This window comes from Manis javanica, chromosome 1, assembly GCF_040802235.1.
Source record: "Manis javanica isolate MJ-LG chromosome 1, MJ_LKY, whole genome shotgun sequence".
NCBI classification, from domain to species: domain Eukaryota; kingdom Metazoa; phylum Chordata; class Mammalia; order Pholidota; family Manidae; genus Manis; species Manis javanica.
Window position 1 is genome coordinate 208145528 of NC_133156.1, and position 211114 is coordinate 208356641.

Sequence of the window (211114 nt, forward strand, 5' to 3'; positions counted from 1 at the left end):
TGGGTTGGCAGCAGACTGGCTGCCTGGGGGCTCCCCACCTGGAGTGGGGTGGTAGCTGCTGCCCCTCCCATATCCCTTTACCAGCTGCTGTAAGATCTGGCTAAGAAAGTTCAGTGCTGCCAGGTTCTCTGAATTGTCCCGGCCCAAAGGTTCAACAGCTTATCCCTCCTAGCCTGCAGTCAGTACCTGACCCATGATATCAGGCCAGGCCAATGCTGTGGTGCAAGTCACAATGCAAAGCTCCCATAGGATCAGGCGGAGCTGGAGGCCGCATCCGGCTTTCCTGCCCTGCTCCTGAGAATACTCCCCCAGGTAACCATGTCCACAGGAGTTGCCATTTCAGGTTCTGCTTCTAGGAACCTAACCTGAGACACAGGCCTCGCCTACAACCCCAAGGGCCCCTGGCTCCAGGGGAATGTGGCCATAGGGAAGGGATGAGGCTGTTCTAGGCCTGAGTTGCCCTTGGCTGCAGAAGCATAGGGCAGACAGCAGGAAGGGTCGGAAGCTAGGAGCCTCGCTGGGGGCTGTTGGCTGGGCAGGGAGGCAGACCATAGTTGGGGCTGCTCAGCCTGACTCTTCCCTTCCCTTGGCCCCACCTTGAGCCTGGCCTCTGGGAGCCACATATTGTTAGTGCTGGGTTATAGATGTAATAGCTGAAACTAGATAGTCACCAGTTCTCTAGGTTTTAGTCTCTCAGGGACCCGACAGCCTCAGCCAGACCACAGAGCTAGCTCACTGTCCCCTGCAGGTGGCCAGGCCCTGCCCTGAGGGGTTGGCAGAAGCTGCACCTTTAGCAGAAAAGAACTTGGAAATTGAGTACTGGTCTCCCCCTGGCATGGAGAGGGGGCCTTACGGTGTTAGGCCAGCTGGAACACGCAGCCTGACCCATGCAGCTGGCAGCTGAAGTGTGAAGCTGGGGAAACAGGCTTCCTGTAACCTTGCTTCCCCTTCCTTCTCTCACAGCTTCCCTCCCTCCTGCTGGCTCTGTCACTCCCCATGGGTGGTGGGTGGGGCAGCGCTGAATACAAAGGCAGGGGTACAATGGGGGCGCTCCAGGCACTGTCATTGGACAAACTGGGAACTTCTTGGGACTCTTCACATCACCTCAGGTAAATCCTGCCCTGATCTCAAAGATGAGGGAAGGCCTTTGACACCTGGGCCATCTCGACCTCCTCTGCCACGTGCCTGCACACACCACTGCCTGGCTGAACACCGGGACCACTCCCTGGGCTTTTGGGGAAGGGAAATCTAGAAGTGGCGCTGAGAGAGGCAGGCGCCCAGCTGGAGGGCTGAGGAGGAGGAAGTGCTGGGTGTTTTGCTCACTTGCTGGCGGTCCCTGTGTCAGCACTGCTGGGTTGGTGTGGCTGGTCACTTACCCGCTGCCCCAGCGCCTCCTGTGCACCAGAACCAGTGGACACATTGGCCCCAGTGGCTGCCCGGCTCGGCCAGCAGGTGGAGGGTGGTGGCCCTGCAGCTCCAGCAGCCTGGCCCTGAGAGCCGTGACCATTGTGCTACCAGAGTGTTTACGCCAAACCTTCCTTCCTCGTGGCTGGGAGCCAGAATGGCTGTGGCTCTCTGGGCTCCAGGGATGGGGCAGGGCACTTCAACGGGGAGAACATTTCAGTTCGCCAAAGCCTCCCAGCCACAGGCACATGTGATTGGTGGGTGGGAAAACGGTGCTGCCCTTCTGGAGGCAGCTTAATGATGTGGGTCTCAAACCGAGAAGATGTGCATACCTTCTGACCCAGCAATCTCCTGCTGGAAATTGATCCTAAGGAAATAACAAAAAGTTCCCACAAGGCATGTGTATAAGGATGCTTATCTTAGCCTTGCTTAGAACCCATACCAGTCAATGGGAGACTGGTATGTTCACACAATGGAGAACATGGCAGCTACGTACCCAGTGATGGAACCATCCATAAAGCTGCCGTGAACATCCTGGTGCATGTCCTTTGGTAGGCGTAAGCCTATCTTTCTCCTGTGTATACACCCAAGATGGAATTGCTGGATCAAAGGATACGTGTATGTGAGCCTTGAGTTCCTGCCACTAAGCAGTAATTGCGCACCACCACCCTTTGACGGGGCACTTCACCAACACTTGGTGCTGTCAGCCTGTTTCCTTTTGGCGTTTCTGGTGACCACGTAACGGTGTTGCATTGTGGTTTTAATCTGCATTTCTAAATATATGTCAATGGAAAAATGGATAAACAAAGAGTGATCTAATTATAAGATGGAAATTTACACAGCAGTTAAAAAGAACTAACTATTGCCTGGATGAACCTCAAAAAACAGTATGTTGAGTGAAAGAAGCCAAACACAGCAGAGTACCTACTATATGATTCCTTCTTTCCTCCTTTCCTTCCTCTTCCTTTGCTTTTTCTCCTTCCTCACCCTCCAGGCAGTTCTATCAGGGAACTTGGTTCCTTGCTCTCTTCTGTGGCTAGGGCTCCTGGCAGAGGGAAAATCAACGTGATTTAACTCAGGGTGGGGTCCGAGTCCTGATGCTGCCACTTCCTGGAAGGGTGACCTGGGGATAACTTGTCCTGAGTCATAGTTTCATCAACTGCAAAATGGGGATAATGATGCCTGCCACGCTAGATTCCTGGCAGAATCAAGGGAGCAAATGAATGGAACATGTTCATAAATTGCCAAAGGACCTCAACACCTCTGGAGGAGCACTGTTGTTGCCATGGGAGGTGCAGGATAGACCTCCTGCCAGGTGTCCCTGGGTTTGAGTCCCACATCCTACAAGCACCGTGAGGCCCGGGCATGGGGTTTAGCTTTTCTGAGCCTTGGGGAGTTTGTACTTAAAAGAATGACGAAGGCAGTGTCTAACCCAGCTGCGATGAGACAAAAGGTGCTCGTGTATATAGAGCAAGTAGTCGGCTCAGGCGACAAAGCCGCGGCAGATGGGAACACACAAGCTGGTGCTGGCTCGCCTCTCTCCTCTGCAGTGGGGGTACTGGCACCCACCTTTGCCCCTCTGCTTGCCCCAAGAATGGTCCTGGCTCTGCACCAAGTCCACCAGCATCACCAGGGTCACCCCCATGTGTCCTGGGACAGAGGACGGCATCCATCAAATACTTCAGTACGGTAAAGGCTCCTCCAGGGCCAAGGAGGCCTGGAGGGCCTCTGGAACCCGTGCACAGAGAGTCTGAACCAGAGTTGAGGGTTCTGGGGGTGCTGGTCCAGGAGAGGGCTCTGGAGTGGTCCTACCCTCCCTGACTTGCCCAAGAGGAGGGCAACGGGGAGTGTGAGTAAGATGGGGAGATGCTAGGCTGGAAGCCACACAGAGAAGGGGCTTGGGAAGGAAAAGGCCCAGAGCTCTGGAGAACTCCCCCAGGACCCTTCTCCCAAGGTGCATCTCCTGGCCAGCCCCCAGTGGAAGTTCAGTTCTGTCATTACTGTGCACCCAGCACTGTGGTTATCAGGGGAGAGGAGTGGATGAAACTGATGCAGTCCTCACCTTAGGGAGCACTCAGCCCTGGATGGGGACAGACAAGTCCCTGGAACAACAAGACAGATGTGCAACGACAGGTGTAAGGACAACAGTGATGGCCGCCAGAGTCACTGTGCCAGGTGTGCACCCCAGACCTTCCCACACGTTACCCCACCGAATCACCGTCACAAGCCTTGGAGTCTGGTTCTCAGACGACCATGCCCACTGGAAGCACGGGTGGGGTGGCTGGCTTGTGAGGGTGGGGATGGTGAAGGCTTGCCACGGGAAGTGGTTCTTAGCCCTGTGGAGCAAGGGCCTGGCCTCTAGGCCTCCCTTTGAAGCTTGTTCCCAGAGGCCGTGCTGCCCACAGCTCCCTGCAGGTGCCTTCTCCCTGCCTGTCCTCTCCTCTCTCTAGGAAGTCTCCAAGGGGCTGTCTATCCCACGCTCCATAATTCCTGACTCAACAGTCAGGAAGGTCTCCCTTCCTCAGCTCCCATCCCCCATGGCCCCTTCTTCTCACCCTACCCACCTCTTTTACATAGTTTGAAAGCTGAAAGGTCATTAGAGCTGCCCTTTGCACAGAGACCAGGGAGCTGAAAAGTCAAGGGACTAGTCCAAGGTCACCCCAATGGTTGTGGCTGAGCCTGGAGACCTAACTTTTTGGGTCTCAATCCAGTGTTTTTACCACCACATGCCTCCTGGGCCTTCTGGCAAGGCTGGCTGGGCTGGGCTCCAAACTTTGGACTCTGAGGTCTCAAGAAGACAAAGACAGTCCTCAGAATCCTGAGGCTGAGCTGGGATGGGAACAGCAGGATCTGAGGCTCTTCCCACTGGTCGAGGCCCAGTGTTTCCCATTCTGCTTTGGCTGCTGTGTGATCTTCCTTCATTGTCTGAAACCATTTCAGCCTCCCCGGTGCTGGATATGCCACACTCCTGGTGGAGTAGCTGTGTAGGGGGTGCCATTGCACAGTTTGTTGGGGGAGCCACGGGAGTGGGATGAGCACACGTAATGGCACATCTGCCTGTCTGTCTGTCTGTGACTCTGAGGCTCACGTTCCCTCAGCGCCCCCACCCCTTAACCCTGCATCTCTCAGAGCAGTTGTGTTCCTGCCCCGGGGAAAGGATGTCCCTGGCAGCCGCAGCACAGGTGGGGGCGTGCTGTCCAACTGGCCCTGCAGCAGGGCCACTGGGAGAGGCCTCCCCTCCAGAGTCCCTGATTATACTGCCTACAGCAGCTGCTGCCACCTGGAGGGACAGGAATGGTCCAAGAAGAAGTGCCTGGAGGCCAGGGAACCAGTCCATAGCAGCCCTGTGGCCCGCCTCAGCCCATCTGGGCAAGTGGGGCTGGCCAGGAACCCCTAGAGGGCAGGGCTCCACCACCTATGCACCCCTTATGCCCCATCAGCAGGTATGTCCTCAGCACCTAGAACATGCCAGGAGCCAGGGCCTGGCCGAGAGCTTTTAGTGTGGGTGAGCAGAAGTTCCCACACTAGACCTGAGTCTGGGGATTGCAGGGTGGGATGGGGTGGGAAGGGCTTCTCTTGAAGAGGAATACTATGGTCATGAGAAGTCCAAAACCCATTGCACTAAGGAGACAAAATCCAGAAACTATTCACTGTCATGACACCAGCCAGCAGGGCCTGATAGGGGTTGTGAGAAAAGCCCAGAAACACAGTGTTAGTGATTCAGAGAGAAGCATGTGTGTACTCTGGGGAAGGCAGGAGGACATCTGTGTTGGGTATAAAAGGGTGTGTGTGAAGCAGTGGGGAAGGTGGAGAGGGCAGTCTGGCACAGGTACAGCCATGGGTGGGTGGGGCTTAGACCAGCACAACAGGGACTTGGTGTGTCTAGGGAGCCTCAGGCTGAGCCTAGCCTCCCTCTTGCCCTTCTTTTCCAGCCCCAGGGAGGCCCTTGCCCAGATACCAGCCACATCTATGGGGTGGAGCTGAGCAGAGGACTCTGGGAGGGTCACCTCATTTTTCTGCACAGCTTGAATTATGCTGTGTGACCTCCCATAAGCCCCTCCCCTGTTTTGGGCCTTAGTTTCCTCACCCATAAGCCTGGTGGTTTGGGCTTCCCAGATCTTCTCAGCAGTTGGCACCTCACTTCCGGTCCTGATCATTGGTGAAGCTATGTGGAGAATTGGACAGAATGTCCAGCTTGGGAGGGACAGATGCTGTGGCCCATTAGTGATGTCTGCTGCGGCCTCCTGAGGCAGGGGATGGCATGGGTGCCTCCTACCTCATCTTCATAATGCCCTCGTGACATCCCATGTTCTAACAGTGCATGGATGAGTGACAGGGAGGCTCAGCCTTCTGTGAGAAGTGGTTCTCCCAGTACTTGTGACCAATCTTATGTGTGTTCCTCCCAGGCGAAACATCTAGACAGCTCCCTCAAGTCATCTACCAATTGGCCCTGTATGGACAAAGGTGCAGCCACAGTCTCCTAAGGAAGAAACAGGAGTGAATACCCCCAAATCTGAGCTCATGGTCCCTTTATTTTTCTGTATTCTGATACATTCAGGCCCAGCTGCATGTACTTACAGCTAATAAGAAGGAAAGTTTTGCTGTTGCTTTGTTTTTTGCCAAAACAGAAAAAAATCTATAGCTATATTTCCAAGAAAGAAAAGAATAGACCAAGGTAAGATGAGTTATATTAGGTTTAGTTAGAAACTAAAATCCTGAGAACACAGAATATGTTTGTGAACTACGTGTGTGTGTGTGTGTGTGTGAGTGTGGTGTATCTGGGTAGTACCTGTTGATGCACAAAGCACATGTTGGTGTGGTATAAATGTGCATGGACATGTGGGTGTATTTAGTATGTCTGTGAAGCATCAAAGTGCATGTTTGTGTGCTGTGTCAGTGGTGTGTCTGGATATATGTGGTACACATATTGTATATAATACAGATCAGAATAGGTAGGTACTGTGTATGTGTGTGTGCAACAGATATGTGCATGTGACCCATGAGGTGTGCATTCTGGTAAACATGTGGCATCCTTGCTCTGTGACGTACTGGCCTTGAGCAGGGCCTGGCAGTGACGTGAAGTGACATCAGAGTTTGAAACAGCTCCCTGTGGAGCCACAGCAAACACTAAGAGAAAAGGACCTTGAGTCTTCTGGGGAGCTTGCTCTTCTAAGAAGAACTCAGGAATCTTTGAGGTCTGCTTTACACATGCTGTGAAGTCCAGGCAAGCAGAGAACTGACCAAAGATGAGCAGAAACACAGCTGCCTGCTAATGAAGGCTGATCAAAAAGCTTACAATTTGCAGTTTCCCAGAAAAACGGCTCACCAAACTTTTCAGATGTTGCCTCCTCTTCAGCAAAGATGGGAAAAGGTTCCCAATGGCCTTCAACTGGGAAATCCAGCACTTTCCATGGATTTGGGGCACTTTTCTCCGCCTTTAAGAAAAATGAATCTCTGATATCAAAGAGTAAAGTTGACAGACTGGAGCTTCCAGCACAACTGTTGACAGTAGGGATTGTTTCCCCCAGCACAAAATAGGAGGCCATAAAATAGGGCAAGTCAGTCTTTTTCAACTGCCTTCAGGCAAGGCGTCCAGAGGACTTCATTCCCCCAAGCCAGGGAGCAGAAGCAGGAGTGAAAACCGCTTTGCTGTGTGCCCTTTTAAAACTCACGGGTTGTGAGTCAAGAAGGGTTGTGGATGGAGCTCTTCCTGCTCCACAGGACTGTGGTGTGAGTCCAGAAGCAACAGTCATGAATGTTTTTGCACAGTTGAAGGGACAGTCCCGAGGGGCAAGGTTGTTCCTGGCCCAGAGCCTGCTACCTAGTAGGTATCCAGTAAATAGCTGCTGAATGCATGAATGGCCCAGAAGGGACCATCCAAGAGAAACAGCCTGGTTTCCCCCCCAGCCGTGGAGCAGGGCTTCCAGGGCAGGGCTGGGGGCGGATGTGTCCGCCCAGCGGCTGTCAAGTTTCTTCCTCCCTTTCCTGGTCCCTCTCCCCTAACCATGGCTGGTTCCCACGCCCTGGCTTGGGGGCTTCTGCTGTCATTGTTCTCAGAGGACAAGCTTGAGGGACCAGAGGAAAAGAATCAAATTTCAGATGCGCTGATTAGGGAGCCTCAGGTGAGGAAACCAAGGTTTAGGGAGAGAGGACACTGCCAAGGTTACCCAAAAAGATGGCTGATTAATAATGGTCATGTTAATTATTGTAATAGTCATATCTACTATATATGGGGCGATACGGGATAACATTTTAAAAACTATTAACCGGTCTTCACCCAGCATTTCCATGCAGGCCTTCTCTCCACGTATTTTCTTCACACCCACTTCCTGTAGCTAGTTTGCTTTGAGGCCCACAAAGAGAATGTGAGTATTTGCATGGCCCCTCGGGTTGCTAGAGGGCCTGCAAGCATGGCTTCAGAGCTCCAGGTGGGAAGCCTGAGCTTGACCACTCAGCACTTGTTGCCTCAGGAAACAGGCAGCAATTCTTGGATTTTGAGTTTCAAAAGTCAGACCACAGAACTTCTAAAAAAAAAATCACTGAAATTTAAAACTCAGTGAAATAGAGCTGGAAAAGGAGCTCTGAGCCGTCACTCAAAATGCAGCACAAAGAGGTAAATCAGTGGAAAACAGGGGAGAGAGATAAGGACGGAGAACAGAATGAGATGGGCCAACCTATGCTAAGCAGATTTCCAGGAAGAGAGGTTAGAAAGAACGAAAGGCAAAATTCAGAGAGATAGTGGCTAAGAATCTCTAGAACTGAAGACAGAAATGATTTTTCATACAGCAGAATCATGCTGGGCTCTGGACCATATCATGGTGCAGTTCCAGATCTCAAAGAGAAGCCTTCCTGACCCCTCTGCTCCCAAAGCCCTCTCTTCTGCCCTCTTACAGACCTCACCACAGTACCTTTGCTTCTGAGTTGGATGTGAGACTGCTTCTTTTAGCCATTTGGTGAGCAAGTTTTGCCTCCTGTGTGAAACTGGGAGCTGCCTAGAAATAGGAGCCCTCATTCTAACACTCAGTTCTGGAGAAAGATGGGAAGATAACCAGTCAGAGATCTCATTAGGGTCCTGGGCAGGTAGCTCAACCCTCCCACTCCTGTTTTGTCATCTGTAAAACAGGTTTAGAGATACCTGGACAGAGCATTCGGAGATTTACACACTGGGCGATTTCCACAAACACCATGCTCCTGTTCTCTTCACTGCACTGACTATTTTTATTTCTAGATTCCCCCCACCCAATTCTGCCTGTTCTTTTCTTTTGCTTCATATGCTCACAAAGAGCCATAAAGCAATGGCTCTCAAGCTTAGTTTTAGTGGCAAGCCCTTTCATCAGATAAAAATATATTGTTGGAGACCCGATTCAAGCAGAATAAAGGAACTGCTGGTTAAACTTGGGTGGGTGGGGGTGGGATGGAGACCCGGAGTCCAGCTGACTCATTTCCCCCTTTTCCCGTACGCCACCTCTGGGCACCACGGCTAGAACAAAGTTAGAAAACTGCCCATCGAAAGCTTTAATGCAGCTTTCCCCAAAATGTGTTTCTGGGAACTCTACCACATGGTATCCCATGAAAAAAGGGTTCAGTGACTACTAAGTTTGAGAAACACTGGGTTAATCAAAATGAATTGGGTCTCATCAGGATTTGAGACTTTAATATTTACATTGTGTACTAGGAGTCTTTATAAGGGTAGTCCATGTGCTAAGCTCTGCAGACCTGTTTTATCAAGGATTACCCCTATAGGTTTGTGTTGCACAGAGCACACTATGGACATGCTATACTGGAGAATAATAATAATAATAATAATAATAATAATTTTCCCTATGATCTTTCTCAAGATCTAGTATAGAGTTAAACAATGAAATGGGAGGGGAGGCAATTGAATATAAGTTTTATTCTTCCCCAACCACTGATTTTAAGAAGGCCTGTGGGAAACCCAGTGATTTTTCAGGCCTTCTTGCCTCCTGTCACTGTTCTTAAGCCCCAACCAAGGCCTGGCCAGGCACGGACGTGTGAGCTCTGGTTCCATTGGTCAGTTCTTCTGACACCTGTCCCAGTGCTGATCCAGGCCTCTGGCCCCAGAGCTCCAGTCTGGCCCATGAGAGCTCTGGGAAACCTGCTTCCCACTTGCCCACCCTCTTCCCAGCAGCCCGAGAGGCTGCCCAGTTTTCTCTTTCCTCTTCTTACTGGCAGAAAGAATTTCTGGAAATGCAGCTGGGCCAGTGACAACAAGGGAAGATGGCCTCCCCGCCCTAGTGGACCAGCTCTGCCTGGGGACCCATGGCCTCTCAGGGACTAGGACTCACAGAGAGAACCCTCTCCTACCTGTCAGGCTTCTGCAGAGGCAGGACTGGGCCAGCCCCAACAGGCCAGCCCCGCCCTGCCTGCACTTCCCCATCTCAGCCTCCAGGGACAGGACCCTGCAGCAGGGCCGGAAAGGAGGGGCGGGTGCTGGCACCTCTCCCGGGAGGCCAAATCCTGTGGTGGGTCTGTCTGGCCTTCTCTAGCCCAAAGTCCTACCTCCCTGTTTCATACCTTGAACAGACAATAAGGGGAGGGCTCCCCACTGGGTGCTATGAGGCAACAGTGACCAAGACATATTTGTCTTGAGGGGTCTAGAGTGGGGTCAGGTAGTCAGTCCAACATGCGACTCAAGAATGTCAATAAAATGCTGTAGGGCTTTGACAGACATGAGAAGTGCCAAAGCACTCAGCCTACGATGGCGATGGCGGTAACGAACGCCTTCCCCGGGGAACACGGGTTAATGAAGCCTTCCCCTGCTTCAAGGCTAAGGATACATGAGGAACTGAGTCCCAGTCTTTGCTTTAAGGAATTTCCTCTCTGTGTCACTCTGCCGGTCCGGTCTTCCCCTCTTCCTTTTTGTTTGGCTGGCTGGCTCTGGCTCCACCTTTCTCTCTTGTCTCCCACCCCACCTCTGCCTGACTATGAATTGCTGTTCCCAGGGCCTACAGAACTGCTTTTCCTAGGAAAGGTGAATACATGCTAGAAACCAACAGAAGCCTCCCCACAGCTCCCTGGCTTGGCGCCCCCATCCCAGGGCTGAGGGGGGCCGGGCTCCAACAGCCCCTCAGTGACCAGCCCTGGGGGCAGCAGGCTGACTTTGCTTCTGCCCTCCGCAACTCTGTTACTATGGCTACAGCCACATGGCCCAGCCAACCTTCCTGCGGGGAAGTTAGACAGGAATTTTTGTACTTTAAAAGTTGTTATTGTCTGAGGGGAAGCAGCCAAAAAAAGAGACATGTTATCTGCAGACTGGGCTTGGCTTTCCCTATGAAATTAATAAGCTTTCCAAGGAAGAGATTCAAGGGGCTACTAGGGGCCAGAGGAGGGACGGAGGGCCTGGGACACCTGTCTCTCCCTTAGCCTGGAGGCTCCTGATGCCATGGCCATGTCCCTAGGCCTGGGCACGTGGAGGGCAGGAGCCCTGCCTCTGCCAGCTGACTGCAGTGTGAGGACCCCAACCCCAGGTCTGAGCAGGCCCTAGGAGCCCAAGGGAGTCCCAGGATGTTGCAGGGACCAGTGTCCCTCGGGGCTTGCTGGTCAAGGTTCCTCTCATCCCAGATTATCTCCTCAATCATCACCAGTGCACCCCCTCCCCTTCCCTATGCTCCCAAGCTCCAGAGCCTCTTGGGCCCCTGCTTTGGAGTTTCACGGTGACGTCCACAGCCTGGCCCTGGCTCTGGCTCCCTGGCCTCACCAGCCCAGGCTTCCCTGCCTGGCAACGCCTCCAGCCCAAACCCACCTCCTCCCCCGGTACCCACTGGACTCCTCCTCACCCCCTCACCTGAGCCCAGGCTGTCCTCTGGACCTGCAGCACCATTCCCTTCCCTGCCCTTCCCAGTTTCACCATCCTTCCTGGCCTGGGACGAGTCCTACCTCCTAGCAGCCTGCCCCGACTGCCCCATCCCACACTGGCCTCTCCTTCCTCCTCCCTCCCCTATGGTCCCTCCATGGCCATGTGCCTGTCACTTTATGGGGACCGACACCTCCACTCTCAGCCCCACACAAACTCACAAGCTGGGGGAGGAGGGCCAGGGCAGCGGCCTGATGGATGAGGCTGCAGCGGCTCCCTTCCCTGCTGTGGCTGTGGTTAGGAGATCTCCACTCGAAGAAGCCAGATATTTTCCAGGAATTTCCTGAGGGGAGGGGACCAAACATTCTGGAATGAGAGCCAGCTGTGGGGTTGAGGCCTGGGGGTGAGGAGGGGGGCTCTGGGCTTCCTGGCTGAGTCAGCGACCATCCCCAGGTAATTTATGGGCTGAGTCAGAGCCGGGAGCAGGGTAGCTGGGGGAGTAGGGAAGTATGGGGGTGGGTGAGGGTGTCTTCTAGGCACTCTGTCCAGGGAAAAGGAGTCTGGCAGGCTGAAAGCGAGTCTGGCTGAGTCTGGCACAGACCTGCACCCCCCACCAGCCTTTGCTCCTTTGCTGGAGTCTGCAAGAGCAGCAGCCGAGGGAGGAAGAGAACTGCAGGAGGTCGGACACCAAACAGCAGAGGAGAGAAGCCGCTGGCAGGCCCTGGGGGTTCATGAAGGCAGAGGAGGCTGGCTGGGGAGGATGGGCTTGGGCCGGCCTCCGGGCTAAGTGAGGTCTAGAGACCTGCTGGTTCCTGCAAGCTGGCCTGGGGACCTGGGATGCCCCAGCTCCTTTCTCCTTCCTGGCCTTTCTCAGCAGCCTGGGCCTGCCCCACAAAGTGCATCTGGTGCAGATCCTCTCCTGCCTTGGACCTGCGGTGACCCAGGCCTGGTGCCTCCTCCTTTCCGGGTCTCCAGTCCTCCCCTGGACAAGATGACCTGGCTCCTCTGAGCCCTGATGTGGGGCTGCTCAGCTGTAGCCAGGGGGGCCAGTCTGATGGCGGTGGCCTGGAAAACAGGACTGAGCCCAAGCAAGGCTGGGAGAGCTGCCCAAGAGCTGCCCTCTAAGCCCCACAGCCCGGACAGGAGGAGGTGTTAGAACATGAGGGGCCACGTGTGGACCTCTGTCTGCACACACAGACACACACAGCCACAACCCCACTCCAGAGCCCCTGGGAAAACCAGCCTCTGCCCCTCTCACCCCACACTGAGCTTGGGGTCCCACAGAAAGATGGGGACCCATCTTTCTGATGCAAGCTGTGAGGGAGATCCCTCTCATGCTGACAGAACACAGAGGATGTGCTCCCCTGGGGAGAGGACTGCCTTCCCACATCATTTGCACCCATCGTTGCATCATCACATCTGCTATAGGATCATCCCATAGTGGATTCCGAGCACTGAGTTGCAGTGGTGGGGCCCTGTGGGCCCTGGTCTCTGCATCTTGGAGGGGCCCCCAGATGGCTGAGTGTTGGTCTCTCTGGCTTATGGCTCCAGGTCTCAATGCCAGAGAGGAGCCCCTGTGAGAATGGTAGATTTCATAACCCCTAAATTAGGACATGAGATCTGTAAGAAAATTGAGGGATGTGTGATATCTTGTTAAAGATGTATAAGAGAAACCTCATTTTGTATATGACTAAAACTGCTTTTCTTGGTAAGAATACCCAAGATGAAATCAAATCTAGACGGGGGGTCCTAGACACACATGGGAGCCAGTGGCATAGCTTGATGCTGGACCAGCTGCACCCCTGTCACCACCCAGCTCTGCCAGCGCCCCCTGACTGTTCTGAGGAGCAGGGACGGCAGGTAGAAGGCTATCACAATTGTCCAGGCAAAAGATGACAGAGCATAAGTGGTGAGAGGGTGTTGCACTTTGGAATAAGTTAGAGTCCAGCAGACAGGATTCTCTAATTGGAGGTGGGGTGTAAGAGAAAAGATCAAGGACAACCCCAAGGTTTTGGCCTGAACAACTGAAGGAATAAAGTTACCATTAAGGGACATGGAGAATGAGTTTTGTTGTATGTTCAATAAATGGCTTTTATTGTCAAAAGTCCAGAAATAAGGACTGGCTGGAACCCAGCAGGGCCCGTGTGTGTTTACTGCCCACAGGGATTTCTGCCTCATCACACGACCCACCACAGTCTATGGGGCCCCAAAAGGTCCCAGTGGAGAAGGAGGGAGGCTCACCTTTCTTCCTCTAGTGTGGAGGAGGGGCAGCACAAGGGGTTTGGCTCCCCTGAGTTCTTGAGGCTGGCCCAGGAGACCCAGGGTCTGGGCAGGGGGCAGTGTTAGAACATGAGGGGCCGTGTGTGGGCCTCTGTCTGCACAGACCCACCTTTGACCCACAGAGGCCCTCAGATCCAGTGCGCTGTTACCAGAGCCTTCTAGAAGCAGTGTCCATGGTAGCTGAGCACTAGGCTTTGATTCTCCTTGCCACATCCCCCTACAGGCCCTGGCTGGCCAGAGGCACCTATGCATCCTTGTCAAGCAATTGCCTGGGCACTCACGGCCAGAAAGGCTGTGAGGATGGCTTTGTGTGGCTGCTCAGGTTGCCCTGGCCAAGTCCCTCTGCCAGGGGTTGCCAGTTTGACTGCCACACCTCCTAAACTTAGGTTTCCTGAGAAAGCAGGCTTGTAGCCATCCATTTCTCATTGCTTCATATGCCTTGGGCCTGCCTGACCCAGGGTCCAAATGCCCTGTCTCCCACATCCGTGGAGATGAGGGGTGAGAAGACAGCTTTGTGGGAAGAGTCAAAGGACCAGCCTTTGTGATAACACAGGTTCCTGGGCATCTCTCTGGACCTGCAGAATCTGTGTCTCTCAGGGAGGGGCCCTGGAACCTGAATTTTACGAAGCTCCCCTGGTGATCTGATGGGGTTGGGAGCCCCTGGCCTAGAGGACACGTGCTTCCCATGCTCTCTGGAGAGACACCAGACTTGAAGAGAGTCAGAGATGTGACACACAGGGCATTGGGAAGGTGGGGTTAGGCGGTATGCTCTGTTGTCTGAGCGCATAGCAAAACCTTGGCTCTTTGAGGGCTCTCAAAGGGGTATTTGCAGAGTTTGAGCCTAAAACAAGGATAAAACCCCAGATCTGTATGTGCGCAGATAAGCCAGAGGCCTGGGCAGGACTCCAGGGACCCGTGCCAGAGAGAGCTTGCAGAGGTATCCAAAGCCTTGAAATGGAGGGCAGGGAGATTCTACTTCTCATGGAAGGAGAAATATGGGTACACCACTCAGCACCTAGTTCGTTCACTGAAAAGCGGAATCCTCTTAGTAGGAGTCAACACCTAGTTTCCTATGCCAGAGGTGGGGACGCAGGATTTGGGAGGCTGGAGCTATGGCCAGGGCACACCTGAGGTGGGGAAAGTAAGACCTCTGGCCCACATGGGTGAGGCCTGGAGCCAATCTGCACCCCATGACCTGCTCCTCTGTTCTGTAAACTCTTAACCCTGATCTGGACAAGGTGATTCCCAGGGGCTAGGGCTTGCCTGCCCAGAAGTAGATTAAATAAATAAACCTGCTCTGCCCAGATTTTATCTCATCAGGATTTCAGAGCATAAGACAAATGGCCTCATGTCCAGCAAGGAGATGTAATTCATTCTCCTGGGTAAACCCACAGCCTGGGGTGTGTTGGGGAGAGGAGAAGCAGATGGCTTGGAGTATGTGAAACATGCAGACTTGGGGGCCCCCAGGCTCAATGCCAAGAACCACAGAATAACCTAACATACCCAGGTCCTGGTCAGGAATAGAAACAGCATCCTTTAATTCAGGGAGTCCATTTCTGAGATTTATTCTAGGGGAATACACAAGGATATGTAAAGATTTGGCTGCAGGATTGTTCTTCACTGTGTTATTTATAAGCCTGAAAAACTGGAAGCAACCTAAATATCCAACAGGAGGGGATTGACTAAAAAATTATGAACCATACAGAAATAAGATGCAATTCAGCCTTTAAAAGATGATGCTACAGAAGAACATTTGATAACACAGAAATAAATTTATAGCACAGTAAACAGAAAAATTAAAAGCTGATAAATACCTGTATATAAAATAATCTGAATATATTTTGAAAATATGTTGATTAATTTAAATTGTTGGAAGAGGTATACCAAAACATTGACTAGTTGTAAGTTAAGGGGTAATTTTTAGATTCCTTCTTTTTCCTTGGCTTTTATTTTGTTTTTGCTTATCTGAATTTTTAACTTTTTCTAAGGATAGGGACTTATTTATACATAACAGTAAAAAAATATAAAAGTTATTATTGTTGTTATCATTTTACAAGCCAAATCCTCCAAGAGGTAGTTCTGAGAGGAGAATTTCCAGATAGAAGGGACAGTGGGACCTTAACTTCTTCCCCTGCTCACTCTCCCCTTTGGGTCACTTTTCTTCATTCCCACTATTTTCCCCTGGGATACCACTGTCCTTTTAATTCTCTGGGTCAACCATACCTAGAAACCCAGCCTGTGGCTTCTTTTATCTGAGCAAGCTAGGAAACCTGGGATGAAATACCCAGGTTATACCAGATATGGCTTTAATAAACCCTAAGGGAAAACAATAGGAACAGAAATAGAGCACCTATAAAGAACCCACCAGGCTTCCTTAGGCCAGGCTCCCTCCAAAGGCTGGCAGGTCCCACCCATCCTTTGCAGAGATCCCTGAGGTGACAGAGGCCCCACACCCAAAACCCTCTGTCACATCTTAATCTGTAGTGTCTTCTTCCCAGGTCCACTTTCCACTTTGAAAGACCCATTCTTCCCCAGGCACCTGATCTTGAGAATGACCTCCCCTCTCAGGTGGGACCCACTGTGGTATATGGGGAGAGGCCACTAGTCCTCACCCAGGCTCCTACTACAAATATCCCAGTGCACCACCGAGGCACCACCTACCCTCATTTCAGACGACTTACACCTCACACATGGGAAAGGGCCTCAGGGCCCAAGAAGCCTCCAGACTGGAAGAGGAAATGCATTTGCTATCCCCAAGATTTTCTTAATATCACTTTGTCCACATTCTGCCCCAATGAAGGCATGATAGATAATCGGTGAATTATTTTCTCCTGTTAAAAAAACAATAGCATTTAAAAATTATAATATGAATTATAATTAATTGTAATGCAAATATAGCTTTATCATAAAAACTATTTAAAAACCTAGAAAAGACTAAAATAAAAATACCCATAATCATCCCATGAAATAGAATTAAACATTATTGGTATACATATACACATTTCAATAAAAATGAGATACAATATATGTATATACAGATACACATACATATCAAGCCCTTATTTTATATATATATATATATGTATATATATATATATATAAAATTATTTTTTCCTACATAAATTGCATCATCAGAATTTTCCTGTGTCATTAAAATAGTGTTTGAAAGTATAATTTTATATGGCTGCATAGTATCTTATAGCATGGCACACTATTAATCCAATCTCCTGTTAGACATTTGAGCTATTTCCACATTGTTTGCTGTTATAACATCCTTACACATACATCTTTGCATTCATCTCTTATTATTTCTTTAGGGTAAATTCCTGGTATTAGAATTATCAAGTCAGGGGAGGCAAATGTCTGCAAAGTTCTTGGTGTCTCCAACTAATGCCTACTTGATAAATGGTATTAATTTGAACAGAAGTAGCAGGAAACCCCAGAGCAGTGCTTTACCACATTCACTGTATACTCTGAGACCCATAGATGGTTTTGGGGGTTCAAGTGCACCCTCTCCACCCAGCCTGTGTGCCTGGAGCCCCGCCAGAGGCTAAGGCCTGAAGTCCTTGGTGCTCCCAGGCTGGGTTCAGCCCCTGCTGCTCCCCACAGCCTCTCAGAAATACCCTGGAGCCCTGGGGAGCTGTGTGAGACAAGCAGAGGGAGCTCAGGTTGGGGCAGGTGCTCCCTGGGCTTGGTAGTCAGGTCCTGGGCTCAGGTGCACAACCTGAGCAGGTCCTACTCGGAGCCCCCAGGGCCTGGCATGGGAGCACCCTCTGTGGAGGATTCCCTTCCAACCCATCCTTGGGGCCTCCAGGAGGGTAACCAGGGCAGAGATCATCCGACCCCTCTTCAGATGGGGAGTCCGAGGCCACAAGGCCCCGGCATGTGAGCGATAGGTTAGGACCAGGAGACACGGCTCTGGGTCTCTTTCCATCGCCCAGTGTTGCCAAACCACAGAGGGTGGGCCCTGTGGGAAAGTGGCCCGGTGCCACCTGAGGCAGAGACCCTGTGAGAAAGCCAGGTTCACACCAGACTCACTTTCAGTGGATCTTCATTGTGCACCTGCTGTGTACTAGGCACTGAGAAAACAGCAGGGGGGGATAGGGGAAATGGAGAGATGTTGGTCAAAGGGGACAAACTTTCAATTATAAGAGGAATAATTTCTGGAGATAGAATACATTAGCATGGTGACTATAGTTACTAATATTAAATTATGCATTAGATCATAACTATTTTCACCCCCCAAAAAGGTTGTTGTGTTAATTATGCTTGATTAACACATGTTAATTAGCTTGATTGTGATAATCATCTCACAATGTATACCTATATCAAACCATCACGTTGTTCACCTCACATTATACAATTTTTATTTATTCAATTATGCCTCAATAAAGCTGGATCAAAAAAAGAGAAAGGATAAAATTCATCCTACCTCACAGAGCTGTTGAGCAGATTAAAGAAGGTAATGTCTATGGAAGCTGGCAAATCTTATGAAAACAGTGCTGCATGAAACTCTGTGTACTGTAAGCTCTATTTTGCTGTGAACTTATAATTGTGCTAAAAAATAAAGATCACTAATTAAAAACCAAACAAACCAAAATTTAAAAAATCAGGAATATGGCATGATGGACATGGAAGACTTCCTGGAGGAGGTGACTGGAGGAACAGACAAGTGAACCAGATTTCAACAGGCAGGGAAGGTGGGAATGTACTTCAGGGAGAAATACTGGTTTGCTGAGGAGGGAACAGGGGAACCCTTTGGCAATTGGATATATCAAACACTGCCAAAAGGTCAAGAGACAGAAGTACTGATAAGGGCCCCTGGGTTGGCAAAACTTTGGTCCCTGATGACCTTGGCTAGGACCAGTTCAGTGGGGTACACAGAGCAGGGATCACAGGCATATGACTTTCCTATTGCTGTGTAACAGAGCACCACAAACTGAATGGCTTAAATAATACAAATTTATTCTCTGCAGGTACAAAGTCAAAATCAGTCTCACTGGGCTAAAGTCAAGGGTTTGGCTTCTCCTGGGGGCTGCAGGGGAGGATGGGTCTCCTGGCCTTTTGCCTTTTCCGGCACCTAGTGCCTGAGTTCCCTGGCTTGCAGCCCCTTCCTCCATCTGCAGGGAGCATCATTCCAACCTCTGCTCTGTCACTGCACAGCCCCCTCCAATCCTAGCCCTCCCGCACTCTCTTGTAAGGGTACTTGGATTACACTGGGCCCACTGGATAATCCCCAATCTCAAGACTTAATTTAATCACATACACAAAATTCTTTTGCCATATAAGAATATTCATAGATTCTGTGGATTACCTGAACATATCTGGGGCCATTATTTAGCCTTTGGCAGAAAGTGTCCCTCTCTGGGCCTCACCTGTAGCTTCAGGTGATCAGTCTCCGCAGACTTCTCCCAGCCCTGATACTAATGCTGAGTGTCAGCCTTACTGGACCTCTGGTGAAATGGGCCTGGCCTCTCCCCTCTCTATTCACTGCTGAGTCTCTGCGACCCATTATTACCGCCTCTTCTTTGTCAGAAGGGAGGCCCTGACTACCCTGCCGCCAGAAGTCTGGTGCCCCAATCTGGGGCCCTCATCCCTCAGCCTATGCCTGAGGAGCATCCACAGCCTGTGAAGAATTCACTCCAGCCCCAACTCACAAAGGATTATGCCTTCCTCCAAGGCAGGGCCCTCAGCTGCCCATCTGATGTGGCCTAAGAATCCTGGGCCCTACTCCAGGATGTTGAGTTGTATCCAGGATGTCTGAATGGAGAGGCAGGGGTGTGAGAACTCATTCCCAGCAGTGGTCCTCCTCGGCTCAGCCTTGGCCATCCAGTCACAGCCCCGCCTTAAAAGTCCCTCACCCAGGAGAGTCTGAGAGGGACAAAGCTGACCCGGCTGGGGCGGTGTCGTGGGACCCGACTGATCAGGCTGGTGTTTTCAGAGGCCTCCCGAGTAAAGGGCCTCTTTGAGCCTGACCTTCCTTCCTTCCTTCTTCCCTTCCTTCCCTCCTTTCCTTCCCTTTCCATCCTTCCTTCTCTTTCTTCCTGTACAACGCAGTCCCCAGTCCTGATATAGAGCACAGGATACAGAGCTGCAAAGGGTCAGTCCCCTGGCCTGTGAGAAGCTGGCGGGGAGACAGCCATGCAGACATCCTCTCCCAAGCAGTGTGCTGGACACTGTTCACTGCCGTTCCCCACGGTGTTGGGAGAGGCTCATTGTAATTAAATGAGGAACTGATTTTGTATCTTGCAGACAAGAGAAGGCTCTTGCCATGGAGGGGCTTAGAGTGGGAAAGGGACAGTGTCTAGTGAGGTTGTCCTGGGCTCTACTGAGCCTGCTTTTGAAGAGCTGATGGGCCCCCACAGGTTGCCCACCAGTCCATCCGCCTCTTTACATAGAAAGTATACCCAGACCCCCTTTACAATTCAGGGTGTTGGTACTGGAACCAGAAGCCCCTCTCTGATTTCAGCCCCATGCCCTTTCACTGAGCTGTCCTGTCTTGATGGTGGCCATCCTGACCATCTCTGCATCCACACATGCTTGATGAACTGATGTGAGGGGAGCGAGCACAGGGGAACTGAGCCCTCCAGAGACAAGTGTCCAGAAAGTGCATGGTGTTGAAACCACAGCTGGGTCACGTACTGGCCTAACTCCCAAGGTGCTGCCAGGTTTCACATTATCCCTTCCAGGGCAGAAATGTTAAGAGAAAGAGCTGGACCTGAGTTCTGGCTCTGCCTCTTACTACCTGTGTGACTTCTCTGAGCTCCCATTTCCTCACCAGCAAAATGAGAATAAGAACTGGACATACCTCATGGGTTTGTCTGACAGCGTATGAGAAGACTTCAGTTCTGTGGCATGCACACAGAGATCCCTATGGGTGGTGACTTGAAGCCTTATTCTGTCACTGGAGCCCCCCACCATTCTCGCTTCTATGGGCTCTCATTCTGTGGGCTCACTCCTGGAGTTGGGAAAGAGTCTGATTGAATTGATTTTCACATTTATTCTAGCTCAAGCCTTACCCAAAATGTTGCCGATTCTTAGGTCTGGGGTGGGTTCCCAAACTTATCATTTTCATTAATTTTTATTTTTAAATCAATATTCTGGGTGATCCTGATGTTCTGCCAGGTTTGGGAGCCCCTGGTATAAGTGACAATAGGATTTTATTTTAATAAAAGCCAACCTGTACCCCCGCCAATGAGGGTTAGCTCAGAGGGACTTTCACACGGCCCCTGTAAAGAAGCAAGTAGGACCTCTCACTTTCCATAGGGAGGGCAGCATTTCTCCAGAGCAGCTCCACTAGATGGGGTGACGGCAGTGCCAGCTGTGTCCCCTCCTGCAGCTGTTTCAGTGCTCTGGCCCCATGGAAATCACTGTGAAATTCGTTCTCCACATCTTCCAGAGCTGGGCCAGGTGGCTGCTTGCTGGAGGGGCTGATGCCACCAGTCAAGAGGAAACATACTCCACTCCGCCCACAGCTTTCCCAAATCCTGCCTTCCTGGGCCAGCAAGTGCCTTTTGACCCAAATCAAGTCATGGCCTCTCACGGGAGACTTTCTTTTCTCGGTGGCAGGTGGCACCCGCTTTTCATTTCTACAGTTCACTCGGGGCTGTTTGGCTTTGGAAGGTGGTTGTGGCTGGGTTCCACTCAGCCCAGGGACACACCGAGGCTGGGACAGAGCTAGCTGCCCTGGGAGCACGTGGTGAGAGGAGCTGAGGATTGGGACCAGAGGCCCCTGCAGGTCTCACTCACGCGAATGCCAGCGGGTGGGGGCCTTTCCTGCACCAGGGAGCTCAGCCTTTTTATTAGCTGCAGGGAGGTACAGGAGGGAGGTCTGGCTGAGGAAGAAGGGAAAAGCCCAGAATGAGAGCACTGTCCTCCGCCAAGGACACAGGACTGTTGACGTGGGAGATGGGTGCAGCCTCTGCATGGAGTCCATGACGAGGAGGAAATGGTTTTCACTGAAAAACAAAGTTGAAAAACAGTTTACTGAAGGGAAGAGAAAGAGGAAAAGGGAAAAAAAAAACACCTCAAATTGTCTGATCATCAAAATCACCCGGGTAGTTGGTTAAAAATACAGATTCCAAAACTGGTGCCAAGTCAATAAAATATTCCTAGTAGCTCTGGGTTTCTTTTCCTCGTGGTTTAAAAATGTAGCTCCCTTGTCAATTATATCTAAATAAAGCTGGGGGGAATATTAAGCTACATGTAAAAACAGGAGAAGGATTAAAATCTGTGTACAACAAGAAAAATGTTCGAAAGGGGTTGAACGAAAGTGGAGGTTGAGGAATGAATTAACTCTTTACGTTTCTAAGTTGGACATCAATATTGGACTTGAAAATTTAATAATAGAATGAAAAAAATTACAACCACTCTTTTAAAAATGTAGATTTCAACTCAGCATAGCTTGGAAGACCCCTGGGTGGGTGGGTGTTAGGGTTGAGGGGAAGCAATACCTTATGGAGTCAACAACATGAATTACATTCCCAATTTTCCAGTTGGGTTTGGGGAACAAGGGAGGGTAGGAGATGTACAACAGGATTGGGAAAAAAAAAATCTTAAAAGCCACTTCTGCCCAGCCAGGCTGGGTCTTCCTGCAGATGCACCTCTCCTATCCCTCCTTCCTTACTCAAAGCTCCTGAGTGAACTGTCTCCACTCACCCTCCCCATTTCCTCCTCTCCTCCCTTTCACCATCAGCCCCTTGCCACCTGATTTGTAGAAGGCTGAATAACTCCTTCCACCCCACGAAGTCCACGTCCTAATCCCTGGACTCTGTCAATGTCATCTCATATAGGACTTTGCACGTGTAATTAAATTAAGGATCTTGAGTTGGGGAGGTTTTCTGGGGTTATTTGGGTGGGCTTAATGTAATCACAGGGCTCCTTTCAGAGTGAGGTCAGAGATTAAAGAGAAGGCCATGTGGTGATGGAGCTGGGATCGGAGTGATGCCCTCTGAAGACTGAAGAAGGGGCCACAAGCCAGGAACACAGGCACTGCTAGGAGCTGGCAGAGGCAAGGAGACGGGTTCTTGCCCAGAGCCTGCAGGAGGAGCCAGCCCTGCCAACCCCTTGACTTTAGTCCAGTGAGACTGATTTTGGACTTCTGACCTCCAGAATTGTCTGAATGCAGCTGGCCTTGAGGTGCCGGTGAGGCTCCACGGGGACTCAAATGCCAAGGTTGGTGAGATTCTGGGTCTCTGAGAGATGTGTGTGCATGTATGTTAGAGAGAAGGAAAAACATGCCTTCTTCATGCATCAGGGGATTTCCTCCAAAGGCATGCCAACATTTTTCTCTCCAGGAAAAAAATAATTCAATCCCTATCAAAAAGTCAGTTGCACATGCACAAACTCTTGGTACTAGTCAGAAGCAAACTATCCCACCTACTCCAGGTGTCTAATGTTCATGGGGCAGGGATCAAAGCTGAGGGGGGCCAGGGATGGCGCAGAGGTCTACACATCTCCATTCCTGAGAATGCTGAGTCCCCAGCACACCCCCGTCACTTATTTTTCTCCTCTTTCCAAGCCCAAGCACAGATACCTGTGCACAAATCATATGGGCACCCGCATGCACACAAAGATGCACAGGGCCACAAGAAGTGCCAGTGTGTGCAAAGAAGAAACGGGCAAACACACATACTCTGATACCACCCAAGACACTTGCAAATAGGCAGTCATGCATATGCACCAGCAGGCATTCACAAGGCCACACACCCAGGTATGCCCATTTTACATGCTTGCATACACTCACACGGGTGCACACAAATACAGATCACCCATGCATATGGACACCTGGACACGTGTGGGCAGAGCAAAATGCCCAGTGCTTCCTGCACCTTCCTTCAGGAAAGGGGGTTGAGTTGCCCTCCACAGCCCAACCCTTCTGAGCTCTGCTTTGGAGCCCTCTAGTGGAGAGGCTAGGAACAGGCTGCCAGGCCCTCCTTGGTCCTGGAGCTGAGCTGACAGGCCTGGGGGTTTGGAAGAAAGGGAGAGGAAGAGAGAAGGGGAACCAACCACAGCCAGCTCCCAGGTGCTCAGCTTCCTGACCCCACCTGGACCAAATGACTTTCTGCAGCCTCCAATCTAGGGCTGATGGAAAGATTTCTCAGGCAAAGATCTTCCTTAGGCACCAGCTTCTTTTTGCCAGAACCCAGGAGGAAGGGGGCTCTGGCCTGGCTGCATCACATGCCTCCTTCTCTCCAGGACAATCGTCTTCACTCTCCCACACTCTGGGAGCTCACTCTGGCTCCACCTCACCTCCCTCACGGCACCCTGGCTATCCTGCTGAGCTGCTGGGCACCCAGCTTCCTTGCTACCCACCAGTTGTCTACTAGGTTGTTACTAGCCCCTGATCAAATAGGGCTTCATGGGGCCCTTCCTCCTATATCCCCTCATAGGGTCCATTTCTTTCCATTAGCTCCTGGAGTAGGGAGAGGAAGTGACAGTGACTGGGCTTCAGAATAAGATGGCTGAACCTGAATTCAGATCTAGGTCAAAGGTGGGATTTATTCACAGCCATGGGCCTCTTGGGCAGCTAACCTAACTGCCCTCAGCCTCAGTTTCACCAAGTAGAATGGAGATCATGCTACTGCTATGACAGGGTAATGGCATTCTCAGTGTCCGGCACCAGAGCTGGTTTACGGGGTGAGCCAGCCAGGCAGCTGGCTGGAGTGCCATCCTTACAAAGCACTCAGACATCACTAGAAATATAATGAGACGACGAAAACCATGTCTGAACTCCTCTAAGGGACAGTTGGATATTCTGCTTTAATGAACTATTTGCAATGGGGTGGTGTGGGGGCCCCAAAAAAGCAGGCTAGAATAACAATAGTGAATCTCTAAACTATTTCCTAATGAGGGAAGAGCAGGGTCTCTATACACGTTTTGTCTGTCTAATTGCATGTGGCCTGAAAGTTTGGGGTCAGAGCTGAACCACTCACAGGAGATGGAGTATTACCAAGAGGGATCCTCTTCTCTGTCTCCTCCATTCCTCCCAGCAGAGATCAGTTCTGTTACACTGAAGTTAAACTAATAATAACACAATGTCAGTTTGATGGGACATAAAATTGTTAGCCTGCTTGAGGAGCCCATATGCTTCCCCACTGGGCCCTTCCCGACTTACGGAAGGTGCTTAACGCTAGTTGGGTCCGCGTCTCCAGTCCTTGGCCCTCAGACTTCCCTCCTGCCCCCTCCACTCTGCTTGGCCCTTCTCACCTCCTCTCTACCTGGGCTCTGTGTCCACGGCTTCACTTAATTCTTCTCTCCACACAACTCCCACTCCCAACCTCAGCCCACTGGCCCAGCCCATTCTAGAAGTCTCAAGGCTTTTAACAGGGGTCAAGACTTCCATTTCTTGGGAAATCAGATAGTTTTCATATACTAGCCTGCTTAAAGCAACAGCAAGCAGCCACCATCTTGTCCTGGGAAGTACCTCATCTTAAATGGCTACAATCAGGTGGTCCCTGTTCACCAATGAATTATATTTCAAAATTTTGTTTCTGTGAAGTGGATTGAAATTCCAGACAATGAGCCAATAGAAAATTGAAGACTGCAGTATGAATGGGGCTCAGTTTTCTGGGTTGAGCTATAAATGTCCATTTAACCCATTACAAAGCTGGGGGGCCACACACCTACATGGGGAAAAAGGAGAACCTTATTGTTGCAGGACCTGTGGGTAGAAATGAAAAAATTATAATGCTGATCTAGAAAAGGTTCTTTACTCTCTCTTGAAAGCTGGAGCTTGAGGGAAAGCAGGTTTCTTAACAGGAATATTGAGGAGATAGGTGGGCCATTCTGAGGAAACTTCAGGGTGCTTTTCAAGGGCTTTAGAGGCTGAAAGCCTTTGTTCTCCATCATTCTAATTAATCTCTCTGGCATTCAGTTTGTCTCTTTTCTGAGACAGGGGCAGGCCTGGCTCCATCCTGGCACTCAGTCAGCCAAGATTGTTTGGGAAAACAGAATAAACTGTGGGGAAAGGGACTCCTGAAGTGACCGGGGTAGAGTTGTTAGAAAGGAGATGGAGGAAGCCTAGTCAGGGATGCATAACCGGATTTTAAAGATGGCCTGAGGAAGAATGAGTGAAACTGAATCGATTGTAGTAAAAAACAAAGAATAAAAACAGAACGAAAAGGGAGATTATAATGCACATGTGACCCCATCCCACTAAAACCCCAGAAGAAATAAAGAGATGGAGGAGAAAAGATGTTAGGAGCCAGACAGTTCCAAGGCTGGCCACCAGGTGATACCACAGGCCCAGGACAGCTTGGTTGCTGTCTGTGGCAGGTAGCGGGGGACTCCGGGGACCCCAGGAAAGTGAAGCCCTAAATTCAGAAGTATAGGACATTCTCAGATTCAGTCTCGTTGGGACGGAGTTGGAGAGACTGTGCTCATGCGATTCCTTTCCGTCCCCCCAACCCACCACCCTGTCTCCCCTGAGGGGTTTATGCTGGTGTACAGACAGGTGGGGATGAGATGGTGCCCAGAGGGAGGGGTCCAGGGGGAGCAGGTGAGTGAAGAGAATAGGAAGAGGGGACCCAGGAGGGCCTTGGACAGAACAGTGATAGCAGGAGGGACAGAAAACAATGAACCTTTATTGAGAGAACACCCCCACTCACAGGTCCTGACACAGGGAGGCCCAGAGGGGACTAAAGCAGCCCCACCTACGGGGCTTCCCACAGATGCAGGTGATTCAGAGTTTAGGTTGGGCTGATAACAGCCCTGGACCAGCTGAGAATGGGCCCTTTGTGAGAGTTACCCCTCCTCAGGCCCCCTCCTCACAGCTGGGCCTGCTAGAGCAGGCCACAAGGAGGGCTGCCTTGCCTACAAGGACTGACTGGAAAAATGCAAAGAGACCTAGCAGCCTCCACAGTGAGATGCTGTGTGGAAATATTAAGATGCCTCAGGGAAAATGTGCAGGAGAGAGAGAGATACAGCTTGGCTGGAGCCCACATGTTTTTCTTCTAGGTTTTCGATCTCAGCTGTGTCTCCCTCCACCTCCCTCCCCTGCTTCCCCCAAGGAAAGAAAACATCACTTTGAGTACTGTGTAGGTCAGGACTCTGGATTGCAAGTGTGCAAAACTCAACCTGAATCAGCTGAGCAAAACGCGGGAATTGAATGACTGGCTCAGTCAGGGCCATGATGAAACAGGTCCCAGGGAGGCCTGGAATGAAGCCTACTCACCCTGCTGGGGCTCTCTTCTCTCTGCATTTCTCAGAGGTTGGTGGCACCCTTACTTCTGCAGACAGGCTTTGCCCCACTTTGGCATAGTCAGTCCAGGGTTCCAGTCTCAGAGTTTCATGACTAGAAAGGAAACTGCACCATGTGCTACCAGATTTGGTTAGGAAAAGCTCCTAAGTAACAACTCTGATTGGCACTAGTTAAATCATGTGCCCAGTTCTGGGCCAATTACTGTGGCCAGGGGGATGGGTTACTGTGATTTTCCCAGACAGAGTCATGTGCCCAGCACTGTGGCCAGGGGAAATGAGGTATGGGACACACAAATATAAGAGCCTCCTCGCTGTGCGCTTGGGGTTTCATGTGACAGAACTGCTAGCTGGCCCCCAGTAACAATTTTCCTTTTTTCCAATAGAACAAAAAGGGTTTATTGGTTACATGGCTGCCTGGAACAAAAACTACCTTTTCCAGGCTCCCTTGCAGCTAAGGCTAGACACGTGTTTAAAAGGAGGGAAGCAGTCCTCTTGACCATTTTTCCCCCAGCTGGAGCAATCTGGAAGCCTATGTGATGCTGAACCACCCTGGATCCTGTGAGTGGGAACAGGACCATAGGGATGGCACAGGACCAGGTTAGTTAGGAGAAACTTGATTCTCTGATGCCATTTTGCTCCCAAATTGTTCATGCCTAGACTGTTACACGAGAGGAAATAAATATCTATCATGTTTGAGCCACTCTTATTCTGGGTTTCTGTTGCACCAGCCAAGTTTATATTCTAATACATCTTGTGACCTTTCCTTGGTACCCACTGCTGTGGGATGAAAACTGTCTCTCTTATGTCCAGGTCCAAATTTGTTTCATGATTGTGCATACCTCCATTCCAAACCCAGAAAAGTCCTGTCTGAGATCAGCCTATCCTTTGCTGAGAATGTGACAAGATGCATGGCGGAGCCAGATCTGCTCTCCCCAGACTGAAAAGTTATTTTCATTTCACCCTTCACCTTGACACTATGTCACTGAGCATGTTCCATGGTGATTTGCTTGTGGGTTAGACTCCGCATTGGCTCAGGGGCTCCTGAGTACAGGAGCCACAGAGAAATAGAAAGTCATTGCCTCTGCCTGCCCTGAGGATGTGAGCTGTGCCCCTCCCGTTAGGGCAAGGCGAGCCCAGCAGACAGCCCATCCCCGCACCAGGCAGGGAAGGGGGTGTGGGCACAGAGCTACTGAGAGCTGAGCAATGGAGGACTCAGGAGAAGCTGGTAACTTCTTTTTCTCCTGCTACATGGGAGTGTTCTGTCCCTGGACTCCTACTCAGATCTTCTATGGCCCATGGTCCCGAGGGGAAGAAAGCAGCAGCCCGGTAGGTCCCTCACCTGAGATGCGGAAGAGACAGCGGCAGGGTCATGTTTGAGGTGAATGTAGGAGATGAGGTATAGAAAATAATCAAACCATTTTGTGCCTAACAATCCCCCACTCTCAGTCCCAGATTTTATAATTGAAAGATAGTTATGTTCAGCCTGGTTGGGAAATCCAAGGAACACTGCCTTGGAGCACAAAACACAGGCGCGGGCTGGGCTGGGCTCTCCCTTTCTTTCTGTACTGATTATGTTTAAGAACAATGGAGGCAGGCCCGCCTCTTCGTAGAGCCCTGGAAGGACTTCCCTAAAGCTCTCTCTTCATCCTTTCATCCAAAACGCCCTAAGAGCCAAGATGATGTCTCCACCCACAGAGCAGTGTCGAAAACCTCCCACAGAGCAAGCTGGACTAGCCCAGGGCCATGGGAGCCGGCAGGCCCCACCTGAACCAGCTGGAAGATGATGTTAGGTCAGTAGGCTGCATCCCTGGATCTCCTCTGAGGCAAGACCTCTGGCCCCACCTCTAACTAACCAAGGCAATTCTCCGCACTGGTTTCCCCTGACACCAGCATCAGGCCCAAGGGAAGAGTATTGACCTTCTGGTTCCCCCTCCCATGAGGTGCATCAACAAACAGGGCTGGTGGCACAGGGGCATGGCGGCAACATGTTGAGCGATGCTCCTTCCACACACATGCCACTGCAAGAAGCGTGCAGCCACTCCCAGTGTGTGAGAGGTAACCACGGCTGGGTATCCATGGGATCCAGGGCCACCTCCCCTTCCACCAGAGCCCAGCCCACCTTCTGCCTCAGCTAGCCGAGTCTTGACGTGCCTGCTTGCCTCGCCCACATGCTCTGCCCCTCATCTCTTGTACAATGTGCCCTGGAGTTCTGCACCACAGTGGGCACACTCTCCTATATCTTCAGCCTCCTCTGGAATGCTTCCTCCTCCTGGCCCTGAGCCACCACCTCCCTGCAGCCCTCTCAAGAGGAGGCTGCTTAGTCTTACATTCTCTGCACCTCAAGGCTAAAAGGTGGAGTTTGGCCTTATTATTCCTCATGGTCATTTCCAGCCCACCACTCCCATCCTCCTGCAAAGCCCAGCACCGCTGACTGTACCATCCTCCTTCCTTGTCCCTGTCAACTCACAGCCTCCCAGGTATGTCCCTTCCGTAGTGAAGACCCAGCTCCAGCCTCATCATCTTTGCTCTACCCCACCTTCTGCCACTATCCTGGACAAACAGAAAGACCGAAATCCATTCCCTCACCTCTCACTCCTTTCACCTTCATCAGTCCCGGCCTTCGCTGTCCTTGGTAATATTTACCCCTGAGAACTTCATGGTACCTAAAAGCCTCCCCACTTCTGAAACCAGAAATTCTCACCTCCCACTATCCGTCCACCCCCTCCAAGCCTTTCTGCTTCTGGCCCGGTGCCCCTGCAGGCCTGAAAGAGCTCTCCAGTTCACTGATCCCTTCGCTTTCTCTCCACCCATCAGCCCCCTCCTGTCTTCCCTTTGCTCCTTTCCCAGCTAGATGCCCTGGCTTGTGGATGAATAAACTGGTATAGTCACACAGCAGAATGTCAGACGCAGGTTAAATAAAGGAGCCACAGCAATATAAAATAATATGGATAAATTGCAGCAATACACAATAAAGGGGAAGATGTAAGTCCCCAAAGATTATATAGAGAATGATACCTTTCAATGCGGTTTAAAACAATTAATATAAAATATATGTATATAATTTTTGGAAATATACATAGATGTGCACACAGGATTCGGGATGATAGTTATTGTGAGGGGGGGAAGGAAGGGGATGAGCTGGGGAGCAGGAACCATATGAAAGGATGTGGGTCATTGCCAAGGCTTTTGTCTGGGTGGTGATTTTCCAGATGCCTATTACATCATGACAAATAACTAATTCACTAAAACTAAACCACACGTGGATCAATGATGAGTGGGCCAGGGAACTGGTGCTGTGTGGAGGAGTCCGAAGATTCCATGGGCTATCATGACATTACTCCCTTGCAAGTGTATTGAACCCCTGAATCCACAAGTCTTTCTGCATCTGCACCTATCACAAAGGAAGAAGCATCCCAGCTTCTTCAGTCAAAGGAAAAGTCCATCCCTTGTTCCCTGGGTCCCATCCTTCGCCATCTCCTCAAGGAGGTTGCTTTTTTGTTAGTTCCATGCTCTCTGTGCTAATCGATCTCTCCCTCTCTAGCAGGTCATTTCTGCAAGCATAAACATGCTCTAGTCTCTCCCATCTTAAAAACAGACAAACATCCTATATTAGTCAGGATAAAAATTAGGCTGTTATAACTAAATCCCCAAAGACTGTATTGAACAAGTAGAAACTTAGCTCTTGTATGGAAAGTCTAGACAGGCAGTATAGGGGCGATAGGGTGGCTTCTTCTCTCTATGGCTCTGCCATCCTTTACTCAGTTTCCCTCCAAAATAGATGCTCTAGGCCTTGCCAGCACTTCAGCCACCTTAGAAGGAAGGGGAAAAAGGGTGAAGATATGCCTGTTTCCTCTGAAGGACATGGCCTGAAAGTTGCATACATAGTGTCCACTTACAAACACACACCCAGTTGCAAGGGAAGATAGGAAATATGCTCTTTCGCTGGGCAGCAGTGTGTCCACTTAAACATTCGAGCACTACTGAAGAGGAGAATGGCTACTGAGGAAGAGCTGCAGTCTCTGCCACCATTGGCACCTTTGGCCATCCACATGTGAACCAGCCAAGCCCCTCCCCAAGCTCCAAACCCACAAGGTGCCATCCATTACTACAACCAGCTCAAAGTCCAGGCCCTCTTGGTGATTGTAAGATCCTTCTAAGAAGTTTAGATATTGGTCCAGTGACGTATAAACTAAAAAACAAGTTATCTATTTGCCCCTCTCCAACACATGCACATATTCAGTAAGAGGCAGGAACAGGAGAACCACAGCCAAAGCTGCCATTTGGAAAGGGAAAAATAGAAAACACAGAGCAGGAACAAAGGGATTGGCGGACCCCACTGGGCAAGGATTCCAAAGGTTTCTTGCCTCCCAGAGGAGCACGTTCATTGATACTGATTACCTGAAAACATCTTTATCTATTCTCTGTGGCCCCTGGCTCTACCTTCTGGGAGGTCCTTCCTTGTCTGTGGTCTTCCAGGGCCACATCTGAAGAGACCTTTGGAGAACATGCCCTTATGGGGTGGTGACAGCACAGCTTTCAAAGCCTGTTCTCTGCTGGTGCAGGTTTTGGAGCTCACAGTTTGCTTTAGGAGTTGAGCAGTCCTAGGGTTGCACAGGCCAGGCTTGTAAGCTTCTGTCGACTAATTTCCCTCAAAATCTCATTGTAGCAGTACAAAAATTAAATTAAAAAAATAATCCCATTTACAAACATATATAAAAGTACAAAATAAGAATATTAAAAGAAATGTCAAGCTTATACATTGAAAACTGAGAAACATTGTTAAAAGAAATTAAGGAAGACCTAAATAAATGAAAAGTCATCCTATGTTCTTGGATTGGAAGAATTAATATTGTTTAGATGGCAATACTCCCTCAAATGATCTACGGCTTCAGTGTAATCCCTATTAAAGCCTTAGTTGTCTTTTTTGTAGCAATTGAAACCTTGATCTTAAAAGTCTCATAGAATTGCAAAGAGCCTATAGTAGCCAAGACAATCTTGAAAAAGAAGAACAAAGTTGGAAGACTCACAGTACCCTATTTCAAAATTTACTGCAAAACTATAATTATCAAGACAGTCTGGTATATATCTATCTATCTATCTATCTATCTATCTATCTATCTATCTATCTATATATCTATAAAGATAGACATATAGGTCAATGGAATAGAACTGAGAGTCTAGATACAAACACACATGGGAAAAGAATGGTATTTTCAATAAATGGAACAGGAACAACCAGATATTCATATTCATATTCATATTCAAAAGAATGTAGTTGCATCTCTACCTCATACCATATATAAAAATTAACTCAAAGTGGATCATAGACCTAAATGTAAGAGACAAAACTGTAATAGTTCATGATCTGGATAGCAAAAAAAAAAAAAAAAAGAAAGAAAAAAAAGCAAAGAGATGAAACAGAGTTCATTAAAATGAAAAACCTTTGTGTTTCAAAGAAAGTGAAAAGACAACCCACTGAATGGGAAAAGTTGTTGGCAAATTCTGTATGTGATAAAATATTTGAATTCAGAGTATATAAAGAACACATAATTCAACAGCAAAAAGATAAACAATCTAATTTAAAAATGGACAAAGGATTTGAATAGATATTTAAAGAAGATACACAAATGGCCAATAAACACATGAAAAGCTAACATAAACACATCATTAGCTAACAGGAAAATTCAAATAAAAACTGCAGTGAGATACTGCTCCACAACCACTAAGATGACTATAGTAAAAAAGGCAGATAATAGCAAATGTTGGAGAGAATGTGGAAAAACTGGAACCCTCATACATTACTGGTGGGAATGTAAAATGGTGCAGCCACTTTGGAAAACCATCTGGCAGTTCTGCAAAAGGTTAAAACACTGGATTACCCCTAGGTAACTGAAAATACATGCCCACCTAAAAATTTGTACATGAAAATGTTCATAGAAAGATTATTTATAATAGCTGAAAAGTGGAAACAACCTAAAAGTCTCTCAGCTGAAGAATGAATAAATGAATGTGATATAGTCATATAATGGAATGTTATTTAGCCATAAAAATGAATGAAATGCTGATTCATGCTACTACGTGGATGAACCTGGAAAACATTATGCCAAGTAAAAGAAGCCAGACACAAAAGAACACAGCTTGTATCATTTCCATTTATATGAAATATACAGAACAGGTAAATCTATGAAGACAGAAAGTAGATTAGTTATTGCCAAAGACTGGTGGGGAAGGAAGAATGGAGATTTAATGCCAATGGATATTGGGTTTCTTTTGGGGGTAATGGAAGTGTTCTAGAACTGCATATTGGTGATGGCTGCACAACCCTGTGAATATATGGAAAACCACTGCATCGTGTACTTTAAAAGGGTGAACTTTATCATATGTGAACTATATCTCAGTAACACTGTTATTTTAAGAAAATTAATATACTTCCAGTCTATTTGCTTCCAATCTGTTCCATGACCAAGTAACCCAGCAAGCAATGCTAGACATAGTTCTTAAGCCTGAAGACACACATGCATATTTGCTTAGTGGCCTCTATGCTTTCTCCATCCTCTATTAACTTAATGATCATTTGTAAGGGTTCTTAACAGTAGGCCTGAGTGGAAAAGCAACATCCTTCGTCTGATCGGGCCACTGGGCTGACTTCAATGGTCTGGCTGGGCATTTTTAACTGGAGCTGATTGGGAAAGGCTTCAGGCCACAGTCTTATCTCCTGGGAAAGCTTCCTTTTCCTTTTCCCCTTCACATCACTGCTTCAGTTTGTTGGAGTACAAAAGCAGTTGACTTTCTCAGCATGTAGAGGCTCCAAATACTGGATTCTCAGTTAACTTAGATGACTGGACACTGGCAGGAAGAATCTCCATTAAGAGTTCCATTTACTTTTGTGTCTGCTTGCAAGCTCTGTCTCTTTTCGGAGTTTCTGTATCATACAGGACCTTGTTAAATGTGGCAAGAAGACTATACCAACCAACATTTGTACCTTTTCTAACCACTTCCTCCAGATCTAGAGGCTCAGTAGGCAAGTCAACTGTTTTCCAAAGTATCATGGGAGATAATGCTACCAAACATTTTGAGTAACACCAGCTTCCCAACCTGAAATAGCTGCCCCCTGTCCGACAATAGCATGATGTCTCATGTTTAAAATTTTGCCACATCAACATTTCACTTCTTGATACAAAGTCTATGTTGATTAGAAATTGGTTTAGACGGCTATAACAAAGAGACTTCAAACTACATTGGCTTAAACAAAATAGAGGTTTGTTTTTCTATCACATAAGTTGATGGTTCAGGGCTGATAGAGTGGCTCATTGGTTTTGGAGGACTCAGGTTTCTTGTATCTTTTTTTGTCACTATTTTCAACACGCTATTTCCATCACACAGTCTAAGACAGCTTTTGTCATTGGTTGGGTTACTCAGGAAACAGACTCTGAAACAGAGATTTGCAAACAGGTGTTTTACTGGGGAGTGTTCCTGGGATAAAGCCTCATGGAAGGGGGATGGAAGCAGGACTGGGCAAAGCGCAGAGCTGGGCCATGATGCAGTCACAATAGAGGACTCAGATGACAGGAACTCAGGAGCTGGGGTGATCTTCAAAGCTGTCTTCATGAAGGTAAAGAGCTGGGCTGGTTATTGCACCAAGTCATTGCATACAGACCCCTGGGGAGGAGGTATAGCTTTGGGCAAAGCAGTGTCTGAGTAAAGACTCAGCTGAACCATGTGCAGACAGCTGGGAGAAGGAATGCCCCAGTTTTGGGTATCAGGCAATATTCACTTGTGTCCACTGCCACAGTGTCTGCTGGAACTTCTGAGGTTCTCACCACCTGGTGTATACATCCAGTGGGAAATGGGAAGCTTCCCCAATACTTGCACTCACATCCCCTTGTCCGGACCTAGCTACGGAGTAGCACCTACCGGGAGGGGCCATGTGCTCAGCTAAAACCTTGGGAAAGAAAGTGAAAGTGAATACTGGAGTCATTTGGGAATCTCTGCCACTTATCTCTTGACTCCATGTCCATCTCCAGCCATGTCCCACTTGTCTGTTCCTCCTCAGAACCTGGCTTCCAGTACTTCTGCATTTTTGCTCCAGAAGGCCTACCTGACATCTCCTCTTGGATGCTGGGGTAGTCTTATTGGACAATCTTTCTTAGTTGCATGTGAGAGTATTCAAACTAGCTCCCAGGAAAATGAAGAGATTTTATTAGTTCAAGTAATGGATCAAAAAGCGGATCTAGCTTTAGACATGAATGGATCTAGAGGTTCACACGATGTTACCAGAAATCAGTCTTTCTCCATCTCCTGACTCTGCTTTCCTCTGTTGGTTTCATTCTCTGGCTGCCTCATCCCATGTGGGGACAGACAAACCACTGACAGCTTCATTTTTATATTTCCTTATAACTCAGGTTTGTACTTCTTTATAACTCATAAACTCAAGAGAAAAATGCAAAATTCTCTTCTTCAATGTACCCTGGTGGATGGTGCACCCTCCCCAAGACGGTCCTGCCCTACTGTGTGCTGGGGAAGGGAGGCCATGTAATAGCTCAACCAAAATCACTCGCTGTGGTGGAGAGGCAGTGCCCTAAAGGAAAAGTGGGGCTCCATTACTAACACGGAGGGAAGGGATGCAGATGTTGAATTTTACATGTCCACAACTGAGCTCTTGGTTCCCCTCCCAGCCCCAAATATGTGCTGTCTCCACTCTTACCACATGGCAAATGGCACCTCCATCTCCCTAGCTGCTCAGGCTAGAAAGCTGGGAGTCATCCTTATACCTCTTTCTCTCTTCACTCAGCATCCCAACCCTCACCTACAGACTCTACTCCTCAGACGCTCTTGAATCAGTCCTTTCCCTCCATTTTCTCCATTGCCAACATGTCGCCCAGCCTCCATCACCTCCTTCCGTGCTATTCCCGTGGTCTCTCCTGTCTCTACAGGTGGCCTCTCACTCTTGTTGTTTTCTACATGGCAACCAGAGGCATCCTCTTGAAACATGCAAATGAAATACATATAACATGGTGACCAACAGTGTACCTGGAACCAGCCCAAAGTGTCCAATCCTTGTTTTCTACTGGGTGAATTGAATCCCAAGTTAGAATTCACCTGTCACTTACAACAGCACTTTCCACCTGAAGCCTGTTTCCCCCCCTAAACTGGAAGCTCTGGGAGTGCAGGGGACTTGCCAGTCACACATCCCACCGCATCCAAGCTCTTTGGAGCGCACAGCTCTGGGGGCTTGCTGAAGCCAGGATAATGCTCTTGGGACAGGTGGGAGGGGCTCTTGGCCCAGCTGCTTCCCCAGAGCACCTCAGATTCCCCAGAGGGGTCAAGTCCTTGGGTGGGGAGCAGATGGCAGAGCCTCCACCTTAATGTCCTAGTTGGGAAAAGACCCAGGGAGAAAGCAGAGGATGGCAAGAGAGGCTAGGCCTACAGAGGGAGAGAGCCTGAGAAAGAGGTAGGGGAAGCAGAAGACAGGAAAGGTGAGCAGATTGAGAGGGATGCAGAATCCAGACAAAGAGGGAAATAGTAGGGACCTCAGCAGGTAGGCTCCAGGTGAGGGCAGAACCATTCTCTTTGGATGGGCCAGGGGCTCCCCCAACACACTGACTCAGAGGTGTAGGAAGCCAAGAACACCTGTCTTGGGCTGTGGCTTTCTCATTCAGCCTAAAACCACTGGAAGGAGAGTAGGGGACACCTACCCAGAGGCTTTCCCAATCAGGAGCCCCCACAGTGTGCGGTGACTGCCCCCAGCACCCTAAGTCAATGTTTCACGATGCCTTAGCCCAGGAATGCTCTATCAGGACATGCAATTACAGGCATTGGGTTACAGCCCCAGCACTAGCAAGGTGGGAGGAGATAAGAAGGTGGCACCAAAAAGGATTGTGTGTGTGCTAAATTGTGGGCTCCCAGCATACTCCTGGGGCCAGCTCACAAGGCCTCCATTGTCAGGGTCTGGCTCCCAGCCCACTGCCCGTAAGATAGGAGCTGCTGTTCTGACAAGGCAAGAAAAGCACACCCCAAGTTCGTACAGATGCTGTTACCCCACCTTATCAAACAGAGGGAAGAGAGCTAGCAAAGCTAATGTTGATTCAGAGAAAAAAAGGAAAGGAATATTAGCAATTATGGCAAAAGTCAGTTCCGGCAGCAGGGGTGGGGGTCCAGAGTGCTAGTCTGACACAGCTGGGGTTTTTGTAACAAGCAGCTGGAGACAGGGACAGGATACTCAGGGGTGTCCGCTGTGTGGGAAAGAGGTCCTGTGATGTGCCCAGCCCTGAGCTGTGTGCTGTGGTGTGGGGAGAGAAGCCCAGACGCATGCATTCTGCTGCCTAGGACTTGCAGTCCAGTTAGGAAAAAATGGTTCATTTCTTCACCCAATATAATTGTGAGCCCACCATTTCAAGCTCTGTTTGTAGATGCTGGGTATTCCCAGGGCTAATATTCACATGGAATGTACCTGAAAAAAAAAAAACCTGAATACTAGTACCTAAGGGAGCACGTGGTGGGTCAGACAAGGGAGGGGGCAGTGGCTCTGGGGTGGCTGGACAGGAAAGGCACTGAGGGCTGGGCTCGGGCGGGGGGCTGAGGGAGTCTAGCATGCAGATTATTACGAAGAGGCCCAGTGTGAATCCTGGCTCCTTCCTCTGCCAGCTGATTCTAAGCAAGAACCTTTGTCTCAGTGCAGGTTCCTCACCTGTAAAATGGGGATGATGAGAGAAACTACCCAAGGGAGTTGCAGATGAAAAGAAAGAAGGAAGGTAAGCGCTGAGCACAGTGCCCAGCATATCGGTACCCAGTAGGTAAACCCATACCACACGGGTGAGTGACAGGCAGCCGTCCCCCACCTGCAGGCTGCTGCTGTTCTAATGTGGGAGGTAAGACATGGAAAAGGTGGGAAGGACCCAAGGTGGGGTGAGAGGCTAGGACTAGTACTGGGGAGTGGGGAACGTAGCTCTGAGGAGAGGGTGAGCACCAGCACAGCCCAAAGGAGCCGCAGCTGTGGTGGGTACTGGGTGGGGGTGAGGTAACCCCCCAAGAACCCAGAGTGAGCACTCTGCACACAGTAACCGGGATCCCCATTTAAACTGCTCTGACATTTGGGTGTGCTTTAGAATATAGATTTGGAAGAAAAGATCACTTAAAGAACAAAAAGTCCCTAGGAAATGTTAGTTTGTAGAATCTGCAGCCCCCAAAGCAGTGAGTAACAAAGCCCATTTAATGAAACTGAACAGTGATTAAGAGGAAAGGGGACAGACCTCAGTGCAAGGTTGGTTGCTGGGGAAACCTGCAGGTTAGAAAGGGGCTGCACGTGAACTCATGTCCTGTGCCCCAGTGTTATGCGCTAGTGAGGGTCTGAAACAAAGTTGCCCTCAGCAGATAAGGCCTGGGAGAAACAGAGAGGCTCATTAGTCCACTCTGGGGGCCATCGCAAAAGATCTCACTGGGTGGCTTAAAAACAGATATTGATTTCTCATAGTTCTGGAGGCTGGAAGTCCAGGATCAAGGTGCCAGCAGATCTGGTTCCTGGCATGGGCTCTCTTTATGACCCGTGGGCTGCTGCCTTCTCACTTGTTCTGACATGGCCCTTCCCAGTGCAGGAGTGGAAAGATATCTCTCCTGTCTCTTCCTCTTCTTATAAGGACATTAGTCCTATCAGATTAAGGCTCCACCCTTATGACCTCATTTAACCTTAATTACTTCCTTAGAGGCCTACTTTTCGAATATGTCACCCAGTAATATTAGGGCTTCAATATAAGAGTTTTGAGGTACACAAATATTCAGTCCATACAGAGACCTTCTTTAGCATGCAGAGCAGAAGAAAGAGAAGGTAGTGTGTAAGGAAGTAAGGTTTTTCCTCGGATTAGTAGCACAGACTCACAGAGTAGTTTCTCCTTTTAGGGCGATTAATACTGACCACACAAGATGGGCTACAGATGGACTATTGCTCACTTGGAGTTCTGAGAGCAGTTCCCAGGGAAATTATTAAATCAGAATAAAGAAAACAGCTTTAGCAGTCATTTATTATCAGTAGGAACATAATGATGGAAATACCTGATTGTGCCAAAATGTTTATATTTCTTTAAATCTTAACCTTCAGTGAGTAACAAGTCTTTACACCTCTTAGTTTAGGAAAGATTGCAATTACAGGAAAAGCTCACTAGGACAGAAAAAGAGTATTATGTTCCATCTCTTAATTATTAATACCTTAGAAAATCTCAACTGGTTGGTTCACATTATATAAATGTTGTTATTCATGTGGTGACAGTTGTGTGACTAGCAGGTGTGGTGCTAGGATGGGAAGAAAAACAAACCTTTCTAGAGCTTATTCTATGCCTGTTGTTTTATGTACATCATCTCATCTAATCTTCCTAACAACCCTGCAAAATTAGCATTAGTCCCATTAATTTGTTGGTTCGTTTGTTTTAAAGTGAGATTAGGTAGAATTTTTCCCATGTCACAAAGAAGGAAACTGAGGCTCAGAGAGGTTAAGTAACTCAGTGGAGATTATCCAGCTGGTAAGTGATAGAATCAGAATTTGAACTTGGGTGTTTTTTGTTTGTTTGTTTTTTTAATTTTTTAATTTTGATATCATTAATGTATAATTACTTGAACATTATGGTTACTAGACTCCCCCTATTATCAAGTCTCCCGCACACACCCCATTACAGTCACCGTCCATCAGTGTAGTAAGATGCTATAGAATCATTACTTGTCTTCTCTGTGCTATACTGCCTTCCCCATAACTGCCCCCCTAAATTATGTGTGCTAATCATAATGCCCCATTTTCCCCCTTATCCCTCCCTTCCCACCCACCCTCCCCAGCTCCTTTCCCTTTGGTAACTGTTAGTCCATTCTTGGGTTCTGTGAGTCTGCTGCTGTTCTGTTCCTTCAGTTTTTTCTTTGTTCTTATACTCCACAGACAAGTGAAATCATCTGATACTTGTCTTTGTCTGCCTGGCTTATTTCACTGAGCATAAAACCCTCTAGCTCCATCCATGTTGTTGCAAATGGTAGGAGTTGGGTGTTTTTAAAGTGTATGTCCATGTGCAGTACCTTCTTTGCTTCCCTAGTCTTGCAAACCCAAACCAATGAGGCAGTAAAAAGGCATCCAGGCACTTCACCCCCCATGTGGGCTCACATGCATGCACACTTGGGTCTGGCCATAGCCCCCTCCCTCACATTCAGCCATTGATTGGCTACCTAGGTCCCAGCTAGGAGGCCATCTAGTGGAAAGGATGATGGCAAGGTGATCCCCGGCAGAAGGTCAACATGACACCTGCCTTTTCCCCTTCTGAGCAGCAAGGACTCTATCTGTAATCATGGATCTTTCTTTGCCTTAGCCTTTTATAAGAAGCACTTTGAGTTTCCTTCGTCTCTGTCTGCCCAGTCTTGCATGCTGGCCTTGACCCCTAACACCTTCAGTCTGGTCCCAGTTGACCCACCCAGTGGACAGCCATTTAAAAGTGCACAAACTGTGCCATGTCTCTCCCATTCAGGGCTCAACATGGCTCTCTCCCAACTTAATTTTTAAGACTTGTTATGGACTAAAGATTTGTGTCCCCCCAGATTCATATGTTGAAATCTTAACCCCAATGTGATGGTATTAAGAGGTGGGGCCTTTCAAGGTGATTAGGTTATGAGGGTGGAGCCTTCACAAACGGGATTAGTGCCTTTATGAGAGAGACCTCAGAAGCTCCCTTACCCCTTCAACCATGTGAGGATGCAGCAAGAAGACTGCCGTCCATGAATCAGGAAGTGGGCTCTCACCAGACGCTGAATCTGCAGGTGCCTTGTCCTTGGACTTTCCACCTCCAGAACTATTAGAAATAAATTCCTGTTGTTTATAAGCCTCCCCACCACCAGTCTATATATTGCTATAGAAGCCTGAACTAAGGTAAGACTTAACTCAAGTACCCTTCCTCCAGTAAGCCTTCTCTAACCTCCCCAGGGCAGGTTGGGCTCCCTTCCCTGAACATCCACAGTACCCTGAAATTCCTTATAAGAACCCCACCCTTCCTGTGTCTACTTGTCAACCTCCCCTACTAGACTGGGAGCTCCCTGAGGGCAGACACTGGGGCTGTCATCACTGTATGTCCTGAGCATAGTAGGTGCTCAATTAGGGTCCCCAAATTTAGCAAATAAAAAATTCAGAATGCCCAGTTAAACTTGAATTTTAGATAAACAATGACTACCAATAATAATGATAAAAATATTGTATTATTTTGTCTGGTAACCCTATGCTCAGCAAGTGTTTATTATGTGAATGAGCAAAAAGCACAGACAAAGTAAAGGCACTGTATTTGGAAGAAGCAAGAAAAATCAGTCTGCCGAGAACATAAGACTTGTGCAAATATGTCACAAAGAGTAAAATGAAAGAAGCCCAGTCCTCCCATGTTTAGAGCAGTGCCCTGTACCTAATAAGTACTCAATCTGGTGTTGAATACCACAAAAAGTACTGAAGATGTTAAAACAGAGATGGAGGGTATGGTGATGACAGTGGCTTTGGCCATGGGGAACTTGAGGGGGTCAAGTGGCCAGCAGGCTGTGCCTTCACACACTGAAGCCTCACACTCACAGAGTGGCTATGTCCCGATTTGACGAGGAATGCAACCTCTCTCCCAGACCTTGCATGGGTCGGTCTGTGCCCACCTTGAGCAGGACAGTGCAAACCCTGAATCTCCCTAGTGGATGGGGCCCCCAGTTCCCTTGGGGTCCCTAGAACAGGAGTTACATCTCCCGCTTTAGACTGGGTTTCCCCAAGAGCTCCTCCTGCAGAATGTGACCTCTGAGGAGTTTCCCCAAGACTCTGAAACCGGTGACTGGGCTCCCGGGCTCCAGGCTGCCAGGGGGTGTTGTGGGGAGAGGGAGGAAATAGTTCTCCATTGTCCCCCTGAGCCTGGCAGCACAATGGGAGCCTGTGTTATGCCAGCAGCTGTATGTGGCTCTGACTGTGCTGGACACCAGCCTAGGAGAAGCACACAGCATGGGGGACCCCATCTGTTCATGTCCCTCCAAGTGGGACCTGTGGACTGGCTCTCAGTGCCCAGGGGGTGACATGGGTCTGTGGGATGCTGGCTGTCTCTGGGGGTGCACGTACATGTGTTCATGCCAGTTAGTTTGACCTAGTGTAGGCAAGTGTGTGTGCCTGTGTGTCAGCACATGATGAAACATGTGCCAGGGGCTGGCTGGGTGAGTCTGCAAGTACATAACATGGGAGTCTCCATGTGTGCATTGAGGATGGATAATGAGCTTCTGAGCACATGGTGGTGCACAGGCCCAGGTCTCCCTTGCCAAAATACCCCACCTTCCCTAAGCTGCAGGCCAAGGAGGGCAGAACAGGCTGTGACATTTCCTTGGAAGAAAAGGACTGGCAGATCGGGACCCAGACTGTCCAAATGCAACTCAGACTCTGCACACGCTCACACAGACTCCCTGGGGCTCTAGCGTCGCTGCCCCCTTCACTTGGCCCCTCCCTGTGGCTCCTGGCCTTTCTCTCCAGCCGCTTCTCTGCATCCTGGATGATCAAGGACCTTCACTTGGATTGGGGACCCTCAGACCAGTAGCAGCAGGTGGACAAATTGGAATGGCTGAAACTCTTCCAGGCTCAGGACGTTCCCTGCCACCCCCTCCCCAACAGCTGAGCTGACCGATTTGGCCTTGCATCCCCCCACCCCAATCCCCCACACCCCACTGGATCTCAGCCCACCCAGTCTGCACTTCCAACCATGCTGGAATCAGGAAATGAGGTTTCAACTCCATTCAACTAAATCCAACAAATATTTACAGAGGATCTTCCCGGTGCAAGGCTCTGTAAAGCTGGGAGCAGTGAGAAGAGGCCCTCTGCCAGGTCAGTCATCTGTCAGAACCCGGATGACTGCATGTTCAGGGTGATGAGGCCCCATATCAAGGCTTTGCTCCCTACCAGCACCCACAACTACTGCCTGCAGCCCAGCCCCCAGCCCCTCAACTGGCCATTAACGCAGGCCCTGCCTGGTGATGGGAGCCTCCCAGAGAAAATAAGCTCAGAACTGGTGGCCCCTTCCCACCTCTGGGGCTCTCTCCCCACCTCCAAGGCCCAAAGGACCCCTCTGAGGGGCGTTCAGAAGGGGAGAGAGCAGAGGAAGAGGTGGTCTCCTGCCCCCTTGAGGAGGTGGTACCAGGACCTGAGAAGCTTGGGAGCCTGGGCTTGTCTGCTGATGAGAAGGAAAAGCTGTTACTCCTGGGAAGGGGGCCCTCCTGCGTCACAGGCCAACCCACAGGCAGGCAGCTCCAGCTTTTCCCACAGAAGCCTCCTCCCTACATCTTAGTCTCTAAAACAAAATGTGCAATATGATCCTTTGGGTGAGGCATAAAATGTGCAATATGATCCTTTGGGTTGAGTCGGGTTTTTTTTTTAATCTAGTAGTTCAAGCCTTACCAAATATTTAATAAATGGGTTGACACTATGCCCTTCTTCCATCCATTTTGGACACCCCTGAGTTCCAGAAGTTTCTCTAGGAGTCCTGGGCAAAGGACAAGCTCCTCTCTGTGGGGTGTTTTGCGGGCACCTTCTCACTTTGGTTCACTTTTAGCAAATAGCTTCATTTATCACTGTGTAAATGCTCCGGTGCACTACCACAGTGGTTGGTTTGATAAAAACGATGCCTTAAACAGAAGAATATTTTTATACTTTGTAAATCAGAGGGACATAACAAGAAACTCCTCTGGGAATCAAATTTAAGGACGATTTGTGCATTTTCCTTTTACAGAAAAATGAATGGGTTGTAGGTTCTCTGACCTTTTCTATGACAAATAGCTATTAGTGCAACCTCTGAAAAAGCAGATATTTCAGACAAAAGTAGTCTGCCCTATCAAGCTATAGAGAACATTTTAACAATAAGTGAAAAAGGAACAGCTTTTCAAATAAAATGAATGCTAAGGAGAAGGCATGAAGTGGTTATTTGAAAATGTTTCCATCATAAGGAGATATTATTACTGAAAACCATATAAATATGTCACCTATTAAAAATTCTATCACATGGCTAAAGAAATAATCTTAGAAATTTTTCCAAATAGAGAGCTTAAGAGAATCTTGAATTGGTTTGTTAAAAATACAAAAATACAAAACCTTCCAATTATTTTTCAAAAATAACTGTTTGATATCAGAAAAAATGGAAATATACTAGCAAGATGTCAATTAAATTGCACAATGGATGGATGGGAGGGAACGATAAATGTGATTTAATCGTTACAACGAATAATACATGCCTATCATTTGGTGAGGTATCTCTTATAACTATGGCCATTATGAATACCAAGACTCAAGATAAATTGAAGCAGACACTCAGATTGCTGTATCACAAAATATTAAACAAGATCTAAAATGTAATAAGTTCAGTCAGACAGATTAGTGAGCATTTTAATAGAAACAACCTTGATAGCTTCCCTGAGCCCAGGGAGAAACCCAGCTAGAGTCTGTCCTACTCCCAACTCCCTGTGAAGTGACATAATAAATATCCTTATTCTATAATCCAGCTCGAGTCAGAATCTCTCCTGCAGTTGAAAGCTTCCTGAACTACCACTTCAATCTGGCCTGTCAGTCTTAGGGTTGTTTCCAGCCCAGGGACTTCACTGGAACTGGGTCCTGAGCTGGAGTCACAGAGGGGAACCCAGGGGCAGTTTGTGGGTCTGGGGAGCACTAATGTTAGCAGCAGCCAAGCAGTTGGGAGTCATCCCCCTTACCAGCTCTGTGAGAAATGTGAAAATCTTCTAGGACTGCTCTAGCCCATGACATAACAATAATAATTATTATATATATAAATATAATAATAATGATAAATAAATAAATAACAAAAGGGCAAATATTTATTGAGCCTATCTACTAGGCTCTGTTCAAAATGCTTTGCATGTGTCATTTCACTTCAGCTTACTAACAATCTTGATGAGGTAATGCTGTTGTGAATCCTGTGTCCATGTGAGTATACTGGGGTATAGACAAGTAGTCTGAAGTCACAGAGCTTGTGAGGATCAGAGCTGACATTTGGACCCAGGCAGTTTTATTCCAAGCTCCTCTCTCTTAACCAGTACACACATGACCCCTGATCCCTGTATCCTTGCTTGAGAATAGAGAGACCGTCCCTAACTTGAAGTGATCCCTTGCTCAGAGAAATTTTTGTTTATTGAGCTTTACTTACGACAACTATAAAATTCTTTCCAACTGACTGTGACAACTATGACATCACCCACCCATATTTGAGGACATGAGTACCAATGTTGGACCTTGGTATACCCTAGAGAATAAATACCCCTGTTCTACTTCTCAAGGGACCATCAAATGGGAACTCAAAGACTACCCTAAAATCTCTTCAAAAGTTCCCATAAAAATCTCCCCCAAAGAGGACTTCCAAATGTTACCACCCCAGTGGGAGTGCTTCTGCACCTTAAGAATCAATGTAAGATTAAGGCAAGAAAAAATATGCACATGAAAAGCAGCATAACATGACAGCTAATTGCTCTCTGGCAATCTGGAGTTAGGCTATCTGGGGTCAGTCTTGGCTGGCCAATTTCTAGCTGAGCAAACTTGAGCTAGTTATTTAACCTCCTTCTGTTGCAGTTTCCTCATCTGTAAAAGAAAGAAAATAATAGTACCCACATCATATGGTGTTAAGAAGATTATATTAGTCAACATTTGCAAAGCACTTAAAACAGTACCTGGCAGCGTATATAGAGAATTCTTACATCTCAATAGTAAGATGATAAACAACCCTATCTAAAAATAGGATAAAATTTGAACAGAAAGAAGATATATTTCACCCAAGAAGATATATGGGTAAAAAACAAACACAAAAATGCTCAACCTCATTAGTTACTAGAGAAATGCAAATGCAAATCCCGAAGAAATACCACAACACACCAATTAGAACGGCTACAATTTTAAAAACTGACAATACCAAGAGCTAAGGAAGATGCCAAGCAATTGGAACTTTCATATATTGCTGATGGGAATACAAAATGGTACAGCCACATAGGAAAACAATTTGGTGGTTTCTTATTAAGTGAAATATTCACATAACAAATGATTCACCAATCCTACTTCTAGGTATTTATCCAAGAGAAATGAAAATACATGTGCACACATATACCTGTATGTAAATATTTATAGCAGCTTTATTCACAACTGCCCCAAACTGGAAATGATCCAAATGTCTGTCAGCTGGTGAATTTATCCACATAACTGGTGGTGTGGCCACACAATGGAATACTAACTACTTGGCAATAAAAAGGAACAAACTACCCATATACACAACATGGATGGATCTCAAAAGCAATAATCTAGGTGAAAGAAGCCAAATGCAAAAGATGACATACCATGATTCCACTTATGTAACTTCCTGGAAAAAAGGCAAACTTTAGGGACAGAAATCAGACCAGTGATTCCCAGGGTTTAGAAGAGGGGAATCACTGCAAAGGGCAAGAGGGAACATTTTGGGGGGATAAAAATACTCTCTATTTTCTTTGTGATGGTTGTTACATGTCTTCGTACATTTGTCAAAACTCATGAAACTGTACACTTGAGAAATGAATTTTACTGTATATAAAGTATCTTTCAATAAACATGATGTAAAAAAAAACCAAACTACTTAGTACATAATGCTACATAAACACTTAATAAAGGAAATATTTTAAAGCACAGGAAACACCTAGAAGTATACACCCAAAACATTACCAGACATAATTTCTAAGTGGCAAGATTGTTGTGATTTTTACTTTCTTCTTTGTGTTTTCTGTATAGAAAAGTAAACAGGGGCTTTAAAAAAATAGAAATTGAAAAACTGATTCTAAAATTCATAGGAAAGTGCCAAGGACCTATTGTAGCCAAAACAACTTTTGAAGAACAAAGTTGGAAAAGAAACCAAGACGGTGTGATAATGGCATAAAGATAGACAAATAGATCAATGGAACAGAGTCAAAAGACCTGTAGTGATTTCCAAAAAATCCTTATCGCAGTGCAAAAAGAATGGTGTCAAAAGACAGATGGTGCTGGAACAATTACATACCCATAAGCAGAAAAGTGAACTTCTATCTACACTTTGTATCATATACAAAATATAACTCCAATGGACTATAGATCTCAATGTAAAGCCTAAAACTATAAAACATCTGGAAGAAAGCCTTTGTGACCACACAGTAGGAAAAATTTTCTTAGACACAGCTCCAAAAGCATGATCCATAAAAGAACAAACTGATAAATTGGACTTCATCAAAATTAAAAACTGCTCTTTTACAGACACTGTTAAGAGAATGAAAAGAGGAAGCTACAGGCTTGGAGAAAATATTTTCAAATCGTATAGCTGGCAAAGGACTTGTATCCAGAATATATAAAAAACTCTCAAAACTTAATAATAAGAAGACAGTCTAATAAATATTGGATAAAATATTTGAAATACCACTAAATACCTGTTAGAATAGCTAAAATGAAAACACTGATGGCACCAAGTGTGGATGAGGATGTGGAGGCACTGGAACTCACATATATAGCGGATGAGAATGTAAAATGGTACTAAGACTGACCACTTTGGAAAACTTTTTGGCAGTTTCTTATAAAGTTAAACATATACCTATCAAATGATCCAAGCCATTCCACTCCCAGATACTTACTCGAGAAATGAAAGACTTCATGAATACACACAGCAGCTGTATTTATAACAGCCAAATACTGGAACCAACCTAAATGTCCATCAATATGTGGATGGATAAATTGTGGTATATCTATACAATGGAATATTACTCAACACTTAAAAAGAATTAACAATTGATACATGATGCGATGCAGATGAGTCTCAAAAATAATTATCATGAGAGAAAGAAGCCAGACTAAAAAATGTATATGTTTTATGATGCCATTTATGTAAAATTCTGGAAAATCCAAACTAATCTAAATGACAGAAAGCAGATTGGTGACTGACTGGGGATAGAGGAGCTGGCGAAGGGAAGGCAGGGAGGAATTACACAGGAGGACAGTTTTAGGGTGATGGAAATATTCATTTTCTTGATTGTGGTAATAGTTTCAAGACTGCATAAATATGTCGAAACTTATCACATTGCCCACTGTAAATATGTACAGTTTATTAGAGGTTAATTATACCACAATAAAGCTATTAAAAATAGATTATTTTTGTGACACAATAATTTTCTTAAAAGGCAGAAATATGAGATCAAGAACATTGCATTATATTATACATACATATTTCTGTGCTTAGTTACTGTGTGGTCTTATTTAATTATTCATATACTATTTAGAAACTCTGTAATGTACAAATTATGGTACAACTATTACAGCTACTTGAGCTTGGTTTTGTGGTCAGTTCTATAAAAATTTGTGTATCAGGCCTTTGGCCAGGAACATGATCCTCTATTATAGTATTGCTTCTGTGGGAAAATCAGACGTGACTTACATTACAGTTACATAGTTACTTCCCTCTGTTCTCATGCTCTCTCTTCTCAAATCCATCTTAAACACTATTGCCAGATTTATCTTTTTCAAAAGGTTGGATCATATTACTTACCTGTTAAATCCCTCAGTGGTTCCAAATGGTAAGTCTAAACTCACACCAAAGTCCTTCACAACTGTCCCCATCTACCCACCAGTCCCATCTCCCAGGACTGCCCCTCCCTTTATGCATCTGAACCATGTGTCTGTTGTTTGCAACACTTAGAGCTTTTGCTCAAACTGTCCAGCTGTCCTTCCCTTTCCCCTCACTTGGAAAAGTTCTCTCATCCTTTAAGACTCATTTCAAATATCACCCCTTTTTGGAAGTCTTCCCAGATTTCCCTTAAAGAGAATTAATCACTCTTTTCACTGCACTCCCATAGCAACTTACATGTACTGCTAGAGCACTTATTCCACTGCCCTGCAGTAATTAAGGTACATCTGTATTAGTTAGGTTAGAGGCTCAGCTGCTATAACAAAAACAAACAAAAGCAAAATAAAACAAGAAATCCCCAAATATGTGGTTTGACCAAGTTTATTACTCTCTCATATAAAAGTCCTAACTGGAGTGCAGGCTCAGCTCTGCAGTGTTGGGATCCAAGCTACTTCTCTTGCTTAGAGTTTTGCCCTCATACGCATGGATGTCTACCTTCCAGCCATCAGAATGGGAAAAAGGGGAAAGCGGGAATGTGTCCTGCCTTTAAGGTCTGATGCAAGACCTATGCCATCACTTTATTTACATTCCATTGGCCAGAACTTAGTTATGGCCACATATAACTTCAAACAAGACTGGCAAATGCAGTTTTATGCCAAGTGGCCACATGCTTCACTGAAATCAGGTATTATAGTATCATTACAGGGAAGGGAAAATGGATCTTGGGGCAAATTAGCACTGTCTGCCACAGTCCAGCCTTTAGCCATCCCACTCTCTGTGACTGCCCTTCTTTTCACACATAAAATACAAACACTGCCTTCCAAGGCTAACAGCCTTAACTATCAAGCTGTCTTGCACCCAACACCTCAATAAGGTGGTTACCTGTGGCCTGGAGACCAACACTCTAAGGGCAGTGGACTGTGCCAAGGGCCTGATACACTCTAAAAGACAAGTTATCTACCCACCACCCCCTCCAACACACAATGGTGGAACAAGAACCACTGACCACAATTAAAAACAACTCTTAATTCAGAAAATAAAACAATGACAACTCACAGATGGCCCCAGTCCATAGTAATTACCAAATGATGCTAGTTAGAAGTTGTAAAGAATCCTGGCCCTTCTGTTTTCTAGAAGTAACTCCCTTGTCCACTGTCCTTTAGCCCCTGGCTTTGCCCTCTGGAAGGCTCTTACTATTAGGTCATTATCCCCCGTAAACACATGTGAAGTGGGCACTAAAGACTATACCTTTCAGGCTTCTGGACCACTTGCTTCTAGTCAGTTCCATGTGCAGGTAACTCCAGCCAAAGGTCTTGTCCTGACAGAGCTTGCCAGGCTGAAAACTGGCTATATTTTTACTGGCTTCTGTGCTCTGCCTAGACGCCTCTCTCTGCTTAATGGCTGTTATCTTCAGGCCATCTGAGACAATAGGCTTGGGTGGGATGGGAACACTCTCATCTGCTTTTAGCTGCTGGGTTGGCTCCCATTGTCCAGCAGAGAATTCTTAACTGGGAAAGCTTGAGAAAGACTCCGTGCCATAGCCTAACTCCTACTGAAGCTGTCTTTTCAGAGCCAATTTAGGTCACCACTTCATTTGGGGTACCAAAGCAGTTGGCTTTTACAACTCTTTAAGGCTCCAAATTACCAGACTCTCAGTTGACCTAGATTGTAGGCAGCAGGCAGAAGTCCCCTCAGAGGAACTGTTGTCCCTTCCAGCTCTGCTCCCAAACTGGCTTTGTCTAACCTGAGTTCTTCTCTTTCCTAGAAACTGCTGAAAGCAGCAAGGAGTCAGTACTCAGCAATTCATAAGTTCCCCTAGAGTTACAGGCTTAGAGAGCATGTAGTCTTCCTGTCAAGGTAGCAACCTCAGGTGAGTTTTGCTAAGTCTTCTGCCAGAGCATAAACGGGGTCTGCATATGTGTGTCCACTCCACCTGACTGAGAAGCTAATAGGTGAGCATTTTTAATGACAGTACTCTACTTCCAGGAGGTCTAAATTAATTACGGAATAGATGTAGGCAGCTATAACTGGGAGACAAAACATAACATTGGCTTAAACAAGATGGGAGTTTATTTCTGTCTCTTGAGAGAGCCCAAGCTGGTGTGAAGGTTTTGCTCCATGAATTATGAAGGCTCTCGGCTCCTTTGTCTTGTTTAACCATCCCAGGAGATAGCTCAGTCCCTATCCACATGGTCTGACGTGGCTCATCCCCAAGTTCTCATTCCAGTGAGCAGGAAGAGAGAAAGGGCAGTGGACTGTGCAGTCTAGAAGTTGCACACATCATTCTGTTTACCTCTCTTTGCTCATGTGGCTGTACTTAATTGCAAAGGAGGCTCTGATGCAGTCTTTATTCTGTGCTGCCATGTGCCCAACTAAACGCTCTGGAGTTGCCACAATGAGAAGGGAAGGAAGTGATGTAGGGAGACAATTAGTCATGTCTGCCTGTCCTGTCTGCCCTTGAGGGAAGTCTTTGAGGGACAAGGACCTTATCTTACTATCTTTATCATACATAGGTCCTGGCAGGTGCCCACGACAGGGGAGGTGACTACATACGTTCAACTTCAGTTTTCCCAGACCATAATCCAATCCCATCATAAGGGACATCTGCAGCATGATTCACATTTAAAAGGTACCTTTGCTGATGTAACCCAGGTGCCCCTAGCCCACGTACCTTCAAGTTTTCCAGCCTTGCGGAATCACCTTCCATGCCCGATATTCCTGAGGGCTTTCTGAGGTTGGCAATTTGCTTCTCCCGACTCACTGTGCCTCTCCCAGTCTCTTCACTCCGCATTATCGCCCTCAGCCCTGTGCCTGCCATACCCTCTCAGAACAGCCTCTTGTTAAATAGATGCTAGCCTCCTCCTTCACCCCCCAAAGTACCAAGAACCTAAGCCTCCGTGTATGGCTCCATTTACTCAACTTCAAGAGCAAAGGAGAGAGATAATAGCCCAGGGTGAAAAATGACTTCAAATTCAAGGTCATACAATACTTCCTCAGAATGTGTCGGCCATTCTCCCCCACAGGGAACCTCTCCTGAGCAGTGTCCTGCTATTGGTCCCTCTCTGCCCCACATAGTATTTTTCAAGACCTCTCCCGGATGCCTCACCTATCCTGCTGGGACCAGCCCTCAGGGTATGCCCCTTGCCCTCACTTTGCCGTGCAGTTGCAGGCCAGCCTTACCCCTGCAGGTTATGCTTGGGAGCACTCAGTTTTCTAACCCTACAGGGCCATCCTTAAGCTTCCCCAAGCAAGAGGACCATCAGCCTAGCAGCGAATCACTCCCTGCCACAGAAGGCAGAGGAGGGTATAGTCTATTTGAATTTTAAATAATCACTTAATTTTCTCCCCACTCTAAATACAGGACCTCATTTGATCTTCAGAACCCCCCTCCCCGCCCCCACCGGAGGAGAGGTGAAGCCCTGGAGGCCCAGAGGTGTTCGTTAGGCCACTTTGCAAGGTCACACAGCCCTCTAGAGACAGGGCTGACCCACATGTTGGGCTTCAGTGCCCTTGCCTAGGGAGCAACATGCATCATCTTGTGACATGAGTCTTACTTCCTTTGTGTATGACTCCCAAGGGACAGTACTCGCTCCTTTGCCTAGGCTCCCCAATGCCTAACCAGCTTGGGCCGGTGGCAGCCATGTGTGGTGCCCACCTGTCCTGCCAACCAATTGAAACAGCCGTTGTTCCTCAGTGAAAACCACCGTGCGGAGGGTAAACTGCTTTGAGGATGCGCAGTTCAGATGCAACCTACTTAACAGTCCCCCAAATGCATTCACTGTGACTCCAGCCTCAGATTTCCAAAAGCCCAGTCCCCACCCACAGGCCAGGCCAGGTCATTCCCCAGGGATGGGGGTGGGGGAAGTGGTGGGGGAAGGGAGGTGGGAAGGGGAGGGCTGGGCTGAAAGGATTGAGTTGAATAGCTGCTTTCTTTCAGAGGCTTCCCCCACCCCCAAGCGGTCACTGATTAACCCTCCAGACCAGATAATCCCTCCATGGGAGAAAAAAATGTATGTTTATCCTGGGTCATAAAACGTCAATATTGACTTCTCACAGGTGAAGCCAAAGGGGAACGGAAGGTGGGGGTGAGGCCCGCTGGCCCTGTCTCTCATGGCCCGAGACACACTTGCCTGACCCCCAGGGGCCAGGGACACACTTTTCTTTCCCCAGGGAGAGTTCTGGGCGGTCAGGCTTTGTAGCTGAAGGGGCTGGATTCCTACCTGCCTCCAACCTAGAGGCATCCCCCTGGAGGGGCGGGTCGGCTCTGGGACTTGGTCAGGGGATGGGCCTAAGCCTCAGTTTCCTCACTAGTCAAGTGGGGACAGCATTAGGGCCCGGCTCACGGGCCTGTTTAGGGTGGTCAACCGAGATCACTTCCGCTTATGAGAAGCACTAGAGGCTAGTGCACCCCAAAACAGCACAGCTCCCCCTCTTCCTTTCCTCCTTCTTCTCCTGTCTCTTGATACGCACATCACTTTATGTAACTTCCTCCTTGCTCCTGGCTGAGGCCTCCTGATACGGATTTGGGGTGGCCTGTGCCGGACTCACCCAGAGCCAGAAACCGGAAGTGGTTGGCAGGGCCTGGGGTCCTTACCCTTCTTCCCTCTGGCCCAGAATGAATGAAGCCCCCAAACACTCTCTCAGGCTGGTGTTTCCATCGACAGACTGAGGAGGGGTCTCTGGCCGTGTGCTGCTCCAGGTGGGGCCACTGCATCTATGAGAAGCTATGTCCTCCTCCAAGAACCTAACACCTTTGTCCCAGGGTCTCCTCTCCATGCTCTCTCTCCTTCCTTTTGTGGGTAAAGGTATTTCTCCTGCCCCTCCCTGTCCTTGGGGAGCACTGGGGGAGGGATTCGAGCTCCCCTGATCCTCAGCCAAGGCCAGGGTCCTCTCCTCCCCCAGCCCCGGGTGGGCCCCAGTTTACGCTGTGGGAGGCCAAGGCCCCAGCCCCAAGTGCCCTCCATCCAGCTGGCCAGAGGGGCACTGTCCCTGGGCACCTGGTCAATAATTAACACTGAGCAAACTCAGGCTGGCTGGGCCTCCCAGCAGGGTCAGGACCAGACAAAGGCCCTGCTGTTTCGCTAAGCTGCCATCTTGGTGGGAGGTTATTGGCTGGTCAGTCACCTCAGGGTGACAAACACCCCGCCTCCAGCAGGGCCCTGAAGTGGCTGCTGTTCCTCAGGGAGGGGTGGAGATAGGCCCTGGAGGAGGAGGCCCATGGGTGGGGTTTGGCACATGCCTGTTTTTAAGCCTCAGTTTCAACGGGTGAACAAAAGAGGTGGGAGTTGGTGAGGCAAGGGTCTGTTGGGGGGCTCCCCAAGTGGGGCGCTTCTGTAACTGTCTGCCACAGGGCTAATGGGGGTGAGCAACCTGCCTCTGAGAAGAGCTCTCAGCACCCTCCTTTCCCCCTCCTTCCCCTCTGCCTGCTTTTCTTTCTGTCCTTAGAAAATCTGTTGAGGGTCTTCTGTGTGCCAGGCCCTTTTTCAATGTCCCTCATCTCTCCCCAACCCCCCAAATTCCCACTCCTCCTTGATGCCTTTATTTGCAATGTTCCAATTTGGAAAGACCCCCCCTCTTTCCATTTGAATCTCCTTCCTCCTACAAGAAGTCCTCCTTGAGCCCACCCTGACCCCGTCCTCCTGGTCCCTCCTACACTGGGGCTCCTCTGTGCTTCTTATCTACCAGCACCCACCCTACCTCCCCAGCTGCACAGTAAGCTCCCTGGGGGCTGGGAGCCATACACACCCTCTCCTCCCAGTGCAACGGGCAATGTTAGTAGGTTTATCAGCACTGCCACCCTCAGCCACAAGTCGAGCAAGAAGTTATTTCCTTGCAGAACAGCTCAGAGACAACTTCTATATCAGTCAGAGAAGTCCAGTGAACGACCAAGTTTGCCAAGTTGGCCTTGCCAGCCCAGACCTCCCTCTAGCCAGCTGCCCAAGGTGTCTGAGAACTTCTTATCATATCCCCTTCCTCCTCCCCTTCTGGCCCAGCCAGTGAACTCCTTGGTTTGGATCAGATGGAGGCATTTCTGGCTGACCCTTGTGGCTGTGCACCTGATCTGGCCTTAAATGCAGCCCCCCTTCCTCCCTGTGGTAGCCTCCTCCAGAACAGCCTTTCCTGAGCAGTGACAGAGCAGCTGCCAGTGACCCCCTCTTCCTGCCTGGCAGTTCTTGTCCTCCCTTCTCCCATATCCTCTCATTTCTCCCCTCTGTTAACACTTTCTCCCTCTCAGCCTCTTAGCACCAACCCACTTGTCCCTACCAGGTGCCCTTAGAAACAAGAATTCACATGTAACACACACTCACCACTGCCTGCACTATGCTGACCACTGAAAGTTCAAGGTGACCCAGAAGTGATTAGAGGGACAGCACCCCATCCTTAAGGAGACGGAGGGTGACAGATTGACTTTTTACTTAAGGCCGAAATAGTACTGGATGTGGGGACCCACAGCACCCCCACCCACCCAGCTGAGGTAAGGAAATGAGTGATGGCTGGGAGGCTGGGGCTGTGCAAGCTGAGGCCCAGGGAACAGCACCTCTGCTACCAGGCAGCTCTTCTTTAAAGCATTCTACACTGCTGCCCCCCACGTGTCCTCATCCTTATCAAACCAACAACACACATTTAAAGTCTAAAAAACTATCTTTAAGGAATCTAGGATCGGCGAAATGGCAGGCTGGAGACTGTGCAGGGCACACGGGCCCTCGGGTCCTCGTCCCCCTGCTCCTCTCCCCCGAGGCCTCGTGTGCCGCCTCAGACCTCACCCTAGGGATTCTGAGGTCCCTTTTGAAGTTTCCTGGAGGACGCCTCATGCCCTAACCTGCTCCTTCAAGAGGGTCCATCCCCACAGGCATCCTTGCTTCCATGGCACCCCCCCCCCCCCGACTCCACGCAGGGCCTGGGCCAGCTGATACCCACCTTTGCCGTGAGTGGGCTACCCCCTCCTGAGGACAGGGAAGGAAGAAGTGGGGAGAGAACTGCTCCTCAGGTGTTTCTCCCTGACTAACTGCTTAAGATCAGGACACAGGGCACACTATCAGCAGAAGTTTGCTCACCATACTGGGAGCTGTTATCAATTATTTTGTTATTTATTCATACAGAGCCAATGCTCTCTCTACCCCGCCCCTCTTGCCATGAGCAAACGTTTCCAGGAACCTCCTGGTGACCCTCTCTCTCCCCTAGGGGAAGTGAGCACCTCCTGAGGGCACAAGCCGTTGGGAGCTGCTCAGGGAAGACATCTCTGGTGACAGTGCCATTGCCAAATGGATCTGCCTGGGGCTGAGCCTGGAGTTCCCTTATCCTGTGAGGTTGCCTCCAACTGAACCAGTTCACAAGACCCTCTCCCTGGACCCCAGCTGCCAGCAAGAGTGGAGGAATGGGTGCACAGTGCAGGAAGCAGGGACAGAGTGGAGCTGGGGTGCCCCCGGAGTAGCTCCACGGGCACGCTCCTGGCCTCTTCTGCTCCCCGGCAGCGCCTCCTGGCCCGGCTCTTCAGGCCCACAGTCACCAATTCTAGCACGATGGCGCCACCTGCTGTGGGAGGAGTGGGCACAGCTGACTCCACTGAGGGGTTTGAGAATTTGGGGTGAGCCTGCCTCTCACCTCACAGATCTCAGCCTCTGTTTTAGGCTACAGGACGTAAACTTCAATATGAGGTCATCTCCCACCACTCCCAGGCACTCTCAGGTGCTCTGGACAGCCAATTCTTTCTTCCTTCTCACTTTTCAGGTCCCCCCCAGCTGCTCAGGCCCAGCCACTGGGGCCCTGGAACCTTGGCCATATTTCTCATCTTTGGCTGGACCTCCTCTGGCTGGCTTGCTGCCTCCAGCCTGGGGCCTACTTTCCTGGGGCTGCCCTGTGGCCACAGTCCTCTAACGGTCTCCCTACTGCTTTTCAGTTCTGTCCCAGCAATCCCCAAAGCACAGGCCAACATCAGGTCTGCACACCTCCCAGGTGAAGGCCAGCTTCTTACCAGACTCAGCGTCCCCTGGGGTGAGGGCAGCAGATGGGGGTAGGGGCTGTCTGGGTCAGCACAGGGCTCGGCTCTTTGCCAAGAGAGCTTCCAAAGCAGAGCATTGTGCTCAGTGCATGACCAGAATCGGACTGTTTGTCTGTGGGCCAGGTTGTTGCTTTGTCTCTAGGCATCACTGGGGGTTGCTTATCTTTCTGTAGACCCCTTGGAGACTTGCCATTTCCTTTCTATCCCTGGTTCTGTGTGCACAGGCATAGCCCAGGTTCACACCCTCGCCTCCTGGACTCACCCTCCTTTCATCATCCTGCTTACTGCCTGGACAGTCTTTCCAAAGTGCCAAGCTGATCCTTTCATGCCTCTGCCTAAATTCTCACCTAATCTCCCATGTTGTCTTCTGGAAGAAAACCAAACCTCCCCACCCGGCTTGCAAAGCCATCCTTCTTTTGGCCCCTCCACTCTCCCAGCTGCCCCTGCTAGGGTCATGCCAGGATTGCCTTGTGCTCTGCCACGCCTGGGCCTGTGTGTTCACTGGTTTCCCAGCCTAGAGCAACTAACTTTGCTTGACTTATTTCTCTTCCCCTTCAATCAGCAGCTCAGAGCTCACCTGCTGTGAGCTGCTTTTCCTAACTACCCTCCAACCCTCTCTTAGGAAGGTGTGTTCCTCATACACCCTGAGGACAGGGACCTGGCTTTTGTAACAGGCAGGCATGTAGGTGTAAATGAATGAATGAACCAAGCAAGCAGCCTGGGGCCAGGGATGCTAGCCAGGAAGATGGCATGCTGACCAACTGACGACCATGCAATCCAGCCCTGTGTCTGCTGCCCTCCCCACCCCCCTGAGCCCTGTTCCTCACTTGAGCACCCCCTTCCTTGCCTCAGTTCTGAGTCCTTCAGGAGCCCTACCCTGTCTGCCCACTGGGAGTTCCCTGGCAGCCTCTCTCCAGTCGCAGAGTGCCCTCCCCCCACCACTCCTGGTTGTCCAGTGAGCCAGAACCAGCCGCCTCGCTTGGCTGGGCCCCCAGAGGCTTCCCATCTGATCGGTCCACAGGTGCCAGGCCTCCTTCCAAAAGAAGGAGCTCAGGGCAGGAAAAATGTTCTTCTGCCCACTCCCAGGAAGCCTCTTGCTCCCTGACTAGGTGGCTGGTCCGATCCTCAGAAAGCCCATATCATTCTGCTCAGACACCATATTTTGTGGTAGGGACATTTCACCTACCCTGAAGTACTACAACCTTTTTGAGAGCAGGAAGATCACATAGGATATTGTGACTTCTGAGGCTAGGTTGTCATAATAATCCCTGCTCTTCCAGATGACTCACTCTGGAGGAAGACACCACCATGGTGTGAGGATACACCAGCAGCCTTACAGAGAGTTCCGTGCGGCCTCCTGCCAATAGCCAGCACCAACTCAGCATGCGTGTCTTAGAATCAGAGCTGCCAGTCTCGGTCGAGCCCTCAGATGACTGCAACCCCAGCTAACATCTTGACTGCAACCTCATGAGAGATCCTGAGCCAGAAGCTCCCGCTATGCTGTTTCCAAATTCCTGACCAACTGAAAGAGTGTGAGATAATACGTGTTTATTGTTGTGTTCAGCTGCTAAGTTTTGGGGTAATTCATTATGCTGCAAAAGAAAATTAATACAGATTTGATGATTTCATGATTCTCAGCTGACAAGGTGAACCATACTGTGAGTCTCAGAGAAAGGTCTGAAGACTGGAATTGAAAGTACACAGCTGCCCAGGCAAACTTGTGTAGGCATGTGTGTGCTGGGGCTGAAAATCTCACACTACAACTCAGGTGGAAAAAACCAGCATCTTAATTTCTCTTGTACTGTTCTCACCTAGATCTGATAAGACCATTGTTGACAGGCAAAAAAAAAAAAAAAGAAGAAGAAAGAAAAAGGAAGGGAGGGAGGGAGGAAGGAAGGAAAGAAGGGAGCGAGGGAGGAAACAGAAAGAAACTTTTAACTTGCCCATTAGAATCATCTCCATTTCTGTATGTTTAATTCAGTCTCCTTTGAGTAAAATGCTGTTTTCCAGTTTTCTCACCCCTGCCCCTTCTGCTAACATAATTTCCTCCTGCAAAGAGACAGTTAGGTGATCTTGTGGTGGTGGGAGAAGGATCCACAGTCTGTGTGGAGTCCCCTGTGTTCTTCCACAGGCACAGATGGGACAGGGCTGGTCCAGCCTGGTCCCTGGAGCTTGCTGGGGGTCCGGGTGCAGGGGTGTTGCTCAAGTGTGTGGGCCCACACACAGCTGGTGGTGCAGATCCTGCCTCTGTGGTCCCTGAGACCTAGGACCCCCAGGCCACCTTCTCCCCAACCACACCAGTGGAGGCAGAGCCCCGTGAAGACGCCTCCCACACCCCCTCCCTCAGCCATATCGAACTACCCCTTGGGAAGCATCTTATTACACTGGCACCATCCTGAATCATTGCTTTGCTCAGGAGGTTCCTTAACATTTCCCACAGTTACAATCAGAGCGTCAAGACCCACTTAGCTCCTTGCAGATTTACCCTCAGACATGACTGGGGTCCCCCTCAGCCCACCAAGGCACCCCTGGGGTGAAGGATGGCTCTGCCTCCCTGGTTCTCATGTGCTCCCTTCCTTGCGTCCTCCATTCTGCTCCGAAAGTGGTTGGCAGCGACTTCTGTACATCACACCCTGCTGTATCCCTACCTGATGCCTTACTTTGAATCTGCCGGGCACTTCCTTGGGCAATAAGCCACACCTGAGCCTTCTATGGGACCGGCTGCAGGAGAACAAGAACCGCAGGGGGATGGAAACACATCACTTCACATGTGCTCGCATGGAACTCACATCTGCAGGCAGAAACACACGGTCGGGCTGATACCAAGCCCCCTGCACATCTGGTCACTCGCACTGGGGGTGGGCTGGACCTGTTCAGAGAGTACAGGGCTTTCTCCGCGCATTATCCCAGCCGGATCCTTGCTCTTCCCGCTCAAGATTATTTTTCTAACCCTGCCTCTCAAAGGCTTTGGGAAGGAAGCAAAGAGGAGGGAGCTGTGACTCTATTCAGATCTTCCAAAAGATACACATCTGGAGTTGTCCCCTAGCTGGTGGACTTCCCCAGCTTAAACTGTCCCCAGCCTCTTGAGGGCTCTCAGGCAGGCATCTCAGGCCCAGTCCCCTCCAAACTCCTCTGTCAGCTGCCCTGGGATTCCTGATTTCCCACAGGCACCTCCAATTCAGCCTGTCCTGAAGTGACGCCCACTCCTCACCTACCCCCTCCTCCTCCCCATCCTCTTCCTCCTCCTCCAAACCCTCCTCCTCTTTCTCCCTTTCTGTAAGCACAAGATCCTCTCTTCTCCCTAAACAGCTCTTATCCCACCCTTCTCGCTCCCACTGCATTGGGTCAGGCCCGGTTTCTGTTTCCCATCTGGACCTCCTCCCTCTGCCTCCCCTCAATCCCTTCAGGGTGACCACAGGACTCTTTGTAACTGGTAGGCCTTATGAATTCCCATCCCCAGGGTTGGAATCCTTCAGGAACTCCTGGTGCCCCCAGGATAACGGCCTCTGGCAGAATGGCTGGCTTCTTCCTGGGGCCTGGCCCTCCCGCTGCAGCAGTGACCGCTCCCCCCATGGGCCTGGCTCTCCCTGGCACCCGCCTCTGTCACACACCAAGCTGGAACGCTCCAACTCTCCTGAGTGCCTGCTGAACTGCTCATTTTTCAAGATCCTGCTTGAGTCACCCTCCTGGGAAAGCGTCCTTAGTCAGAGTTAATCATTCTCTTCCAGCGTTACCTTGTTCTGGTTTCTCCCAGGGCCTCTCTCCAGCCCTCCACCACAGCTTGGCTGGGCACCTGGGCCTCCGCCTTGCATGGCTGCAGATGTTGCCTGACCTGCACCCCTGCCTTGCTTTTGCTCTTTCAGGCTACTGTGGACACAACTACCCAAGCAGTCAATACACCCAGGTCTGCTCAAAACCCTCTGGCACTTCCCGTCCCACTCACAGGAGAAGTGAAAACCCTGCAGTGGCTCTGAGAGCCCCTTGGCCCAGCTCCCCTTACCTTTGGACCTTACTCCTCCTCCCTTTCCCTCCCCACCCCAGCCACACCAGTTTGCTCACTGCTCCTGAACACCCCAGGCCTCCCTCCTGCCTCTGGGCCTTTGCACATGCCCCAGATCCCCACTCTCATGTCCCTTGCCAGCTTCAGGTCTTTGCTCCAGTCTCACCATCTCAGGGAAGTCCACCCTCCCTGCTCTGTGACCACAACAATGAGCCCCCACCTCCTGATCCCCCTCACTCATTCCATAGCATTTATCACCTTTGAAACATTATTGATCTTATTTTTTAGTTTTATTTTTTATTGTCTGTCTCCCCTTCAAAAAATTTCTATTCTGTTCACTGATAGATCCTTTGAGCCTAGAATAGTGCTGGCACATGGTATACAATAAAAGATGAATGCATCAGTCAATCAAAGCTCTTTAATGGTTTTTACGTGGGCTCAGTGGTCAGTGAGATCCTAGAGATTGAGTCCCTGCTCACTCATTTTCTGGATCCCCAGGGTTTAGCCCACTGTCCTGGCCATGGTGGGTGTGTGAGAACCATCAAATGAATGAATGAATAAGGGAGAAAATCAGGACCTGAACAGATAGGAGATGCCCAGATGTAAATGCCACCATCACCAAATTGTTCCCGGGCTCTCCTTCATCCGTGCCAGGACCCTGCTTCCTCTAGCGTCCCGCCTCCCCCTTCCTCTTGGACCCAGGCCCCACTGGCTGTTTGGAAGGAGCTGATAAGTTAATCTCCACTCAGGTGAGGCTGCCTGAATCTAGAAAGGTGATGCTTTGTAAGAAAAGGTGTGTGTTGCTACCAGGGGCCAATCCCCTAACCCAAAGGGTGGAAGCAAAGTGGCAAAACATCAGATATGGTGTGAGGCTGTAAAAGGTGTCTGGGGGCCTGTATCAAGGCACCAAGCCAGCCCTGGGTGGGAAGCTGCTGTGGCCTTTGTGGAGGGAGCCTGGCCCTTCCTGCACATCCTCCTAAGGGCACGGCTCTGAGACGAGGAGCAGAATTTAAACTCCATGCACAGGACGGGAGTGAGAAGGCACAGGAGCCAGAGGCCTGCTTCTCCCTAGCCCTTCCTGGCTCACCCAGCTCCTTCCAGGATCTAAGAGGCTCCCAAGGAGGTTGGAAAGAGGATGGTGAAGAGTGGAGATGGAGCTTGGCCCTAGGTCCAGGCTGGACCCCCAAAGTGGGCCTTGGGGGGTTCAGGCTGTTTTTGCAACCATAGTCATGTATTTCTTCATGTAACCTGAGCCCTCTGACGAGGCATGAGTCTGCACCCTGCTCCTGAACCACATCTGCTTCTCATTTCCGCCTCAGGAAAATGGCCCAATTTCCATGAGCTGCTGGCCCAAGCCAAGCCTGGAGCGTCTCAGTGGCCAACCCCACCCAGCTGGATTCCATTACTAGGGTGGAGGGGTGAGGGCTGAGAGAGTATTAGATGCAACAGGGTGTGTTATGGAGCTGGATGGAGGCTGGGAGGCTGAGTGCTTGGGCTGGCTCAGCCAAGACCTTGCTGTGTGTCCTTGGGGGAGTCCCTAACCTCTCTGAGCCTCAGCTTTCTCATGAGTAACACGTAAAATACTCTACTGAGGAAGGTATTATTAAGACTTGGGGACCAAGGTGGCTCTTTGGTGATAAAGACAACAGAATTTTACCAAAAGCAGAACTAAGGAGGAATTGGCCTAGAAACAGAACCACTGGACTTGGCCTCTGCCAGGAAGCTGGTGGGGGCCCAGAGCTCTTTTCCTACCCAGGCAATGGGCTCCTCCCCTCAGTAGTTTGGGCCCACATCATTGTGCTGGTGGTCTAAAGCCAGGTTTCAGCTCCTCATCTGCCTGCATTTATGAAGCACCTAGCATGTGTCTGGCCCTGGGCAGGGGCCAGGAGCCCAAAGTGATAAACACAACTTAAGCTCCTTGCAGGGAGGAGGACCACAGGTAAACAAATAAATGCAGTCCAGCCTAGCAGAATGGAAGGGAGTGTGGACAAAGTGAGGCCAGAGGCTAGAAGTAACATGTTCTATTTCTAGTTGCTTAGTGAAGACCCTTAACTCTCAAGACCTTCTTAACTTGGTATTTCTTTCTAACAAAATCTACAGCAAATTCCATCCTCTTGTCAACAAAGACAAGGGCCTAGCACACACCCTCCGGATACCTTCCCTCGTCCTCCACATTTCTAGATCCCAAAGCAGTTCTCTCTGTGGAAGCTCCTCCATGACTCCACAGAGGGAGGTCCACACCTGCCTTGCTGCCCCCAAGACCCCTGGTTTGCCCTGCCACCCCTGCCTTGCATGGGCCCTGCCCCACCATGCCCCCTGTTTCCTGGGATTAGACTGGGTCTGAAAGCCACAGGGGGCGGTGGAATTGAAAGGAGGGTGCCCAGCATGACAGTCTGCACTTCAGCTTTGTCCCCAGCCAAAAGTCACAAACAGCAGAATAAGAGCACCTTCTGGGGACATTGTGGGGTCCTCACCCCATCAACATGTCCCTGACTATATGAAACCGCAACCCTGAGAGGCCTATGTTACAGATGAGGAGCCTGAGGCTCAGAGAGGCTCTGCAACTTGATCAAGAACAAGAAGTCAGTAGTTCTGAAACGTCATCTTTCTGACCCCATGATTGGTGATCTTTGTACCAGCATGGCTCTGTTTTTGAGTACCTAAGCTAAAAATCCTAGTTCTGTCACTTATTAGGAATGTGACCTTGGACAAGTACTCAAGGTCACTGTGCCTAAGTTTTAAAAACATGCTTTTTATTTAATAAATCATATCTTTTGAAGAATAATTTGCATGCAATAAATGCACAGATTAAGGACACAGCTTGATGAATTTTGATGTATGTACACATGCATTTAACAACCACACAATCACAATATAGAACATTTCCCTACTGCAAAGAGCCCCTCATTTCTGCTTGGTTTTCCCATCTGCAAAATAAGTGGCGAACAAGAGTATGCCTCCTGATGTGTTAGGGTTCATGAATGAGATTATACTGGCAGGATATACTTAGCAAGGCACCTGGGAAGGAACAAGCAAGCGATAAACATGCACTGTCTTTATGGTGCTGAGCTGAGTCTCACCTCCTGTCCTCTCCCCCAGGTTGGCGCAGGGATGGGGGCAGGTGCTGGGACAGTCTCTCTGGAGCCTTCCCCTCCCCAGCCTGAGGACATCAGCCTGCCTAAGAGAAGAGATTTGGGGAGATGTGGTCCTGGTCCTAGAGGAGGCACAGAACCTCTGTCTGCTTCCAGAAGGCGTGACAGGGTTGGGGACGAAGGAGTGGACCCACCTTTGCCCTAAGTCTGACCCAGAATATAAGTCTTCTGTTCTTTCGAGACATTCACAGGTCTGTCCAGGCACTGGTGGCAGGGCCACCTTTATGAGTTTGCCACCTGTGCAGTCACTCAAGGCCCCAAGCTCAGAAGGGCCCCACACTTAGTTTAACGCTCTGATGTTACCTTGTTGCAATTCTTGACAATTTTTTAACAAGGGGCACTGCCTTTCCATTTTGCACCGGGCCCACAAATTAGGTAGCTAGTGGTATGGCAGGGAAAGGTGGAGCAAGCTGTCTGGTCTCCTCCGTAGGGAAGCTGGCGCCATCACCCCTGACCCAACACACACACACACACACACACATACACACTCACCGCACACAGCACACACATTCATTCACTCACCACCTCCATGTCCCCTCTCTGTCCCTTCCCACAGTGGGGGAGTCCAGGAGGGCCTGGGCCATGCAGAGCCCTCAGCTGCCAGGATGCTCCAACAGAACCTGGAAGCCTGCGTGGCCTGGAAAGCCCCTTGGGAACAGCTCTGCTCACAGGGCCTGCTGGCTGGGCCACCCAAATTCCCATCCTCTGACAGTCCTCTCCAGCCGCCTCCACCCAACTTGGCTGCTCAAGTGTGAAACCACAGCTGGTGCCGGCCAAGGGGGCTTGGGCTTCATCACATTCAACTTCCCACAGCTCGGCCAGAGGCCAGGCTCCAATGGGGCCACTGGCCAAAGGCCTGGGCTGGAAGGCAGAGTAGGGTAGGGGGTGGTTTCCAGTCCCCCCAAGCTTCTTAGGCATCCCAGAGTACCTCTCTCAGGCCTGTGTACTGTGTACTGTGCAAGGGGACTGGATCTTGTAGGACTGGGAAAAATACCAAGGGTGCAGAGAAGGTAGGCCTCAGAGACCAAGGTTTTGAAGGTGATTCTAGAGCTTCACTGTCTAGTACATAGAGTAACTACCTGCTACATGTGACTATTTAAGTCTATGTTAATTTAAATGAAAGAAAATTAAGATTTCAGTTCCTTGGCCACTCTAGCCATCTTTCAAGTGCTCAACAGTGGCACATGGGTTGTGGCTGCCATATTGGACCACACAGTAGAGAACATTCTTTTCAGCACAGAACGTTCTATGGAGACATGCCTGCCAGCTAAGACAAACTGCAGGAAACACTAGTAGCTCTACTGCCCCCTGGCGGGAAGATGGGGAAAAGGACTGTGGGTTGAAACACCTGAGAAACGCTCAGTCCTCTCTGGACCTCAACAGGGAGGAGGGGGACCAGGCATTGAGGGGAGTCAGGAGCCCAACTCCACCGGGCAGCTCCAGCTCCCTGCTCCCAGATTGGAGAGCAGGCTCCTGGGCCCCTGTTGAGTGACTAGAGGCCCCAGAGAGGGAGGAGGTGGCCTAAGCAGGTGCCCTTCCTAGCAAAGGGCTCCCAGAGCCATTTGCAGACAGGAAATGTCATAGCCTCCTCCCGCATCATGGCTAGTCCTGGGGAGTATTTGCATGCTCTAGAAGAGAGGTCCTCACACTTCAGCCTTCCTCCGAATCACCCACAGCTAACTAAGTGAAAACTCTGAACATGTGTACTTTCACTGCATTTATGAGTCAGGTTGAAATACAGATATTTGAGTTCTGTTCACATTTGGGTCTGTCTGGGTCAAATCACTGAAAGATATTGGGTTGGTTTAATTGGGCACATCATGAAGGGATGCAACAGAGGGTGATGGGGAGGCAGACCTCAGGAGCCAATGATGGGGGGAGGAGAGAAAGGAGTGGGTGAGGGAGGGGAAGGGAAAGGGGGGAAGGGTGCAGGGAGCAGCCCTTTGTCCTTCCACAAAGTGGTTCCTACTATGCGCTGCCTCAGCTCCTCACAGCCCCTTCTAAGCTGGTAAGTGTGCAGCTCTGAGAGGTTCCACAGCCCCCAGCACACACAGAATCACAAAGGAGTCAGGCTGGACCCCATTTCTGTTGCCTCCCCTCTCTCTAATTCTGAATACTTTCAAATGGAATAAGCCTGGAAAGTAGGGAAGGCTCAGAGCTGTGAATACATTTTTTTTGTTTTGTTTTTCAGGCTCCTTGGGCTCTGACAGGAAGCTGAGCTGAGTGCAGGCATCTGAGCGCTACTTTCAATGGTGCTTTTCGGCATGTCTTTACACGGAATGTACAGACACAGTTATAAATATCAGCAGGCATGGTGGCCTGCTCAGTCTGAGCCCCCGCCCAATGGGGACACCGTGGGACTTCCCGCCTGCTGTCCCCTCAGACTTCCAGCCAGCACCACCCTCGTTGCATCTGGGAAGGGTGGGGATCTATAGATTTTGGGTCGGGAAATCCAGGATGAGTGAAACCCCAAAACTGGCCTCTCCTATTTTCAGGAGAGGGACTGTTTTCAGCATCAGGGAAACTATAATCGTATAGCCAGCTGTGAAGATTCTAGAATGACCCTCTCACAGGTGAGGGAACAGAGGCACTCCTGGAAAACTTCTAAATGTCCTTCCCAGAGCCTTCCCCTAACTGGGGATGAAAGTCCCACCTCCTACTTTGCCCCCTCCCACTCCACCCCCCACCATTTGCCTCCTCAACAAAGTCAGCCTTTTGATTGACTGCTTATATCTGAGTAGCACCTAAGGTTCTTTCTTCCACTCTCCCTCCACATCTGCCTTGTGACGAAGGCAGGGCAAGACATGCTCCCATTCTACAGATGGCCAAAGAGGTGAAGGTGTGACCACACAACTCGTCACTGGAGAACATCCTGTACCCATGGCCTGATCCCCAGCCTCCCCCACCACGCCTCCCACAGCCAGGCTTTGGCGGCCTGCCACCCCCACTCCCTCCCACACACACCGCCTGTCTCCTCACGGCCGGAGAGCACAGTTGATTTAGAATTTCCTGCCCTTCTGACAATCTGTGTGCACAAAACAGGCTTTCTTTAAACCACTTTGGAGGGCATCTCCTCTACGCCTTCCTCTGGCTTCATTAATCTGAAGCGGGATAAATCTTTGGCATTTAACCACCTGATTACAAACCTGTTCCTGGTTCCTGTCCCTGATGGGAAGCTCACTTCTCAAAGGGTCAATTAACAGCCTGCACACGGGTGCATTTAGCAACGAGTACAAAGCCACACACATAAATAACGTCTCAAGCGGAAGAAGAGGGTGCAGATGGTTTGTGACTTTGCAGTCCAGAGCTTTTTAAACCGGTGTGAACCACGTCCTGTCGGGACCCAGGACCATGAGTCAGGGTCAGGCTTTGAGGTGAGCCAGGCCAGAGGCACTGGTAGCCAACTCTTTGCTCTGTTGAAAGAAAAGCCTCGAATGAAAGCAGAGCCCTGAGCCAAGATGTGGGGGAGAGGAGGCCTGGGGGATGAACCTGCTGACCAGCCAGGACTGAGAAGAATCAAGGACAGGCAGAGCAACAAACTGGGAGAAATGCCTAGAGACCTGAGTCCCAGCTCCCTGGGGAGGGGTGCTGAATTTACCAAGGGAGTCTCCAGCCTGGAAGTCAGACCTGGGGCACAGGGTTCCACTTGCCCTGCAGCGTGTGATACCAAAAGGGATGGCATGGGGTTGGGCAAAGAGTGGAAGACAGTCCTGAGGAAGCCTTGAAAGTTCTGGAAGTGGTCCAACGGCACTCACAGTTTTCTGCCTTCTTCATAGGCAAACTATCTTTCTTGACCAAGTTGTCAACTCCCAACTGGGACTGGCAGGCCCACCCACCCCCGCCCTGGGACACATCTGCAATTTTATAATGGATGGCCATGGCCATGTAGGATTCACTTTACAGAAGTCAGCTGTTTGCTGGACTTTCACAAGGTACCTGAATCCAAAAAAGAGGAAAACGAAAGCCAAGAAACAGAGGGAGCAATGTAAACACACACTGGACATCAGTGAAAATGAGACACAGGAGGAGGGAGGGGGAAGACAAGATTGGAAGGCGAGATTTTGGTGTTCAGTCTTTTGCCATTTTCTTTGTTTCTCTGTTCCCTTCGTGTTTGCCTGACTCAGCCCTTAAGCAGGTCCCCCTCTGCATGGAGAGCCCCCCACCATCCTCACTCAGACCCTGTCCCCCATGGAAGCAGGTTTTAGGGTCTTGGGAGGAGGACAGGGCACCAAGAGGATTTCCACCCTAGAGATGAGAATGCCTCCTGGTGGCAGAGATGGGCCTTGTCTCGAGGACCACCTGGGCTAACCCTCCTGACCCAGGGCTGACCTGGCTGGGTGCTCAGGCCAGAGGCCCCTCCCCGTGCCAGGCTCAGCACCCTGGGGGCGAACAAGCAAAGAAAGAGATGGGGCCAGAGGACCCAGGCCTGACAGCAGGGCTCTGTGTCCAGGAGCAGCGGTTTCTCCCTGAGTAGTTTTCCACTGTTTGCCTCTCCCTCTGCACACAGGCATGCTCAGAGTTCATATGATGGCTGCCACCCTCCAGAAGGTTATTCTGGGCCAGTCACCTGCTCACTTACCATACCTGTTTTGATTTTTGCCATCTTTGCTTCTTAGGCCCTGCACCCAAGTCTGGGATATGGCCCCTCTGGAGCCTGAGCCCCCATCCCACCCCCTCAGGGCCAAAATCTTGGGTCCTCCTGGGAAATCCCAAAGGCACCATTGTTGCTGGGCTGAGGCCAACATTTCTGTTTTCTCGGAAGGATCAAAGCCCCATCCCAACTCTGCCAGAAGGAAGCAGTTTTGACTCGTGCAAATATCTGCAGCCCATTTGGGATTTTACTTTGGTGAGAAATAAATACACAGCCATCTGCAGATGATGGAAATATAACTTAAGTAACTTTTTGGTCGCGGTTCTTGGGCCAGAGCCCAGGTGGAAATAAGACCTTGTATCTCAGTCTCCCCTGCACACTTTTGAAAAAATGAAAAAGCAGAGGGGAAAAAAAGTGGGTGGAAACTGAAGTTCAAAATAGAGTGTGCTTTCTTTCTTGGCCTGGGACAGGAAAAATAAACACCAAACAGCTTCTCCATTCAAGTGTGCGTTATCTTGCTCATCCTCGCCAAGAACTCTCTCTCCTCCCTTTTCTGACCGGGAAGTACTGCGTCCACAAACAGCCCCCACACCCACCCCTAACCCAGGGCAGGCAGACAATGGGCCAGAAATCCCAACTCAGCCAAGGCCTCTCCCTGCAGCCCCCAGAGGCTGTATGATTGGGAAACACAGGCTATTTTTAATGTCTTATTTGTCTACCAACTACAGCTCCACAGGCCTGAGAAACAGTATCATTTGTGGGAGGTAGCCCTGATTATTTTTTTTAACTTGCACAGACAAAGCCACATTTTCAAAATGTTCAGAAAAGCCAGACTTTCAGAAAAGCAATATTCTTCAACAGTGACCTCTTCCTTCCGCCCTGCAGGGGGTGCTCTCTCAGGTGTGCTTGGAAAATGGCCCCCACCCCCCACACCCCCCAAGTGCTGGTCAGCAGCAAGCACAGTCCCCAGGTCCAGAGACCAGGGAAATGGAATGAAGGGCCTGAGATGCCAAAGGAGAGCCAGCAAAGGAGGAAGGAGCAAGGGAGTGAGAGCGAGCAAGCGAGCAGTGTGTGGTCAGAGAGGGGTGGGGTCCCCCGCTGGTGAGGGGCCCATGGCCTGCCCTGGGGGGCCCATTGTGATGGGGCCCCTGCCCTGGGGAGTCCTGGGGAGGAAATGGCTTCCCAGCAGCGATCCAGCCCCTCAGATGCATGGGGTGTGAAGCTTTGTGCAGTGGACTTGTCCAGGACCTAAGAGGGTGCCCCCGAGTGGGTCTACCCAGGCTGGGCAGAGCTCGGGCTCTGAGCTGAAAGGATCTAACTCTAATAACAGCAGCCTCTCTGTTCTTGGAACTTGCAAGGGCATGTGCTGTGAGGGCACCAGCTCACCCAGGCTCCAGCCCCTGCCGGCACAAAGAGGTGGGGAAGGATGGCTGCAGAGGGCGGGCAGAGGGATGCATGCAGGGATGGATGGAGAGAGTGGTCCGAGTGAGACAGAGAAATAGAGATGAAAGAAACAGAAGCATAAAGATGCAGAGAGATGGGGAAAAACTCTTTTGCCTCATAAAACGAGGAAGAAGAATGAGAATGTTTTTCTTTGTTGATGCCTACCCCCAGCCCACAGCTATTAGGACAGACAGAAGGGTGACCACTCAAGAGCACCAGAATAAAAGGACACCCACACGGGGTCATTTCCTTTCTCCATCAGCTTCTGGCCCACAGCCTAGAGAGGCGGGTAAGTGTGGAGGTCAGCCAGCTGCTACATGGATAACAGCCCCAGTGAACCCTCTCTCAACTGCGATGCCCCCACCAGCCCACGCTTACAGAGCCCAGCCTTGAGTCACACAGAACTTGCCTAAAACTCACCGACTGGATGACCTTGGGTGGGTCTCTTCCTCAATTCTCATTTGTGCAATGGAGGTAATAATAGTACCTTCCTCAGTGGGGTATTGTGAGGATTAACTGACATTGTGTGTGTGTGTGTGTGTGTGTGCACCTGTGTGGTGTGTAGAAGGCTGCTCATGTCTGGCACACAGAGAGGACTTGATAAATCGCATCTTTAATGTGGCATGTGGCCAATAATCGGAGGCATTTGTTGCTGGTATTTCCAGCATAAGGTCGGGTTGGAAATGTGGGGAGGAGAGCAAAGAGGTGGCAGGAGCAGAGGGCAGCAGAGTCTGGCAAGAAGGGGGGTCAGAGGGAAGCAACGCAGGAACCATGTGCCTCAAAGCTGGCCCATATGTGGCACCCCTGGAACTGACCCTCCCAAGGACATGACAAAGGGCCTGAGTTCTGGGGGGAGGCAGGTCCCTCCTGCTGTGGAATGAAGGGCCTGAAATGCCAAAGGAGAGCCAGCAAAGGAGGAAGGAGCAAGGGAGTGAGAGCGAGCAAGCGAGCAGTATGTGGTCAGAGAGGGGTGGGGTCCCCCGCTGGTGAGGGGCCCCAAATCCCCAGTGGGCCAGAAATCCCTACCCTGGGGACATTTTTCCTTTTATGAGATGTTTAGAAAGCCCAGGGCCCAGAGGAACAGAACAGCAGCTAGATAAGTCAGCAGAACAGGACTCAGGACCTACCCTGCCCCCCAAATACATTTACGGGACAAGGGAGAAACTAAGGAGAATCGCTTATTCTGACTGCCCCAGAGAAGCCAATTCCTTGTGGAGAGTTGCTCTCAGCAGCCAGTTTAGCTGACCCCAGTATCACTATAAGGGACTGGTCCTTCTGTCCCAGGAGGCCCAGGTTGTGGGGAGGGGACAAGCATTCATCCTTTTTGGCTGGCCTGCAGGAAGCCCCCCACCCCCACCCCAACCCACTCACCCACACTGCCACAGAGCTTGCTCTGCCCCTGCAGCTGCCATTTGGGGACCCAGGCTCAGCTCCCACCTTCCTCCCAGAGAGGGACCCTGGCGGCTAACACCTCCCGTGTCTCACGAGGCAAGGTAGAAGGGAAATCAGACTGCAAGGGCCTCTGGGAGGCAGTCCAAAGAACTGAGCCATAATCCTGGCTTGATCCCTTTATAAAAGTCAACCTGAACCTCTAGGTGCTTCAAAAGCCACCACACCTCTTAGAGCTTCATTTTTCTCATCCAGAAAATGAGAACTAGTAATTCATCCCTGTTGGGAGTCAGTGAGCCAATGGCACATATATAACCACTTAGATAACATTCGAACCCATTCCATTCATGGGTGGTGACACAGAGCAGTTGGGTGTGTGCTAGTTGGCAATCTAAAGACTGGCTTTCAGTAGAACTGGGTGTTTGCATTCAAACCTCACTAGGGTGGATAAAATCAAGGTTGGCTCTTCCAGAACCTCAAGGCAGCATGGTGAATGGGAGCACTGTCTCTGGCTCCAGATGGTGTGTCCCTTGGGCTAGGTTAGTGCTCCACATCTCAGCTTTCTCATCTGCAAAGGAGGTGATCATAGCACACCAGACATTTAAGCTGGTGTGATGATTAAATAAAGTACATCCGTGTCGATCCTTTGGCACAATGGCTGGTCATACTAATGCTCAGTGCAAGTGGCCTGCCTGCGATGGTAAAGGGTAAGATGCCCTCTAGGAACTGAAGGGGAGACACTGCCAGATAATGTTGAGTGGGAAAACATGGTGTGAGAGCAGGCAGGTATGCTACCATCTGGGCAGGGTGTGAGGAAACCAAACTACAGGCCCCATGTGCTTGAAGTTACACAAAGATATTCTGGAAAGACACCTGAGAAACTAGTAAACGGGGTTACCTTGTAGGGGAAGGTGAGAGGGGATGTGAGGGAGCGGGGCTTTGACGGTACACATTTTGTACAGTTCTGATCCATCAGCCATGCAAGAAATTACCTCTTCTGAAATATTTTTAATGAATATTAAAAAGTATTAGCTAGTACCATTATTACTCTGTTTGAGCTTCATTTTCTCCCCTAAATCAAGAAGGTGGTCCATGTTCCACCTGCCTAACTAGGGTTTTGTAGGGATTCAGAGAGAAAGTGAATTCAAGTGTCCCGAGAAACAGGAAGAGGCTGGGGCTGTGAGGAGAAGGCTGGGAAGGAGGCGGAGGAGGACAACGAAGGAGCAGCAGCAGAAGTGGGAGGCAGGGTGATAGGGGTGGCTCTCTCCACCACTCTCCCTTGCAGGGCCCAGTGGGAGAATCACTGAGCCATTGTCCTAGGCGCTGAGCTCCAGTAAAGTCAGACCTGGACAGAGTTTGCTCTGGCCTCAGCCCCCGGCCTCTTTCCTCAAACACCCATCATGCAAGGAAGGCCCCTCAGCCTGCCAAGGATTCCAGAGAAGGTGGATGCAAGTGGGTAGGGCCAGGAGTGGGGTCCAAGGGGACTTGTGTGTGACCTTTGACACCTGGCCAGAGCTGTTGGGAGTAGGAAGAGGCCCCAGGAAGAGAGTTGTGAGATGGATGAGACATTGCAAAGGGAAAGGAGAGACTCCGGCCCACAAAGACAGAGGGTGGCTGGACCATGCTGAGGGTGTGGCAGGTGTGGCCTGGTCCCAGATGGGGAGAGTCATCACATTTATCCCCCTGACAACAATTCTGACATAGATTTGATTACCATCCAGATGAAGAAACTGACTCAGAGAGTTTCAGATAATTTTATAACCAGCTACTAAGTAGCTAAGATCCAGACCTAGGCAGTGTGGCTCCACCTACACAGGACCCCGTTGTACCTTATCACCCCAGGTCAGGGCTGGTCACCCCTCGTGGACCCTGTTTATAGCTTCAGAACAGAAATGACTATAGCTTAGCTCAGAAACATGAGGCAGCAGCATCGTATGTGACCAAAGAGTCCCTCCTCCCAGAGGTTTCCACACTAGATGTCCAGAACCCTTGGGCAAAGCCTGGGAAGGGCCAGGTTTGGGACTCCTACACAATCCCATGCCCCTGAAACTTCAGGGGCACAAGGCTGGAAGAATGAAAGTGCTTTTCATGGAATTCCAACAGGAAACCCACGAGAACATTCCTGCTCCAAGGATTCCAACAGGAAAACCACCAGAACATTCCTGCTCCAAGGATTCCAACAGGAAAACCAAAAGAACATTTCTGCTCATGGGGTTCCAGCTGGGAGCCAGAGTCCATAGTCCCTGCAAAGGAGGCTAGCCAGAGGGTTGAGGGTGGAGAAGAGGGCTTGTCTCACCCTCATGAGAAGTTCCCAGCACCCCAAATGGATACAAAGATTCCTCTGGCCTCTCTAGGATAGCGACGGGCCATTTAGAAGCTGGCCTGCCTGGCTCCTGGCCCTCTGCTTTTGCTCACAGTGGCTATCCTGCCACCTCGCTTCCACGGAGAGCACAGGGCCTCCTGCCCCTCCAAAGGTCTTTGTAATCAGATAGGATTTGTGAGCACGTAAAAAACCTGTATCTTAAACTTATTTGCCTCTTGAGACACGTCAGTCAACAGCTGGGTGTGCCTAAAGGAAGTTGAGGCACACACCTGATTCTGCCCACCCCCCTCCTCTGAGTGTCCGTTGTGCCCCAGCCGCAGGACCTGCCTGAAGCCATGTGTTGCGAGGGACCCTGAGGAACAGGCACAGGAACAGGAGAGGTTCCTGGGCTCAAGACACATCTTCTCTAGTAGAGGAGCTGGGAGGCACTGCAACAGAAAGTGCTTTCAGAGTGCTACGAGAGCAATGGGCACAGGAGCCATCAAAGATCCCATGGGTATGGGTACATGCCAGGCATTGTGTCAGGCCCCATGACAGGGTGACATAGTTCCTTCTCCCAAAAAACCATAGCCTAATAAGAGACCAGCAAGTAAATGGCTACATCACAGCAGGAGGAGAATTGCAATCAAGATTTGTGTGGACTGCAGTAAGATAGGACAGGCAGCCCTTAGAGAAGAAGGGAGGAGATCAGGGAAGGCTTCTGGGAGGAAGTGATACTCTGATATGCCAAGGAGCTTAGCGGGAAGTGCAGTGGGATTTCAGGGGTGGGACTGGGAGGTAGGGGACTTGACCTAAGCCTCAGTGGTAGTAGTTAGGATTGGGTTGTGGAATGGAGGTAAGACATTAATAAAGGCAGGGAGAGGGCACGGAGGAGTCAGTTTTAGTCATGGGACAGCAGATGCAAACACCAGATGGATGGATCTGAAGGGGAGGTTTGGGAGAACAGAGGGTCCCTGTGGATCAACTTGGGACATGTTTTTTTGCTCAGTGAAGGAGAGAGAGTAAGCCAATGCAGGCAGGGGTGAGGGCTGTTTTAGGAAGACGGAGGAAATCCAGGCTTTGAGGGGGTCTCTGAGCTCTGTGAGGGAAGAGTTTGACCTTTGAAAGATGGAAGAAATTCAGAGTGAGCATCCAGGGTCTTTACATCTGCAACCATCCAGACTCCCAAGCCATGGGTGTGACTGTTATTCCCTATACAAGACCCGGCCAATCAGAGAAGGCTGGCAGAGACAAGGGGCGGCTACGGCAAGGTAGGAAGGAATGGGTCCCACAACAAGTCATCCAACAGGTTCCCAGGAGGGCCCAGGGCCAGGGAGTTGGGGTCAGGATTAGGGGAAAGCAGAGGTAGCAAACCAGAGCTGAAGTCAGGGACACACATGGGCAGCATCAAGTTGTGGGGTCACAAGCTGGAACTCCACCACTAGGGTCAGGAGGGAGAGGGACAGGCCTGTCACCAGCAGGTAGGAGGATCCTGTGGACCCAAACTAAGAACCGATGGTGGGTAGGGGGCAGGGGGCTATGGCCAGCAGTCTCCAAGAGCTGATGGTTAAAATGCCAGCAATTTTGCAAAAAAGTTGTTTAAACATTGGTAAAAGCAGCCACAGTGGGAGAACTTACCATGGAAATCAGCTAATGCTACATATTTTTCCCCTCCCAGAGAGACAGCTGAGACTAGGGCCCATGAGACTAGGGTTCTAGGCTTTACTCCATCATGTAGCTTTGTACTGTTACTTCCCTCCCTGAAAATGAATGTTCTCACTCCTGCCTACCACAAAGGACTGCTGGGATGTCATATGAGAAACGGTAGCTGAATGTGCCTCCATACGGCAAAGTATAGCAGAGTGAGAAATAATCTTGAGGGGATTTCCTAGCATCTCCCTGGATGTGTGATCTAAATTTAGGCCCTTTTAGACTATACTGAATCCTGGCCATGGCCTTTCCTTCCTTCCTGCAGGCTCTGGAGACAGCCACAAGGAGGCCCCTGCTGGAAGGCTCGGCCCTTTGTTGTCTCACCTGTGAGTCTGCATGCGTGCTTTCTGGACAAAGTCCCCTAGACCTTCCCTGTGCCTCTTCCCATTTCCTTCATGCTCAGGAACTTACTGTGGCTGCCTATCCCTCCCCTGTTGTACCAGATACCCCACCCCACCCCAGGTCATCCTGTCTTATCCACAGCCATGCTCTCTGTTTGCCCAGCCACCCCCCTGAGATGGTATGTCCTTCCACATGAGGACATCCCGTGCAAGTCCCTAACCTTGCTAGGTCTCATCTGTACCCTCAGGATGATGCCTGCTACCCACTCTCACGAGGTCTGTAACAGAGCCTGTGCATTTTTCTGCAAGTAATAGAGACTCTGACAAAATAGAAACTTAAACCACAAGAAGAGTTGCTTACTAAGAAGCCTAGAAGTGGGCAGTTATCAAGCTGGCTTTGCAACTCCAAGATGCCAGGGCTTTGCGACAGTGTTCAAATTCTGTCTTCCCCCTCTGGTTGCAAGATGGTTGCCACAGCTGCAGAAATCACATCTTCTTAAGACTTCCTCCAAAGTCAGAATGTAAGGTAATGGTCAAAGTGGAAAGAGCTCTATTCACATGCTTTTCTTATTTGACCAGGGGTGAAAAACTTTTTCAGTAGCTTTCCCATCCCTACTCCTCCAAGCCCCCGCAAGCTCCACAATCCCTGAAGACTTTTCTTATATCTTGTTAGCCAGCCAGGACTGGGTTATGTGACCATTTTGAACCACAGTTGGAAGAGGGCAGAGGGCAAGGGAGAAGGAAATCAAGAATGGCCATTAGGCGGTCAATTAACACGATGTTTTAGAGAGTAGCTGAAGACAAGGTGGCCCTGAATGTTCTCCCTGCTGTTATGAAGGCTCACTACCTCCCAGAACCCTGCTCTGCCCTTTGACTGGTCACACTGGGCTGTGGGGACATCCCTCTTCCCTAGGGGCTACTCATTGCCTCTGAGCCAGTTTTCCCATGCTGGATGGTGAGTGAACAGGCTCAATTCCCTCAACTAAGCAAGTGCAGGGTGAATGCATCAGAGATTCCAGTAGAAGGAGGAGAACTGAGCCTTGTCATAGGTAATTGGTATGTTCTTATTGGCCTCTCAGTGTGCCCAGCACTGGGGGCGGCAGGAGCCTAACCATCACCTGGGTGACCCTGGCTGCAAACTGGAATTACATAGAACAACTTTAAAAAATATTCCTGCTCAAAAAACTCACTTCCCTAGTCTAATCATGAGAGAAACTGATATCTGATGAATTCTGGTAGAGGGTCTCCAACAATATCTGGTCAGGTCTCCAAACCTGACCAGAGCTCCTCAAAACTCTCACGGTCTTCAAAAGTGAGGAAAGTTAGAGAAACTGTTGTGTCCCTAAGGGGACACAATGACTGAGTGCAACATGGTACATCCCAGATGGGATCCCGGGACAGAAAAGAACATTAGATAAAAAAGAAGGGACTCTGAATACAAAGCATGGACTTCAGTTAGTCATATCTAGCAAAATTGGTTCATTAATTATAAGTACTGTGCCACACTAACATACAATGCTAATAACAGAGGAGCTGTGTGCAGGGGCCAAAGGAGTACAAAGGAAGTCTTTGTACTATATGCTCAATTTTAATGTAAATGAATATATCAGGCCTGTACTCCAGACCAATGATATAAAATCACTGAGGAGGGAGCCTCTGGGTATTTTCCAGTCCAGGTTTTCAGCTCCCCCAACTCCTCAGCATCTCAAGGACTCAGCATCTCTGTCACTCTGATGACTATCTTACCTTCCACTTCTCTCCAGCAGGAGGCATAGGAATGACCTGCATGTTTCCAGGCTTTTCCCTCCATGGCACAACACAGTAATAATCCTGGGATCCCAAATAGCTCCCCAAAGTTTCCAGCAGGAATCTGGCTCCAGAAGGGGATTGTGCTGAGGGCCAGAGACTGGTTGAAGCAGACCAGGAGAAAGGGGCAGCTCACACCTGTGTTGGGCTTGCTGGCTGCTCCTAAGGCAGGTCCCGTCTTTTCTGCCAAACTCCACGTGATGACAATGAGAAGAAACATGGCTACCCAGGAGTGTATGAAAGCTGAAGGAGAATGCTGTATGCCTTGAAGATAAAAACTCACAGAGCTTACAGGGAACACTAGAGATAGGAGAAGCTACAAGTTTTGCTAACAGTATCTCTCAAAGAGTGGTGACAATGTAGATTAGTGGTTATGAGCACAGGCTCTGGGGTCAGATACGTTTTGGCTAATATTCTAGCTCTGCTACTTATTAGCTGAGTGATATTTACATCAATCAGGAGAGGCTAAATTATGCTACAGGAACAGAGGACCCCAAAATCTCAGTGGCTTGAAACAACAAAGATGTACTCACTTACACAAAGCTTATTACATGTCTAGGTGACTCCCTATGCCTACCCTCCATGTGAAGACCCTGAGGTACACCCCCACATTAACATAATCTTCCCTGATCACTGTGGAAAAGGGAGAAAACTGGGGGTCAAGTGCTAGCATTTAACTGCTCTCACTGGGAGGTGACCAATATCATATCCATTCACATTTCATTGGCTAAAGAAAGTTACATGACCTCATCTAACTTCAAGAGGGCTGGGAATTACCATCCTTCCATGTTCCTGGGTACATCCATCGCATGTACCAACCAGATGGTGGTGAACAATAATGTCCTTCACAATTTTGGACAAGTGGATAACCTGTTTCTTCATCAGTTTCTTCATCTGTAAAATGGGAATGATGATATTTACCTTAGGAGGTTGTTGTGGGGATTGAATAGGATCATCTAGGCTGACCGTCCTAAGTGTACGATCCTCTTGGTCAACTGATTGGTTCAGGGACGGACATATAACCTGATGATACTCATCAAGGTTTTGCTTAAGATTTGGTTTACGAATTCTGGAGAGAGTCTAACTTCAGCTGGGATACTGAGTGATAAGGATCAAGAAAGCCTGAAGCTCTTGCACATAATAAGTGCTTGCTATCATTTGTCTTGTTAAAAAATAAATTCCAGGAATTGTAAGAGTTCCCAAATCCATTTGACCTATGACTAAACCTCATCCAAGCAGGTTTTCTAGAGCAAGGTGCCCACTGAGCAAAAAACATCATTTATTTCCACTGCATCAATCAGATTCCCAACAGTTTGTAAAAATGTATAATTAAATATATACAGATATTAATCACAAAATTTAGGGGTTAAGAAATATTACATTAAAAAATTTCCCAAATTAAATTATATTAGCTAAAATACATTTGTTAAGATTATAGAAAGTTGGTGAAGAAGATTATAGAAGGATTCTAGGATTTGCCCCATCTATGAATATAGATAGCAGGGGCTTAATTGTCTATCAATGGCTGTCCCTGTCGCTGTCCACACAGTCCATCCAGAGGAGGGACCTGAACACTGAGGCAGACTTGACCTGGAGATCTTCCCCAGGGTTCCTCAGCCTCAGCACATGGGGCTCCATCTCTATGAGACCCAGAACAGTTCAGGGCCATACCACCTCAGCAGCTCCATGGGGCAGATCTCTATGTCCATGTTCCCAGTCCCATAGAACCTCTAACACTTCTCCTCTTTGGTCTAAGAGGTCCCCACAAACCCTAAAGGCCATGCCTCTCTACTGGCCCTTCTGACAGATACCCCCTTTAATCACCAGATGGGCACAGGCCCTCCAAATCTCAAGGGAACCCACCCCAGCCTGACAGCTTCTCTATTTGGCCGGAAACACAGACCAAAGACTGTTACTTTATTTGTGGTGATAAGGAAAGCTCAAACCTCAAGAACTCAAAAGCCAGGTTTGCCAGAAGGGTAAAGGAAAAGGTACATATTTCCTCTTCTATGCTGATAAGCCAGTAACATAAAAAGTGGAAAAAGGAGACCCAACTTCCCAACAGGCTGCTCTGCCCTACACATGGGCATCAAGCCCACTGGCCACATACATTTGTATTGGGGTGGGGGGGGTGGGAAGTCCAAGGGGCTGGAGTCTAATTTGCTCATCATTAGATAACAATCTCTGGCCTGCAACATGAGCAGTGGATCTCAAAACATCTAAGTTCAGTAAATTAATTTTCATCAGAACTCTTTCTGTATTAAGTGACAGAAATCCAAATTGGATTAACTTTTTTGAAAGGTCATTGGCTCCTGTAACTGGGAGTACCGAAGGTAGGCCTGGCTTCCAGCAAGACTGGAATGATGTGGTACAAAGGATTTTCCCTGTGGCTCTTTAGCATGCTTGCTTCTCCGTGTTGGTTTCCTGCTGCTGTCAGTCTTTCCTTTGTCCTCGAGCAACGGCTCCAGCAGCTTCAGGCTTTCTTGGTCCTCATCGTTCCGTATCTTCAAGGAGGAGAGACTCTTTCCATTGGTGAAAGCCCAGCTTATGACAAGACTCATCCCCTGAACCCCTTGCTCGGCCAAGAGGATTGTGTACTCAGAATATCCACCCAGATTACGTGCCCCACTCTGGGTAGCGGCGGGGAGGTCCCATGAGAAAACAACTTCAACAAGGAGAAGGATGACTCCTCTGATAAAAACGGGAGCCACGACCAAGCCAAGAGAAAAGGGCTCTGCATGGGCGGGCAGCAATAGCCCGTGTCCGCTGTGCACAGTGTTAGGATCTAAGCCTGGTGGACATGCATTCAGTTAGGTTCAGTCATGGTGGATGTAATAGTTAGGGTAAGCTAGCTGCTATAAGAAACCACCCCCAAATCTCAGTGGCTTAACACACAAGCCTCACTCATGTCACAGACCAGAGCAGGGTGATGGGAGGCTGATCATGTAGTCATTTCAGGATCCTGTCTCCCTCCTTTTAATGACTTCCTCACCCTCTAGGGCTCTAGAGTCCCAGGCTGATGGGGGAGTGCATGGAAGATCATACGGAGCTTTTTAGGGGCCAGGCCTGGGATGGGTGTACACTATTCCTGCCCAGTGTCCATTGGCTGGACCTGCACACGGTAACTACAAGTAAGCTGGAAAATGTGCACTGGAAGGAAAGCAAGCAGCATGTGGTGAGTTCACAGTCTCAAACTGAGGGAGAACCCCTCACAAGACCAAGGTGAGGTTTGGGAGGGCGTGGGCCTGGAGGTCAAGGCGGCCAGCCTCCGCCCTCCAGATATTTCACCTTGGGCAGGTCACTCTCCCTCTCTAAGACATCTACCCATCTGTCAAATATAACGCCCTTGTAAAGGCCCTTCCTATAGATCATTTTCTGCTTCTGTGATGACTCACTCACAGCCTAAAGCCTCCGTAGTTTTTCCCAACTCTCAGTTTCTATGATTTTATGAGCTCTGAACTCCTCTCTTTAACTTCACATCCCCCCAATCCAAGCCCTCCTTTTCCCCTTTCTCTACTTAATTTTCCTCTGTAACACCTATTATCATCTGACATACCAAATGTTTTTCTCATTTATCCACCATATTCTTGTACAGGAATATAAACTCCAAGAAGCATAGTTCCTTGGGTTTAGTTCACTGCTGTATCCCAATTACTTAGAAAGTGCTTGGCATATTGTAACCACTCCGTAAATACTTGTTAAATGAAGGAATAACAAATGAATGAATGAATGAATGAATGAATGAATGAATGAATGAGTGAATGAAATTTAAAACCTTTCTCAAAATAGGAAGTTGTCTAAAATTCATAACAGAGCAACACTTCCATCTGGTGCCAAACACTTGAATTGCAAGCACAAAGTCTGGGGTCGAAAAAAAGAGTCTCCAAGGACAAGCCTTGTCAAATCAACCCTCTTTCATTGCCTCAGACACCATGGCCAGACTTGGGGTGTTTGGAATGGCTCAATAGGCCCATATGGTCTGACTTGCTGTCCCATGTTGCTCTCCTGCAGATCACTAAATGACACTCACTAACCAGTGCTCAAAGCTTGCTCTGATGCTGCTAAAATCAAAAAACATCTGGGCATGCTCTCTCTTCAGAAGATGAAATATCCAACAAAAGACCACAGTCCTGAGAGAGGATGAAAGAGAAACTATGTGAGGTGAAACAGGAAGAAGGGAGGAGGCGCCAGGAGATTAGAGCCTACCTCAACATAAGCCCAAATGCCCTTTGGTTTCCTCATCTGTAGGGGATGGCATCAGATCACATGGGCTCTGGCCCATCAGGTTAGCTAGCTCTAAAGTCCATAAGGAGGAAGACAAGGGTCATAGGCACTGTACTTCCAACTCCTGGAGTTAATGCCTAGAAAAAGACCTGCGTGGCTTATCCACTGGTCAGAAGCTGGTCCCCTCAGTTGGGGGTCTCCCCGTTACTAAGCAGCTGTCCTCATGTGGTGGTGGGGCCTCTTCTGGAGGACTTGGCTGTTCACCTGAGGCTCCCTTGGTGGGTGTGGCTCAGTGCTGTTAGTGCCATGGCAACCAGTGCCCCCAACACACACACACACACAGACACAGACGTAAATGGTGTGGACACGCACACACACCCAAACACGTTTTGTTTCCATTACTCCTTTCAATAACCTGAGGATTAATTCCAGTTGATCTCTGATTTCCTTCAGCAAGGTTTGCTCCTCCAGTTCCCTCATTTGGGTTGGCTGCCCTAGAGGATAAAGAGCCATGGTCCTAGATGGACTTTTGTCCATTCTCACAGAGCTTTGTCCATTGAAGACAGGAGCAGCTTCTGTAATTCTGTTGATGCCTGCATATCTTTCCTTCTGGCCTCTGCCCTGGCTCAGTCTAGCCCAGATTGTATGGGATTTATAAGACAGATTGGGCCTCTGACCCCAAAGGGCTACATGGCAGAGGTTGGGGATAGAGGGGCGGGGCACAACATATGCAGAATAGCAAACAAGCTGTGATATTTAATAGCAAACAAGCCATTTGATACTTGAGCAAGTATCAAAACAAGGGGTTAAGGCTGAAGGGAGAGTTGAATGGGATGGCTTCCTAGAGGAGGTAGGATTCCTATGGCCTCTGAGTTCATCAAATTTGCTATCTCAGCAAATCTTAGCACCAGGAGGCAGGAATAGGACAACTGTGAGCACCCTGCCCCTAATGTGGGTGTCCTTGAGATGTGGGCCTGATTACCTTGTGACACTAAAGCATCTGGATGCCCAGAACAGAGACCCACTGTTCTCCTCCGTCCATCTTCCTCCTTCTCTGCTACCCCTGCCACCAGCAGAGACTCCTCTCCTCTTGGCTTACTCAGGGTCCCTGCTCTGCTTACAGCCTTCCCTCTCTGCATGCACTCTGCTTCTGTGCTTCCTCTCACCTGGCATCTGCTCCTCCCACTTACTCCTAGGAGCACTCATCCAATGGGATGCCATTATTCCAATCATCTGTTATCAGTTCAGTGTCCCGGCCCCACACCTTTCCAAGTTCTCTGTGGCACAGAGAGAAGCTGGGAACTGCAATACCCAGAGTTCCCTTGGTTGTATGGTTCCATCTTGGAAATGCCAATGAGAGGTTCTGGCTCAATATTTGGAAGATGAAAGAAAAGATGTTATTAAATCTAAATAAAGATTAGAATTTTCTATGAAGATTTAGCAGCCATATTGATACATACTATAAGTATAAAATACATACCAGATTTTGAAGATTTTGTGCCCCCCAAAATGTAAAATATCTCATTAACAAATTTTTACATTGGTTCCAAGTATTTTTGACATATTGGGTTGAATAAAATACATTATTTAATGTTGCCTGTTTCTTTGTACTTTTTAAATGTGGCTATTGGAAATTTTTAAATTACATATGTAGCTCACATATTTCTATTGGACAGAACTGGTTTCAAATGTGCGGAAAGTGGATAGAAAATGAATGCAAGACACTTCATAGCCACATGAGACAACAAACAATGCCACAATGTTGAATGTGGATGAATGCCACTCAAGAGTGGTGTAGGCATCAAGAGTTAAAGCTCAAAGGAGAAAAAGAGGTCCCTGAGGACTCCAGGTTAGGGAAGGGAGATGGTGAAGGCAGAACTGAGCTACACCCTGAAGGATGGAGCATGAGGATGAGGTGAGGGTGTTGAGGCTATTCCAGACCATGGATGCAATATGTCAAGAGAGGAGTAACTCAGGCTTAGCAAGATTCAAAGGTCTTCGAATCTCAAGTAAATGGGGAGGAAGGGGCCACTGCTCCCATTGAGTCTTAGTCACAACTCCTTTCATTCTATCCTGTGGCCCAGAGTGCTGGGGGAGGAAGAGAGGCAGGGAGGCTCTGAGTTGAATGCTGGGAACATGGGTGCCATCTCCTAGTGTGCCAAAGGGCCTCTGAACACCAAGTCACTATGCAAACTGGCCTTGTCTGGAATGGGCTTCTTGAGCGGCCATGTTTTCCAGGGTTGTGGGGGTCTGGGGTCCAGTTTCCAATGGGGCAGAATGCTCTGCCCTGACCTCAACTCCTGGGGCTCTGCCTTCCTCCAACAGCCCCATCCTAAGTAGAGTCCTGGTAGTTGTAGACCTGAGTCCTCAGGGAAACACATATTCCTGTCTGAGAGGAACTCACTCCATCTGGGCACCATGAAGTTTGGTGCAACTAGGCCATGGGGACAGGACATGAAGCCACAGCTTGAAAGGGCTTGTGCATGCACTTTGCTGTATTTTTGGCATGGCTGTCCCTGGTCAGCAGAGGGATCTTTTGGAGAAAAGCTGGGGCCTCTGTGGTCCTGGCCGAGTCCTGTGGGACTGGCTGCCGGAGCCAGCAGAGAAGGGGCTGGGGCTGAGTCCCAGTTGGATGTTGTGTCATTTCAGGAAGGGCCTGCTGTGGTTTCCAGCCAGAAATTGGACCAGGGTGGCATCAAGGCCCACAAGGCCAGAGAGGGCACCAGAACGTCCACTGTAACACAGACAAGAGCAGGTAATGAGGTGGCCTTGATAAAGCGCTGATACCCAAACCCTGAAAGTGCTTCACCTCCTTGTTGGGTGACCTTTGAAAACAGGAGACCTTTTCCAACACTGCCTCATGGCCTTTCATGCTTGCTTCCAGAAATAGGAAGATTGAGCCCAATAAATTCTTCCTAAGCACTTTCCTGTTATGGAACACTGAATCAGGCACCTCGAGGTAATGAAAGGAAGAGTAGACAATCTTTAAATCTTAGGGCAAGCAGAGCCTAAAGAGGTCACTAAGGCCAAAATGACCAACCAAAGCAGAAATTCCTGCATTATCCCTGGCAAACTGGAGTGGCCTTGGTCCTCTAAAAGCAAACAGTTGGACAAAACAGAAGACATGAGCAGCATTTACACAAGTAGCATTTGGCGCCCTGGCCCAGCACACTAAGAGGCACCAAAGTATGCAGGCTAGACTGTAAGAGCCATGGGAGACCCGGGCCAGGGATGGCCAGGGTAACAGGATGGCCGGGATGAAAGGGATGGTCAGAGGGGTAAGGGGGGGAGGTAGAGAAGGCCTCTTGGACAAGGGGACTGAAGTGGGCTATGAAGGACACTCAGCCCTGGGGCCAGGAAGAAGAGAGGATGCACATGGGGAAGGGGAGGGGCAGGGGAAGGGAAAGGAAGGGAGCCATCCTTAGTGATCTGAGAGGCAGCAGGGAGTTCTCCAACCCCCAGTCTCTGTTGCCTACGATCCCACCAGGACATTTTCACATGGGAGGGCTAAGCTTTTCAGTCTTTATTTTCATCTTTCAGAATGAAGCTTTCCTTGCTGAGATAATGTGAGGGTCCTGCTAGGACATAAGATGCTGAAAACCAAATAACAGGCAGATGGTAACTGACTAAAGACTCAACTCTCTCAAACTAAAACTCTACCACTGTGACCATTTTCCCCAAAGATTAACCAATTTCGACCAGCTGCTAGTCATGCCCACAAAACTGCAATGGCAGTACAGAGGAGGGAGAGAATGGTTTGGTCCAGGGGTCAGGGTCTGTGTGGATCCTCACCCCCTTGACCTCAGGAAAACCCTGCCATTTTCCTGTCAGTCTCCCTAAAGCTCAGCCCTCCAAACAAACCTGCAAAGTGCAGAGAAACAAAGGTCTCTCTGAAGCAATGTGCTCTCATTGGCCTGAACAGGTTCTCTGTGATCTCAGCCTCCTTTAAAAAGGATTCACAGGAGAACAGCCCTGGAGAAAGTTTCATAACAAAATTGCTTAGATCCTGGGCTCAGGAGTCAGATGGTCTGAACTGGAGTCCTGGCTTTCCTGGTTGGATTTCAGATCTCCACCTCTCTGAAGCCCAGGTGCCTCATGCAAATACCAGAAGAATGATAGCTTAACCAAGGTGGAAGTTTATTTTTCTCTCCTACTAAGTAAGTCAGGAGGCAAGCAGTCCAGGCTGGTGTTTTGGCTCAACTAATGTTATGGGTCCAGGCAACATATGGCTCTCCCTCATGACCCACGTGGCACTCAAGCACCAGCCTGGCCATCCTCTTCCTCCTCCTTATCACCATCTTCTTCAGCCAAGCCACACGTATGGACCACACACTATGTGCCAGGACCCATTCTCATTACTCTTTCAATATTAATTCATGTCACACAACTAGGTGGCAGGGCCAGGGTTTCAACTCAGTCTGGATCCAGAGTCCAGCTACTAGGAAGAACAAAGAAGGGCATTCCCAATCTTTGAATGACACTTTGGCCAGAACTTAGTCACACGGCCATTATAGCTGCAAGGGAGTCTGGGAAATGTAGTCTTTATTCATGGCAGCAAAACCTGAGAGTTCTATTACTAAGAAAGATGTGGAAACATATTGAGGACCAACTTGCAGTCTGTGGCATGGGCAACCCCCCACCCCAAATTCATCCTATCTCCCATAGTGGGGCACCCCCAGCAATAATTGTGTGTAACATGATCCACCCCCTGCCCTTACCTAAGAAAGGCTAGTCAGAGCTCTTGAACTAGGAACAAGAGAGAGATTCTGTCCTTCCATATTGAACAGTGGCATGTACCCCAGAGCACTGTGGACAGCAGATTTCAGCCAAGTTTTCAAGGTTGCCGTCTACAAAGAATATACTTAAGTGGATGTTCTGAGAGAGAATGCTGTCCAAGCAGCATTTCCAGCCGCCAATGCGGGGGCTCCCTGAGGTACTGCTGCATTCTTACCTTTGGGTGCTATAAAACCCACCCATATGCTTGTGATAAAAGTCCCCTTGTTTGCCCCAGTGGGTTTTTGACAATTACTCAACTGCCATCAAAGAATTCCAACCCCACCACCAGATAAATGTGCCACGAGCTCCTAGCAGGGTCAATGCAATGTTATGGAATATAGAGATTTGCTCTTGGGGATCAGAGGAGGCTTCATAACTGGGGTACTCTAGCTGACACATGTGCTGAGTACATGCCAGACACTGTTCCACTCTAAGTGTAGTCTCACTTAATCTTCAAATACCCAATGAGGCAGGTGCCACTACTATTATCTTCACTTTACAGATGAACAAATCAAGGCACAGAAGGGTTCAGTGATCAAACAATCAAGCAATAGAAGTAGTAGAACGGGTCCTTGTACCTGGTTCTAGCTTCCCCTAGATCATTATTGGGGCTTGAGTGTTTGGTGTGTGGTCTGGGTCTCAGACAAAGGGTACGATTGTGACAGACAGAGAAAGGCAGGACTGTCCACACGAAGCCGAAAAGACATGGGGGCCATGTCATTGGGTCAGTGAGAGCAGGGCTGATTCAGCGAGTCCAGAATGATTGCAACACATTGTTTGAAGAAGCAAAAGTGAGCAACCAGGCTGGAAATTAGGGTTGGGAGCTTATTCAAAGTGGAGACTGCGAATCTATGCTAAAGAGTTTGGGGCTACTTTGGAGGCATTAGGGAGCCAAGAGTGTTGGGGTTGGGAAACATGGTCTGGGCTTCAGAATGATTGATCAGGAACACGGGTATGTGACTAGAAGGGGGAGGACACTGGGAAGTCCCTGCAATAAATGACCCAGCACATGGGGTTTCAAGAGGGTTGGAGAAGAGAAGATGGGGATGTGACCTCTTGGGGTCAAGAATCAGGACTTGGGGCAGCCAAAGCCAATTCCAGAGAGGTTCTGGGCCCGCTGGTGGGGGTGGGGGACAAGGGGAAGGTGAGTTGAGGTCAGACAACATGAGTTTGAGGTGCCTGTGGAACATGCTGGCAGAGAATCTTTCAGGCAGAAACACAGGAGAGAAGTTGGGATGGGAGACGCTGCTCTGAGGTCATATGTACAGCATGGGCACAGACGGCAACCCCAGGGTAGAGACCCTTGACTAGAACCCATAGGAGGCAGCAGAATGAAGAGCCAGAGGAAACAGGGATCAGCCAGCCTCAAGGTCTGAGGGTAACCAGAAAAGTGCCTGCCCTAGAAGACCAGAACAGGCTCTCAAGGAGGAAGGCAAGACCTTTGGCGTCAAACATGATGGGGATAGGAGGGCAAAAGGCGAGCAAGGACTTGTGGCCTCCACTGGGGGTTCAGCTCCTTGCAGACGCAGTCCTGGTAGAGTTCCCACAAGTCTTTCGGTTACCTTGGAAATGCTTCCAGCACAGGGGATCTGCAGAGTCAAATCGCTCAGATTTATGATGGAAAATGGCCCCAGGGACTGGGGCAATTTACTGCTCAAAAACGGATTCCAACTTGTCCATAAAAGTGCCTCATTCCGGTTCCAACACCTGGCACGTTCACACCTCTGGTGAGGTGTCATTCCTGCCCCCATGATTAGCGGGTGGGTTCAGCTCTGTAGGGTGCAGCGCTGCCTCCTAAAGGAAAGCAGAGCAGCCTCAGAGCCAGGGCCACCATGCTGTGCACCACCTCGAGGGGGAGAGGCAAGGCCCCAGGAAAGTGTCCCCCGCTCACCCTGGGACAGTCTGCATTCCCCCAGAGGGCCATGGCTAAGGGGGTTCACAGAGAACTAGAGAGCAAGGCCTTGCCATCAGGCCCCAGCTGTCAGGTAAGAACTATGTGACCTTGAGCAAGCTCCTTGGCCTGAGATTGTTTCCTCTTCTGTAGAAATGGAACAATTCCCACTTTGCAAAGGCATTGTGGTGACTAAATGAAATAGTTTGTGTGAAGTGTGAACCCCAGGGCCTGGGGTGAGGGACTCATGCAGTAAACAGGAGTGACTATTGCTCCCAGCTGCTGTGCAGTCTGGCCTCATCTCCCAGAGGAGAGCAGGGTGAGGACACAGGACAAGAGCCGCTGAGGCATCTCCCTTCTTCCAACTTCTCTTCCCATCCCCAGTCCCCTTTGACTCCTTCCTCAGACCTCTGCCTTCCTCCCCATGCCTCCAGACTGCACCTCCACTCTCAGGCAGGCCTCCCTTATTTCCCCAAGGCCCTAGCTAGTAACGTAGAAAACCTCCCCAACGTCAGGAAATGGGCAGGCTGAGGCCTTGTTGGCAGGGGCCTGCTCACAGTCAGAACCTCCAGCCACCTGGTGCAAGGGTGCAGGCTGGGGAGGCGGACTGGACGAGCAGACAGGGGAGGGGCCTGGCAGGAGGGGAGGGATGTGCTCGCACCTCCTGGAGCTGCTGAGCAGGGAATGAGCAGCCCATGGCATCCTCCCCAGGTTTACATTGTGTTGTGCTATTTCTTCTCTTCTCTGCTCTTTTATCATAATCCCATTTCTTCAACATTCCCTTTATCAGACTGTATGATATGGGAGCAGTTGACCAACTTTGAAACAAGGCAGAATTCTTCATACTCTTGCCTAATTTTCACCTCCCAGGACTGCCAACTTCCCAACCCTCAACTCAGCCCCAGGCAGGTTTATTTTCTTTGCTGCACTTCTTTCTCTTAAAACCAGGATTGGACCCAGGGGGAGAAACAGATTGGGGATATTACTGTTTCCATTGAGATTCTGTCTCTCCATCCTCTTTGCTGGAATCCACACTGGACAGTGTGAGGAAACCCTTCCCAGATGGAGACATCACCCTCTTAACCTCCCAGGCGCTTGGTCCTTGCACCCTGTCCCAGGGTGCATGTGGGGCTGACTTAGGGGGATGCATCCCAAGGTAGCTGCTGAGGTAGATAAAGAGTGGCCAGATGTGTTCCAGTGTCCCCCCAGGATCCCCAGTCATGACAACGTTTATTAGCCAAGGTGGTGAATGCCAAAATCACTCATCAGCCCCAACCCAGACCCCAGGTGGATCAAGGGGGCAGGGCAGGAGTGAGGAATGAGGCTTGTGATTGGCAGGAGATTCTGTTCCTGTCACAAGGAGTTTCTACAGTGTGCAGTAGGGAGACAAGGTAGATGAATGTGAATCATTTAGAAACAGAATAAGATGTAGAATTTTAAAACCTGAAGTTCTAGAAATAAGTCCTATCAGAGTTTCAAGGACTCAGTGGCACCTGGTGGGGCTAAGAGCAGGGCAGGCCTGCTTAGCTGTCAGGGGGGAGTGGGTGAGAGAGAGCAGCTCAGGGAGCTAGGCTGTCTTGGCCACCTAAACCAGAGCCCCCAAGCACCCGGTCACGAGACTGTGTCTCAGTAGTGGCCAGCAGTACCCAGCTGTGACCTAGTGAACTGACTCCTCTTGGACCTACTTGGGGAAGCCGAGGCGTGGGTTTTGTTTTGGGAGAAGCTAGAACTTCAAGGAAGGCTATAAGAAGACACCTGACTTATCTACTCCTTAGCCCCTCACTGTGGTGGAGGCCCAGGGACACCCAGAGGGGTGGGGACTGAAAGGGGGACAAGGTGGCACCAGAGCCAAGGGCCCTCCCGGTGTGCTGGAGTGGAGATGGGTGACATGAGCTCACCCATTTCTTGCCTGGAAGAGGACAAGGAGATCACTTGAGACATGATCACTGGGGTAGAGGAAGATGGTCCAGCAGATATTGTACCCTGGCCAACTGCAGAAGAAGCCCCACCCTACCTCCAGGATGCCAGGGAGCCTAATGTCTCTGATTACAGAGCTTGGGGCCCTTCCTCGCACCCCCATTCCCATCCCCATCATCAGTACAAAAGGCAACTGAGGAGGCTTGCTCCTGACACACTTGCCCGATCCCTCCAGAGTGCAGGTCAGAGAGGCTGGAATCATGCCCAGATGCACCCTAGCCAACTGAGCCACACTCCACAAGCCTGCAAGGGCATGGGAGGAAGCTGAGAGTGCGCCACCCATGATTCAGGTTTCCATCTGATTTTGTGGTTCAGCTGAAGCAATGTTAATTGTCCAAATAAACAGTTTTCAGTCCAGAGGCCAGGATACACCAAAACATGCCACTTTCATTTCTAGCACCAACTGGGTGCTATGGGCACAAGCCCATTTTCTAAGTTACAGCACTCAATAGTGCCCAGTGGGCCGTGGCAGCCAGCAGGGAGAGCTGGCTGCCAGCTGTGTGACCCTGGGCTTAAGGCCATGAGGCAGGACTAAGCAGGGAACCTCTAGCCTAAGGGGAGACCCACCCAAGCTCTACCATCCCCTCAGTTGACCTCACTCAAGTTGCTCCTTCAAAAAATCCAGGCCTTGATTTCTGCATCTGTAAAATGGGAGAGAAGGGCTAGTACCATTGTTCTCAAAATGTGTCCCTTTAACATCTGCACCACTTGAGAAGTTGTGAGAAATACAAATTCTCAGGCTCAGCTCTATTGGACCAGAACCTCTCAGGCAGGGCCCAGAAATCTGTGTTTTAACAAGCCCTCCAGGTGATTCTGGTGGCAGCTCAAGTTGGGAGATCTACATGTTTCTGTCTGGCACTAACATTTTAATGAGCCTTATTTCTTTTACCCCTGAGAACTATTTACTTCACAGGTTATATTATACCCTGGAAAGAAGGGTCAGTCCTTTCCTTGAGAAGGACTGAGAGCTCAGCCTTGTGCCCACTTCCAGTCTGGCCTGGGCTTCACTTGAACTTTGCCTTTTGTCCTATTGTGCTCTGAAATTCGCCCTAGGCTCAGATCTTGGCATTCTAGCCTGAGACACAGCAGCCCAGAGAAGCCAAGTTTAGGCACCCCCAGTGGGTGTCACAGAGCAGCAAAGCCTCATTTCCAAACCACCAGGTCAATTCCACCAGGAGATTTTTGAGGATCTAAAGGGCTAAAAGGAGGACCACAATGGCTGCAGGGATTGTAGGCATCACTGGAAGAACCAAAATTTTATTTCCTTGCCACCAGCCTTAACAAAGAGAAAAAAGGTCCAAGGAGAGTGTCCCCTGTTTGAGTCTATGGCTTTTTTGCAAGAAACTGCTCGATGCAGAGACAACCAGGGCCATGCAGGAAGTTATGAGGCATCCCTCCCTGGCCTCACCCTGGATGTCCGCAGGGACATCTTCAGACATCCAACTCTCCCAGCAGAGTGGCCTCGGCTGATTGATCTTTAAGAACTCATTTCCTGGGAAATACCAGCTGTGGAACTGGTACAGGCCAGCTCACAACAGAGCTGCCTGATGGAGACTACATGGCAGGCCCAGGTCAAGGATGGAATAGAGGGGGATCCTGGGAGCTGGGTCAGAGGGCTGGCAGGGATCCAAGGCAGGAGCTGGACAGCCTACAGAGCATCACGGCCTAATAGGCCCTCCTCAGCCCCTCCGGCACAGGGTGGCTTCAGGGAGCTGCTCTCTCATGGGGATGCGGAGGGTCAGCAAGGCCAGACTCTTGGTCCAGTTCAATAACTCCTCTTCCTGGGGCCCAGGGCCAGCGATCCATAGGGTTTGTTTTCAGTGAAACATTTTTCCCAAATTTCTGGGGCCTGTGATTAAGGTAACACAGTGAGTTACCAGCACTCAGGGAAGAAGCAAGGCTGGGAGGTGGGGGTGCCTGACTGACACATCTGTCACTGATCACAGGGAAACGCTCAGACCAAACCCACTGTGGGCCCAGAGCCTCTGGGCCTGTTTTGGGAAAGTTGACTAATCCCATAATCCTGCCCACCAGGCAATTTTTCTGCCTGGCTTCCAAGTAGGGGTGGGAGAGAGCCCTGGGAGCAACAGTCTTGCTGAGGAATGTACTTTCTTAAAGGGGAAAGGCCCCCTTAGTTAGGTTCCGTTTGTCCCACAGAGGTCCCTGGTTCAGGAGTGTCACTGCCTTGAGGGCACTGCCCTCACCCTGCAGAGGCCAGTCCTTGAAGCAGGGAACAAGGAAAGGACGCCAGGGGCTTCTGCCTTCACGGCAGGCAGCAGGACCGTGGCCACCTCAGACTGGGGTTGGCCAGCAGCTCAGCCCTGCCAGGGGGCAGCTACAAACCAGACTCCTGCTGCCTTGGAGCCTGGCCTGGACACCTTCCTCGCAGGGCTGTGCCACTTGGGGAATGGAAATGAGCACAGCTGCACCCTCTAGGAACTGCCAGTTTTCTCAATCCAGATAGCTGGAGCGGGAAGGGAAGAGTGTCCTTAACTTGTCCACATACCCAGGGCTGCGGAGATCCCTGTCGGGGCAGAGACCCTCAAGGCAGTGGTCTGGCCTTCGTGCAGACTCATGCACATACATATGCACACACAGCGCATGCACACGCTTAACCCCGCCCCACAGCGACTTCAGCGCACCCACCCAGCAATGCACAAACCACAGAAATTAAGACCAGACCCTCTCCGAGTCACAAAGTAGCCAAGTTCCAACAGAGTTGTATGCAGACTAGATTTGTTCCTCTCATCATATTTTCCTTTTGTTTAATATTATCACTTCTGAGATGCATTTGCTTGCTAGGAGGGGTTTTGAGATATTTTTAAAATCACACTTGAGAAAGAAGGAATCCTTTTCAGAGCATACAGACAAAAGAAAATAATGGCTTTATAGTCAAACCTCACCAGTACTGCTCAGGAAATCCTCTGCTATAGTTACACCCCAGAACATTCCTTCTTGTATTGTGTCTCCTAGTGAGGTGTGGGAAAGGAGAGGCATCTCCTATAGCGATTTCTGGTAGAGCGCTTTAAGCCAGCTTCTGCCTGTGAGTGTCCATAGTGGTCTTTGTGCCACAGGTCTCTTGAAGGAGTGGGCCTCCCATTGGTCATAAGCATGTGCTGTCTCTTTAAGAGAGTTGCCAGAGACTTTGTTTACTGGGAGTTTTGTTTGGGTCTCAGTGGGAGGAGAGGGACAAGATAAAAGTAGGTTGGGATACTAGAAAGCCAAAAAAACAAAAAAGCCAGAACACAGAGAAAGCAAGATTAGAAAAGCTCGATCCAGAGGGAGACATTTATTTTTACAACCAGGATTCCAGTCCCCCAGGGACTCTTCCCACTGAGCAAGTTAATCCCTCGATTAGGTTGGTCACATACAAGGCACAGGCTCACTGAGGGCCACCTGCTGCCTCAGGCTCTGGGGCAGAGGGGCTGGCACTGAGCTTCCTGGGCAGGAGGGTTAGGCTGGGGCTGGAAGGAGGGCAGGGCAGGGGTGCCCTGGAGACAAACCCAGCAGCTGGATCCGTGAAATAAAGCTTCTGATCTGGGCTCTGGACGTGCACTTTGGAGAACCCGGGATCCCTCCAACTGTCCACGCCTTTGTGTTATGGTAGGCAAGGTGCATACTGAGGTTGACAGCACTCTTGGGAGAGAAGCCAGAGCTTTCCCAGTTTGTCACAGGTCTCCTCTAGTGTTCGGGGCCAGCAGGGGGAGTCCAACTGATGTCAGGCCCAAATCAAGCCCTTGGGATGGGAGGTGGCCCTTGGGGACCCTTTGGCGGTGTCAGTAAATTTGTTTCCCTGGGAGTGGGGAGCTGCTGGAGGTGACTAGGCAGAGAAGTGGCACAATGAGAGCTGTCACTCCAGAGGCACTGCCTGGAGAGGCAAGGCCAGGAGAGAGGGAGGTCTTGGGGGGGTGGATTTGCCAGAGTCCAGAGTCCAAAGATGGTTGACACTAGATGAGCCTGAGGGACAGGGCAAACCCCGGAGGCTGAGCCCCAGTCTCCAGTAAGGCTGCTCTGGGTATAAAGTAAGGCCATCCACAAACAGGCCAAACATACAGCACACATGTGTGCACACACAAGCATAAATGCACATGCCCTCCCTTTTCCTTGCCCAGCCCCCCTGGACAACAGGCTTCCTGCAGAAATGGATCTGCCCACACTGGCTCTTTGAGGCCATGCCTGTGCAGGGAGGACAGCTGAGGACTATAGGTCATGCTGAGTTCACCCTCTAGCCTGGCTTGGGCAAGCAGAGGCAACCAGGCCCTTCTCAGGGGACAACTGGGCCCAGATGACCGAGGAGCTGGTTCCCAGAATTTTCCTTTGTGTCATATTCTGAGGATTTGGGAACAAACTCTAAGAGGGATTATCCCATCGAGGCTGCTTCCAGCTCTAGCTGCACAAGCAGCAAAGCATGCCGTCTCCTGGCAGTGGCAATGGGGAGAAGGGCAGCACGGGGCAGACTGGGTCACCTGCAGGCCACAGGACTGAGCAACTGAACCTCACCCCTTCACACCTCCCACCGCCTGGAAGACCTGAGCCCCTAGAGTCCCAGCCTTGGAAAAATAAAACCCCTCTATCCCCACGGTCATGGCTCACAGGAAGAGTACCCTTGTTAGGGGAAAGTTGCAATTTGTGAGATCAATCCCATTCACCAGGAAACTGGGTGGTTATGCTTGCCTCAAAAACTCCAGGTGAATATGACAGCCTGCATTCTATTGGATTTTTCCTGGAGGAGCCAAGGGCAGTTTGCTCAAAATTTGTTAGACTGTGTTTCTTGAGGACAGGGGCCATGATACACACCCCCACAGCACCCCTTCAGCATTGATAAAGTACTTGTGTGTCAAGCAGACAGGCTTGTGCAAAATAGCAACTTAATAAATATGTGTTGAGTAAAGAGGATGGGAAGATGGGGAGACAGATATATCCGAGCCTCCAACAGGTTCTTCCATTTTGAGTTCTCCATGCCAGCCAGTTCAGAGGAAAGCTCTACAGAAGAGTGGAACTGTCTGAGGGAGGCAGGAGCCTTGGGTGAGTGCCCTGGGGGAAGAAACAGGAGAAGGAACTAGAGTAAAACATCAACATGTCAAATCAAAATCTCAGTCGCCCAGAAACCCTCTCTACAGGGCCTGGCAGGGATTGAGCTAAAGTGTCCACTTGCTCTAACCTCCGCGGACTCTCACCAAGCTTTCAGGGTGACCCTGTCAAGCTGACTCTTGCTAAATAAACCAGCCTTTGTATGTGTGTGTGTGTGTGTGTGTGTGTCCTGGAGCAGAGAGAATGGAGTAGGGGAGGGAGGAGGATCTGTTTGTCAAGATAGACCTCCTGAATGCTTTTAAGGGCCTGCAGTTTGGATGAGTAAATATTTTCCCTTTCAGATGAAAGGTGCAATCATCACCGTTTTTTAATTACTTTAATTAGAAAAGATTGCCTTAATCTTTTACTTATCTGTACTATTGTGGGAACTGCCAGAAAATGAAGTGCAGGGAAAACAGGTGGAGTTTGACCTTTGCTCTAAGCATCTTGAATTTCTTCTAGGCTGGTAATTAAGAAGAATCAGGGGAAGTTCCTTGCAGAATCTAGGAAATGCAAACACACACACGCACACACAGTCATAGACAGGAGGGCCTGCTGATGCGCTCTCTTTCATACACAACACACACAGAGGCACACATTCTCAAGCACAGGCGTGCACATGAGTGGAAGGAAAAATGGACCCCAACGTAACACACAAGAAAGTTCCAAGTTTGAGAGCAGCATTCCTGCTTCCAGCCCTGAGAGGTGGCTTAATGAGTTTCCCAGGGTGGCCTAAAGTGATTAATTAAGCAGACAGCCCCTCCCCCCCTCCCCAAACAACGGAAACCCAGTAACGGTCTGTTTGGGGAGGGAGCGGCAGGGGCCCCTGACCCCAGGGGCGGTTGGGGACGTGGTGTAAGAACCAGGAGCCCCAGATAAGGGACGATAGCAACTGCCTATAACGGCCACCATGGCTCCCCCTACCCAAGCCCCAGCTAAAGAGCCTCTCTCTGCTCTTGGCCTCTGGCCTTCTGCCCTATGTCTGGGCACTGCCCAGGCTTAAGGGGACCCTTGGCCAAAGGGAAGAGCAGGGTTTCCTCCTGGGAGCCCTCCTCCTGCCTGTTTCTACTGTGCACCATTCGTGGGATGGTTGTTGGACACTGGGAAGGAATTCTGAAGGCTGCTGGGTGTCCAGAAGGGAAAGAGAAGTAGAGGGGTGTGTATGTGGTGTGGGGGGTGCTCCCCTGGGACATCCCTCCCAGGTGACCCACGTCGAGGGAAACTGCTCTTGCAGAGCTCTCAGGAGACCCCAGAGCCCAACATTAACCATTCACCATTCAACAAACACGTTATCGAGCACTTCCAGTGTTCAAGGCACGATGGTGAGAAGAGAGATAAAACACAGACTCCCAGACCCAAGCCATGGGGATCCAGATTGCTGCCCTGAGTCCTGGAATCCTGGTGATTCTTGTGCACAAGGAGGGCTCAGTACTCAGGTGTCCAGAGACACGTCAAGTTTCTGCATCTGTAACCTGGCCGGCTGTTCCTCAGAACCGTGTGGATATTCTCTTGAAAGGTTCCCCACGGATTCAGCTAAGGTGCTGGGCATTAGGACCTCTTTTCCACAGACAAGGGCCTGGCCCTCCTTCCCAGACAGTCACATCCCCCAGGGACTGGGACAAGAGCAGGACAAAGGGTTCTCTGGCATAAGGAACACTCAGCTGGGGGTTTGAAACCTGTCCTGGGCCTTGTAAACAGGCCTTGCGAAAGGGACAGGGGCTCCAAAGCAGGCCCTGGCCGGCAAGCCTGGAAGGGTGGAGGAGGTGGAGGTGGGGAGCAGGCCGAGCCAGGAACAATGTTTTCCTTCCTAAAGTGCTCCGGGTGCTTGGGGTGGATTTCCAGCACAGTGTTTACAGCATCCGCAGCCATGTCCATAACCATGTCTGTCCGTACACGTGTCTTTCTCTACAGGTGTCTGTGTGTGTATTCATGCTCTATCTGAGCATCTGATCACACCTGTGAGCGTTGGTCTCTTCATGTTTGTAGGAGATCCTCTCAAAAAAATGGCTCTGGCCTCAATTTGTGTGAGCACTTCTACCTCAAAACATGGCTAAAATAAATCCTGCTGAAAAAGCTTTAACAACAATTTTTTTTTCCTGTCCCTGGCAATAACACCAGCGGGTCTCCACGGTCAATTTAGGAAGCTTGGGAAAACACTGCTTGTAATTAAAAGTCTAGAAGGGCCTCAATTAGGGCAGTGTTTGCCCTGCCAGGCCTGTTCCCAAATCCCACTCGGCAGCATTCCTCTCCTGGCTGGAAAAAGCCTTTGATTCACACCAAATGTTCAGTGGCCACACTGGACCGGGCCCTGGCACAGCCTCCCCTGCCAGCAGCTGCTCAGGGCACAGGCAGGCCTCTGCTCCAAGGCTTGTGACTATGGCCCTGGCTCCCCCGCCTTCTGACTTCCTAGCCCCTTTGTGATCCTGAGCTCCCACTTTTGGAGGTACAGACCACCCTGAAGGGCAGGGAGACCCTGTACACCCCGGCACCCATTCCCTATCCAGGGTGGCAGTGCTCACTCTTAGAATTAAAGGCTGCATGTCAGGCCTATCTGAGGACGAGGCAGCTGTAGTCAGTGTGGGGAGTGGGGAGCGTTGAACGGCAGCAGGGGACCCCCCAGTGCTCCTTCTTACTCAGCTGAGGCTAATCTGAGCAGAAGCCTGGCTCTGAGCTACGGCCACCTCGGGAAATGTAGCCAGAGAGCTCCAGACTAATCCTCAAGACCAGAAAGTACAGGGCCTGGCTAGGAGGGAGGGGCCAGGAAATAGCACAGACCTCTGGCCTCTTGAATCCTGTGGATTAAGAACAAGGAGCCAAATAGGATGGGGTGCCATGTGTGCCCCCTCCTTTGGGGGCAAGGTGGGAAGCCAATGACAGAAACATGGGGGCAGAGGGTGCTGCCTCCTTGCTAGGGCAAAGGCTCAGGTGCTCAGCTGGGTGGGTAGGAAAGAGGGCTGAGTCACTGCGGGAGCAAGCTACTTTCCCCTCCTTGGACACACACACACACACACACACACACACCCTCTGAGGCCATAAATGGGCTCCCAGTGTCCCAGATCACAGCTACCAATTCAAACTCACATCCCTACACTGGTTTGTGCTGACACCCATTCACAGTCACAGACACACAGCCACCCTAACAAAGGCCCACAGGACCTGGGCAAGACAGGCTGCCTTCCAGGGTCCTTGAGGCCTTGGCAGCTCCCGGGCCTCTTGCGAGAGCGGAGGCAGACAGCAGAGCAGGGAAAGAATCCCAGGGCCTGGGGTGGTCTGTGATGCAAGGCCAAGGTCAGGCCCAGAGCCCTGCTTGGCCACTCCCTGTGAGAGTGGGGCGGCAGTGACTGGGGCAACCTTGCAGAGGACAGTCTAGGTGTCCACCCCAGCTCTGCAGATGCCCCGAAGGGAAGGCCTCACCCCAGAGTCAGGGGAATGGCAGAGGAAGGGTTACAGCCTAACCAGAAAAAACAATTACTAATGGGAAAGGCAGCACATTCCAGCTCTGCTTAGCAGGCCGGGCCGCCAGGGCCGTGGGTGGTTCTTGGATTATGCATTTCCTTGAAAACAAAAAGGAAAGTTCAGGGCAGTTCAGCTGTGCCCTGAATCTCACTCTGGGACCTTTGTCTCCAGCCCCCTCATAGCCCGTGTGCCCCCACACCCGGTTCCTCTGGCCTGGCCACACGTCCACTGGGAAAGTGAGAACATTAATACCACTGAAAGCCTGCAAGACAAGTGGGGAAGCCTGGAAGGAAGAATTGAAGAATGAACGTGGGAAGGGGGAGGGAGAGGCGACCCTGAGAACTCTCATAGCTCTGAAGCCCTCGTTCTGCTGATGAAGTTGTAGAAATTGTGTTGATGCATTCAGTAAACCTGTATGGAGCCCCTGCTCTGCTCCAAGCACCATGTCAGGCACAGGAGTTATCCTGGAGGGGGTCACTGTCATGAAGGTCTGCCCATTTACCCCTCCGTGGTGTCTTTTACCCATTTCAGCCTCAGGTCCCAGCACTACCCTCTGTCTACAAAAATCTGGTGTCCTGATAGATTCTGGTTACTGGATTCACACTGAGCAGTGGGTGACTGACAAGGCCAATAGGAGCACCCCCCCGGGATGGTGTACTTCTCAGGGAGTCTGAAGACGAGGTGTGTCTCTGGGAAGGACAGGCAGGACAGCCCTATTGCCGTAAACACATGCAGGAACAGAATCCAAGGGCCTCTGAGTCTGACTGGAGACATCCTCTCCTTCGATCCCACCAAAGCTCTGTGAGTAGGTAGGCTCCCCACCACAAATGGGGAAACTGAGGCTTAGAAAGGGATTAAGGGCCTCACTCAAGCCATTGCACAGGCAGCCTCTTCCCTGGGTCCCTCTCGCCTCAGCTCTCTGAATGGCTGGCTCATTCTCACCTTTGAGGTCCCTCTGAGAGGGCCTGTCTGACCCGTCTGAGGGGTCTGCTCCTCGTTGCCTGTCTGCTCCTTTCCCTCCAGGCACACACTGATTTCAAAGGTGTTTACCTGAGGTCTGTCGTCCTCGTCCTCACCAGACTCAACTCCTGGAGGGAAAGACTTGAGTCCATTTTGTGTACTGTTTGCTCCAGCATCTGGGACAGGGCTGAGACCCAGTAAAGACTCAATAAATGTTTGTGAAATGAGTAAACTGAGTGGCTACATAACTTGTGCAAATGGAACCAGTTCAGCTTCTAGGCCTTTCACTCTGAGACAGAGGTGAGCTGGATGCTTGGAGCCTCTCCAATCCAGCCCTGGGCTGTGTCCAAAACCACCTAAACTTAAAAGAAAATCAGATTCCACAGCTGGGCTGTGTGTTGCTTCTGCAAGGACCAGAGATGCCTGGCACAAAGGGTGTCTCAGAGGCCTGAGCCTATGGGACCTCTCCCGGAGGGAGAGCCAGACTGGGACTGGTTGATGTGTTCCAATTGGACACATTCATTCATCTGCTCCACCAACTTTTACCAGGCACTGAGCTGGGTTCTTAAACATGGTGTCTGCCCTTGGACTACACCTACACTTTTCAGAAATACAACCAAAAAACAATACTGGTGACTCACACTCAGACTCAGCATAGACCAAGACACCCTAGGAGCCACAGCTCTGCTGCGGATGTCAGGGACAACATCATAAGGAGGTCAGGTGTGGATTGAGAGAGAGAGGGGCTGACCAGGATAGGCACTCCAGACACAGGGAATAGCATGTGCAAAGGCACAGAGGTAACAGAGCACCTAGTGGGCCTGGGACATGGAGGGAGTTTCCTGGGTCTGCCTCAGGAAGTTCAGGCAGGGGAGTGTCCAGGTCAATGAGAGCAAGGTCTGCTTGCCCAAGAAGCCAGGGCTTCATGCAGTAGGCAATGGTCTTTAAGAGGGAAAGACATTAAGGTGTCTATTTTGGAAAATTCACTCTCCTGGAAATGTGCAGAAGGACAGGTGGGGAGGCTCAGTGGCCCCTGGGAGTCGTGGGAGCAAAGGTTGGATGCTTAGAATGATGCTTAGAATGTTCTGGAGGGGACAGACCCCAGCCCACTCTAACACAGTGGCCAGAAGCTCTTCGGGGGCAGCCCCTCCCCAGGACCAGGGCTTTCCTGGCCAACCCAGTCTCCTTTCTCTCTGTGTGGAGTTTCCAGGAACAGGGCACTGAGGTGACAGGGAGAAGCACACATCCAGAAACAAGAACCTTGAGCTGAACATCGTTTTCTACTCCCTTTCCTCTTTATGGTGTTGACGAGGGAATTTTAATTCCTTTCTCCTTCTCCTCTTTACATTTTGCAGACTGCACACTGCCTTGTCCCAGCCAAAGCAGCTGTGGCCCTCACGAGCCTGCCACCAGCCCTCAGACCCTCTCCTCAAGTCACCCCATAGAGGTTGGGTGACGCCTGGCACTCCAGCTTGCCCCCGCACCTCCCCACCAAGACCCCTTCCCACCTTTAACCTGTCTCCGCTCCAGCACTGACACCCCTGAAGAAGGCCCAGAGGACATGCCTTGAAGAATCTATGAGTCCAACAGACATGCCAGTCTATCAACCCGGGCTCTCCTAGTCACTGACGTTGCTAGTGGCTGGCCACTATTGGTCCACTGTGTCCCGCAGGCCTATACCCAGATGCCAGCAGATGACCCCATCCCCTTTGGGACCCTTGCCCACTCGCATCCATCTATCTCTCTTTTCCGTTGCTGATATTCCTTTCCCCTTCACCCTCCTCAGCCCCTGTGTGTATGGGGTGGTGGAGTGTCCCAAACCTCAGTTCTGGCCAATGAGACTTGCCCATCGAGGTGGAAATCATTGTGATAATTAACAAGTTACCTTGGTGGCCACTGGAGATGGCGAAGAGGTGGCGGAGGCAGACAACAGAGCCTGCTTAACAGAGCCCTCCTGGGAGGGCCCTGGAGAAAGGCCAGTGATCTCCTAGCCATTCTTTGGACTGGAACAGAGAACTAGCCCCTTGTCCCTTAAAGGTGCCACGTGGCCTGAGACCTGGCACATTCCTTGGAACAAGAATTGGAGGCTCAGGGGGACCAACTCCCAGTCCAGAAATGGGTCTGGCCTTGGAAGTGGGGGGCCCAGGGGACACCTGTAGGGGCCTGCTGAGTCACAGCCTTCCCCTCCAAGGCACGGATCTCTCATTGTGCCCTACACACAGCTCACCCCAGGCCTCTCCCCCAGACAGAGGGTGGAAGGACCATGAAGGGGCCTAAGCCACAGAGGCTGGAGGGGCTGGAGGTGGGAAATCAGCTGGCCCCCATCCTGTTCCCTCAGGAGCCCCTCTGTCCTCAGCCCAGGTCTCCAGGTGTGGCCTGTCTCCTTCAAGTTCCAGGGGCAGAATTCAAAATGAGAGTCCCCCGCTGCCAACTCAAATGCCTTCTCCCAGAGGTGGAGCTGAACACAGGACAGGCCCTGCATAGCCAGAGGTATCTTCAAAACCTCTTCCTTAGTGCCAGACAGGCACCGAGGTCCCTTAGGCTCTGCTGCCCCACCCCAAGCAGGACTTCCTGCTAGGGCAGAAGGAGTGGGCACTGTCAATAATTATTGGCTTGGATGGAGATAAGCTAAACTGTTGTGTGTGACATCTTTTCCTCTGGCCCTGCTGGTACGCCACAGGTCTGCTTCCTTTGGGCCTCAGTTTCTTTCTCTGTAAAATTAGGGTTTGAAATAAGAGCTGTGGTTTTCAAACCCTGCTCTAAGACCCCAACCATTCTATGGGAGAGAATCAGAGCCCTAGTAACCCTAGTCTCATCAGTTACACTGTGTTTCATCTCAAAAGATTTCATTGGCAGAACAAGCCCACAGCTATGAAAAGTTTGATGCCTTCTGGGCTAGATTCTGGCTTGAACCTTCCAGCATTGTGTCCACTGGGGGAGTGCAGGACGCCAGGGAGGAGAGGATGGGCCTAGGAAGGGTGAACCAAATGCACCTAAGCCCTCAAACCTTGAGTGCAGTACTAGATACACAAATACATATGCCCAGGACACCAAAGGGATCAGGCTGGCCGTGAGAAATGGGCTCATAAGGGTCCAGGCTGATGCAGAGGAGACTATGCACCTGTATGCACTGGTATATGCCTATGAGCACACACGCCCACACACCGTACACACAGTCACCCCCGCGGCCCTGCCTGCATGAGAAGGCCCCAGCTAGAGGAATTTCCTCACATCTCCCTCCATGCTCGGCCCACTCCCACTGATCTCCTTTTGGGACTCTTTGACCTAGCAGAGCTCTGTCTAAAGATGAGGAAAACATCCCTATCTGTTTTTCAAATATTTGGGGCTTGCTAAAGACCAGCACATTTTTTTTTACGTGTATATAATTAGAGGGCAATTTGATCCATATGTTTCTGATTCTCTTGCACTTAAATCATCAAAATATTGATTTTTAAGAGCCATTTGATGTCTAAGAACCTTTTTAATAAGCTTTTAAAGCTCTTTAAACCCAGAGCCTGGAGCCAGTGCCAGGGCCCTAGTTGGCCACTGGCTGGCCACACCCCTCCCCTGGGTCACCATTACTTGGAACCAAGTCTCACTTCTTCCCCTCTGCCCGTTCTCCCTGCCCTCCCCAGAACTACCCCGGGGTCCCAGCTACAGCTTCTTGCTATCCTGACAGAGGGGCCCAGCCCTATTCCTTTTTCAGACCTCTCTCATACTTTCTCAAAACACCCTTAAAACAAACTAATAAGAGAGGTAAGCATCATTTCTAATTTTTAATGGCTGTATAAATATGCTATAATGTATTTAACCAATCCTTATTGAAGAAACATCTAGGGCATTTTCCACTGTACAACTTAACGTACGTTCCTGATTATTTCCTTTGGAGAGTTCCTAGAAATGGAAATACTGGGTCAGTGAGTATTCACATCCTTATTGCTCATTACACACATGTTGCCACATCATTTTTCCAAAAGATTGTACCAATTTACACTTTCCACGGGTCTCCCCTCCTGCACTCTTAAGAGGAGCTCTCACTATTTTTGTTCATTTGAGCACAGAGGAATTCTCCCAAGTAGCAGTTCAGAGTAGGCTCTACACCCAGAATGCCTGGGTTTGAATCCCAGTTCTGTTATTTACTAATTGGGAAAGCTATTTATTCTGGCTGTGCCTATTTTTCTGTTTTCTATCATTTGGGAATAATAATGGCACATACTACATACATTTATTGTGGGGATTAAATGAGATCATCTATATTAACTTAAACTACTTAGAATAGTATCTGATGCATAGTGACTATTCAATAAATAATGGCTAATATTATTGCTATCCTTTCAACCCAGAATGCTTTTTTCTTTCCCACCTTTATGATGCATTCACTCCCTATATCATTGCTTGTCTTTACACTTGGTGTCTACTTTTCCTGATAAGCTGTCAGCTCCAAGAGGGCAGTGTTGGGGTGTACCTGATTCCCAGAGCTGAGTACAGAGCCTCACAGGCTGCAGACACTCAATCAGTATTTGTTGAATTGAACTGAACTGAAACCAATGGCCTACACTAGCAATGGATGAACCTTGACAACTTCCCCAAAGTCCATTCATCCACAAAGGGTAGAGATTTGCCCCTTAAGGATGATCAAAAGAATGTGCTGAGGATCAAAAGAATGTGCTGAGAATCAAAAGGCAAGGCCCCAAGATGAGTCCCAAACTGTCAGAAGACACGGCAGTACCCTGGTGGCTCCTCCCGGCCAGTCTGGAGAAGCCCGGCTGTGACCAGCCTTTGGCACTGCCAGTCCCGTGAGCCAAAGCTCATTTCATTATTTATCTCTAATCTGTTCTTTCTCTTTCAGTTACCGTCCCTTGTCCGTTCAATGGAGAAAGAGCTGTGACCCCTGCACTGTTAGCTCTGCGGTAGACCAGTGCTCAGTGAATATTACGCAAGTGAAGGATGGAGGACGTCACTCTTTCTCTTGGCACAGGAACCTTAGAGAACAGCTGGGAAACGTCCTTAGGGATGACTAGGCAGTGCCTTCTTCCTGCCTCCAATGCCCCACTCCAGAAAAGCCCATCACTGGATACCCCACCATCACAGGGGCAATATAGAAATTGCAGCTGTTTTATCTGTGTCCTTTGGGTCCTCCAGAAGCTCACCAGGGTCTGGAGGCCCTGGAGGAAGGCCCCAGGCCTACTAGGCAGGATCTGAATCCCAGGACACCAGGCAGAGAAGGCCTCTGGGTTCCCTCCTTCCAGCCTCCACAGTTTTCACTCAATACTTACAAGGGAACCTAGTTCTGCCTAAAACAAGTCTCATTTCAATTTAAATTAGTTCAATTCCATCCCATCAATTCTGGCATTGTGCAAACCAGGACCTGGAGATACAGTCAGACATATAAAATAAACTATCACTGAGATACAGGGAAGACATGCTCTTCAAGTATTAGAATGGCCCAGCACACACCAAAACCTCATGCTTTGATCTGTAACACTTTCTGTACATATTTTTTGTTCATGGAAGAGACTATGTACTGCTACCACAGTACATAGTTGTTCATGTGTATTTGTGCATGCATGTGTGCATGTATATGTTTGCATGTGTGTGCACATGCATGTTTGCCTGTGTGTGCATGTCCTGAGTTCCTGGAATGCAAAGATAATACAGTGAGTTTCCTCTGACTCTTCCACAGATCTTACACAGGGTGAGGCACAAAGCTGCTATTCAATAAACACACCAATGAATGAATGAACAAAGAACAAACCCCGAACTGCCACTCGAATTGAGGATGTGGGATGAGGGTTAGACTGGGAGTCATAAGTTCTGCATTTGAAATGTGACAGGTCCTGTGTGACGTGGGCAGGTCCTGCTCCTTGCCAGTTCCTCAAGTTTTATGCCCCACAGTGAAGAGGTTAAAGTAGATGATCTCTAAAGTTCTCCAGCTCTGAAGATACTCTGAAGTCTCCCTCCCCCACAGGCCCTGTTCCCTCGATTGCCAGCAGCCCCAGTCAGTCCAGATGCAAAACTCATGAGAACCGTGCAGGCCCCAGTCCAGCCTGGGGAGAGCCCTTACTCCCCTGCCTCCTGGGCCAAAGGGCTATTTGTCTAAATTCTTCAGGAACCTCCTGAAAGTACAGAGGCTTTAGCTAAAGCCTCGTGGGTCTCTGTGAGGGCAGGAATTAAGTTTGTCTCTGTTGAACCCCACTCCAGTCAGCTCTTCCACTTAAGAACCAGCTTTGGATGCTCAGGGGTTTATCCTCTCATGTTCCCAGTCCCTCTGCACCACCCTCGTGCCATGTTCAGCCAGCCCTTTGGAGTCCCTTTGCAAAAGAGAACAGACCCCCAAAGAACAAAGTAGACTTGAGTTCAGGCTGGTTCTACATAATGTCCCCTCTTCCTTCAACATTTGCAGGTTGGGGCACCTCTGTCAGACCCTCATACTAGACCTAAAAGACCATTTCAACCAACAAGGAGTGGGGACAATCTCAATGGGCCCCAGCTTCCCTTCCTCCCAGCCCAGGACACTTTCAGGCTCTGACAGAGCTGCTGGTGATGGGTTTGTGGGCTGACCCTTACAGGATTATCTGGATTTAGAAAGGTCACTCAGAGGTCTCCAAGTCTGGGAGGACTGAGCCTAACTCCACACAGAAGAGGTGGGCAAAGTGTTCTCTGGCTCTGAGTGACTGACCCCTTCTGTCTCCCACCCTAGAAATTGGTTTTGGGCTTTAAAGTGCCATTTCTATTGTGACAATGACAGTAATGTGAGCTTTATGTAAAGAGTGGATGATGATGTGTTAGCAATTTTTGTGATATTTTTAAATCCAAGTTTTAAAAATCCTAATGTTCCAATACAGGGAATACCGAAGCTTCAATATTCAAACAGAACAATCTTTTATTTCTAAAAACAAGCCTTTGGACTTTATAACCAATAGAGGTCCTCTCAGAAAGCCCCTTTTTAAATTACCTTGATTTTAACAATCTTATTTAAAATATATGATTTTTATGCCTCTCTTTCACACACAATCTCATGTGCACACATATACACGCACATACGCAAACACTTGCTCTGTGATCCTTGACAAATTTCTCATTATTGCTGGGCCTCAGCTTACTAACTTATATAATAAACATAATTTATATAATTTACATAATAAAAGGTTGGACAACTATGTGTAAGGTCCCTTCCAGCTCGTTAATTCTATGAAATCAAAGGAATTTCGGGCACACACTGCAGCAGCTGTTGAGCAAAGAAACTATTTTGCCATAGATAATCCTTAGGGCCCTGCCCAGTCATGGGCCATGGATGAGGCTGAGCTGGCTGAAGTGATGAGGGAAGCCAAATGTTTTTCACACTATTAAGAAATACCTCTGTGAGCTACACCAAGGTGACACCACATCTGTCTTGCTCACCACTGTATTCCTAGCACAGGATTCTGGGCCTAATAAGTACCCAAAATGGTTTGAATAAACAAGTGAATTAATTAACTAATGAATTAAGGCATACAGGCTAGGTGTCTTTCAGGATTCAAAGAGCTCTTTTCTAAAGGAAATTCAAATACATTTCGGTTCTAGAAACACCTAATGTGAATTTTTTTGAGGATTCTAGCCAGATATTGGTAAATGTGTAAGATATTAACAGACAGAGCCAACATAACTCCTATGAAAAGTTTCCTCACTCAAAAGTAACCTACGATGACATGAGCAGACTGAGTTTTATTGGCCTACTGCACTTTGGTAGAAAACCACACGAGAATCCTGAAATGACATCTTCTTAGGAGCCATGTGGCCACAGCTTTACCGTTCGTATAGAAGACGAATATCAGAAGTGGAACCCAGTCTTGGGACTGATTATTTTCTTAAGGCAAAGGTCGATCTGAGTGAGGTGCTGATGAGTGAAGAACAAAGTGTTATAGAAGTCCAGCAGTTCTGTGATGGGAATTGCATGATTGATGTGGGAATAGACGTGCTGGTTCTCGTCCTCCGGAGCCTCCCCTGAACTGTCATTCTGTGGGCAAACCAAGGGGCAGCCACCACAGCAGCCCCTGCATCACTGTCAGGATTCCAGGTGACACAATCACCTTGGAAATATCAGTCTGGACTTAGACCTAACGTGGCCTCCCTGTTCCATCTGTCAAGCGATAAATTCTTGTGATTTGTCATATATGACAGCACCTGCATGCCACATGCAAGCCTCTGGGGAGTCTATACCTAGCAGCCACAGAAGACGACAGGCAGGGTGATGTTTAGATTTTGTGGAGTCCTACATCACTGAACTCAGATTAGAAATCATGTCCTAGAGTCCCTTTGGGTTTATCTTAGACAGAAAGGCGGCCATCTCCTCCAGTTTCAAAGTAGATTGTTATGCTTTGTCAGTAATATTTATCCAAGTGTAACACAAAATGTTGGCAAATGGCATGGATAACTCCCTGACTAGCTAAGAAAAAAATCTAAAACTGCCCATTTCCAAGTGGGCCAAACAGTTTAGATTTGTCCAATGAACCTCAAAAACTAGGGAAGATTTTATAATCTTATTTATTTTGACATTATTTATGAATTATGTGTAATTTCAGCTAAGGTTAATAATATATTTCTGCCATCCCTTTCTAATGGTATAGCCCTTATTATAGAAATCACCATTTGGATGGTGCACATAAAAAATGAATCAGTATTTCCTCCTTGGAGTTAGTTTTGCTAGACAAAGGAGAGTATGTTCATTTGTGATGCCCGGCATCTGGATGCACTTATTCTGAAGATTTGGAAGACTAGACCGTCTACTTCATGCTGTCATTTGCTTAATGAAAGTTGCAGGCTAGAGTCAACTTCTGAAGATCTTCTGCCTTCAGAAGGATTCTTAAGAGTCCTCCTGGGAAATTCCTACTTGGGATGGCTTTCTAGTTGCCAGGGATGATTTGTGATTCTTTCATTGGGAAGCATAGATCCAAAAACCACGACCCTGGAGTTTTTCTGCCATACTTTTTCCATCAAAGTCCAAAGGCTGCCTTTCAATGATGTCTCTCCCAGAAAATCAGGTTTTAGGTTGTGCAGGGATGGATTAGGGGGCTGTTAATAATCAAACTGGCATATCATATGGTTCCCTTTTGGTATTTGCCTATCGCTGTTCCTAACAGGGCCAAGTCTAGGATTAGAGGTGCTGTTCCTAGATGCTCAGGTACACTTGTTACCAACTTAGAAGGAGAAAATTGATGTTCTATCAAAGAAGCTGCTCTTACTGTCAGTGAGGCAAAAGGCAGGACTTTGAACCAGAGAAATTCAAATGTTTCTGAAAGCTGGGCTGTAGCTAATTTGAAAATTCTACTCTTCCTTCCTAATCTGCCTGAAGATTGAGAGTGGTGCGGACAGAGGAAATTTTGAGTAAGCAGCAGTGTCTTGCCGAGCTCTTAAACAATCTTCTTAGTAAATGAGGATACTCATCACTAGAATACTCATCACTAGAGCAGTAGACCGGGACTCCTCTAGTAGGAGACACAGAACTGAGTGGCTTGTTTTGATGTTCCTCAACAAGGAATGGCTTCATCAGCTCTGAAAACAAACATGCCAAAAAAGCCAACAATAAACAAAAACAAAAATGTCAGAATATATTCATATTCCACAGGGGTTAACTGTACAATATTCATCTAGAGGTTTCCAAACAGGCCTTGAGGTCCTGATTCCCATCCGTGCCCCACCTTTCCTGGCTTGCCAAGATTACATGGCTGGCAGATGAGGTATGCACCAGACAAGGTTCAGTAAACTATAGCCCACAGGCCCATTGTGGCCTGTGAACTTTTTTCGTAAATAAGGTTTTGCTGGAACACAGGTACACCCATTTGTTTATGTGCTGTCTGTCGCTGCTTTTGCACCCCAACAGCAGAGTTGAGTTGCAACAAAGACTGTGTGGCCCACAGAACCTAAAACTTTGACTCTCTGGCCCTTTACCGATGAAGTTTTTTGATCCCCAGTCTAAAGCACCATTAAGACGGGTCATTTTGGTCCTACTGACAGTTCCCCATCCTGGCCACTATTCTTGGCAGAGTTGTGTTGTTTTGTAGAATATGTACAAGAATTAGTGTTTTATCAAGAATCCTACAAGGAGTGGGCCTCCAGCCTCTGAAGAGGTAAACCGGAACTGAGGTGACCTCTTGCAATTTGGTAACAATGGGCCATATGTGTCACTTCTGCACCTCCTGTTCTTGGGCTCCCAAACAGCGTGTGGGTATCTGCAACCTCAGCAAAAGGGGTTTTTGGAGATTTTTGTCTCCCGAGTCAACTCTCTGGGACACAAAGACAGGATGGAGGGAAAACAGGGTTTATAACATTTTCAGATGATGACTCAACATAAAGTTCATCCCCTGAAAGCCACCAGCTGAACAAGACCTTCAACATGTTGGTCCTTAGGGCTAGTTTTGGCCATGGATTTATCTGTACATGATCACCTATTGATGATTCTGTGACCATTTCTCCCCTTTTATAGACAAATACAGCTCATGACAAAACAGGACAAGACGAAGGTGAGACTAGATGAATTCACATCTAAATTGTGGAAAGCCCCTGCTCAATTAGAGAAAGCTACCGTGATATAAGTAAAACCGACTGCAACTGACTTATTGACCTTTACTGCAGCAAGGGAGAGCACTAAACTGACAATTCTTAGATGACGTCTTAGTAGGAGAAATGAGTGCATTTTATTTTATTCCTTCATTGGGGCTCAGAAGTTCTGAGGGCAGGATATCAGAATAGGACAACCACTTAGACTGCTAATTTCTTAAGGCAAGGGTCGGTGTAGATTCTAAGGAAAGGTTCTAAGCAAAAAGGAAGTCTCGTTCAAGTTACAAGGTATTCTGACTCAAGTCACGGCACAGCTGCTGGTGCTTTGGTTCTGGTTCTCACTCCCCAGTCATGCTATAGTACTAATGGCTGCCACTTACTTATCTCTGTGTACCCCTGTGCCAGACTCTGTCCACATTTCACCTCATTTAAATCTCACAATGACACTGTCAAGTTGGCATTATTTCTCTTTCCTTTTGAGAGAGGTGAAAATTGAGGCACTTGCCCAAAATATGGCAACTAGTAACTGCCCAAGCCAAAACTAGCTCCTCCCTGTGCTGGCATCTCATGGCCTCTCCTGTCTATGTGACTCCACAAGTACTGAAGCCCTCGTTCTCAGGGATCCCCTGCTACTTGGTCTTTACTTTCAAATATTCCCACAGCCGCACAGCTTCACTCTCAGAAGGCCTTTTCTTATTTCTGTCCCTCCTTGCTCAAAGTTAAAAGATGAAGCCACGTAAGTGACCAATAAAGGTGCTCGATTTCATTAGTCGAGGAGGAAATGCAAATGAAAACCAAACCATAATGAGATACCATTACACACCCACCAGAGAAGCTCAAATTAAAAGCACTGATAGTACCAAGTGTTGGCAAGAATATGGAGCAACTGGAACTCATATAATGGTGGGATGTAAACTAGTATACCACTCTGAAAACTATTTAGCAATGTCTACAAAACTAAATATATACCTTCCCAGATGTATATCCAAAAGAATTGGATACATGTTCCAAATGCTCATAGTAGCACTATTTGTGATGGCTCTAAAGCACCATTAAGACGGGTCATTTTGGTCCTACTGACAGTTCCCCATCCTGGCCACTATTCTTGGCAGAGTTGTGTTGTTTTGTAGAATATGTACAAGAATTAGTGTTTTATCAAGAAAACACTAGTATACCACTCCCAAAACACCCATAAGTAGTAAAATTGATAAATAAGTTGCAGTGTATTCACAAAATTGAACACTATACAGCAATGAGAGTGAATGAACCACAACTCACATAACAACATGGATAAATCTCAAACATCATTTTGAACAAAGAAGTCATATACCAGAGTATATACTATATATGGAATATAAAGTATAGCTTCATTTATAGAAAGTACAAAAAAAAAAAAGAGCCAAAATTGTTTTGATCAGAATAATTACCCTCAGCAGGGGGGGATATACAGCCTGAAAGGGGACAAAAAGAGGGCTTCTGGGGTACTGGTAATTCTCTGTTTCTTGATCTGGGTGTTAAACACAGGTATGTTCCCTTTATGACAATCAATTGAGCTATGCTCTTATAATTTGTGCATGATTCTGAATGCATATTACACTCAAAAATGAAAGTTTAAAAAAGATTTAGACATATAGCCCCTCCTTGTCATCCTACCCCCAACCATCACTACCCAATAAAGTCCATTTTCAAGGGGAAGGAGTTACAAATCCAGAGGGACTCTGTTTGAAATGCCATACTTATTGGTCCTCAGGATAAAGGTTCCTAGTGTCTTACTACTCTACCCAGCCACACATATACTTTGCAGTGCACACCTGTGTCTTACACCATGATGGTGATTGGCTGGAAGTAGTGGAGCTTTAAAATCAGACAGACTCAGCTCTGCTACTTACCTCCTGTGGGGCACTGGGCAAGTCATTCATCTCTCCAAGCCCCTATTCCCTTTTCTTCATGTACTGTTCACTGTCTACCTAAGGATCATTCCTTCCCACCTCTACGCTTTCCACTACAGCTGAACACACCAGTTGTATGGTTTGCCAGCCTCTCCAGTTGCTAGAGCATGGGCATGTGACTCTTAATTAAACCTTGAAGATAGGAGAGCAGAAGCATGGAAAGGCACTTGTGTTCTTGGTGACATTTTGTGCCGACTCTGGAACCCTGACTCTGGACAACTGCAGGGACAGAGAGGCCTGGGGTGCCTCTCTTGAGGGTCTTGGAGGGGTTTGGCTCCTCAGCTCCCTGCAGTGGAACTGAGAGATGAGAGAGCTTGTTGCAAGCTGTCTTGGGGGAATATAAGGAATCAGGCATATTGGATCCAACTGTGAGTTGTTCAGAGCACCTTCTTATGTCATTTTCAACAAGTACTTGTCCAGTGCTTATGAGTGCCAGGTACCATGCTGCATGCTGGGGACACAGGGCTGGACAAGACATGGAATCCCTGCCTACTGGCTCCAGCAGTTCAAGTAAATGCAGAGGGTATCAACTTTCTAAATCACTGTGAGCATATTCCCAACTCTGTAGTTTGAAATCCATCAATAATCCAAAGGCACCAATAATCCAAAGACACCAATAATCTCCAGCATCAATAATCTCTGGCTTGAAGATCACTCTACCTGAATTAATTGTTTTGGAAGAAAGCAAATATTTATGGAGCACCTTCTACATGTAGATGGGTTATATAAACATGGAGCCCATTTTACCCCCCAGAAAGCTTAAATTCTGGTGGTTGGTACAAGGACAAATGTTTGATCTGCATAGCACAAGTTATCATGCCCAAGGGAGCCACAGGTAAGGTCCAGGGCAGCTGCGTCAGCCTTGGAGATGAGATGACCCTAAAGGTGGTGGGGTTCCATCAGGCAGAAAAGGATGGGAGGTGACCCACAAGAACAAGTCAAGAGCACTGCCCAGATGGGTAAGGCCACCAGCTGAGGATGGGGATTAGCAATGAACTGGGCCAGAAAGGTGGTTTACAGCCTGATCAGAGGACCTTAAATGCCAGGCCAAAGAATTTGGACTTCATCTTATGGGCAAAGGGAGATTTCAGCCAGGAGGTAATGTGACAGAGCAGGTGCTGTGGGAAGATTACTTTGGCATCTGTGACAGATGATTAAGAAGGAGGAGACCCTGGAGGCAGCAAATTGAGGCCTGAGCAGCTTCAGAGCTTATGGAGAAGGGCTCATACCCTCTGGGTTTTATTTCTGGCTTGGTTGTCCTGCTGAGTGAGACTGTGCAAATCCTGCAATGGAAGACTACTGGTTGCCTCCCGGTTACACATTTTCCCCCTCTCTTCTTTTTAACAAAATCCTGACTTTGTCTAGGGCAGCAAAATCCCCTGTTAAAAATACTCACCTTCCCCCAGATAGTTAAAGATGTCCATGTAACCCATTTCTGGCCAATGAGGTATATAAAGAATTTTAACAGGTGGAGGGATGGGGGGATACTTCTGGAAAGGTATTGTTTTCTTATTGAAAAGTCATAGATTCCACCAGCACAAACTTATTTTCCTACCCACTTCATCCATTCTGGAACTCAGATGTGATGTCTAGCAGTGGTGCAGCCATTTGTGACCATAAGGACAGAAGCTACAAGTCATGGATGGCAGAGCAGGAAGATTAAAGAGTCTTAATCCTTAATGACTCCCTTGATCAGCTGTACCAACCTGGACTGCCTATCTTCAGACTTCCTAGTATGTGAGAAAAATAACTCCTTACTTGTTTAATGTTAATCTTCAGTAGCCAAAGGTAATTTCTAACGGACACACATGGCAACTCTGAATGCCTCAGTTTCTACATCTTTCTATGATCTTACAACCCAGTGCAGGAATGGATCATGCATCCGCTATGTGCTTTTCAAAAGCTGCCCACAAGAACAGCTGAAGAGACCCTCAGTCTACGCTGTACAATTTGTCCCAGTTCTCTCAGTCTTTCAGGGTTTCTCTGGCTTGCCTGGGTCTTCCAGGGACCAGGAGGCAATGCCAGCTAGGATAACCCCTGGATACCGGATCTCCAGCTGTGAATCCAAGGAAAGAGTCTTAGACCAGCAGTCAGGAGTCCTAGGATCCTGTACAATCTCTGCTGCTAATCAGGGCATGACCTTGACCTAGTCACTCCCCACTCCCCTGGGCCTCGGTCACCCCATCTTGGGAATGTGGGGATTGAGCTAAGTCAGAGTATATCAATTAGTTCACATTTAGCTCTAACTAATACAAACAAGCAAATGGAAAGAAAAACAAAAATAAAATAGAGCCAAAAATAGCATATTCAAACAAGCTTAAATAATAAGGAAATTGATCTCTGATGAAGACGGGAGAGGCAGGACCACTCCAGAGATGGTATGGTCAGCTGCCCATCAGTGTCATCAGGCATGCTACCGTTTTCCATGGGTTAGCTTTGTCCTACTCCTGGCTTCCTTCAGGGACACAGGAGGGCTACCACAGTACCTGGCATCACAACCAGATCCACTTCATCCAAGAAAGAAGAGAATCTATCCTTCTTGTGTTTCATTTTCAGGAGCAAGAAACTTTTCCTACATGCCCCATCAGACTTCCTTTTACCTCTTCATAGCCAGAAATGCCTATTTCCAACCAATTACTGAGAAGGAAAGTGGGCTCACCATCTGGTGTGAACACATGTTGGAAAGCCAACCATGATCAGTAAAGAAAGGGAGCCCACTTTTCTAAAGAAATACCACATGACCCTATGATATTGAGCAGATAAAAGCAGAATCCTTTGGACTAAAGGTAGGGATGGGGAGAAGGCCAGAGCCCACCCATACTGTCCTTACTGCCCTAGTCATAGAAGCCTGCAGATCTTTCCACTCTTTCCACTGAAAGCCACTGGGCTTGATCTCTAAGGCAGCTCCCACTCCAACACCCCAGGGGTCTCTGCTTCTAAGATGAATGGCTATGACAGAATGGAGTCAATATGAATGGAAACTAGCCCTGTGGGTTGAGATTACCCTGAAGATGGGGCCAGACAAAGGGCTTAGGGGCTTCCTCTAGGCAACTTTATGGATGGTTCTGTACTTTGCACTTATATTAACAACACTCATTTATGCATTTTCCTGTTTTGCAGGCCCTTGGGTACATGTGATCTCATCTAGCTGAAGCAGCAGCCTTCTAAGTACTGGAAAGCCAGAGGGTTCTACACGAGCCATAGAGATAGGGACACCAAGGGACAATAAGGAGGCATTTGCTCCACAAAGCCAGGGCCTGGAAGAGCGCCATAGGTTGTCAGTTTGGCCTAACAGTGACACTCCTGGGAAACAGGTCCAAGAAAAAAAGACATGGGCCTGATGGCAAGGCCTCAGAGCATTGTTGTTGAGGCACAGGCTTGCTGGTTGCATGATCTGGGTCTCTCCATCTCTCTGAGCGCCACTCCTATCACCTGTAGAGTGCACCCCATCACTGGGAGGGGTGTGAGTGCACTGTGAAGGGCCCTGGGTTGTTTAAAAGGGCTCTGGGGTCTCCCTGGCTGAGGCTGCAGACAGCTTGGGGAGGTCAAGCTCTGTTTCCTCATCTCCAGACCATAGAGCTGAAGAAAGACTGGCCCAAAATGCTGACTGCCACCCAGTGCCTGGCCACTGCCTCCTCCTGGGGCAGCCAAGGTTGTGTCCAGGGCCCAGCCAGCACCTCCCCCATTCCCTGGAGGCAGGCGGCTGCTAATGGCTCTCCCCACAAGCTGGTTCATTAAAGATTTGTTCTGTGGAGTTGCAATCAAAATAAACAGACCAGCCTGAAAGCTAGGGAACTAAAAACCAATTAAGAGGGAATGGAGATGGAGGTGGGGCGGGGAGGGTAGGAGGGGAAAAGAGGCTGGGGCTTTCCAAAGACTCGGTTCCCATGGCAGCCAACTTCCAAAATAGTCTGAGAATTAAAAATAATGAAAACCACTGTGGAAAGCAAAGCGATCCTGGCAGGAGAGTCCCAACCTCAGGATTGGCTAAATCCCGTGCTCTGGGCTCCCGACGGTGCCTGGGTGGGTCAGAGCACTGGTGACCTGTCCTTCCCCCCCACCCTGCCCATTCCTCTTTCCCTCCCAAGGTTGTGAATGGTTCAGACCCTCTGCAGAGCCCACTGCCAGGGCTTCGAGGGGAAGGAGCCCTGTCCCATGGGGAAACCAGAGGGATATAATGGTGGCTGGAAGGGCAATGAACAAGACTGGAAGAGCACCTGAGGCCCCTTGCCCAGAGTCAGAAGGTTCCTGGAGGAAGTGATATCTGAAGTAGGAATTAGCCAAGAAATGAACAGCAGGAAAGCTGCTTCAGGAAAAAGAAGAGAAATTGCACAGGCCCAGGGCTTAGGGAGTTGAGAGAGAAAAACCAGAAGTTCAGTAGGGCTGACAATTACTGAGCTAGGCATTCTCTGCCAGCTTAGTGCTTTTTGATGCACTGAATCCTGAGAGGCAGGGCCCCCCGCAGGCTAAGACCAGATGTAAATGTGGGGAACCAGGATGGTCTGTGCTCCCTGCACTCGCCTTCTTTCCACTCTGCCCAGAGCTAGGCCTTCTGGGAGCCCTCGGTCCCCTGCCCCTTCCCTCACCCCAGTGACAGGGGAGCCCAGTGCGGCATTTCTAACAGTCATTTCCTAGTGATAGCTCTGAGGAGGCCCTGCAGCCCACCAGGAGGCATCGCCGGGTAACCATCTCCAGACCCCGCTGCGGTCTGGTTTCTGTTTCATTGGTGAGGCAACAGGAAAGCTGAGATCCTATTAAGCTGACTTGCAGATGCCAAAAAGGAGTAACAGCCAAAACTAAGTTAACCCTTTCATACCCCCTCACCACCCCACTTCCCAGGCCACAGAAACAAGAGTGCTGAACCACATTACCATCAGGGGAAGCAACACCTCAGCCCCCGGAGGATGGGCTCCCAGGTCCTGAGGGACACCTGGCCTCCCTGGGCATGTCTGATGGGTGAGGAGTATAAGCAGCAGTAGGATTATGGGGCAGCACTGGCCCCATGGCCCTGGCTCCTGTACGGAAGCTAGACGGCGCTAACTGGACTTAGTTCTTCAAGCAGTGCAGGGCAAGGTGAAGGCCATGCAGGTCAGCTACCCTGGTCGGTGGTGGCTTTCAGGGCACTGACTTTCCACTAGGCCCTCTTTGCATGAAGCCAAGCTGGTGCCGAGTAGAAACCCACTGGAAATGGGATACTCCTGAGAAGGCAAAAGCACAGCCATTGGCCCTAACTTAGCATCCTCTGAAGGCTCTGAGTGGGAAAATGGGCATATGGGCTAAGGAAACTGGGAGTCCAGAAGGCCGGCCTTGAGCAGGACACTTGTCCTGTCCTTATGGTGAATGAAGCATAAGCGCTGTGATCAGATCCTGGTAGGTTTTGATCCTAGCTCCTCCATCTGCAAGCTGTGTGACCACAGGCAAGTTACTTGTCTCTGAGCCTCAGCTGTCTGAGCAGTCAATGGCACACTAACATTGGCCCCATGGGGTCTAGATGAAGATGAAACCAGGTGCCAGAGTGCCTAGGGCAGCTGGGCATGGACTGGGAACTCACCAGCATGCCTTCCTCCTCTAGGCCTCAGCTTCAGCTGTAAAGTGGGGAGCCAACTATCCTAGGCTGAGTGTGTCAAGTGCTCAGAAAGCCACAGAGTCCTCCAGCTGCAGGCAAGACGTCTGGCTAGGGAAGATGCTGAGAAGTTACTCCTCTTGCAGGCCCGCTGCCCTGAGAATTTCTCTTACCTTCCTGCAACCAAAAGGCCTCCTTCATCTGCACAGCCTCTTCCTGGATGGCCTTGTGGAGTCTTTGTGGCCACAGAAATAAAAGAACATTCGGGGGTGGGGGGGAGTGTAAGAAACTCACAGCAAGTATCAGAAATTGGAATGATTATGTGCACACACATGCACACACACAGTCCTCCCCTTACAGTTGAAGAAAATGAGATGCAGGCACAGAAAGCCACCTGCCTGAAGTCACAGCCTGTGAATGCCTAGGTTTGGAATCCCAGGGCATCCCACTCCAAGGCCTGGGCTCCTGCCCACCACCCTGGGCCACCAGTAGAATCACTGCTGGACCTAGGGGACCTGTCCAGGGCCAGCATAAGGACACTTCTGAGTGGGTCTCTCCTCCTGTATGTGCTCAGTGAGTGGTCACTCCCACCAGCAGAAGAAAGTGGCATGCTGAGCTACCACCAGTATCCTCGCAGGCTGAGGGCTGACGGGAAGAAGCTGAGAAGGTGGTGAAAAGGGGAGTCTGTCAGGAGGTGGTGACACAGCCCTGGGTTTGAATCTGAACTCAGCTGTATAAACCTGGGCTAGATTCTTAGCCTCTCTGGCCCTCAGTCACTCCACCCACTAAATCTGTAAATCCAGGAAGAACTCTTGTCCCATCTCATAGGCTGCTGGGAGATTCAAATGAAATGACTGATGTGTGTTGAAAACTGTCAGGCCTTGTTGTCATTAGTAATTAGCACACTCATTATTTGTTTGTGTTCCTAAGCAGCAGATTCGCTAAGTGGTTTAAAACATCTCCTCACTCCCGACTGCTTGGGCCTCCCCATCCTGTTGGCACTGGCCCTGCTTTGTTCCAGACACCAGGAAGGTGAGTCCATGCCTGCCCGGCAGAACATCCCCCATTGGTGGTGAGCGCCCACATATCCAGAGCATCAGCTGCTGATCTTGAGTGCTGATTGTTTGGCTCTAGACAAAACTAAGCAAGGGAAGCAAGTGTGGCAGGTATTTTCTTCCTTTCAACTCTCATAAATGCATAAACCAACACCTTACATCAATAGCCACCTGACACATTTTTGTGGAGCACGCGCCATGAGTCAAGCACTCAGCTTGCTCCCTGCAGATAGGCTCCCGGGAGCCTCACTTCATAGTCCTGCCATGCAGCAATGATCTCCTTCGTCCCTTTCTTCCTGCGGGTCCTTAGATTTCCACCTTTGCTCCCCAAAGCCGCATTTCCAGGCAGTGCCAGGGCAGGGAGGCCTGCTGGCCGCAGGGTCACCACCATGGGCAGAAGGAAAGGGCCAGCCATCTGAGAGGACCTGACCCAGTCGGAGCAGCAAAAGGCAACAGGGCAGATACAGAGATCCTGGACCCAGGGAAGGGCATTTTCCTGGAGATCTGGGGCACTGGCCTGATCTGGAAGCCATTCAGCCTAGTGTCCAGGAAGGAATGTTTCCTAACCAGCTGCCTGGATCAACACCTCTAAATGAATGCCAGAGGCTCCAGGGCAAGGCCTAGGGCACCACAGGCACACAAAGAGCATCAAATCAAATAACCAGGAAATCAGATGAAATGGAAGCTTCCTCCCCACTCTGAGGAAAGCAGGAGATGCCTCCAAATAACTGGGCCAGGACTTGAGGAAGGAGAAAGGAGTCAGAGAGAGCACAGAGTAGCTGAGAGGAGGGCTCCGGTTTGGCCCCAGAGGAGCTGGACTCAGGGGCCGAGGAGAAGCCCTAATCCTGGGTGGCTCTGAGGAAGTCGTGTGTCCTGAATTATAAGAGTTGCACTCCCGTGTTCCCCGAGATCCACAGAGAGACGCAGTTAGCCACTGGGCTCAAAGGACACCGTTTCTCACAGGTCATCTACTCAACCTTCATAGCCTCCCCCAAGAGGTAGCCATCATCATGCCCAGTTAAATCTAAGGAACCTGCAGCTCAGAGGTGCAATGACCCACTAGGGGTCACACAGTGTCCTTGTCAGGTCACTGGTTTCAGAGAACCTACATATTTATTGTTTGACAGGATAAAATCATACCCAGTGACTGCTGCAAGCCCTTCCCGTCCTCCCTTTCCTGCAAAGGGAAACTAACCAGCCACTTCATCGCTTCTCCATCCCACCCTGAGGATGTCCCTGCCTGCACAGTGGTTCTCTGGGACTGGCAGGCAGAACAGGGAGTGAAGAGAAAGTAGAAGAAGATCTGAGTGGCACCGGGCTGGTGCTGGGGTAGCTCTGAGGTGGAGTTATGGGGAGAAGAAAGAACGGTGCCCAGGGGAGGCACGGAGGCTGAGAGAGAAACAGGGGTCAGGCTAGGAAGTATCTCCTTTCATGACTGAGAAATAAATGCAAGGAAAGAGCTGAAGTTATAATGACATAACATTTGGCTTCTGAGTTCTGTTCTTTTGAGACTGGACTTCATGAGTCACACTCTGTGGGCACTCCGTTTGTAAGGCTGATGAGGGCAGGAAGGGAATGGACTGGTACGTGGTGGAGAGCAGCCTCCTCCTTCCAGCGCCTGACCTTCCTCCGTGCCACGTTCTCTTCTCTGTACCCACCCGCTTGCTTTGCATGCACTTAGTACTTTCTGCTCCTTTACGAGTTTGGCTAGCGCACAGCCTAAAGTAGCCACCTGTGGCATCTCTCTGGCCCTTTTCTAAAAGGATGGCAATTCCACTTGAGTTCCCATTGTGAACTATCTCCTTGTGTTCATGTTTCCTGGTTCAAAAATCATTCCCCCACAAGTTAGCCTCTTTTTGGAAGTTTTGTTTATTATTAAGCTTAGCCATAACTGTTCTTGACTCTTCACTATGGTTTCCCCCCTGTGGGTCCATTATCAGGTCTAGGGCTTATGAATCTATAGAACTATATGCTGGTCCTTAAAGAATTCACAAATATAACTGGTTTATTGGAGCATCTCAACTTAGAGGAAAATTAACACAAAAATGGTTCTATTTCTTCTATCTTCCCCTATGATACTATGACAAATTCCTTTCCTCATTGGTTAAAGGCTCCCTTAACTATAACTTGGTCTAACCCATACTTCTCAATTCCTTGAGGACAACCTGGTTCTGTTAATTAAGACTCACTTCTGTTTGTTGGTTTGTTTCTCCTCCTTTCCCAGAAGAGACCAGAACTACAGCCCCGGTGACTTGAGGTGGCGGAGGAGGCTGATACGAGCTTCCCGCGCTTCCCCCACATCCTCCCAGGTCCGGCTCATCTAGTGTTCAGCCCGCGCCTCCTAAATCCAGCTCATCCTGAAGAAGGGAAAGCGAGCAGGGCAATCATCTTCTAACTTAGGGTGAAATCTTCTTTGGGTCAGTTGCCCCTGCTAATTATTTAGATAAGCTCAGGGACCCTCAGTGGGGTGGGCACCCACAGGCTGGCTCTCCCAGGGGTTGCTCATCCGGGCTCTTCAGAGGCCCTGCAAGGACTAAAGGCTGCCGACTCTAGGCCTTTTGCTATTGGTGCATCTCACACAATGGACAGACAGCCTGTAGGTGGGGGTAAGGGATAGGAGGAAGGGCCAAAAGGAAAGGAGGAGGGGGTAACAGCAAAGGGACCCAAGTCCAGCTACCCTACCTGGCATCCACTCAACCCATGGGAACCCACAGGAAGCTCGCTTTGCCGCACTGTGGGAATGCTACTGCTCCCTCACCATCCTGCCAGCTCTCCCCAGCCCTCCTCTCTCCTGCTCAGATCACAAAGGCAAGACCAGAAATTCTATCCTTCAATTTGTAGGTCCCTTCAAAATATAAAAAGTATTTTGCAAACACCTTCAAAAGATTTTTTTTTTAACTTGCCAAAAAAGAAACTTAAATGTGGGCAGATTTTTTGCCTAATTTTTGAACCAGGAAACATGGATAATGAGTGCTTTAAGAGGGGATCTCTTATTGTCCCCTTCTTTGGCTTTAAGGAAAGCAAAGGGCTGCCTTCCCCTTTCCACTGGAAGGAGAGAGCTGCACACCCTCCCAAAGGCCACCAACTCCAGCTCTCCCCAGTCCTCTGATACCGACTGAGCGGATGAGCCCTTCACACTGGGGGCCCAGGCAAGGGTAGGCAGTTCCATTTGTACCCAAGGTGAATGTACCTGCATACAGGGCATGGTACATGTGGCAAGACAGCCAACCCAGTGTGAGGGCCGATGGATCCACCCAAGGAGATAGTGCTGGCCTTTTAAATCGGAAAGCCCATTGTTTGCTTCTTTCTGGACAGAACATGCCTTCATGAGGGGCTATGGATAACTAAATGATCACATGAAAGTGATCACAAAGCTGACCTGGACAACCTAGGGGCAGGTCAGAGTGAATTATCGTGCTTCACAGTACTTTTGAAGAAAGCAGCTTTACTGCTTTCAAGTAGATACAGTAATGGGAACCAGGTGTGATCAGGGCAGTCCTTGCAGAACTGCTTCAAGGACTAGCTACAAATGAGTTGTAACCAGCAAAGCTGTTGTTTATATATGAACAGGCAAGCTTCAAATGTGATTTTAAATACCTTGTTTGAATTGAATGTCTGTCCCAATATCGTTTTCACACTCCCTCTTTGTACTTCCATGAAGAAAGGTCAGCCAAGCAAAGGCTAACTTCCCAGCCATGTTCAGATTATTTCAAACTTCAAATGACCACCTCCCCACAATCAGAGATGTTTCTCTGAATTGGCAGCTCATGAGGAAGCTTGCATTCCACAGCAGGAACAGGGGTTTAGCCACAATTTCCACATGGAGACAGCCTTGGTTCCAGACCTAACCCATCTCAACATGAGTACCTCCAGACTTAAGTGCTCCAAAATACTGAATGAATTTAGCTGAGTTGAGATACTCAGGGGAGAAAGAAAGAAAGGTGAAGTCTCTGTGGGACTGCTCCTATATCAGATCCAGAAAATGGGTATTGAAACCATGAATAATTCAGTTCAGTCACTACTATGTACCTGATTTTATGGCACATGCACTGAAGAACAAGCCATGGTCCATGTCTTCCAGGAAAACTGTATCTCATAGGTGAGTGGGACATACACACTGACAATGGCACAAGGCAGAGTGAAGATTATGCAGTAGTGTGGAAACAAATAGCATTCCACAGTGGTGCAGAAAAATGGGATTACTTTTAACCAAAGAACCACAGCAGGCTCTATGAAGAAGATTTTTGAGGCAAATTTCAAAGTTAAGTTTTCAAAAGAGTCTGCACTGATAATGAATATATGAATGAGTACAGTTATTTGGAGAATAGTTTGGCAATATCTCCTGTGGCTGAAGCTACACATTCCATCGCCCAGCAATCACACATCCAAGTATATATGGTCAAAAACTCTCACATGTGAACTACAGGAGACATGCACCAAGACATTCAATGCCACTTTGTATGCAATGCCAAAAAAATTAGAAATGACCTAAATGTCCACTAATAGATAAAAGGATAAATCAATAGAGGTATATTCATACTGTGAAGTGTTATACATAGGTTGAAGAAAATGTATAAGAGCTTCATGTATCAGCATGAAAAACTCTAGAAAGTTTTGTTTAAAGCACTTAAGGAAATCTTTGGCCAATTATTAATTGACCACTAGGCTGACCAAACCGAGACTTCAATGTCCCATATACAGGGAATACAGATTTTACAGAGTTAGTCCAGCAAGGCCACTAAATAAACAAATAGCAACAACACAGTAATAATAACAGCAACAAAGCCTTTAAGGAGAAGAGAATCTAATTTCCAAATCTGCCACATTGTATTGTCTACACCTAGACACATCATAGTCAAACTGTCAAAAGAAAAAGAAAGAATCTTAAAAGCAGCAAGAGAAAAACAACTCATCAAAAACAAGAGACAAGAATTCTATAGCCATTAGGACTATCCTTCAAAACTAGAGGAGAAATTAAGCCATTCCCAGATAAACAAATACAACAGAAGCCACAATAAATGTACATGAACTAGTCTAGCCAGAGGTTGTTTTTCAATCTATATATATATGCTATTTATAAGAGACACACTAAAATATACAAATCCAGAAAAGTGAAGTAAAGGGATGGAATTAGATATAACAGAAAGGCATAACAACTGAAAGAAAGCTAGTATAATAATATCAGTATCAGATTGAATAGACCATAAGGCAAAAGACTTCATGAGGGATAAAGAGGGTCAATACATAATAACAAAAGGAAATTCACCAGGGAAATAAAAACGCTTAATGTGTAGACACCTAATAATGTGACTTCAAAATATATCAAGTTTGACATAGTTACAAAACAGAAACTGACAGTTCCACAAATACAGCAGATTTCTCTGTAACTGAGAGATCAATGAGATACTATTAGTAATGATAAATTAACAATTTTAGTCTAATGGACAAATATAGAACCCTTCACTCAGTGATTGTATTATTCATATTTTCCCCTTGGAACATTTATAAAAACTGACCATGTATTATGTATGAATTGAAAATTAGAAATTGATAGCAAAATTAACTTTCAAAACATTATTTTGTAATTTATAAATTCCTGAACAATTCAAAAGTTAGAGAAGAAATTGTAATGGAAATAAGAAAATATTTAGAAACAAACAATAATCAAAATAACAACATTTCTAAGTTTCTCAATGCAGCTACAAGGATGGTAGAGAGAAAACTGCATTTTCATTTATGGCTTATGAAAAAAAAAGAAAACTACAACATCAAGAATTGTATCCAGCTAAAGAAGTTAGAGAGAAGAGAAACAACAAAGTAAATACAAATAAAGTAGAAGGGAAGAAAGATGAGGACAGAGGTTAATGAAATATAAAAAGGGCATGCATCAAATAAAGCCAAAACCTGGTTCTTTGAAAAAGCATACAAAGCGGACAAATCTCTGGCAAAGCTGATGGTAAAAAGAGTGGAGGCACAAATGAACACTCTGGTGGAGCCACGTTGCCGCACCAGCCACAGGCCCCTGTCTTCAGAATGTTAAGTACGAAAGAAATCACCTTCTATCTTGTGTAAGCCATTGTCATTTTGGATGCTCATTTCTTGCAATCAAGCCTAATTCTCACCAACTCAGTCCTGGGTAGGTCTGAGTCAGGCTAGGCCAGTCCTGAGTATCCTAACTAGACCAGGCAGGATGAGGATGGTGGGAGATAGTGAGAGCCTGTACCACAGGGCATCTCTGAGAAGCACAGCCAGGTGAGGGCATAGCCAATCTGGGCTGTGGTGACGACTGGAATAGGGGCCAGCAAGACAAGTGGTGACCACAATGAGTGGCAGACTGCCATGACTATTTCCAACATCCTCCTGATTCCCCAGGTGAGCTCTCTCCAGGGCTGCCTCTTGGGGACCAGACCACAGGGCACATCTGTTTCCTCTGGGACAGGAGCTGTGGTCTCTGGTTTGTGTACCAGTCTCTCATTGCAAGTCCCAGGAAGCCCAGCTCACAAGGCTTTAAACAATAAAGACAATACACTCTTTCATTTAGATTAGCTCAGTCCCACAGCTCAAACCATGGTTCCAAAGACCCATGTTTTGGCCCCATGTGGTTCCATACTACTCCTTCCTCCAACAGCTCCAGATCGTTCTCTCCTGAGAGAAAATCTGCTTTAGCTCCAGACCTCCTGTCCTCACCCCACACCAGCCAGAGACCAAGAGAGTTCCTTTCCCAGGGCCTCCCTTAGAACTAGTGATGACTCTTTTCTCTTTGGCTAAAATTAGGTCATGTACTTGTCTCTAAATCAATCAACATGCTGATTGACCTCAACCAAGAACTTACCCTGGAAATGCTAAGGTTAAATTGAGTGACTTGGACAAATTACTGAACCTCATTCTTCTCACGTATTATAGAGGATATAAGTAATGTTTCCCCATGATAAATCAAATCAGTATTTACTTACTTAGCACAGTGCCTGACATACTCTGCATTGTATCAGCGGTAGTCATTAATAGCTACTGGCACTAACACTAAAAATGGGGGCTCCATGCCCACCCCTGGGGTGAGAAAGATGCGCTGGGGCTCTTGGTTTGAGATGGATGCTACACTGGGGCTAGTTCCTGAGAGGAGAGAGCGGTATCAACATAAAACTCAACAGCCAGCCCTACGAAGTAAAATCCATAATACAGCTGAGAGCACAGGGACCTAGGGAGGCCTGCTTCCTCCAGTCACCCAGAGACCCCAGGGATAAAGAGGCAGAGGTGACTGTGCCTGAACGTGACTTTTCTAGGGAGACAGACCCCTCCCCATTTTGCGATCAGGGATCATGCCTGGGCCCCTGGGGTGGGGCTGTCCCATTAAATGGCCACATTCAAAGTAAGAACAGGAAGGCTGCAGAGCCCCCTCTGGCTCTGCTCATGTCACTGAGGGAGTCATATGCCCTGACAGGCCTTTACCCAGGGAGAAAAATCTTCCTAATGGACCAGAAGAATGCCCTAATCTGACATCTCATTTAGCAGATTATTGGGACTGGCTTTGATCTCTACTGGGCATAATGAGTACACCTCTCAAGCCAATCAACAGTCGTTAATTAGCAGAATGGCCAGCAGCTGGGCTGCCCAGGAGAGGGGGCATGGGGCGGGGGTGCGGGGCAGCTGCTTTCGAATTGGGAGAGTGGAGATGTTTGTGAGCAAGTCCACCGCAGAGCAAACCTATGGGATATAGCAGGGTCACTGGGACGGGCCCTGGCTTCTCTCTGGGAAAGTCCTCTAAGCCGGGCCTTCACATGACACATGTGACACACGATGCCACCCAGGGGCTCAGCAGTGAGGGATGGTCTCCATTCCCTGCAACACATCACCCAATAATGAGAACACAGTATAGCAGAGTGTGGCTACATGACACACAGCACCACGATGTACAGGCAGACAGCAGAAACCACCCATTCTGCATCTGGCCCTCTCCTGGATGGCTGGACCCTGCCTCTCTGATTTATTGGCTCTTGGCTCCCATATCTCCCTCTTCCTGGGCCCTCCATCCCCAGCATGTGGACCTTTGGGTCCCTCAGAGCTGATGGGCAAGAGAGAGTGGATATCAGGTTATACAGCTTTATCATCTCTAAGAGCAGGGGGCCCAGCCTCAAGCTCCCAGATAAGGTTGGGGTTTCAGCAACAGCATGGCCAAGAACAAGATGAGGAGAAACTGCTGGTGTTCCTGGGTCAGAGGAGCCAGAGGCAATGCAGGGTGGGGACACACATAACCAACCTAGCAAGGGGAAAGCTGTGTTCACATGCCACCCTCTGCCACTCACTAAATAGCCATGTGACCTTGGGGTGAGTCCCCTGAACTTCTCTGAGTAGTAATGTTGTCCTTCATGTAGGATGGGGTTATTTAAACATAGCAATTACAATACGGTTTGTACTTAGTTTTTGTATAACACCAAAATTCAGTTTATACGTATCTTTTAAGTATTCAAAATTATTCATACATTTTTAAATCAGTGAAAATAAACATCGAATTTAATTTCAAAACTAATAAACAGATAAAACATTAAGGTGAAACATTTATAGAAATATGAACATTGAGCTTTATCAAAACAAATCCTTATGAGACAAAAATTATTTAGTACTTATTCAAATATTCATTTATAAGAACTATTATTCAAGAGCATAAGATGTAATTAGCTATGAACATTAAATATTATTTGATCTTTTTCATAAAACCCTAAAAAAAGTAAAGGTATCATTGTTAAGTCAAGCACATTTTGTGTCCACGTTTCCCCTACTGGTTAAAAGCTCCTCTAACTCTGGAACATTCAGAGAAACAGTGTGCAGAGAGTTAGACTAACACCAAATATCTTCTTTGACACCATCATCATGGAAAAAAGAATCTACCTCTTCTTTAATAAATCTGAGAAAAACTTGTAAATTTTTTTTTCTGGCAGAAGTAAGCAGACAGAGCTTTTTATTAATACTAAACATTCTTTTTTTTTTTTTTAATAAAAGCCTTTACTCTCATCAGGTATAGACGGAGATCCAGTTCAATGCTCTTGTGTTCTTTGAACTAGAACTAGAGCTTCAGAAGAAATTTTGCTGTGCTGATGAACACTCTCTTTCTCCTCTTGAGAATTATGGAAATGTAAAAAAAGAAAAACAAAAAGTTTTCTAAATGAGTGTCCCTTTGTTCTCTTTGGCATTTCAGTGTAGTAAATACTCTGGTTTCAAGATATAACTTACTCTGATTTGGGGTTTTTTTAAAAATATGAACTAAAAACATTATACTAAGGAACAATTACATGTGATACTTTAAAAAACAGAGGGACTAATAAAAACTGGCCTTGAAATGGCTTGTTGTAGATAGGTGGTTTCCAAATCTTTTCTACTGTCAGGACCCTCTATGAGGGACCTGAATGTAGGAGACCAGCTAAAAGCAGGAGTCCTTGAACCAAGTGAGTACAAGGGCTTCCCCTCTCTCAACGCCCCCTTTACACACACGTCACACACTCACACACTGATGCCTCACACACATTAACCCAGAGGGGTGGGCAGCACCCAAGATGCTCCAGTGGAGAGAAGCCCAACATCTTAGGTGAACTCTAGGCCCTCTCCTGCTCTGAACTTCAACAAGGTCAGACATGTCCTGGTCACTCACTCCAGCCAGATGGCGGGTGCCTCTTCTTCCAGGCCTCACAGTTCTGCCTGGTGTCCAGGGCTTGGGTCAGAGTTCACCAGAATTGCTAGTTCTCTCTTCATCCTCACCGCCTCAGCCCCTGCTCCTCCCCAGTCACCATGTCATCACCTCCACCACTCCTCACCTCATTCCCCTGCTGCAGCCTCCAGTCCACCTCGAAGGCACAGACATCCCTAGGAAGGACACATCCATGGACACACACATATACACCATCTACAAGCCTGCAGAGGGGCTTCCTGGGGCTCACGACTTACATACAGCTCCCTCCATCTTCCCTCATGCACTTACAGATTTACTTAGTTCATTCTTTTAATAAAGGTTTATTAAACACCACTGCATGCCACTGCCTGAGGTTCTGGGATTACAGTGGTAAGCAAGACAAACAAGATCTCTGTCCTGGTGAGCTTAAAGCCTAATAGGGGAGATGAACACTAAATAATAACCACTCAATAGAAATACTTGATGACAATGGTGTCATCAAGGAGAGAATGCCTTTTTTCTCCCTGTGGCCCTCCTGTGCTGCTAGCAGACACACAAGAAGTGAGATCTAAGGGCCTTTAGGATACCAGCTCACCCAGCTCCTACCTTCTGGACTTCTGGCAGCCCAAGAGGCCTTGCAAAGGACCCAGCTGTCCCAGCAGGTCCTCCTGGGCCGCAGGGAGCCCTGTGGACAATGGCCAAGTTCCACTAAACCTCCTCTGCCTGCCTCCCTGACACGGGGACCCTCTGGGGAATCTCAAGGCAGCCTCCTTTCCCCTACCCCATCCCCACAGACAAATGGCAGCATACCAAGGTGGGTCCAAGCTTTGTGAGGCCTGAAACCTATACAACCTTGTGTGTCTGCTAGCAGCACAGGAGGGCCACAGGGAGAAAAAAGGCATTCTCTCCTTGATGACACCATTGTCATCAAGTATTTCTATTGAGTGGTTATTATTTAGTGTTCATCTCCCCTACTAGGCTTTAAGCTCACCAGGACAGAAATCTTGTTTGTCTTGCTTACCACTGTAATCCCAGAACCTCAGACAGTGGCATGCAGTGGTGTTTAATAAACCTTTATTAAAAGAACTTAAGAAGCCAAACACAAAATATTTTTTTGTCTATAAAACTAGGTTAAAAGGTGAATATTTACTTAAAACGTTTCTCATTCTTTTCCAGAAGGCATATCAACTCACTCATTTTTAAAAGCTGACAGATACACAAAAACCAGGAAAATAATGTTTAATAAATTAACTCATGGGTACACCTTCATTGTATTCTTTACATTTTTGACTGTATGTTCTCTTTGCCTCATTATATGCCAATGATTTTGTAATATCATTTTCTATGGAAATCATAGAATCATCTTTCCTCCTACATGGTCAATTGAAATATGTACTTTGTTATTTAGAGTTTATAGAAGTTTACCTCAGCTTCACAACTAATGTCATATGAATTTTTAGGATTGCTGTCAGTTGGGAGTAAATCCTTAACAAGTGGCATATATGAGCTGTAAGATTAAAAGAACTTTTCACAGACTAGCTTCTGGCTCTGCATATTTCAAATCTTGTTTCTCTACCACTTCCCACACACTTCCTGCCCTCTGAGCCACAGGACCCTTCACAGTGCATCACTCCAGGTGAATCAACACCAATAGTAGTAGGAGAGGTCCTGGCAACCATTCCTTCCTCAATAACTGTAACAATACACAGAAGTGACCAAGAGCCACATTCACGAAGTCTTATATACATATACTGCATCCCATATAAATATACCCCAGTCACCCACACTAAATGCATCCCCAACTCAAGTTTCCCTAAGCTGGATCCCAAAAATACAGTTATGCCAATACCACCGGACAGGAGGAAAAGTGTGACAAAGGGGAAGTCCTTGTGAAAAGAAACAGCAGCCTTGAATGATTGTGGTTGAAATGACATGCTTTTGCAAGTTTTACACAAACATGAGACCATGCAAAAGCATTGCCAGGCCCCTCCCGAGGCCTTGGAAGGACCCGAGCATATGCGGGGCCAAGTTTGGCTCTGCAAAGGGGTGCAGCCCTCAGAGATGAAAGCGGCAGGAGAAGGATAATTACTGAGGCAGGGGCCTCAGGGCTGGGGGCTCTGGCACAATTATCTTAACAAGTTAAATTAGCCCCAGATAAAACTGCACCTAATAAACCTGGCTGCTTATGCCTGGAGCTCTCACTGGGAAGGAGGATTTCAAGGCCCCAAGGCTGGGTCACAGAGGTGGTAGTCTCCGCCCTAGGCTCTGGGCCCTTGTCCGTGAGCTGCAAGCCAGGGCAGAGCCCTAATCTCACCTCTCAGAAGCCACAGGACCCAGCTCACACTTGAGCACCCACATTGACTCACATAGCCAGACACGCCTTTGCTCCCACCAAAACCCCTTTGTACCCAACACTGCGTTCCATCTGACAGGACACACACACACACCCCTGAGCGCCATTCCCAAACCCAGGATCTCTGCAGGGGAGGTGCCCCTTTATGGGGCTGGGGTAAGCCAGGTGAGGAGAGAGAGAAGGCCCTTCCCTCCTGTCTCCACTCCACAGAGTGGGCATCTGTCTGGGGACAGCCAGCCACCATCTTTTTTTTTAACTTTACTGAGGAGTAATTGACAAACAAAATTGTATACACCTGCAGTGTGCAATGTGATGATTGTAGAATGATTACCAAGGCTGAGATAATTAATACATCCATCACTTCATGTAGTTTCTTGGTGCATATGGTGAGGATGCTTAAGATCTACTCTCGGCAATTTTCAAGTACACAATCCTGTATTATGAACTATATTACCATTACCATGCTCTACATTAGATCCTAAGGTTGCATTCGTCTTATAATTGAAAATGTGTACCTTGTAACTTACATCACCCCTATTTTCCACTCCTCCCAATAAAATGGCAGCCACATTATATTCTCTGTTTCTATGAAATCCTGCCTGTTTTGGTTAATGCGTCCGCCAGCGCCAGGGTCCAAGGCTCCGCAGACCTGGAATGCTCTCTTGCGCTTCCTCCTCCTTCATTCCACATGTCTTTTCCATCCAAGAAACAGGAGAAAGCTCTGGCCTGGACAGAGGGACAAAATCTGGCTCTGGTTCAGAGCAGAGTTATGCACTGAGCCCAGATCATCACAGCCTCACATGATGCATGCCGGAGAGCTGGGCGAGGGCACCCACTGGCCCCAGGATAAGTGGGAAACAGTGTGGAGCTGAGAGGGTGGTGGTGGGGGCAGTGTAGGGCTCCATACCTTAAATGGCTGCATGATTGGCCAAAGTCCTGGTTTGCCTCTCTCAAGCCTTGGGGCCAAGACCTGCCCCACAGTCTATATTCAGGGCAACACAACCCGCCCCCCAACAGAGTTTATCAAGGACTTTGGCTGATGAGCAAAGGATCTCCAAAAAACACCAAGGTGGGAGGCATAGCCCTGGGTTTAAAATCCAGGTCTCAGGGATTCCAGAGAGTGAGGGGAGATAATGGCCTTGGGTGGGTGGGCGAGGGGATTCATCATTCTGAGTAACAAGAGCCATGAGCAAGCAGATCAGCCAGAACTAGCTGGTAGTGGGCCAGGTCTTTGAGGCCCTTCCGTTCAGGAAAACCCTGTTCTCTGTCCTAAGCCGGAGGGGGAAGGAAAACAGGAAACACATGTTCTATAGGGGAAGCTGAGCACCCAGACCTAGAAGCCCCCAGGGAAGATCTGCTCCCTGAATGGGAGTTTCCCAGCCCCACCTGAGGACCTATCCCTGACCAGCCTTGAGGGAGAAACATGCTTCTTGAGCTTATACAAAGAGCCCCAAGCTGGCAGGCCAACATCTGTGTTCTCACACAAACTCCTATGCAATCCTGAGCCAAGGGCTCAGCCTCTCTGGGCCTCTGCTTCTTCCCCTGCCAATATTGTCCCTGCCTCCCTTTCTGTGTTGCCTCCCTCACTGACTTTGAAAATGATAAAGCACCACACACGTGTGAGCATTGTATCTTCCCTCCCCATCTTTCAAGCCTCAGCCGCCAGGCCTCAATCTCCAGGAAGCCTTCCCTGATTGATCCCAAAGGGAAAGACTTGACTCGCTTATGTGAGTACCTCTGACCTTCATGGTTTACCCCTCTTTGAGGGGCCTGACACATACATACTCTGCATTGGACAGAAGTACTGACATCTGATCTTTTGTCTACAAAATCATGAGCAACTAGAGGCCCAGATGGCCTCATTAGTCCTCACGTCATCCCCAGGGCCAGACGGTGTACAAGAAGCCCTGGTTGGAGGTATAAGGCCTGACTCAGATAAGTCACACCCCACCCTCAGTCCCACCTACACCTCTCCCCCTTGATCCAGCCCTGACTTGTGGGGACTCGGCATTTTGCCATCACAGTAACTATGGCCACGTGGGGAAAGCAGCCCAGGAGACCCCTCCGAGGCCCCTCCCAGTTGTCTTTGGCCAAGACAGGAGCAACTCCAGGAAGCCTTTGCTGCTCCATCTGCCCACATTCTTCTCAGACCCAAACTGCAGGCCTGGCTCTGTTCACTGAGCTCTGTCTCTCTAAAAAGCCAGAGTCTGGGTGTGATTTGAGGGGCTCTGACAAGGAGGAGGCCTTTGGAAGGACCCAGGGTAGCTGAAGAGTAAGCCCATGGTGGACACGGCCTCTTCGAGTGTGCCTGCCTGTGTCACTTCCTAGGGAATATCCATGTTTTTGCTCTTGACTCCTCTTGGAACCTCTCAGAAGCTGTCCGGGCTGAGGTAACTGGCATAGGGAAGGGATAGGGGTCTGGTAGAGAAAAGGAGGCCAGTTTGCTGCATCCCAATCCCTACAGAGTGGGAGCTGGCAGAGACGGCCCCCAGAAATTAGTGCTGTCCCTTCCATTGTGTAGTCTTCATTTTCCAGCCACACTTGCATCTAGCAGGAAAGATATGCTTGGTTCTCAGGGCTGGAATATGAGTGTAAGTGATAACTGTGACATCTAGGCCAAAGTGGTTAAAAGAGGTTGTACCTTCTCCATTCACACTTCCCTGTCTGCCCGCTGGAGGCAGAGGACTCTGAAGTTTCCAGGGGTGGGGGAATGGCAGAGCTACTAGATACAGGAAGCCTGGATCCCTGAATCACCCCATGGGAAGGCCTCTGGGCCAGGAACATCCACTTCGGACTGTGGCTGATAACTAAAGTCTATTGCATTCAGCCACTGACATTTTGGAATCTGTTTCATCAACAAGCATTACCCTAACTCATGTGCCTTATAGAAGCAAGACTACAAGGAAAAGAATGGCTCAACATCCCAGACCTGCCTCCCTACACCCAAATTAGTACTTACAGTGTGATCCAGACCCACCCCCTTAGCCTTCTTTGTCCATTAGATTGGCTCCATTTGGGAGAATGCTTTGCATTCAAACAAAATGACTAAGACCAGAATTATCCACTCCTCACTTATCTTCTGGCTCCCCATGATCAGTTCAGCTGCCTTCTGACCCTGCCTATGTCAAGCCCTCCAAGTTAGCATCCTGACTGCACACCTTTCTGGATTCAACCTATGGCATTATGTCTTGGCTAGCGAGGCCCTCCCCACTCTGCCTTGGAGCTTCCCCAGGATCACAGTTCCCACACTGACCTGGTGCCCTCAGTCTCGCTGTTTCCTTCCTCAGACGCTGCTGAGCCGGGTGAAATCCAGGGCCCAGATCAGGCTCGTGGCTGTGTACATATAGCAGGTTCACAGTGGAGCAAACACCTCTGTGCCTGGTCCTGATTAAGCCTCATAATGAGCCTGTGAGCAGGACACCTGGATCACCATCTCGATTCTGCATGTATTATAATTTCCATTTTGCATATGAGAAGATCAAAGTATGAAGTGGTGAGTCACTTGTTCAAGGGCATATAGCTCAAAAATGGTAGAGCCAGGCCTCAAGTCCAGGTTATATAGACACTGCACTCTGATGTCACAAAACTGTATTGCCTTACAACTGTAGATGTTCAATAAATATGTGTTGGATAAAAAAACAAGGCAGACAGATCACCAATGGCCAAACAAAGGCCATTAGTTGGTAGTGTTTCCTAACCCTGGGACATTCTGAGGGGTCTCCTGGAGAAGGTGGCATTTGGGATTTTGTCACATGATCTCACTGACCCTGGCTGTCCTTCTAAGATTCTGTCAGTCACTCAGGTTTGTGTGTGTGTAAAATTCACATAGGCTTAGACATGGAAATATAACAATTAGAACAATGCTGTCCAATAGAGATATGATACAAGCCATACATATCATTTTAAACCTTCTCATAGCTACATTAAAAAAAGAAAAACTGCTAAATTAACTTTAACAATACACCATTAGATAGGTGATATTACCATTTTAATATGTAACCAATGTAAAAATTATTGATGAGATACTTTACATTCCTTTTTTGCACTAAGCTTTCAAAGTCCAGTATGTATTCTGTACGAACAATGCCTCTCAATTCAGGCTGGCCGCATGTCAAGTGGTCAAGCCACAAGTGGCTGATGGCCACTTTCCTAGACAGCACGGCTCTAGAGAGGCTCTGGGCTTATGACCCTGGAAACAAGGTTCTAGGACATGGTGAGAGTTGCAGAATGCTGGAAGGCACAGATGTTTAGGTCTGACTTAGCAGAGAACTATGCAGGTCTGTAAGTAGCATGCAAGATAATAAATGCTGCATAAACACAAACCACTATGTGTTAAAATTCAGGGAAAGCAGTGGATGGTTTTAATTTGCTGCAAAATCGGCATGTGTTTGTACTTTCCTATTTACAGTAGGCCCTTCAAGGAGGCTTGTAAACAGCTCAAGGAGCGTCAAGGAACCCAGCAGCTGTTCTGTGTTCCCTGATTACCCCAGGCCCCCAGGTTACAAGCAAGCACAGATTAAACCCAGAATGTTTTCACAACAGAGGAGTGCAGTCTATGAAATGTGATGGGAAAGAAATCTGAGCAAAAAGCCAGGCTGGGAAATTGTTGCCAGCTGTGGTATATGGGAGCCAGGGATGGGGGTGGGACCCCAGGAGGATGCCCTGTTTCCTGCCCTGTATCATCTGGGACCCAAGTCTAGACCTGAGGTAACGCCTAAGAGAGAAGTTTCAAACATTCAAGTTAGCCTGCAGAATCAGAGTAATATTATCTTCCAGAATCAAGGAGATGTGAGGCTTTGTGACCTCTGTGGGTCCTGCACTTGGTTTAAGGCTCTGCTGTCGCCATCTTGAAAGTCTTAATAGTCTTTGAACCAGGGCCCTGCATTTTCATTTTGCACTGGGCCCCACAAATTATGGAGCTGGTCCTGCATGGAAGCAACTGCAGGAAATGAGAAGCCCATTCTGCCTGAGGTCCCCTGCTGGGGAGGGGCTCAGCCTTTTAGTGGCCTTTCCAGGCCCCATGCCCTGGTCCAGCCCCTTCAAACAGTGCAAGGAGACCATCTGGAGGAAAGGCCAGAGCCGGCCTGACCAGCATTGCCTGAGCCCGCCCTGGAGAACAGCACCAGGATGTTGTGTAGTTTCCAAAGTCCAACTCACAATGGTCTCTTTTCATTTAAAGAAAATACCACAACCATTTCCTAGCAAAGGTTAAGTCTTTACACTTTTTTTAAAAAGTGTTTTTTAACCTGCCAAGGAATGTGCTTTTTTAAGCTGGCTTCCTGCCCTTCCTGAAGCTGAGGTTCCCTCCCCCAGCTCACAGCGAGAGCCCTGGGGTCCTGTGAGAGGGGTGATCGGCCAAGCAGCCATTGCCCCCAAAGCAGGTCGGGATGAGGCAGAGGGCAGAGGAGCAGGGAACCAGTGCTAGTGACCATCCCTTGATTTATGCAGAACCAACCAGTCAGGACAGGAGCTTCTGGTGGCAGAAATCCATGGGATATACCTCAATTTACAAAATACAGCCATTTCAGACTGGGACCTCCACTTTCTGCCTGGCCATAAGCTCCTCTAGCCCAAAGGGCACAAGCCTGGCTACTAGCTTCTGCCTTCTGATTCCCTGTCTGCCCTTCAGGAAGCAGAGAATACATTTAATCATGAACCAGACTGGGAGTGAGAGAGTGTAGGTGCAGACACCCACAGGGGAAAGAGGCCTGGGAAACATGGAAAGAGTCTCCCTGGGGAGGAGGGAGCTGGGTGTGCTGCCCTCCGTTCCTGTGCTACGCCCTGCTCCCCAGGCTCCCGGACAGGACAGCGCTCCGACAGTTCCTGCCTCGTCATCGGTGCTCCCGCATCACCAGTGCTCCCCTCGTTATTGCATTATTCTCATCAGCACAAGAACATGTCTTAATTCAAAAAAACAAACTGAAAAGAAAAAAAATATCACTCTTGACTCTCTCATTTTCCCCTTTCAAATCACTCCCCTTTCATTTTCCCCTTAGAGCAAACTTCTGGAAAGAGTTGTCTGTACTCCCTATCTCCAGATCACTTTCCCCCGTTCTTTCTCTGTTTTGAATCTTTGTGTGTAAGCTTAATGGATTTCACAAAGGGGCTGCATCATGTGACCAACACTCGGATGAAGAAATCAAATGTGGGCAGCACCTCGGAAGCCCTCTCCAGGCCCTTTGCAATCACTACCCCTGTCCTCCTTCCCAGATATCACCACCATCCTGACTTTCAACACTGTTTGGACTAGTTGCCAACCTTATATACCAGAATCATGCAGTGTGCCTTTGCATATAGATTCTTTCCTCAACATCATGTTTGTGGGTTTTATCTATATTGTTGGTGTACCTATATTTACTTACTCTCATATTCATACAATCCATTGTATGAATATACCAATATTCATTTATCCATCCTATTGATGAAGGACATTTGGGTTGTTTCTTGGTTAAGGCTTCCTCATAAAGCTCCCCAGGACATCCTTATACATGACTTTTAGTGTCATATAAATGCATTTCTATGGGGTATACACCTAACAGTGGACTTACCGGGCCATAGGATATGCACGTGTTCATATAATTTTCAAGTTACAGTGCCCCCAGCTATGTATAAGAGTTCTAGCTGTATCACATCCTTGCCAATGCTTGGAATTACGGGTCACAACACAACATCTGGTCTTCTCTGCCTCTCCAGCTCTACAGATTTTGGGCCTACAGCTTCCATAACTCCATGAGCCAATGAGCCAATTTCTTAAAATCTCTCCAAATAAATTAAAGAAATAAATTTATGTATATGTGTGTGTGTGTGTCTGTGTGTGTATGTAACACATATCCTATTGGTTCTATTTCTTCTTCTTTGTTAAGAGTTTTTTCAATTAATGTATATTAAATGTTATTGAATAATGTTCCTACACCAACGAGAATGGTCTTACACTTTTCTCTTTTATCTCATTATCGTGATAAACTAAATGGATTGCTTTTCAAATGCAGAACCAACTTGTATTTCTGTCATAAACTAAATTTGGACATGATTTAATATCTTTTTTGTATCTCTGGATTTGGTTTAATATTTTATTAGGGAATTTTGCATCTATATTCATGAGAGAAATTGACCTGTAATTTTTCTTTCTTATAATGTCCTTATCAGGTATTAAGGGTTTACCAGACTCAACATATGTTGAGAAGTATTTCCTCATTTCCTATTTTCTGCAAAAGATCACATAGTATTGCTGTCATTTCTTTACCTAATGTTGGTAAAATTCACTAATGAAGATACCTTCATATCTGGGCCTAGAGTTCTCTTTGTAGGAAGAATATTAATTAAGGATTCAATTTTTTTTAAAGTGTTGAGTTTTCAGAGTTTTCTACCTGTGTCAAATTTAAGTCATTTTTTTTTCAAGGAATTGTTCCATTTCATCTAAGTTTTCAAACACATTGGCATAAAATTGTTCATAACCTCTTATTATCCTTAATACAATTATTAATAGAACTATTATTGTATTATTGTAGAATCTGTATTAAAGTCCCCTTTTTCATTGTTGATATAAGTTATTCATTTTCTCTCTCTCCCCTCCCCCATGCCTAATTTTACTTGTTACTTTACCAATGTTTTCAGGGGACCAACTTTGTGGATCCTTTCCATTGTTTGTTTTCTATTTCATTAATTTGTGCTCACAAGGTCATTATTTTTCTCATCATTCTACTTTCTCTGAGTTTAGTTAGCTTTGGGTTTTATTTATTTTTCTAAGTTTTTGAGCTGGATATTTAAATCATTGATTTTTCAGCCTTTCTTTTCCAATATAAGCATTTAAGGCTATAAATCTCCTTCCAAGTCTGGCTTTAAACTATATCCTAAAAGTACTTTTCTGGTGTACTTTGCAATGTACTTTTTTACTCATCATTCAGTCAAAAATATTTTCTAATTTCCATTGTGTTTCTTCTTCGATCGTCAGTTAAGAACACTGCTTCATTTCCCAACTTTGGAGGATTTTCTCATTTTGCTGCTGCTGCTTTTAAGCTTAATTCCAATGTACTCAGTGAACATATCATTTCAATCCTTTGAAACTGGTTGAGACTTGCTTTCTGGCCTCACATATGGTCAATTTTTGTAAACATTCCATCTGCACTTGCAAAGAATATGTATTTGAAGTTGTTGGAAGCTATATTCTGTAGCCATTAATTAATTCCAGTGTGTTAATCATCTTGTTCAGATCTTCTGTATCCTTACCAGGTATTTTTCTGCTTGACTTATCAGTAGCTGACAGAGGTGCATAAAAAATCTCCCACAGACGTGATTGTGGCTTTTCTATTTTTCCTTTTAGTTCTACTTTGTTTCCTTTTAGTTTTTGCTTTGTTAACTCTGAGGCAATATTATTAGATTCATACAATTACAGAATTGTCTTAGCTTCCTGGTGAATTGAACCTTGTATTATTATGAAGTATCGTAACTAATGGCTTTTGCCTTAAAATCTATTTCATTTGATATAAACATAGCCACCCCAACTTTCTGTGTACAGTATGTTTTATCATTGTTTTCTCCCAATCTTTCTGTGTACTTATATTTAAAACACATCTCTTGTAAGTAGGACATAGTTAGGTTTTCTTAGTTCCTCTGACAATTGCATATTTTAAGTGGAGTGTTTGTTTAATCCTTCTCTATTTATTGTAATTAGTGTTATATTGGGTGATAATCTGCCATCTTATTTGCTTTCTACCTGTCCTGCCTGGGCTGTGACTCTTCCTTGCCTCCTTTTGGACTGACTCAATATTTTTATAGCACCATTTGACTTACTCTTTTGGGAGTAACACATTTTGGTGTCTTTGCTATTTTTTTTTATGTGATATGGTTATAACATCTATCTTTGACTAATCAAAGTCTGATACAGATAAGTACTTCTACTACCCCTTGGATAATGCAAGAACCTTAGACTGCTTTAGCCCTATCTACCACCACCCTCCAACATATGCTATTATCATGTTATTTCAGACACAGTTGACCCTTGAGCAATACGGCGGTTACGGGCATTGAATCCTGTGCAGTTGAAAATCCACCTACACCTTTGACACCCCAAACATCACCTACTAACAGTCTATTGTTGACCAGAAGCCTTACCAAAAACATAAACAGTTGATTAACATATGTATTGTATACTGTCCTTACAATAAAGTAAGCTAAAGAAATGTTTTTTCAAATTGTCTCAAATCTCCAAAAAATCTTCTAATATATTTATTGAAAAAAACTGTGTATAAGTGGACCCATGCAGTTCAAACTGGTGGTGTGCAGAACTCAGTTGTATTTTAATTTGCTATCTGTTTAAAACCCCACCAGACATCATCGTTGAGGTATATGTAGTCAGTAGTCACTTACATTACGCACATCTTTACCTTTCTGTTGTTCTTCATTCCCTCCTGCATCTCTCAGGTTACCTTGGAGTTCGTTTTCCTTCTGCCTGAAGAACACCCTTTAGTATTTCCTTTGGTGCAGGTCAGCTGGTGGTGAGATGTGTCAGATTTCATTTTTCTAAAAGTATCTTTATTTACCCTTTTTTTTGGCAGGACACTTGGTCTTCTAGAGACCTCTACTTGGTAGTTACACTCTTTCAGAGCTCTGAAGATATCATTTCATTGTCTTCTGATTTCTATTGTTTCACTGGAGAAATTAGTTATCAGTCTTTTGTGTCTTTTTTTTATGCCTGCTTCTAAGATTTTATCTCTGTTGCTTGCTCTTTAGCCTACAACCAATTTCCCTGGAAGGGATAAGAAATCTGGGAAGTAGGCAGGGGTGGCTCTGTAACCTCAGATCCAAAGGTTTCTCTTTCATACAGGCGGAGGGAAGCCCTGAGAGATAGATGGTCATCATATACCGGGGAACCCGAGGCTGGTGGGTCTTCCTCAAGGAGATTCTTGGGTCTGGTCACTGAAGAGCAGGATAATACTCCAGGGCTGTGTAGAAGAGGATGGAAAGAAGGAAGAGGCTGGAGAAGGAAGATGCTACCTGAGCCATTTGTGACCATCCACGATAATGAGATTAGGACCTTGGCACAGAACATCACAGCCAACGAATGGAGTTACAGCACAGTACTAGAAATTCAGCCTTATGATGTAGTAATTTTTGTCTGTTTAATTCACTATTGTATCCCCAGCACCTAGAACAGTGCCCAGCCTGTAGCAAGTGCTCAGTAAATATTTATCAAGTGAACTGAATGGAATGAATCCTGGGTTCTGCCTCAGTGGGTTAGTTTACCAAGCAGGGGCTCGGTTGGCCAGGCACTCTTTCCCAGCTCCTAATGAATTCCTAAGCCCCTCAAACAAAACCCCCTAACCAAAGGATCTGTGTTCCTGGATCCTTCCCTGCCCCAGCCCTTATAACACATGTAAGAGAAAAGCCTGGAGCCTCCAGTTTCACCTCTGCCTGCCTTTGGGTGGGTATGTTGCAGTAACACACGTGGGTATGTATACAGATCGCTGGTTAGTGAACAGCCAAGTGGTAATTAGTTTTAAAAATGTTTTTATTGTAAAAAAGAGAGAAACCCTTTGATTCAATATTCTGAAGGCGTGCCTTCCCCACCAAAGTCCAAAGCTGCCAGGGGAACTGCACCCACCAGAGCAGTGGCAGAAGGAAGCCGTTGGCCCAGCCAGCTTATTTAGCAGAATGTGCACTGGTGAGAACCCCACCCTCTACTTCCAGACTCCAGACAAGCCTGTGGTACAGCAAATGGCAGAGAAACAGAGCTATGAAAACATGCCTGCTGAACTCTGTATTCTAAATCCAGCCTTGGGAAATTAGAAAAACTAAGATATCCAAGGCCATGTGCCCCATGAAGAAAGGGAGCAGCTGGCATGAAATCATGTGGGATTCAAAATGGTTTGGAACAAGAGGAGGGTCAGAGGAAAGGGCAGACCCCGGACACTGCCGGAAACCTGGGCTAGCACATGGCCTGGAACATTCCTTTCTCAGTCGCCTGTTGAGGAGGGATTGGTAGCTAACATCAGCCACATAGCTTATATTTGTCTGAGATTGCTACAGATATGACCATGCCTGTTTGGAAAAAGATATATGGTTCATCTGTACTTAGGTTAGGTTCTTCTTAACAAATCTTTTTTGCTGCCATTACAAAGTTCTGAGTAAAGACTGCCCCCACCCCGACCCAGCAGGCCCACCTGACCATCTCGGGTGAAAACCTTGAGTCTGGGTGAGAGGGCATGTAGGCAGCCACCACTTGGTAGCAGAGGGCCAGAACCTGGCCTGCTCCCGTTTGGGGTTGCCTGGCTGTACCATACAACTTGTGCGCTGTAGGTTTTAGTTCTCCCCTGAAACTGGTCTCTCCCTGTTTCTCAGAAAAGACAAACACCCTCTGAAAACTCATCTGCTGATCACTAGATGGGGAGAAAGAGACTCACAGGATTCTGAACTCCACTTTGTAAATGGCCAGAAAGGGTCAGTCGAAGTGAATAGCAATGTCTGGTTGAGAGTACAGGGTGTATTTCCCTGGCATGTCCGGTGGTTCCTTGGTGTTCTTGGGCAGCGATAGCTCGTTGTGAGAGAGCTAGGCTCCTCTCCAACCTGCCCCATCTCCTGAGGGAGCTCGGGGTCCCCACCTCAGAGCACCACCAGCCTCAGCCGGAAGAGATGACAAATGCCCCCCAGGCCTCTAGGGCAGTGAGGACTCTGGAAGCCCCCAGCAAACCCAGGCCTCCAGTCACATCCTCTCCTCTTGCCCCAGGGAGCAGAAGGGCAGCCGAAGGGAAGCAGAAACGAGCTTTTGGTTTTTCTGCAAATGCTTTGATTTTTTGTTTTTCAAGAAGCAAACACTCAGCCCCAGTCCCGGGGGAAACAGGGAGGACAGAAGTGAAGGTTATTTCTGAGCCTGCTGCCTCCCCCAAAGGAAGGGTGGGAACAGTGCAGAGAGTCCAGCCCTTACTTCCTGGAATCAAGCATGTGGGGAGCTTTTTGCAGTTTGCAACTATTCTTCAGTCACATTATCTCATTTTTGGTTCTCACAATAACCCTGGGAGGTCAGAGTAGAAAGAGGTTCTGCGAGCAAGGAGACTGAGGCCCTGAGGTGTTAACTAACTTCAGAGGAAGAGATGAAGTTTGGATCCTAAGTAGGTCCTGTGATTCCAAATCTCCCACCTTATCCACCACCTCCATGCGTCTCTGTGGGCTTTGTGTTTGCCACACCCTGGGCCCAGGCTGTCTCTGCAGCCCTGCATCAAGGAAAAGACCGAGCGTAGAGTGAAAGGAATCAGCTCCCTGTCCCAGCTCTGCCACCCGCTGGCTGTGTAGCCTTTGACCCATCCCAGCTCACTCTCGGCGTGGTTTCTTCATTCACAAGCGATGGCCATAGTATTTTCTTACCTACCTCTGCCAAATGAGAGAATCAAATAAGGTCCCATATGTGAAATGCCTTTGCAAATTCTAACACAGTCTACCAATACAGGGGCTGACTAGTGCTACCTTCATGGTGGGAGTGAGCAGAAAGTCTTCCTGCCCCAATTATCTCCCTCTCCTCCCTTCTGACATCCAGTTTCTAGTAAGTCTTTGCTACTTATTAAAGGGCAGATGCTCCTGGGAAGAGTGTACCTGTTGTCATTCATGAGTTCCTCAGAGTACATGAGTTTATCAGCCACCCAGCGCTCGGTGGAAAGCTACAGTAGAGGGTATCCAGTGCCTCTACTGATGAGAACCACAAGATACATCACACAGGGGATGGTCAAAATGGCACCTCCAGGCAGGATAAGGTGTGACTGCTCAGATCCCACCCTTCCACAGGGGACCAAGTGGGAGCACAAAGACTCAGCTTGTCCCCCAGGAGCCCCCATTCTTGTCTTCCATCTGCCCAGGACACAAGGCAGACTGTTCCATCCATATGCCCATCCTGGGTCCCCCATTCCTGCCACAACTCGAAGTGGTGACCAAGGCCATCTAGAGACAAAAGCAGCAACTGGCAAGAGTTGGTCTCTCACCTGGGTCACTCTCCACCCCTTTCTGTGCCTCATCCCACCTCCAAGAACCTCTCCCTGCTTCCCCAAGTCCGTAGTGCCCTCCTGCAGCCCTGGCTCTGGCAGTCACAAGGCACTCATTACACTAAGATCTTCCTGCCTTAATGCGGGGCATCAACACGAGGCCCCAGAGACATGGGGTTCTATCAGGGGAATATTAGGTACCTTGAAAGGGGGGATGAAGATGACATGGTGGGGCTGAACTGCTGGGAAAAGAGGCCTTCGACCCCCTTGTGTCCAATGAATGTGGCCGCCAGCGCCTGTTGTAAAACCATCCCAGCGACCCAGGCCCTGAGAACTGAGTGCTCTGCAACCTGTAAATTAACAAAACGTGGCTGAGCAAGAATTTGCCTGAAGGGCTGTTGGGTGGGGGGGCGTCCCAGCTCCCACAGATGTAGGCCAGAAGCCGGTCGCCTCATCAGATATGCCCTCACTATTTCACAGCTCATTCACTTAGGTTCACCCACCAAGCCCCACCCATCTGAAGGTGGAAGAAATAAAAGAGGGCAAGTATAAGGAAACCATTTTATAGTTCTTTAATAACTGTTTTGCTAGGTTCTGTTTATTCTGTTCAAAGTATGTTATAAAAATATACTGCAATTAAGGAAAGAAAAAAAAAACAGGAAAGTCCTTTTAAAAGCAGGTTTGAGATAGAGAACAGGTTGATCCTATCAGCTTTGGTAAAACACCTCCTGCAGCAAAAGAAGTGTATGAATGCTGTGTTTGCACTCCCTGGGAGAGGGAGGCCCCGGGAGACAGCTCTGTCTTGTGCCCTTGGTGCCGTGGCAGGGAGCCAAAGCTACTCCCACCGAGCGAACAAAAGACACAATGGCTTTTCTCCACCAGGACGTGGTCTTTACAAACACGTTGTCCCACAATTCGTCCAGCCCTGCCAACCGAGCCTGAGTCGGTGACCCAACCTGTCCTTTCAGGACTTAGCCTCGGCAGGTAGAGCCTGTCTTTCACACCCACCACCCTTCTGTGAGACATCAAGGGATTCAAAGGAGTTGCTGGACCACTGATAGGCACTGGTGTTGGTGGAGAGATAACTAAGTCCTATAGTGGGCTCCATCCTTATTCTCAACTCCTCTCTCCCCCTTTCTGACGGAGGGCTATCCCTGCACACAGCCGTGTGACTTGCAGTGACATCTATGAGAGGAGCATCCTTCCCCATCCTATGGATATGGCCACCATGCGACTGGCTTTGGCCAGTGGCATATGAGAGCAGATTACATGTGCCCTGTCCAAGCAGATGCATTAAGAGCTAGTGTCAGTTTCTACCAGCAATCTTGTGCTTTTCCCCTGCCCTAAGAAGGGTAGGATCCTCACTGGGACCACTCCTCAGTACTGTGCTGAGAGGACATGTGGGGCAGAGCCCAGCCAACCACAGCCACCAGGAGAAATCAACTGCTGTGTTTTAAGAGGTAGAGATGTGGGGGCTGTTTGTTACTACAGCCTCACCTAACAAAAGCTGACCGATGGCAGGGACTCAACTCAAATCCTGCAAAGTAATGTTTCTTGTCCACTTGCCTGAAGTCCACGGCCAGTGAATCCTGCTCTGCTTTCTTTACCTTGTGCAGAGACCTCACCTCACCCACAATCCCCTAAAACCTGCCTGTGATGCTCACCTGATTCCCAGGCTGTCTGCCCTGGACCCCTTAGTTATGGGGCATGTTATTCCTGTTGCCGCAACCGTCTGGTAAACTGTCAGCTGATTTCCAGCCTCCTTTGGGTTCACACAGACACTTCCCGAGTCTGCAGGCACAGACACTGAGGGCAGCTGGACAAAGCTGACCTCGGGCCCTCGCTCTGCCTAACCCCCCCAGGCCTCACAGTTACTCTGAGGCTGGCGCAGAGGCAGGCTGCAAAGGGACCTCCTCTAACCCTGCCACGAGGAGGCGTAAGGCCCCTCTACCCCCAGCGCCCCACCAGCCAGACCAGCATTGAGGCCTGGGTAGAGGAAATCAGAACACACGCCTCTCATCCTCTGCCACTCTTACCATGCTTCTTCCACAATCCCTGGACTTGGAAGGAGTCGCCCTCCATCTGAGCCTTCCCTACCTAGGGAATGGTAAACTCTGTTATCTAATCCATCAAGTCCGGGCCCTAAACATGTTTAAAAAAGAGCATCTGTTAGCAATCCCTCTATTTCCACAAAGCCTAGAATTCCATACCATCACTTCACTAATGAGGTCAAGCAAGTCAGCCTGAGCCCTGAAGATGACCACCTTGGCCCCCTTCCCCGGGTCAAAGTCTGAGGGCTCATCTTCTGAGGGGAAAACTACATGAAAATGTGATCAAAGAGTTGATTTGAAAAAGGAATCCATTCAGATGATTTGAAATAGCAAATGTTTGAAATGATGTGTTTTTGCCACAGTTAAAAAAAAATCAGTTCAAATGACATATTTTACCAATAAATGCCCCTGTTACACCACCTAGACCCATATGCAGAGATATGAGGTAGGCCAGGCTGGCACCAGTCAGCACCAAGATGCCCACCTCTCTCCATGTTGCTCCTTGCGGTATTCCTGTTTTCTCCTCCCTTGGCATGTTTAGAGCTATGACTGTCCTCATCCTCCTGAGGAGACGAAGGACCCTTCACTACCACCCAGAAGGCTAGGATCAGGCTTAAGAGCGGCCGTATCCATCTCATGTGACCGCCTGTTCTCAGACCTCAATAAAATCCCTATTCTCCCTGCCACAGACACATAGAACTCAAAAGCCCTGATACATGCACTGATACACACGGTGACATTCAGGAAGCAACTGGCTGTATAGAACAGAAAACCCAAATAACAGTGGCTTAAACAAAATCAGGGATCATTTTTTTCTCACATAATGAGAAAATCACAGGTTGGAAATCCAGGGCAGTCTAGCATCCCCAGGATGTTGTCCAGATTCCAGGCTCATTCTAGCTTTCTCCTCTGCTACTACAGGGTGTGACTTGTGGTTTAATGGTCACAAAATGGCTGCTGGAGTTACCACCATCATCCAGGCAAGAGGGAGGGCTAAAGGCTCTTGTGCACACACCAGCTCAATAAGAGGCTTTCATGTGAGACCTGTCCAACCTCTGTTCCTAACTCTGTCTGAAGCTGCATTGTGTGGCTACCCCTAACTTCAAATGAGTCTAGAAAATGCAGTCTTTAAGCCCATTGCCAACCCCCCAAAAATTCAAGATTCTAATTAATAAGGAAGAGGAGAGGGGAGAGCTGGTCAGGAACTGCAGCCCCTGTCATTCACACCTAAGAGCAGCATTCCCATTACAGGTCCTGAGGCTGGTACCTTCCACATGCAGTCTCTCCTGTCATTTCTGCCTGCCCTTTTCTTCCCTCAGATGATAAACCCCTTCGCAGAAACAAAATGGTATTCATTTTCAGTACTCTCTCTTCCCTCATTCTAACCTATCCCTGCTCAATAAGTACATATTTTTTTAAAGAGAAAAAGAAATGCCTGTCACTATTAACTACATAAAGATGGTCTCCAGTTTACCATGATCCAACTTACAATGATTTGACTTACAATTTGATTCAGTAGAAACCGTACTTCAAATTTTGATTCTAGGGCTGATGACAGGAGGCAGGATACTCTCTCCTGACATGGGGAAGGGATTCAGCCTTGAGAACACAAGGGTAAACAGTCAATGTACTTAGAACCATTCTGTTCTGTTTTTCACCTTCAGTGTAGTATTCAATCAATTTAACACTTTATTAAAAAACAGGCTTCATATGTTAGATGATTTTGCCCAACTGTAGGCTAATGTTAAGTGTTCTGAGCACGATTAAGGTAATAAACCAAGCTAAGCTGTAATGCTCAGTAGATTAAAGGTATTAAATGCATTTTTTACTTAATTTCAATTTAGGATGGTTTTATAAGGATGTAATGCCACCATAAGTCAGTGAAGATCTGTATGGCTTGTAATGTTTCCCATTACTTACTTGAATCACTATTCTACCTATATTTTGATTGTCACTTTTACATGTTATAAGTGTATATAGTTACTCTTTAACTCAGTTATAAACTCCTAGAGTCTGGAAGTGCCCAGTCTAGGGCCCTTCACATGGGGAGTGCTTCCATGAATTGTGAGACTATGTGATTGGGTTCTGGAGGTTATCAGTAACCACAACAATAGTAATTTGATCTCTTTGTGATGCTTTAGAGTTTACTCAAGCTTCTTCAGCCATATCATCTCTCTCCATCTTTTAAGTAAGTCTTTTAAGTTAGCAGGGCTGCTATAATTATGCCTTTTTTATAGATGATGAAATGGAAGCTGAATGAAGGTACAGGACTTGCCCAAAGGCATGCAGTAAGTACTTAGCCTGGAACTTAAATGGATTTCTTAAATGGAGACTTCAAGTTTGGCCCTTTTCCCTCAAATTTTAGGCTTCAATTCCCTCAAGTTCAAACTGATGAAATAAATTTACATGATTTCTAATGCAGGGCTGTCCAACAGAAATAGAATGTGTGCCATGTATGGAATTTTACATTTCTAGTATTCTCTTTTAAAAAATAGAGAGAAACATTGAAATTAATTTAAATAATAAAATTTATTTAGCTCAAAATGTTATAATTTTGACATGTAATCGTGATAAAAATTTTTCACTAGATATTTTACATTACTCTTTTTTTTGGTCTTTGAAGTCTAGTGTATTTATTCTACTTTCAGCACATCTCAGTTCAGACTAATTGTATTTCAGGGGCTCAAAACCACACATGGCCCATGCCGCTATATTGGAAATTTCAGCTGTAATGTTTGAAGGGTAAATCTAAATTTAAAACTGGGCTCTGAAATTTCATATTTCAAGACTAAAAATTTTTCAAATAATCTTAATTAATTATTTGTTTTCCATACACTCTCGCAATGAAGAACTGTCTCTCTCCTTTCCCAGTAGAAAACTGAGGGGAGTTGGTCTTTGCTTAGATTCATCACAAAGCACCACTGCCATCTGGTGGCAATCTCCTAAATTGCAAGCAAATTCCACAGAATGGAATCATGTGGGCTCTAGGAATGTGTTTTTCAAAGCATGTTCTACTAACCGCACCTGATTTACCGTGGGAGCTTCTTAAAAACATACATTGCCGGGCCCCATTAAATCAGAATCTACAGGGCAGATCCCAAATACCCACATTTTAAATAAATCTCCCAAGTGATCGTGCATACTAAAACTTGGGAATCGGTGGTCCAAAGAACAGACTACATAATGCAACTGTGAAAAATTAAGCAGCAGTAAATATCAGAAGGGAAGTTATTTTTCTGTGATGCTTCTCTGATATTTTGAAGACCAATGCTTTTTCTTTGTAGTCTGCTGGGATCTATGGAGTTGTGCTGTTATTTCTAAATAGAACTAAAAACCCACCCAATGCACACAAAAAGTTGAAAAGAATCTATAATCCAATCACTTTAAAAAGACTGAAAAAAGAGTTTACATTCCCCCTCCCTCCACACCCTCCAAAGACATTATACTCAAGGCCGCACAAAAGCCAGCCTCTTCTGGACCCTCTGGCCCTTTCCTCTTGCCCCTGCCTCCTTCACACCCTGTGATCCAGCTCACAGCCCTCCCTTGCCTCTGAGAATTTGCAATGCTGTCTCTCCACCTGGAATAGTACTCCCTGCCCTCCCCCACCAGTGACAACTCATCCCTCAGGATGCAGCCCAGGCATCATCTATACCCAGGAGCCCCCTGGTGAGCCCTCTAGGCTGGGCTAGGTGCCCCCCTCAACTACCACTTTCCCTCCCAAAGTGCCCAGTTTGGTAATGGTCTGACTTCCCCATACAACTATGAGCTCCTAGAGGGCAAGGGTTTGAATTTTCTCTGTATCTCACAACCTAGCAAAAACTCTGCCACAAAGCCAGCATTTAAAAATATTTGCTGAGTTAATAGATATTTTCTAAGGCAACAAGTGGTTAGTCTGATTTTTAAAATAATAACAATAGTGCTAATTGGAGAAACTAATAAGGTAGCCGTCCCACAGTGTGTATACTTCACAGGCACCTTCTGAAGGCAGGGCAGCTTCACAGGACAGCCATCATGCTGGAACTTGGGGCCCAGGACTGAGCAAGAGACCCTGTGCATTGGAGGCAGATGGGGGTGGGGAGAGTAGGGGAGTATTTGAACACCCATGAGTGAGACAGGGAGGGGTGCAGGGAGAGGGCAGTTCAGAGCAACCTGGGAATGTCCTCACCGCCTCCCAGGAAGGGAGCCATTTCCCCAGAGGTCTAGACCTGTCACATCTCGCCCAGCTAATGTGACAGAAGCCAGCTGCAGCTCTGCTGGGCCTGCCCCAGGAAGGCGGGAAGGCGTGCTCAGGCTAGGAACCACATGCCACTGTTTGCCCCCAGGACAGCGGCACAGGGGGAGGATAACTGAGTTGTCTCCCAAATTTATTTATTAATTCCTTGCTGCACCATTTGATGTGGTTTCCAGGAGGCATGCCGTTGAAATCTTCCCCCTCCCTCTGTGCCTGGCATGAACATAGAGCTTGCACTGCAGTGTCCCTAGGGCAGTGGGTGAAGCTCAAAGCCAGCCCCATAAGGAAGATTGCATGCAGTCAGGGGACTAGAAAGGGTGCCCACTGTCCGGCAAACAGCCAACTGAGGGCGGGCTCCTGGCAGAGGGCTCGCTTCCCCCAGTTCAGGCATGCAGGCAGGGGGGGTGGCAGGGGGCACGGGAAGCCACTGGGACAGCTCACTCAGGAAGCCTGGGCTGATCTTCCGGCCCCCTCCTGGGACCATGTCAGGACAGTGCCCACCTTCCTGCTTCAGCTTCCCAGCTGTGAAAAGGAGAAAATGGTGGCACTGACGGCACTTCACAGGGCAGTGTAAGCAGCTCGACTGTGGCAAGGGGTAGGAAAGTGCCCTTGCAAGTAAAGGGCGCCTGAAACTAACAGGAATTCAAACGTGGGGGGTCGTTCCACATGGGCAACGGTGTTGATCTCTAAGTGCTGGGTTTAAGCCACTGAAATGCTCTACTTTATGTTTCCCCAATTTTCCATGTTTCCTACAATGAGTATGAGTTTTATAACTAGGGAAACACTAGAATAAACAGAAAATGGGAAGTTTGTGAACCAGAAATGGAACATGTGCCTAAACTTGCATCCTGCGAGAGGCAAGCCCTTGAGGCTGAATCCCAACAAGCAGGGTGGTTACGGGGAGAGGGAGAAGGGCGGTTCTGCCTGCACCGTGGCCGCAGCCGGGGAGCAAACTCCACACGGCGGGACAGGGTGGAGCGTTAAGGGTATGAGGCGAGGTACGTTGCTGACTTGGATGCCCAAGCCCCAGACCCCAGCCAGGGGGAACTGGAGTCAGGCCCCCATGATTCTCCACCATTAACCTACTTCAAAGCATTGTAGGATCAGCACAGGTGAACTCTGTTTAGCTGGTGTGCTGGGAGCTGTGTGGCTCCTGATTGCCCACAGCCCCTTCAGTGTGACTCCCCCCTCATCCAGTAAGGAGGGAGGACAGAGTGACAGCCCAAGCAGAGGAGAGTTGACTGCAAAGGTCAGGGTCCTTGAGGATCCTTCATACACACCACCCTGGCCCTAGGAAAGTGACCGTGTGGTCAACCCATGCGGGGTTATGAGCCACGGATGCAGGCCAGGCCCGGCAGACCCTGACCCCAACAAGGCAGGAACAGCAGCTCCAGAGCAGCGCCTACCCACCCTGGCCCCTCACCACACTGGGGCTCCCCTGCTCACTTGCATTGTGCTCTGGGAAAACAGCTAATGAGGAAGAAAATGTTCAACGGTTACAAAGCGGGTAGCAAGTCAGGGTCCTGGGACCCTCAAACTGACATGGATAGATGCACACACAGAGGTGTCTGTGCTGAGATTCTAGAAGTCACTTACCGTTCTCCTACTCATCTTTGCCTCTGAGCCACAACTCCCACTGAAGAGTTCAATGGGCAGACAGCAAGCCTGCTGCCCCGTGTTTAAGGTCCCATTTCCACACGGACAGGCTCAGACCCCAGAACCACCCCTTTCCTTCACGGCCCCACCAAAGGACCACTCCCACAAGGCAGGTGTGTGTGGAGCGGACCCACTGATGTCCGGGTTGGTGGCGGGCCCCACAGCCCCCTGTGGCTCTGCCATCTGCCGCCTTTCAAAGCTCCCCAGCTTTCCCATTTTCCAGTCCCATTCCCTGAAGTCCACCTCCACAGACACCAATTCTTTTCACTTTATTTCCCAGACTTTTTTCTCCACCATCCCACCTCTGCTCCTTGCTTCTTTTTCCAATTCCAAGGACTCACTCCTGCTTGGCTAAACCATGGGCTTGACCCTCTCCTCCAAGCCCTGCCCCACATTAGCAGAGGCTCTGAAATTGGTGGTCTTCTTCTCTCTCCCTCCCCCACCTCCTCACACACATCCACACCCACCAGCCTCTCAAAGCCATTCTTGGAAGGGAATCATTCCAGTCAACTTCCTATCCTAGGACACTCCAGGGTTCAGACCAAGGAATCCTTCCTCTTTGCATTCCACTCAGGTGCAGAACGTAAGGGATGCCAAAAACTCAGTAGGCAAGACATTTCACATTTTACTGCACTGTTTTCTTTTTAAAAATCAAAACTAGTGCAAAATATCCATAAAGGATGAACAAAATACCAAATATTTAAGTAAAGACAGGGTCAGTATTTACTGATTTTTCCTTTCACCTCAGGGCTTCAACACGGGGGAGGCCAGCATTGCTTTGACCCCACTTCAAGATGCAACTCTCACAAGCAGGAAGGTACTCCTCAAAGTGCCAAAGGGTGAGCAAGTAGCTCAGAGGGGGTTTAAGAAGACTGCAAACAGTCAGATGGTGAGTTCTGCAGGGGCTTGAGCAGTCCGCACCTGGCCCACTCGGGGCAGAGACACCCATGAGGGAAAAGAGTTCCGGTTCCCTGATGGGCCCAGACAGCAGCTAGGACCTGGGAAACCAGGCCCAGTGGCCAAATGAGGGCTGTATACTCCAGCTTCGTGGGCACCTGGGGAGGGAGACACAGAGGGGCAGGGAAATGGAAATGGAGGCTGAGAAGGGGCAGGGAGGGAGAGAATCAGGGGGTGGGGCAGGCAGCCGTTGTCTTTCCTCCCAGCACCCCTGAGCCTGCTCAGGCAGGCCTGCCTGTTCAACTCGGGCTTGGCGGGGCCTGGTAAGATACTAAGTGTTTGTGTCAAGTGCCAATGCCAAGTCCATTTCCACCAGGGCCACCAAGATGCCTCAGGGAAAGGACAGCTGGCTCAGGAGTCCCCTTTACAGAAGGGCTAGGCACCAAAGGCTGAGCAGGCCATCAGCCCAGGGCACCCTGGCCAAGGAGCCCCCCAGTCAGCCCATGTGGCATGCCAGGGCCCAGGAATATAGAAGCCCAGCTCCTGGCCTGCATGACTGAGTGGGCCTCAGGCTCCTGCACACACAGCCTATCACCCAGGAATCCTGTCATCATGCCTGCCAGAGAGGCTCATCTTTCCCAGCTCAGAAAAAATTAAAGCTAGTTCATGACTCTGCTTCTCAAAGACAGAAACCTTCACCTCCAGAAGGGAAGTCTGTGTCTGCATCACCCAGCCCGGAGAAGAAGCTAGACTCCTGCCCCCATCATCCCAGGACCTTCCCAAGGGCAGGGGCTGCCTCCACCTCCAAGCCAAGGCTATTTTTCAGGGATGTTCTCACTACCGTAGCTCATGATTACAGGAATCCCTGAGCTCAGAATGAGTAAAAAACATTGTGGTTCCAGCCTGCAGAGTCCAGGGGACAGTGGGGAGAGACAAGATAGAGTCATGGCCCCAGCCCCAACCATGTACCATCAAGCCTGGGGACACAGGAAGGGTGGGGTGGGGGTGTCAGCTGAGAAAGTGTTCCCCCACTGAGGAGCCACAAGCAGCCCTACCCCAGTCAATACAATCCTCTGGTAAAGACAGTTTCAGCTGGTTATGCCCCAATTTCTGGAGTACTGTCTGCCCCAGGGACCTGAGCTATGTCTACATTCACACTTACTCACTCAACAACCATAGACACTCACTGCATGTCAGGCCCTGGGCCCATGCAGGCCAGGCTGTCTGCACACTCGTGCTGGGTGGTACACACACAAACCACAGTGTGCGCACACCCCAGCTGAGCAGTGCCCTGCACTCACTCCCAAGGACCAGAGGGAGAACACACTCCTGTGTGTGCCCAGCCTGGGTCACCCTGGCATTCACATACTCACCTGGACTGGCTACATCCACACTCAAGGGCTCCCTGTTCTCCTGTCTCTGCCCTGTGGAGTACACATGTCCCAAGTGACAGAGGTGGCTTTTGGGTGCCAGGGGATGGATACCGGAGGCCCTCTGCAGAGGCCAGGGCCACTCCCGGCAGGCTGGCAGTGGAGGGCTGGGGCGTGGGCTGGATTAGGGCCCACCTCTGCCTCCCAGCCCAGCCGGCTCCATTGGCCTGTGAGTGAGGAGCCGCCTCAGGCTGGTGCAGTGCTCTCAGGCCGGGGCAACATGGGAACGAGCCCTGAAGAATGTCCAAGTGTCCTAAAACATGACGTGGACTCAGCTCTGCCGTCTTTGCTTCCCAGGCCTCAGCCATTGACCCACTCACAGTCTCAACTCCTGCACCCGGACTCCGCCTGCCTCCACTCTTCTGCTCTCGCAGCCTCTGTTCCCTCCCGCCATAGCACGGGAGCCCTGGGCCAGTGTCTCCCTAAAAGCCCCGCTTTCATCTGATCATTCCTCCTCTCAAGAGTCTCTAATAGCTCCCAAATTGCCTGAGGATAAACTCTGGCTGACATGTGAAGCTCTCTTGATGGACACGAGCCGACTCTCCTGCTTTGTCTCCCTTTCATCCTTCCCAAACTGCTTCGGGACCAATGTCAGTTTCGTCATTCATAAAGGCCTTGCCCTTTTCCATCTCTGTATCTTTTAGTCCAGCCCTCTCCTCCTCCTGAAATGTCTTTTTCCCCTCCAAATCCTCCCCACCCTTCAGGGTTCTCTACCTCCTCCAAGAAGCCTTTCCTGATGACCACAGTCTCCAGAGATCGCTCCTCTCTATACCATATGCTGCCTGCTCACCCGCCTCCATGATACACAATCTTGTCCTGCCCCTGCTAGATTCCAAGTTCCCTTGGGATTGGAACTGGGCTTCCTCCTCTTCCCTGCATGTCCTTTCCAGCACAGAGCCAGGCACACGGCCCAGACGCTCTGAGGAAGGTGCTGTGGGCCTCTCTCACCCTTAGCCTACTCCAGCCATAAAAGTTTGTGTGATTGTCTGTCCTCAGAATGGTTTGTCCCTGGCCAGTCAAGTTCCTTTTTCCTAGCCAGGTGCTTCACTGCTTCTAGTCAGGCCAGGGCCTGCTCTGCTGAGGAACCCATACGCATTCCTTCAGAATTAAACAAGGTCACTGTGGCTCCAGACTCCCCAGCGTGATGATAATCCTGTTTGCTTTTGGAAGTACCACCCTCCCCAGGCAGTGAGGCCCTCTTGGTTCCAAAGAAAAGTTCCCTTATCTCCCAGGGCAAAGACCTCAACAGCCACAGGAGAGGAACAAGGGTCAAATCTGGGGCCATTCTGAAACCTGAGTCAAGGCCTGAGGCTAGCCTCAGCTACCTCATGCCTAGTGTACACCCAACCATACATCTAGAGTACACACATGTGCAGACACACACAGGTGTAAATGTGCACACATATGCACAGATACAAATATGCAAGTAATGTGTGTGCATAGATGTAAATGCACATGGACATACATGCAAACATGCATGTGTTTCCAGACACAAATGTGTATAACCACACATAAACAAGCATGTGTGTGCACAATGCACAGACACAATGCACAGGTAAACACAAAAAGGCATGCACACACAAATACACATGTAAGCACAGCCCTGCACAGACACAAGCAAACACTGGCAAATGCCCACACACACATCCCACACTGCCACCCTGACAGACCCATAGGAGAGCTGGGTAGCCTGGCCATGCCTGACGGGGCTAAATCTCTGCAAACGCCCGTCTGTCCTCCCCAGAGCAGCATCAGGAAGGGTTGGATAGCAATGTGAGAAGTGCTCCAAAGTCCCCCACTCCCCACCAAAACATGCTCACTTCTTGGGCACTTCCTGTATGCCAGGCTTAGAACTGCCTCCTGGAACAGTGGAACCAGAGGAGAGGTCAGGGGAAGCTCTTATCTATGATCCTGCAGCCCAGCAGGGCCAGCAGGGGCCACGGCACCGGGCAGCAGCCACACCCGGGCAGTACAGTCCCCCGGCATCAGCCTCCAACAGTGCAGAGCCAAGCTCCCAACCTTGCTCTCTGCTTTGAAGTCACCCAGCATGGGTCCCAGACTTGCTCTGCCATTTACTGGCTGCAGGACTCCACCACCTAACACCCTTGGCCTGTGTTTACATGTCCATGAAGCGAGAATGATGGTATCTGCCGCCAAGGGACTGAGTGTGGTGAGCTGGGGAAGGGAGCATGACCCAAGCCTGCATCTGAACCTAAATTTGATTGAGTCACATCTTTGGCATTTGGTGAGCAAAGAGTTGCCAAAAACTTGAAATTTCAGCCCTGAGAGACTGCGGGGGAATGGCCTTCTGCCTGTTCCCAGGTCATGGCTTCTCAGCGGTTTGCACGTCTGAGAGAAACTGAGGCGGCTGAGAAGCTTTGCTGACTTCTCTGCTCTCTCACCACAGGGCCTGGTTCTCAGAAGCCCTCGTGTGTCTCACATGGGAGCCAGGCAGAGAAGATAAAGACAAGACACAAGGACCCTACTAGGCTCCCAGAAACCAGGGCCCATCCCAAGGGCTATAGGCCAGCTGCGGAAGGAAAGGAAGAGTCCCCTCCTCTCAGCCCGAGCCCGCTACCTGGCCGCCGCTGGCTTCCAGTGGCACCCCTCCAACTCTCCTTGCGTCCCTGACTCCTCTCCCTCTTCCTTCTTCTCTTCTCCCAACCTCCCTTGCCACCCCTGAATTTGGAACCCAGGTGGCCCTGTGCACAGGACCGTGAGAGGGGCAGTGAAATAGAGCTCTCTAGCAGAGGTGGGTGGGGTCCAGAAGCCCAGGGGCAGTGAGGAGGACTGGGTGGTCAAGCCGGCTTTAGCCACAGGCCTCCCTGACTGTTTCTGGATGGTCAGGACAGGGATAGTTTAAGACCACCTCTCACATTTCCTCCATGGACCAGGCAGCCTTTGAGAGTAGATTTTTCAGTGTTTGAAAGAACACGGTCATTACAAGGCCAAGAGAAGCCAGAGTCACAGGACCTGCCCAGTCTACCAGCTACTGAAGTCACCTAAGCTCCCTCCTTATCTTAGTCCATGACACTGTGAGTCATATAACCCTGTTCAGACTCAATCAGTATGGCTCACCGAGGTATCACAGCCTCCTTCAAGCCAGTCCAGAACCCTAGACAGTCATGGCCCAGCCCCTGCCTATCCAAAAATATGGTGCGGATGTAGAAAAATACGCTCCTTTTCCCACAGACTTTATTCCCAATGGTCAAAAAATTCTCATAATACACTGGTAGTGTTAGAATAAGCATTTTACTGCCATCTGCAGAAATCTATTATAAAAAATACTCAAATTGCCACCAATTATTATAAAAACATGAAAAAGATTTCCAAATATGGAAGTGTCTATGATATGAATAATGCCCCCTTAGGGGTGGCATCCTTGTGCAATCATGTGGGGGCCCTGCATGTGGCCTCCATCACCCCTGTTCTGGGCTGAATTGTGTCCCCCCTCAAATTTCATATGTTGAAAACTTAACCCCTGTTACCTCAGAATGTGACTATTTGGGGAGATACGACCTTTGAAGGGGTAATTAAGGTAAAGTGAGGCTATTAGGGTGGGCCATACTCCAGTCTGACCGGAGACCTTTAAGAAGACACACGGAAAGACACCGCAGGTGCATGCACAGAGGGACGACCCTGTGAGGAGACAACGAGAGGGCTTGCAGCCACCTGCAAGACCAGGCGAGAGGTCCCAGAGGAAAGGAACTCTGTAGGCAACTTGATCTTGAACTTCTAGTCTCAGGACCCTGAGGAAATATGTTTCTGTCGTTAAAGCCACCCAGTCGGCGGCACTTCATTGCGGCAGCCTGAGCAAACTAATAGAGCCCCTTCCTTTAGCTACTGTGATTGTCCCTTCTGCAAGGCACACTCGAAATAAACCCTTGGGATGGGGAAAAATCTGACGGCCCTGAAAATGCAGATCGGTGGGCACTTGCCCGCACACAGAAGCATCACGCCTTCACTAGAACAGGCACTCAGGTGGGTTCCCCACCACAGGCTACAGCTCTCTAACTGTCCTGCACAGGGTCATCGGGAGACACGGAGGGCCTATCGGCGACAGTCCCCACAGCCTGTTCAACACCAAAAAAGGCCTGAGAAGGATCTGCCCCAGGCTTCTAAACTGGACACTGTGTAGAGCAATTCAGACTGCCCTCTGACTCTGCAGGGCGGGCAAAGCACACAAAGCCCTCTGTCCGTGCTGCACCCAAGCCCCAACCCCCCATCCCCCACCCACCTCAAGACTTAGCAGTAGGAGAGGCCCGGGGCTGTGGGCAAGGCTCCTGGAGGACAGAGGGGCTGCAGTCTCTATAAAGGAAGGGTGTTGGCGGCCCCCGGACCGCGGCGGGCTGACTTCTCCATTCCCCTCAGCAGGCCCAGGGCCTACAATTCTTTTAGGAGCGCCAGCCCTCCAAATATGTTTACATTTTTTTCAAAATCAGAAAAATATATATAATAATAATTAACATAAAGAAATGAATTCAGCCTAGATTATATTCACTTTTATACTAGTACAGTCATAAAACATAATTTCTAAAAAAATTTTCATGGAGGGAGAGTCCTACCAAAGCAAAAGTTCACAGGCCCACGGAGGTCCTAACGCAGCCCTGGGAGCTCTGGGCACCACAGCTGCCGAGCGCTGGGGTCAGGACAGGCGTGGCGACATGCTTGCTCCCTTCTCTTAGTTTCCCGTTGCCCCTGTAACAAATCACTACAAATTTAGTGATTTAAGACAACACATTTATCATTTTACAAGTCTGGAGGTCTGAAATCCAAAATGCATTTTACTTGGCTAAAATCCAAGTGTCAACAGGACGTGCTCCTTCAGGAGGCTCTCGGGGAGGATCTGTTACTGCCTATCCAGCATCTAGAGGCTGCAGCATTCCTGGGCTCTCCATCCCTCCTTCCACGCTCAAAGTTAGCACCAGCACGGGGAGTCACTTCTGAATCTCCTGCTCCTCCTCCACTTACGAAGACCTTGGGATCATACTGGGCCCACCGCATAATCCAGAATAATTTGCCATCTCAAGAATCTCAAGATCCTTAGCTTAATCACATCTGCCATGTAAGGTAACATAGTCACAGGTCCTGGGGAGTAAGACACAGACAGGTTTGGGGCCATTATTCTGCCTACGAGCCTTTATATCAAGGCAATCAGAAAATACAATTTTTAATTTTTTTTTTTTTAATGGAGGAATGGGTCCATAAAGTCAGAAGTACGTAGGCCTGTGGAAGTCATCATGGGGTGCTGGAGCTCTGGATGCTTCAGGAGTCTAGGGCTGGGGTCTGAACAAGAGTGAGGGCTTGCTGTCCCTATTCCCTTCTCAAGGGTCTAAATAGTAAGCCCCTCAGGGCAGGCTGCCCCCAGCCCAGAGGTCCCCAAACCTCTCTCCCCCAAGCTCCCAAAGCTGGTATAACAACAGCCTTATATCCAGTGGCAAAACCCACCCTAGAGGCCACTGGGCCACACAAGGGTGGGCAGCACAGGGAAGAGGGACTCGCACTACAGTCAACTCGGGAGTTCAGCCTGGGGCTGTGGCTGCGCCAAATATCTCCCCTTGGTGCCGGAGAAAGGCTTGCCCTCCTGCTGGTCAGACTCATGTCCACATAGGGAACACAAGTCCTTCCCTCCAGGCCAGGTTCAAATCAGCCCGCCAATCTACACTCAGCTGCTTGCATTTGCAGCCCCTAGTGCTACAGTTTCACTTTCAACATTGATTTATGGGAATCACAAGGTTGTCTGCAATCCACTCGAATTCCTGTTCCATGAAGCAATGGTTCTGGAAGGAAGAGAAAGGCCCTGGCACCCCAAAGGTAGGGAGATGTAGGTGGAGAGCATCCACAGAACTGGAGTTCTCTGTACAAGGTGGTATCCCCAGTGAGCAGGACCACCCCCACCCCGCAGGGGGCCGTGGGGAGCCCTCCTGGGAGAAATGACAGTCATGCAATGGAATTCTATGTAGCTGAAAATAAATGAGCCAGGGTTACACATGTCTACATGCTAGAATCCCATAAACATATTGAGAGGGAATAATTAATTGCACAAGAAGTCATATTAGAATGACACTGCTTAAACAAAGCACCCAGAACCACTCTGTAAATACTTCAAGCAAATTTACAAATGTAGTAAAAAGTTAAAGATATTCATGAGAATGAAAAATACCGAATATAGGATGGTGGTTACTTCAGGTGGGGGTGCAGTGGAAGGGAGGTGAATTTGGGAGGTGCTGAGGGAGGATTCAACCGGGTTTGTGACTTCATTTCTCAAACTGGTTTGTTGCTACATGGTGTTCATTATATGACTATTTTTTACTGATCTAAATTATTTTATAATAACAGTATTTTTAGGAGAATGAGGCCTGAAGAGGGTGGAAAATGAAAGAAAAATTTCTAGTTTCATATCCAGTATCCCCCAGATCTAAAGTCCCCAAGGACCTTTTTGGATGACTTGGTGACACTTGGAGGTACACCCATGAGGAGAGGAAATGTGCCTGCAACCAAAATGGGCCCCTCACTTCATTCCTGTATTTCCTGGGATGAGGGGGGAGGGACTGGTGAGGCACTCAGGAGGGGGGCTCAGGTGCTCAGTGGGGGTGACAGCAAACAACAATGAAGCCCCAGCAGTGCTCAAGTCTGGGGCAAAGGAATGCAGCCCAAGATTCCTGCCAGAGGTCCCAGCACTCTACTGTCACCTCCTAGGCCAATTCTTGAAGACAGCCCAATCCTTACACACACCCCGGACTCTCCCCACCCTCCACACAGTCCTCACCATAAACCAGGTGCTGAGCATAGCTCCACTAGCCCAGAACCCAGGCCTGGGCCCTCAGCTGCAGCCTCAAACATGAGAACCAGCCATCTTCCACGTGTGCTCCAACTCCTCCCTGAACTCAGCATCTGCACTGGAGTCCCACTGCTTTCCTACCTGCAATGACAGACCTGGCAATTTGGTGTGACCTAGCTGATGTCTCACCCTCTAACATCCCAGCCTAGCGCGGCCCAGAACCTGGCTGCCCCTGTGCCAATGCTGAAGGTTTGCATTTTGTAAACATTCAGAGACCTGGAAGGGTTTGGAAAGGTGGTCACTGTGGGGCAGGGTCTGGGGAAGCATGGAGCAGGGGCAGGGGAGGGCAGGCTGATAGCACCAGCCAGCCAGGCTGTAGAAGTTGCTGGATTGCCTGCCCTCCCTGCCCCAGGCTCTCCAGAAGCCAGGGCTGGAAAGGCCCTCAATACCATGCTCCGTGAAAGAACCGGGGTCCGTGTCCCTCCCGGAGAAAAAGCAAACCTATGCCACCCAAGCGCAGTGTCACCTAAACCCTGACTCTCAGGGAATGGGCTGTGTTCAACTCTTAGCATAGAGTACGAAGGCCTAGAGCCTGAAGTCATGGTGCACAACTCCAAACATCCAGAACGACAGCTCTACCACATTTCACAACCGCAGAGGGACAAACTAGCTGCAATCAGCCAGCAGACATGTTTTGTTTGGCCCACATGATGTTTTAAATAGTAATTTGTTGACAACACGTAGCATTGGAGAGTTCACATAAAAGTCTAGATTTGAAAATAGAAGAACTGGCTTCACTGAGTGGGCATCCCCCTATTGCAACCCCTTCCAGCTAAAAAGGGGTTGCCCCTGTGAATGAAGCACCAACTCTCCAGTAGCTTCAGTAGCCACCACTCCCAGCTGCTCCCCAACCCTAAGGCCCAGGGCCATTCACCATCCTGCTTGGGTCCTGCCTCTCCTCTCCTTATGTTACTTCCTGGGCCCCTGTGGGCTTATGGAGTTCCTGAATCCTCACTTTAAGACCTGAGAGCAGTTATCTGGTGGGGAAATATGAGTATCCATGATGTGTATGTGTATGTGCATGTTCAGCAGGACAGCCCATTCTTGACCTACAGCAACTGAGGCAGGAGTTGAGAGCCCTAGATGGGACCTCAGCAGAAAAGTCACCTTTGTCTGTACAACCTACAGTCAGGCAGGCAGGAGAGGCTGTGTGAGCCTAATAGCCAGCTGTCCCAGTTAGAGGCAGGAAGGAGGTGGCCTTTGAAACTGGCCAGGGCTGTGGGCTGGTCTGAAGTAGCCTCTTTCCATAGTCCAGGATAATCCCCTCTGCCTCTGCCCCATCCCCAGAAACAGCGCCTCCCCCTCCTCCCTCTCCTGAGAGGGAAGGGATGGGGGAGGGACATAAAGCCATGCTTGAGGCCTGAGCCTGCCCCAGCGATTCCCCAGACAGACGACAGACGTAGCTGGGAGACTCACTGCCCACCAAGGGAATGCCACCAGCCTAGGAGTGAATTCAACTGCAGGAAGGAGTTTAAAACCCCAGGGCGACAGAGGAAGGGAAGCAAGCAGAAGCAGGAGGAAGAGGGCCCAAGGAAACACGCACTCCCGGGGCTCTTAAGGAGGGCGGGGGGGCCTGCTCTGAGGGCAGCATTCAGCTAACATGGTAGGTCACGAGGGCAAATCCCCCCTATTCCAATGCCTCCCCCTCCTCCACCCCCAACCCTGCCCAGTTTGAATTCCCTCCCTGGAAACCAGAGGGCAGAACTGACTGACATCCTTCTGCCCTTCCTCCTACAAACACACACCCCAGCCAAAAAGAAAAGCAGGCCCTTAAGTCAAATTCAGTCAGGTCACAGGGAAACAAAGAGGAGACCAGGAATGTCACCCAGCCAGAGAAACCATGAGCCAGACATGACCATCCCACTTCACAGCCAGCTTATGGATGCCAGACAAAACCACAGTTTGAACAGCCCAGGTCTAAAAAAATAGGCTTTCAGGCAAAGTACAATTGTCTGTTTCTCCATGTTTTCACAAATATCAACTTACTTACCATTCAGCAGGCACCAAAGTTTCAATGAAATCTTATTGGAGGAAACCTCAATACTGAGAAACTTTAAACTGTTAGTATTTTCCTGGGACAAGGCATCCAAGATTTGGTCTGAGCTGTGAGAAGTTATCTTGTTTCAGCTAATGAGGGCCAAGATCCCTCAGGCACAAGGCTTAGTGTATCTCCCGGCCAGAGGGGGTCCCCAGCTCCAGGCAAGTTCATTCTGGATTCAGATTCAGTGAGACCAAAAAATGACAACAGAATGCTGGGGGTAAAATGGTTCATACCAAGCTTCATTCTCACAGTGGCAGGTCAAGTGCTAGAATCATGTCTGCGTCTGCCAAGTCTGCAATCCACCCCCATCTCTGCTTCTACTCCAGCCTCTGCCCCCAACCCAGGCAATAATGGCTAATTGCCAACACTTGTGCAAGCCTGCACCTGCACAGTAGGCTAAGTATTACATCATTACATGTGCACAGTGGGTGAATAGATTAGGATCATGTGAGGATCCTGGCCATGGAACTTCCATTTTCCCTACACTTAGGAACCACTGCCCTAAAATATGCCATTACTGCTGCTGGGCCATTTAGATATGAAGAGAAAGACATCTGCCATCAGGACCATCCCCTCCATGCCAGTTGGCCACAGGCATTCAGGAACTTTTCCAGCAGTGGGAGGTATCTGCATGGAGCCTTCTGGACTCTCCTACCCAGCCCAGATAGGTTCATTACCTGGCCAGGGTCAGAGTGACAATCTATGGGATAAGACTGAAGACCCCAGAGACCTCCGGGCTCTTCTCCAGCTCAAGCTGGTGACTCCTTTTCCTTCTGGCAGACCCCAAGCATTCAGCCTGACTCCTGACCCCCTGGTCACTGGCATACCCCTCCAGCCCCTACTGCTTGGTCTCTTTTCCCAGAAATCTGATTGTACAGCAGGAAGTGAGTTCTCATCCCTCCTTTCCTACAGCTTCCAAAAACAAGCCCACAGAGCATCCTTTTCACTCCAAAGGTTTATTGCTAATACTGAAGGGAGCAGAGTGGGAATGATAAAATTAACCACGAGGGAAAGGCCCCAGTGTGTAGATAGCCTTTTTCCCCAGTTTAATAGTCCTCAGACATCTGTGGCTGGTGCAAATTCCCCCTTTGCCCTGAAGCCAGTCATCCTCCCTTTTAACCTCACCCTCCTCCCCTCCTTCCTCAAACCTCCTCCTCCAGGCCCTTTAACTGCCAACAACCTACTTTCCCAACTTTGATGTATCTCCACCCGGGAATGCACAGTTAGAGCCAGCCCCGCCCCCAACACACCCAGCCAGGACTCTTAAATTCAGAGGTAAACACTCATACCCACCCAGTTTCAGACAGAGGCACAAAAATTACACATCTGTATACTCGAAGACAAAGCAAAAGCCTGCACCAGATGCCCTCACATTCTGTCCCCCTCAGGACAGACCCAGGGACACAGTCCTGCACACTCCCCAGAAGCCTGCCTTGCACTAAGAGTTTCTTTTGAGGAGAAAAACTCTGCTCTGGGAAGGGCATTTTTCTTCAGAGCGGCTGGATAAATTGCTTTTCTGCAAAAATAAACACAAGTGAATTGCATTAGCTGAGCTAGTGACACATTAGTTACAGATGCGGGGCCTGTCAGAACATTGAGGGAACAGCTTTTATTGGGGAAGGGCTGAGAGACTCATAAATAAGCAGTTGGCAATCTCGCATAAACATTTGTGCGTTCACATAAACACCGCCTACCACAAACGCCGTGCCCTGGAAGGGCCCTCTCCCCATCCTCCCACATAACTAGGCAGAGGCCCGGGACGAGTCACAGATGCCTTTTCTCCCATTGTCCCAACTCCTGGGATTCAGGCTTGTACTTTGGGGTGGAGGGAGAGTTACAAGCTCCATCCTAAACACCTTCCAGAGGCTGAGGATCGAAGCCTAGCCCCAGTGGGATGATTGGGCCACTCTCCTCCCTCCACATAGAAAAGAGAATAGGAGAGAATGGGCGACGTAGTTGCACTGGGGGCTAGGTTATTAAATAGAGCCAAGTACAGAATTTTAAAAGAGCTTGGAAATGCCTTGTGGATACAACTCCAGTGGTTCCCATCGGGATCATGGGGCAAGGAGCATAAGGGCCGCACACTCTTGCTCCAAGGGCAAAGGCCACAGGAGGGGCCCAACATTGTACCTGCCTCCAGGGCACAAGGAGCCCAGGCTTCATCCCACAGGCTCTTGGGGATGTGCTTGCCTTGGGCCCGGAGTGCTCCTCCACAGAGCCACATGCAGCTGATCCCATAAAGGACGAAGCAGGCCAGGTGGGCTGACAGAGGCCGTGCTCCCTACTTCTCCAGTGATACCTGCTAACCCAGCAAGCCCTGGTGCTCTCCACGTCCTTGCAAACAAAGTTCCCTCTGCACAAAGGATCTGGTGCACTTATTTGATCCAAGGTCTGAGTGACAGTGAGCAGCTGTGTGTGTCCCACTCTCGCCCCTTTCCCAATGCTCTGTCACAAATGTGAAGGCAAAGGGACAAGTATGAAGCAGTTGGACTGAAAGCAAATGGCTAACACTCAAAATTTTTGTTGAATTTCTGAATCAGCCAAGAGTGCAGAAGTATTGGGACCTTTTCAGGGAAGGCAGAATTGAGAGAAAGGACAGAATGTTTATGGGCCCCAGGATTGTGTTACTGCGATTAGCCTCAAAACCTCCATCCTCCCACTTTCCACCATATAAAAAGCCAAAACCCTTAGACCGAGCGGCCTTTTCCTTTGTCCATCCTGTTTCCTGATCTAGTCCCTCCCACCCTTCACCCTAATTTCCCTCACTGCCCCTCACGAGCCTTGAGGTCCAGCCAAATTGGATTCATCCCTTTCTTCCTCATCCATGTGTTACATCAACTCGTCTTCCCAGAAGGCCTTTGCCTTCCAGCTCTGCAGGGCCTGATCCAACCCATCCTTCCAGACTCAGTTCAATAGCCACTTCAACTCTCCCTCCTTTGAACTCTACAGGAACTTCTCAGTACCTTGTCGCTGACTTTCCTTCTTATTCTAAGTCAAGTGTATGTCTGTCCCATGCCCCAGGGATTTTAAACTCTCAGGTCTGTGTCATAGTAAGTTTCCAACCCTTCACAAACCCTAGCCGATGCCTGGGAGTGTTGAATCCACAGAGAAAACTGGCAATGATGTGGTGGTGATAATGGTGGGCGAGGAGAGAGGCGGAGGTATTGATGGTACTGGCCAACAAGACTTCCTCTGGGCAGCCTCACGGCTGTCTTTCATTTTGCAGTTCCCCAACAAGCACAACTGTTGTTGCTTTGCAAGAGAAATTAAGATGCTAGGCAGGTACAGACAGCCAAGCACCATAACTTTATTGAACCAACCTCAGCCATCTAGGCCCTTTCTTCCCATCAACAAATGGAATGCTTTATGGGAAAATATAAGCACAGCCCTAGACAGAAATATTAAAGGCTCTTTGGCGGGGACATCCCTCAGGAGGGAACACAATGTAGCCATAATTTATTGCACTTGATATTTTCACTTCCAATCTTATTTTTATAGACATTATTTCATAGGCTGCAGCTTAAACACAGATGGAAAAGATTCTGACTTTGTAATAAGAGAAGGTTTATGGCAGGCCAGCCCACTGCTCTGTCTTTGTGTGTGAGTAAATGCACATTATCATGTCCTTAGGTGGGGCAGGGAGATGCCTTTATTATGTGTTTGTACTTTGATCCAACAGTTCTGCCTTCATCTGTCCCCTAGCCAGGGCCTCCGGATGCTCCCAAGGAGAGGAAGTGACAAGCACCATAGTGGTGCAAGGGGGAGGAGGGCTGGGCCAGCCTTTGAAATGCATTCCTGGCTCTAGCTGGGTCTGCCATTCCCTGGGTCTTCAAAGGGCCTTGACCCAGGGACAGGGCCTAGACCCCAAAGGTCAGAGTTGAAAGAAAATGGATGCTGTAGTGTTATATATATGTCCCTGTGTTGTGTGATTTGCACTGTCTTTTTTGGGGAGCAGAGGGTAGAAAAATGAGTTCATACTGCCCTGTAATGCCTTGTGAACTTCTCTCCACAGTATATCACAGGTGGTTTCATGTCAATGAACATTCTTAAAAACATGGTCTGGCTTACAATGGTCACAGCCTGGATGTACTGAGGTATGTTTAACCAACCTCACTTAGGTTGGGGAGAGACAGAGCTCTCAGGGGGGAAGAGGGCTATGGAGAGCTCTAAGGAGGGAAAAGAGAAAGGGAGATGGAGACAGAGAATAAGGTGGAAGAAGCATTGCCCCCGATGCATCCATCGACTCACTGCCAGCAGGCAGTGGGCCCAGTGGAGGTAGGCAAGTGGCCTTGAAGACATGCCGTCCAGCTCCCCTTCCTCTCCTGTCAGGGTTAGCTGTCAGCAGACTCTAAGAAGGCTTGGGAGTGTGTACCAGGAAACAGCAGGGACTTTGGGCGGATGGGGGAGGGCGGATGAAGGAGCAGCAGCTACACTGATCTGGGAGGGTCAGTGGAAAGTGAATCAAAGGAGGGAACTGGAGAGGGGACCCTCAGGAGCCTTGGGAAGGATGATCTGTCCTATTTGCCAGGCTTCTGGAGGATTCCGTGTGAAGCAGCAGCTGTGTGAGGTGAAATGTTATGAAAGCCTGTCAGCAGGGTCTCCATCCATGAGACCTGTCAGTAGAGCTCTGGGTATGTGTGAGTGTGTTAGGGGGCTGGGGGGAGGATGGCCCCTCATTGCCTGGCAGAAATGGTATCCTTGATGCTTATTGTGCAGATATTTCTATCGTGCAGTTGCAGTGGTGTATTGCTGGGGGAGCCCGCCTGCGGGGATCCCTGAGCTTTCAAGCAGACCCGAGGAAATGGTGATCTGCACCTAAAAAGCCTTCTGCCTTCCCTGGGTTCAGTCATTTCTGCTCTGCTGGTGACTGTCACCCCTACTCCAGGGGCTTAGCAAAGGACTGAAAGCTTTGAAACAGAAGTGGGTGAAGAATCTGCTTCAGGAGCAGCCAGGGTCAGGAAGCTAGTACCTAGCACCCGGGCTGCTTGAGAACTCTGGCCCAGATGCTCAGCACAACAGACTAAGAAATTGAATTTCACAAAAGGTTATAACTAGGTGTGGAGGGCACATTGCATTCTGGCTGCTTCCCTTCCTTGGAGGAACCACACACACCTCCTCCAACCCTCAAATCCATGGGTCCTGGTGTGCCATCTCTCAATCACAGGGCTCCCGACCCCCACCCCTAAAAGCAAAGTTTGGGCTCTATATCCCTGCCCTTGGACTTCCCAGCTATGGAAACTAGTATATTCCCTTCTTGCTTAAGCCTGTTTGGACTACTCTTTTGTCACTTGTAGCTGATAATGTCTCAACTGATATACCAGGCAGGCTAATAACTATGAAATATGTTTCAAACTAAATCAGAGTGGAATGAATCTTCCAAGGATAAGAGTTCCATAGAACTTTGGGAGAGAGGCACAAGAGGCCTGTGCCAGGCCTGCACAGGATAGCTGGAAGCATAATGCCCTTGGAGATAGGCAAGAGGGGCCCCTGCTCTGAGCCCCACACTTCAGAGGACCCACATTTCACACATACATGCACACACACACACTCACACACATGCACATACGGAATAAAAGAACACACAGACACCTCTGTCCCTTAGGATCCAGCACTCAGCACTAACACAGCAGGATCTCTGATCTTAACTCCTAGTCTCCTGGGTAACACCAGTCAGGCCCCCGGGGGTATGCTTCTCCACATGATTTCTGTTATGTCCTTGAGTCAAAAGAAGACTATATCTAAATGCTATAAAAGCATGAGGATTGTGCTACTATTGACATCAGGGATGGTCCCTGCTTCAGAGTGCAGGGAAGACTGAATGGTGGAAGCACTTGAGTAAGAGAAAAGACAGGTTAATTTATCAGATCCTTCCTCTCAGACAGCAAGAATGCAAGAGAAGTAGCATGTCTCAATAGTGGCAAACATGCATTTTCTTGCTTCTCTTCATGGGTCCAGAGGTACTTACAAATTAGCAATACTACAATTGTACATGGCAGCTGAAGAACATTTTCCATTATAAATAATTCATACTTCTACACTTGCATGTATGCAGGTCAAGAAGTAACATGCATGAAGTGTGATACTGATTTTTTACATTGGCAACTAGGCAGACATAGAACAAGGCTAGAACTGTAAATGATTTTATTTTTATAAAAATTTTTAATGAAGATCAGCTATGGAAGTACATTTTTCTGATAATATTCCTTTCTCTTAAAAGAAAAAAAAGCAGTTCCTGTGTGGTGATCTCCAATAGGTTCTTCACAATGATATAAAGGTCATATCAAAGTGTGGGCAAAGGGTTTGTTTGTGTTTATACAGAGGATCAAAGCCTAATTTAGCTACCCAGAAAACGAATTAAGATACGATATGAAGAAGAACTTCCAACATCAACATCCTCTGGAAGAGTCATTCCAGAAGATGATCATCAAAAAACTTCAACAAAGATCCTGGTGCTGTTGCAGTTGTAGCTGCATTCATCCCACCAGTTCCTGGACTTGTCATTGGAATGAAGAAGGAGATATCTAAGCTGGCCTGTGCATACAGTAAAACAACAAATTTGACTGGATTTATACTGTCAGAACTCAACCAAGAATTAGGAGAAGTGCAAGTTGCAGCACTCCAAAATCGTGCGACTATCGACTATCTACTGTTAAAAGAACATATGGGATGTAAACAGTTCCCAGGAATGTGTTGTTTTAACTTGTCTGATTTTTCTCAAACTATTCAAATTCAGTTAGACAATATCCATCATATCATTGATAAGTTTTCACAAATGCCTCGGGTACCTAACTGGTTTTCTTGGTTTCACTGGATATGGCTGGTAATTGTAGGTCTGCTTTTGTTATGTAGCTGTATTCCTATTATGTTAATGTGTGTATGCAATTTAATTAGTAGTTTAAAACCTAAAGATGCTTATGTTACTCTACAAGAAGATATGTCAAAGAAATAATCAATCTTCCCATGTTTTCTTCCATCTGCTACTTCTATAGCTTTTCTTCTTCCTTTCTAATTACAACCCTTTAGTAGAATTCATGCCTCATATAGAAAATTACCGAGTATCATAATTCTTCCAAGTGGTAAAGATACCTCAAGACAAATGCTGGGTATAGAAGCCACAGGGAATAAATCTGCAAAGAAGTAAAAAGCTAACCTTTTCAAAGAATATGGCTTCTCTCTCACTTACCAACTTTACATTTCCCTGTATGGCCCCGGAAGATGACTGGTTAGCCAGAGATGGGTAAGATTCCTCAAGGGAGGAACAACCTAAGACAGGCACAGTTGCAGGGGGGCCATCAGGTGAGAAATTGGGGATTGACAGAGGTGAGGCTTAGAACCTCACCCCCCCTGTTTTGAGAGAAATCTTCTGTATCCATGGATGTTTTGTTGCCCTTGTCTAGCTTGGATTAATACTTAGTCTATAGGCACAGACCTGATCATCTACATTTGCCCTCTTACAGCACTAAATTATGTTTTCTTCCTTTATCTTGCATCTACCTACCACTTCAGCATTTTATTTAAAAAAATAATAATAATAATAAGGGATAAATGTGGGATTCACATATAAATCAAGTATAAAAATCAAATGAATAATCATATCTGACTTCATTGTTTATAGTTCATGATGCATGATCAAAACCGAAAGTTTCTGTGATATGACTGCCCTTGCACTGTTCACCATGTAAGAACTTATTCACTATGTAAGAACTTGTTCACCATGTAAGAACTTGCTTGTTATGCTTCAGAAGATTGGAGACTGTTGAGAATTAGGCTTGGGGTTGATTAATGATTGTGCATTGAGTCCCCTATACAGAATTTTATTGTTGTTAACAACCATTTGATCAATAAATATGAGAGATGCCCTCTCAAAAAAAAAAAGTTTTACTGATGTACTTAAATTTTTAAGACATACATTAAAAAATCCAGCTGTATTTAAGTATTTTACTTAAATTTTGGTATGTATTAAACAAAATGTCATAGTTACACTATTAGTTGTCTTTGCCTTTTTAACTTAATGGATAATCTTGAATGTTTAAAAGAAAAATAACTTGTTAAAAACTTGTATGAAATGTAATTTGAAGGGTTGCTCTTTCACAATTTAATGTGCATGTCTTATTAAAATACACACAATATTTTTGTTTACTGTTTCAGTTTTCTGTTGCTGTGTAACAAATTCCAAAACTTAGCGGCTTAAAATAAATGATTTTTGTCTCTCACAGTACTGTGGATTGACTGGCTTGGTGATCAGTTGCAGGGGGGGCATCTCTTGTGTGATTTCAATCAAACAGTGGCAAGGTCTAGGGTCAAATGCAGCTGGACTGTACATCCCAAATGGCAGCATCATGACTCCTATATGCTCAACTGGGATGGCTGAAACAAGTAGAATCTGGCTGACTACATTGCTTTCTCCTGTGGCCTTTCCAAATGGGGAATCAGACTTCTTACACGATGGCTGGCTTATCCCAGAGCAGGCATTCTAAGACACCCAGGTGGAAGCCAAAAGGCTCCCTAAGACCTGTGCTCAGAAATTACACAGCATCATGGCTGCTGTTTTCTATTGGCCAAAAATGAGTCACAGGACAGCCCAGATTCAAGAGAGGACCACACAAGACCAGAATACCAGGAGGTGTGGTTCACTGGGGGCTAGCTTTGAGACTGACTACCACAGTCGGCCCTCTGGCCCCTCACACATTCAAGATACACTCGCCCTCCAAGACGCCCAAAGTCTCATCTGGGAAGTCATCAGACTTGGGCTCCAAGTCCAGAACCTCAATATCTACATCAGGCCTGGTGCTGAGGAGGCCTGTCAGGGAGTGGGCACTTGGAGATGGTTTCTCTTGATTTCAAGATATGTGAACTAGAGAGACAAGCTATCTTCCTCCCAAACCCCAGTGACCAAGACCTCCTGGTATCTATGCCCTGTGTGGTCCCCCCACACTGAATCCGGGCTGGCCTGGGATGCATGCTAACACATGGGTCACAGGGGATATATGTTGCATAAGTTTTGGACATAGTCTTTAAGAGGACTGGCAGCTTTCTCTTCCTCCTTTTGGAATACTCACTTCTGGAGGTCTGAACTGCCATCTGGGAAGTCCAGGTACCCCACTGGAGAGACCATGTGGAGAAAGAAAGAGGCCCAGAGGTTGTATGGAAAGAAGGAAAGGACCAGCTGTCTCGGCACCCAGTTGAACCTCTTGATTGCTCCAGCCCCAGCCTCCCCCCAGCCACAGGATAATCCTCAAGCAATGTGGTGGACAACATTGGCTAGGCCCAGCCAACCCACAGAACCAGGAGCGATAATAAAATACTGATTGTTTTGAACCACTAAGCTTTGGAATGTTTTGTTAGGCAGCAATGGATAATTGAAACAAGCCTAAAAACAACTGTATTTTATTTTTGATCATGTAGATCATTATTGACACTAGAAGACAAATTATGAGCTCTCAATTATAAAAGCATGGTTATTAATTTTGCTGAAATGAAGGCAAGAAAATAAATTTTAAAAAGTAAATATATACTAATCTATGAAATTCAAATGTCTTTCTTATATTATTCACAGAAATATCACTAACCTATTCATGAGGCCCCTGATGTGCTCAAGAATAATTCAATTTGGTTGTCTTCAATATTGTGCAAACTTTCAGTGACATAAAAACCATAACTTTATATGTATTTTCAATTTTATCATTTTAAAGGTAAACTCATCAAGGTTGAAGGATAGAACATGTTTTAATTAAGTTTGTTAGCTTGACTTACAACATTTCAATACTTAGAACTGTGGTGTGTGGGCCTCCAGTTATACCTTCCCCCAGGAGGGGTATCACTAGAACCAGTAAAATAAGTCCCTGGTCAAAGTAGGAACCAGAAGCGTTGCAACAGCCTGAAGGAAGTCAAGGGTTTCTCAGGCAGATGGAACACCCGTGAGATGGCACCAGAAAGACCAGGGGGGGGCGGATGCTGAGGAGCCCCTCTACCCCTTCTGCAGAGCCAATCACTCCCTACTGGCCAAATATGAATAACCTGGCACAGGCACGCCAGAGCTAGCCCATCTCCAGAGTCATCCTGAAACCTGACTCGGGCTGGAGAGCACCCCATCCTCTGACACCCCCAGCTCTGGGCTCAGTGCTAGGCTGGGAAGGGTAGTCAAACCAAGTCAGAGTTCTCTACTGATGAGTATCTGAGATCTATGTCTTTCACACTCATCTGTTTAATAGTTTTGAATGTGCTTCCTTTCCCCATAGTTTCCTTCTAAGAATTACTTCTGAAAAATCTTCATCTTTTCTTTGCAAAATTAAAATATGTCTATATTTTAGTCAAAGTGTGAGTGAGGAGAAGAGAAGAGGAGATGAGAGGCTGAGTTAAAGAGAAGGCAGCAGCTACAGCTTCTCAAAGACCAGGAAAGCCTGGATGTGTTTGGAACCAACTACAAATATGTCTCGGTTCTGCAAGGTTATGCGGTTTGATGATCCCATGTCTGGGGCCCATGTGCAGCTCTTTGCCTGCCTGGGCTCTCTCCTCACTGGTCTAGGGAGTCACTGGGGGTGGGACTCCAGAACTTTCTGGGTGAATAGATGGGAATGGTGGTCAACCCACATGCTAGTGGAGCAGGCTCACAACTCTGGTGTGGAGGGGACTTGCCTGGGTCTGAGTCTTTACTCTGCCTCTTTGTAATCTGGGGGTCTCGGGCAAATTACTTAATCCCTTAGCATGCTACTCTCCTAACTGACAAAACAGGGCTGATGATGGTGATGGTGATGTGATGATAGCACCTGCCCCACTGGGTCGTTAGGAGGAATAAACAAGTAACATAGATAAAGTGCTAAGAACAAAGCCTGGCACCAGGAAGAGCCAGCATTCATGTTGCTGATAGAGGAAACAGTCCAGGAGAAAGTCGGAAGCCAACTGGGTGAGGGCTGTTCCTCAGTTAAATGCAAGCACATTGAAGAAGGGGTGCTCAGATCTTTTCAGGCCAAAGGTTTCCACGTGGCTCAGAGCCAGGATGCGAGCAGAGGCGCCTCCCACATCACAGCCATGCAATGGCCAGGTATCTTTTTAATTGAAGTATTGGTTTCAGGTGTACAACATAGTGATTCAACAGTTATATACACTACAAAATGCTCACCATGATATGTGTGGCCACCATCTGTCACCATACAAACATATGACAGAATTATTCCCTATGCTGTACCTTTCATCCCTGTTACTTATTTTATAATTAGAAGTTTGTACCTCTTTATTCCCTTCACCTATTTCACCCACCCTGCCTCCCATGGCAACCACTATTCTGTTCTCTGTATTTTTAAGTCCATTTCTGTTTTGTTTGTTTGTTTGTTTTATTTTTCTAGATTTCACAAGTAAATGAAATCATATGGCATGCCTTTCTCTGACTTATTTCACTTGCATAATACCCTCTAGGTCCATCCATATTGTCACAAATCAGCCAAAGCTTTTTTTTTAAAAGGTCTCCTTGGGTCTGGATTAAAATCCGTCCAGGGCAAGAACTGTGACTTCAGACAGCTGTGTCTCTGCTGTGTCCTGAGTTTCCGTGACTTGTGTACTCAGGAAGCCTTTGTCTTCCCCCTGACAACAGCCTCCTCCTATGAATGAATGTTCAGTTCAGCCACTGAACATTAGACTCAGAATTAAGACTTGAGGTTAAAGATCTGTCACCTCAAGCACATCCCCTCCCATTTCAGAGATTCCGTTTTCTAGCTTACAAAATGAGAGGGTTGGACTAGATGATCTCAGAGCTCACTCTAACATTCTGAGACAGTGATTCCTCACCACCTGCCCAAGCCAGGCCTGGATCAAAGCCCATATCCAGCACAGTATCCACTTAGCCAGGGGCAGTGGAAGGCCACCAAGGTGGCCCCTTGGGCTTGATTGAGCCACCCTGCCCTCCCTTTGTGCAGAGACCTCTCCCCCAGGCCCAAGAAAGCCCAGGGGACTTCCCAGTTAGATCCATCTCACAGCCTCCAGCTGGGGGACACCTGACTCTGGGGTGGGGGTGAGGAATAAAAAGCCATGCTTGGGGGAGAGAGAACCAAGATGGTGGCATGAGTAGAGCAGCGGAAATCTCCTCCCAAAACCACATACATTTTTGAAAATACAACAAATACAACTCTCCCTAAAAGAGAAACCAGAAGACACAGGACAACAGCCAGACTACATCCACAACCGCGAGAACCCAACACCTGGTGAAGGGGGTAAGATAGAAGCCGCGGCCCGGCAGGACCTGAGCGCCCCTCACCCCAGCTCCCGGCGGGAGGAGAGGAGTCGAGCGGGGAGGGAGAAGGAGCCTAGGACTGCTAAACACCCAGCCCTAGCCATCTGCACCAGAGCACAGATGCAGGGCATGCGTGGGGTGCTGGAAACTAGGGAAACAGGACAGTAAGACCTGGGAGTGGGTCCCCGCAGCCGGTGCACCTGGGACAAAGAAAAGTGAGTGCTTTTTGAAATTCTTAAAGGGACAGGGACCCCACAGCTGGACAGAAGTGCTCCGGGACACCTAGCCCAGCAGCAGGGAATCCTGGGGAACTCTGGGTACCCAAACCCCCACAGCACAGCTCAGAGGCCCCTCACCGCGATAAACAGCCTCCCACCTGTTCCCCCTCCAACACGGCTCCGCCATATTGGAGCAGCAGCCTGAGGCAGGCCACGCCCACAGCAACTGCAGAGCTAAATAAACTCCATAGCGGCTGGGCAAGATCAGAAGCCCCATCTGCATGTAGCTGCCCAGCACAAGGTGCTAGAGGCCACTGTTCTCCCAGGAGAGGAAGGCCATAAACTGGCAAGAAGGGACTTTCTCTTATCCAACACATGCGCCTGCTCCCCACAAATATATCTATCGCCACGAAAAGGCAGAAGAAATTGATACAGACCAAGATCACAGAGGCAAACCCTGAGAAGGAGATAGACCTAACCAGTCTTCCTGAAAAAGAATGAAAAATAAAGCTCATACCCATGCTGATGGAGCTGCAGAGAAATATGCAAGAGCTAAGGGATGAAGTCTGGAGGGAGATTACAGAAGTGAAACAAACTCTGGAAGGATTTATAAGCAGAAAGGATAAGATGCAAGAGGCCATTGATGGAATAGAAACCAGAGAACAGGAATGCATAGAAGCTGACACAGAGAGAGATAAAAGGATGTCCAGGAATGAAACAATATTAAGAGAACTGTGTGACCAATCCAAAAGGAACAATATCCGCATTATAGGGGTACCAGAAGAAGAAGAGAGAGAGAAAGGGATAGAAAGTGTATTTGAAGAAATAATTGCTGAAAACTTCCCCAGACTGAAGGAGGAAATAATCAATCAGACCATGGAAGTGTACAGAACTCCTAAAAGAAAGGACCCAAGAAGGGCAACACCAAGACACATAATAATTAAAATGGCAAAGGTCAAGGACAAGGACAGAGTTTTAAAGGCAGCTAGAGAGAGGAAAAATGTCACCTACAAAGGAAAACCCATCAGGCTATCATCAGACTTCTCAACAGAAGCATTACAGGCCAGAAGAGAATGGCATGATATATTTAATGCAATGAAACAGAAGGGCCTTGAACCAAAAATACTGTATCCAGCATGACTATCATTTAAATATGAAGGAGGGATTAAACAATTCCCAGACAAGCAAAAGTTGAGGGAATTTGCCTCCCACAAACCATCTCTACAGGGTATTTTAGAGGGACTGCTCTAGATGGGAGCACTCCTAAGGCTAAATAGATGTCACCAGAGAAAATAAAATCACAGCAAAGAAAGCAGACCAACCAAATACTAAGTAAAGGCAAAAAATAAAATCAACTACCCACAAAAGCAGTTAAAGGAAGCACAAAAGAGCACAGAATAAAACAACCAACATATAAAGAATGGAGGAGGAGGAATAAGAAGGGAGAAAAATAAAGAATGACAAGTGTTTAAAATAGCTCAATAAGTGAGTTAAGTTAGACAGTAAGATACTAAAGAAGCTAACCTTGAACCTTTGGCAACCACGAATCTAAAGCCTGCAATGGCAATAAGTACATATCTTTCAATAATCACCCTAAATGTAAATGGACCGAATGCACCAATCAAAAGACACAGAATAATAGAAGGGATAAAAAAGCAAGACCCATCTCTATGCTGCTTACAAGAGACTCACCTCAAACCCAAAGACTGTAGGAACAAAGAAAGACTGAAGGAACAAAACAGCAGCAGAATCATAGAACCTAAGAATGTACTAACAGTTACCAAAGGGAAAGGGACTGGGGAGAAAGGGAGGGAAGGGAGGGATAAGGGTGGTGAAAAAGAAAGGGGGCCTTACGATTAGCATGTATAATGTGGGGGGGGGGCACGGGGAGGGCTGTGCAACACAGAGAAGACAAGTGGTGATTCTACAGCATCTTACTACGCTGATGGAGAGTACTGTAATGGCATATGTGGGGGGGATTTGGTGAAGGGGGGACCCTAGTAAACATAATATTTTTCATGTAATTGCAGATTAATGACAACAAAATAAATAAATTTTTTTTTAAAAAGCCACACTTGGTCAAGCACAGAGAAGCCCATCACCCATGGGCAGCATCCTGCACCAGCAAAGGACAAAAGGATAGGAAGAGGCCAGGGATCCTGAGATTTCAAGCAAGGCTAAAACTTGGTTTAGCCCCCAGAGGTGACAGCAAATCTGGCTTCCTCCCCAAATGCTGAGCCCCGCAGAAGAGTGGGGGCTCTGAACCCAACATCCACTGCAGCAGGTGCAAGACTGGAGGGATCTGAAAGCCCCCTCACAGAGAACAAACCCATCACATCGGGCCAGCTCATCAGAAGGCCAGAGGTTCTGAGCTGTGGCTCAGCCTGTGTGTGGCAGGGACTCCATGCCTTATGATGTGTCTTGGGACTAAGGAAGTACATCTGCTTCTATGTAGAGGCTTCTTCATATCTGTGGGAAGGTCTGTGATTGAGCCTGGGGTGTCTGAGAGGATGGCCAAAGAGCTGGTGGCTACATGTGCAGGCTGTGAGGCCAGACTGCCTGGGCTTGAATCCCAAGTTTTTCAGTTGCTGGCTTTGTGACCTTGAGCTGTCACCTCCGTGTGACTCAATACACCCATTTGTTAATTGGGATAAATAGCAATACCTACTTCATGAAGTTATTGTAAGGATTCAATTGTTTAATCCTCTTGTAGAATGTTCAATAATGCTTACTATGTAGTAAATTTCCAACAGGTGTTAGTTACATTCACTGCATGTGACTGTATGTCTACAGGGGTAGAGTGCAAGTGCCTCTATGTAAAGGCTTATGGGTGCCTGGATGTCTGCGTATGAGAATGTACACATCTGGGTAGCCATGTCTCGCTACATGTGTTTGGGTGTAGGAGAATTTTCTGTGCATCCAGCAATAATAACAGCTGGCATTTATTGCATGCTTACTGTGTCAGGCACTACTCTGAGAGTTCTACAGGTACTCATGCAAAAATATGCATGACTGCGAATGGCTGAGCACACGTCCAGCCACATGTGCCAGTGAGCACCTATGACTGCAGCCCGTCAGCCCTGCCTGGTAAGTCCCGCAGCCTGAGTGAGCTGTGGAGAGAGGAAGACTCACCAGGGGCTGCCTGCCTGTGGCACTGATGGGAAGCAGTGAATTATCCCCACCACGCCCTTTCCCAGGCTCCCAGTTATGCTTCAACTGCCTGCATCTGCTTTTCCTCCAACAGAAGGTGGCCAGTGGGCAGCCTGGAGAGGAGGCCACCAATCACAGCCTTCCTTTGACCCTGTGACCGCCTTGGTCTCGCCCTAGCCCCAGGAACTCAGGAAGGACTCTGACTGGGCTGGGCCATCTTTTCTCAGAGCATGCCAGTTTTTGCAGAGTGGCATCTACTTCTGATTCACTGTATATCCTCCCTGGAAAGACAGAGTCTAACATAACCAAGATAGTGAAGGAAGTCTTCACATTTGACTTGGCATGTTCCTTTGTTTCCATTATCCAGTGTGGTAACATTTCAAGCAGAAAAGGATGATTTGAAAATGTAATAATGTGCTTTTCTTTCTTGCCCTTATGAGTACCTTTCCTCGATCTTCCTTGGCCTGAGTCACCTGTCTCTGCCCGAGGAGAGATGAGGATGAAGGTTTGATGGCACCTGACATGCAAAATGTGATTACACAGCAGGTCAAAAGTCTCCTAAATGTTCTGTTCTCTCGGGAGCATATTTCCTGGAGGCTCTCATCTCTCTCACTGGCGTTTTATGTCTTGGATGCTCAGGCAAGAACACAAAGCACTCCAGTGCTCTTCTTGCACAGAGGACAGTGGGAAGGATCAGGAGGAAAGAACCAGGGGAGCCAAGTGGTCCGATCTGGCTTTGCTCCAGACAGGGAACCTGGCCAAGGGCCCATCCCAGTCTCCTGTCTGGAACGCTGGAAGGAAGCAGCATTCCAGGCCGCTCTGAACCCACCTGGGCCCTGCCTCTGGAACCAGGGCTCCAGGGTAAACCGGAGCCTCAGAAGTTCACCTTCACAAGCCAACCTTAGTTCCCATGGCCACCGGCTGCCAAGCTGTGAGCAGCTGGCCAGCCCTGGCCATGGAGGCAACAAGGAGACGCCATGGGAGAGGAGGGGGCACAACTAGGTCAGGAGGAGACCCCCTGGGAGGCAGCCAGGAGGAACCCAGGCGCCGTGATCTGGCCAGCTGGGGTACCACGGAGACTTTGGCCAGACCGAGAGGAAACCAGACCGTGAGCTACATAAAGTCAGCTTCACGTACGATCCATGGGCAGTGCGGACAGCGGACCTTGCCAGGACACCGCAGCCCAGGATCCCAACTCCTTGCTCATGCCAAATGTCACATAAGTTGCCCTTGTCTGTTCAAATACCTCAACACCATCTTAGTGGCAGAAGGTGGAGAAGGCAGTCTGAGAACCGAGCACTTTTTCAAGAGAAATGAAACAGCACTTTACAGTACAGGCTAAATGTCAGGTCCCATGACATTTAGATTCAGTTGACTATTTCACTGTTTTTCTCACCAATCATCAGGTAGTATTTGGGAGAAAGTCCAGATTAGTTTGGACTAACAAATAAAGAAATTACTTTTTTTTTTCCTGCACAGATGAATTGAAGTGTGAGTTGAATTTTCAGCCCTGTTGCACACACAGAAATAGAGGATCCACTCCTGCCCCCACTGAACTGCAGCTGGCCTTTCCAACTAAAGACAAGGACCCCAGCAGAGGACAAGTCCTGGACTCTGGGTCCCAAACTGCCTCCTTCAGGTGAGGTGGGACAAGTCATGGAAGAGCAGGACAAGAGTTCCTTTCCACCCAAATGCTCCCGTCCGCCTTGTTGGGCTCACGCACACCAGGTCCCCGTCCCCTGGCTTATCTGCTTTTTGAGGGAAAGAACAAGGTTTTCATTATCTTTCAGGCCCTTCCCGTCCAGGGCATTTTGGCTCCCAGCCATGGCCACGATCTCAGGGGCCACTCAGATCCCTCCTTCCCTGAGGAAGTGGGAATGTCCGGTGTGAACTGCCTGAGGTCCGAGGTCCGACACACCGTGTCTGGGAGGAGGGACGCTGGTGGCGATCAGCACGTGCAAAGGGCAATGCTACCACCTGCTGGAGCCGCGGGGAGAGACAGCCTAGCTGGGGAACCACATGGAACCACTTCAGGATCTTGCACTCAAACGGTCCCTTTCCTCTTTGCAGAGCAGTGTCCTATCTATTCTCTCATTTGATCATCTGCTTTGCAGCTGGAGCAAGATCATCATCCCATTTTATGGCTGAGGAAATTAATACCCAAGAAAGCAGAATGCCTTCTGAACTCACATGACCAGGGATGGCTTGAAGGCAACATTTAGTCTCCTGCCTCCCAGTTAAGAGCTGTGTCCCCTCCTCGGTGCTCAGACTAGGGTGTCCTGGGATACGAGAGCAGGCCCCCTTATGAACACAGTTGCTAGGGCTGTCCCCAACATCCAAGGAGATGGTGTGAGAGGAGGAGGTGGCATCTGCATCCTCTAGCTGGGACTGAGGTACCAAGTGGTAACAACCCTGCAGCTGGCTCAAGGCCTGATGTATGTCCACAGTGACTTTGTTTCCTAAGGATTCACACAGTTTCAGCAAGATCCTTTCAGCCACTTGGGCTCCATTTTCTGAAATTCCATTAGGGCAGGCAGGCTGCTAGGGGGACACTGACCAGTGTCTGTCCTGATTAACCAGGCTCTCAGAGGGTCCACTCCACCAGGCCCACCTTGGTCTCTGTTCAGAGTTATCAGTTGCACGGCCTCCCTGTTGCCCCAGTCCCCAGGGTCTGCATTCCAGCTCTGCCCTGTGGCCAGGTAGACAGGACCCCCCAAGTCACAGGCTCCAGAATGGCCCACATTCAGCTTCCCTCGGCCCGGGGACACCTGCATCTTAGCCCAGCTGGCAAGAGTGCCAGAGTATAACCAGAGTCTGCCCCACTCCATTCTGGGTCCTGACAGCAGGAAGGTCCACTGTTTCCAGACATTGAACCCGCTGTTCTGCATGAATAACTGCCACATGGAGAGATGACAGCTGGTTCAGAGCTGGGGCTGTAGTCAGAGGCCAACTTGTCTCCAAGGCAATGCCCTCAGGTAGCCACACCAGGCCCACCTCCATCTCATAATCACAGCACTGACAGAAATATCTCTGAGGTGGATGAGAGAGCAAAGTGTGAAGCCATGAAAAAGCAACTGAAGAAAACCCTGTTTGAACTCAGGCTAGGCAAAGATTTTCCAAGCAATGAATCGATCATACAGGGGAAGACATGGCTTAACAAAAAGTTGGAACTTCTGTATATCAAAAATACCTCAAAATTAAAGACAGGCAGGCCTCAGGGGTAGAGTTTTTGCAACGCTAAGGATGACAGTCTTAACATGTTTTTTCCACAAACTGTTTTTTAATGTTCTTGCTGCTTTTCTGTTGGTTGTTTATATATTAAACAGGAAAGGTTACTTATTTTGAACCTTTTGCATTTTGAAACTGTGAGTGTATATTGCCTTTTGAATAAAAAAGAAAACATGACACTTTATAAATCAAACATAAGATCTTGATTGATCCTATGTGAACAGTTGATGAAAGAGAATTTAGTATTAAACAAATTCCTAAGGGGAATTTCTGTCATAGCCCTCAGCCCAGACCCAGGGAAAGGCAGAATTGTGAAACGGACTTTGTGTCTGGCAGCCACCACGATCTGTCTTCTGCTTCTCTGTCCCGCTTCCCAGCACCCATCTGGCCCAAAGCCCTCCTGCCGCTGCCCCTCACTTGCCTTCTTCCCACCCCATCACCATATGCTCTTTGATAGGCGTTGCTAAACTCACCTAGGCTTCGGGGCTGCAGAGGATGTGAGAGGCTGCCCATTCAAGGAAGCAATGGGAGGCAGGAGCAAAGATGTAGCCTTGGGGCTCAGACCCCATTTTATATTCTGACATTAACACTGCAGGCCAAGCCCACTGTTAAGCAGTTGGTAACATAGCAAGTCACGATCTGGCACTGGCGTGGGCTTTGAAAAAGAATTAAGTTTGTTGTGGTGATGTTTTCTGGTGAGAGTCTAGTAGGCCTGAGTCCTGGATTAGGGCCTTCAATGGGTCCTTATACACAAACAGGTGACAAGAGAGCCAGTTCACTTTCCCTAGCAGCAGGGGCAGCCAGAAGATGAAAGTGGGAGAACTTTTCTGAGGCCCCTGCTAAGGATGTCCTGCGGTCAGCAGGGGGCAGATAGGCGGATGACTCAGAGCCATCTCTTCCCGAGCTTGGGGCATACAGGACTCCTCTTTGCCCCCCAGTCACCCCAGCCAGGCCTTCACTAGCAGAAACAGTCTACAGGACAGAAAAAGTCTACGTTTTACACATTCTAGGGGACGATCTGGGCCAATGTTATAAACCCATTAGTCCCAGGAGAGCTGTCCCTCCCGCTCCTGCCTAGGTGAGCTTAGCTGCACTCACCGGTCACCCTCACTGCCAAGACTCCGCACTGGCACAAGCCTCCTCCCCTCCAGACCTCCTGCCCTTCTCTCTCCTCTCTTCTTGGCCTGCCAGACTCCAGGAGAGGCAGAAAGCTATAGACAGGCCCCAGGTTGCCAAGCAGGCTGCAGATGAAATAAGGCTCGGTGGCTGTTCCTATGGCTGGCCTTCCCCACGCTCCCGTGCTAGGGGGAGCCTTCTAAGGTAGAGTCACAGCGCCACCTCGTGGCAGATGGCCGTCTGCGCAGCCAGGCTGGAGTCAGCTAAGAAAACTGGGTGCCTCTTCCTTAACTGTATCGCTGTCTAGTCGCTGAGGTCTTCCCTACATCCCAGGAGAGCCCCATTCCTGAGAACTGAGACACAACTGTCAAGCTGAGGGCCCAGCCACATTTCTGACACACACACCCATACACACAGCAAAATACCTAGAAAGGGCCTGGGCTTCTGTGTCAGGCAGACCTGGTCACTCCCATCCCCTCTGTTTGGCAGATGTCTGCGCTCAGGCACCTATGCACCCTAAGGAGCCTCAGTGTCAAGCTTCTAAAATGGGAGCAACAGAAAGGCTGCTGAGGAACAGATTAGGTAATAAAGGCCCCAGAGCAGTGGCTGGCTCACTGCAGGTATTCCAGAAACAATGGTTTCCCTTCCCTCCTGCCTGGGCCTGGTGACTGGCAAACCTAGTCACTCAAAGGCAGAGCTGAGGGTACAGCCAAAACCCAAAGCCCAGGCTGGGAAACATTTCTACCTTCGCTCCTCCGAGAAACCATCTGAGCTGCATCATCCCACTCTTTGCCTCCTGAACACCTTCAGGTTAGGGTGACCACCCCTCCCAGTTTGCCAGGACTGAGGGGTTTGCAGGGAGTGAGAGACCTTCAGTGCTAAAATCAGGGATGTCGCAGGCCAACCTGAATGAGTTGGTCACCCAATCCTTACCTTTCTCTGCAGATCAGTTGTACGAAAGCTTGCCTGGGGTACAGCCTAGGAATCTGCACTGTCACCCCCCAACCCCACCCCTACCAGGTGATTCTTATAAACACCAAGTCACTGCTCCAACACTGTCTGTTTTCTCATTGGCTTCTGGTGGGAACACTACTCTTCAACTGGGCAGGAAGCCACCAGAGGCACAGCACATCCTCAATGACAAGACTCCAAAGAACTTTCTAAAAACCAGGCACCAGACCTGAATCTGCAGCAACAGGGCACATGTCCTCTACTCCGCTTTAGAGTTTAAGCACATGTTGCTCCTCCTCCATTATTCTTCTATTTGTTAAGTATTTGTTGAGCACCTATTGGCTTGGAGCAGCAGGACTTTATATCCTAATGATGGGAGATAAATAACTGCCACTTATATAGTAATATTACTATACCATGCTCAAAGGCATCTCTGAGGAGATGATATTTGACTGAGCCCTGAAGGTTAAGCAAGCAGCCACCCTAAGATTTGAAGGTGTTCCAGGAAAGGGTCTAGCCACTGCAAAGACCCTGAGGCAGAAACAAGGAATGCAAAGACTAGAGTGACTAGAGCATAGGAAGTGCGGTGATGGGAGGCTGAGGTTGGAGAGGTGCACAGGGGCCAGTTCAGACATGTGGGGCTTCTGGACCACTGGAGGCCTTTCTATTTTATTCTGCATGCAATGGAAAGCCATCGATAGTTTTAAACAAGGAAATGACAGAATCTGATTTGAGCTATTAAAGGCTCATTTGGGCTTCTATGGGGAGAAGGGACTGCAGAGGAACAAGAAGTGTAAGTAGGGACTCAGTTAAAGAGGCTACTGCAATGGTCTAAGTGGGAGAGGACAGAAACTGCAGTTGGAGAGAGATGCAAGGATCCAGGATACAAACTGGAGGGAAACACAGGACTTGCTGATGGATTAGACATGGGGGAACAAAGGGTAAGATGAAGGCTGCCTTCTAAGCTTTTCACTTAGAACCCCGGTGAATGGATGAAAGGACCTTTTGTGGAATAGGAAAGAGGAAGGAAGGAGCAGGTTTGGAAAGGAAAAAAAATCAGTGTTGTGCTTTGAATGAGTCACCCCAGGGAAGATGGCAAGCGTGTGTGATGGGGAAGGCTGGGCTTTGTTACAAAGGAAATATCTTTGTATTCCTGTTGCACAGGAAATATCTACTGACTTTATCCCCAGGCCAGTTAAATATTTTGAAAGATTACAGTAATTTTTAGTTTAGGCAGAAATTGATGCTGTCTTTTACTTCTGAAAGGAATTCTCACTAGGAAATTTGAAAAAAATTGGTCATCAAGGTAAAATGATGTTTTGTACAATAACAATTCTATTAGTCAAGACCCCTTTTGGTTACAAATGACAGAAACCCAAGTCTAACTGGCTAATGCAAAAGGGCACTTTTTTGACTCACACAGAGAACTATGAAGTTAGTCTTAAGAATCAGAGACTCGAACACTTTCAGACCTCTTTATCTCTTGTCCCTGCTTCTTATTAAATGTAGGCTTCATTCTCCCAACTCAAAGAGCTCAACTAGAAAGACAGGTGTTGGGAGCTGTGGGAAACTCTGGATTTACATTCTTTTTCTTTCTAAGCAGAAAGGGAAAAGGACTCTTCCCAGACAGCACAAGGGAAAAACATCCCACGGAAGACTCTGATTGGTTCATTTGGAGTCACATGCCCATCTCTGAACCAACCAGTGTGTGCAGTGTGGCCAGAGGGAAGTACACCATGTACAGTATGACTGACCCAGGCTGGTGGTGTCCTCACTGTGATCAGAGTCGCACAGCCTGTTACCAAAAGGAAGGGGAATAGTTACTGGGAAGATAATAACAAAACCTACTACACGATGTTACTTTTCTGAAACAGAATGAAGAATCTCATAGGTAAATGAGGTCTTAGAAGCCTCACCAACTTCTCAACCAATGCAAGATTCTCTTCTACAATATCATATCCAGCCTCTGCTCAATCACTTTTAAAGCTGGGAAACACACTCCTGCACCAGTCAACCCATCGCATTGCTCATCAACACTAGTCATTTAAAAAATAAATTTGCTTCCTTGTCATCATCACCCATGGGCTCTAGTTCTAAGCTCATGTTCTTGCCTCTGGGTCAACACTGACTATGTCTACTCCTTCTTTCACAAATATATGAAAGCAGCTCATATACCCCTTTCCAGCTCACTCTTCTCCTGGATCTAGATTCCCTGAAATTTCAACCATAGTCATCAGGGATGGCTTATTGTTATGGGAAGTAGGAGGGGCAGCTTGTTCCCTGCAACATTAAGGTGAGGGGTTGGAGTATGGAAGACTTGGTTGGAAAGGCAGGGAGCCAATGGGAGGAGGAAAAGCTCCTGCCCTCACCAGGCTTTCCCACTCCTATGCTCCCCAGGCCAGCAGCCAGCAGCCAGCAGCCAGCTTTACAAAATTCAGCTACAGTTTAAGTAAAAAGAAGAAGAGAATGGATAAGATAAAAATAAGTTCAGAAGAAAAACTTAAAAGAAGGCTAAGGGGAAATAAAAAAGACTAAGTCCAGAGAGAAAAGTTTTAATTATTATAGAAGTTTTAAAGGGAAATGATTTATTCATTAACCAGAGTGTTTAAAGGAATGAACTAGTTAGAGACAGAAAGAAACCTTTTTAAGATAAGAACAGTTAGGAAATATTCAGATAATAAAACAATGATCAGTTAAATTAAATAAAAATAATTTTTAAATGACTTTAAATATTACAAGACTAAAAGATAAAACAGAAATAGGTTAAGCTGAAGCCAGCAGGACCAAGTCTAATGGCCAGAAACACCAGGCAGGGCTGAGTGGGGAGTCTCATGGGCTTTTCTAAGTCTGGGGTTCTCTACAGGGCACCCCTGCAAGCTGGGATCCTCTGCTAGCCATGCCGTCAGAGCCTCGGGTAAGTGCCACTTCTTTAAATATCTGTTAGGGAAAGACATTCAGTGGGGCCTCTCCTGGAATTGGAGGCATGTGCATGCCTCACCCAGCATCAACCAGCCCAGGCGCTTCAGCCATTGCACTTAGGATGTCGCTTCTACAGGCATCACACTCACAGCTTATCATATCAAAAACCCTCCTTAAAGATGATTTTTCTCATGTGGAAATTTTATATATTTTTAATATACTTTAAATATTACATATAACATATATAACCTTATGTTTTATATATAACAGAAATTATTACATATGTAATTATATTATATAATTGGTATATATTTTACAGATATCCATCCCTTGAACCAGCAATCGCAAATCCAGACTCTATCTCAAAGATATACTAGCAAAATATTCAAAACAATGTGAACCATCTCTTCATTATAGCGCTATCTACAAAACCAGAAGACTGAAACCATCCCAATGCTCATTGGTAGAGGACTGGTTGAATAAACAATTGTACAGCTACACGAATAAAGTACCAGGCAGCTGTAATAGGAATTGAGAAAGAGTTCTGTCTGCAACTTTGAAATGATCTTCAGAATATACTGTTAGTGAAATCAGCAAGGAATAGGACAGCTTTTGAACAAGGAGAGGAAACAGAATAAAAAACATAAGTGTGCATTTGCTTATATTTTTTAAGATAAACAATGGAAGGATAAACCAAAAAAGAGTAATTTTTAAATTATTACCTATAGAGAGAAGGAGGAAACAGGACTAGGGAACAATCATACAAGCTAGACTGGTCTCTGAATAAGCCCAGTTTCATGGTGTTGACTTTGAAGCATGTAAATATTTTAGATAAATAAATAAGAAAAAAAAGAATCCCTAAAAATGTAAAACAAACTGAATCAAAGGCATTCACTGTATATCAAGTTGGTAACACAGCCATACATTGAAAAAATAGTTTGACTTTCAAAACAATACTTTGAATACTGTATTTTGAATATATACTCAGGACAAAAGGAATCAAAAAGGAACCTTAAACTGCAATCAATAATCTTATTCTTAGGAATGATATTAATAATATTATTTTGAAACTATTGTGAGTGCATGTGTATAGTAGGATAAAGCAAATAAGTAAGTAATTATGTAAGAGTTGTAAAGAATTAGTATTTTCAGAGCAAGAGTATTTTCTAAATATGAAACTTGAGGGTATACATTTTTTAATCTTAAATTTGAATTGAAAATATCACTACAAACTCAGGCTTTATTTTTCTCTTTTTAAAAAATGTGCATTTCTAGTTCTAACAAGACTTGAATGGGTCTTGAAAATATACAACCATAGAGTAGCAATAAGCAGCTCAAGCACACAGATGTGGTCTTCTAAAGAACATTGCCCAACAAAAATAACCAGGCTCCTGGGAGACATGGCTGATTCCAGGATTGAAGGAAGAAAAAGTATAAAACACATTTTGGAATATGTTGTCATGCCAGGAACAAGGAGCCTATCAAAGATCTAAGATTATTTCAAACACTAAGGAGTCAACTTAATGGAAACTTCCATGGCTAAACATGGAGCAAATCAAGTATCACCAATAATAACAGGGTCAATGAATCATGAGAACCTAATAGTCCTAAACATTTATAGAGGCAATAACAGAGCTTCAAATTACATGAAGCAGAAAAAGCTAGAACTAAAAGAAGAAATGGAAAAATTGTTCATTGTAGTTGGTTATTTTCATATCCTTCTCTTAATGATAAACAGAACATGTAGGCAGAAAAATGAAAGACATAGATGTGAACACTGTAAACCAACTTGATAAATGGACATTGACAAAACACTCTGCCCAACAATAACAGCACAGTACTTATTCTCTTCAAATGAATCAGAATCCAATGAAAAGCAGAAAAAAATCAATGAAACCAAAAACTGGATATTTGAAATGATAAAATGAAGAACCTCTTATCATACTGATTAGGAAAAGAAAAGATACAAATAACCAATACCAGAAATTAGAGAGGAAAATGCTACAGAACCTAAAGATAAGAAGCGAATATTATGGACAACTTTATGCCAATAAAGTCAGCAAATTTAGTGAAACAGACAAATTTCTTGAAAGATTCAAAATACAAAAATTCACTCAGGAATAAATAGGTAATTGACTAGGTCCATCTCAAAGAAATTTAATTTATAGGGTTTAAAAAAGAAACTTTTCCACAAAGAAAACTTCAGGCCCACAGTGCTTCACTAGAGAATTCTGCCAAATATTTAAGGAAGAAATAATAAAAGATTTATACACTGAAAACTACAAAACATTGCTGAAAGAAATTAAAGACCTAAATAAGTAGAGAGATGTACTTTGTGGATTCAGAAGATTTAATATTGTTACAGAGGCAATTCTCCTCAAACTGATGAATAAATTCAACAGAATCCTTATCAAAATTCCACAATGTTTTTATAGAAACTGGCAAGCTGATCCTAAAGTTAATATGGAAATGTACAGGACCTAAACTGACCAAAACAGTTTTGAAAAAGACTCACACTATTTGGTGTGATAAGTTTGGAAAAACTTACAGTAATCAACACAGTGTTGTGTTGTCATACTACCACACTGACATATAGGTCAATAAAACAGAATGAGGGTCTAGCAAAAAGATCAACACATTTATGGTCAATTCATTTTTGACAAGATGTCAAGCAATTCAATCAGGAAAAGATACAATTTTCAATAAATGGCACCAGAATTGGTTATCCATAAACAAAACAAAAAATTAGACTTCTACTAACATCATACATAAAAAATAAACTCCTAAATAAGCTAAAACACAGAATATGATCTTGGTGACTGGACTAGGCAAAGACTTCTTAAATATGACACCAAAAGTACCATTCATAATAGAAAAAATTTGATAAATTGAATCTCATCAAAATTTGAACAATTTGCTCTTCAAGAGACACCATTAAGAAAATGAAAACCCAAACCACAAACTGAGTGAAATTATTTACAAAACACATATCCAACGAAGGAATTCTACCTAGAATATATAAAAACCCTTACAACTCAATAACGAAAAAACACAATAAAAAATGGCCACAAGATTTGAATGGATAATTAACCAAAGAAGATATATGAATATATAATAAGCACTAGGAAAGCTACTCAACATCATTAATGCAGTCCAATTGTAACTCAAAAAAGTAGTAAAAGAGAAAACTAATTGATCACTTTTGGGAGCTGTTAGGGCATCAACTCATTATCCTAATGATTAGTGGAAAAAGGAAAAGTGTCAAGCAATATCATCCAGTCTTTTCTATGTGAATTGTGCTTTAACCAAACAGTTGATGGAAAAAAGGAGTTTCTATTAAGAATCACAGTCATAAATACAGAAGGAATAACAGAATTAGAAAACCACTATTGTGCAATCATTAATAAAATAATAAATCTAAACAAAGAGCAAAATGGCTGCTAAAATGATTAGGTTAGAAGCTGATGTGAAACTTTATAATGGATGGATTAGGCAACCACATCTGAAGTCACCAACAAAATTATCACAAAATGTGAAACAGACATTATTTGCCTGTCTTGCAATAGTACATAGTATCACCTAGAATATATTTTTGGAAAGAAAAAATTTTTTGGAATCTGAATATTAGCCAGCTTACATATCTAATTGTCAAGGGATATTGAAGAAGTTGTTAAAAGATGCCTTGAGGATGCAATTAGTCAAATTCTGTGGGAAATTCTATAGGTCAACAAACAGGTATTATAAGAGGGTGGGGAGAAAGGGAGTTGGTATAAATTTAAAAGAGATTAAAAAGTACACTGATCACCTCCACCGAAGTGTTCACTAGCAGCTACCCTTATTCTCCCTACAAAAAAAAAAAAAAAAAAAAAAAAAAAAGTACACTGATCAAATGCAGTGCGTGGACCCTGTTTGGATCTTTTATTATTCACCTTGTTGGGTGTAATAACGATACTGTGGTTATGTTTTTTTAAAAAGTGATTACCTGTTGAGGATACATACTAAAGTACTTACAAGTTAAATTAAACCATTATCTGGGATTTCCTTTTAAATATTCCAGTGATGGCGCTGGAGTAAGGAAGAATGTTGTGGGAAAGAGATACATGAAACAAAGTTGACATTTTTAAAAGTAGTGATAGATGGATACACAGTGGGAGTGAGCAGCAGTTAAATATACTATTTTATTTACTTTTGGGTATGTTTGAAATTTCCCATAATAGAGAACTGGGGTTTTGTTTTGTTGCATTTTAAACGGGCTGTGTTCATACAGATTACAGCCCTCAGGCTGTGTTCTGACCTACTCAGAGTTCAACAGGAGTATTGCCTCCCTTTACCCACAAGGAGGCCACATGCTCAATGTCCACAGGGTGCAAATGAGCGCAATGAGTCAGGGGTTAAGAAAACAGCAAAGAGAGCGGGTGAGGCAATGGCAGCTGGCACCCACCTCTTTGTTGGGGATTAACAAGGAGTGGTTGGACTGGAGCAAACAGAAGCTCACATGCCCATCCAATGGGGGCAGCCACGTTGCCATGTGGGAATAAGGACCCCAAACAGCAGGCCAAGTCTTCTGATTTTTCATTAGAACTTTGAAATCTGGGCATTTCAGTAAAATTTCCCAGTACGTAGGCAAATGATTAAAAGTTTTTAAACACATTGCAAGTCAGTTTTAGAAAGCCAAACAAAACCTGCTTGGAGGCTAGATTTGTTCCACACACTGCTTTGCATGACCTCTGACATTACACCATGTAAGCACTATATAGCAATGCATTAATAATTGGTTGGCATTCTTAGAAGTTGGATCACACGGCTGGGACAACTGAGGTTACACATCTGAAATACCCAGATTGTTTACATGCAAACAGCTGTCAAGCCGGGCATTCCCCACACTGAACTCTGAACTGAACACAGACTTAGAATTCTCTCTACCAAATTGCAACCTGTCATTTGTCAGAAAACATTTGTCTCTGGATTCACTCTACTCTTCCTCCAAATTCTACTAAATTTGCACTCCCTTGAGCTTGGTATTACATACAGCTTTAATAAACCTGAATTTATCCAAGTCATCTGCAAAGCTAACATCAGCCTGGGTTGTATCAGGCTTCTCTCTGGCTAGAGATCTGCAGCTGTTTCATCTATAATTTCAACCTACCTTCCATATTTGTCCACCTCATATTTAACCTTCTTCCTCCATGAAGCCGCCATACATTATATACAGACCAAGTCCACTAATCTTGTGCTGAAAAGAATGCCACCTTCTTATATCTGTATGTTATTTTATGGTTTTTAAAGCATTTTCCCATAATTTTCTACTTGATCTTACCATCACAACCTTAAAAAAATCCTACCAACATCCGTTAAGATGTTGGACTACAAATCTGCCAGTGGTCTATTTGTTTGTTTGTTTGTAACCCACTAATAATTTCCCAGCTGGGGAAAGTAGGAAAAGGGCAACTAATTTAGCTTCCTTCCCACCTCACATCTCACCAGAAAAATAGCTGTCAAAACTACAACCATTCTAGCAATAACCAATAGGGACAGAAACAATAAAGAGAAAGAATGTTCTAACCATGACAGCTGACAGAAAGTGGAAAGGGTTGCCTTGTGAAAAAATGACACTTTGATACTAGAAGTTTTCAAATAGGAACTGGGGTTTTGTAGAAGAAATTCCAACATGGATGGAAAGTTGGGCAGAATGATCTTGCATTTACTTCTTTCCATTTGGGGAAACTGCTCTGTGCCCAACCTCTCTGTAGTACTGTACCTAACCAGTTCTTGCAGTGAGTAACCTCTGAAGGTCAGAAACATACACTTGGCAAGTGTGACTGTTAGGCAGAAAAGTAGTTATGAATAGGGTGGAGAGAACATAAAGCCAGTAAAGCCCACTAAAAGGGACTCAAATAGTTAACCAGATAAAACCATAGAGCCAGAAAAGACTCAGAGTTAATGAGTTGAAGTGTCAAGGACCAGAAATTACTTGGAACGTCCAAACACTCCCCAGATAAAGAAAATATCAGAAGACAAATACAGTAACCATCACAGAGCAGCCCATGTCTTCTTTTTTTCCAATTAGACCAGGCCTCCAAGGCCAAAGGTAGTCAATTAAGGACCTCTCTGTCCTGCCAAAACCCCGTATAAAGAAGCCTCACAGTAAGCAGCCTGCCTTTATCTACCTTGACTCTGGCCCACTCCTCCCTTGGAGTGTATTCAAATAAAATTTTCATTCTGCTCCGCTACTGTGTCTCTGCCTTTCAATTTTTTATTGCAGCAGGGACAAGAACCAAGGAGAATAACCACAACCTCTAACATGACTATCTTTATGCTTTGTACATTTTTTAAATTAAGTCCCTTTTTTAAAATTTGGTATCATTAATATACAATTACATGAGCAACATTGTGGTTACTAGATTTCCCCCCATCATCAAGTCCCCACCATAAAATTAAGTCCCTTTTTAAAAGCAGTTTCAGCAAATTTTCTTTTAAAAATGCCAAACTTTTCTCCATTGTTCAAAAATGTAGAGAATCCATACAATAGAATATTACCTAGCCATAAAAAGAAATGAAGAACTGATAACATGGTAGGGCATAGATAAAACTTGAAAACATATGACTGACTGAAACAATCACAAAAGACCATTCCTACCTAAGTCCAGAATGGGGAAATATTTAGGGACAGAAAGTAAATTAGCAGTTACTTAGGGCTGGGGTGGGGGACTAGAGGGGTGATAGCTAAAGGATACAGAGTTTCTTACTGAGGTGAGGCAAATGTTCTAGAAAGCGACTGTGGTGATGGGTGCACAATATTTGTGCAAATATTAAAATCCATTGAATTGTACACTTTAAATGGATAAATTGTACAGCTTGTGCATTATATCTCAAAACTTTTTTTAATGGATAGCTCTCACCACCTGCTGAGAATGAGCCTTTGAGTTCTGGCTGAGTGAGAGGCTGGCGGCCAGACGAGGTGGGCAGACTTTCTCACATTTCATTTGCCGTGAGACAGACAAGAGCTCCACCCTCCACCCACTTTCTCTGAGCTTTCTAGGTCGTGCTTCCATCCCAGGATTTAGCTATAGCATGTCATAAAAACAGCTGAAACCACTCCTGGGAGAACGCGTGCAGGAGACTTCTCACTCCAACTAAACTTGCTCCCTGCTCCGCCCACACCGCCTGAGAATGTGGGGCACCCACTCACCCCTTGGCAAAAGAGCCCACGCGCCTCAAGAGGAATGTTCCGAGATGGCTTCCTAAACCGGCTGGTCACGCGGGTGAGAAGCCAGATTTTCTGCCCCGAGAGAGGATTTAGGAACCTGGAATTTGTGGCAGGCATGAACTCACACCCGCCACTCGCATATCACTAGAAAACGTCTGCTCTTCGGTTGGCCCTCAAATTCCACCACTTCAGACGGACAACGGGGAGAAGGGGCAGAGAATGGGGAGAGGGAAACACCGCAGGCACATTTCCCAAACTGTGCAAATCCGCCCAGCGAGGCCTGCGTGCCTGCGTAGTAAAGGGCCCGCGGTCTAGGGGACTCTGTAGACCGGAGGAAGGAGGTAATGAGTGGTTACTAGTTAAAAGGGAGGATAGCGTCTGTTCCGCTTGCGCCCCTGCGGTGAGCCTCGGGTTCCTACTCCCGGGAGTGGTTGCCCCGGTCGGGCCCCGCAAGCCAGCGCACCCGGCTCTGGGCGAGGGCCAGCGGCTGGGAATCCTGGCTCCGTCTCAACGCCTGGAGATGCCCCATACTTTCTGCGGGGGGATTGCCCGGGATTGTCGAACTCGGTGCCCAGGCGCGCCCCATCACTGGTGCAGCGCCCCGGGACCTCCCATTCACATACTCGGCACGGTGGCCAAGAACTGGGTCGTGTTAAAGGAAATGCCTAGGGTGAGAACCAAGTGAGTGCGGTAGATAAACGTCCAGGTTCCAGCAGCCGGGCAAATCGGTAAGTTGGAAAACCGGTAAGAAGTTCGTACGAGTTTCTTCCTGCCTGCAACGGAGCCGGACGGGCGTGCACGCAGAATCGAGACAGGAACTGAGAAGGCTAAAGAGAACCTGACTCGTTCTCTTCCGCATCGACACGAAAAAGGAGTGGGGGTATCCAAAACAGTAGTGCTCCAGGTGAGGCTCGAACTCACAACCTCGGCATTGCTCTGCATGTACTGCTGTATAAGTACCGCGCGCTAACCGATTGCGCCACTGGAGCTTCGTTCAATCCGTTTCGTGATAGCTCTATCAGGGTTCACCCAGGCCTGATGTGGGCCCCAGCAGAGTATGTGTATCCCCAGCTCGCGTCTCCTGGCGTCCCTGGAACGAGCCGCGGCCCCAAGACCCCTGCAGCTTCCAGCCCGGCGCCCCCCAGCGTATTAAGCTGAGGAATCTCGCGAAAGTCTCTATCGGGGATGGTGGGAGCGGAGGGCTGAGCTGTAAGACTGGAAGGGCCTAGGCAGTTGTGGTCTGAAGCCACCTCCGCATCCTCAGCGGACCTCTGCTTCCCGAGAGCGGGCCCGCGAGGAGCAGGCCTAGCCCGGGAGCCGGGCCGGCAGCAGGCGGGCGGGCCTCGTTGAGGTGTTGAGGCGGGGCGAGGGGTGGGGCCGAGCTGATGCCTGGGACTGCAGCCTCCAGCCCCGCGCCTGCATGTGACCTGTAATGTCAAGGCCCGGGCCCAGTACCCGCGCGGCTCTGACAGTCCGGGAGCGGGAAAACCCTTAAATGAGCGAATCCCGCGCCCACCAGGGAGCTCCCGGAAGGGTATGCGCAGAGGGCGAGGATGGCAAACGAGCTTCCAAGACTTCTGGGTAGGGATTTTAGCATCGAAGCGTTGTCGCACTCGGAAGGTGTTCCGTGACCCTGTCTTCCATCCTGGGCGGGGTCCTCGGGGCATCCAGGCAGAAGGCGTGTCCCCAAAATCGCGTCAAGCCGCTGGCATTCTGGGGACGCGATGCATATTTTTGTCTCCATGGGCTCCTCCCTCCCTCCATTAAAAACAATTTTTTAATTATATTTTACTATTGCAAAGTAAAGACAAATATAATCCAGGCTGGATTTATTGTTACATTCATTTTTATTGTACTTATTTCTTCTGATTTCAAAAGAATTTAAAATGTGAACCCTTTTGCAGGCTCTGGGCACTGTGCCTACTGTACCTAACTGATAACCACCAGGAACCTGCAGCCCCCTCCACAAGTGCCCAGCACCCCTCAGTCTCTTCTTTAAGGGTTGCCTCACTCATCTCCTGGGGTCTCTGTTGGCATGTTGGTCAACCTGTTTGGTGACCTCTGCTTTCCAGGGAGAACCACAAGAGCAAACCACAGAACACCATGGCAATAGATTGGGAAAACCGGCATGACCACGGGATGGGGGCAGAATATAATAAATACCAACAGAATGGTGTATGTAGTCACTTTAATGGTGACTTGCCCACAGTAACAGGTTGCATTACGGTGACAAGTGTCAAGCAGTAGGAATGGAGAAAGCCTTGAAATGCGAGCAGAAGAGATTAGAGTGATCAGGCAAAGGATGAGAAGACAGCCACGGGTTCTGGGTAAGACAGTGGTCTCCTGAAGGTGGTATTTTTAGGAAGCTCAATGCCATATCCAGACTGGGATATCCACCCAGAGAAAGGAGGTAAATGAGACTCTGCAGATGCTTTTGTAAACTGTGAGACAGACACATCCAGAGCAAGAGCTCAGAAAGGAGATGGGTCAGCAACCCTTGAAGATCTCATTAGGCACTCAGGTGTCAGGATTAGGGCTCCTTGGAGCATGCGTGCGTGAGTCCAGGGTATATCAAGGGCAGCAGTGAGACTGAAGTAAATAAATCCGTCCCAAAAGCTGGAGCAGGCTGTAAATGTAAATACATGGTTTGCCTAGGTTGGGAGTAATTTTTCCCCTTAAATTAGAAGGGGTTAATTTCCTGATAAACAATTAAGTTGTGGACCCCTACACAGTGTCTTCTCAAATCCAGTAGCATTTGCAGAGTCTGCTCTTCCTCCCTCTGGTGCCCCTCAGGTAGAACCCACCTGGTGAATTCTGAGCAGCAAGGGTGAGCCCTGGTGGTCCAGCTTTCCTTCTCACTCCCCTCATTTTTGGTTCTACTCCTTTATTGGTTCAGCAGCAGATACTGACTAAGCCTGGTTGCATGGGAGGGGAAGGCAGCACCTCATAAAACCTTTGGGGACTTGTGGGTAAAATTGCAGAATTTCCAGAATGTCTCACCTGGCTTTAGTTCATCTCCATATCAACAGGCATTCCTAAGGGGTGGAGAGTAGTTCATCTCCATATCAGTGGGTAGTTACCTTGGCGACCATGGACTTTCTGAACCTGAAAGGCCGGGGTGGTGGGGGTGGAGGATGGGGGTGGTGTGGGGGGGTCTCGCTTGCTTCATCCGGAGCAGGAAAGAGACGGTCCCCCCACCACTAATAAATGGGTTTTAAACTTTATTTCTCCCTGTGACTGACTTCGGTTTTAGAGGTATTTTGCCCCAGGATTTCTTCTCCCCGAGTTACAGGACTATAATAGCTTAGTACCCAAGAAAACTGGGGCTCTAAAGGAGGAAGTAGTGAGGGCAGTGCTGAAGATGGAGGGGCAGTGTCTTCATCTCTGCTACAAGAGAGATTGTCCAGCAAGAAGTCTCCTGAGACCTTCAGATCACTTAACCTCATACAGACTGACTCTGAAGACCAATGAAATAAGTCTGAGCTGTGGACCCTCCCTGGCTGTGTGACTTTAAGAAAGTCTCTCACCCTCTCTGGGCCTCAGTTTCCTCATCTATCAGTTGATGCATCTAGACCAGATAAGAGCTTCCTAGCCAATTTTGACTGGAGAACTCTTTTTCCTATGTGTACTCTTTCCAGCACCTTGAGATTATTTAATTATTTGATAATTTGTGATTTTTTTAAATGAAACTTCTTTTAGATATGTAAGTTCAAAACAATCTTGAGTAATACCCATAATATAAAAAGACTAGTTGCAACCTTTTTCCATTTGCCATGTAATGCAAAATGTTTAATTTACTTTAAATTAATTACATAAGGGAAAATTATGCTTTGTTAACAAATAACTTTTTGAAGAACATATATTTGGTATTGGGACAAATGTATATTAAAATGTATGAAATTTAATGACTCATTGTAGCATCAAAAATAGATAAAAACTGCTCTCCTAAATGAATGTTTGGAACTTAGGCTTTTTACACTTTAAAAAAAACTGGTTTATTTTTATTACTTAACATGTCTTTGTGTCTAAATGATGAAATAAAACAGAAGGGTTCAAGCTGCTATATGCAAGCACCATTCTGCAGATAATAAGAAGAGAGTATGGCTGATCTTTATTCTGAATAATGAAACACTGAATGGGATATAATGGCCACTGTATTTTCTCTTTTTAACTTTGGTTTCTGATATACAGGAGATATCAGGATGAGCCAGATAAAACATTTTTGATCAGCTAATGCAATTTTCACATTTAGTGAATCAAGATCATCTTGAGTCATACTTGTAGAATTTCCATTTTATGGTCATTTACTTTATTTCAGCAAACTTTTTAAGTTTTATAACTTTATATAATAACTATATGTTTAGTTCCATTATGGGTATGTATTAAGCAGTATATGACTAAGAAAAGGTGTCATAGAATAGTCAAAACCCACATAGGAACCACCTGAGCAGTCTAATCACACACACATCTGGGACTACCAGAAATGCTCATCAACACCCATTCAGAAGCTCCCCAAACGATTCCATTTTAATGGGGCAAGAGATTGTCTGAAGAATTAATTACTATTTTTCTAAATAGAAATGTAAACGATGCCCCTGCCACCTGTAACAGTGCAGGCCACCCTGAACATCTGGCGTTTGGCAGCATCTAAGATCCCTTCCTAGCCTAAAAGCCTATTGACCAGCACCCTGTAGGGAAATGACCTTTTATCTTTCCTTAGGAGAAGAAAGATGTATGGATCCCAGGGCCCACGCTCTGGGGAAGTTTTGTAGAGGAATGCAGAGAACAGGGCTGAGCCACCCAGTTTTTGTAGAAACTACGTGAAGCTAACATTCCTGGACCCTGCCCTAAGTTAGATAACTAGAAGTAAACGACCCCCCTGGGGTCGAAACTCGTGATAAGTCACATAAGAATGCTTGTGCAAAGGTCAGGCACCTAGTGTGTCCCTGTTCCAATTTTATTGGCCAAAGTATAGAATGTGTTTCAAATTCATTAGTTGGGGTAATGTGCAGGCTCTGGTGCAATGACTGTAGAAATCCCACATAAACCATACCTAAAGTTGCTTGGAGGTCAGCAGCTTGGACTCGGCCTGCGTGTCAGGGGAGGTGCTGTTGACCCCAGCTTGCTGGCTGAATAAAGACTTTGGTTGGATTTTCATCTCCGTGTCCATGTGTCTTGTTCTCTAGGAAACCCCGGAGTCCTGGACCGTAACATTTTGGGGGCTCGTCTGGGATCCGAGCAGCTTCCCTGAGAACAAAGGACGGCTAGAGGCAAGGTCTAATTGTCCAGATGGGGCAGTGTAATTCAAGGGTCACCCCCTCGTGTCTGCATAAATCCATTATAAAGCGGGAGTCGCCATCCCGTGTATGGTCTCGGGTTAGTGATCCCGAGTGAGGAAGTCTGAGTTGGTGGTCCTGGCCCCCAGGTTAGTGACCCTGGGTGAAGTCCAGGTAACCAATCCTGGCCCTAGGGTCCGAGTGACTTGGCCTTAGGAAAGCAAGTCCGATCAGCAAGAACCTGGCGCCCAAGGAAGAAGAGATCGAGCTCGTCACCCTGCGGCAGTCCGAGTGGACGCCTTTCGGGAGAATCATGAGAGTTTTTGAGGATCCTGAAAGTGGTGAGTGTGGTGCCCACCAGAGTGAAAGAAAGACCGGTCCGAACGAGTGCGATCAGATGTGGTGTGTGTGCTTAGTGTTATCATTGATTGTTTTATTGTGTTTTAGTTTCGGTTTATATTTCTTTCTGTGCTTTTTATTTTAAGTCTCCCTCTTCTGAGGTTCCCTGTTCTTTCCGTTCCTCCTCTCTGCCACTAAATCATTCCCCGCAAGCACGGGTCGGGCAATTAAGAACCATTAGGGCGCCCACTTCTAGAAGACTCCCGTGACAGGATAAGGGGGTCACAGCCGTGAATCCCAGATAAATTCGCGTCCCCCGCAGAAGAAAAACTGTGCAACAACAGGCACCCGTTCACAAGCACATACACCAGTCATCTTGTTAGAATGGCATCTCTACCTTTTACCCTTGTCTTCCTCGTATTTTTCACTATGGGCCAGACTCAGGCTACTCCTAAAGGTCTGATCCTTTCCCACTTTCCGAAAGTTAGGAAACAGGCCCTAAATATGGGTTTTAACATCGAGAAAGGTAAGCTCGATGCTTTTTGCTCGGCCAAGTGGCCTTCCTTTGGAGTAGGCTGGCCGACCCAGGGGTCTCTTTCCATGGACCTTATTGACAAGGTCAAAGCCGTTATCTCCCGGCCAAACCCTGAGGGCCACCCTGACCAACTTCCCTATATCCTTGTTTGAGAAAATTTAGCTAAGAATCCCCCTTCCTGGCTGAGGCCCTTTTTGGTGGAGAAACCTCACACCGACCCACCAAGAGCCTCCGTCCTAGTTACCCAGGAAGATTTAAAGTCCCCCTAATTGCAGGGCCAAAAACCTGAGTGTGCCGCCCCTCCTCCCTGACAGTTCTCCTCTTTACCCCCTTCTGCTGATTGAGCGGCCACCCCCGTATGCGGAGGAAAGGGGTGAATCTGCCGGGAAGATAGAAAACGAGGCTGAGGAACCCAGCAGGAACCAGGCGGCCGCAGCTTCCCCAGACTCTTCAGCAGAGGAAGGCAGGAGGCTGGAAAGACCTTCCCCACACTCCCCCGCCCTGGCCCCACGCTGGGCACCAGGTAGAGTGGGAGGAATGCAGTTAAGGCCTCGGGGGGCCAGGGAACAAGAAGGGGAGGCTCCCTTCTCCACCTCAGAAGGAGCAGTGCCAGTTCTGCCTGTGCATGCCATCGGTACAGGCATCGCTCAACAATATCAATACTGGCCCTTTTCATCTAGTGACCTCTATAATTAGAGGACTCAGAACCCTCCCTTCTCAGAGGACCCCAAGTGTCTTATAGGTCTGGTAGAGTCCATTATGTTTACTCATCGTCCCACATGGGACGACTGCCAGCAATTGCTCCGCACCCTCTTCACGACGGAAGAGTGAGAGTGTATCCTCAATGAGGCCAGGAAAAATGTCCTCAGAGAGAATGGAAGACCCACTACCCTCCAGCCCATCATCAATGAAGCGTTCCCACTTACGCGCCCGGATTGGGACTTCGGGACTGCAGAAGGTAGGGAGCGTCTCCGGGTCTACCGCCAGACTCTGATGACTGGTCTCCAGGCGGCCCACTAACCTGGCTAAGGTAAAAACTATTGTTCAGAGGGAAATAGAAAGCCCAGAACCCATAAGAAGACCGAGTCCATCGACCTCTGAGTTAGGAGCCCAGCATGTTCCCTCCAGGTTAGATAATCCCATGTGAGAAATAGTGCAAGCAGTAGTAGAGACTCTTAACCATACCACTCCCTCCCTCACTGATCCCTGTTAGCTGTGCTACTCAGGTTCACCCCTCTTCTATGAGGCAATCGGGATAAATGGCTCCTACACTATCAGCAACTCCCATCCCACTTACTGGGACAGGAAACCGTGAGGACTTACCATCGCTCAGGTTTCAGTCACTGGTACGTGTGTAGGCACAGTCCCGGCAGCCCGGAGCCAGTTATGCTCCTCCTATAATAACACCACGTGAGAGCAGGACAAGTAGATTATACCCTCCTTGAGCTGGTAGCTCTGCTCAAAGACAGGCCTCACTCCGGCCCTATCCACCTCTGTGTTCAATGCTAACAGTGAGTTTTGTGTGCTAGTGGCCATTCTACCTCGCCTAATGTATCATTCTCATGAATCTCTCCTTTCTTATTGAGAAGAAAGGCCAAGCCCCCACCGGAGCAAGAGGGAAGTTGTTACCGCCCTGACCATTGGGACCCTCTTCTCCCTAGAGATAGCAGGGGCAGGCACTGGGGTCGCAGCCCTTGTAACTCGGGAACAAGGGCTCACAGCTCTGAGGCGGGCTGTCAACAGGGACCTAGAACAACTTCGACAGACAATATCAGACTTAGAACAATCTCTTACCTCCTTAGCTGAAGTGGTCCTACAAAACAGAAAGGGCCTGGACCTCCTGTTCTTAAAAGAAGGTAGACTGTGCACGGCCTTAAAAGAAGAGTGTTGCTTCTATGTAGACAAAACAGGTGCAGTCAGAGATTCCCTGGCCAAACTAAAAAAAGATCTTGAGAAGAGGCGTAAAAAATATGACAGTAGCAAAAGCTAGTTTGACTCTTAGTTCAAATACAAACCTTAGTTCGCTACCCTACTCTTGGCTGTTACAGGGCCACTGGTCATCCTGCTGTTATTGCTTACAATTAGTCCGTGCATAGTAAATAGGCTGCTTAAGTTTGTGCGAGAAAGAGTTAACGCCATCCAACTTCTGGTCCTTCGACAGAAATATCAAGCCCTGGATGCCGCTGTAGAAGATTCCTCAGTTTAATTAAGAAAAGGGGGGAATGTAGAGGAATGCAGAGAACAGGGCTGAGCCACCCAGTTTTCGTAGAAACTACGTGAAGCTAACATTCCTGGACCCTGCCCTAAGTTAGATAACTAGAAGTAAACGACCCCCCTGGGGTCGAAACTCGTGATAAGTCACATAAGAATGCTTGTGCAAAAGTCAGGCACCTAGGGTGTCCCTGTTCCAATTTTATTGGCCAAAGTATAGAATGTGTTTCAAATTCATTAGTTGGAGTAATGTGCAGGCTCTGGTGCAATGACTGTAGAAATCCCATATAAACCATACCTAAAGTTGCTTGGAGGTCAGCAGCTCGGACTCGGCCTGAGTGTCAGGGGAGGTGCTGTTGACCCCAGCTTGCTGGCTGAATAAAGACTTTGCTTGGATTTTCATCTCCATGTCCATGTGTCTTGTTCTCTAGGAAACCCCGGAGTCCTGGACCCTAACAGTTTGATGCAGATTTGAACCAATTACACATAAGAGGGAAGCATGATGATAGTTTGGGGAAGCACTGATCCCTGCACTCTGGATTGAAGCTGAAATGAAAAAAGCCTGTCAGATGAGAAAAAAAATTAACAATTGGTAACATCCAACATTGGGAAGAGTGTGGGCAAATGACACTGTTTTGTTTTGTTTTTAAGATAGCTCAGCAGAATCTATCAAATGCATGTGTCCTTTGACCCAGTGATTCCATTTCTAGGCACCTCTCCTATAGACACTCATACATGTGAACAAATATACCATATTTCATCAAATCTAAGATGACCTAAACTGTAAAATGCGCCATTATTTTATGCACCAGTAAGAAAAAAAATGCTATTATTTTAACTATGGCACTGTGCTTTCATATGACTTAGGTTTTTTATTTTATACTTATTAAAAGTTCTTTTAGACAGACTCAGACATACTATATATATATACACACATATATATATGTGTGTATATATATATATATAGTATTCTTGAGCACTACTGCTTTCTTCTCAGCTTTTCAGCCTCTTAGTTTCCTCCACTTAGAACCCTCCACAACTTCAAGGAAGAAAGCAGTTCAGGTGTTGCTTGTGATCACCTCAGCACACTTATCTTCTCCATGAAATCTTGGCCCCTCAACACCTGGACTGCCTGGGTACCCTTCTGTTACCTGCAAGCAGATTTGCTTATGTGTACTTATTGTATTTCCAGCTACCTTCAGTGGGAGTAGTTTGATATGAAATGATATGTCAAGAGCTATCTCAGCCACATCATTTAGTCCTCCAAATAGGGACATTTCTGAGAGTGAAAGGGACACTATTAATAACAGTGGATCAACAAGCAACAGTGGATCAACAGTGCACACAACCAGGAACACATGGCCACCCAAATCAGAGCCCCCTTTGTGCTTCTATAAATACACAAAACATAAATAGGAAAGATTCCCTGTAAAATTTTCTTTGATTATGACAACATAGATGGGGCATGTGCCAGTTATTAAGCCAGTGCTTCTCTGCTCCAAATACCCTCCTGTTTGCCCTGCTCTGTGATCCTGGCAGCCTGCCCCATGGGTAGATCTTATTGGTGGAAGGTGCTGGAGGAATACTGAAGGGGCTTTTCTTTCTTGTTCCAATGCTTCTGGCTCCTACAGCCCAGCTGCCAGTGGGTGGCTTCTCCGGGAGATTTTGCCATCCCCCAGCACAGTTTCCTGCTGCCAACGCGTGCAGCATTCAGCAAACTTCGCTGCCGTCCAGTGGGCCACCACCACGCCCTCACCAATGAGTTCTGAGTCTCAGCTTTGGCACAGAGGGAGGGCCTTTTCCAAGTTTATTCCTTCCGTGGGTTTTTTTTGTCATCTCTGGAGGTAGTGGCTGCTCCCTTTATCCAAGATTCCTGAATGCTTTAGAGTTCCATGTGCTCCTCTTAGCACTTAATCCCCATTTACCAATTAACAATTCTTAATGGTGAATTACTGTTCACATTACTGGTATGGTTTCCTCCTCCTGACTGGATCCTAACTGATACAGGGGGCATTAATTAGTTTCTTTTCCTTGTCATTTGAGAACAAAATCTTGCAAAGAATATGAAGGACATGGTGGTAGGTGGGTAAAAACATCACACTTTGACAGTATTTACAATGTGCCAGGCACTTTTCCAAGAACTTTGCACCTTATTAAGTAATCCTTATGCCAACCTTATGAAGTAAGTAGCATTATTATTTCCTTGTACAGATGAGAAAACTGAGGCACAGTGAGGTCATCTAAATATGTAGTAGAGCTGGGATTCAAATACAGATTGTGTGACTTAAAAGCCCATACCCTCAACACCATGCAGAGTAGAGTGCTCAGTTAGCCACTGGAGAGATCTGTGAGAGTGTCTGGCAGCTGGAACTGTGCCTCTGAGGGGTTACCTTCCAGAGAAGCATTCACCAGGGATCACAGATCCCCTGTGTGATGGTGGCCAAAGGGTCCTAACTTGAGATATGCAAAGGACCGGATAGAAATAGGACCATTTGAGAGGTGAAGACTGGGACCCAGGTGTGCTGGGGCACCGAATACCTAAGCAGCTGGGGTAGTTCCTCTGTCAGTCCTAGTTTGATGCAGACCTTCTAGACCAGGTACAGGATGGCAGGTCTTAGAGACTGAGCACAGATAAGGAACGGGTCTTCCCTTTTCAAGGAGGAAGGAAGAGTCTTAACAGAGGTAGCCATGCAACTCCGGAGTTTCAATAAAACTCAGGGCTGTCCTTAAGCCAAAATTTGGGGGTTAGGAAAGCTCACCCTGTAGAAAGACAAGGAATTGGAGCAAAACAACCTTTGTTTGTATCTCCATTCAGCCACCAAGTGACTGAATGGCTTTGATAGTATTCCTTCTCATGCATACATCACAGTTTAGCCATTCTCCTAGTGAGACTCCTTGGGTTACCTTCTCTTTGGAGCTATTGTAAATAAAGGTGCTAGGAGCACTCTTTTTATTGTCATTTCTTTTGGGTAAATACAGGAGTGGAACTTCTCGGTCATAAGGTAGCTTTATGTATTAATATTTTTTATTGTGGTAAAATATACATAAAATTCGCCATTTTAACCATATTTAAGTGCACAACTCAGTGGCATTAAGTACACTTACCGTGTTGTGCAACCATCACCACTATCCATCTCCGGAACGTTTTCATCATCCCAGACTGAAAATCTTTACCCAGTAAACAATAACTCCCCACCCCACCCTAACCTCCCAGCCCCTAGAAACCACTACCCTACCTTCTGTCTCTACCAACTTGACTATCCAGGGAATCTCATATAAGTGGATCCTACAATATTTGTCCTTTTGTGTCTGGCTTATTTCAGTTAGCATAATGTTTCCAAGGTTTATTCATATTAGGGCTTGTGTCAAAATTTCATTCCTTTTAAAGATTGAATAGTATTTCATTGTATGTAGTTTATCCATTCATCAGTCAAGGACATTTAGGTTACTTCCATCTTTTGACTCTTGCAAATAACGCTGCTGTGAATGTGGGTGTACAAATATCTGTTTGAGTGCCTGCTTTCACTTCTTTTGGATATAGACCCATAAATGGAATTACTGGATTATATCGTAACAGAAAAAATTCTGTTTAATTTTTTTAGGAACTACTATATTGTTTTGCAGAGTAGCCACACCATTTAACATTCCCACCAGTAATGCACAAGGGTTCCAATTCTTCCACATCTTCACCAATACTTATTTTCTGTTAGTTTGGGGTTTTTTAGTAATAGTCATCCTAACAGGTGTGAAGTGGTGTCTCACTGTGGTTTTGATTTACATCTCCCTAATGGTCAGCGATGTTGGGCACCTATCCATGTTATAGGCCATTTTTATATCTTCTTTGGAGAAATGCCCAATCAAATCCTTTGCCCATAGTTTAATTAGTTTGTTTGTTTTTGTTCTTGTCTCAGGAGTTCTTTATATATTGTGAATATTAATCCCATACTAGGTATATGATTTGCAAATATTTTTTCCCATTTTATGAGTTGTCTTTTCACTCCTAATAGTGTCCTTTGATGCACAAATGTTTTATTTTTGATGAAGCTCTGTGTTTAGTTTTATAAGAAATTGCCAGACCCTTATTTCCAAGTAGTTGTGCATTCCCACGAGCAATGTTGAGCATTCCAATTTCTCTACATCCTTGTTAACACTTGGTGGTATAAGTTTTTTTAATTTTAGCCATTCCACTGGGTGAATAGTATCTCATGGTAGATTTAATTTGTATATGACTAATGGTGTTGAATATTTTTGATGTGTTATTAGCTATTTACATACCTTTGTGAAATGTTTGTTCAGATCTTTTGCCCAGTTTTGTTGTTTTTTTGGTTTGTTGTGTCTTTTTTGGTTTTTGTTCATCTTTTTAAGTTGTAGAAGTGGCTGATATCTTTCTGTTTCCTCATCTACAGGTAGCAGGTATGAATTTCCTCCATGACACCTGGACCACAAAACGTGCCAAGCTTAGCATCTGTCCACAGTGCCCTAGACTCATAAGAGCCCACACATGCCCACTCCTGTCCAAGACATGTGTGATCCATGCCAGGAAGAATGAAAGGAATGCTACAGAGGGGGGCGGGGGTAGTGGGCGTTGGTGAGGAGTGTCTAACTGAAGGGTGGCAGTCTTCAGAGACCCCTGGCAAAAAGGGGAAAGAAGACCAGTGAGCTGTCGAATATCTCCATAGGAGGAAAGAAGAAGGAAAGGGTTTGGTGGGGGAGACCCATTGGCCCTGGAGCTAGAGGACATGGAAATGTAGCAGATTTATAAGCTAAGCAAAAGCTTATAGCAGAGCTAGTCTGTGACTGTCTCTCCAAGGACCTGCCACCTGTGAGGTGGCAGGGACACATAAACTTCCTGTCCTATTTTCAGAGAACTCTGCTCATCTGCGAGTGACCACGGTGCAGATTCCTCTTCAGCTGTCCTGCCCTGTCCAGGAGAGTCTTAGCTGAGGCTGCAGGCTTCATTCCAGGGCCAACAGCCAACCCTGATCACGTTAGAGAGGCAGCATATTGGAGGCCAACCACTTTTATTATTTTATGCTCCAGTCTCAGAACCCAACCCTCCCTGAATTGCAACTCAATCATAAACACATATTTTAATATATAGAAGTACATCAGTCAGGAGACAAAAATCATGCCAGTCATTCAACAAAGAGAATGTAATACAGAAAACTGTTAACTAGGTTTAAAATTGTTAACTAGGTAACTGAAAAGTCAAAAAAGAATTCTGCAGTATCACAGAAGCAGTACCTGGAAGAAGCAGCCACAACCCCCAGGGCTGAGGGCACCGAATAAGAAACTGAATTACTAAAAGCTGGAAGTTGGAGGAGGCCTTCTCTCAAACTGAAACACCGGCTTCTGGTGTTGGGATCTCTCTCATGCACTCACTTTAGAGCTGACTCTACAAGAACCGGGAAAACCACAGATGGGACTTGGAAACTGCTAAGGGAATGAAGCCAGGTGATAAGCCCGGGAGCCACAGGCAGACAGGCAACAGGCAGGGAGCACCCAGGAAGGAGCAAGTCCCTCCGTCCTCCTCCATCCTTGCAGTTTCGCTCTATTACCTCCATTTTGCCAAGCCTACTAGAACCAGTCGGCAGAATACAGATGCCGTTTGCAGAATCCCAGCCCCTAAATGACGATGCAGGGAGTAAAAAGTGAGTTTGCTGCTGAGAGACAAAACCTTAATAACTGGCACAAAGGGCTTAATATCACAGAGAATGCAGTAACCCCGCAGGCAAAAAGGAATGTTTTGAAAATAACCCACCCATCCTCTACTCACCCAGAAAGATGACACATCTTAAGAGTAGAACAGACCAAATGCCCATGCATCTGCCACTAACATTCTCCTTTTGTTACTTCCTTGGTACTTCTAGCTCAGTAGTTCCCAACTTTCGTGTCTAAGAATTGCTGCTGTATCTATAAGTGACAGAGAAAATTTTCTAATTTGATTTTAAGTATGTGCAGCTTTGACTTGCTAACTTTAGACTGAATCCCCAGCCTCGCAATGCCATCATACACTGCAGGCCCCTGGAGATGGGGGCAGAGCACAAGAAACTCTGTATCACAGAATGTGATACAGAGGCACAGACTGTGGGTCAGTTGGGCCCAGGTTCTTTTTATTCCAGGACCTCTAACTTCCCAGCTGTTAATACACTAGTTTGGAGTGCTAGTTAATACTCTGAGATTCAGCTTCAGTTTTCTTATCTGTAAACGGAGGTTAAATGAGAGAACGGGTGGCAGTGAGCACGAGGTGTGCCATGCAGGAAATCTCTGAGAGGTGGTAACCAGAGAAGGTGATGCCGCTCTCATTCTCACCAGTTCGGTTCCACACACCTCATGCCACTCTCCAATCCCAGGGAGAAATTGGTCCTCACTGATCATCTGAAGAGGAAATTGGCTAAGGAAAGTGGCAGCAAGTAGCAGCAGATCCAAATTTCAGCAGTTTCTCGGGTTTCCTTTGAGTTCCCAGAGAAGTGGGTGTGGGATTCAGAGTATAATTGTGCTGCAGCCCCAAAGAGAGACACTAGCAAATGATGGTGAGGGTGTGGAGAAATCAGAGCCCTCACATACTGCTGGTGGGGATGTGAGACAGTACAGTCACTTGGGAACCAGTCCAGCAGTTTTTTAAAATACTAAGTACCAAATCCAATCAGTGAAAAGATGTAAAACTAAAATGTGTAGATATAGTAAAACACAGGAAGAGGATATCTCAATAAATCTGGAACTGAATGTACAAGGAATGACTAAAAGAAGCCAAAACTGGCTTGAAGAAGGAACCCGCAGCCCACAATGCACAGGGAGCCAAGAGGAGAGGCTTTCCGAGGGCGCTGGGAACAGCGAGAGGGGCGCTTCAGAGCCGGGAGTCTGGCCCTGTGGGAGGAGGTCCAGGGACCATGGCTAAGGTGATTAGATGGGGCATAGAAGCAGGGGCAGGCAGCACAGTGGCCCCGTGCACCCCCATCAGCTGTGCTGGGGTGTCTATTCTAGGCAGGAGGGAGCAATGAATGTGGGAGTCTAGAGCAGGGGTGGCTGGGGTCACCCAAAGGAAACTGGGAGTGCCCAACCTCAGAAGCCCAGCTGCTGAGATTCCCTACATTGCCGACAACCCATTCTGAAAATAGCAGAGTACATACAACTCTCGCCTCTTTCCCTCAGTGGGCTGTGCAAAGACAGCCAACATCTAACAGAGAATGTCAGCCATAAAGATGACTTTACAGAAGCATCATTAAATGTTTGAGGAAAGCCAGTATCATCAAAAAGAAGCTATAATCTTTCCCAGATGCCTGAGTATAGGTGAAATGACTGACTGTTTCAGCCGGTGGAATGTGAACAGCAGTGTGTACATCTGGCCACTTCTAGCCGATATGTACCTCCACTCACTCTTTTCCTCTTTCTGCCAGCTGCATCTCAATGCCCAGGGTAATATTAGAAGCTACATAATGAAGGAGACAAGATTCTGTGTCAAATTCTGTCAAATCAGATCCCTGAATGTCTCTGCTGCCTCCCACTGAAGTTCATAGGGATGGGAAGTGAGCATCCATTGTGTTCAACTAATGAGTTTGGGATTGTTTTTTCTTGTTACTGCAGCTAATATTACCTTCCCTGATACAGAGTTTACATTTTAGAACACTTTCCTTGAAGAAATAGCAGAGTGTTTCACATCCCTGAAAGGAAGATAGCAAGTTGTAGGAGGGAATCCATTAGACTTCGTAAATAAAAATATGACATTATAGAAATTTAAACCTCAGTAGATGAACTGAATAATAAAATACATCAAATAAATAGAAAAACAGAGAACTAGAAGATTAGGCAGAAGTATATTTCCAGAATGCAGGACAAGGGAAATGGGAGGAAGAAAGAAAAGTTAAGTGCCATGCAGATAAGAATTTGAAATTCTAACAAAAAAAATGTTTTTTAAAATCCAAGAATTTCCCAGATTTGAAGAGATATACACACACACAAATATACATGAACACACAAAATAATGATTTAAGAAAAAAGTATGGAATGTAAGAAGCAATAGCAAGTTAATACTTTAGAAAAACATATGGCACCTAAGTATTCCCTGTATGAAGTGTTACCTGTATAAATATTGCATATATACAATTTTTAAATAATAATCTAAATGGGCAGAGCCAAGATGGTGGCGTGAGGAGGACAGTGGGAATCTCCTCCCAAAAACATATATATTTTTGAAAATACAACAAATACAACTATCCCTAAAAGAGAGACCAGAAGATACAGGACAACAGCCAGACTACATCCACAACTGCGAGAACCCAGCACCTGGTGAACGGGGTAAGATACAAGCCCCAGCCCAGCAGGACCTGAGCGCCCCTCACCCCAGCTCCCGGCGGGAGGAGAAGAGTCAGAGTGGGGAGGGAGAGGGAGCCCAGGACTGCTAAATAGCCAGCCCCAGCCATCTGCACCATAGTGCAGACACACACAGTGCATGGGGTACTGGATACTAGGGAAACAGGACAGTAAGACCTGTGAGTGGATCCCCACAGCCGGTGCCCCTGGGACACAGAAAAGTGAATGCCTTTTGAAAGTCTTAAAGGGACAGAGACCTCACAGCTGGATGGAAGTGCCCCAGGACACTTAGCCCAGCAGCTGGGGATCCTGAGGAACTCCAGGTGCCCTAGTCCCCTGGGCAACAGCTCTGAGACCCCTCACAGCAATAAACAGTCCCCTATCTGTTCCCCCTCCGGTGACCTGCCATAGCAGAGCAACAGCCTGAGGCTTGCCATGCCCACAGCAAGGGAGCTTCCTCCATAGCGGCCAGGCAAGAAACAGAGACCCAGCCTACATGCAACTGCCCAACACAAGCCACTAGGGGTCGCCATTGTCCCAGTAAAGAAAGGCCAGGAGCAAGTGGAAAGGGTCTTGGTTCTACCAGCTGACAGATGAGTCAACAGCATACCACTGCATCTATCAACATGAAAAGGCAAAAGAATTTGATCCAGACCAGACTAACCCAGACACCTTCCACATCCTCCCCTGAGAAGGAATCTGGGGAGATAGATTTAACCAATCTTCGTGAAAAAGAATTCAAAACAAAAGTCATAACCATGCTGATGGACTTGCAGAGAAATATGCAAGAGCTAAGGAGGGAG

General features: G+C 47.9%; 1 long non-coding RNA gene and 1 other non-coding gene across 2 annotated transcripts; both read right to left on the reverse strand.

Moving 5' to 3' along the window:
- Positions 1–20801: 20801 nt before the first annotated feature.
- LOC140843648 (uncharacterized) lies at positions 20802–140281 on the reverse strand. The gene is made up of 2 exons (XR_012121609.1): positions 139900–140281; positions 20802–21456 (listed from the first exon to the last, which is right to left on the reverse strand). It is a non-coding gene; the product is annotated as an uncharacterized lncRNA (long non-coding RNA).
- A 54255-nt stretch (positions 140282–194536) lies between these two features.
- Positions 194537–194629, reverse strand: TRNAI-UAU (transfer RNA isoleucine (anticodon UAU)). Its single transcript is given in 2 exon segments — positions 194537–194572; positions 194592–194629. It is a non-coding gene; the product is annotated as a tRNA-Ile (tRNA).
- Between the last annotated feature and the right edge of the window lie 16485 nt (positions 194630–211114).